The sequence below is a fragment of the Jaculus jaculus genome, chromosome 9, assembly GCF_020740685.1.
Source record: "Jaculus jaculus isolate mJacJac1 chromosome 9, mJacJac1.mat.Y.cur, whole genome shotgun sequence".
Lineage (NCBI taxonomy): Eukaryota > Metazoa > Chordata > Mammalia > Rodentia > Dipodidae > Jaculus > Jaculus jaculus.
The window spans coordinates 138,282,693-138,524,611 of NC_059110.1; the positions used below are offsets into that span (position 1 = coordinate 138,282,693).

A 241,919-nucleotide genomic window follows, 5' to 3' on the forward strand; every position below is an offset into this window, starting at 1 on the left:
CCGCTCCCAGCCACTCACCCACACTGGGGCCACAGACACTGGAGTAATCATTATTTGTTCTAGGGGTCAAAGTATCAATGTAGCTAGGATGGCCTTAGGTTCAGGAATGGTCAGTCAGAAAGACTTTTCGTTGTTTAAGAATTCTTTTTAATTTTTTTTTAACATGTGTGTGCGGGTGCATGTATGTAAGCATGTTTGTATGCATGTGGGAATACATGTGTGCACATGTATGGAAACCAGAGGTTGGTGTTGGGATCTTCAATTGCTTTCCACCTTATTTTTTAAAATAATACCTTTTTGTTTTTATTTTTTGAGAGAGAGATAGATAAAGAGGGAGTGAGAGAGAATGGGCCTGCCAGGACCTTCAACCACTCAAGACGCATCCTCCACCTTGTGGCACTTGTGCAACATTGTGCACTTGCATCACTGTGTATCTGGCTATGTGGGACCTGGAGATTTGATCATGAGTTCTTAGACTTCATATGTAAATCCCTTAACCACTAAGCCACCTCTCCAGCCCCGCCTTATTTATTTATTTATTTGGGGAGGTTCAAGGTAGGGTCTCACTCTAGTCCAGGCTGACATGGAATTTACTATGTAGTCTCAGGATAGCCTCGAACTCATGGCGATCCTCCTACCTCTGCCTCCCAAGTGCTGGGATCTAAAGTGTGTACCATGACACCCTGCTCCACCTTATTGTTTTTAGAATTTTTTTTATTTATTCTTTGTTTTCATTTATTTGTGAGAAAGAGAGAGTGAATACAGACATACCAGGACCTCTTGCAGCTGTAAACTCCAAACATATGTGCCACTTTGTGTGACTGGCTCTACATGGGTGCTGAGGAATTGAACTCAGGCTGGCAAGCTTTGTAAGCAAGTGCCTTTAACAGTTGAGCCATCTTCCCAGCCCTCCATTTTATTTATTTATGTATTTATTTTGAGGTATGGTCTCACTCTTGCCCAGACTGACCTAGAATCCACTCTACAGTCTCAGGCTGGCTTTGATCACAGAGATCCTCCTACCTCAGCCCCCCAAGTGCTGAGATTGAGTGTTCCACCACACTCAGCTCCATGGAACCTACAGCCACCAATTGTGCTCCACTAGCTGGCCAGCAGGGTGCCAACCTCAACATGAACTCCTTGAACACAAAAAGCAGCTTTTATAAGTTCTAAGCACAACCCTTCCCCCTTTTCCCTATTGGCCAGGAATTCAGGGAGATACAATCCTCCCAGTTTTCTGGTGCAAATCCCTCCATTCTAAGAACATGAGGTCTTCTCCCTATCTCCTGGCTTACTAACCACAGACCTTCATATGCTGGGTCAGGTGTGGCTGTTAGCGAGTTTTCAGTTCTGGGGCCAAAGGAATTTGGATGGAAGGGGATTTAATGTTTCCTGATTATTTGTACCCTTGCAGTGCGTAAACTCAAGTCTTATTTAACACATTTTTATTTTATTGAAAATGGACTAGTATATCTGCCATACAGGTGAGTTGAGTCCAATTACTTACTTTGGAGCAATAGGCAGCAGAGCCTACCTGACAAAACTCTGGGTGCAGGTGGTAGTCCAAACAAGGCTACTTAGCCAGGTATAGTGGCACACACCTTTAATCCCAGCACTCGGGATGCAGAGGTAGGAAGATCACTGTGAGTTTGAGGCCAGCCTGAAACTACATAGTGAATTCCAGGTCAGCCTGAGCTAGAGTGAGACCCTACCTCAGGAAAAAATAAATAAATAAAAATAAAAAGCTAGGGCTGGAGAGATGGCTTAGTGATAAAGCGCTTGCCTGTGAAGCCTAAGGACCCCGGTTCAAGGCTCGATTCCCCAGGACCCACGTTAGCCAGATGCACAAGGGGGCTCACACATCTGGAGTTCATTTGTAGTGGCTGAAGGCCCTGGTGCATTCATTCTCTCTCTCTATCTGCCTCTTTCTCTCTCTGTCTGTCGCTTACAAATAAATAGATAAAAATGAACAAAAAATTTTTTTTAAAAGCTATTTTTTTATTTAGTTAAGAATTTAAGGGAATTACCATGGGACTTTTTTTATAATCATGGAAAATGTTAATAAAAATTTAAAAATTAAAAAAAAAAAAGAATTTAGTTAGACAGGGTCTCATTATATAGTCCAGGCTGGCCTTGAACTCATGATCCTCCTGCCTAAGCCTCTCAAGTCCTGGTTTATAGCATTACACCAGCTACCATGTCTGGCTTTGTAGTGTATTTATTACGGAAAAGTTCATGCATCAACATAGATGGGAAAAACAGAACAATTAAACTGGATTCACCCATTGCCCATTTTTAAGGATTATCAACTGGAAACTTTTTCCATTTCCTCCCTTTCTCCCTCATGCTTCATCTTGGGCTTAATCAGCAGTGTCTGTCTAATGGCCTCTTCCGTCCTGTGCTCCTGGCCATGATCTGTTTCCTGACACGTGGGAAGCACATGCTCACTTCCTTGATTGCTGTGCACCCTTTTTTTAGGAGCCTACCCTAATCACAAAGCTCTTCCTGCTAGGCGGCTCTCTGCACTGTTCTCACGCCCTCTTACAGGGAAGTGTTCATGCGTTAATTCTGCACATGACCGAGAGGGGAGTGCTGAGATGAGCTGCGCTCAGAACTGAGGGCGCTGTCCTTTCAGCCCAGATGGCCAAAGAGGCAGACATCTGGAGCCAGGCTCTCCTGGAGCAGCCCACAGCTGTACCAAGGATGCATGTGAGTGGTGGAAGGGGACCTGCTGTGAGCTTCAGGACCCCATGGACACCTCCCCACATTACTTGGTGTCATTAAGTGGCTTGGCAATTATGAGTGGATGCTTTTAGTAGTGCCAGAATGACTCTGGAGTCAACTATTTTTTTTTTTTGTTGTTGTTTTTCAAGGTAGGGTCTCACTCTGGTCCAGGCTGACCTGGAATTAACTCTGTAGTCTTAGGGTGGCCTCGAACTCATGGCGATCCTCCTACCTCTGCCTCCCGAGTGCTGGGATTAAAGGCGTGCGCCACCACGCCCGGCTGGAGTCAACTATTTAAGTAAGACACAAGCATGGTGTCTGTGTGCTTGGGATGCCCACAGCATTGTCTGGGTCCCCAGCGTCTCTTGATATCCCCATCCACAGCAGAGGATCCCACATTGCACGCATGGTCCAGCAGTGCTTGGATGAATGTGAAATAAACATACAACCTGCAAAAAATGACTTAAAGGAGGTTCAGGGGGCTCCCTGGAGAGAGAACGCCATGCTGACTGTACTCGCAGCTTTTATTTAACATTAATCAACAGAGGACTAGAGAGATGGATTAGTGGTTAAGGTGCTTGCCTGCAAAGGCGCCTGAGGACTCACTTTGACTCTCCAGGTCCCACCTAAGCCAAACGTAGTGATGCAAGCACACAAGGTCATACATGCACACCAGGTAGCACATGCACCTGGAATTCGATTGCAGTGGCTGGAGGCCCTGGCACACCAATTCTCTCTATCTTTCTGTCTCTCCCTCTATCTCATTAAAAAGAAAAAAGCCAGGCGTGGTGGTACCCACCTTTAATCCCAGCACTTGGGAGGCAGAGGTAGGAAGATCACCATGAGTTCGAGGCCACCCTGAGACTACATAGTGAATTCCTGGACTAGAGTGAAACCCTACCTCAAAAATCAAACAAACAACAAAAACATTACAAACTGGGTGTAGTGGCACACAGCACACAGGAGGCAGAGGTAGAAGGATCACCATGAGTTCAAGGCTACCCTGAGACTACAGTGAGTTCCAGTCAGCCTGAGCTAGAATGAGACTCTACCTCAAAAAAAAAAAAAAAAAAAAAGTTACAGGCTGGAGAGATTGCTTAGTGGTTAAGGCACTTGCCTGAGAAGCCTAAGGACCCAGATTTGGTTCTTCAGGTCCTACATAAGCCAGATGCACATAGTAGCACATGCATCTGGAGTTCCTTTGCAGTGGCTAGAGGTCCTAGCATGTCCATTCTCACTCATTCTCTCTCTCTCTCTCTCTCTCTCTCTCTAATAAATAAATAAATAACAGAAAAAAGTTTAATTGCAAAAAGATTAACCAATAGAAAATTATGGGGAGCTATAGCCAAATTAAATGAATGCTTGTAATTACTGACATATGACAAATCATGTATTGATTGATTCTTGCTTATCAGTTCAGATCACATTCACATGGTATTTGGTTCATGATTATTTCATCAGGAAATATTTGGAGAAGCTGTGAGCTCCTGCCTTAAAGATACTTCACCCAAGGTGCACAGCTTTCCATATCCTCACGCTTAGTTTGTGCAAAGATTACCCTGTTGTAAATTAACTTGAAGTCCATATTTCCCTGGTTTAACTTGATATCCACACCATGTACTATTTTCAGGACCAGCCCAGAGTGGGAACCACTTGACCTGGGGCCCTGGATAGGATAGCTCTGGAAGGAATGAGGCTGCCTTTCGTGGGGGACCACTGCCTGGATGCTGATACAGCACTTTGTGTTTATCCTGGTCCAGTGCTATGGACAGGGTGAGCCAATGCCATTCCCATCCCTAAAGCTGTTTGTTACGGAGGTCAATTCCTCTGGAGAGAGACGTGGGCTCCTTCCAGCAGGCCACCTGCTCCACATCAGGACATTTGTCGGGGGTCATAGCTGCAGACAGTGGACTGCTTTGGGGGAGAATCTCAGCTGTCACCAAGGAGGCAAACCAGGAGCAGATGGGTCAGGTGACAGTCTAGTGATGACACAGTGGTCAGGAACCTTTGTTCTGTTCTGGCTATGAGTGTGGCCCAACTCTACTTCTCTGAGCTGCCCTGCTTGATATATACGCGGGGCCTCTGCACTAGCCTCGTGTGGGCAGATCAAGAAGGAACAAACAGGCTTTGGCTGATTTTTCTGTAGCTCATCCCATCCTAGACTGGAGAAGACACCAGGGCTGTACGTCATACAGGAAGGTTATCACTGTTTTTTTGTTTTTGTTTTTGTTTTCCTGAGGTAGGATTTCACTCAGGCTGACCTGACCTGGAATTCACTATGTAGTCTCAGGGTGGCCTTCTTGAAGTCATGACAATCCTCCTACCTCTGCCTCCTGTGTGCTGAGATTAAAGACGTGTGCCACCACGCCCAGCTTCTTTTTTTAAATTATTTATTTGCATGTGTGTGTGTGTATGTGCCCCAGGGTCTCTTGCCACTGCAAACAAATGTGCATCCTGTTTTTCATGGGTGGTTGGTGAATTGAACCTGGACATGCAAGCTTTGTAAGCAAATTCCTTTAACAGCTGAGCTATCTTCCCAGCTCCTTTAAACTCTCTCTATATATTTAATTTATTTATTTGAGAGAGAAAGGGAAGAGAGAGAGAATGGGCACACCAGGGCCTCTAGCCACCGTAAATGAACTCCAGATGCATGCACCACCTTGTGCATTTGGCTTAAGTGGGTACTGTGCAATTGAACCTGGGTTCTTAGGCTTTATAGGCAAGCACCTTTATCACTAAGCAATCTCTCCAGCCCCTAATTTTTTTTTTTTTTTCTGAGGTAGGGTCTCACTCTAGGCCAGGCTGACCGGGAATTCACTATGTTGTCTCAGGTGGCCTCAAACTCACAGTGGTCCTCCTACCTCTGCCTCCTGAGTGCTGGGATTAAAGGCATGCACTATCATGCCCAGCTTCAGCCCCTAAATGTTTTAAGAAAATATTTATTTATTTATTTATTTATTTATTTATTTATTTATTTGGGGAGGAGGGAGAATGGGCACACCAGGGCCTCCAGCCACTGCAAACGAACTCCAGACACATGTACCACCATGTGCATCTGGCTTACGTGGGTTCTGGGGAATCAAACCTGGGTTCTTTTTTTTTAAGATTTATTTTTATTTATTTATTTATTAGAGGGAGAGAGATACAGTGAGTGAGAATGGGCATGCCAGGGCCTCTGGCCACTGCAAACGAACTCCAGATGCATGCGCTGCCATGTGCATCTGGCTTACATGGGACCTGAAGAATAGAACCTGGGTCCTTAGGCTTCACAGGCATGTGCCTTAACCGCTAAGCCATCTCTCCAGCCCCAAACCTGGGTTCTTAGGCTTTGCAGGTAAGCACTTTAACTGCTAATCCATCTCTCCAATCCTTTTGGGGGTGGCTTTTTTATTATTGTTATTTTTATTTATTTATTTGAGAGTGACAGACAGAGAGAGAAAGAGGCAGAGAGAGAGAGAGAGAGAGAGAATGGGCACACCAGGGCCTCCAGCCACTGCAAATGAACTCCAGACACGTGTGCCCCCTTGTGCATCTGGCTAACATGGGTCCTGGGGAATCAAGCCTCAAACTGTGGTCCTTAAGCTTCACAGGCGAGCACTTAACCACTAAGCCATCTCTCCAGCCCCAGTCTTTTCTTTTTTTAAGCAAAGGACAACTGCTTTATTATTAAAAGTTACCGATTCCATAAAGCACACAAAGCTACCTATATTCAACTAACAAAAGTTTGATACATGTATTTAAAAATATATAACAGCCGGGCGTAGTGGAACATGCCTTTAATCCCAGCACTCGGGAGGCAGAGGTAGGAGGATTGCCGTGAGTTCTAGGCCATCCTGAGACTCCAGACTCCATAGTGAATTCCAGGTCAGCCTGGGTTAGAGTGAGACCCTACCTCGAAAAACAAATACAAAAACAAACAAACAAACAAAAAAAAATATATATATATATATATAACAGATTCATCTGTCTTAACATTTATATTCTATTTTAAAAGTAGTTACTTCACTTATTTTGCCACTTAAATTTATAAAATATATACATCCACCCTATGCAAATCCTCAAGCATGAGCTTCCATATCTACTAATAAAATATACAGTCGACATTTCTGAGTATGGACAGAAAAATTAATAAATTCATGTTGACCTGAAGATATATTTAATTCTTGGCAACTATATAATTACTCATTCAAATAATTATTTAATATTGTGTTTTTTAATCAACTTGCATTTGTCTAAACAATCTGTTAACTAAGAGGAGATTTACATTTTCCTAGTAGCTGATAAAATCTACAATGTTCCTTAATAGTCCTGTTTGGGGCTTTAAAAGGTAGGTAGGATTATAGATCTTTCCACATATCAGACAATTTGGCAAGTTATGTTACATAATGAGTCCAATTAAGACTTAGTTAAAGCCTGGCATGGTGGCGCATGCTTTTAATCTCAGCACTCGGGAGGTAGAGGTAGGAGGATCACTGAGTTCGAGGCCACCCTGAGACTCCATAGTGAATTCCAGGTCAGCCTGAGCTAGAGTGAGACCCTACCTTGAAAAACAAAAACAAAAACAAAAAACAACAACAAAAAGACTTAATTACACTATGCCTTTGAGAAAACAGCTTAAAACTATAAAATCAATCTTTCCTCCAAACCTAGGCATGTGTACATGCCATGGAATAGGACATAACTGAATCTCCCTTTCCAATCACTGGGAGTTAGGGCTAGACTAACTTCTACTTCTACTCAAGCATTCCTTCCATATATCCAGGCTTTAAAGACCATCATAGAACCATTCTTTTTTTTGTTTTGTTTTCTTTTTTTTTTTGAAATTTTTTTTTTAATTTTTATTAACATTTTCCATGATTATAAAATATATCCCATGGTAATTCCCTCCCTCTCCACCCCCTTGTTTTGTTTTCTTAATATGAGAGAGAGAGTGAGATAGCGAGCTAGAGAGAAAGAAAGAATTAGTGCACCAGGGCCTCCAGTCACTACAATTAAACTCCAGATGCATGTGCCACCTTGTGTGCATGTGTGACCTTGCATGTCTGGTTTACATGAGACCTGGAGAGTAGAGCATGGCTCCTTATGCTTTGCAGATAAGCACTTTAACTGCTAAGCCATTTCTCTAGCCCCCCCCCCTTTTCTTTTGTAGTCTCAGGATGGCCTTGAACTCACAGTAATCCTCCTACCTCTGCCTCCCAAGTGCTGGGATTAAAGGCATGCGCCACCACACCCAGTTTGTGTGTGTGTGTGTTTTTTTGTTTTTTTAGGTAGGGTTTTGCTCTAGGTCTAGGCTGACCTAGAATTCGCTATGTAGACTCATGCTGGCCTTGAACTCACAGTGATCCTTCTACCTCAGTCTCCTGAGTGCTGGGACTAAACGAGTGTGGAACCATACCCAGTAATTATTAACTTTTTTTTTTCTTTCTTTTTTTTTTTTTGTTTATTTTCATTTATTTATTTGAGAGTGACAGAAAGAGAAAGAGGGAGAAAGAGAGAGCCGGGCATGGTGGTACACGCCTTTAACCCCAGCACTTGGGAGGCAGAGGTAGGAGGATTGCCGTGAGTTTGAGGCCACCCTGAGACTCCATAATGAATTCCAGGTCAGCTTGGGCTAGAGTGAGACCCTACCTCAGAAAACCAAAAAAAAAAAAAAAAAAAAAAAGAAAGAAAGAAAGAAAGAGAGAGAGAATGGGCACTCCAGGGCCTCCAGCCACTGCAAACGAATTCCAGATGCATGCACTCCCTTGTGCATCTGGCTAACGTGGGTCCTGGGGAATCAAGCCTTGAACCAGGGTCCTTAGGTTTCACAAGCAAGTGCTTAACTGCTAAGCCATCTCTCCAACCCTCTTTTTTTTTTTTCTCTTCTTTTCTTTTTTCTTTTTTTCTTTTTTTGTTCAAGGTAGGATCTCACTCTAGCTCAGGCTGATCTGGAATTCACTATGTAGTCTCAGGATAACCTTGAACTCACAGCAATCTTCCTACCTCTGCCTCCCAAGTGCTGGGATTAAAGGCGTACGTACACCACCACGCCCAGCTTTTTTTTCTTTTTTGGATGCTAGATGCATGTGCCACTTTGTGTATCTGCCTTTACCCAGGTACTGGGCAAGGCAACTTTCTTAACCCCTAAGCCATCTCCTGAGCCTGATTATTAACTTTTTTTTTGGGGGGGGGGCAAGCCCAATATACTGTTTTTTTTTGTTTGTTTGTTTTGTTTTTTTTTAATGTGTGAGAGAGATTGAGAGAGCATTGGTGTGCCAGGGCCTCTAGCCACATTAATCAAACTCCAGACTCATGCATCACCTTGTACACATGTGCAACCTTGCACACTTGCATCACCTTGTGCGTCAGGCTTATGTGGGACCTGGAAATTTGAACATGAGTCCTTGGGTTTCACAGGCAAGCACCTTAACCTCTAAGCCATCTTTCCAGCCCTTAACATTTTTTTTTTTATGTGTGTGAGAGAAAAAGAATTGGTGCACCAGGGCCTCCAGCCATTGCAGTTGAACTCCAGACGTATTTGTCATCTTGTGAGCATGTGCAACCTTGTGCGTCTGCGTGACCTTGTGTGTCTGGCTTGCATGGGATCTGAAGGGTCGAACATGGGTCCTTAGGCTTCACAGGCAAGCACCTTAACTGCTAAATCATCTCTCCAGCCCTGATCATTGACCACTTTTATGTATGTACATAATATATTTTGGTCATAATCCCCTCCTAATTCTTATTTTCCCCTACACTCCTTCCACTGAACTCCCTCTTGTATCCAAATAGCCTTTCTTATATTTTGATGCCTTTTCTCCTCATCCTCTATCATCCATGATGGACTATCAGTGGGCTCAATATTATACAGGTAATGATAGCCACTCCAAGGTCAAGATGATTGGTTTCTGTTTTTCCTAAGAAAGTTTTAAAATTTCTACTTATTTGGTTTGTGTATGTATATAAGATGTGTGTGGGGGGCGGGTGTTCATGTGCCTGGTCCTTTCAACTTGAGGCAGTGTCTACCATTGTTCACTGCCAGCTGTTCACCAGGCTAACTATTCAGTGAGCTTCTAGGAAATTCTCCTATTTCCACCTCTGTTCTCGCCTAGGAACACTGGGATTACAGAAACCCACCACAGCTAGCTTTTGGCTTCTACTCAGACCCTAGGGATCCAAACTCAGGTACTTAGAGTTGCATGGCAAGCACTTTGTCCTCCTAGCTATCTTCCCAGCCTAATGCTTGGTTTCTTGTTGCCATAAGAGTTCAAGTGCATTTTAGAAGCTGTGGAAAACACAGATGAGCAGAAAATGTGAGTATTCTGTCTTACCTCTTCCTAACAAGGACCTTGGTCAACACCTGACCTTTGGTCCGCTCACCCAGGGCTTCTTCCTTTAAATCTGTGATTACTGATCACTTGGGCCCTGAGACGAAGGCACCTGCTCCTCATAGCCTAGGAGGTTGGGCCTGTCAGCAAAGGCACAGGCATGCACACTCATATGTATATACACATATCCACGTATGCTCAACCATGCCTGCTCTCGCTCTCTCTCTCTCTCTCTCTCTCTCTCTCTCACACACACACACACACACACGCTCCCAGCAGCATCCAGGGATGGGGCAGGAGGAACAGAACAGAGGTAAGGGAGGGCGGAGTCATGCTGGAGAGACTCAGCCACCCACCCAAGTCTCTGCCAAGAGACATGTAGGGGAACCCAGCATCACAGGTCCGAACTCAAGACCTCAGAAGCTAGACAAACCACAGCAATCTCATAGGGACTGACCTTTGATTCTCAGTTCTCCTTAGAACCAGGCTAACAGATTCGGAGGTGACAGATATGTCAGCTCCTGCTCAGCCTGAAGTGACCACCAGAGGGTGGCATTGACAAACATTAAGTTTTGTGGAGGCCCAGCCTGGAAATGAATTCAGCCACCTGGCCAAACCTCTAGGCACTGATGAACATCCTAGGACTGGAGGCACCTACCCCTTTGTCATGTGGAGGTGACCAGGTGCACTTGGGAGCCTCCACTTTCCATAATCTTTTGACTCTCAGATCTGTAAACTCAATTCAGTCCTAATTCTGTGGGCCTTGTTTTCTTCAGCTGTGGATCTTTAAACCAATTACTCCAACCCAGCAGGAATGCAAATGAGGGAGTCTCTGGCTATGGCTATCATGCCCATACCTTTCCTAGACACTGGGCTTTGTATCTAAGCCAAGGTGGGCCCATTCCTTGTCTTGCCTGGAGAAGAGGGCAGGTGGACAGGATCCCACCCACCAGAAACTGGGGTCTGACCAGTGAATAAAGAAAGTCTGACAGTAGTTCCCAGAAGCTCCACATGGAATCCCCAAGTGGGGCCCATGAGGACCAAAGACACTGTGGGGCACACCTAAAACTCAGAGCTTTCAGGAGTGTTTTGAGAACCTCCTGGGTGTATTTTGGCCACCATCTGTACAGAACAGAGAGGGACTACAGATAGGTCCCGTGAGGCCCACAGGCCCAGCTCAGTCTTGACAGCTTTGGTTTTACTTCCAGTTCAAAACACACAGATTAAGTAGAAATACTTCAAACTGTTTTAACCAAAATATGTTATTCATTCATTGTGTGCAGGATTGCTTGTCTCGCAAATGATGGACAGTGAAGGCCTCTTCTTGTAAGGGCAAGACACCAATGGCTGAAGTGAGATGATGTGGCACAGCTCTGATTTGCCCAGAATATTTAATTCTTGATTGTTTTTGAGTTTCTTTAATCTTTTTAAGATGATGTCATTTTGTAGGGTGATGGGAGAAACCACAGCCACAGTGTCCAACTCTGTGCTCTTCACTTCTACCAACAGGCCACAACTGCAGAACCTGTGCCTCAGTTTCCCAGGTGGGAACTAGGGGAGGAGACTTCCTCCAGGTCGTTATGGCTTGACCTCGAGTCAGGGAGTCTCCCTAAAATCTACCCTGTATCCGCCACAGCAGCCTGGGTCGGGTGAGGTGACAGCTGCTCTCACAGTCCTGCCCCCTGGCTGTGGGAGGCCAGCGGTGTCCCGTCAAGTCCTCAGCATCACCCTCACCTGCCATTGCAGACTTGTGGGCAGGGGACTTGCAGGAGTCTGGAAGCTACTGCTGACCACCAAGACTGGGATTGCTAACTTCTTTCTGGCTTGTACTCTGCTGTGTGGGAAAGGCAGGGGAGGGAGGGAGGGAAGGAGGGAAGGAGTCTGCAGTGATTGGCTGCTACCCACCAGCAGTTCAGAGGTCAGGAAACTTGGGTGGTAAGCGAATGCTTCAGGACCTCTAATCCCAAAGACTTAGATTTCTATGAGTCTCTGGAAAAAGCCAGCAATGGAGGGGGAGTGGCAGGCCAGCACCCTGAGCAGCCTTCTTTTTAATTAATTAATTAATTTCACACACACACACACACACACACACACACACACACACACACACACAGAGAGAGAGAGAGAAAGAGAGAGAGAGAGAGAATGGGCATGCCAGGGCCTCCTGGCCACTGTAAACAAACTCTAGATGCATGTGCTCCTTTATGCATCTGGCTTACGTGGGTCCTGGGGAATTGAACCTGGGTCCTTTGGCTTGGCAGGCAAATACCTTAACCACTAAGCCATCTCTCCAGCCCATAGCCTTCTTTTTAAACTGGACAGCCCAGTAAGTTGAAAGACCTTAAAAGGCAACATTTCCAAAGTTCAGGGCTCAGGTGGGCCAGCTAACCTCTCTTCCTACAACTCTCCTCCACGATACTCCATCTTGCCCCATGAGGCTGCTCAGAGTCAAGTCAAAAGATCCTTTCTGAGCCGGGCATGGTGGCACACACATTTAATCTCAGCACTCGGGGGCAGAGGTAGGAGGATCACCAAGAGTTCAAGGCCACCCTGAGACTACATAGTTAATTCCAGGTCAGCCTGGACCAGAGTAAGACCCTACCTTGAAAAACCAAAACAAAACACAAAAAAAATCCTTTCTTGCCAAGTGTGGTGGTACACACCTGTAACCCCCAAACTAGGGAGCCTGAGGCAAGAGGACTGTTGGAACTGTGAGGCCAATTTAGACTATAGCATAAGATACTGTCTCAAAAGAAAAACAAAAAAACAACAAGCCAGGCAAGGTCACTCATGCCTTTAATCCCAGCATTTTGGAGGCGGAAGTAGGAGTATCTCTGTGAGTTCAAGGCCAGCCTAAGCCAGAGTGAGATTCTGCCTAAATAAATAAACCTTGCATTGGGGAGATGGCTCTGTGGGTTAAGGTGCTACCTTGCAATGTGTGATGGCCCAGGTTCAATTCCCCAGTACCCACATAAAATCAGATGCACAAAATGGCGCATGTATCTGGAGTTCATTTGCAATGGCTAGAGGCCCTGGTCCATTCTTTCTCTCTCTGTCTCTCTCCCTCTCTATCTATCTGTCAGTGTTTGCAAATAAATAACAAATATTTTAAAGTAAACAAATAAAGCCAGGCCTTTAATCCCAGCACTCAGGAGGCAGAGGTAGGAGTATCACTGTGAGTTCGAGACCACTCTGAGACTACATAGTTAATTTCAGGTCAGCCTGGGCTAGAGTGAGACCTTACCTTGAAAAACCAAATAAATAAATAAGTAAATAAACCTTTCTCAATTGGGGTCTCTGCCAATGTCACAGATTAGCACAGCCCTTGCTGTTACTGAAGAAATAAAGCTACTCCTGCCCGGGTGGTTGGGGTTCGGCTCCTTGGAGTCTTATGAGGCTTCCTTTAGCCTCTTACTGGGTCCTTAGGTGCTTTGAAACCCAGGCTTATGAGGTCTTGAGTGATCTGAAGATGTGTTTGCCAGAATAGCAAGGGTCTATGTGTAGGTCCAGATGCAGTCCTGGCAGCACAATCTCTTTAGTGGAAAGGCGCAGAAGGCCCTTACTGCTCATCCCTTTCCTGCTCAGGGCTGTCATTTGCATAGCCTCTGGGGCTCTAGACTGATAAATGGAGGTAATGCCTCTCACGGAGGTCCCCCAGAGGTCTGGGCACAGAGCTGCTAGATAGATGTCAGCCTCCTGCCCTGCCTGTCTACCTAACCCTTGCCTCCTCCCCCTGAGCCACTCTTCCTACCTGAGTAATAAAGAGGCCACAACTTAAATTTTTTCACTTGTAAAAATTTAGCCATGTGTGGTGGCACACACCTTTAATCCCAGCACTTGGAGGCACAGGTAGGAGGATCGCTGTGAGTTCTAGGCTGCCCTGAGACTATGTAGTGAATTCCAGATCAGCCTGGGCTAGACTGAGTCCCTACCTGGAAAAACCAAAAAATAAAAAGAAAAGAAGATCCATGCTCTCCCAGGAGGTCATGTGACTATGGTTCCTCTCCTCTTATCTGCTGATAGGCTTTCTAAAATTTAACAATGAATATGTGTCACTTGAAATAAGTGAGTGATACTAGAACTTTTTTTTTTTTTGGTTTGGTTTTATGAGGTAGGATCTCACTCTAGCCCAGGCTGACCTGGACTTCATTATGTACTCTCAGAGTGGCCTCAAACTCTCAGTGATCGTCCTACCTCTGCCTCCTGAGTGCTGGGATTAAAGGTATGTGTCACCATGCCCGGCTGGAACTCATTTTTAAAAGGATAGTTTTGCCGGGTGTGGTGTCACATGTCTTTAATCCCAGCATTCGGGAGGCAGAGGTAGGAGGATCACCATTAGTTTAAGGCCACCTTGAGACTACCTAGTAAATTCCAGGTCAGCCTGGGCTAGAGTGAGACCCACCTTGAAAAAACAAAATAAATAAATAAATAATTTTTTTAAAAATGATAGTTTGGGGACTGGATAGATGGCTTAGTGGTTAAGGTGCTTGCCTGTGAAGCCTAAGGACTCAATTTGACTCTCCAGGTCCCACATAACCCAGATGCATAGTGATGCAAGCATGCAATGTCATACCTGTGCACCAGGGGGCACACATGTCTGGCATTTAATTGCAGTGGCTGGAGGCCCTGGCACACCAATTCTCTCTCACATTAAAAAACAAAAAGGCTAGTCTGTTGGGCTTTCCTCAAAAAAAAAAGATAGTTTCAGCTAGGCTTGGTAATGCAGATCTATAAACCCAGCTGCTCTGGAAGCTGAAGCAGGAGGATCAAGAGTTTGAGACCAGCCTAGGCTAAGGAATGAATTCCAGGTCAGCATAGGTAACTTAATAAGATCCTGTCTCAAAATAAAAAGTGGGCATGGGAGATGGCTTAGTGGTTAAAGGTCTTGCTTGCAAAACCTGATGGTCTGGGTTCAATTCTCCAGTACCCATGTAAAGCCAAATGCACAAAGTGGTGCATGCATCTGGAATTCATTTGCAGTGGCAAGAAGTCCTGGCATGCCCATTCTTTCCTCTCTCTCCTTGCAAATACATAAATATAATTTTTAAAAAATATTTTGTATTTTTAAATTATTTTTTTGACAGAGAAAGAGGGAAGGGGGGGGGGAGAATATGGGCATGCCAGGGCCTCCAGCCACTGCAAACAAACTCCAGATGTATGTGCCCCTTGTGTATCTGGCTAACGTGGGTTCTGGGGAATTGAACCTGGGTCCTTTGGCTTTGCAGGCAAACAATTTAACTGCTAAGCTATCCCTCCAGCCTCATAAAAATAAATTTTAAGCAAAAAGAGGACATAAATGTAGCTCAGTGATAGAGTGCTTGTTTACCATACTTGAGGCCCTGGGTTCCATCCCCAATATAGTAAACAATAAACAGACAAATATTTTTGAAGAACATGGTGAAATCAAGCCATGACAACCCAGGGGTTTTGATCACTACATAGTGATGGCGAGCGACCTGGCCAGAGCACAGGGATGTGCCTCCAACCTCTCCCTGGTGTCTGCAATAGTGCAGTGCCCAGCAGGTGCCCAAGAACTGCTTTGTGATACACAGTTGCCAACACTGGCCACTAGCATCTCGGCACATGGGTGTGAAATGCCAACTTTATAATCTACTGACATTCCACACACACTCAGGCCCATGCAAGAGTGTCATGTCACAACACTGACACAAGATGCATGTGTTGGGTTCCAGAATCCATAAATAAAGTCAGGCTTGGCCATTTCTTTTTATTATTTTATTTTTATTTTAAAAATATTTTATTTGTTTATTGAGAGAGAGAAAGAGGGAGGGGGAGAGAAAGAGAGAGGGAGAGAATGGGCACATCAGGGCCTCTAGCTACTGCAAATGAACTCCAGATGCATGTGCCACTTTGTGCATTTGGTTTATGTGGGTACTGGGGAATTGAATCTGGGTCCTTAAGCTTCACAGGCAAGCACCTTAACTGCTAAGCCATCTCTCCAGTCCTATTTATTTTTATTTTTAGAAAAAGTGAGAGAGCGAGCAAGACAGACAGAGATAGAGAGAGAGAGAGAGAGAATTGGCACAACAGGGCCTCAGCCACTGAATCAAACTCCAGACACTTGTGCCACCTAGTGGGCATGTGCAACCTCGTGCTTGCCTCACCTTTGTGCATCTGGTAACGTGGGATCTGGAGAGTAGAACACATGTCCTTAGGTTTCACAGCCAAGCGCCTTAACTGCTAAGCCATCTCTGCAGCCCCATTTCTTTTATTATTATTATTTTTTATTTGGTGCATGTGTATTCGTGTGTGTGAGGCATGCATGCCATAGTGCACATGTGGAGGGCAGAGGATAACTTTAGGGTTGGTCCTTACTTTCCACCTATTGGAGGCAGGGTTTCTCATTGTTTACTGCTCCCTTCAGAGCTTCCAGGAAATTCTCCTGTCTCTGCCTCCTTTATTGCCCACAGGCCCAATGGGATTACAGAAGCCTGCCACAGCTTCCAGGTTTTTAAGCAGGCTCTGGGGATCTGAGCTTGGATATATGCTCAGCAAGTGCTTTATCCACTGAGTCACCTCCCTAGTCCTATGGTCACTCCTTGGTCAACCTGGTGGTGTTGGGCCAGTGAAACTGCTGTTTATTGCCAGAGCTGCTCTGTCCCAGAGGGGAAGGGCACCATGGATATGGCCAGGTCCTCACACTCTAACAGTACTTTACCCACGGAGCCATCTCCTCAGCCCTGTCTGCCCATTTTAAAGTTTTGACCATCTCCTCTTTCTCTCTGAGACAAAGTTTCATGCAGCCCAACCTGGCCTCAAACTCTACATAACTGAGCCTCTGAGGCTGGCCTTGAACTCCTGGGCCTCCTACCTCCATTTTCTTTTGTTTTCTTTTTTGGTTTTTCGAGGTAGGGTCTCACTCTAGCCCAGGCTGACCTGGAATTCACTGTGTAGTCTCACGGTGGCCTTGAACTCACCATGATCCTTCTACCTCTGCCTCCTGAGTGCTGGGATTAAAGGCATGTACCACCACGCCCGGCTCCACCTCCATTTTCTAAGTGCTAGGATTATAGGCATGCGCCATCATGCCTGGTTTATTTGGTACTGGGGATCAAACCTAGGGTCTTCTGCATACTAGGCAAGAGATCTATCACAGAGTTATATCTCTCCCACCCTTGACCTGATCCTTCTCAGTTCATTAATACTTTCCTGTTCACTGATTTTGTTCTTTTTTTTTAAATTCTATTTATTTATTTTTATTTATTTATTTGAGACAGAGAGAAAGAGGCATGGAGAGAGAGAGAGAGAGAGAGAGAGAGAGAGAGAGAGAGAGAATGGGTGTGCCAGGATCTCCTGCCACTGTAAATGAATTCCAGATGCATGAGCCATTTTGTGAATCTGGCTTTACATGGGTACTGGGGAATTGAAAATTGAATCTGGGCTGTCAGGGTTTGCAAACAATTGCCTTTAACCATTGATCCATCTATTCAGTCCTGGTTTTGTTCTTTACTCATCCTGGAACACTTGGATCTTCATTTATAGAATGTCTAAATGCACCCCCACCCACACACACCTCAGCTTATCTTCCCAACCCACAGCCGTGAAATAATTCTGTTTTTCTCTCTTAGAATATTTTGTCTTCTTTTTCTTCAGTTTAATTTTTTTTTTTTTTGAGGTAGGGTTTCACTCTAGCCCAGGCTGACCTAGAATTCCCTATGTAGTCTCAGAGTGACCTCGAACTCGTAGCAATCCTCCTACCTCTGCCTCCTGAGTGCTGGGATTAAAGACATGCACTACCTCTGGCTTCAATTTAATTTTCTTTTTTTTCTTTTTCTTTTTTTTGGTTTTTCGAGGTAGGGTCTCACTCTGGCTCAGGCTGACCTGGAATTCACGATGTAGTCTCAGGGTGGCCTCAAACTCATAGCGATCCTCCTACCTCTGCCTCCCGAGTGCTGGGATTAAAGGTGTGCGCCACCACACCCGGGTTCAATTTAATTTTCTAAACATTCTACCTGAATTTGCTTTCAGGACTGTTACATGGGAAGTTATGTGTCCTTTCAAATCATATTGAAGTGTCCTGTGGCTTTGGGAAAGGAAGATTTTCCTTAAAAACACACTAAAGGGGGGTTGAGGAGATGGCTTGGTGGGTAAAATGCTCACCATGCAAACATGAGGATCTGAGTTCAGATCCCCAGAATCAAATGTGATGCAACACACCTTTAATCCCAGCAATGGGGAAGTCCAGACCCTGCCTCAGAAAAAAAAAAAAAAAAAGCAAACAAACAAACAGTATTTGCAGCAATTAATTGAGCATGGTGGTACATACTAATTATTCTAGCACTTGGGAGGTAGAGGCAGGAGGATCAGAAGTTCAAGATTTTCCTTGGGTACTATTGCAGTCAGGTTACATTGCTGGTAGAAATCACCCAACTAAGAGCAGCTTGTGGAAAAAAGAAGTCTATAATGGCTTACAGGATCGAGGAAAAGCTCCATGATGGCAGGGGAAAACGATGGCATGAGCAGAGGGTGGACATCACCCCCTGGCCAACATAAGTTGGACAATAGGAACAGAAGAGTGTGCCAAACACTGGCATGGGGAAACTGGCTGTAACACCCATAAGCCTGCCCCCAACAATACGCTCCCCCCAGGAGGTATTAATTCCCAAATCTCCATCAGCTAAGAACCTAGCATTCAGAACACTTAAGTTTATGGGGGACACTTGATTCAAACCACCATATTCCACCTGTGGCTCCCATAAACTGATATCCATACATGATATAAAATGTAATGATAGCCGGGCGTGGTGGCGCACGCCTTTAATCCCAGCACTCGGGAGGCAGAGGTAGGAGGATCGCCAAGAGTTTGAGGCCACCCTGAGACTACATAGTGAATTCCAGGTCAGCCTGAGCCAGAGTGAGACCCTACCTCGAAAGACCAAATGAATAAATAAATAAATATAAATAAAATGTAATGCATTCAGTCCAACTTTAAAAGTCCCCATAGTTTTTATCAATTCCAATGATGTTCATACACCTCCATAATCTAAGTCTTTTAACTGAGCCATAATACCAAAAAATAACCTCAAAAAAACCATAGTAGCACAGAATAAACATTTATACTGCAAAAGATGGCTTTGGGCATAGCAAAGACATATTCAAACAATACAAGATTTAAAACAACCAGGGCAAACATCAAACTCTAGAGCTACAAGTCCAACAACTCTAGTCAATGACAAGTCACCAAGTCCAGTAATTCTAACCAGCAATAAGTCTCTGGCATTCCAATTCCGCCCCTCTAGATAGGCTACTCACAGTCCTGGGAAACTTCATCGGGGCTGGCAGCTCTCCTTAGCAGCCATCTCATGGTCCTGGCATCTCTACTGGGTCTCTACTGCAAGCCACGGTTCATCCTCATGGCCCCATGGGGTCTCCATGTAGGCAACCAGCAAACCTGCTTCACACTGCCCATGGCCATTTCCAAAACACAAGACTGTGTCGCAAACTCAATGACCCTCTCTTTCCCGTATTTCTTATATTACACAATACTAGATAGGGTGCAAATTTGTTAATCCAGGGGGGAATAATGCAGACTTTGAAGAACAGGACATATCTTGAGTACTCAGTTCCCTTCAAAAGAGTCTACATTCTTCCTGTTGTCCCAATGCAGGTCAGCTGGCCCAGTCTCAAAGGTTGTAATCTCTCAATTGCAGCTGAACGGGCAGCAGTTCACCCAAAGATTTTTCTTTCTGTGCCATATCCCTCTGCTCACACCAGTTCATTTCTACGCAAAGCAACCCTGCACAACTTCTCAGGACACGGGCATAAGAGCAAGCTTCTCATACACACTGCTAGCCCAGTCCAGACAAAGCTCTTTCTCACCATCATAAGCCAAACCTCACAGTCCATACTTCTTACTGCATTCAGGTCTTACAGCTCTGACCAAAATAGTCAATCAAGCTATACTTACAGTACTGCAAGGCATCTCTTATGCCAAGGTTTCAAATCCTTCCACATTCCTCTTGAAAATCAGCTCCAAAAGGCCAAAGCCACACAGTCAGGTGTCTAGCAGCAATCCCACTCCTCAGTACCACTTTACTGTTGCAGTCAGGTTTGCATTGCTGGTAGAAATCACCCAACCAAGAGCAGCTTGTAGGAAAATGAGGTTTATTTTGGCTTACAGGCTCAAGGAGAAGCTTCATGATGGCAGGGGAAAATGATGGCATGAGCAGAGGGTGGACATCACACCTTGGCCAACATAAATTGGACATTAGCAACAGGAGTGTGTGCCAAACACTGGCAAGGAGAAACTGACTATAACACCCATAAGCTTGCCCCCAACAGTTCACACCCTTCAGGATGTGTTAATTCCTAAATCTCCATCAGCTAGGAACCTAGTATTCAGGACACCTAAGTTTATGGGGGACACCTGAATCAAACCACCACAGGTATATAGCAAGTTCAAGGCCAGCCTGGACCCAATGTCTTCACACACACATAAACACACACGAATAAAGTGTTGAAGGGAAAGATGGATTTCTTAGTTTCATCAATCAAAAACTTATGCACCACAAAAGAAATTCTACACAAAGTAGAAAGAAATAAGGTAAGGTGCCCTATCAGGGTTTGGAGCCACACAAGAGGGGAAGGCACCTCAGTCTCATAAGACACTAGTGAATGAGATGGTCAGTATATAGCCCAGGGCTTGCCAGCAGATAAGGAAACCCACATGTGGCCTCCATGTCCCAGGTCCTGAGGCCTCTGCACATGGTCTGAACATGAGGAGGTGAAGTCTGAAGCTCACTAGGTGTGTGCTGCAGCCTGGACACTGCTCAGGTTCTGCTGGCTGGTTATATATATATACTGGCCGTTATGTGATGGCTGAGCCAGGCCTCAGTGTCCCCAGAGCTCTTAGGTGCTCACAGGGCCTGCACTTGAGACTGTAACCCTGGCCTACCCCCCTTTCCAGGCCACACTGGAATGACCTGTGGTGCCCCAGTGACAGCATCCTAATAGCCTGCATGGAGGTGGCATGGGGCGTAGGTACATCAAGTGGAACTTGAGAGCTGTAGGGGATAACATCTCCATGGTTTGACTTCTTTTCCAAAAATGTCTAAGGTGAGCTGGATGTGAGAGTAGCTACAGCCAGTTCAGTCCATCAAAATGGAAGGAGAAAGAGGCAAACTGACCTGTGAGTCTATGAAGTTCAAACGATTAAGAACAAATCAAACCAAACACAGACTACACTGGCTATGTGCATAAAACATGGAAATGGAAATACTTGATGATTGTGACTTCAGATTCATTAGGATATTAAAAATTCAATGTCCTTAGAAAAGAATGTGTTTCTCATAGAACTTAAAACCTGGCATAGGCGCCCCACTCTGGGGAAGCAGAAACAGTGGCCATATAATTTATTTTACAGTACTTAGGACCCTTTTTCATTTTTATGACTTATTGGAACATTATTAGCACCATCTGGTCAGGGAATTATAGATATGCTTGTCTTCCTGGCCTTTCATTCCTTTTGGAAACATATTTCTAATTTTATGGGACAAGTCAGTAACAAAAAAAGAATCCATCATATGGAAAATCAGTGAATAGGCAAATTTCCAGAACATATCTGTTCTCTAAATCCATAGGTGCATCTCATCTCTTGGCCACAGACACATCCCTTTTCATCATGGAAGCCAGTGTCCTCTTTGGCACCAGTAGGCAGCTTTTCTCTGAGGAGCTGCTGCAATGAACTTAGACAAAAAAAAAAAAAAAAAAAGATATTAAAATGATCATTTCCTTCTTTATTGTGCATGAGGAAGAATGAGAGTGAAAAAGGCAATAAAAAAGCAATTGCATTACTGAAATGCCTCATGCAAATGCTGACACTGGAGTTGAGAGCTGAACTTTGCTATGAATTACAAAAATAATGACACAAATAATCAGTTAGAATAAAAAAATTCACTGTCCTTTCCCTGGTCTTGATTAGTACTACAGTTTTCAAGATTCTGTTTGGTGAGTCACACAATTATCTAAACATACTTTCCTTTTTTATTACAGTTTGTTCCAGCTGGGACACTGCCCACATGGGTCTTGAAGGTTCTAAGGCTTGGACAGGTTTCTGGGCACCAGTGGTCATGCTTTGGTCAGCTTCCCGGATGCTCTGGGAAAGGTACCAGCTAAGGGAGGCTCTGAGCCCTGTCTTGAGGATGCAATGGATCATTAGTTGGGGTGGCCATTACTGGAATACTGATAAATAAATCCAAGAAAGCAGGAGAAGTGCCTCTTTTGGAAGCCACTCCACCTCACAGACATCTCTGGAATTGGGGGTTAGACAAAAGCTGATGCAGCTCCCTCCCTTTCATCTTGGGGTATTGGCCAACATTTGTCTCTTAGCCCTCAGGGTAGCTGTGTCTCTTGAAGGCCAAGACCACTGTTTTGTTTCTCCTTTGGCTTGTCCTATCAATTTTGACTCCCTCTTGTCAGCTTCTCCCCTGTGCCCTTCTCCAGTACAAGACCTCACAGGTCTCAGGCTTCCAGAGTGCAGCTTTGAATGACTGGCAGGTCTGGGAGATGAGTTCTGGGCCCTACAGACTCCAGGGTCATAAACTTGACCTCACTGAAACCATGCTTTGCCCATTGGTAGCCTCTGCAGCTGGAAAAATGCTTGGCCTTCCTCTTAGAAATACAAGGTCTTAGGCTGGGAAGATGATTTAGAGATTAAAGGTACTTGCTCTACATGTCTGCTGACTCAAGGTCCATCCCCAGTACCCATGTAAAACCAGATACTAAAGTGGAACATGTGTCTGTAATCTTAATGTATCTACATCAGTGGGAGGCAGAGCCAGGACAACTCCCCTCCCCACAAATAAAAAAGTGAGAGACCCTGTCTCAGGACTGCAGAGAAGGGTCAGAGGCTATGTGCACTTCCTCTGCAAGGCAAGGATCTGGGGCTGTCTGCGTTCAAATCTCCAGAGCCCACAGAAACAGCTGAGCATGACATAATTGTCTTTTTTTTCTGTTTTGGGGATGAATGTGGGGCTTTGCCAGTAATGATAGGCAAGTGCTCTACCACTGCACTATATCCTCAGCCCTCTTTTTACTTAGAGACACAGTGTCACCAAGTTGTCCAGGCTGGCCTTAAATCTGTGATCCTCCTACTTCAGTATTTTGAGTAGTTGGCATTAAAGGCCATTAGGCTGGGCTTTTTAATTTTTTTCTTTTGTTTTGTTGAGGTAGGGTCTCACTCTAACCCAGGCTAACCTGGAATTCACTATGTATTCTCAGGCTGGCCTTGAACTCACAGCAATTCTCCTACCCCTTTCTCCCAAGTGCTAGGATTAAAGGCATGAGCTATCACACCTGGTAGAGAGAAGAGAGAGAGAGGAAGGGAGGGAGAGGGAGAGAATGGGTGCACCAGGGCCTCTAGCCACTACAAAACAACTCCATATGCATGTGCCATCTTGTGCATATAGCTTTATATGGGCACTGGAGAATTGAACTTGGGTCATTAGGCTTTGCAGGCAAGTACTTTATTCACTGAGCCATCTCTCCAGCTCCTAAAGAAAATTGACAAAAGGTCTTACTATGTATTCTGGGCTGGATTACAATAAGAGATCCTCTCCCTCCTCAACCACCACCACTGTTGCAGTCAGGTTTGCATTGCTGGTAGGAATCACCCGACCAAGAGCAGCTTGCGGGAAAAAAAGAGGTTTATTTTGGTTTACAGGCTCAAGGAGAAGCTCCATGATGGCAGGAAAAATGATGGCATGAGCATAGGGTAGACATCACCCCCTGGATAACATAAGGCAGACCATAGCAACAGGAGGGTGTGCCAAACACTGGCAAGGGGAAACTGGCTATAACACCCATAAGCCTGCCCCCAGCAATACACTCCCTCCAATTGCCCTCAGCTGGGGAACCTAGCATCAAGAACATCTAAGTTGGCGGGGGGAGGGAGGGTATTACCATGGGATACTTTTTATAATCATGGAAAATGTTAATAAAAATTGAGAAAAAAAAGAACATCTAAGTTTATGGGGGACACCTGAATCAAACTACCACATTCTGCCCCTGGCCCCCATAAACTGATAACTATACATGATGTAAAATGCAATTCATTCATCCAACCTTAAAAGTCCCCATAGTTTTTATCAATGCCAATGATGTTCATATATCCCCATAATCCAGTCTTTTAACTGAGTCATAATACCAAAAAAATTTTTTTAATCCCCCAAAACCCCTATAATGGCACAGAATAAACACACTGCAAAAGATGGCGCTGGGTATAGCAAAGAAATATTCAACCAATACAAGATTTAAACAGGGCAATCATCAAACTCTGTAGCTCCAAGTCCAACAACTCTAGTCAGTGACAAATCTCCATGTCTGATAATTCTAACCAGCAAAAAGTCTCTGGAGTTGTAATTCCACCCCTCCAGCTAGGCTACTCACAGTCCCGGAAAACTTCACCCAGGGCCGGCAGCTTTCCTTAGCAACCATCTCATGGTCCCAGCATTTCCACTGGGTCTCCATTGCAAGCCACAGTCCATCTTCTCGGCTCCATTGGGTCTCCATGCAGGCATCCAGCAAACCTGCTTCACACTGCCCATAGCCATTTCCAGAACACAAGACCGCGTTGCAACTCAATGATCCTCTCTTCCCTGCATTTCTTATACTCCATGATACCAGGTAGGGTACCAATTTGTTAATCCAGGGGGGAACAAAGCAGACTTTCAAGAACAGGACACTCCTTGAGCACTCAGGCCCCTTTGAAAGAGTCTACATTCTTCCTGTTGCCCCAGTGCAGCTTAGGTGGTCATCTCAAAGGTTGTGATCTCTCAATTGCAGCTGAATGGGCAGCCGTTCACCCAAATATTTCATTTTTCTGTGCCATATCCCTCTGCTCACACCAGTCCTTTTCTATGCAATTCAATCCTACGCAACTTCTCAGGACCCGGCTATAACAGCAAACCTCTCACACAAAGTGCTTATATGCCAGTCCAGGCAAAGCTCTTTCTCACCCTCATAAGCCAAACCTCACAGTCCATAGTTCTTATTGAATTCAGGTCTTTCAGCTCAGACCAGACTAGTCCATCAAGCTGTAGCTGCAGCGCTGCAAGTCATCTCTTAGGCCAGGGTTTCAAGTCCTTCCACTTTCCTCTTGAAAGTCAGCTCTAAAAAGGCCAAAACCACATAGTCAGGTGTCTAACAACAACACCACTCTTAGTATCAACATTACTGTTGCAGTCAGGTTCGCATTACTGATAGAAATCACTCAACCAAGAGCAGCTTGTGGGGGAAAAAAAAAAAGAGAGATTTATTTTGGCTTACAGTCTCACAGGGAAAACTTCTTGATGGCAGAGGAAAACGATGGCATGAGCAGAGGGTGGACATCACCCCCTGGCCAACGTAAGGTGGACTATAGCAACAGGAGAGTGTGTTGAATACTGGCATGGACAAACTGGCTATAACACCCCTAAGGCCACCCCCAACAGTACACCGCCTCCAGGAGGCTTTAATTTCCAATTAAATGAATTAATTTCCAATTGGGGAACCTAGCATCCAGAACACCTAAGTTTTGGGGGACACCTGAATCAAACCACCACAACCACCCAGTGCTGGGATTATATGCATGCACTGATCACCCTCTGTCATCTTTAACATAGATATTTTTGTTCATTTTTATTTATTTATTTGAGAGTGACAGAGAGAGAGAGAGAGAGAGAGAGAGGGAGAGAGAGAGAGAGAGAGAGAGAGAGAGAGAGAGAGAGAGAGAGAGAGAGAGGATGGGTGTACCAGGGCCTCCAGCCACTGCAAATGAACTCCAGATGCATGTGCTCCCTTGTGCATCTGGCTAACGTGGGTCCTGGGGAATCAAGCCTTGAATTGGGGTCCTTAGGCTTCACAGGGTGTTTTTCTTCCCCTTTCTATTATAGACATCACACTGAATGGGAGGAAGTGATCACTGTTGTTGTCTGAAAGTGATCTGATTTTTCTTAACTGGGGCTGGCCGTTGATGCCTTCAGAGCTTCCTTTTCAGACAATTCCAGTGGAAGGATTAAGGTTTGTATCTTGGCTAGGATGTCCCTACAGTATGTTCTCATGGGAGGCTACTTGTGTGTCAGGGCATGTAGACATTTTTTGTTCGTTTGTGCCTGTGACCTTAACTAACTGCACAAAACATGGGGGCTGTCTTGCTTCTAATTCCACCAAGCAGCTTCTTCAGAGAAAGCTTGAACCTGTGGCTGCTCCACAAAGTCTCTGCAATAGACCCACAGGCTACTTTGCTCTGGAGTCCCAGCGGCAGCTCAATGTTTCTGTGTGCCATCAGGAGTGAGAACCCTCACCTTTTTCTCTCATTGTGGCCGCAAAGCTCTCCAGCACCTGTATTACCTGACCACAAACAGAGGAAGCCACTTCCCCCATGGGCAGAAGCTGAAGGATCGGAGATGTTCTCATTGGCTGTGTCTCTGCTCTGCCTGGCCTTACAGGCCCCTCCATGGCTCTTCTTGCCCTTCCCTGGCCTGCCTACAGCACACAGCAAGGTGCACTCTCCACTGATCTGTGTTACTATTTGAGACCACCAGGCTTCTGCTCATTGCATTCTCTTATTCCAGGTAAAAACTAGAGTTTTAGGGCTAGCCTGGTGAACCTGACTGCTGGTTGCTCCTTGTATGAAAGCCTGGCCTTTGTCCCTTGACATCCTTTGGTAAGGCAATTAACTCAAGTTCTCAAACCTTCCATTTCTTTAGCTATCACAGGTGGGCAGCATTGCCTGGCCCCATCTCATCCCATGAACTACAGAAGGATTCTATAAATGTGAGTGACCCTCACCCATGCCTGGCCAGATCCAGAAGCCAGACACAGACAGCATGGAGGGAGGAGCAAGAGCAGTGGCATTGTGGAAAAGGGCTCTAGTAGACCAGAATCCTTCTAGCAGCACATCTAAATGGGCACTTGGGGACCCTGGTATGCTGGCAGGCACTCAGAAAGGGCCCACAGAAGTGTTCCTGCCTCTTGGAAGCATAGATTTGATGCTAAGGGCATATCCCTTGTCTCTGACTTTGCCTTCAGACCAGTCTGCAGCATCAGAGGATATGGGACCTGCAGGCACATGGCTCTGAGAACCCTGTGGCTGTAGCATAGAGGGTGAAGTGGATCAAAGGCAGACAGCAGAAAGTTAGAGCCACCAAACAAGTCTCAGAGCCCAGTCACAGCCGACATTGTCCCTCCCTCCCTTCAGTTTCTCCCACCCACCAGGAGGTTCCCTTGTCCTTTACCCAACAAGGTGTAGCATGGCTCAGGTCTCACATGCTGCCACCAGGGATTCTGCTGGGCCCCATTCCCAGATGGCAAAATGCTTATCCTAATGCTATAGGACTCAGGGCCATGGCTCCCACTGCCTATCAACTGAAACACAACCAGGTCTCAGAGGTTACCTTGGTCCTTACTACAGGCTCTCAACACCACCTCACAGACTTGCTGTGCCTTGGAGGCCAGCAGTGGGGAGAAAGAGGAAGTCAACTTGGAGTGTGTGTATGTGTGTGTGTGTGTGTGTGTGTGTGCATAAGATATTTCTATGCATAAAAATATATATTTAGCCAGGCATGTAATCCCAGCACTTGGGAGACTAAGGAACAAGGACTGCTGTGAGCTGGAGGCCAGTCTGGGATACATCGTGAAATCCTGTCTTAAAAAATAGCCAACCAGGCTGGAGATACAGCTTAGCAGTTAAGGTGTTTGCTTGCAAAGCCAAAGGATCCCTGTTTGATTCTCCAGAACCCACATAAGCCAGATGCACAAGGGGCGCATGCATCTGGAGTTTGTTTGCAGTGGCTGGAGGCCCTGGCATGCCCATTCTCTCTCTTTCTCTCTGCCTCTTTCTGTCTCTCAAATAAATAAATAAATAAATAAATAAATAAATAAATAAATAAATAAATAAATTTTTAAACCAGCTAACCTTACAAATACAAAATAATGTAGTGCACAATAAGTAACACAATGTCCTTATCATATATGTAATGATGTATGTGTCTATAAATTAAATAAAAGGATGACACCCATCACATTAGCCACTTCCTCAGTGTCTACCCTAAATCAGAGAGGCTGGGCCTCACTGAGGTCACATTTGGTTGTATGTACCACATGCTGGCATATTGGCATTGGGACTCCAACACTCCCAAGAAAATGTTAAGATGCAGCAGAAATCCAGGAGCCACTGATCTGAGGACTTTGTTCTCATTGAATTCTTCTCTTAAAACTTTTAAAATATTTTATTTATTTATTTATTTGAGAGGGGAAGAGGGAGAGAGAAAGAGAAAGAGAGAGAGAGAGAGAAAGGCAAAGAGAGAGAGAATGGGTATGCAAGAACCTCTAGCCCTGCAAACAAACTCCAAATGCATGGGCCACCACGTGCATCCAGCTTATATGGGTACTGGGGAATCTAACCTGAGTCTTTAGGCTTCACAGGCAAGTGTCTTAACTGCTAATCCATCTCTCCAGCCCCTATTTTCTTAAAACTTTTATTGATGCCAAATGTGGTGGTGCACACCTTTAATTCCAGCACTCCAGAGGCAGAGTTAGGAGGATTATTGTGAGTTCAAGGCCAGCCTGAGACTACATAGCACCTGGGCTACAGAAGACCCTACCTCAAAAAAAACAAAAAACAAAACAAAACAAAAATCCCTTTATGTTTACAACCTTCATGTATATACACAATGTACCCTGATTATAATTCCTTCCCACCAACCTTCTTTCTCCCCTCTTGTATCCCTCCCCCACCCCACTATCAAGCCTCTTCTTTGCAAGTAGTCCTTCCTCTAGATTGATGTCTTTCTTTTTTTCCTTTGTTTTTTCCAGGTAGGGTCTGGCGTTAGCCCAGGCTAACCTGGAATTCACTATTTAGTCTCAGGGTGGCCTTGAACTCATGGAAGTCCTCCTACATCTGCCTCCCAAGTGCTGGGATTAAAAATGTGCCACACCACACCTGGCCCTTTATTTATTTATTTATTTATTTATTTATTTATTTATTTATTTTTGGCTCTTATATTTGCAAGTCCACAAGCTCCAATAGCAGGAAAGGGACCCAGCAACAATATGGGTAGCATAGAGATGGGCTCACTATGAAATTGTTCAACTAGTAGGGCTGGAGAGATGGCTTAGTGGTTAAGGCAGTTGCCTGAAAAGCCAAAGGACCCAGGTTCAATTCCCCAGGAGCCATGTAAATCAGCTGCATAAGGTGGTGCATACGTCTGGAGTTTGTTTGCAGTGGCTAGGAGCTCTGGTGTACCCATTCTCTCTCTCTCTCTCTCTCTTTCTGTCAAATAAATAATTTATTAAGTTTATTTATTTATTTATTTGAGAGAGTCAGAGAGAGAGAAAGAGAATGCGCACACCAGGGCCGCCAGCCGCTGCACATGCACTCCAGACACATGTGCCACCTTGTGCAGTTGGCTTACGTGGATCCTGGGGAATCGAACCTAGGTCTTTTGGCTTTGCAGGCAAATGCCTTAACCACTAAGCCATCCCTCCAGCCCAAATAAATAATTTTTTGAAAAAGACATAAGGCTGATGCATCTGGAATTCGTTTGCAGTGGCTAGAGGCCTGGCGTCTCTCTCTCTCTCTCTCTCTCTCTCTCTCTCTCTCTTTCTTTTTCTCTCTCAAATAAAAACTAAAATTAAAAAAAAAAAAAAAAAGGATTCCTGGGCTGAAGGGATGGCTTAGTGGTTAAAGTGCTTGCTTGTGAAGAGTAAGGTCTAAGGACCCAGGTTTGATTCCCCAGTAGCCAGGTAAGCCAGATGCACAAGGTAACGCATGCATCTGGAGTTTGTTTGCAGTGGCTAGAAGCTCTGGTACACCTCCTGCCCCCAGCCCTTTTAACTCTTTCTCTCTCGAATAAATAAAGCTGGGCATGATGGCCAACACTTTTAATTCTTCTTGGGAGGTAGAGGCAGAAGGATCTCTGTGAGTTTGAAGCCACCCTGAGACAACATAGTGATTTTTTCCTTTAGAACTCAAAATCCCATGTCTCCTTTATTAGCTATGTTTCAAAACATGTTTTTCCCTTTCTTGTTTTGTTTTGTTTTTCAAGGTAAGGTTTCACCCTAGCCCAGGGTGATCTGGAATTCACTGTATAGTCAGTTGGCCTCGAACTCATAGCAATACAGTGATCCTCCTACCTCTGCCTCCCAAGTGCTGGGATACTGGCCCTTCTTTCTTTTTACTTCTTTTTAAGATTTTTATTTACTTGATGCAGAAAGAAAGGCATTCAGGAAGAGTGTGGGTACACCAGGGTCTCTCCTGCCACTGCAAACTTCAAACGGTTGCAAATAAATAAATATTTTTTAAAGCTGCCAAAGACCACTACTTGAAGATCTGCTAACTATGATTTATCTCAAGGAAGAAGAAAAGGACCTCAGCCAGGTAATTGGTAAAAGTACTTCCATGTTTAAAAGACCAAAAGGAACTTCTCCCACCACCACCCCCCCACAGAAATTAGAACTTTAGGGCTGGAGAGATGGCTTAGTGGTTAAGGTGTTTGCTTGCAAAGCCAAAGGACCCTGATTGGATTCCCCAGGACCCACGTTAGCCAGATGCACAAAAGGGCACACACACCTGGAGTTCGTTTGCAATGGCTGGAGGCCCTGGAACACCCATACTCTCTCTCTCTCTGCCTCTTTCTTTCTCTTAAACAAATTTTAAAAAAAATTAGAACTTTATTATAAACATTCCCAGATTAGAAACTGATTTTGTGTAAAGACTCTGAAACTTTTGGAATTGTAAGATAAGCTTATTATAATGTATTTCACTCTCTAATGCTACAAGTTAGATCTAACAAAGGAAGTCTAAAGTGCTTCATAGAAAACCAGTGAGCATAAAAGTATCTGGGGGTTGGAGAGATGGTTTAGCGGTTAAGCACTTGCCTGTGAAGCCTAAGTACCCCGGTTTGAGGCTCAATTCCCCTGGGACCATGTTGGCCAGATGCACAAGGGGTGCACGCGTCTGGAGTTCATTTTCAGTGGCTGGAGGCCCTGGTGCACCCATTCTCTCTCTATCTTCCTCCTTCTTTCTCTGTCTGTCGCTCTCAAATAAATAAATAAAATAAACAAAAATTTTTTAAAAATCTGACACAAAACTAAAACAAACCCAGCCAAAACATACACTCTGCAAAGAGTTAATCCTTTAATTTAAAATAAATGGTCTCCCAAGGGAAAATAATTCCATCACAGCAATTTGACAAAAAGCAGAGCCACTCTCATAAAGGAAAATTATATGTAAGAAAGATGCAATGATGCTTTTAGAAAATGTAATTTTCATATTGGAAAATAAGCATACTAGATACTTTGTGCTCACTGTCAGAAATTAAAGTACCTCTTGACCTCTTGACATAGGATAAGTGGCATGAGAACCATGAAACCGAGCTCCTCAAGTAGTTTTCAGTTTAATCCCAGGAGACCCAATTAAAGAGTTTCAAAATCCAAGGATAGACTGATCCCAAAGCATTTCTTCCTCTGTCCTTGCTTTGCCCTGTTCCTTCTCTTTCCTGCGCTCGCGGCCCTTTCTCTTAGAGGTTTCATCTTGGCTTGTTTTCTCTTTTTGGTTCTCAAGCTTTTCTGTTCGGGCTGGTTCAGGTTCTGTTTCTCCCTTCTGTTTCTTTCTTTGCATGCTCTTTGTTTGTTTAGATCCACTTCCTCAGAACTTCTTTTTCTCTCATGCTTGACTGCCCCCCCCCCCCCAGTTCTTTCTCTGCCTTCTTCTAGTACCTTTTCCCTTTCTGAGGAATATGCTTATGAATAGCTTGAGAGTCGCTGGCGCTGAGACCTGAACAGAGGTGTTTGTGAACTCCAAACTCAATGCTGTATGAGCCACAATAGTATTGTTGCTGACTAAAGTTCAGGGGCACTGGTTTTCTGAGAAACAGTCCCTGGTAAAGGGACAGTAGCCCAGGGAGTCTAGTGTCAGCTTGCTGTCCTGAGCTGGGAACCCATTCTCTACTGTTTGTGAAATACTGCCTGACCTTGGATAGGTCTGGATGGATCCAGATGGAAATCTTTGGTCAAACATTCTATACCTGGGTCTGGAATCAGCCTCTTCTCTGTACCCACCATTTCTTAAATAATAGTGCACTCTCATTCTGAAAGAGTCTCTGGCTTTAGGCCTCTGATTTTCTGTACTTTAATGTAATATTCGAGTTCATGTGTGTGTGTATATGTGTGTGTGTGTGTGTGTGTGTGTGTGTGTGTGTGTGTGTGTATTTATATATATGATTTTTCTCTAAAAACAAAAACCAAGCATGATGGCTCATCTTTTTTTTTTTTTTTTTTTTTTTTTTTTTTTTTGGTTTTTTGAGGTATGGTCTCACTCTGGTCCAGGCTGACATGGAATTAACTCTGTAGTCTCAGGGTGGCCTTGAACTCACGACGATCCTCCTACCTCTGCCTCCCGAGTGCTGGGATTAAAGACGTGCGCCACCATGCCTGGTGGCTCATGTCTTTAATACCAGCACTCCAGTAACTGATGATGGAGAACTGCCCTGAATTTGGGGTAACCTTGGCTATAGAATGAGTTCATATTTACTGTATCATTATATCCTCCCCCACACCTGCCACAAATAAAACCTGATAGAACAGTGCCCTTAAATGGGGAGTTGGAAAGATTGCTCAGCAGTTAAAGGTGCTAGCTTGCAATGTCTGACAATCGAAGTTCAGTTCTCTAGTACCTCTATAAAGAAAATTCAGTAAGGGATGCATGTGCCTGGAGTTCCTTTGCACTGGCAGAAAGCCCTGGCAGGCCCATACTTATACTCTCTCACTCTCAAATAAACAATAAATAACATATTTTTTCAAATATTTTATTTAAAAAATATTTTATTTATTTGGGAGATATGGAGGGGAGAGAGGGAGAGAAGAGGCAGATAGAGAGATAATGTGCTCACCAGGGCCTCCAGCCACTGCAAAGGAATTCCAGATGCGTGCACCAACTAATGCATCTGGCTTAGATGAGTCCTGGGGAATTGAATCTGAGTCCTTAGGCTTCACAGGCAAGTGCCTTAGCTGCTAAGCCATCTCTCCAGCCCCCTAAATAAAATGTTTATAAAAGGCCTCAGGTTTTTGGAGTCTTGTCTTCATCTAAGGAACGTGCCCACCTTTAACCTGCCAGGAGCTGCTGAGGTGGTTTGTATGTTCCCCATTGACTCAGGTGTTAGTATTAACTTGTAACTTGATCTCCAGCCGCCTAGCTGGAAGAGGGATCACTGCGGGTGGATCCTGGAGCACAGCACTAAGTTTTCACTGGGGGGAATCTGAATTCCAGCCCAAAGGTTTTCCGAGGTTTGGGCTCTGGGAGTCCTGCTTGCTGCTTTCTTGGTGTTGCTGACTCGTGGTCGTTTCTCTCTCTGCTTAGATTTATGAATGGGAACCAGCTTCTTTGGCCAGCTATGGAACTTCCCTTGGATTTTATAAACTTTAAATAAATCCCTTCCTCCCAGAAACTGATTTAGGTTGGATGTTCATCCCAGCAACATGGAGTGACTGAGAAAGGAAGGGAGGGGGTACTTAATAGGATGGTATTGCATATATTGTATATTATAGAAGAATAGACTAATGGGGGTGAAAAGGCCCAAAGCGAGGTCAGGGGAAGAAACTGAGTAAAGGAAAAGTAGAGGGAGGTCTAATCAAAATCTGTGAGGATATAAATAAATCATATGGAAACCTACTTTTTTGGACAACGGAACACTCAGAAGCTGTAGATTATTGCTAGAAAATTTTCAGTGCCAGGGATGGGATTCCTTCCAGTGAACTGTTGGACAGGGTGGTCCCTGATGCCCCCAAAACACTATAGGCCATTGCTGAGGCCCCTTGGTTTCCCACCAGGAATAGACAGTAAGACCCTACTGCTGAAGACTCCACATTCTTAGGCTGCAAGGCCACTGAAAAGTCCTGCTGGAACAGAGCTGATAAACTCCTCCATGTAGACCAGCTGACAGAAAGCAGGAAGAAGCCATTCTGCATGCAGTTCAATGGGAGAAAGAGAAATCACCAGTGAAGATACTCAAAAGTGGACACTGCAAGCCTGATATTTGGCCATCCAGGCCAAATGAGCCAACGGGTGCATAAGTGGCACGTCTGTCATGGTAGAAACCAACTGCCCTCTAATTGGACTGGAGGCCCACTCCATGGGAGGGAATACATCCCTGATACTGAAAACTTAAAACAGGGGTAGTCATGAGCCCTAAGGCTATAACGTGTGCTGCTGTCTGGGTAAATGTATATACAATGATTATCAAACTGTCCAGTAAGCACTTCTCTTAATGCTCATACCTTCACATTAATGCTACTCTCACTTTTGGTAGAGAATCTTCTCTTCAGATGGCAGTGACCTTGGAATGACTCAGAAGGCATCATGGTGCTGGAAAGAAGTGACAGGAGTGCTCAGTACTACAATATCTCTATCACACCGTCCAAGGCTCAGGGTCTATTGAGGAAGATGTGGCAGAAAGAATGTAAGAGCCAATGGAAGTGTAGGACTCCATACAACATGAACCCTCCAGACATAACATGCACTGGATATCCATGACCTCAGTGCCTGCTACTACTTAAAAAAGACCAGCATAATAGGAGGAAAAGATCATAACATCAAAATAAAAGAGAGACTGATTGAGAGGGGGAGGAAATAGGATAGAGAATGGAGTTCCAAAAGGGAGAGTTGGGGGAGGAATTACTATGGGATATTTTTTTTTTAATTTTTTATTTATTTATTTGAGAGCGACAGACACAGAGAGAAAGACAGATAGAGGGAGAGAGAGAGAATGGGCGCGCCAGGGCTTCCAGCCTCTGCAAACGAACTCCAGACGCGTGCGCCCCCTTGTGCATCTGGCTAACGTGGGACCTGGGGAAGCGAGCCTTGAACCTGGATTCTTAGGCTTCACAGGCAAGCGCTTAACCGCTACGCCATCTCTCCAGCCCACCATGGGATATTTTTTAGTCATGGAAGTTGTTAATAAAAAAATTTTTAAGTGAAAAATGAAAAAATAAAATTTAAAAAACCACACATGCACACACATACACACACACTAGAAAATGTTTGGGAGAGAGGGAGAAAAAATGAATATGTGTGTTCCAAGGTTTCCTACCACTGCAAAGAACTTTGTGCATCTGGCTTTACGTGAGTGCTTGGGGAATCAAATGCAGTCTAGAGTGTTTTTTTGTTTTTGTTGTTGTTGTTTTAAGATAGGGTCTCACACTAGCCCAGGATGACCTGGAATTCACTCTGTATTCTCAGGGTCCACTCAAACTCACAGAGATCCTCCTACTTCTGCCTCCCTAGTTCAGGGACTAAAGGTGTGTGCCACCACGTCTGGTCAGGCTGTAGTTTTTGCAAGCAAGCTTCTTAATCTACTGAGCCATCTCACCAGCCTCCCCCAAAAACTTCTATTGTGGATACCCATGGGAGACAGTGGACATAGAGCCTCCACACAGACATTGGTTTGCCCCAACCCCTGCATCCTTCCCTTTGTGCAGAGAATGGGACCAACTCGAGTACCTCTGTCTCAGGGTTTGGCTCACATGTTGGAACTTCTAGAGCAAATGCTCATGTTATTCAATCTGATTACACACTACTGACCAACGCTGGACTAGTCCTTATTTTAAGGCCCTGTACACCTATGAGTTATGGAGAATATGACTGAAAAACACATGAGAAACAAACCGCCCATATGATGCAGAAAGAGGCCAGAACATCGTTTTCAGCTCTATGGCACTTCAAGCCCATATGATGGACACTTAGATGAGACAGACAAACACAGGGACAATCTATAAGGATACTGAGGAAGAGTCTGAACAGCAATGAATTCAAATGCTAAAAATTTTATTAAATCAGAAGCAACATACACACGGGTGGAAATGGAACAAACAACAAAAATGGTCATTTCTTAAACGAAACCTGAGGTAGAGGCTCATAGCACCTTAAAACCTAAATGCAAAACACTGTAAGTGAAATCTCCATGTGCCTAGGTGGGTGTCACATAGCCAACATCCCCGCACAGGGGAGAGTTGGTGCAGTCTATGAGCTGGCCCCCACAACAAGAACTGCACCACCCCACACCACGTCTAGCTCAGGTTCACCTTCCAACCCTCTATTAGTCATCCCAAGATGACTAAAGCCTCAGATCATGCTGATGAAACTATCTGTACCAGGCTTCCCTTTGAGCTCCCTTAGCCTGCCCTTACAATACTCCACACCCTCCTGGGACAGTCTCCATCTAGGGCCAATTGTTCCCCTCTGGTGAAAACAGGCAGCCACGGTCTCTTCTCAATCCTTGAGGTCCTGGGGCAGCAAGGACAACGGTGGCCACTTGGGTCCCAATTCCTCAGTTGTAGAGATTGAAGAACTGTTCTTGATGGCATATTATCTCCAAAACATGTCGTCTCTCTCCCGGGCCCCTGGGCCCACTGCTCCAGACTTCAGGGGTCCCACTGCGCCAGGGTGAGTAAGAGTGCACAGCGAAGCCTCCTTTCTGCAGGGCATTGTCTATAGTCACCAGCTCCACCCCCAGCTCTGTGATGTCTTGGACACTCAGCCTCCAGCGGTGTAGATCCTGCTGCTCAAGTGGGTCTTGGAGCCTTGCCAGTATCACCTCGCCAATCACTGGTCTGAGCAGCATCTCCCATCTCTGCAGTGGGGTCCTCACCACCCATGATGTGCACAAGGGAGTGATGTAGCTCAAGTCTCCTAAGTGGTCCAGCACACAGACAAACTTCAAGTCCATCAGCCAGATGTCAACTTCCGCAATATCCACTGGCAAGGTAGGGCTCAGCGCCAACAAACAATATGGGCAGAGAGGCAGGTGGGCTCGCCTTGAAATTGGCCAACCAATAAAGACAGGGAACCTCCCAGTGAGGGCAAGAAGAAAGCCTGTCCAGTTTCCAGGGCAAGGTCTGCTTAGGGTCAGCATCCTTGGGGCCCAGGTCCAGGGACACAGCATTTTTAGGTCCCAGCTCAGTGGGCACAGGCTGAATGCTCAGTGTCGAGCCATCTGTCTGCCCAGTGGCTACTGGTGGAGACTCAGAGCCTGTCCTGAGTCTGATTGCTCTGAGTGCCCATGCTCCTGCCACCAGCTAGGGCTCAAAATTGACCACCTCTCAGGTCCTTCCTCAGGGAGCTCCATGGACTCGGGTTCCCACTCTTCCTCTTGCCAGTCTTCCAGTCCCATCGTTTCTTTACTGACTAGGTAGGCCGCCTTGAAACAAGAAAAGCATAACCTCATCTGGTCTCCATAGAGAAGCTGGTACAGCCAACTTCATAGAGATAGGACACGCCCTCCTTCCTATAATGCACACTGACTGGAGGATACATGGCCTGCCTCCTGTGAAAAGGAGAGCCAGGTTAGACCTGTGGGTCTCAGGAGGTCTAGTCTACTGGGTCTTGGGACAGTGAGATGGCGGAGGGGGGGGACGACGACGGTGCAACAGGGAGGAAGTTAGAGAACAAGGAAAAAGTAACATGAGGGGATAGAAAGATGGTTCAGTAGCCAAGGAGCTTGCCTACAAACCTAAGCAGTGTGGTACGATTCTTCAGCATGCACGTAGAGCCATATTCACAAAGTGGTGCATGCATGTGGAGTTTTTTGCAGTGACTAGAAGTCCTGGCTGGGCCAATTCTTTCTTTTCCTATCTCTGATTGCAAACAAATAAATAAAATATAAAAATAACTAAGAAACAAGAATAACATGAGGAAAATGGGAAGAAATGGAGGGGGCTGGGCAACGGGGAGGAGGCTAGAGGACAAGGAGAGACAGTAACAGGAGGAAAATGGAAAGAGAAAGGTGTTTGTTGTTCTGCGGTATGGGATGCAGTGAGAGAATCGGGTTTCAATTCAACTAGACCATGCTAAAGTTGGGAGGCTTGAGCTTCTAGAAACTTCACCTATGCACTCACTAGCTGCAACGTCTGGGGACCTGGAAAGTCAATGGAAGTAAGGGGGGAGGCCCTGCTGGGCACTGTACTGGTGCCAGTGGGATAGACTAATGGCTTCAGTACTCAGGATGAAGGGGTTCGGAACTCAGGCCCCTTGGGGCTGACTCTGCTCATCGTGAACTGCACAAGACCTAAGGCTGTTTATTTAATTTTGACGTAGGGTCTTATTTTAGCCAGGCTGAGGTGGAATTCATTATGTAGTCTTGGGGTGGCCCCTTGAACTCATGGCTCTTGGTGATCCTTCTACCTCGGCCCCCGCAGTACTGGGATTAAAGGCGTGCACCACCACCTTTAATCAGCTCACCTCAAGCCTGAACACAAGGTCAGGCCGGTCTACAAACTAAAGGAGACAGGCAAGGTAAGCCAAGACCTCGTCCAACCACCTGGGGCTCACGTAGCCGCCAGAGTACACATTCCAGGGCAGCACCACCAGCCCACGGAGCCCACCTTACCTCTCTACCCCGCCTTAGCTCGCAAGAAGCCCGTGGAAAGGAAAATTTCACCCCATCCAGGGTTTATAGGGCCACTGCCCAATGGGCTGGCAGCTCATCTGCATATCTCCCGTGAGCCCCAGCCACAGGAAGTGACAGCTCAGTCACACTGGCGCAGGAGCGCACGCGTGAGGCTAGGTCTCTGGCGCACGCATGCGCGTTCTCTCCTTGCGTTCCAAACTTTGTCTCTGGGCTAGATGGAGCAGGACCCTGCCTCCGGTGGAAAAAAAAAGAGGATTTCTTGTCTCCTATCTCTTTTTGAACATAACACACCCATGCCTCCTTTATTCGCTATGTTTCAACATACGTTTTTCCTTTAAAGTTCTTTTTCTTCCTGTTGCTGCTGCTGTTGTTTTTCGAGGTAGGGTCTCACTGCAGCCCCAGCCGACCTGGAATTCACAACATAGTCTCAGGGTGGCCTGAGCTCATGGCGAGCCTCGTACCTCTGCCTCCCCAGTGCTGGGATTAAAGGCGTGTGCCACCACGCCAGGCCTCCCTTAATGTGGTTTGTTGTATTAATAGTGTTTCTTACTTGAGATAGAAAGGCAGGGAGACAGTGCACCAGAGTCTTTCTACCACTGCAAACTTAAGTCGCATGCATACAGCAAATATAAGATGGTACAAGGCTTCCGGGTTTCTTTCCCACACGAACCCAGCCAGAGTGGTTCGTTAATCCATGACCCGCACTGATGGTGTCCCTACCAATCCCATGAGTTTAAACACATGCACAGTGTTGTGACCAGATCCCACAGTGTCATGCAGGTTCGTTTGACTCCCAATAATGACCCTGGGCTCACTTAAGCCATCTGCCGTGCCCAGCAATCACCAACCTTCCGACATAGGTAGCAGTTTAACTTTTCCAGAGTGTTTTTCATTTGCACCAGTGTTACTGGGTTTAGAGCAACTGATAGGAATTAAGAGTAGGATAGCTCCATTTTGTAGGCAGCTGGTCAAGGTTGCACACTTCCAAAGAACAAATAGACATCTGTAAGGCCTGATAGAGCCACCAAGCATAGAGAATATTTTTTTTTAAGGATACCAAATTTTAATTCTGAAATTATAGTGATTTTTTTAATATTTTATTTATTTATTTTTTATTTACAGCTTCCATGATTATAAAAAACACTCCATGATAATACTCTCCCTTCCCAATTTTCCCCTTTGAAATTCCATTCTTCATCATACCCCTTCCCCATCTCAGTCTCTCTTTTACTCTTGATGTCATGATCTTGTCCTCCTCTATGATGGTCTTCTGCAGGTAGTGTCAGGCACTGTGAGGCCATGGATATCCAGGCCATTTTGTGTCTGGAGGGAGCAGCATAGAGAACTTTTAAGTACAGAAAGCAGAGTCTGGGAACTAAAAAAGGCCTTGACTCAGGCTGACTTCCCTGATGTTGACTGGCCTATGCAAAGTAACCAATCCTCTGTTAGGAGGCCCTCAGAGTAACCAATCCCATCCACCTCGTTTTGATACTTCATTTACATTCCCAAGGATATAAAAGCCCTTACCATGTCACTGCTTTGCAGTGATGCAGAAGGGAGCTGTTGTGGTTCTACTTTACTTTCAACTTCTGTTTTGCCAATAAAGCCTCATGTAGCTTACTCTTCTGCTGAGTAATTCTTCACAGGTCACAAGAGCCAGTGACTTGGCGAGTTTTAGTGACTGTTAACTCTATGGCACTCTGAACCAAGAGAGGCGGTTGCTCTCAAAACTGGTAACACACCTCCAGACACAAAATGGCCTGGATATCCATGGCCTCACAGTGCCTGACACTACCTGCACACGACCATCATAGAGGAGGACAGATCATGACATCAAAAGGAAGAGAGACTGATTGAGATGGGGAGGGGGTATGATGGAGAATGGAATGTCAAAGGGGAAAGTGGGGGAGGGAAGGTATTACCATGGGGTGTTTTTTTATAATCATGGAAGATGTTAATAAAAATTGAGAAAAAAATTAAATTAAAAAAATTAAAAAAAAACCTGGTAACACAATGGAGCCTTGCAGAGCATGCAAATAAAACCTGATTCAATTGTGCCCTTAAATGGGGAGATGGAAAGATTGCTTAGCAGTTAAAGGTGCTAGCTTGCAAAGTCTGATAAGCCAGGTTCAGTTCTCTAGTACCTCTGTAAAGACAAATGCAGTAAGTGATGCATGTGCCTCGAGTTCCTTTGCAGTGGCAGAAAGCCCTGGCAGGCCCATACTTATACTCTCTCACTCTCAAATAAACAATAAATAACATATTTTTCAAATATTTTACTTAAAAATATGTTATTTATTTTGGAGATATGGAAGGAGAGAGAGAAGAGGCAGATAGAGAGATAATGTGCACGCCAGGGCCTCCAGCCACTGCAAAGGAACTCCAGATGCATGCACCAACTTATGCATCTGACTTACATGGGTCCTGGGGAATCGAATCTGGGTCCTTAGGCTTCACAAGCAAGTGCCTCAACTGCTAAGCCATCTATCCAGCCCCCTAAATAAAATTTTTTTTTAAAGCCCCAGGTTTTGGAGTCTTGTCTTCAACTAAGGAACATGCCCACCTTTAACCTGCCAGGAGCTGCTGAGGTGGTTTGTATGGCCCCCATTGACTCAGGTGTTAGTATTAACTTGTAACTTGATCTCCAGCCGCCTAGCTGGAAGAGGAATCACTGGGGGTGTATCCTGGAGCACAGCACTAAGTTTTTACTGGGGGGAATCTGAATTCCAGCCCAAAGGTTTTCTGAGGTTTGGGCTCCGGGAGTCCTGCTTGCTGCTGGTTTGTGCTTGCTGCTTTCTTGGTGTTGCTAACATTTCTCACTGTGTTTGGATTTATGAATGGGAGCTAGCTTCTTTGGCTAGCTATGAAACTTCTGGATTTTATAAGCTTTAAATATATCCCTTTCTCCCAGAAACTGATTTTGGTTGGATGCTCTTCTCAGCAACATGGAGCTGACAACAACAGATGCCAACAAGAGGCATTTAGGACAGAACTGTAGAAATTTTAAACACACACACACATTAAGAAAAAAAGTTTGAGAGAGAGACAGAATAAGAAGCAGACAGAGAGAGGAAGAAAGAGAGAATGCATATGGGTGTTCGAAGGTCTCCTGCTACTGCAAAGAACTTTGTGTATCTTGCTTTACATGCTGGAGAATTACACCCAGGCCATAGTTTTTGCAAGAAAGCGTCTTTTCTGTCTTCACCCTCATTGCAACAACTTCTAATGGGGATACTATAGGATGGAGACAGTGGCCAGAGAGCCTCCACACAGACACTGCTTTAGCCCAACTCCTGCATCCTGCCGTGAGCAGAGAATGTGAGTACTCAGACATAAACCTTGCTAACCAACTGTAGCAACTCTGACTCAGGGTTTGGCCTTGTGGTGGTTTGCTTCAGGTGTCCCCCATAAACCTAGGTGCTCTGAATGTAGGTTTCCCAGCTGATGGCAATTGGGAATTAAAGACTCCTGGAGGCAGTGCATTGTTGGGGGCAGGCTTATGGGTGTTATAGCCAGTTTCCCCTTGTCAGCGTTTGGCATACTCTACTGTTGGTACTGTCTACATTATGTAGGTCAAGGGATGATGTCCACCCTCTGCTCATGCCATCATTTTCCCCTGCTGTTATGGAGCTTCCCCTCAAGCCTGTATGCCAAAATAAATCTCTTTTCCCAACAAGCTGCTCTTAGTTGGGTGATTTCTACCAGCAATGACAACTGGACTGCAACAGTAAAGTGGTACCAAGGAGTGGGATTGCTGTTAGACATCCGTGTGGCTTTGGCCTTTTGGAGCTGATTTTCAAGAGGAATGTGGAAGGATTTAAAACCTTGGCCTAAGAGACGCCTTGTAGTTTGTTAAGTACAGCTTGATGGACTATTCTTGTCAGAGTTGAAAGACCTGAATGCAGTAAGAAGTATGGACTGTGAGGTTTGGCTTATGAGGGTGAGAAAGAGCATTGCTTGGACTGGGCTAGCAGTTTGTCTGAGAAGCTTGCTTTATGGCCATGTCCTGAGAAGTTGTGCAGGGTTGCTTAGCATAGAAATGGACTGGTGTGAGCCGAGGGATATGATACAGAAAGAAAAATCTTTGGGTAAACTGTTGCTCATTCACCTGCAATTGAGAGATTACAACCTTTGAGACAGGGCTAGCTGACCTGCACTGAGACAACAGGAAGAATGTAGACTCTTTCGAAGGGGCCCGAGTGCTCAAGGAGTGTCCTGTTCTGATGAAAATTGGAAATGTGTATTGTTGGGGTTGGGCTTGTGGGTGTTACAGCCAGTTTCCCCTTGCCAGTGTTTGGCACACTCTCCTGTTGCTATTGTCCACCTTATGTGGGCCAGGGGGTGGTGTTCACTCTCTGCTCATGCCATCATTTTTCCCTGCCATCGTGGAGCTTCCCCTCGAGCCTGTAAGCCAAAATAAATCTCTTTTTTCCAGAAGCTGCTCTTGGTTGGGTGATTTCTACCAGCAATGCGAACCGGACTGCAACAGGCCTACAGATTTGGGACTTTAGGGCACATGTTCATTTTAGTCAGTCTGATTACATACTACTGTCCACCAGTGGGATAGTCCTTATTTTAAGGCCTTATGCACCCATGGCTTATGCAGAATATGACTGAAAAACACGTAAGAAACAAACTCCCAATATGATGCAGAAACAGGCCAGATCAATGTGTCCCCTGTTTCAGCTCTATGGGATTTCAAGACCATAAGCTGGTTACTTAGATGAGACACACACATGGGGACATGAGGAAGAATCTGCACAGCAATGAATTCAAATGCTAAAAACTTTATTAAATCAGAAGCAACATACACAGGGATGGAAAATGAAAAAACACGAAAAATGATCAACATCTTAAACCAAACTTGAGGCAGTCTCCTATCACCTTAAAACCTAAATGCAAAACACTGTAAGAGAAATCCCATGTGCCTAGGTGTGTGTCATAGCCAACATCCCCACACAGGGGAGAGTTGGTGCAAGTCTATGAGCTGCTCCCCACATCAAGAACTGCATCCCCCACCACGTCTAGCTCAGGTTCACCTTCCAACCCTCTTACCAATCATCCCAAGATGACTAAAAACTCAGATCCTCCTAATGAAACTCTATGTTCCAGGCTTCCCTTTGAGCTCCCTTTGTCAGCCCTTACAGTGCCCCACACCCTCCTGGGACAGCCTCCATATAGGGCCATCTGTTTCCCTGTGATGAAAACAGGCAGCCACTGTCCCTTCTCAATACTTGGGGACCTGGGGCAGTAAGCACAGTGGTGGGTGCTTGGGCAGTTCCTTAGTTGTGGGGACTGATGGACTGCTCTGGAAAGGGTATGAGGTCCAAAACATGTCGTCTCTCTCCCGGGCCCCTGGGCCCACTGCTCCAGACTTCAGGGGTCCCACTGCGCCAGGGTGAGTAAGAGTGCACAGCGAAGCCTCCTTTCTGCAGGGCATTGTCTATAGTCACCAGCTCCACCCCCAGCTCTGTGATGTCCAGGACACTCAGCCTCCAGCGATGTAGATCCTGCTGCTCAAGTGGGTCTTGGAGCCTTGCCAGTATCACCTCGCCAGAAATCGGCCTGATCAGCATCTCCCATCTCTGCAGTGGGGTCCTCACCACCCATGATGTACACAAGGGAGTGATGTAGCACAAGTCTCCCAACTGGTCCAGCACACAGACGAACTTCAAGTCCATCAGCCAGGTGTCAGCCTCCACAATATCCACAGGCAAGGTAGGGCTCAGTGCCAACAATATGGGCAGAGATGCAGGTGGGCTCGCCTTGAAATTGTCCAACCAGTAGAGACCAGGAACATCCCAGTGAGGGCAAGAAGAAAGCCCATCCCGTTTCCAGGGTAAGGTCTGCTTAGGGTCAGCATCTTCGGGGCCCAGGTCCAGGGGCACAGCATCATGAGGCCCTAGCTCAGTGGGCACAGGCTGAATGCTCACTGCCAAGCCATCTGACTGCGCAGAGGCTAGTGCTATAGGCTCAGGGCCTGTATTTTCTAAGCCCGACTGCTCTGGGTGCCCAAGGTCCTGCCACCAGCTAGGGCTCAGAACTGGCCACTCTGCCCCCTGAGGTCCTTCCTCAGGGAGCTCCATGGACTCGGGTTCCCACTCTTCCTCTTGCCAGTCTTCCAGTCCCATTGTTTCTTTACTGACTAGGTAGGCCGCCTTGAAACAAGAAAAGCATAACCTCATCTGGTCTCCATAGAGAAGCTGGTACAGCCAGGACTCATAGAGGTAGGACACGCCATCCTTCCCATAGCGCACACTGACTGGAGGACACATGACCTGTCTCCTGTGGAAAAGGAGAGCCAGGTTAGACCTGTGGGTCTCAGGAGTTCTAGTCCACTTGATCTTGGAACAGTGAGATGGAGGGGGCAGGGCAATGGGGAAGAGGTTAGGAACAAGGATAAAGTTACATGAGGAGATGGAGAAGATGGTTCAGTAGTTAAGGTGCTTGCCCACAAAGCCTAAGCACTGTGGTTTGATTCCCAGCACCCATGTAGAACCAGATGCACAAAGTGGTGCTTGTATGTAGACTTTGATTGCAATGACTAGAGGTACTGAAGAAGTAATTCTTTTTTTCCTCTCTCTGCTTGCAAATTAATAAAATATAAAAATATTTTTAAAACCATGGTAACATGAGGAAAATGGGAAGAGTTGGAGAGGGCTGGGGCAACAAGGAGGAGGCTAGAGGGCTAGGTGACACAGTAACAGGAGGAAAATGGAAGGAGACAGGTGTTTGTTGTCTGAGGTATGGGGTGCCTCAGAGAATCGGGTTGCATTTCAACTGCACCATGCTGAAGTTGGGAGGCTGGAGCTTCTAGAAACTTCAACTGTGTACTGGCTGCAATATCTGGGGACCTGGAAAAACAATGGAACTATGGGGGCGCCCCCTGCTGGGCACTGTACTGATGCCAGTAGGACAGACTAATGGCGTCAGTACACAGGGTGAAGGGGTTGGGGACTCAGGCCCCTTCGGGCTGGCTCAGCTCATCATGAACTGCAGGAGACCTAAGGCTCTTTAATCAGCCCACCTCAAGCCCTAAATGCAAGGTCAGGCCGGTCTACAAACTAAAGGAGACAGGCAAGGTAAGCCAAGACCTCGTCCAACCACCTGGGGCTCACGTAGCCGCCAGAGTACACATTCCAGGGCAGCACCACCAGCCCACGGAGCCCACCTTACCTCTCCACCCCGCCTTAGCTCGCAACAAGTCCGTGGAGAGGAAAATTTCATCCCAACCTGGGTTTATATAGGGCCACTGCCCAATGGGCTGGCATCTCATCTGCATATCTCCCGTGAGCCCCAGCCACAGGAAGTGAAACAGCTGAGTCACACTGGCACAGGAGCGCATGACAGTGAGGCTAGGTCGCTGGCGCACGCATGCGCTGATCCCTCCTTGAGTCCCAAACTCTGCCTTTGGGCTAGAGTGTTGTTTTTAGAGGTAGGGTCTTGCTCTAGCCCCAGATGACCTAGCATCCACTATGTAGTCTCAGGATGCCCTTGAACTCATGGTAATCCTCCTACCTCTGAGTGCTGGAATTAAAGGTGTGTGCCAACATGACTGGCCTCCCTTAATTTTATATATGTATTTTTTTTATTTACTTGAGACAGAAAAGCAGACAGATAGTACACCAGAGCCTCTTGCCCCTGCAAACAAACTTAAGACCCATGCACCACTTAGTACAGTTGGCTTTACTGGTACTGGGGAATCAAACCCAGGTCATCAGGTATTATGAGAAAATGCGTTTAACTGCAAAGCCATCTCTCCAGCCCTTTTGTTTTGTTTTTAAACAAAAGGTCTTTTAAGAGAATACTTCCAATGCCCATGGTGGTGCAAGCCATTAATCCCAGCACTAGGGAGGCAGAGGTGGGAGGATCACCGTGAGTTCCAGGGGCCACCCTGAGACTACAGAGTAAATTCCAGGTCAGCTAGATGGCTAACCAAATAAAATAAAATTAAATGTTTCATACATACAGCAGATATGAGATGATACAAGGTTTCCGGGTTTCTTCCCCACACGAACCCAGCCAGAGTGGTTCGTTACAATCAATGATCTGCACTGATGGTGTCCCTACCACGTCAAAGCTTCCCTCTGCTCTGGGCATCCCAGATTTTAAACATGTGTACAGTGATCTGATCCCTTAGCGCCATGCAGGTTAGTTTGACTCACAACTGTTAGGTCAGGACAAAATGGAATCACAACAGGATTGTGACAGGGCATAAGGAAGTGGGTCATCCACATTCCTCAAGGAACCACCCAGCCATTATCCCTTCCTTGCCTAACAATGCCCCAGGTCTAGGTTTCCTGCCCCCTTATCTCTCGGGTCACCTGGTCACTGTTCTGGTCTCACACCCTAGCTATATCTCTTCCTCACCTTCCCCCAACTGAAGAATTCTACACAGCCCACTATCTGTAATCTCAAAATTGGCTATGCTCTACTCTTGAGAGTCAGTCTTGGCAGCTCATGTTTTTCCAGAATAAAAGCTTCCATCTTTGCCTCAGAGTGGTCTCAGTGTTCTTGGTCACTCCTGAACCTTACACCAACAATGACCCTGGGCTAACTTAAGCCATCTGCCCTGCCCAGCTCCCTGGCAATCACCAATCTTCTGACAAATGTAGCAGTTTTACTTTCTTCAGAATGTCTCTCATTTGCACCAGTGTCAGTGGGTTTAGGGCAATTGGTAGGAATTAGGAGTAGAGTAGCTCTATTTTTGGAGGCAGCTGGTCAGGGTTACAGGTCCCCAAAGAATAAACAGGCATCTGTATGGCCTGATAGAGCCACCAAGCACAGAGAATTTATAAGTACAGAAAGCAGTCTGGGAACTAAAAAAGCCCTTGACTCATGCTGACTTCCCTGATGTTGGCTGGCCTATGCAAAGTAACCAATCCTCTGTTAGGAGGCCCTCACATACACTCAAAGTAACCAATCCTCTGTTAGGAGGCCCTCAAATACACTCAAAGTAACCAATCCAATCCACCGCAATGTGATACTTCATTTACATTCCCAGACTATAAAAGCCCTTTCCAAATCACTCTTTTGCAGTGATGCAGAAGGGAGTTGTTGTGCTTCTGCTTTACTTTCAACTTCTGTTTTGCCAATAAAACCTCATGTAGCTTACTCTTCTGCTGAGTGTGCATCCGTCATTCTTCACAGGTCACAAGAGCCAGTGGCTTGGCGAGTTTTAGTGACTGTTGACTGTGTTGCACTCTGAACCAAGAAAGGCAGTTGCTCTCAAAACTGGTAACACAATGGAGCCTTGCAGAGCATGCAAGTCCTCAGCCCCTCAAACAAAATGACAACAAAAAAACTATAATGGGCCGGGCATGGTGGCGCACGCCTTTAATCCCAGCACTGGGAGGCAGAGGTAGGAGGATTGCCATGAGTTTGAGGCCACTCTGAGACGCCATAGTGAATTCCAGGTCAGCCTGGGCTAGAAAAACCAAAAACAAAACAACAAAAAAAAAACTATAATAGTGCTGAGGCCCTTGGTTTTCCACCTGGAATATTTGGTAAGACTCCACATACTTGGGCTACAAGGTCACTAGAAATCCTGCTGGAGCTGAGCTGAAAACCTCCTACATGTAGGCCAGGTTACAGAAAGCTGGAAAAAGCCATGCTGCATGCACTTCATGGGAGAGAGAGAAATCACCAGTGAAGATACTCAAAAGTGGACACTGCAAGCCTTATATGTGGCCAGCTAGGCCAAAGGAGCCAATGGGTGCAATAGTGGCGCATCTGTTATGGGGGAAATCAACCACCCTTTAATTTGAGCGGAGGCCCACTCCATAGGAGGGAATACATCCCTGATACTGAAAACCTACAACAGGGGTAGTCATGAGCCCTAGGGGTGTAACGTCTCTTGCTGTCTGGCTAAATGTATATACTGTGCTCACCAAACTGTCCAGTAAGTACTCCCCTTAATGTTCACACCCATATATTAATGCTATACTTACTTTTGGTTAGAGAAACTTCTCTTTTCAGATGGCAGTGACCTTGGGATGACTCAGAAGGCACCATGATGCTGAGAAGAAGTGACAGAGGAGTGCTCAGCACTGAAATATCTCTATCACCCCTTCCAAGGCTCAGGGTCCATTGCAGAAGAGATGGTGGAAAAAAATGTAAGAGCCGAAGGAAGGGTAGGACTCCTTACAATGTGCTCCTCCAGATATAAAATGGCCTGGATATCCATGACTTCACAATGCCTGACACTACCTACACAAGACCATCATAATAGGAGGAAAAAATGTTGACATCAAAATAAAAGAGAGGCTGATTGAGAAGGGGAGGGGATATGAGGGAGAGTGGAGTTTCAAAGGGGAAAGTAAAGGGAGGGAGGGAGGGGATTACCATGGGATATTGTTTACAATTATGGAAGTTGTCAATAAAACAAACAACAAAAAAAAACTATAGTGGCACTAATCCCTTGTATCAGGGCACAGCCCTCCTGACCTAACTACCTCTCCAAGGCTCTGCCTCCTAATAGCTTTAGTTTAGGATTAGGATTTCAACATGATTGTGCAGAGGGTAGGGAATAAGCCTTCAGACTGAAAAAAGTTCTCATCTTTCCATATGTGTAATTTCTCATATGTTTGTTTACATCTGTGTCTCTACTTTGGTTAAGACTCTACTCAGGTCTTTCCAGCATTATTTATTATTTTGTTTTATTATTTTACAGACAGAGAGAGAGAAGATTGTCCTTACTGGGCCTCAGCCACTGCAATCTAACTCGAACTGTTGCACCACATAGTAGGCATGTGTGACTTTGCACTTGCCTCACCTTTATGCATCTGGCTAACATGGGATCTGGAGAGTCTAATATGAGTCCCAAGGCTTCATAAGCAAGTGCCTTCACCGCTAAGCCATCTCTCCAGCCACCTTTCCTGCATTTTTAAGTAGGATTGTTTGTTTTCTTCTCTTGAGGTTTGTTTGGGGCTGGGTTTTGGAGATAGGGTGTCTCTGAGACAGATAAGGGGAGCCACCTCCCCCTGGGGCATTGGGAAAGGTGTTAAGCACTGTGCAAACCTGCTGATACCACTGTTACTGGTGACATAAATCCTCAGTTCCTGTGGTCAGCTCTGCCTCTCATGCTCATTTTTCTTCAAAGGCATTAAGGGATGGGACAATTTGCCTCCCTTGCTGCCTTGAACAAAAGGACTGTCAGTCAAATAGCCAGCCAGACCACCCTTATGCCAGCAGTAGCCCTTTTGAATATTCCACAGAGGCCCTGAGAAAATTATATAATCATGGCTCATTGTCTCAGATCCTGAAGGTGCAGCCTCAACCAGGGTTGTTCCAATTTCTAGCAGACTTTTTGTTGTCAGAAGCCTTAGATAACTCTGCACCTGATGTGACCTTTCAATCATTTGTATCTTGTCCAGCAGAGAAACTTGATTTGTGTAGAAGAGACCTGTGATTAACCCTTAGCCTTCTGGAAAACTCTGTTATGTTTTCCCTCCTGGTATTACAATACTAGACCCAACCAAAGGCTTCTTTGCAGTGGCTTTTCTTGACTAGACTCAGCTCAGCTGGCAAGGGGAACCATAGATGGCTGTAAAGAACTACTGAAGAATAACCTTGTGTCTTAATTGCTGGAAGAGGTCCAGAGTGCTATCAAACCTTTAAGGCAAGTGTCTCAGATACTAGAAGCCCAAGACAGCACTGGCTACTGTCAAATGCTAAAGAATTTTGATGCCTAGACCTTCCTAGTAGCTGAGTGTTAGCTGCTGCCAGAAACTAAGAAAGCTTGATTTCCCAGGCCTACACAAAACCTGTAACACTTGGAAAACTACTGTTTCAAACCTGTAAGCGGTGCACACTGCCTGACATACAGGCAACATAACAGGAATTGAATCTTAAACTATGCATTATTCAGAGAGATAGCAATCTGAGAAGACATTAACACCCCAAATATCTGTACTGCCTTAGCAGTTTACAAGGAACTGCTGATAAATTGATTAAAAGATTGGAAAGTTAGCCAGGTGTGGTGGCACATGCCTTTAATTCCAGCACTTGGGAGGTACAAGTAGGAGGATCACTGTGAGTTCGAGGCCACCCTGAAACTACATAGTTTATTCCAGGTTAGCCTGTACCAGAGGGAGACCCTACCTCAAAAAAAAAAAAAAAAAAAAAAAAAAAAAAGATTGGAAAGTTAAGTGTACATTTTCAAGTTACAAACCTGACTGATCCTGTTTATGCTTTTCTTCCCCACTGAAGACTGTGATCTTAGAACAATAAGAAGGCTCTAGCTTGGCTGGAGGGATGGCTTAGCGGTTAAGGCCTTTGCCTCAAAGCCAAAGGATCCAGGTTAGAGTCCCCAGGACCCACGTTAGCCAGATGCACAAGGGGGGCTCACACATCTGGAGTTCGTTTGCAGTGGCTGGAGGCCCTCATGTGCCCATTCTCTCTCTTTCTCTGTCAAATAGATAAATTAAATATTTTCTTTTTAAAAAAAGAAGAAAGCTTCTTTCACCTGCTCCTTCCTGTTCCCCAGCTGCTGTGACCAGCCTCCAGAGTGAAGAAAGTGCTAGCAGAAGGAAACATATCCTGACTTGTATCAGTCTGCTATTATGTCAATCCATACAAGAGACAACCAACTTTGGGGCTTCCTTCCAGTGCAATTGTGCATAGTTAGTATGTTATTGAAGGTCATACAACCCTCTGCCCACTTTACAATCTTATTGCCATGTGTTCCATGCATGTCCTAAGGCACATAGTTCTGTAAAACGGACTATAAAGGAGGAGTGGCCCAAACTTAGGGCCATATTTTTAAAGCACAAGCTTCTCTCCATCCTGCCAGTGTAATAATAAATTCTTAAGTTCTCCAATCCTCTGTGAATGGCACTTGACTTTCTTCCTGAAATTTCTGTAACAGAACCAGAACAAAATCAATACAGCCAAAATTAGTCTAACCTTTGAAGACAGTTTCTTTGTTTCAGGGCCTTACCTCTCTCTGTAGCAGGGGAGAATTGTGCCCCTCACTATCTCTATGTGTAATAGGGGAGAGTACAAATCCAAGGCCATTGAATTCTTTCTCCCTGAGTCTTCTTGACATCAAAACTAAAGATAGCCAGGCATGGTGGTGCACACCTTTAATCCCAGCACTCAGGAGGCAGAGGTAGGAGGATCACCGTGAGTTCAAGACCACCCTAAGTCTACATAGTGAATTCCAGGTCAGCCTGGGGTTAGAACGAGACCTTATCTTGAAAAACAACCAAACAAAAAAACCCTAAAACTGGGCTGGAGAGATGGCTCAGCGGTTAAGCGCTTTCCTGTAAAGCCTAAGGACCCCAGTTCAAGGCTCAATTCTCCAGGACCCATGTTAGCCAGATGCACAAGGGGGCACACACATCTGGAGTTTGTTTGCAGTGGCTGGAGGCCCTGGCGTGCCCATTTCTTTCTCTATCTGCCTCTTTCTTTCTCTCTCTGTCTGTCTCAAATAAAAAATGATTTAAAAAAAATTAAAAAAGAAAACCCTAAAACTAAAGATAGACCAGGCATGATGGCACATGCCTTTAATCCCAGAACTCAGGAGGCACAGGTAGGAGGATCGCTGTGAGTATGAGGCCAGCCTAAAACTACATAATGAATTCCAGGCCAGCTTGAGCTAGAGTGAGACCCTACCTCAAAAATACAGGAAAAAAAAAAGAAAAACTAAAGATAAAACAAGCAAACCATTAGCAATGTATACATGCTGAGCTGTTTCCAAGTTATACATGCAGATTTTTTACTACAAATGGAGTAATAATTTGATTTTATATTATAGAATATAAAGTGCCCCTAACATTGTGTCTCATCAAAACCTAAATTCTGTTGGGCATGGTGGTGTATGGCTAATCCCAGCACTTGGGAGGCAGTGGTAGGAGGATTACTGTAAATTCAAAGCCACCCTGAGACTACATAGTGAATTCCAGGTCAGCCTGGGCCAGAGTGCAACTCTACTTTGAAAAACCAAAACCAAAACAAAACAAAAAGACCAAATTGTACATAAAAGCTAACACATGACAGGACCCCCTTTGTCGCGTCCGCCTCAACCAGCAAGGAAGACACAACCACCAGTTCTCCTTACAGCAGTTTATTCAGGCAACTTCAAGCTTCATCTCCCCCGAACCTCGGGCGGGGATTCCTTATAAGCGCACTCACTCCGCCCAATCACTCCAGGCCACGCAACCCCTCCAGACGAGCATCAGAAACCAATGAGCGGCAGAGATGGCAAACTCCTCTAAATATGAACTTGTTTGTCCCAAGCACTGAACTTCCGTCAGGCGCCATCTTTAGGGCTTGGCCAGGGGTACTCTCCCCATAGGCCTTGGCCATGTGGGCCGAGGGGCTCCCCACAGCTCCCCCTTATTTATTATTTTAAGATGTGCCGCTGATACACAACGGGTAAAGGTAGAGGTCTGATCCCTGGTGTGCAAGTACCCTTTTCCCAGGGGAAGGAATATGAGTACAACCTTCATGCAATCAAACATGCCTCCCAGAGAGTCGCCCAACTGCTCGTAGGCAACCCCCTGTGCAGTGCTTTGCCTTGCACCCCGAGTGTGATGAATACTTAGGAAGCCACTATTTAAGGGCAGCAAGCCAAATCTGGGGAGACTGTCCTTCTTCTATCGCAGCAAAGGCCTGAGCTATTATGGTAGAGGTGCGGGCCTGTGCCCTTTTGAGGCAACAAATACACCACATGCACACCACGCAAACTAATATCAGCATTCCCCCCAGGTCTCCTATGCCCGCCCACTCTTTTAGATGATTCACTGCAGCGGAGATCCATGTCGTCAGCCCAGTTGCCAGAGAAAGATCCACTCGAGTAGAATTCACCGTCACTATTTCAAGCCGTAGATCCCACAACAACTGTTAAAAACCTTGAGACCAGCTTCCCTGCAACTGGGAGGATAAGAGCCTGGACAGATTAGCTGATGTGTAACATCCATCTGCTATAATTGTAATGGAAGTAACCCTCTGGGATTAATACCAAATGAGGGGAGATTTTAATAAACTATAATTGTAACACTCGATAGGCTGGGTTTTTGTCACTTTATAGAACACAACCGGATGCAATTTAAAAAAGGTCATAAGAGGATGTTTAGGATAATGATTATCTATTTTTCCATCAAAGCAACAACTTAAAATGGCCCAAGCATCTATAGTTGCAGTTAAGACTCTGAGTTGATAACTGTCATAAGGCACAATAAGAGTCTGTGGCATGAACCCAAAATGTTGTAGACACTAGCGGAGTCCTTCAATAGCAAGAACAGCCACAGCCGTGGGGATATGCTCCACTGTTTTTCCAGGAGAGCTTTTAAGATGTATCCACAACAGAGGACCTTGCTGCCATAATACACCTGTGGGCTGTTCTACTGTTTGCAAGATGCAAAGATCTACAGGTGTTCCTTCTATTACTCTACGTAATTGGGCAGTAGCATTAACAACATTAATAGCTTTTTGGGCATCTTCTGTCAGGATTCTAGGTGAATTTAAAGATGTATCTCCCTCTAATATTTTGAATAGTGGCTTTAAGACATAATTAGGGATTTTTAAATATGGACGAATCCAATTTATAAATGTTCCATGTTCTCTAGCAAAATCTAAATCTCTTCCTAGTTTTTCCCAACTGGTCACTGTCAAGTTTCAAACCAGGGGGCTGCTGTATCGTTTCCCGACACGGCAAACCAGGGGGCTGCTGTATCACATTCCTTATCACATTACTCAATTCCAACCCTAAATAACCTCTAATTTTCCTGAGGACCTTCCCCAAACCCTGGGGTTGTTTCTAGCGCCTGCTTCCTGGCGTCCTAAATAGCCTCTAATTTTCCTGAGGACCTTCCCCAAACCCTGAGGTTGTTTCTAGCGCCTGCTTCCTGGCGTCCTAAATAGCCTCTAATTTTCCTGAGGACCTTCCCCAAACCCTGGGGTTGTAAGCCCAACTTACCGGGGACTTACCCTGTGTGCACCCCTGACTATTGTAAGTTCTGAACTCTTCGGTGGGGGAGTCGGGTTCCCCGTACGGGCCACCACTTGTCGCATCCGCTTCGACCAGCAAGGAAGACACAACCACCAGTTCTCCTTACAGCAGTTTATTCAGGCAGCTTCAAGCTTCATCTCCCCCGAGCCTCAGGCAGGAATTCCTTATAAGCGCACTCACTCCGCCCAATCACCCCAGGCCACGCAACCCCTCCAGACGAGCATCAGAAACCAATGAGCGGCAGAGATGGCAAACTCCTCCAAATATGGACTTGTTTGTCCCAAGCACTGAACTTCCGTCAGGCACCATCTTTAGGGCTTGGCCAGGGGTACTCTCCCCATAGGCCTTGGCCATGCAGGCCGAGGGGCTCCCCACACCCCTTCACCTCTTGCTGCTCATGAAGCAGTTAGGAAAAGGAAGAATTGCAGGAATTCAACATACTACTGATGGATATCTAGAAGTTTGTCTGGAGACTGCCCCTGCTATCTAGATTTCCCCAGTGGAGCTGGGTACCTGACTGGAGTTCAAAGTTCACTTCCTTCACACTTGCTAATCCTTTTCCTTCCCCCTCCCTGCTAACAAGACTCCAACCTTCTAATATATATATATTTTTTTTTAATTAATTATTTATTTATTTGAGAGCGACAGACACAGAGAGAAAGACAAGAGAGAGGGAATGGGCGTGCCAGGGCTTCCAGCCTCTGCAAACGAACTCCAGATGCGTGCGCCCCCTTGTGCATCTGGCTAACGTGGGACCTGGGGAACCGAGCCTCAAACTGGGGTCCTTAGGCTTCACAGGCAAGCGCTTAACCGCTAAGCCATCTCTCCAGCCCCAACCTTCTAATATAAACCACCTTGCCAAATGCTACACTGGCACCTCCAGTGTCCAGAATCTCCACTGCTGAGATGTGGTGTCCTAATATGACTTGCCTCCAATAAAATTTAATTCTCTTGCCTCTAACTTTTCTAAGAGCTCCTGCTTCACACGGATGGGTATAAAAGTTGCCGAAGACCCACTTAAACACCTGCTGATCTTTATCAGCCTGATTTCTCTCCAGGTAGGAGAGAATATCCCTAGCCAGTGGATTGGTAAAGTTGCAGACTTTCATACTGTCTAAGACCAAGGTTTGATTCTCCAGGTCCCATGTAAGCCAGATGCGCATGGTGGCACATGCATCTGGAATTCTTTTACAGTGGCTAGAGACCCTGGCATGCCTATTCTCTTTCTCCCTCTCTCTGTCTCTAATAAATAAATAAATAAAATCTTTTTTAAAAAAAACCTTCCCAGCATGGTGGTGCATGCCTTTAATCTATTTCTCATGGGAAACTAGCAGCCTTGGCAATAGTCTGTAATGTTTTGGGGGCATCAGGGACCTCCCTGGTCAGCAACTCACTGCAAGTTATCCCATTCCTGGCATTGAAGTTGTTCTAGTAACAATTAATGGCTTCTGTGTGCACCATTATTCAAAAAAGTAGGTTTCCAGCTGGGTGTGGTGGTGCACGCCTTTGATCCCAGCACTTGGGAGGCAGAGGTAGGAGGATTGGCATGAGTTCAAGGTCACCCTGAGACGACATAGTGAATTCCAAGTCAGTCTGGTTTAGAGCAAGACTCTACCTTGAAAAGCAAAAAAGAAGGTTTCCAAATAGCTTATTCATAATATCTTACGTTTTCATTTTCATTAACCCTCCTCCCACCCTTCCTTTACTCAATTTCTTCCTCTGGCTTCATTTAGGCCATTTCATCCCCAGTTAACTGTTCATCTTCTTACATATATACAGTACCATCTCCTGAAGACCTCACCTCTCCTCTCTCCCTTATAGCCTCTTTCTAGCTTATTGGCTTCTGCTACCGATTTTACTCCAGTGCACAAAGAAGTCCTAACATTTGTAGCTAGGATCCACATATGAGAGAGAACATGCAGTGTTTGCGTTTCTGGGCCTGGGTTACCTATACTAGGTTATCTAGTATATACCTTTCCAGATCCATCCATTTCCCTGCAAATTTCTTTTCTTTTCTTTTTTTCTTTTTTTTTTTACTACTGAATAGAACTTCATTGTATAAATGTATCACATCTTCATTATCCATTCATCAGTTGAGGGCATCTAGGCTGTCTCCATTTCCTAACTATTGTGAATAAAACTGCAATAAATATGGATGTGCAAGTATCTCTAAGGTAGTGAGAAGAGTCGTTAGGATATATGTCTAGATGTGATATAGCTGGGTCCTATGGTAAATCTATTTTTAGCTGTCTCAGGAACCTCCACACTGATTTCCACAATGGCTGTAGCAGTTTACATTCCCACCAACAGTGTAGAAGGGTTCCTCTTTCCACATCCTTGCCAGCATTTATTGTCATTTGTTTTCTTGATGACAGCCATTCTGACAGGAGTGAGAAGGAATCTCAAAGTACTTTTAATTTGCATTTCTCTGATAGCTAAGGATGTAGAACATTTTTTAGATGTTTATATGCTATCTGTATTTCTTCTTTTTAGAACTGTCTATTTAGTTTCACAGCCCATTTTTAATTGGGTTGTTTGATTTCTTATTAGTTTTTTGACTTCTTTGTATATCCTGATTATTAATCCTCTATCAGATGTACAGCTGACAAAGACTTGCTCCTATTTTGTAGGTTGCCCCTTTGCTCTATGCACGGTGTCCTTTGCTATACAAAAGCTTTCTAGGGCTAGAGATATGGCTTAGCAGTTAAGGCCTGTAAAGACTAAGGACGCACGTTCAATCTCTCTCCAGATCTTGTGTAAGCCAGATGCACAAAGGTGATGCAAGCACAAAGTTGTACATATACACTAGGTGGCGGAAGGGTCTGAAGTTCAATTTCAGTGGCCTAGGCCTTGGCACACCAATTTTCTCTCTCTCTTGTAAAAAAATGGAAAGAAAAGCTTTCTGATTTTATGAAGTCCCAGTGGTTTGTTAGTGGTTTTATTCATTGAGCAACTGGGGTTATATACAGAAAGTTGTTGCTTATGCCAATATGTAGAAAGATTTTCTCCACTTTTTCCTTTAGCAGTTTCAGGTCTGATATTAAGGTCTTTGATCCATTTTGACTTGCTTCTTGTGCATGGAGAGAGATGAGTCTATTTCCATCCTTCTACATATAGATGATATCCAGTCTTCCCAGCACCATTTGTTAAAGAGGCTGTTTGTCCAAAAAATGACTATTTTGGGCATTTTTGTCAAATCAGATGGCTGTAGCTGCCTGGATTTACATCTGTGCCTGTATTCTATTCTATTGATATAGGTGTCTCTTTTGTGCCAATACTGTGCTGTTTCTGTTACTATGGCTCTGTAGACAGCTTAAAATCAGGTATGGTGATGCTGCCAGCCTTATTTTTGTTACTCAAAATTATTTTGGTTATTCAAGTTTTCTTTGAGTTTCCAAATGAATATTAGGATCATTTTTTTTCTTTTTCGTGAAAAATACCATCAGAATATTTTTATTTTATTTTATTTTTTGAGGTAAGCCCAACAGACTGGCCTTTAAAAATATTTATTTATTTATTTGACAGAGAAAGAGGGAGGGAGGGGGGAGAGAGAGAGGGAGAGAGAGGGAATGGGTTTTCAGCCACTGCAAACAAACTCCTGATGCATGCGCCCTCTTTGGCTTTGCAGGCAAATGCCTTAACTACTAAGCCATCCCTCCAGCCCTGGACTTTTTTTTATGCAAGAGGGAGAAAGAGAGAAAGAATTGGGGTGCCATGGCCTCTAGCCATAATAATAGAACTCTAGATGCAAGTGACACCTAGTGTGCATGCCTGACCTTGTGCACTTGGGTCACCCTGTGCATCTGGCTTACATAGGACTTGGAGAGTTGAAAATGGGTCCTTAAGCTTCACAGGCAAGTGCCTTATCTGCTAAGGCATCTCTCCAACCCCCATTGGAATATTTTAAATACTTTATTTATTCATTTATTTCAGAAAGAAAGATGCACAGATAAAGAGACTGAATGCTCCAGTCACTGCAAACGAACTCCAGATACTTACATCACACTGTGCATCTGGCTTACATGGGTTCTTGGGAATTGAACCTGGGTCCTAGGCCTCAACCACTAAGCCATCTGTCCAGCCCTGCCATTGGGATTACTGGGGATTACATTAAATGTGTAGATTACTTTTGGTAAGATTGACATTTTCACAATATTAATTCTTCCAATCCAAGAACATGGATGTCTTTCCATTTCCTAGTGTCTTCAATTTCTGTCTTGAGTGTTTTAGAGTTTTCATTGTAGAGATCCTTCACTTCCTTGGTTAGGTTTATTCCAAGGTACTTTATTTTTTTTTTATTTATGATACAGAGAGGTGGGGGAGAGAGAATGGGTGCACCACAGCCTCTAGCATCTGCAAATGTATTCCAGACAGATATGCCACCTAGTGTGTCTGGCTTTTATGTGGGTACTGGGGAATTGAACCTGGATCCTTAGGTTTTACTGGTTAGTGCCTTAACTGATAAGCCGTCTCTCCAACACTACTTTTTTTTGAGGCAATAGTGAATGGGAGTTTGTTTGTAAACAAAAATAGTGAATGGAATTCAATCCCCAGCATGTTTGTTGTTAGTATATAGGAAGTCTACTGATTTCTGTGTGTGTATTTTTTATCTTGCTACATTGCTAAACGTTTTTATCAGCTCTAACAGTTTGCTGATAGACTCTTTAGGGTACTTTATGTAAAGAATCCTATCTACAAATAATGGTATTTTAGCCAGGCATGGTGGTGCACGCCTTTAATTCCAGCACTCAGGAGGCAGAGGTAGGAGGATCGCAGTGAGTTTGAGGCCACCTTAGGACTACATAGTGAATTCCAGGTCAGCCTGAGCTAGAGTGAGACCCTACCCCTCCCCCCAAAAAAGCAAAACACCTCTTCCTTTCCAGTTTGTCCCTTTTATGTGTGTCTCTTTATCTTGTTGCAATAGCTTAGACTTCTAGGACTATATTAAATAAGACAGTGAACACCCTTGTCTTATTCCTGATTTTGGTGGAAATTTTTCAAGTTTTTCCTCATTTAGTAATATATTGGCTGTAGGTTGCATACCACTCAAGGTGGCAAAATAGCAAAGGGACTTTTTAAAGTGAATGTTGTGAACACAGCCTTAGGGGTTCATTTCTCTACTAATGGGCATCAGGACAGGGTGTGATTTGAGAACCAGACACTCGCTCATGAAAAATACATGAAAGAGGGCCCTCAAAGTTAGGAAAAAGAAAATGCTTGAGCCAGGTACAGTGTCACACACCTACAGTTACAGTACTCAGAGGCTGAGACAAAAGATCCACGGGTTTGAGGCCACATGGAAATACATAGCAAGATTTTTTCAGGCTGGAGAGAGGGCTAGTGGTTAAGGTGCTAGGCTGTAAAACCTAAGGACCCAGGTTTGATTCCCCAATTGTGCCAGCCTGTGGCACAAGAGTCAAAATGGACCTGGAAGGAGGGAGTAGGAATGAACCTGAGACAAGAACACAAGGAATGGAGCCAAGACAAGTTCTGATCAAGGCTCGAGTTTATTCAGGCAGACACAAGCTTATACACAGAAAATGAAACTTTCTCAAAACAATGCCTTCATGTCTGAAGTCTGCTCCACCAAGGCCGTTAATCCTCTGTGTCTGAAGTCTGCTTTACCAAGGCCATACGATAAGGCCTCTGTGCCTGGAGATCCAAGACCAGCTGCAGTTCCCATGGTCAAAGAGCAGCTACAGCTCCCAACATCTCCCCCTTCTTTATTTATTAAAAGAAGTGACTTTGCCTGTCTTAGGTTGTCAGAGGCAGAAGAACATCCTTTCCCATCACTAGACAAACGTATTCCTTCAATACGTGCCCTGTCTTAGGTTGGATGCCTCCTCCCCCGATCTTACCCGTCTCTGGCTACCAGCCGGATAAATTTCAGGGAGAATTAGGATAAAGCCTGAGGGAGCCAAGAACATGATCTATAGTGTATAGCTCAGACCTCTGCGAGAACATTCACAATAGACTTCATTAAACACTTGAATAAAATAGGCAATAGGCATAAGAGAAGCAGAAGGCAAACTCCCACAGCTGAAAAGCTGCCTATCTAGGAACTTAGAGAGTTCTAACCAGGCAACACAGACTTAATTGCAGTAAGTAAATCATTAGCAGCCTTAGTGGCATCAAAATCAAGATGACTGTTTTGTCTAGCTAGAATTTCTGAATGTAAACTAACCAAATCTAACAAAATGTTATTATGGTGCCAAATTCAATTCAAGTGCATTTTGACCTTTACCCAATTTTCATAAGTAGCATTGTAAGTTTTAGAGGTGATGCAGATCCATTGGTAATCTGCATGGCATTCCAATCAAGCTCTGTAACTGTATTTGAGGAACTTTAAACAAACGTATTTTAAGCAAACTTTATGACCACAGGAACATATGGTGTAGACAGTCTATTTCCCCTTTATTTCTCTCTCTCATGAGAAGACACTCTAACAGCTTTAGGGGACTGGGTCGAAGACATCAGATCATTTACTATTTTCTGCTGAATGGGAAATGAAGTGTGGACTTGTTGCAGTTAGAGTCTCTCCCAGAGAGAGGAACTATTTTAATGGACCCCAGAGTGTAGGAAGATAGTCTTGAAAGAAAACATTGGGGAGAAACAATGAAAGTAAGGAGTTAATGAGAAGTGAGCACACAGCAAACTGGTCTTTTTGGAGGTCAAGGGAATCCAGGTAGACAGGCTTGGATCATCTCAGGACCATCTGAGGAAGAGCTGGTTGAGATTTTCTTTCAGAACTGTTCATTAAATGGCACAGTAGTATTCAACATGTCTTGTAAAACAGATTAGATGTTAGCAGAGTTATCAGAAACATATACACAACATTTAATCTTGATAATAAAGAGCTATTGGGTGCCACTAAAGGCTATACAAATATAGTTTTTGGTCTCAGAACTTATTTATATATTTTAGATTTGAAAATAACCCTTTGAACATCTATAGCTGTTTTTCTTTATTATAGAATTAGAACTATGGGGAAAAGATGTCTTAATGTTTATTTGTTTCCCCTCTTGAAAAGCTCTTGTGTTACTTAATAGGCCATTTATATATTTAAGGTATTTTTTTTATCTTTGGTTATACATTTCTCTCTGAGTGTTTAAGACCATGCAGATAGCCAAAAGTTAACTAAAGATTAATTTTGGAGGTCATTAATGGCTCTCCAAAGAGACTTTAGGGACACAGGAGTAGCCCCATAGCTTACTGGTGTCTTTTGTCTGTTAGGATGAGTCAGGGCCATGCTGGCCAAGTAGTTTTCCTTTCTTTGGGAAGTCAGGAGGACTGATTGCTCCTCAATTGTGACTCTCCTGTTTCAGACTGTACACCAATTTTGTTTGGGTCTCCATATCCTCCCTGCTCAGGAAGACAGGTGACTTACCAGGGGGCCAGTGTAGAAGTGTCCCATCATCTCCAGTGGCCTCATGACATGGGAGCACAGGCCAAAGTACTGACACTTTTTACTCTGATGATTCCAATTGGCTTTGGCTTCTACATAGGTGATTAACACACTTAGAAATGAAGTTACACCAGGCTGGATGTATCTGGATGTAATATAGAGCACATTTAATTACTGAAATAGACTTAGTTAAAGAATGGCACAAGGGCTTTTAAAATTATTTTGTCCTATCTTTAAAACTTTTGTTGTACTGTGGCAGTATAAGCCGTATATCTGAGGTATAGAAAGTAGGCACATCTCACATTTTAAATATCTAACATTTATAAATATAGGCAGAACCTGCTACCAGTCTTGAAAACAGTACCAGTTGATTTACAAACTTAACTCATTTAATGTAGAAATTGTCAGAAAAGGACAAGTAAGACAGTATAAGGTCTTAGCACCTGTGTGAAAATATCTTTGATTAGTTCAGATACCTGTGTGGGTACAAATTACCCAGAGAACGTTGGAAATAGAACCATGGAGCTTGAATGTTTTTTTTTTTTTTTTTTTTCCCTCAGATGAGGACCATTGTTTGAGCATGAGGCTATACCCTAAAGTAGGGAATATATCTTAAGAGTTAATTTTGTTATAAGCACTAGACTTAAGATGCCAAAATTGAGACAGTTACTTTACATATAATAGAGTAGAATCTGGTCTTTTCTGACCCAAAACAGCTAGCTAAATATTAATATAACCCTTCATAAATCTTTTTGAAAGAAAAAAACATTATTTGACAACCAATGATTTTGGTCTCGGCCCCTACCACGGCCACACCCACGACATCGACCCCAGAGACCGCTGCCGAAACCTCCACGGAAGTCGCCGCGGCCTCCCAGGCCTGGGCCCCCGGGTCCTCTGGGCCCTCCCGCTGCACCGGTGTCATCCACTATTTGGTGTTTTCCCAAGGAAGAATGTACACAGAAATTTTTATTAACATAAAACAATTTTACGTTTTGCCGATGACTTAAATTTGATAAAGCTTAAGCAAGCTGCCCCAACATATTTTAGCCTGAAAATTAGGTTTTCTTAAAGAGTTTGTAAACAGTTTAAAAACCTCTAACTTTAGACATGGTGTTTAGGTTTAGCCTGAAAAAACATTTTTTTACATCCACACACCTTTATTTACATTCTTTAACATTCTGATCTAAGTACCACTCAAAAGTCATTTTTAACAAGCACTCTATGTCCCAACATTGAAAAATTCCTTCAGTCAATTCATCTTACCCCATCATTAACCATCTTTCTTATAAGGCTATTAAAAAATTACACCAAATTGATTAATCCTATTACTAAAAAGAAAGTAGTCTTAATACAATTTTATGTCAATAATACCAATAACACACTTGGAAATGATTTTATTAGGAGTAACTAAGGCAAATTGTATTGTCATCTTGAGGCAGGCTGGATTAGAAGTCAGGTTAGTTGCCTCCTCCTTTTAAGTAACAGGACATTACAATCTTTTTTTTTTTTTTTTTTTTTTTTTTTTGGTTTTTCGAGGTAGGGTCTCACTCTAGCCCAGGCTGACCTGGAATTCACTATGGAGTCTCAGGGTGGCCTCGAACTCATAGCAATCCTCCTACCTCTGCCTCCCGAGTGCTGGGATTAAAGGCGTGCGCCACCACGCCCGGCTATCTTTTTTTTTTTAATATCTGACAAATTATAAGTTACCTCTTCAGAGGGAGTTCTGTTGTTTTTAATAATCCTCTATGTAAGGTGAAGTTGACTTAGAACAAATATCTGGCGACTTTACTCCTGCAAAAGACATTTAACTTTACCTTTTTAATTTCTATGCTCAGGTCTTTGATTTCCTTGAAATGGTTCTCTAGAAGAGAAAGGGGTTTTACCTGCGTCTGTCTCATCTCTTTAGTTACAAACAGTCATAAACATGACATAACTAGCAAGCACAATGAACACACACACACACAAACAAAAATAACAAATCCTCCTGATAAACAAGCTTTGCCTAGAGATTTCCAATCATCTGCTATTAGAATTTTCCCCACCCTGCTCTATAAACCAAGGGCTCATTTTATTAACAAAATCAAAAAATTTGCTTAAAGAACTTGAAGCAATCCCAATTCCTTGTGCTTTTAAAATATCTTTTACTACAGCAATTAGCTCCTTTTTACTCTTTGCTTGTCTCATAATTGCGCCAACTTACCTTATTCCAGAAGACTAGGCAGGCAACTACAGTCCTCTTTTTTTCTTCACTTTCTTCTGTGGATCCTGGGTTGATGTTGGCGTTCCTCACTGAAGCCCCTTGTATTCAGATCCCTGTTTGGGTGCCATACTGTGCCAGCCTGTGGCACAAGAGTTGAAATGGACCCCGAAGGAGTGAGTGGGAATGAACCTGAGACAAGAACACAAGGAATGAAGCCAAGACAAGTTCTGATCAAGGCTCGAGTTTATTCAGGAAGACACAAGCTTATATACAGAAAATGAAACTTTCTCAAAACAATGCCTTCATGTCTGAAGTCTGCTCCACCAAGGCTGTTAATCCTCTGTGTCTGAAGTCTGCTTTACCAAGGCCATACGATAAGGCCTCTGTGCCTGGAGATCCAAGACCAGCCTGCAGTTCCCACAGTCAAAGAGCAGCTGCAGCTCCCGACGCCCAGTACCTACATAAACCAGATAAGCAAGGTGGTGTGTGCATCTGGAGTTTGATTGTAGTGGGGAGAGGCCCTGGCATGACCATTCTCTCTCTCATTCTCTGCCTCTTTCTTCTTCTATTAAATAAATAAAATATTTTAGACGGGCATGGTGGTGCCTGCCTTTAATCTCAGCACTCTGGAGGCAGAGGTAGGAGGATCACTGTGCATTTGAGGCCAACCTGATGCTACACATGAATTCCAGGTCAGTATGAGCTAGAGAGAGATTGTCTCAGTACATACACACACACACACATACAAACACACATATACATACATATTTTATTTTATTTTTCTTTCTTTATTTATTTATTTTGGTTCTTTGAGGTACAGTCTCACTGTGGTCCAGACTGACCTGGAACTCAGTAAGTAGACTCAGGGTGGCCTCAAACTCACAGTGATCCTCCTACCCCTGCCTCCTGAGTGCTGGGATTTACTACCACCACGCCCAGCTGTATGTATATTCTTAAAAATATTTTTCTCTAAAAACAAAAACCAAGCATGCTGACTCATGTCTTTAATACCAACACTCCAGTAACCGATGATGGAGAACTGCCATGAATTTGGGGTAATCTTGGCTACAGAATGAGTTCCATATAGCCTGTATCATTATAGCCACCCCCACACCTGCCACAAATAAAACCTGATAGAACAGTGCCCTTAAATGGGGAGTTGGAAAGATTGCTCAGCAGTTAAAGGTGCTAGCTTGCAATGTCTGACAATCGAAGTTCAGTTCTCTAGTACCTCTATAAAGAAAATTCAGTAAGGGATGCATGTGCCTGGAGTTCCTTTGCACTGGCAGAAAGCCCTGGCAGGCCCATACTTATACTCTCTCACTCTCAAATAAACAATAAATAACATATTTTTTCAAATATTTTATTTAAAAAATATTTTATTTATTTGGGAGATATGGAGGGGAGAGAGGGAGAGAAGAGGCAGATAGATAATGTGCACGCCAGGGCCTCCAGCCACTGCACAGGAACTCCAGATGCGTGCACCAACTAATGCATCTGGCTTAGATGAGTCCTGGGGAATTGAATCTGAGTCCTTAGGCTTCACAGGCAAGTGCCTTAGCTTCTAAGCCATATCTCCAGCCCCCTAAATAAAATGTTTATAAAAGGCCTCAGGTTTTTGGAGTCTTGTCTTCATCTAAGGAACGTGCCCACCTTTAACCTGCCAGGAGCTGCTGAGGTGGTTTGTATGTTCCCCATTGACTCAGGTGTTAGTATTAACTTGTAACTTGATCTCCAGCCGCCTAGCTGGAAGAGGGATCACTGGGGGTGGATCCTGGAGCACAGCACTAAGTTTTCACTGGGGGGAATCTGAATTCCAGCCCAAAGGTTTTCCGAGGTTTGGGCTCTGGGAGTCCTGCTTGCTGCTTTCTTGGTGTTGCTGACTGGTGGTCGTTTCTCTCTCTGCTTGGATTTATGAATGGGAACCAGCTTCTTTGGCCAGCTATGGAACTTTCCTTGGATTTTATAAACTTTAAATAAATCCCTTCCTCCCAGAAACTGATTTAGGTTGGATGTTCATCCCAGCAACATGGAGTGACTGAGAAAGGAAGGGAGGGGATACTTAATAGGATGGTATTGCATATATTGTATATTATAGAAGAATAGACTAATGGGGGTGAAAAGGCCCAAAGCGAGGTCAGGGGAAGAAACTGAGTAAAGGAAAAGTAGAGGGAGGTCTAATCAAAATCTGTGAGGATATAAATAAATCATATGGAAACCTACTTTTTTGGACAACGGAACACTCAGAAGCTGTAGATTATTGCTAGAAAATTTTCAGTGCCAGGGATGGGATTCCTTCCAGTGAACTGTTGGACAGGGTGGTCCCTGATGCCCCCAAAACACTATAGGCCATTGCTGAGGCCCCTTGGTTTCCCACCAGGAATAGACAGTAAGACCCTACTGCTGAAGACTCCACATTCTTAGGCTGCAAGGCCACTGAAAAGTCCTGCTGGAACAGAGCTGATAAACTCCTCCATGTAGACCAGCTGACAGAAAGCAGGAAGAAGCCATTCTGCATGCAGTTCAATGGGAGAAAGAGAAATCACCAGTGAAGATACTCAAAAGTGGACACTGCAAGCCTGATATTTGGCCATCCAGGCCAAATGAGCCAACGGGTGCATAAGTGGCACGTCTGTCATGGTAGAAACCAACTGCCCTCTAATTGGACTGGAGGCCCACTCCATGGGAGGGAATACATCCCTGATACTGAAAACTTAAAACAGGGGTAGTCATGAGCCCTAAGGCTATAACGTGTGCTGCTGTCTGGGTAAATGTATATACAATGATTATCAAACTGTCCAGTAAGCACTTCTCTTAATGCTCATACCTTCACATTAATGCTACTCTCACTTTTGGTAGAGAATCTTCTCTTCAGATGGCAGTGACCTTGGAATGACTCAGAAGGCATCATGGTGCTGGAAAGAAGTGACAGGAGTGCTCAGTACTACAATATCTCTATCACACCGTCCAAGGCTCAGGGTCTATTGAGGAAGATGTGGCAGAAAGAATGTAAGAGCCAATGGAAGTGTAGGACTCCATACAACATGAACCCTCCAGACATAACATGCACTGGATATCCATGACCTCAGTGCCTGCTACTACTTAAAAAAGACCAGCATAATAGGAGGAAAAGATCATAACATCAAAATAAAAGAGAGACTGATTGAGAGGGGGAGGAAATAGGATAGAGAATGGAGTTCCAAAAGGGAGAGTTGGGGGAGGAATTACTATGGGATATTTTTTTTTAAATTTTCTATTTATTTATTTGAGAGCGACAGACACAGAGAGAAAGACAGATAGAGGGAGAGAGAGAGAATGGGCGCGCCAGGGCTTTCAGCCTCTGCAAACGAACTCCAGACGCGTGCGCCCCCTTGTGCATCTGGCTAACGTGGGACCTGGGGAAGCGAGCCTTGAACCTGGATTCTTAGGCTTCACAGGCAAGCGCTTAACCGCTACGCCATCTCTCCAGCCCACCATGGGATATTTTTTAGTCATGGAAGTTGTTAATAAAAAAATTTTTAAGTGAAAAATGAAAAAATAAAATTTAAAAAACCACACATGCACACACATACACACACACTAGAAAATGTTTGGGAGAGAGGGAGAAAAAATGAATATGTGTGTTCCAAGGTTTCCTACCACTGCAAAGAACTTTGTGCATCTGGCTTTACGTGAGTGCTTGGGGAATCAAATGCAGTCTAGAGTGTTTTTTTGTTTTTGTTGTTGTTGTTTTAAGATAGGGTCTCACACTAGCCCAGGATGACCTGGAATTCACTCTGTATTCTCAGGGTCCACTCAAACTCACAGAGATCCTCCTACTTCTGCCTCCCTAGTTCAGGGACTAAAGGTGTGTGCCACCACGTCTGGTCAGGCTATAGTTTTTGCAAGCAAGCTTCTTAATCTACTGAGCCATCTCACCAGCCTCCCCCAAAAACTTCTATTGTGGATACCCATGGGAGACAGTGGACATAGAGCCTCCACACAGACATTGGTTTGCCCCAACCCCTGCATCCTTCCCTTTGTGCAGAGAATGGGACCAACTCGAGTACCTCTGTCTCAGGGTTTGGCTCACATGTTGGAACTTCTAGAGCAAATGCTCATGTTATTCAATCTGATTACACACTACTGACCAACGCTGGACTAGTCCTTATTTTAAGGCCCTGTACACCTATGAGTTATGGAGAATATGACTGAAAAACACATGAGAAACAAACCGCCCATATGATGCAGAAAGAGGCCAGAACATCGTTTTCAGCTCTATGGCACTTCAAGCCCATATGATGGACACTTAGATGAGACAGACAAACACAGGGACAATCTATAAGGATACTGAGGAAGAGTCTGAACAGCAATGAATTCAAATGCTAAAAATTTTATTAAATCAGAAGCAACATACACACGGGTGGAAATGGAACAAACAACAAAAATGGTCATTTCTTAAACGAAACCTGAGGTAGAGGCTCATAGCACCTTAAAACCTAAATGCAAAACACTGTAAGTGAAATCTCCATGTGCCTAGGTGGGTGTCACATAGCCAACATCCCCGCACAGGGGAGAGTTGGTGCAGTCTATGAGCTGGCCCCCACAACAAGAACTGCACCACCCCACACCACGTCTAGCTCAGGTTCACCTTCCAACCCTCTATTAGTCATCCCAAGATGACTAAAGCCTCAGATCATGCTGATGAAACTATCTGTACCAGGCTTCCCTTTGAGCTCCCTTAGCCTGCCCTTACAATACTCCACACCCTCCTGGGACAGTCTCCATCTAGGGCCAATTGTTCCCCTCTGGTGAAAACAGGCAGCCACGGTCTCTTCTCAATCCTTGAGGTCCTGGGGCAGCAAGGACAACGGTGGCCACTTGGGTCCCAATTCCTCAGTTGTAGAGATTGAAGAACTGTTCTTGATGGCATATTATCTCCAAAACATGTCGTCTCTCTCCCGGGCCCCTGGGCCCACTGCTCCAGACTTCAGGGGTCCCACTGCGCCAGGGTGAGTAAGAGTGCACAGCGAAGCCTCCTTTCTGCAGGGCATTGTCTATAGTCACCAGCTCCACCCCCAGCTCTGTGATGTCTAGGACACTCAGCCTCCAGCGGTGTAGATCCTGCTGCTCAAGTGGGTCTTGGAGCCTTGCCAGTATCACCTCGCCAATCACTGGTCTGAGCAGCATCTCCCATCTCTGCAGTGGGGTCCTCACCACCCATGATGTGCACAAGGGAGTGATGTAGCTCAAGTCTCCTAAGTGGTCCAGCACACAGACAAACTTCAAGTCCATCAGCCAGATGTCAACTTCCGCAATATCCACTGGCAAGGTAGGGCTCAGCGCCAACAAACAATATGGGCAGAGAGGCAGGTGGGCTCGCCTTGAAATTGGCCAACCAATAAAGACAGGGAACCTCCCAGTGAGGGCAAGAAGAAAGCCTGTCCAGTTTCCAGGGCAAGGTCTGCTTAGGGTCAGCATCCTTGGGGCCCAGGTCCAGGGACACAGCATTTTTAGGTCCCAGCTCAGTGGGCACAGGCTGAATGCTCAGTGTTGAGCCATCTGTCTGCCCAGTGGCTACTGGTGGAGACTCAGAGCCTGTCCTGAGTCTGATTGCTCTGAGTGCCCATGCTCCTGCCACCAGCTAGGGCTCAAAATTGACCACCTCTCAGGTCCTTCCTCAGGGAGCTCCATGGACTCGGGTTCCCACTCTTCCTCTTGCCAGTCTTCCAGTCCCATCGTTTCTTTACTGACTAGGTAGGCCGCCTTGAAACAAGAAAAGCATAACCTCATCTGGTCTCCATAGAGAAGCTGGTACAGCCAACTTCATAGAGATAGGACACGCCCTCCTTCCTATAATGCACACTGACTGGAGGATACATGGCCTGCCTCCTGTGAAAAGGAGAGCCAGGTTAGACCTGTGGGTCTCAGGAGGTCTAGTCTACTGGGTCTTGGGACAGTGAGATGGCGGAGGGGGGGGACGACGACGGTGCAACAGGGAGGAAGTTAGAGAACAAGGAAAAAGTAACATGAGGGGATAGAAAGATGGTTCAGTAGTCAAGGAGCTTGCCTACAAACCTAAGCAGTGTGGTACGATTCTTCAGCATGCACGTAGAGCCATATTCACAAAGTGGTGCATGCATGTGGAGTTTTTTGCAGTGACTAGAAGTCCTGGCTGGGCCAATTCTTTCTTTTCCTATCTCTGATTGCAAACAAATAAATAAAATATAAAAATAACTAAGAAACAAGAATAACATGAGGAAAATGGGAAGAAATGGAGGGGGCTGGGCAACGGGGAGGAGGCTAGAGGACAAGGAGAGACAGTAACAGGAGGAAAATGGAAAGAGAAAGGTGTTTGTTGTTCTGCGGTATGGGATGCAGTGAGAGAATCGGGTTTCAATTCAACTAGACCATGCTAAAGTTGGGAGGCTTGAGCTTCTAGAAACTTCACCTATGCACTCACTAGCTGCAACGTCTGGGGACCTGGAAAGTCAATGGAAGTAAGGGGGGAGGCCCTGCTGGGCACTGTACTGGTGCCAGTGGGATAGACTAATGGCTTCAGTACTCAGGATGAAGGGGTTCGGAACTCAGGCCCCTTGGGGCTGACTCTGCTCATCGTGAACTGCACAAGACCTAAGGCTGTTTATTTAATTTTGACGTAGGGTCTTATTTTAGCCAGGCTGAGGTGGAATTCATTATGTAGTCTTGGGGTGGCCCCTTGAACTCATGGCTCTTGGTGATCCTTCTACCTCGGCCCCCGCAGTACTGGGATTAAAGGCGTGCACCACCACCTTTAATCAGCTCACCTCAAGCCTGAACACAAGGTCAGGCCGGTCTACAAACTAAAGGAGACAGGCAAGGTAAGCCAAGACCTCGTCCAACCACCTGGGGCTCACGTAGCCGCCAGAGTACACATTCCAGGGCAGCACCACCAGCCCACGGAGCCCACCTTACCTCTCTACCCCGCCTTAGCTCGCAAGAAGCCCGTGGAAAGGAAAATTTCACCCCATCCAGGGTTTATAGGGCCACTGCCCAATGGGCTGGCAGCTCATCTGCATATCTCCCGTGAGCCCCAGCCACAGGAAGTGACAGCTCAGTCACACTGGCGCAGGAGCGCACGCGTGAGGCTAGGTCTCTGGCGCACGCATGCGCGTTCTCTCCTTGCGTTCCAAACTTTGTCTCTGGGCTAGATGGAGCAGGACCCTGCCTCCGGTGGAAAAAAAAAGAGGATTTCTTGTCTCCTATCTCTTTTTGAACATAACACACCCATGCCTCCTTTATTCGCTATGTTTCAACATACGTTTTTCCTTTAAAGTTCTTTTTCTTCCTGTTGCTGCTGCTGTTGTTTTTCGAGGTAGGGTCTCACTGCAGCCCCAGCCGACCTGGAATTCACAACATAGTCTCAGGGTGGCCTGAGCTCATGGCGAGCCTCGTACCTCTGCCTCCCCAGTGCTGGGATTAAAGGCGTGTGCCACCACGCCAGGCCTCCCTTAATGTGGTTTGTTGTATTAATAGTGTTTCTTACTTGAGATAGAAAGGCAGGGAGACAGTGCACCAGAGTCTTTCTACCACTGCAAACTTAAGTCGCATGCATACAGCAAATATAAGATGGTACAAGGCTTCCGGGTTTCTTTCCCACACGAACCCAGCCAGAGTGGTTCGTTAATCCATGACCCGCACTGATGGTGTCCCTACCAATCCCATGAGTTTAAACACATGCACAGTGTTGTGACCAGATCCCACAGTGTCATGCAGGTTCGTTTGACTCCCAATAATGACCCTGGGCTCACTTAAGCCATCTGCCGTGCCCAGCAATCACCAACCTTCCGACATAGGTAGCAGTTTAACTTTTTCCAGAGTGTTTTTCATTTGCACCAGTGTTACTGGGTTTAGAGCAACTGATAGGAATTAAGAGTAGGATAGCTCCATTTTGTAGGCAGCTGGTCAAGGTTGCACACTTCCAAAGAACAAATAGACATCTGTAAGGCCTGATAGAGCCACCAAGCATAGAGAATATTTTTTTTTTAAGGATACCAAATTTTAATTCGAAATTATAGTGATTTTTTAATATTTTATTTATTTATTTTTTATTTACAGCTTCCATGATTATAAAAAACACTCCATGATAATACTCTCCCTTCCCAATTTTCCCCTTTGAAATTCCATTCTTCATCATACCCCTTCCCCATCTCAGTCTCTCTTTTACTCTTGATGTCATGATCTTGTCCTCCTCTATGATGGTCTTCTGCAGGTAGTGTCAGGCACTGTGAGGCCATGGATATCCAGGCCATTTTGTGTCTGGAGGGAGCAGCATAGAGAACTTTTAAGTACAGAAAGCAGAGTCTGGGAACTAAAAAAGGCCTTGACTCAGGCTGACTTCCCTGATGTTGACTGGCCTATGCAAAGTAACCAATCCTCTGTTAGGAGGCCCTCAGAGTAACCAATCCCATCCACCTCGTTTTGATACTTCATTTACATTCCCAAGGATATAAAAGCCCTTACCATGTCACTGCTTTGCAGTGATGCAGAAGGGAGCTGTTGTGGTTCTACTTTACTTTCAACTTCTGTTTTGCCAATAAAGCCTCATGTAGCTTACTCTTCTGCTGAGTAATTCTTCACAGGTCACAAGAGCCAGTGACTTGGTGAGTTTTAGTGACTGTTAACTCTATGGCACTCTGAACCAAGAGAGGCGGTTGCTCTCAAAACTGGTAACACACCTCCAGACACAAAATGGCCTGGATATCCATGGCCTCACAGTGCCTGACACTACCTGCACACGACCATCATAGAGGAGGACAGATCATGACATCAAAAGGAAGAGAGACTGATTGAGATGGGGAGGGGGTATGATGGAGAATGGAATGTCAAAGGGGAAAGTGGGGGAGGGAAGGTATTACCATGGGGTGTTTTTTTATAATCATGGAAGATGTTAATAAAAATTGAGAAAAAAATTGAATTAAAAAAATTTAAAAAAAAAAGCCTGGTAATACAATGGAGCCTTGCAGAGCATGCAAGTCCCCAGACCGTCAAACAAAATGACAACAAAATAACTATAGTGTCACTATACAAAGGACCCAGGTTGAATTCCCCCAGGACCCACATTAACCAGATGCACAAGGGGGCGCACACATCTGGAGTTCCTTTGCAATGGCTGGAGGCTCTGGCACGCCCATTCTCTGTCTCTCCCTCTTTCTCCATCAAATAAATAAATATAAATAAAATATTTTTTTAATTGGCTCTAATCTGTAGCTCACAGTACCAGAAATAGGTGCTAACCACATTGAGCTACTAATTGGAGAGATCTCCAAGGTCCCAAAATAAGACAGGCTTTTGTCAAAGCACTTGATGACCTGCCTGAGGTAAAAGGTACGACCCTATTGCTGAAGACACCACATGCTGCTGACACAGAGCACAGAGAGACCAGGCTGGAATCTGGAAAAGAGTCAGACCCTAGACAGCCCATCTATTGCTGGAAAGTGCTACATGAGCTACTGGGGAAAAGTGACCAGCAACAGTGTGAGCAAACATTGTTTCTTGATCTAAGCTTTTTTGCTATCCTATGCTTTATAGTTTGGGTTAACTTCTCACTTAAATTACATGTATGATCTTTCTCTGATCTCCAAATCTACCACATGGGTGCTCTAGACTTGCTATCTGTATACTTACTATAAACTCAAGGTAGCCATGAGTGTAACCCACTTCATCACTCATTTCTCCTCTGAATCTCTTAATCTTTTCTTTGATATTTGCCCTCTAAAATCCTCAGTTTTGAGTTGGGCATGGTGGCACACACCTTTAATCCCAGCACTCAGGAGGCAGAGATTGGAGGATCACTGTGAATTCCCAAAGCCACGTTCACATGCTTACAGCTTTACCCTAATTTCTCTCTCTAAAAGCCTCAGTTTCTTTCAAGTTCAAACACCTGCAGCTCTATTCCAGTTTTTCCCCAAAGACCCTCAATTTCTCCCCTGCACTGATATTTTCCCTGTTCAGGAAAGCACATGGCAGGTGCCATGTGTGTGCCTTCTGAGTCTCTACATATATGTCTATGTGCTTCTTTCCATGGGCTTACATTCCAGTCCTTAGCTAAAGACCTCAGTTTCTCTTAAATAAACCTTATATATTGTTTCCACATGGCAGCATGTTTCCTAAACCCCACAATTTGTGATTTCCCCCTAAATAAACTTAATAATTCATAAGTTATCATTCTCATGTCTGTCTTTATTAAAAGTAGTACAGAACCCAAAACTTTGGATTCATAACTGCTGGAGGAATCCCTCCTGAACCCCAAAATCCTACATCATCAGGATGTCCTGAATAAAGTCTGTTGAGTTAGACCTTCCCTCTCATTTCTTTCCCTGCTTTTTCTAACAGAAACTTTTTCAGTTTATTTCCTTATTCCCTTCAGTTTATTTACTTATTCTCTGCCTTCTGCACAATCATGTTGAAATCCTAGCCCTAAACTGAGGCTGTTAGAAGACAGAACCTTACAGATGTAGTTAGGCCAGGAGGGCTATGCCCTCATACATGGGATTAATGTCATTGTAGGGTATTTTTGTTTGTATGTTTCGAGGTAGGGTCTGACTCTAGCCCAGGCTAGCCAGTCCTCCTACCTCTGCCTGTTAATTACTGGGATTAAAGATGTGCACCAGCAAGCCTGGCCATTATACTTTGTTGTTGTTTTGTTGGAGGGGCTAGGAACTTAGCATGCTAGGCAAGAACTCTACCCCTCAGTCACACCCCAACCCAGGTGCTTTTTCAAAATTGACCCATCAGGAATCTCTCCCTTTCAGCTACAGCAGGTAACTGTAATAGAACAGATGACCACAATGCAATCTTACCAGTTTCTGCCCCATCCCAATCCTAGACTCTCTAGCCTCCAAAAAGAAAAGATAAGAGTTTCTCGTGTTCATAGCCATCTAGTTCATGCTGTTTTTGTCATAGCTGTCATTTGCAAGGCATTACAAGTTAAATCAGCATTGAGATAGTGCCAAACCTCCATCATTAGGGTCAAAATTCAGACTGTGAAAACAAAGATGCAGGTCAGGTCTCTAGGTAGCACTTGAAATTCTCACTCAGTGCTGGTGATGATCGGAAAAGCTCTGGTTCTGTAAGAAGACAGCCTGGTCGTTTTCTACAAAACCATACACCTTCAGGGAATAGAGAGATGGCTCAATAGTTATAGGCATTTTATGGTTTTTTTGTTTTGTTTTGTTTTGTTTTCAAGGTAAGGTCTTACTCTAGACCAGGCTGACCTGGAATTCACTATTGTTGCAGCCAGGTTCGCATTGCTGGCAGAAAATACCCAACTAAGAGCAGTTTGTGGGTAAAAAAAAAAAAAAAAAAAAAAAAAAAAGTTTATTTTGGCCTACAGACTCAAAGGGAAGTTCCATAACGGCAGGGGAAAATGATGGCATGAGCAGAAGGTGGATCACCTCTTGGACAACATCAGATAGACAACTACAACAGGAGAGTGTACCAAACACTAGCAACACAAAGCTGGCTATAACTCCCATAAGTCCACCCTCAACAATACACTGCCTCCTGAAGGCTTTAATTCCCAAATTGCCATCAGCTATGGATCTAGTGTTAAGAACATCTAAGTTTATGGGGAACACCTGAATCAAACTACCTCATCCCGCCCCTGGCCCCCATGCACTGATAACCATACATGATGTAAAATGTAATGCAGTCATCCAACTTTAAAAGTCCCAATAGTTTTTATCAATCCTAATGATATTCAAACATTCCCATAGTCCAAGATCTTTTGTTTGTTTGTTTATTTTGGCTTGGTTTGGGGGAGGGTTGGTTTTTTTCAGGTAGGGTCTCACTCTGGTCCAGGCTGAACTGGAATTAACTCTGTCATCTCAGGGTGGCCTTGAACTCATGGCAATCCTCCTACCTCTGCCTCCCGAGTGCTGGGATTAAAGGCGTGTGCCACCATGCCCGGCTTTGATTTTGTTTTTTATCAAGGCAGGATCTCAATCTAGCTCAGGCTGACCAGGAATTAATTTTTTAGTTTCAGGCTGGCCTTGAACTCATGGCAATCCCCCTACCTCTGCCTCCCAAGTGAATTAAAGGCATGCACCACCACACCCAGCTCCAAGATCTTTTTTTAATATATATATTTTTTTATTTTTTAATTTTTACTAACATTTTCCATGATTATAAAATATATCCCATGGTAATTTCCTCCCTCCCCACCCTCACACTTTCCCATTTGAAATTCCATTCTCCATCATATTACCTCCCCATTACAATCATTGTACTTACATATATACAATATCAACCTATTAAGTATCCTCCTCCCTTCCTTTCTCTTCCCTTTATGTCTCCTTTTTAACTTACTGGCCTCTGCTACTAAGTATTTTCATTCTCACACAGAAGCCCAATCATCTGTAGCTAGGATCCACATATGAGAGAGAACATGTGGCGCTTGGCTTTCTGGGCCTGGGTTACCACACTTAGTATAATCCTTTCCAGGTCAATCCATTTTTCTGCAAATTTCATAACTTCATTTTTCTTTACCGCTGAGTAGAACCCCATTGTATAAATGTGCCACATCTTCATTATCCACTCATCAGTTGAGGAACATCTAGGCTGGTTCCATTTCCCAGCTATTATAAATTGAGCAGCAATAAACATGGTTGAGCACGTACTTCTAAGGAAATGAGATGAGTCCTTTGGATATATGCCTAGGAGTGCTATAGCTGGGTCATATGGTAGATCAATCTTTAGCTGTATTAGGAACCTCCACACTGATTTCCACAATGGCTGGACCAGATTGCATTCCCACCAGCAGTGTAGAAGGGTTCCTTTTTTTCCACATCCCCACCAACATTTATGATCATTTGTTTTCATGATGGTGGCCAATCTGACAGGAGTGAGATGGAATCTCAATGTAGTTTTAATCTGCATTTCCCTGGTGATTAGTGAGGTAGAACATTTTTTTAGATGCTTATATGCCATTCGTATTTCTTCCTTTGAGAATGCTCTATTTAGCTCCATAGCCCATTTTTTTTTAAATTTTTATTAACATTTTCCATGATTATAAAATATATCCCATGGTAATTCCCTCCCTCCCCACCCCCACACTTTCCCATTTGAAATTCCATTCTCCATCATATTACCTCCCCATTACAATCATTGTAATTACATATATACAATATCAACCTATTAAGTATCCTCCTCCCTTCCTTTCTCCACCCTTTATGTCTCCTTTTCAACTTACTGGCCTCTGATACTAAGTATTTTCATTCTCACACAGAAGCCCAGTCATCTGTAGCTAGGATCCACATATGAGAGAGAACATGTGGCGCTTGGCTTTCTGGGCCTGGGTTACCTGACTTAGTATAATACTTTCCAGGTCCATCCATTTTTCTGCAAATTTCATAACTTCATTTTTCCTTACCGCTGAGTAGAACTCCATTGTATAAATGTACCACATCTTCATTATCCACTCATCTGTTGAGGGACATCTAGGCTGGTTCCATTTCCCAGCTATTATAAATTGAGCAGCAATAAACATGGTTGAGCATGTACTTCTAAGGAAATGAGATGAGTCCTTTGGATATATGTCTAGGAGTGCTATAGCTGGGTCATATGGTAGATCAATCTCTAGCTGTTTTAGGAACCTCCACACTGTTTTCCACAATGGCTGGACCAGATTGCATTCCCACCAGCAGTGCAGAAGGGTTCCTTTTTTTCCACATCCCCGCCAACATTTATGATCATTTGTTTTCATGATGGTGGCCAATCTGACAGGAGTGAGATGGAATCTCAATGTAGTTTTAATCTGCATTTCCCTGATGAGTAGTGACGTAGAACATTTTTTTAGATGCTTATATGCCATTCGTATTTCTTGCTTTGAGAACTCTCTATTTAGCTCCATAGCCCAATTTTTGAATGGCTTGTTTGATTCCTTATTATTTAACTTTTTGAGTTCTTTGTATATCCTAGATATTAATCCTCAATCAGATATATAGCTGGCAAAGATATTTTCCCATTCTGTAGGTTGCCTCTTTGCTTTTTTCACTGTGTCCTTTGCAGTGCAAAATCTTTGCAATTTCATGAGGTCCCAGTTATTAATCTGTGGTTTTATTGCCTGAGCAATTGGGGTTGTATTCAGAAAGTCTTTGCCAAGACCAATACGTTGAAGGGTTTCCCCTACTTTTTCCTCTAGCAGTTTCAGAGTTTCAGGTCTGATGTTAAGGTCTTTAATCCATTTGGACTTAATTCTTGTGCATGGCAAGAGAGGAGAATCTATTTTCATCCTTCTGCAGATATATATCCAGTTTTCAAAACACCATTTGCTGAAGAGGCTGTCTCTTCTCCAATGAGTATTTTTGGCATTTTTATCGAATATCAGGTGGCTATAGCTACTTGGGCTTACATCTGGGTCCTCTATTCTGTTCCACTGATCTACATGTCTGTTTTTGTGCCAGTACCATGCTGTTTTTGTTATTATGGCTCTGTAGTATAGGTTAAAATCAGGTATGGTGATACCACCAGCCTCATTTTTGTTGCTCAGTATTATTTAAGATATTCAAGGTTTTTTGTGATTCCAAATGAATTTTTGGATTGTTTTTTCTATTTCCATGAAGAAAGCCTTTGGAATTTTATAGGGATTGCATTAAATGTGCAGATTGCTTTAGGTAAGAATGCCATTTTCACAATATTGATTCTTCGTATCCAGGAACAAAGGATGTTTCTCCACTTTCTAGTGTCTTCTGCAATTTCTCGCATGAGTGTTTTAAAGTTCTCATTGTAGAGATTCTTTACTTCCTTGGTTAGGTTTATTCCAAGGTACTTTATTTTTTTTTTTTTGATGCAATTGTGATTGGGAGTGATTCTCTGATTTCATCCTCTGTGTGTCTGTTGTTAGCATTTATGAAGGCTACTGATTTCTGTGTATTTATTTTGTATCCTGCGGCATGGCTGTAGGTTTTGATCAGCTCTAACAGTTTGCTAGTAGAGTCTTTAGGATCCTTTATGTATAGAATCATGTCATCTGCAAATAATGATAACTTGATCTCTTCCTTTATAATTTGTATCCCTTTTATGTGTGTCTCTTGCCTTATTGCTATGGCTAAGACTTCCAAAACTATATTAAATAAAAGTGAGGACAGTGGACACCCTTGTCTTGTTCCTGATTTTAGTGGAAAAGCTTCCAGTTTTTCCCCATTTAGTAATATGTTGGCTGTAGGCTTGTCATAAATAGCCTTTATTATATTGAGATATGTTCCTTCTATTCCCAGTCTCTATAGGACTTTTATCATGAAGGGATGTTGGATTTTGTCAAATGCTTTCTCTGTGTCTAATGAGATGATCATGTGATTTTTGTCCTTCAACCCGTTTATGTAATGTATTACATTTATAGATTTGCGTATGTTGAACCATCCCTGCATCTCTGGGATAAAGCCTACTTGGTCAGGGTGAATGATCTTTTTGATATATTCTTGTATTCTGTTTGCCAATTTTTTGTTGAGAATTTTTGCATCTATGTTCATGAGGGAGATTGGTCTGTAATTTTCTTTTTTTGTTCTATCTTTGCCTGGTTTTGGTATCAGGGTGATGCTGGCCTCATAGAAGGAGTTTGGTAGAATTCCTTCTTTTTCTATTTCCTGGAAAAGCTTAAGAAGCAATGGTGTTAGCTCTTCCTAAAAAGTCTGGTAAAATTCAGCAGTGAATCCATCTGGGCCTGGGCTTTTTTTAGTTGGGAGATTTTTGATAACTGTTCGGATCTCCATGTTTGTTATAGGTCTATTTAAGTGATTAATCTCATTTTTATTTAATTTAGGTAGGTCATATAAATCAAAGAAATCATCCATTTCTTTCAGATTTTCATACTTTGTGGAGTATATGCTTTTATAGTATGTCCCTATGATTTTTTGAATTTCTCTGGAATCTGTTGTGATGTTACCTTGTTCATCTCTGATTTTATTAATTGTGTCTCTTCTCTCTTTCTTTTGGTCAGATTTGCTAAGGGTTTATCAATCTTGTTTATCCTTTCAAAGAACCAACTCTTTGTTTCATTAATTCTTTGGATTGTTCTTTTTGTTTCTATTTCATTAATTTCTGCCCTAATCTTTATTATTTCTTCCCATCTACTGCTTTTTGGTTTGCCTTGTTCTTCTTTTTCTAAGGCTTTAAGGCGAAGCATTAGGTCGTTTACTTGCGACCTTTCTAATTTCTTAATATAGGCACTCAAGGCTATAAATTTACCTCTTAGAACTGCCTTCATTGTGTCCCAGAGATTTTGGTATGTTGTGTTCTCATTATCATTTGACTTTATAAATTTTTTGATTTCCTTCTTGATTTCTTCATTGACCCATTCATCATTTAGTAGTGTATTGTTTAGTTTCCATGATTTTGTGTATGCTCTATAGCCTTTCTTGCTACTGATTTGTAGTTTAATTCCATTGTGGTCAGATAGAATGCAAGGAATTATTTCATTTTCCTGAATTTGTTAAGATTTGCTTTGTGTCCTAATATATGGTCTATTTTAGAGAATGTTCCATGTGCTGCTGAAAAGAATGTATATTCTGCAGCCTTTGGATGAAATGTCCTGTATATATCTGTTAAGTCTATTCCTTCTATGACCTCATTTAGTACAGTTGCCTCTCTGTTTATTTTTTCCCGGGACGACCTGTCAATTGATGAGAGTGGGGTGTTAAAGTCACCCACCACCACTGTGTTTGGTGTTATCTGTGACCTTAGTTCTAATAGTGTTTGTTTGACGAATTTGGGAGCCCCCATGTTAGGTGCATATATGTTTAGGATTGTAATGTCCTCCTGTTGGAGTGTGCCCTTAATCAATATAAAGTGACCTTCCTTATCTTTCTTGACTAACGTTGGACTAAAGTCTACCTTGTCTGATATTAGGATAACAACCCCTGCTTGTTTTCTAGGCCCATTTGCTTGAAATACCGTCTTCCAACCTTTCACCCTAAGATAATGTCTATCCTTTGTAGAAAGGTGAGTTTCTTGGAGACAAAAAATTGTAGGATCCTGCTTTTTAACCCAGTCTGCAAACCTATGTCTTTTCGTTGGGGCATTGAGGCCGTTGATATTAAGAGATATTATTGAAAGGTGTGTATTTATGTTTGCCATTTTTTTTTTTTTTTTGGTTCCGGTTCTACCTGTGCTCTCTTCTGTTAACTAGTATTTGAGTATTGCTTGTTTTTTTCTGGGTTACTTATATGTGTGCTTTATCTTGTCTTCAGCATGGAGGATTTTATCAAGTATTTTCTGTAGAGCTGGTTTTGTCTTCAAATACTCCTTTAACCTGCTTTTGTCATGGAATGTCCTTATTTCTCCATCTATTTGAATGGATAACTTTGCAGAATAAAGTAACCTTGGTTGACAGATGTTGTCTTTCAGAACTTGGAATATATCACTCCAAGCCCTTCTGGCTTTAAAAGTTTGTGTTGAATAATCTGCTGTAATCCTGATGGGCTTGCTTTTGTAGGTAACTTGATTTTGCTCTCTAACTGCTTTCAATATTTTTTCTTTGGTATGTGTGTTTGGAAGTTTGATTATAATATGGCAAGGAGAGGTTCTTTCTGGGTTTTGTCTGGCTGGGGTTCTAAAGGCTTCCTGTATCTGCATTGGCACCTCTTTCCCAATTTGGGGGAAGTTTTCTTCTATGATTTTGTTGAAGACGCCTACTATGCCTTTGGAGTGGAATTCTCCTCCTTCTACTATGTCCTGAATTCTTATATTGGATCTTTTCATAGTGTCCCGACTATCTTGAAATTCCCACTCATACTTTTCTATAAGTTTGTCTTTCTCTTTGTTGGACTGTATTAGATCTGCCACCTGGTCTTCTAGCTTAGATATTCTGTCCTCTCCTTCATCCATCCTACTGGTGAGATTTTCTACAGAGTTTTTTATTTCATTAACTGTGTTCTTCATTGCTGGTAATTCTGACTAGTTTTTCTTTATTATTTCTATTTCCTTATTTATGTCTTGTATTGCCTTCTTTATTTCATTAAATTGGTGTCCTGTATCTTTTTTGATTCCTTTGATTTCCTCTTTGATTTCCTCTTTGATTCTTTTGATTTGTTCTTTGACCTCTTTGAACATATTTATAATCATTCTTTTGAACTCTTTCTCAGGCATTTCCTCTAACTCGTTCTCACTGGAGGACATTTCTGATGCATTATTACTTTTAGGTGGATTTATATCATCTTGCTTTTTAGTGTTTCTTGTGTTATAATGTATATATTTTTGCATCTTGGATTAAGTTAATGCTTGGATTTTCTAGCTAGCTGGGTATTCTTAGCTGTATCAATTGATTTGATGTAATATCTTTTCAGAGTAGGAGCTTAAGGTGTTAGGTGTGGCTCTTAAAACTCTCAGAGTATCTACAAAGATGTTCTTAGGGGTGAGTTTCCCTGCTATAGGAGTATTCAAGCAGGCTGAGTGGAATAAAATACAGGTAGATTCTAAAATTTAACTAAACACTGTACACATTCAATCAAAAACAGCCCCGAGTATGTATGCAAGAGTAGTTATTATAACGACCAGATCCTCTATCAACAAAGAGGTTAAGATTTCTGGTCTGTTGAGGGATCCAAGTCAGCTTGCGACCAAGTGAGACCCTTCCCTGGTGCAATCCCGGAAACCTTGCATGATTTTGGTCTCAGTCAAGTTGCTGCCTGGGTCGTCGGGCTGCTGTTCTGATTTCTGGAGCTGGGCACCGGCTTTTCCTGTGGGGCAAACTGAGCCTGCCAAGTGTGGGCCTGAAGATCAGCACCCCTGCTGCTGGAACTGCTGCTGCTCAAGCTGCCGCTGCTGGGTCTGTAGCCACTGCTCCTGAAGCTGCTGCTACTGGGCCCACCGCTGCTGCTGCCTCTGCTGCTGCTGTAGCTGCCACTGCTAGAGCCACCACTGCTGCTGAAGCTGCTGCTGCTGTGTCGACTGCCGCTGCTCCCGGGAAGCTGCTGCTGCTGGGTCTGCCGCTGCTGCTGCGACTGGAGCTGTTAATGCTGGGGCCGCTGTTACCCGTGCCGGAGCCACTGATGTTGTTGCCGAACTCTGCTCCTGCTTGGGTCCCGCTGTCAGCTCAAGTTGCCGTGGCCAGGTCTTGGGACCGCTGCTCTGTTCGCCGGAGCTGGGCTCAGGCAGTGGGGGAGGGGAGGGAGCCACAGCTGCTCTGGATCTCTCACTGTTTCACGTGTTCTTCTACCTCACGGTCTGCTCCTCCGTTGCTCACTGCCGCTCTCCCTTCACAGTTCCTGAGTTGCAGAGAGCGCGGGTGTGAGTGGAAGCTCCTGCACCTGGCTTTTCCTGTGGCTGAAGCCGAGCCTGGTGGCTTTCTGGTGCGCCACCGCCAGAGCGGTTGGCCGAGCTGCCAGAGCTGCTTTTGCCGGCCTGTGAGGGCTCTGGATGCTCTGGATGTCTTCTACTTCTCCGCTGCCACTTCAATTTCCTATACACCTCACTTTTTAGTAAAAGTTTGTATTTTGCTGAGTTTTTTTGGTCTTTTTCCCCCCTAGGCTGCTTTGGCATGGTACCTACGCTGCCATCTTAACCAGAAGTCTCCAAGATCTTTTAACTGAACCATACTATCAAAAGAAAAAAACTATAATGGCACAGAACAAACACTCAGTCTGTAAAAGATGGCATTGGGCATAGCAAATAAATATTCAACCAATATAAGATTTTAACAGGGTAAACATCAAACTCTGTAACTCCAAGTCTAACAACTCTAGTCAGTGACACATCTCCAATTCCAATAATTCTAACCAGCAACAATCTCTGGAGTTCCAATATCACCCCTCAAGCTAGGCTACTCACAGTCCTGGAAAACTTCATCTGGTGCCAGCAGCTCTTCTTGGCAGCCATCCCATAGTCCTGGCATCTCCATTGGGTCTATACTACAACCCACTGTTCATTCACATGGTTGCATTGGGTCTCCACTGCAACCAATGAGTCATCCTCATGGCTCCGTGCAAGTAATCCAACAAGCCAGCTTTGAAAAGCCCATGGCCATTTCCAAAATATAAGACCATGTTGCAAACTCAATGACCCTCTCTCTCCAGCATTTCTTATATTCCATACCAGGTGAGCTGCTAATTTGTTAATCCAGGGGGGAATAAAGCTAACTTTGAAGAACAGGACACTCCTTCAGCGTTCAGGCCCCTTCAGAAAACTTTGCATTCTTTCTGTTATCCCAATGCATGTTAGTGCAATCTCAATAGTTGTAATCTCTCAAACAGTTGCAGCTGAATGTACAGGTTTGGCCCAAAGATTTCTTTCTGTGTCATATCCCTTTGCTTACAGTAGTACATTTCTATGCAATGCAACCCTGCACAAATTCTCAGGACATGAACATAATAGCAAGCCTCTCACATCAACTGCTTCTAGCCCAGTCCTGGCAACGCTCATTCTCGCCCCTTATAAACCAAACCTCATGGTTCTTACTGCATTCAGGTCTTTCAGCTCTGACAAGAATAGTTCATCAAGCTGTACTTACCGTACTGCAAGGCATCTCTTAGGCCAAAATTTCAAATTTTCCCACATTCTTCCATCATCCCACATAGGTTTCAAGCAGCAATGACCCCGCTCTTGATACCAACTTTACTGTTGCAGTCAGGTTTGCTTTGCTGGCAGAAAACACCCAACCAAGAGCAGCCTGTAAGAAAAAAGGTTTATTTTGGCTTACAGACTCAAGGGAAAGCTCCATGATGGCAGGGGAAAATGATGGCATGAGCAGAGGGACAACATTAGATGGATAACAGCAACAGGAGAGTGTACCAAACACTGGCGAGAAAAAGCTAGCTATAACATCCACAAGTCCACCCCCAACAAAGCACTGCTTCATGGAAGCTTTAATTCCCACATTTCCATTAGCTGTGGATCCAGTGTTCAGAACATCTAAGTTTATGGGGGCACCTGAATCAAACCACCAAAACTATGTAGTGTCAGGGTGGCCTTGAACTCACAGTAATCTTTCTACCTCTGCCTGTCAAGTGTTGGGATTAAAGGTGTGTACCATCATACCTGGAAGAGGCACTTTTTTTGAAAACATGACCCAAGTCTGATTCCCCAGTAGCCATGTAAAGCCAGATGCACAAAGTGGACCATGAAACTGGAGTTTGTAGCAGCAAGAGGCTCTTTTCTGTTTCCCTTTCTCCTTGTAGATAAATAAAATTTTTTAAATATTTTTGTTTATTTTTATTATTTATTTATTTGAGAGTGACAGACAGAGAGAGAGAGTGAGAGAGGCAGATAGATAGAAAAAGGAGGGTACACCAAGGCCTCCAGCCACTGTAAACAAACTCCAGACACATGGGTCCTTAGGCTTCATAGGCAAGCGCTTAACCTCTAAGCCATCTCTTCAGCCCCAAAAATACTTTTTTTTTTTTTTTTTTTGAGGTAGGGTCTCACTCTGGTCCAGACTGAGCTGGAATTAACTCTGTAGTCTCAGGGTGGCCTTGAACTCATGGCGATCCTCCTACCTCTGCCTCCCAAGTGCTGGGATTAAAGGCGTGCGCCACCACGCCCGGCTCCCAAAAATACTTTTTAAAAAACTACACTTCTGGGATGGAGAGATTGTTTAGTGGTTAAGGCATTTGCCTGTGAAGCCTAAGGACCCAGGTTCAATTCTCCAGGATCCATGTAAGCCAGATGCACAAAGGGGCACATGCATCCAGAGTTTGTCTGCAGTGGCTGGAGGCCCTGGTGTTGTACCCATTCTCTCTCTCTCTCTCTCTCTCTCTCTCTCTCTGTCTTTCTTTTTCTCACTTTCTACCTCTTTCTCTCTCAAATAAATAAATATAAAAAATAAAACTACACATCTGCCTGATGTGGTGGCAAATGCCTTTAATCCTAATACTCAGAGGTCAGATGTAGGAGGATCACCATGAGTTTGAAGCCATCCTGAGACTACATAGTAAATTCCAGGTCAGCCTGGGCTAGATCAAGACCTTACCTCAAAAAAAAAAAAAAAAAAAAACTACAATTTCCTTTAAGTTCTGGCATCTGTGTTCCTCCATGTTTACTCAGGTGAGATGTACTCTTTTTCCCACAAAAAGCTGTACACTGGTGTGTATTTGGAATTACCTAAGCCCGGAAGCAATAAGATGCTCCCCAGGCAGAAAAGGATAGTTTAGTCCATCCAGTCAGTCAACTCTCTGATCCCCAGGCTCTTTGGGAACTGAACCTTTAATGAAAAGGGAAAGACCACCAGTCTCAAGAGTGTGAGTGGTCCACTTGAGTGAAGCTGAGAGGTTAATCGGTTTATGGGGCATTCAGTATTGTGCAGGTCTCAGGAAGCTTATCAGACCCGCCTTCCTGCAGGCCAGGAAAAAGGAGAAGCAATCACCTCCTTTTACCAACTTGTATTACCAAGGGCTCTTTTCCTAATCTACCTAAGCAAGAAAGCTATCTCCTGCAGTGCGGGAAAATTTACCAACCCAAAAGTTTGTAGTGATAACAAAATAGGATCAATTATACCCTCAGAAAAACTAAACATAGAACTGTCATCTCACCTATCAACTCCATTTTCTGGTATAAACCCCAAGAAATTAAACACATGGGGCTGAAGAAATGACTCACTGGTAAAGGCACTTGCTAGGAAGGCCTAGAGGCCTAGGTTCAATTCCCCAGTAACCACATAAAGCCATGCACCTAGAGTTCGTTTATAGTGGGAGGAGGCTCTGGTGACCCATTTATTTTCTCTCATTTTCACTCTCTATCTGCCAATAAATTAATAAATAATTTTTAAAAAAAGTTTTAGGATTGGGCGTGAAGGCACATGCCTTTAATCCCAGCACTCAGGAGGCAGAGGTGGGAGGATTGCTGTGAGTTCAAGGCCACCCTAAGACTACATAGTGAATTCCAGGTCAGCCTGGGCTAGAGTGAGACCCTGTCTCGAAAAAAAAAAAAAAAAATGGGGGGGTGAGGGCTGGAGAGATGGCTTAACGGTTAAGACATTTGCCTGTGAAGCTAAAGGACCCAGGTTCGATTCCCCAGGACCCACATAAACCAGATTCACAAGGTGGTTCATGTGTCTGGAGTTCAGTTGCAGTGGGCTGAAGGCCCTGGAGCACCAATTCTCTCTATCTATGTGCTTCTGTCTTTCTCTCTCTCTCAAATAAAATAAAACTAAAAGAAATTAGAAAGCAAGAGAGAAAGAGGCAGATAGAGAGAATTAGCATGCTAAGGCCTCTAGCCACTGCAAATGAACTCGAGATGCATGTGCCACCTTGTGCATCTGGCTTACATGGGTACTGAAGAATTGAACCTGAGCCTTAGGCTTCACAGGCAAATACCTTAACTGTTAAGCCATATGTCCAGGCCCCATCCCCACTCCCCCACCCCCACCCCCACCCCCACCCCCACCAATTTTTCTTTTTCTTTTTTTTTTTAATTTTTTTTAAAATTTATTTATTTGAGAATGACAGACACAGAGAGAAAGACAGATAGAGGGAGAGAGAGAGAATGGGCGCGCCAGGGCTTCCAGCCTCTGCAAACGAACTCCAGACGCATGCGCCCCCTTGTGCATCTGGCTAACGTGGGACCTGGGGAACCGAGCCTCGAACCGGGGTCCTTAGGCTTCACAGGCAAGCACTTAACCGCTAAGCCATCTCTCCAGCCCCAATTTTTCTTTTTCAAGGTAGGATCTCACTGTAGCCTAGGCTGACCTGGAATTCACTCTTCTCAGGGTGGTCTCAAGCTCACAGCAATCCTCCTACCTTAGCCTTTCAAGTGCTGGGATTAAAGACGTGTGCCACCATGTCCAGCTTGCCACTGACTTTTTCTTTTCTTTTTTAAATTTTTTTTTTATTTATTTGAGAGCGACAGACACAGAGAGAAAGACAGATAGAGGGAGAGAGAGAGAGAATGGGCGCGCCAGGGCTTCCAGCCACTGCAAACGAACTCCAGACACATACGCCCCCTTGTGCATCTGGCTAACGTGGGACCTGGGGAACCAAGCCTTGAACCGGGGTCCTTAGGCTTCACAGGCAAGTGCTTAACCGCTACGCCATCTCTCCAGCCCGCCACTGACTTTTTCAAGCCAAATAATTATGTCACATAAACTTCACCCAAACCTAACCAAATGCAATAGTTCTTTGGCCTTGGCCCAGAGTGATGATTACCACCCAGAGCACCAGTGCCAAAATCCCAGTAGAGGGCTGGAGGGATGGCCTAGCGGTTAAGGCATTTGCCTGCAAAGCCAAAGGACCCAGGTTCGATTTCCTAGAACCCACGTTAACCAGCTGCACAAGAGGTGCATCTGTCTGGAGTTCATTTGCAGTGGCTGGAGGCCCTGTTGCACCCATTCTTTCTTTCTCTCCCCCTCTTTCTCTGTCAAATGAATAAGTAAATTAAATATTTGTTTTAAAAAATCCCAGTAGGATAGACTTTAAAACAGTTGTAGCCAGGCCACTGGTGAAGATACTGACCTTCAAGTTTCCACAGTACTGTGACTCTCCTGCATCCAAAGCTGCACCAACAACAATTATGCTCATTTGAATGCTTAGCCTTCCGGGTTCCTGAGGATGCCCCAAACAGCATTAAAAATTGCTCTTTTCAGTTGGGCATGGTGGTGCACACCTTTAATCCCAGCACTCGGGAGGCAGAGGTAGGAGGATCATGGTGAGTTCAAGGCCACCCTGAGACTACATAGTGAATTCCAGGTCAGCCTGGGCTAGAATGAAACCCTACCTTGAAAAACACAACAAAACAAAAAAAATGTTCTTTTCAGAAATTCAAATTTAACTAAAAGTCTTAGATTTTTCTCAGGCATATATCTGTAACGGATCATACCTCTAAAGCTGGACAGAGTGAAGAAAGGGCAAGATATGTGAACAGACATGGAGGCCCCAAGACACACATGTCCAACCTTCAGTGGTAGGTACCATTCCAGAAATATGTATTGATAGCCTGTCATGTGCTAGCATTGCTCCTAGCCCCAGAAAGAGGACAGAGGCAGGCCCTCCCATCAGTCCCTGCAATGCTCGTCTGTTGGGTGCTTTGTCGTAAGAGCCTCCAGATTCACCGATCCCAGTGATCCAATCAGACAGGAGGTCACTAGTCCTATTAGGACAGGCACTCATGTTGCTGATCACAACCCAGTCTGGCACCTCCTGAACCTGCTGCCTTCAGAGCCTAGGTCTCATGCCCTGGGCCAGAGGGGCCACCAGCCAGAGTCCCCCCCCCCTTTTTTTTTTTCTGAGTCAGTACAGCTCAAATGTATTTTAGTCAAGACAAGACTTGCTTTACATCAGCCAGTTTAAGCTAAAGCTAAGCCTGGCAGCAGCCCGTGCTGTGGAGGGTGCGGGTTCCTGTGGGCGGTGCTCGCTGTTCACCGCGGGCTCAGGTATGGAAGAGCTTACTGAAGGCAGCGCCCACCTCAGTGATCATGTCGCTGGTGGTGGTGGAGCGGCCGTGCTTCTGGAAGGCTTGCTGGTTGCACTCTCTGGTAAGCGTGCAAGCGCCCCAGGCAGCTACCAGGAGTGGGCTGATGCTGAGGAGGCCAGACAATGGTGAGGTGACGGTGCCAGGCTGCATGCCCTGGTCTCACCCCATTGCACTGTAAGGACCAGGCCCTCAAGAATGGGCACGGGATGGATACTGAAAACATTCTGAGGGTGGCGCTCAATGGCAAGAGGGTGAGACACACGGGTCCATGCCCAAAAGCAGCCCCCTTGCCAAATTTGTGGGTCAGATCCAAGTACACAGAGAGCAGCCTTCCTCCAGGTTGGGCCAGTGGGGCATGTGCTGCAGCGCTAATGTTAACTGTGCCCATGGGTTTTCTAGGATGCAGAGAAACGTCTGCCGCCCCATGTGCAACCGGCCCTGGGCCAGCACAAGAGCTCCGCACCTCTGCCCCGTGGAGCTGAGCAGAGCCTAGACCACGTGGCTCCCTGCTCGCAGCAGTGACTGCCTCAGCAGCAGAGTACTGGGTGGCAGGGGACGCCTCCAGAAGCTGCTGTCCCACTAGCACACGTGTGGCCTCGACAACACACACCAGGTTCCCACTGTGAGAACAGCCTGGGAGCTTAGCATTCTGCCACCTCTTAGAGAAAAACATGCCTGTGGGGACAGTTTCCAGCCTCCCCTCTAGCCTGCATGCAGCCTGCCTTCACACTGTCCTACAAAGGAGGACCCTGCTGAGTGCTGGGACAGTGACCTCAGCTATGGTGGCTCAGCACATTGGCTGAGACTCTGAAGCCCACTGGGGCCAGGCCCCGCCCACAAGCGATGGGCTTGAGTCCACAGTTATGAGGAACTTCTGTGGACAGCATGCCTCTGGCATGGTGTCCCCCAAGTAACAGATTCCACATCAAGGGATTCAATTCATGAGGGTTATTAACTGAAGAGACACTGTACCTGTCTGTTCTCTCAGGTCCAGCAAGGAGCGCCCAGTGTGCCATGACACCAAGGGAGCCTGACAAGAGGTCTCCTTGCCCACCGCACCTGCGGCTACTGCCTTTCTGGTTGCACACGAGAACTGCAGAGAAGATGTAAGTGTGGGTGCCAGCACCTCACTCCTCCATGAGCCTCCCTCACGGAGACGCCTTTTACATTGCCCCCTTGCTTTGGTAGGGTCCACCCCTCACAGAATGTGGAGGACAAGCTCTCTGCTGACGCCTTGCAGCCCAAGCCCAGCTCAATGTGCACCACCAGAGATCACAGCACTCTGCGGCATGGCTCACGGACTCCCCCATGAACCATTAGGACTCGGGCTGTCAGAATTTGCCTCGCTGGAAAGTTGTGGGAACTCAATGTCATAGTCTGTGTGTGGCAGGATCAGAAGATCTTGTGTAAGACCCTCAGCGGTCTGGGTGTCCTTGGAGAATACCCTCTGCACTTCCTGTGCAAGGCTATGTGGGATGTGTGCATGTGCACACACATGCCTGCTGTCCCTCAGCATGCTGAGGACTGTCACTTCATGTCCATCTACGCCAAACCATCCTGAGGGCACCCAATCTCAACCTCACTTCAGGTTTCTGGTCAGCAACTGCACACCTCACTAACAGTGACATGGCGGTGTGCTGGGAATGAGGAGGAGGCAGCTGTACTCTGAGAGCGAGGACTGGCCCACCCACTGGTCTCTGCCCACACTGCGCTTGCTGGGCAGCCCTCGGGCCTGGGGAAGAGATCAACATTTGTAACTAGAGTCAGCTCTCAGGTGTCCTTCAGAGCCACACTCACGCAGCAGGGGCTTGAAGGACTTCAAGGTAAAGGCACGTGGTCATGCGTTACCAAACTGGATACCCCAGTGCCCACAGGGGCATGGTCTTCCTGAGTGTCCTGCACAGGGAGGCCCCAATCACCCTGCTGGCCGTCAGACATCAGGTCCTGCTCTCCTTTCCGGACCACGGTCACATTCCCCAGGGCCTGGCTGAGTCTCAGTACACATCCGCTGTCATCTTTGGTGTCCATAGGATCCCTGATCACAGCTTCCCAGAGCCTGCTGACCTCAATGTGGTTGGAGAAGAGAACAGCCTTCTGGTACCCTTGGATGAGGGTTGGCTGCTGAGCCACCAGCCACAGGCCGTCCGCGTCAATGACGACAGGGAGACCCCTGGCCTTGGACACTTCCAGAATACCCCCGACACTGTTGAGAAGGAGGTCGTCTCTACCTAGGCCGGGTCCCACGACAAGGGAGTGCAGTCTAGGGAGCCACTTCTCCACCTCCTGAGCAGCATCACGGCTGTCAAGGATCGGGTGGACGATCAGCTCCGGACTGTAGGACTTGATCACAGGAGTGGCCTCCCTGGCACAGAACACGTGGACCAAATCTGCACCCGCTTTGAGAGCCGAGATGGCTGCAAAGTATGGGGCTCCCGTGTACTCTTGACAGCCCCCGACGACGCCTATTCTCCCATCTTGTCCTTTGTGCTTCTTTGCAGAAGGAGCAGGTACAATATTTCCTCACCAGATTAACGTAATGCTCCATGTCCTTTAGAGAATGCGTTTTATGTAGAGAAAATGTCCTTTGTAGAACTTCTGGCAGAGGCGAGCCAGAGAACGCGATAGCGACGGCGAGCAGCGCCACCGCGCCTGCGCCCACCACCTCGGCCCCGCGGGCGCGGGTGGCCAGGGAGCTTACCTCGCCCGCGGGCAGCCAGCGTGACGCCGCCCTCACCCATACCCAGCACGCCCCAGAGCCCCTCTTTAAGGTATGGGGATATATGTGTTGGATGAGACCCCAATTCTGGTACTCTGACACACAAACCCTAGACATTTGGTGGGAACACAGATTCCAGGTCCTGACCCCTCAAAATGAAGTGATCTCAAGGAAAGGGTTGGAGGTCTGCACTCAACCATCCCCCGAGGGGTATGATCCTAGCTGGACTGAGAAGCAGAAAGGGATTTATAAGCTGAGACCAGACCAGGACCTTTGCCAGCCTCAGGCTAAGGAGTGGTCTATGAGAGCCAGGAACCTCATGTACATGTCCTGTGGGCTCTACTCATTGGGGCCTGAGATGGGAAGCAGTTCCCTGAGAGGGGGAGGGGGTCCTACTAATGGAGCAGAGCAGCTGCCGCAGACCATGGAGTGTGGTGGGCAGAAGGGCTATGAGGTGACAGATAATGACAATGAAGAGTCCCCAAGAGCAACCCTAGAAGAGCAAAGGTCACACCTCGTAAATTTTGGCCATCACAGAAGTCTCTCCTTTGGCTTCAGGATCAGGGTACCCCAATACTGTTAGACTGCTTATCTGACCTGTTTATCTCCCCAGAAGCGGGAAGGAGAGGCCTACCAGGCTGAGGGAAGAGAAGTTTCTGCATGCTGTTACATGCTTAGGGTTTGACTTCAGGGCATGATGAGAATGTGATGTACTGTCTGTGTGCAGGGGAACTGGGCTTCTGGCCTCATTCCAGCTCCCATTTCCACCTTTGTAATCCCGAAAAGGGCTCTCCAACACTCTGCATGCAGCCTTTTCATTCAGGACATGAGGTTTTGTGGAGCCTGAACTTGGACCTTTTTCCCAAGATCACCCACCTCTGAGTGGCCTCATGGGACTAGGGAGGATGCAGTGTTAGGGTTTCCCTGAAGTTGATTCTATAGGAAAATTGAGCACTAGATATCTCCCTCTTCCCATGTTTCAGTTTTCCAGAGCTTGAGCATTTTTAGCCAGGGATATCCCTTGTATTCTATCTATTCTGCCAGCCTGGGAACTTCCAGCCCTTGGAATTGCTCAGGTGTCCAAGGATGTCCACTAATGAATTGCCCCTCTCCCCAGCTGAAGACCAATGCAAGTCTTAATTGGTTTCATTGATGTCATCATCTCTCCAGCTGTGTCTCAGATTGGGGACACTGAAATCAACTGGGAAAACTATAGTATTAGAAACTAGAAGGATATGAAGGGAAGAGAAAGGAAGGGAGGAGGGTACTTAATAAGTTGGTATTGTATATATGTAAGTACAGTGATTGAGATGGTGAGGTAATATGATGAAGAATGGAATTTCAAAGGGGAAAGTGAGGTGGGAGAGGTATTACCATGGGATATTTTTTATAATTATGGAAAATGTTAATAAAAATTGTGAAAATAAAAAATAAATAAATAAAATTTTTAAAATTACAAAAAATAAAACAATAAACTGGAAGGAAGAGAAATATCTGCAGGAGTATACTAGTGGGGGGTCTCCTGGAACAATACAGTGACTGCCAGCTACAGGGTGCTCTAGCAGGTGTGGGTGCAGAAGGAGACCCAGCTGTGGGCAGTATGGTGTGTTCTCATCCCTCTGAGTAAGGTTTCAGCAACTGAAACACATGGAGTATGAGGGTCCAGCCATCTTTGCGCCACATAACCTTTGGCCCCCTCAGGGGCTGCCTAGACTGGTCGGTGGGCATCTTTAGCCTGCGCTACCGCACCCTCAGTGCTCCTCTCTTCTCTTACTTTTCCTAACGTTTTTCATAACACATGGCACTCTTTTGGGGCTGGGGAGGTGTCTCAGTGGTTAAAGGCATTTGTTTGCAAAGGCTGCTGGGTTCAATTCCCCAGTACCCATGTAAAGTGACAATGGAGTTCATTTGCAGTGGCAAGAAGTCCTGGTATGTCCCCCCTACACACACACACACACACACACACACACACACATAAATGTTTTGATAAAACTGCTGCTCTCTGTGGACCAGCACTTGGAGGGGGCGACCCTGGTCTCTGGGCAGTTGACAAGGTAGGTCCTGAACAAAGCACCCTCTCTGACAAGCTTTAGGAGCACCCACATGTGAAAAGAGAATCCCAGAGCCAGCTCTGCCTTTGGAGCCTCATGTTCTACAGTGTGGTAATGCAATTGGAAATGAGTTCTTTGAGAAAAATTATCATTCCCAAACACAATGAACCCACTATGTACAGAACAAAGCTTTAAAAGTTACATTTGGGAAAAATGGGGCTGTATGATTATGATTTATGACTTAATGGTCCATGAAGTGACTCATAGGCAGATGGGGGTGCTTTGCAAAGAACACAATAGATTTAGGGGTGCTATGGGCAGCAGTTTCCTTTGGGTACTCTAATTCTAAGCATTGGGCCCCTTTCTGTGAATGCTCAGATCCTTCCCTACCCCCTGCCACCATGCCCAGGCTAAGGTTACCTGTGCAGTGGCAGAAGGTTCCTGGTTCCCAGGTGTACTCCCCACCTTTGGCCGTGTATCCTCTCCCTTTTATTTTCCTGGTTTTTCGAGGTAGGGTCTCACTCTCTAGCCCAGGCTGACCTGGAATTCTCTATGTAGTCTCAAGGTGGCCTTGCATTCATGGCAATCTATCTACTTCTGACTCTGAGTGCTGGGATTAAAGGCGTATGCCACCATGCCTGACTTTTTAATTTATTGTTTGTTTTCTCTCTTCCTTCTTGTCTCCCCTCTTATCCCTCTACCCCGGCTGCCAATCCTCTGCTACTGCTAGCCCTACACCTCAGATAGGTGCTGCTACAGTTAGCTTCATGTTGATGAACAAACACCAGGCCAGAAACACCTTACAGAAAGAGAGGGTTTATTTCAGGCCTAGAAATTCCAGGGGAACACCATCAATGGCAGAAGAAACTGTCTCCCTTCCATAGATCCAAGCAGAGAAACACCACCAACAGCCAGCACCACAAAACTGCCAGAGCTCAAATTGCTGTCTACACACCTCAGGGTGGGACTCAAGATCTGTCCCCAAACATTGCCCCAGTGATGCCTCCTCCAGCTGGGCTGCTAGAGTGTCATTATTCACTTAATCAAAAATATCGAGGGGAACCAAAAAAATAAAATAAAATAGCCAGCGTGGTGGCGCACGCCTTTAATCCCAGCACTTGGGAGGCAGAGGTAGGAGGATCACCATGAGTTCAAGGCCACCCTGAGACTCCATAGGGAAGTCCAGGTCAGCCTGAGCCAGAGTGAGACCCTACCTCGAAAAACCAAAAAATAAAATTAAATTTAAAAAAATAGCGAGGGGGCAGATAGAGAAATGGTTTAGCAGTTGAGGCACTTGCCTGAAATGCCTAAGGACATAGGTTTGATTCACCAGTAACTACATAAGCCAGTTGCACAAGGTGGCACATGCATCTGGAGTTCATTTGTAGTGGCCAGAGGCCCTGGCATGCCCATTCTCATTCTCTCTCTCTCTGTTAAATAAATAATATAAAAAATATATCAGCAGCCAGACATAGTGGCGTATATCTTTAATCCCAGCACTGGGGAGGCAGAGGTATGGGATCACTGTGAGTTCAAGGCCACCCTGAGACTGCATGGTGAATTCCAAGTCAGCCTGGACTAGAGGGTGACCCTCCCTCAAAAAAATAAAACAAAACTTCCTTAGGAAGGAATGGAGGGGCCAGAGTCACTGGGCAAGGGACACAGTCCCCAGATTTAAAAAGGGATGCAGAAATCAGACTGCTCTGTGTAGGGTTGGCACAGTTAAGGCACGTGAGGCAAGCAGAGCCCATCCCTGCCATAGGCTAAGCTGAGAACAGATACTTGGGCCCAGGGATTCTAAGCAGAAGGGATGAGGCTATGGTCCTCCCTAAGGCCACTCAAACCCTATACCAAAGATCTGTTGAGCCCCTTGACACATACTTAAGCCCTACAGTACAATTCAGAGAGGTATAGAGGCTGGGCCCTCATACTAATCCCCAGCAGCCCCTCCAAAGGCAGCACAGCGACAACTGCTAAGGAGAACCCAGAGCTGGTTTTTCACTCATTCTTCCCTGAACTGACTATGGTCTAGAACTGAAATCAACGCTTCGGGGGAGTGGTCTCTGAGCAGGACCAGATGTTGAGCTTTGAACCCTCTGTTCTACCACAAAAGAGGGATGAACACATAACACAGGGAAAGGCAGAATGAAGCTCCAGAGCTCTGCTCACAGCCAGCCATAGTGTCCCTGACAGAGCACCTGAAAGAACAGCAGTCCTCCAAGGGACAGAAAAAGTACTCAAGACAGAACAGCAGCAATCTCTCTATAGCCAAATGGTGGGGGTGGGGTGGGTGGGGCCATGCCCATCACAGATTTGCTTTCCACAATCTGTCAGCTGCATCCTGTGAGCAGAAGGAATGGCTGCAAAAATACTTTCTTGCATTCTGCAATGCTCCCCTTATGACAAGCATCAGGCTGTGCCTTGAAAGTCCTTCTTTAGGCACTTTAAAGATGTCATGCTTTGCCAGGCACGGTGGCACACACTTTAAATTCCAACACTTGGGAGTCAGAGGTAGGAGAATCGCCATGAGTTCAAGGCCACCCTGAGACTACATGGTGAGTTCCAGGTCAACCTGAGCTAGAGTGAGACCCTACCTCAAAAAAAAAGTCATTCTTTTTTTTTTTCTGATTTTCATAATCTCTATAGACAATGTATGCATCTTATTCTCTGACTGTATGGCTAACAACAAAAATCTCAATGGTTTTACAATTTTCTCCTATCTTTTTGTCTGGTTTTTTTTTTTTTTTTTTTTTTTTTTTCGAGGTAGGGCCTCATTCTCTAGCTCAGGCTGACCTGGAATTCACTGTGTAGTCTCAGGATGGCCTTGAACTCTCAGCAATTCTCCTACCTCTACCTCCCAAGTGCTGGGATTAAAGGCGTGTGTCACCACGTCTGACCATAATTTTCTCCTATCTTTGGTTTCAGAAGTTTTTATTATGATATGCATGAACGTGCCTTTCTTTTCTTCTGCTTGTGATTTGTTAGGCTTCTCAGCCTGTGCGTTGACATTATTCAGATTTAGAAAAACTGCTGCTCAGCCTGTTTCTCCCTTTGAGCCACTCAGCCAGGCTCAGAGTGGGCAGCAGGGCTCTGTGTGTGTGTGTGTGTGTGTGTGTGTGTGTGTGTGTGTGTGTGTGTGTAGAGTGGGTGCCAGAGGTGTCCAGCCTCCATCACCTGGAGGCCTTGCTGCCTCCCAGCATCATCTCCATGGGCTTGGTCCTAGTGTGGAAAATCTCAGTTCCCAAAACCCTGCCTGGGACCTACACGAACAGATGGGGACTAGGGCAGTTCAAAGGCTGCCACAGCACCAAGGAGAAGCCCAGACCCACAAACCCAGCTCCTTGAGGTTGATGGAACTTGTGTGCCCTACTAGTTTCCCCAATCCTACCCACCTGCCGATGGGGGTGGCTCTCCACGCCTCTGCCCAGACCTGCCTCCTTCAGAACCGGATCTCTTTTATTGGGGAGCCCTCCCTATTACTGCGCCTCCCCTCACTCCTTCTCCCCTCCCTCCTCCCGCCTCCAACTCTTTCGCGTGCAGGCAGTCCCAGGGCTTGATTGATTGACAGCGCAGAATCCCGGCCACAGCACCAGGCTGGGCGCTAAGGCGGGAAGCGGAGAAGCACTGGTCTACTCGAGTCCGGGACAGGCCGGTCGGGACGAGGTGAACGCGGGGCCTGCCCTCCCGGCGCTGCCCGCTGCCTGCGCGGGGCCCGCGCGGCTCTGGTTATTAATAAACAGCGCGCAGGGGCGCGGGCGGCGCATTCCCAGCTGGCGGCCGGGCAGGTGGCGGCGGCCCTTGGGAGGCTCGGCGGCCAGCATCTCGCCCGTGCGCCCCGGAGCGGAGCCGCGCCGAGCCGGCCCGAAGGAAGAGCGCTCCGGGGGTGTCGACAGCCTCGCGCGACCCCAGGGCTAAGTGACGGAGGTGAGCGCAACCCGGCCGGGGCGACGCGGCGCAGTGCTCCAAGACGGGGAGGGCGCGGGGCCCCTGGGCCGGGAAGACCGACGCCGCCCGTGGTGGCAGCGCCTCCCACCTGAAACTTTCGCCCACTGTGAGCTGATCATTCAGGAAGAGGTGCCTTTGGACCCTCGCCTTCTCAGCTTGAGAGGTGGGGCACCAACTGTGGTAGGGGCCTCCCCACCGAGCTGGCCAACCTTGTGGGGATCTGGGACCTGGGGGGACGATGTCTAAGCACCCCTGGACCTACCAGTTCTATCCACATCAAATGCCAGTAATCACTTGCATCCATCAGCGTTGGCTGTGCAGAAAGAGACCGTCTAGAGCAATTTCCGTGTCTGGGTGTTGGGGAGACACAGGGATCCCCAGGACTTCTCTACTCCCTTTCAGAATGTCCACCCTGTAGGCTCTTATTTTTCTTATAAGGATAACCTAATGTCAACAGGGATCTTAGGTGTGTAAAGTTGAGAGTTTTTACATGTATATAAATGTGACATCTGCCCAGGGCAAGACATACGCATCCTCCGCCCTGAGGGTTGTCCAGGACCTTGCAGTGTGTGGACACAGACATCCACACTGACATCTCTATAATAGATGACTTTGCCAGTTAACAGACTCACTGTAGAGGGAGATCTAGTTGAACTGCCCGATAATTTCCAAGTGTGAGTTTCTCAGGAGCTGATGACTACACTAATGCTTCCTTCATTGTTGAAGGAAATGTGGAGGGTCTCATTCTAGCCCAGACTGACTTCAAACTCAGAGTGATCCTCCTACCTCAGCCTCCCCAATACTGGGAATTAAAGACCACACTTAGCTTGCTATGGGGCATTTAAAAAAATTGTAATATAATTTTACTAATTTATTTGAGAGAGAAAGAAAAGAAGATATATATATATATACATATATATCTATATCTATATATACGTATCTTCTTTCATATATATATATATATATACATACATACATACATACATACATACATACATACATACATACACTGGGGAATTGAAACTGGGTCTGCAGCCTTCGCAGGCAAGTGCCTTGACAGCTAAGCCATCTTTCCAGCCCTATTCTCTCTCTGTCTCTCTCTTTCTCTCTTTAATGTTGAACTTACAAAAAAAAAAACCTTCTATGGCGTATTTTTAATGGAGATGTCACCCTTTGTTTATCCATGCCACTAGATATGGACATTTGGCTTACTTCAAGATCCTTATTTATCAAGTTGCCATTAATCTCACCCTCGTAGGTTTGTGCACAAGTGCGTGCACTTGTCTCACTGGTGTGCACACCAAGAGTGGAATTGCTGGTGAGATAGTACACACCTGTGACACTTATCATCCAAAGAAGCTGTACCATTTAAACTTCCAGCTGCAGTGACTGAGAGTTCCAGATCCTCCCAACACTCAGAAACAGGGGCATAGGAGGGAATGATCATAGTTTATTGTCTATACTTAATGGAAGTTGTCAGTAAAAGAGGGAGGCTGGAGAGATGACTTAGCAGTTAAAGCTCTTGCCTGTGAAGCTTAAGAACTCAGGTTCAGTTCCCCAGATCCCACGTAAGCCAGATGCACATGGTAGCACATGCATCTGGAGTTCATTTGCAGTGGCTAGAGTCTCTAGTGTGCCCATTCTCTCCCTCCCTCTCTCTCTCTTTCTCTCTCTCTCTCTGTATCTAATAATTTTTTTTTCCAAGGTAGGGTCTCACTCTAGCTCAGGCTGACCTTGAATTCACTCTGTAATCTCAGGGTGACCTTGAACTCATGGCAATCCTCCTACCTCTGCCTCCCAAGTGCTGAGATTAAAGGCGTGAGCCACCACGCCTGGCTAATACATAATTTTTTAAAGTAAAAAAGAAAAAAAAAAACAAGGCATGGATCTTTCTAGTTGTAGCTATAAGGTGAGGGGGTGGAGTTGAGTCTCCTTGTGGTTTTGATTTGTATTTCTCTGGTGTCAAGCCATACTAAGCATCTTTCCGAGTTTGTGGCCTTTGGGCATTTTCTTCCAGAAGTTCCTACTCAGGTTTTGTTTGCCTTTTTTTCCTTAAAAAGTTTATTAGTTCTTATTAATTTAGAGTTCTTGCATGTATTCTGTTTACTACTTCTTTGATAGACGTTTTCTGATAATCTCTCAACCTGTTTTTACTTTCTTTGTAAAGTTCTTAATTTTTTTTTAATTTTTTGAATTAATTTATTTATTTAATTGAGAGCAACAGAGAAAGAGGGCCGGGGGGGGGGGGGGACGGGAATGGGCATGCCCAGGCCTCCAGCCACTGCAAATGAACTCCAGACGCCGTGCGCCCCCTTGTGCATCTGATAACATAGGTCCTGGGGAATCGAGCCTTGAACCAGGGTCCTTAGGCTTCACAGGCAAGCGCTTAACTGCTAAGCCATCTCTCCAGCCCAAAGTTCTTAATTTTTGTTGTTGTTGTTGTTTTTGTTTTTTGAGGTAGGGTCTCACTCTAGCCCAGGCTGACCTGAAATTCACTATGGAGTCTCAGGGTGGCTTTGAACTCATGGTGATCCTCCTACCTCTGCCTCTCAAGTGCTGGGATTAAAGGCGTGCGCCACCACACCCAGCTAAATTCTTAATTTTTAAATACATTTTTAAAACCTTTTAAAACACACACTCCATGTATTTATTTGTGTATGTGTATGTGTAGACAGGTCTGGAGGTCAGAGGGCAATTTTGAGGGGCCCATGCTACTCCTTCTTTGAGATAGGGTCTCTTGAAGCTGCAAACAAATTGCCAGTCTGCAAGTATCAGACTATCTTTGCTCACAGGCTTCCCCGATTATCCTGGCTCCACCTCCCTTTGTCATGGGCACATTAGGACTATAGATGTATATGCCACTTTACACCCAACTTTACATGGGTGCTGGGAAATTGAAATTAGTGTGACAGACTTTGCAGTCATGTGCCTTTTTAGTCACTGACCCATCTCCACAGCCCCAATTTTAAAAACATTTTATCGGGGCTGGAGAAATGGCTCAGCAATTAAGGCACTTGCTAGCAAAGCCTGCTGGCCCAGGTTCAGTTTCCTAGTACCCACATAAGGCCAGATGCACAAAGTAGTGCATGTGTCTGGAGTTTATTTAGAGTGGCAAGAGGCCCTGGTGCACCCATTCTCATTCACTCACTCTCAAATAAATAAAATATAAATATTTACAAAAAAAGTTAAACTAATTTTTAAATTTATTATTTGAGAGAGAAAAAGGAGAGAGAGTGGGCTGGAGAGATGGCTTAGCGGTTAAGCGCTTGCCTGTGAAGCTTAAGGACCCCAGTTCGAGGCTCGGTTCCCCAGGACCCACGTTAGCCAGATACACAAGGGGGTGCACGCGTCTGGAGTTCTTTTGCAGTGGCTGGAGGCCCTGGAGCGCCCATTCTCTCTATATGTATATCTGCCTCTTTCTCTCTCTGTCTGTCACTCTCAAATAAATAAGTAAAAAATAAACAAAAAAAAATTTAAAAAATAAAAGGAGAGAGAGAAAGAGTATGGGTGGGCCAGGGCCTTCAGCCATTGCAAACAAACTCCAGATGCATGTGCCACCTTGTACATCTGGCTTACGTGGGTCCTGGGGAATCAAACCTGGGTCCTTTGGCTTTGCAAGCAAGTGGATTAATCACTAAACCATCCCTCTGACCCTTCTAAAATTTTATTTATTTATTTTTATTTGAAAGAGGTCAAAAGAGACAGAGAGAATAGGCCAAAAAAAGCTTTATTGACAATTTTTATACATGTACATAGTCATAATCCCCCATTATTTTCAACCCTGGCCCCATCCTCTTCTATTTTGTGTCTGGTTTATTGTTGTTGTTGTTTTGTTTGTTTGTTTGTTTTTGTTATTTGGGCCCTCTTCCATCATCCGTGTCAACATGTTGATGAGCCCAGTATTGTGCAGGTTTGTGCAGGTAACAACAGCTAAGGTCACATAAGTGGCCACTTCATGTCTGGAAGACAGTGTTCTAAAGCACTCCTCCCCATCCTTTAGACATTCTTTTTTTTTTAATTTTTAATTTTTATTTATTTATTTGAGAGAGGGAAAGAAAGAGAGAGAGGGGAGGAGAGGGAGAGAATGGGCATGACAGGGCTTCCGGCCACTGCAAACGAACTCCAGATGCATGCCCCACGTTGTGCATCTGCCTTACATGGGTACTGGGGAACTGAACCAAGGTCCTCTGGCTTTGCAGGCAAGCACCTTAACCGCTAAGCCATCTCTCCAGCCCATGAACATTCTTAATTTTTGTGAAATTTGCTTTTAAGAAATATTTTCCTGGGCTGGAGAGATGGCTTAGCGGTTAAGCGCTTGCCTGTGAAGTCTAAGGACCCCTGTTCAAGGCTTGATTCTCTAGGACCCACATTAGCCAGATGCACAAGGGGGCACATGTGTCTGGAGTTCGTTTGCAGTGGCTGGAGGCACTGGCACGCCCATTCTCTCTCTGCCTCTTTCTCTCTCTGTCTGTCGCTCTCAAATAAATAAATAAATAAGAAAAATAAATATTTTCCTGACAAAGGCCATGGTGTTTTCTTCTAGAGGCTTTTTTTTTTTTTTTCTTTTTTTTGCGAGGGTAGTCTCAAACTCATCGTGATCCTCCTACCTCTGCCTGGGATTAAAGGCATGCACCACCATGCCTGGCCTCTCGAGGCTTTAAAGAAATATTCTTTTAAAAAAAAAATTATTTATTTACTTGAGAGAGAGAATGGGTGCACCAGGGCCTCCAGCCACTGCAAACAAACTCCAGAAGTATGCACCACCTTGTGCATCTGGCTTTATGTGAGTATTGGGGAATCAAACCTGGGTACTTAGGCTTTGCAGGCAAGTGCCTTAACTGCTAAGCCATCTCTCCAGCCTCTCTAGAGGCTTTTTGATTGATCTGTTTAATCTGTATGCAGGTCTGCCCTCTGTCATGTGTGTGGTATGAGGCAGGGATCCAGGCTTGTTTCCCTTGTATGACAAATGAAGATCACAAAGGTCTTTACCTCACTTACTTTTCTGTTGGGACTTTTAAGTTCAGCAGCTGTTACTTTGACAATAGGAAGATAGCATTTTTTGTTTGTTTTTTGAGGTAGGGTCTCACTCTAGCCCAGGCTGACCTGGAATTCACTGTGTATTCTCAGGGTGGCCTTGAATTCACAGAGATACTACTACCTCTGCCTCCTCAGTGCTGGGATTAAAGGTGCGTGCCACCATGCCTGGCAGAAGACAGCATGTTTTGTTTTGTTTTGTTTTGATTTTGATTTTCTAAGGTAGGGTCTCACTCTAGCTCAGGCTGACCTGGAATTCCCTATGTATTCTCAGGGTGGCCTCGAACTCTCAGCGATCCTCCTACCTCTGCCTCCCGAGTGCTGGGATTAAAGGCATGTGCCACCATGCCCGGTTTAGACAGCATTTTTTAAAAAACGTAGGTGAAATAAAATGAGAGAAGACTCTGGGATTGCAGAGCTGGAGCTCAGGACTCCCGGTTCCACCCACTACTGACCTCTGCTCCTAGAGGGGCTGAACCATTTAACCTCCATGTCAGTCAGCCCCTAGCCTTACATTTGTATTTAGGCTGGCACTGGGGCTCCTACTAGAGAGTTCCCTGAGGGGCAGTGGGTCCAGATGGCCCTAGGATTCTGCTGGAAAGGTGACAGACATAATGAAAGGGTCTCAGGGGTTCCAAGGGAAAACAGGAATTGAGGAGCTCCTGTCCCTCTGTAGGGGGGCACTGACCCCATGATAGCTGTCCATCACAGAAGCCTCAAGAGCATGGAAGGGGCACCTGTGATGCACCTTTGATGAGTGTCTTCTCCCACAGGACAAGCACGTTTCCACCAGGCCTTCCTTCTCACGGAGCAGTATACCCACTGTAAGCCCAGCGTAGGGCCGAGATGGCTCTGACCTCAGCTTCTACAACCAGGTTCTCCATACTTGCTGTGACAGGAAGCACCATGCTTGAGTTGCCTGGACCCAACACGTCTCTCAATAGTTCCTGGACTGGCCCAACAGAGCCCAGCACCCTGCAGGACCTGATAGCCACAGGTGCCATAGGGGCAGTACTCTCAGCCATGGGCTTGGTGGGTGTGGTGGGCAATATATACACTCTGGTGATCATGTGCCGCTTCCTGCGTGCCTCGGCTTCCATGTACGTGTATGTGGTCAACCTGGCGTTAGCTGACCTCCTATACCTGCTCAGCATCCCCTTTATTGTGGCCACCTACATCACCAAGGACTGGCACTTTGGAGACATGGGTTGCCGTGTACTCTTCAGTCTGGACTTCCTGACCATGCATGCCAGCATCTTTACCCTGACAGTCATGAGCAGTGAACGCTACATGGCTGTGCTTAGGCCTTTGGACACGGTGCAGCGCTCCAAGGGTTACCGCAAGCTGCTGGCGCTTGGCACCTGGCTGCTGGCGCTGCTGCTGACCCTGCCCATGATGCTTGCCATCCGGCTAGTCCGCAGGGGCTCCAAGAGCCTTTGTCTGCCAGCCTGGGGTCCTTACACCCACCGTGCCTACCTGACACTGCTCTTTGGGACCAGCATTGTGGGGCCTGGCCTGGTCATTGGGCTGCTGTATGTCCGCCTAGCCCGGGCCTACTGGCTGTCACAGCAGGCCTCTTTCAAGCAGACACGGCGGCTGCCCAACCCCAGGGTGCTCTACCTCATCCTGGGAATTGTCCTTCTCTTCTGGGCCTGCTTCCTGCCTTTCTGGCTGTGGCAGCTGCTGGCCCAGTACTATGAGGCTATGCCCCTGGCACCCCAGACCACACGCATCATCAACTACCTGACCACCTGCCTGACCTATGGAAACAGTTGTGTCAACCCCTTCCTTTACACACTGCTCACCAAGAACTTCCGCGAGTACCTACGTGGCCGCCAGCGTTCACTGAGTAGCAGTGGCCATGGGCCCAGGGGTGCTGGCAGCTTCCTGCCCAGCCGAGTTCACTTACATGACTCTGGCCGCTGTCTGTCCTCTAGCAGCCAGCAGGCCACGGAGACTCTCATGATGTCCCCAGTGGTCTCTGGTGGGGCCTTTGTCTGAGAGAACCCTGCATAAGCCACACCACTCCAGAGCCTCTTCCCAGAATCCCCAACTCCCACTGGACCAGTCTGTCTGTCTTCCTGAGTTGTCTAGAATTGCTTCCTTGTTGCCCACTTCAGTTCCATTAGCACTTTCCTGGAGTGCTGAGGTTTTCTCACACCCATGTTTACACACCCACCTCTGAGGGTCTTTGCAGGCTTCAGCCAAGATTGTCATCAGAAGACCTTGGTGAAGGAAAAGTCTTGAGACTTAACCCAGAGCAGAAGGAGCCAGTGCCTAGCTGTGAACCTGACTTGTATCAGTTTTCTCCTGCTGACCAGGTATCTCCTTTTGCTGGCTAGTGACCTGCAGGTACTTGCACTTCTTCTTCCCTGCTCTACCCCATCCCCCAGCTTCTGTGGCTCCTGAACTTGGAAAATAAACCCTGAGTTCTGTATCCATCCTGCCCCAGTGCTGGGAATAGACATCAGGTCTTGGAAGAGGGTCCTGGGCCCAGCATACCTCCTAGCATGAAGATCCTGAGAGGTTGAGCAGTGTGTCTACCTTCCAGACCTTTGCCTGAGCTGTATGGGGTGGGGAAGGAGGGCAAGCATGGTGGGTGGTACATACCTTTAATCCCAACACTAGGGAAGCAGAGATAGGAGGATCACCCTGAGACTACATAGTGAATTCCAGGTCAGCCTGAGCTAGACTGAGACCCTACCTCAAAAAACAAAGCAAAACGAAACATACAGGGAAGAGAGAGAGAGGAACAGGAAGGGGGAAGGACAGGAAGGAGGAACTGGTCTGTGCTCCCAGGCACAGTACTTGTTGCTGCTGAGCTGATGGGATCTTCATTTGGACCTGGCCATGGCCTTCTGGGCAGTTGTGGCTGATGGAGGTGCTGTCACCCTGTGTGATGAATGAGCAGACAGAGGCCGAGGAGCACAGGATGATGGACAAGGTTCCCCAGCTTTTAAATGTCATCCACCCAACACTCAGGCTCAGGCAAAGAAAAAACACACTGAAATGTCTGCATGTAGTGCCACCCAGCTCAGGGGCATAATTGTTCTCATGCCAGCCGTCATTAAGGAAGGGTGGAATTGGCCCCTGACCACTGTTCCAGGCTCCCATACTCCCATGCTGTCCCTGGAGTGTGTGTTGGCTACCTGGGACCTTGGGATTCCAGTTGTATCATCTGTCAGGTCTGGAGTGACAGGTATTGGACAGTCATGTCTGGCCTGGTAGCTGAAACCACTCAACAGGACTATGGCTCAGCTGACACCATAGAATTAGGGAAGAAAGTAGCAAGTATCTTGCCACAGTCTAGGCACAGTGTTGACGATGGCCAAGAAACCTCCAAGACCTTGGTGCCACCTTCCTAAACTGAAACATCCTGCCACCACAACCTCCCATTAGAGAGTCCTGGTTCAGAAACAAAACTGATGAGAGCCAGGCTTATCCCAGATGGACGGGCTACAAAACCCATTTATAACTATTTGTATCTCAGTTATTTAGACATAAATGTGAGATATAAAAGCATGAAAGGCTGGGCATAGTGGTGCATGCCTTTAATTCCAACACTTGGGAGACAGAAGTAGAAGGATTACCATGAGTTGGAAGCCAGCATGGGTAGATAGTGAGACCCTACCTTGAAAAAAAAGTAAAAGAATAAAGAAGAAATACAAGTAACTATTTCTATAATAAGGAGCAGAATGGTCTGACCCAGAACTCAGAGCCCTCCAGGAAGAGTGAGAAGCCATTTAAAAGTTTATGCAAAAAAAAAAAAAAAAAAAAAGACTACAGAGATGGCTCAGCAGTTAAGGCACTTGCCTGCAAATCCTAATGACCGGAGTTCACTTCTCCAGTACTCACATAAAGCAAGATGCACAAAGTGGCACATGCATCAGGAGTTCATTTACATAGCTGAGAGGCCCTGGGGCACCCATTCTCTGTCTCTTTCCTTCTCTCTCTGCTTACAAATAAGTAAATAAAAATTTTAAAAAGTACTGTAACTCAGCTGTTTACATGGATTCTGGACATTCAAACTCTGTGGTCTCAGGCCCTTATACTTATACAGAAAGCACACTTAACTGTTGGACCATTTTGCCAACTTCCCCCAAGCTTTTTTTTTAAAATATTTTTTATTTTATTTTATTTATTTGAGAGTGACAGAGAGAGAGAAAGAGGCAGATAAAGAGAGAGAGAGAGAATGGGCACGCCAGGGCCTCCAGCCACTGCAAACAAACCCCAGACGCGTGGGCCCCCTTGTGCATCTGGCTAACATGGGTCCTGGGGAATTGAGCCTTGAATCGGGGTCTTTAGGCTTCACAGGCAAGTGCTTAACCGCTAAGCCATCTCTCCAGCCCCCCTCCCCAAGCTTTATTTGAAACAAAAATGTGTGTGTGGGTGTATATGAGAGTCTGGGGTTTGTGGACATGTGTGTGCGTGTGTGTATACATATGCCTATGTGTGAGATTGTATGCACACATATGCCCCCCCCTCAAAAAAAAAAAACTTGGCAGAGATGCTTTAAAATGTCAGCAATGTTAGCTTGTGGTGGGACATTTTTTAGGTAATTTCTTTTTACTTTATATTTTGAGACTTTTCCAAATTTCTCCTAGAAGATACACAGAGCTTTAAAATAAAAAATGTTGCCAGGCATGGTGGCACAGGCCTTTAATTCCAGCACTCAGGAGGCAGAGAGAAGTGGGAGAATCATGGTGAGTTCGAGGTCAGCCTGGACTAGAGTAAGACTCTACCTTGAAAAAACTAAAAACCAAAACAAAACAAAAATGTTATCTAAGGCCTTCACTATTACCCCAAACAGCTAGGCCAAAGGATAAATATTGAGAGTTTACAAAATAGCAAGGACCCTGTACCTCTCAGGGTTCCCCAGATCTTCATACCTATGAATGTTCCACCATCCTCAGCTGCCTTAGGAAGTGAGGTAAATGCAAGAGGCTGTGCTGGTAAGTTCAGCATTGAGGTCTAGGCCCATGTTACCTGGCCATGGGGTGCCTCCTGCCTTTGAAGGTCCCGAACCCTGTCTATCCCCCTTTCTGATCTGGACAAGGCCTTCACCTATGCCTGGGCATGGAGTCCTCTTCTGCTTTGTTACTCTCTGGCTGCTGGTCTCTGTGTGGTGTGCTTCTCACCTAGGAACAAACATCTGGTGGATGATGGGTTTACCAGGCACACTCCTATCCCAGCCAACAGGCTGGTCTGCCTCCAGCCCTGACTTGGCTTGACTTTGGCTTCAGATAATCTCTGCCTTAGCTTGGGGGTAGATGCCACGTCTCCCAGGCTGACTATGGTTCCAAATAGGAGAAGGTGGGAAGTGCCCAGCGTGCTATGTGGGGTGCACTAATGCAGGGACACATGATCTCATAGCTTGAACGTACTCACCCAGGGCTCCTAAACCCATACAATTCATTCATCAACAGAGAGAGCCACATACCCCAAAGTACCCTGCACTCCTGATCTTTCCAGAAATAAAGTCTTTTGGAAAGTATCACCTATGAGCAGGAACCACTGTTTACCTATCCAAAGAGCTCTGTTATGAACATCAAAGGAGAATCACAGGGACACACCTGGATTGTGGGGATGATAGTGTGTCTGTGGCATGAGGTGGCCCTAGCCAAGAAGGACAGTAGGAGTGGGTTCACAAAGACCTGCATTTTCCCCATCCAAAACCTGCATCCAGCATTAAGAGATCAATCACAGAAGGGTTCCTGGGCTCCCACACACCCTGGAAGGTTCCTGTATGCAGTCCTAGGTAGTCCAGGCACTTCCCCTCACCACATGCAGGTTTTTCCATTTGAATTCCAGACATCTGAGGGGTGAATGGGTATTCAGGAAGCCAGGCTGCTAGTACCCAATGGCAGACAGCTCTAAACTCAGTCCTTTCCAGACCAGTGAGAACTCCACTTCGTGAGGTGTTGGGAAGGCTGGTTCCCTCAAGACTGACCAGGCTCCACAGATAGGTGCACAGGCTACATAGTGGTGTCTTACTGCTTTGTCTCTCTGAAGCCATGGACATAGAGGCTGTGTTGAGACCAGGAGGTGAAGAAGAGCAATCAGTGGCCTGAGGACTCTGTCCAGTGCTCTGAGCCCTCTTCCTCCCTATCCTGCCAGTACAGCCTGGGATGCTTCCATTATCTCCAGTTAGCCCAGAGGTTGCCTCCTGGGGAGGCTCCTCTTTCCCCTACATTGCTTTTTGAGATGCAGTGCCTTCAGGCCTTATAGACTCACTGGCTATCTGCCTCTTTCAGGGTCTTCAGTAACCTCAAATGACCCTGATACTAGGTCATCTTTTCTATTAAGCCTTCTTAGCTGAGGGACTGAGGGCCCACGGGGCAGCGTTGGCCATATCAGGCCCTGTGAGAGTCTTGAGAGTGAATATAGCCAGGAAGGTTCCAGGTTCTAATAGGTTTTTGCAAGGTGTTGGCAAGGACACTGTCCAGATGCTGCAATGGCTGGGATAACATCTGTCCAGGTGGCCATGATCCAGGAATGCATCCATTCTGACTGGCCAGTGGGGATGCTCCCCTTTCCTTTGCAGCTTCTGGTACCCCACAGCATGATTGAAAGTCCAGACAGATCCCATGTCTCAACCTAAAACTATGTGACAGTGTGAAATTCAGAGACACCATGGCTGTCCAGGGTGGTGGCCCTGTACACTGGCAGTCAGTGCTGGCAAGATTCCTCTGAGGCAGGGCCTGGGGGCTAATGGAGAAAGCAACATGCACACAGCCTGAAGTAGAGATGCAGGTCAAGACCTTCTGTGCTGAGAGCTTCTGTGAGGAACCCAGTAGTGTGGAGGAAGTCCACTGGGGATAGCCTCAATCCAGTGTAGCAGCAGTTCTATGAGACCCCCCACCACCACCACCACCAACTCTCTCCAGAGTGAGGAGACAGCCCTGAACACCTCTGCTCTGATTGTCCAGGCCTCAAAAGGGGTTGAAAGTAGAAAGGCAGGGCTGAGTCATGGCAGGTGCCCTCTATGGGGGTTGGCCACAGACTGCAGACCCTCCCTTGCATGCATGAGGTACTGTATGCTAATGGTTGTGTGCACCCCAAGAGTAAGCAGGGTACAGAGCAACAGCTGGGAGCCCAGGGCCACAGAGGGAGCAGCTGGTGTCCCTTCTCATATGGCTATAACTGGAAAGAGACATAAAAGATGCCCAGAGCCAGGCATGGTGGCACATGCCTTTAATCCCAGCCCTTGGGAGGCAGAGGTGGATGGCCACTAGTTTAAGGACACTCTGAGACTACATAGTGAATGATGGGTCAGCCTGGGCTGGAGTGAGACCCTACCTCAAAAAAACAAAAAAAAAAAAAAAATCAAAAAAAAAAAGCCCAGATCCAAACCCACTGGAACAGCTGGGGAAGTAGGGTGGCTTGGCATGGTGGAGACCCACAGAGATTAAAAACAGATGCCTCCAGGGACTCCTTCCTGGGAAAGAAAGTGGTGCCAAATGTAGCAGGTTCTTCATAGAAAATAAAGAATTAAGAAATGGAAGAGGCCTGATATTATTGTAAGCATCTGGTTTCTCGAGATGCTGTGGAGATGGGGCTGGACTCTGCTTCAGAGGCAGGAGGATCTAAAAATTGAGGATGTCACATGAAGTCTTCATGGAGGTTCATGGAGGCTGTATGGAGGCTAGTTGACACCTGGATAGATGCTGTGTGGAAGCTATGAGGGCTGGGTAAAGCTACTCGGACTTCCTGAGTTCCACAGTGAGGACTGGATGTGGAAGACCATGGATAGAACTCAGAGATCTAGGATGAGGGTCTTCCTGAGTACCCTGGCCATACCTGGGCTTGAGGGGTAGCCCTTAAAACATGGGATGGCCTGGCCACCGACTTGGCTACTTTCCAGCAGCCCAGTGCTGTCCTTAGAGATCTGCAGGGTGCCTAAGTGAGGGGAACCCACATGCTGATGTCTTAGGTCCTTGGTCTCCATTTTAGGGACAAGCAAAAGTATCCCCAACTCTCTATATGAACCAGCCCCTCCAAGACAGGCAGCAGGTAGTGTCCTATGACGATGAAAACAACCTTGTCTGAGGCCCATAGTGCTATGGAAAGTGTCATGCAGGGTGGATAACCCATGCTACATCCATGGGTCACTCATCTTCTGCTCATTGGCTCCATCCATGTGTGACACTGGATGAAGATGCCAACTCAGAAGCAGTGCTGCAGCGCTGATTCTTCCCAAGCTCTGCTATCTGGTTTCCATGTATATGCCCAGTGCAAACTTTCAGTAACTTCAGAATATAAAGGACTTGGGTACTCTCAGTGTTGCTGAGAAGTGGCTCACATCAGCTTGGCTATAAAGACTGAGGGAGGAAGTATCAGTGGGTTTACACCTGTCCTGAGAGAACCCAGAGGGTAGTACAACAGATGTGACAACGATGTCTTAAGTGTCACCTCATGGTGGCTGTATAGGTGACACTTGCTCAAAGGCACAGCCACTCTCCTCAAATGCCCACCCTTTAACCTTCAGGACACCTACAGGGTCACACTTTCTCAACCTCAGTCCCCTGCCTGTTGTTGTCTGACCCCAAACTTTGGTTCTAGCTGAGGAAGCAGAAACTCAGTGACGCTTCCAGAAACCTCCAAGGCTTCAGCCAACTCCTGGCCTGTCCCCACCCAAATGCTGCTTTCTCCTCAGTACCAGGACAGCTGTAGCTATTACTAAGCAGACAGTGGCTCTGTGGGCTTACAGAGGCCAGCCTTGCTTTAACTGTGGAAGAGATGCCAGAAACACTTGCCATGTGGCCCACAGCAGGAACCTGGCATGGTTATCCTAACCACAAGTGGAAAGTCAAGGGGCAGAGCCACAGTATGACAAATGCAGGAAGCTTGGAACTGTTGCACTGACCAGACAGGCTAACGAAGCAGCAGCCCTGAAGGGTCAGCCTCTTCCCTCAGCCAGAACTTGGTCACATCCTCCCCAGACCCACAGCAACCTCCTATGAAAACATAGCTTTCCCCATGATCTGCTCAAGAAGAGGCAGCAAGCACCCCAGAATTCCTGCCCACAACATATTGTCCACCATGGAACCTGCTAGAAAACAGAGGTGAGGCACCCTTCCCTGAGATAGATACCAGTGTAAGAGGGACAAACTGAGGTGCAGAATCAGGGTCCTCCATTTGTAGATCTCCTCACACCTCATTTGGCCACATGTCCACTCATTCTCCCCCTTGCCTCATAAAACAAATTAGCTTCATTACCACAGAGTACCCATGTTCTAGAGACTTGGTTCTGGAGATCAAGAGTAGCTGCCTCTTCCAGCATCAAGGGCACCTGCCTCAGCTATATGTCCATGTACTGTGCTGCCTAGGCAGAGGAGGTTAGCTCTGGCCACTCTTAACCATGAAGCTTGGGTCAGAATGGACAGGACAGTGTCGTTCCCAAGACATTCCTGAGGCTATGATTGTATGGGTATGGTGGGGGAAGTCAGTCTTCTCCTGGAAGCGTGGCCTTAAGGGACAACTGTTTGCCTACAGCTGACCTGGTGGAGTCTGGGCTAAAAGATGTGCCCCTAGAGTCCAGGCCCAAAGTATCAGCTCCTCTTCTCTTACTATTGCTCTAATATGAAAGGAAGGGGTGATGCCAGGATTAGAAGGGGATAAGCATACCTGCTAGGGCCATGGGAGCTGGGGACAATGTTAAGACCTTCCTTGGTAGAGAAATACTTGAACTTATTGGGGACACTTCTGGTGATAGGCAGGGCCTAGCACAAGACTGAGGTACACAGACTGGTTCTCATAGGATGTGCCATTACCACCCACCTCAAAGGCACACATTGTGCTCCTTCCTGAAAGAAGCCATTATACCTTCCATAACTGCTGCCTGCTAAAGCCTCCAAAGTATTGCCATTTCCAATCCTGTGTCCACACACTTTTTTGTGATCCCTACCCAGTCTGCTGGCTGGTGAGCCATGTGGTTTCAAAATGGGGCCCAAACTAGGCACAACCTTTAATCCCAGCACTCTGGAGACAGAGGTAAGAGAATTTCTGTGAGTTTGAGACCAGCCTGAGACTACATAGTGAGTTCCAGGTCAGCCCAGTCTAGAGTGAGACCCTACCTCAAGAACAAAAACAAAAAAATGTGGTCAAGCCAGGCCAAATGTGCCAACAGGTACAATGGTGGCATGTCTGTTATGGAGGAAACTGCTCTCTGATTGGACTAGAGGCCCAAATGGTTGTGCCGGGCTTCTAGCTACTGCTAATGAATTCTGGATGCATATGCCTCCTTATGTATCAGGCTTACATAAGTCATGGGGAATCAAACCTGGGTCCTTTGGCTTTGCCGGCAAGCTGCCTTAACTGCCAAGCCATCTCTCCACCCCTTGTTTTATTATTTTTATTTATTTTATTTTTTTGAGGTAGGGTCTCACTCTAGCCTAGGCTGATCTGGAATTCACTATGGAGTCTCAGGGTGGCCTTGAACTCACAGCAATCCTCCTACCTCTGCTTCCCAAGTGCTGGGATTAAAGTCGTGCACCACTACACCCACCTTTATTATATTTTTATTAAAGATATTTTATTTATTTATTTGCAAGGAAAGAGAGAGAATGAGAATGGACACACCAGGGGCTCCTGCCACTGCAAACAAACTCCAGATGCATGCACAACTTTGTGCATCTGGCTTTATGTGGGTACTGGGGAGTTGAACTTGTGTTGTTAGGCTTTTCAAGCAAGCACCTTAACCACTGAGCCTTATCTCCAGTCCCCCCCCCCACCCGCCCCACCACCAGCCAACTTTTTTGAGGTGGGATCTCACTATAGCCCAGGCTGACTTGGAACTCACTATGATAGTCCCAGGCTGACCTCAAACTCACATCAATCCTCCTACCTCTGCCTCCCAAGTGCTGGGATTAAAGGCCTACCATACCATGGCCAGCTTTTCTCACTTTTTGGTTAGAGAAGCTTCTCTTTTCAGATGGCAGTGACCACTGGAGTGACTCAAAACTCAACATAATGCTGGGAAGAAATAGTAGAACATTCAGCACTAAATGAGATGTCTCTATCCCACTTTCCCAGGCTCAGGGACCATTACAGAAGAGGTGGCAGAAAGAATGCAAGAGCCAAAGGAAGGGGAGGACTGGTAACAATACTGTTTTCCAGACACAAAATGGCCTTGATATTCATGACATCACAGAGCCTCACACTATCTACACAAGACTTGCACAAAAGGAGGAAAAAAAATGATGACATCAAAATAGAAGAGAGATTAATTAGAAAGATGAAGGGTTTTAATGAAGGGCGGTTTGGGGGGGAATTGGGGTGGTTGGAGGGATTATCATAGATTATTGTCTATACTTATTAAAATTGTCAATAAAAAGTTAAGAAAAATTTAAATTTTAAAAAATGTGGTCAGGGTGAGGTGATGGACTCTGCTGACAGTGAGTTTTTCTCACTGATGTGGCGGTCCCTCCAGAAGGAGGTCTGCAGCCACCATGAGCACCACCCAGAGCATTGTATGGAGCTCTGAGGAAAGAGCTCTTTCCTTAATTTACTCACGGATGAAAAGATTAAAACATTAGCAAATCAAGTCAGGGTAATTCATAAGGCACTCTGTGCAGTGGCAATGGGCTGAAATGGAAGGGACAGGCACACATTCAACATGGCCCAGTAGCACCACCTTCAACAGGGCTGCATCCTACATGAGGATACCATGAACTGGTCTCCAGATGGTCCTCAGGGCCTGGTCCAGCCAGCTATGTGAGCACTGGGTCCTCAATGCCATGGTCAGGGTTGCAGGTGAAAGCGATGGTGATGGCATAGCGGGTACCCCAGAGTACCTTCTCTACCCGATGCAGGTTCTCAGACCCTGAGGTGAAGAAGGAGACCCGACCTGGAGAGAGGGAAAAGAGAGTTGATGTACACAGCACACACATAGCTGGTGGGGGTGGGGCTTCAGGGAACACAGCAATCAATAAAACAGCACTGGATGAGCTGGGGAATGCTCCTGACCCCACAAGTGTTGCCACAAAAACCAGAGGAACAGAAGAACCAAGCCAGCAGTGCTCAGGTCCCCCCACAGAAGCATGAGTACCCCTAGGCCTCCCAGCTACTAGAGGCTCTTTGTAATGGGGAGGGCAGAGGAAGGAGCTGCAAATATGGACCTGAGGCTCCCTGGCAGTCTACCAGATATGACAGAAAATAAAAGCTGATCGTGGGCTGGAAAGATGGCTTAACGGTTAAGGCACTTGCCTGCAAAGCTCAGTTCCCATGTAAAGCCAGATGCACTAGCACATGCATCTGGAGTTTGTCTGCAGTGGTTGGAGGTCCTGGTGTGCCATTCTCTCCCCCTCCCCTGCCTCTCTTTCTTCACACTCTCTCTCTGCTTGCAAATAAATATTTAGGGGAAAAAAAGTCACGAAGGCTGGAGAGACAGCTCAGCGGTAAAGGCACTTGCCTGCAAAGCACAATGATCCAGGTTTGATTCCCCAGTACCCACATAAAGCCAGATGCACAAAGTGGTACATGTATCTGGAGTACCTTTGCAGTGGCTAGAGGCCCTGGTGTGCCCATTCTCTCTCTCTCTCCGTTTCTCTCTCCTTGCAAATAAAATATTTTATTTTCATTTCTTTATTTGAGAGAACAAAAGAAAGAGGCAGAGAGAGAGACAGAGAGGGAGACAGAGAGAGAGAATGGGTGAATAAGTACCACCAGCCACTGCAAATGAACTCTAGACACATGCACCACCTTGTGCATCTGGCTTACACGCATCTTGGGGAATCAACTCTGGATCCTTTGGCTTTACAGGCAAGTGCCATAACTGCTAAGCCATCTCTTCAGTCTTATAAATAATTTTTTCCAGGTCAGCCTGGACTACCTCAAAAAATATTTTAAAGTATATTTTTCAAAAACAATCATGGAGAGCCAGGCGTGATGGCACACACCTTTCATTGCAGCACCCGGAAGGCAGAGGCAGGAGAATCGACAAGAGTTAGAGGCCACCCTGAGACTACCTAGTGAATTCCAGGTCAGCCTGAGCTAGAGTGAAACCCTACCTCAAAAAAACAAAAAAAAAAAAAAAAAAAAAAAAAAAAAGAAGAAGAAAAAAAAAAGAATCATGGAGGGTGAAGAGGGCATGCTGACAACTCAGAGAGGCATGTCAAGACGGGGACCTGTGAAGCAAAAGCTGCCCCACCCACGCAGAAATCTAACCCTCCCACTCAGCAACTCTTCCCAAGGCAGCTTTGGGTGAGATGCCCTGGGCTCCAGAGCCCTTCCAGATCCCTGTTCCATGAGAATTCTCTGCTTATTTGCCTGGACATCTAGCTGGGCATGCATACACTTGAACAGTATTTGCTGCTAATTATTTGCACTCAACCTTGTGAAGTCATGAGGAGGGCACCATACCCGCCACACAGCCTGGCTCCCAGTGTCCCATGAAGGTCCCATGTCCCTTCAGGCTAGCTGTGAAACTTCTTTCCTTTCTATTTGGAACTAGAAAGGGAATAAAGACCATCCATGTGCACTGGACCCTACTGGGAGAGCCATATGAAGCCTGGAGCAGAGAAACCAAGTATGCAATGGTAAGAGTTATAGCCAAGGACTCTTGGAGCTGGTGAAGTGGCCCTTCCTTCCTCCTGCACCAGTCATGCATCTGGGTATGAAGGGTCAGGCTTTCTGAGGTGAGTGAAGTCACTACATTTGCTGGGCTCATGTTTTTAAAGGACATTTTGTCCTTGCTTACTTCCTGTTGTAATCAAACCCAAGATATTGGAACAAGCAGCCTGGGCCCAGTGCAGTGGAACCCAATGGCTGAGGCACCTGAGACCCTCAGCCCACCCCACACTGTCCACCCTCACTGCTCTCTTAAGGTGACAGATATTTCTCACTGCGTGCCACCATTCAGTCCCTATGCGTCCCATGTTTCTACACATCTTACATGCAGACATGCACAGCAAAGATCTTGGGGCCTCCTGGGCTTAGGAAATCATCTGCTGTGTGACAAAAGTCAGGTGCAGCCATGTGATACCCTCTCTACCATGACAAGATGCAGTACCTTATTAGGCACTTACGAGCTACTTTTACTAAAGAGCAGTGGCTTCTCTTGGGCCCACAGGTAAGAGAGGAGGATGAATCCTGTCCTCTCTGTCTTCATTTTACCTGTCTCCTTTACCTTGGGGACTCCTGCTTGACTCTGCAGTTATGTAATCACTAATGAGTGTCTGTCTATCTAACCTGGCTCATCCCCTTTCAAGGCTAAAGGACAGAGAAAAGTTGCTAACCTAATCTTGCAGTCACCTTGGATTCCAGAAACATCAGAGCCTTGTAGACAGACCACAACCCAGATGAAGGCAATCACCCATGAGTACAAGGTTGTATTCAAAGAGAATGTGGACATCTCCTAACATCCAGAATGTCTAAAGTGATAACAATTTAAGACTACTTTGCAGAACCACAACTGAAACAAGAACCACCCAGACTACACCTGACTAGGACTGCTTCATTATACACTCCTCTTATCTCTTACCCCAATTCTTCTTTTTTATTTATTTGAAAGAGAGAGAGAGGGAAAGAGACAGAGAGAATGGGCACACCAGGGTCTCGAGCCGCTGCAAATGAACTCCAGATGCATGTGCCACCTTGTGCATCTGGCTTACAAGGGTCCTGGGAATTGAACCTTGTTCCTTTGGCTTTGGAGGCAAGTGCCTTAACCACTAAGCCATCTCTCCAGCCCAATTCTTATTTTCAAAAATATTTTTATTTACTTATTAGAGAAAGAGATAATGTGGGTATGCCAGGACTGCTGTAAACAAACACCAGATACTTGCACTACTTTTAAATTTTTTTGTTTATTTTTATTTATTTGAGAGCCTCAGACAGAGAAAGAAAGAGGCAGTTAGAGAAAGGAAGAGAGAGAATGGGCATGCCAGGGCCTCCAGCCACTGCAAACGAACTCCAGATGCATGTCCCTCCTTGTGCATCTGGCTTACGTGGCTCCTGGGGAATCAAGCCTTGAATCAGGGTCCTTAGGCTTCACAGGCAAGTGCTTAGCTACTAAGCCATCTCTCCAGCCCACTTGCACTACTTTTTGAGGACAACTTATATGGGTGGCTAGTGAATTGAGCCCAGGTTGACAGGTTTTACAAACAAGTGCTTTTAAATGCTAAGCCATCTTCTCATTCCCCTCAATACAGAACTTAATATCCAGTTTAAAAAAAAAAATCTTTAAAAAAGACTATGAAGGCTGAGGACATGGCTCAGTGGTTAAAGGTGTTTGTTTGCAAAGCCTACTGACCCTGGTTCAATTCCCCAGTACTCACACAAAACCAGACACATGAAGTGGCACTCTGGAGTTCATTTGCAGCAGTAAGATGCCTTGGTGTACCCATAATCAATCAATCAATCTCTCTCTCCCCCTCTCTCTGTCTCTCTCAAATAAGTAAATATTTTTTGAGGCAAGCCCAATGGACTGGGCTTTTTATGAAAGAAAGCAAGAGAGAGAGAGGGAGAGGAGAGAAAACATTGACATGCCAGGGCCTCCATCCACTGTAATCAAACTCCAGATGCTTGCTGTAACAAGAGGTCCTAGTGCACCACACACACACATACACATGTGCAAATAAATAAAACTAAAAACAAAAACAAAAATGGGGCTAAAGAGATGGGTTAATGATTAAAGACATTTGCTTGCAAAGCCTGATGGCCTGTGTTTGATTGCCCAGTACCCACATAAAACCAGATGCACAATGTGGTACACGTATCTGGAGTTTGCAGTGGCAAAATGCCCTGCTGCACCCATTCTCTCTCCCTCTCATTCTTTGTCTCTACTTGCAAATAAATTGAAAAAAATATTAAAAAAAAACCAGCAACAGGGTTGGAGAGATGGCTTAGTAGTTAAGGTGCCTGCCTGCAAAGCCTAAGGACCCCAGGTTCAATTCCTCAGGACCCATGTAAACCAGATGCACAAGGTAGTGCATGCATCTGGAGTTCATTTGCAGTTGCTTGAGGCCCTGGCACGCCCATTCTCATTCATATTCTGTGTGTGTGTGTGTGTATAGGTATATATCTTTTTCTTCTGTCTCATTCTGTGTGTCTCTCTTCTCTCTATGCCTCTCTTCTTGCAAATAACTAACTAAATATATTTTTATTATTTTATTGTTATTATTTGAGAGAGAGAGATACAGAAATAGGCAGGTAGAGAAACTGGAGAATGGGTGTGCCAGGGCCTCCAGCTACTGCAATGAATTCCAGATGCATGTATCTGGAGGAAGAGGGCTGGAGACATGGTTCAGCAGTTAAAGCGCTTGGCTACAAAGCCTGATGACCTGGGTTCAATTCCCCAGTACCCATACAAAGCCATATGCACAGTGACTAGAGGCCCTGGTGTGCCCATTCTTTCTATCTCTCTCTCTGCTTATAGATAAACAAATAAGAATATTTTTTATTTATTTAAAAAAATTTTTTATTTATTTGACAGAGAAAGAGGGTCAGAGAATGGGCATGCCAGGGCCTCTAGCCACTGCTAACAAACTCCAGATGTGTGTGCCCCTTGTGCATCTGGCTAACATGGGTCCTGGGGAATCAAACCTGGATCCTTTGTCTTTGCAGGCAAATGCCTTAACTGCTAAGCCATCCCTCCAGCCCTAAAAAATATGTTTAAAAAGAAAGAGAGAGAGCCGGGCATGGTAGTACATGCCTTTAATCCCAGCACTTGAGAGGCAGAAGTAGGATGATCACTGTGAGTTCTGGCTTATGTGGATCCTGGGGAGTCAAACCTGGGTCCTTTTGGCTTTGAACACAAGTGCCTTAGCTGCTAAGCCATATCTCCAGCCCAATAAATATATATTTAATATAATAAGCCAAGCGTGGTGGCACACACCTTTAATCACAGCACTCAGGAGGCAGAAGTAGGAGGATCACTGAGAATTCGAGGCCATCCGGAGACTACATAGTGAATTCCAGGTCAGCCTGAGCTAGAGGAAGACCCTATCTCAGAAAAAAAAAAAAAAAAAAAAAAAGAGGAGCTCTAGGTATAGTGGTATACAGCTGTGAACCTAGCACTAGAGGGACTTATGCTGAAGGACTAGGAGTTCTAAGCCAACCTGGGTTACATAGTGAGTCCCTGTCTCAAAACCAAAGACAACAAACTCGATAGTAGCGTTATGATTTGATGCATGAGCTCCTGAGTCCATCTGCAGTACCACAAGTAAAAAAGAAAGCAAAATAAGAACATGTTCAGGGCTGGAGAGATGGCTTAGTGGTTAAGCGCTTGCCTGTGAAGCCTAAGGACCCTGGCTCGAGGCTCGATTCCCCAGACCCACGTTAGCCAGATACACAAGTGGGCACATGTGTCTGGAGTTCGTTAGCAGTGGCTGGAAGCCCTGGCATGCCCATTCTCTCTTTCTCTCTCTTTCTGTGTATGTCTCTCTCTCTCTCTCTGTCACACTCAAATGAATAAATAAAAATGAACAAAAAAATTTTAAAAAAATAAGAACATGTTCAGAAACATAGCTATACCATGTTTTGGTGGAGTAAGGCCAGAGCCTTCCCAAACATATAGCAAACTGGTGATGAGGAGACCATGGAGTCAGAGATGGTGAATTCACTATAGCATTTTCCTCCAATTGTATCTAAATATCAAACAAAACAACTCTCCAGCTATTCATCTATTAAATCTAACCTGACTGGCAGGAGCTCAACTCAACAGGGCACAGGGCTATAGCACTGCCCCATGTGTGAGGTACTAGCTTCCCCATGCCACTTGTGCAGGACAGGAACGTTTTGCTGTGACCAGAGCTGCAGCCTCTCCTGTGACAGGTGCCTGGGAGATGGCCAGTTGACTGGGGGCTCAGCTTGTAGTATCCAGTCGTGCCCAGGAGACAGACACATCTCTTAGGTCTCTGGAGCTACAATGTATCTCACCATGTGATAAGGGAAACAGTCAATGTCCTGACTAACTCTAGCATACCAAAAGACAGTGCTAATTCACAGATAACTCAGGATAGAACAGACTGTTTACTTGTAATGAACTCTAATTTACTCTGACAGATCAAAAGTCCAAATTGGACTGGGCATGGTAGGGCACACCTTTAATCCCAGCACTCAGGAGGCAAAGGTAGGAGGAGCACTGTGAGTTCAAGGCCAGCCTGAGACTACAGAGTGAATTCCAGGTCAGCCTGGGCTAGAATGAGACATTACCTCAAAAAACAAACAAAAAAAAAAAAAAGTTCAAGTCATTAAGATGACAGATATGCCGGGAGAGTCTGTGGCGTCACAAAATGGCAGGACCCTTGATACCAGAACTATAAAGTCAGCCCCAGAGCAGAGACAAAGATAGGCTGAGAAGGATCTGATGTCCAGGAGCGCTTCTGCCCCTTGTTCTGTGAGCCAGAGCTGCCCCAGTTCTCAGAGATGGATGTGTGACATCCACTTTTGCTAGTGAACCTTGTCAAGGTCACTCCTTTCTTTAAAGCAGGACTGAGTTCAGCAAGTGACACCTCACAAAACGACTCTGATTTCTGTATTCCTGCATGTCACCACCCCATGCAATTAAAGTCTCTGAGTGACAGGTGACACAAAGGCCTCACTGGAATCCAGAAGAGCTGACTTTAAAGATGTTCTGAGGCCACAGCATGTTGATGGGGCAGGAAAGGGTTAACTGACCATACCCTTGTTCATTCCAAAGAAAAGCCTGGCCCTCTGCCCTCCTGGGAGGTGACCTCTGAGCCAGGAGCATCCTGTCTGACAGCAGTCTTTGCTGACCTAGGCTGTGGGCCCCGCCATGTAGTCTAGCCAACAGTGTGATTTATGGCTGGGCCCAGGGCCACGTGGAATGAGCCCAGTCTCAAAGGGCTGGAGACTGAGGTCAGCCACACAGAGACCAGCCATGCCTACCTGACCATCCTCCAATAAAAACCCTGGACACCAAGGTTCATTGAGCACCCTAGTCAGCAGCACCCCATGTGTGTGTCTCATGTGTTGCCAGGATTGGGATTCGTGGAGAAGGAAGGGAAGGAAACTGCCCACGGCTTCTTCCCTTGATGGGTTGAAATTCCTAATGAACTTTACAATGAATTTTAGGTGTAAACAGCTCTGCTGATTATGAATTCTGAGTTCTTATAGGGAGTCACTGAACATAAGGGTAGGCCTGTGGATGCCCAAACACAAGACCCTGTCCCTTTCTCTATAAAGTTTCTTTGCCAAAAAACCTGGCCCTTGCCATTCACAATAAAGACTGCCAATTGCTAATCGGTGTGGTCCTACTTGTCTTGTAAAGTGAAATCAGGGCTGGAGAAATGGCTTAGTGGTTAAGATGCTTGCCTGCAAAGCCAAAGAACCCAGGTTCAATTCAATGCACAAAGTGGCGCTTGTGTCTGGAGCTCGTTTGCAATGGCTGGATGACCTGGCACACCCATTCTCTCTCCCTCCCTCCCTCTGTCTCTTTCTCTCTCTCAAATAAATAGATAAAATAAAACATAAAAAAGTAGTTGGAAATAAGTCAATGTTTAAAATTATATAAATAAAAAAGAAAGTAAAATCACATGATCCTTAACTGAACACACCAGATTTGAGTCTGATATGTGAAACACGCAAAATTATAACTAAACTGAGACACACATTACCCCATAGGTATGCATACATGAGACATGGAATTTTAGTTACCTGAAGGATCATGATACAAAATGTCTACCAAGACATTTATTATGATGAAAATGTTCAAAAGCAAATAATTAAAAGTTTAAAAGTGGGGCTGGAGAGATGGATCAGCAATTAAGGTGCTTACCTGCAAAACCTTATGACTCAAGTTTGATTCCCCAGCGCCCATGTAAAGCCAGATATACAAAGTGGCACATGCATCTGGAGTTGGCTTGCAACAGCTAGAGGCCCTGTTCCACCCATTCTCTCTTTCTGTCTGTCTCCCTGTCTCTTTCTCTCTGCTTGCAATTAAATAAAAACATTTTTTAAAGTTACAAACAACAACAACAAAAATAAGCCTTTAGAGACATAAAGGGAAGAGAAAGGATGGGAGGAGGGTACTTAATAGGTTGATATTGTATATATGTAAGTACAATGATTGTGATGGGGAGGTAATATGATGGAGAATGGAATTTCAAAGGGGAAAGTGTGAGGGGGAGGGAGGGAATTACCATGGGATTTTTTTTTATAATCATGGAAAATGCTAATAAAAATTAAAAAAAAAAAAGAAATGCAGGAAGGAGAGGGTCACTGAGTTTGCAACACAGTCTTGGGTTTTGGAAATGGCCATGGGCAGTGTAAAGCAGGTTTGCTGGATACCTGCATGGAGACCCCATGGGGCCATGAGGATGGACCATGGGTTGCAGTGGAGATCTTGTGGAGATGCTGGGACGATGAGATGGCTGCTAAGGAGAACTGCCAGCCCCAATGAAGTTTTCCAGGACTGTGAGTAGCCTAGCTGGAGGGATAGAATGGGAACTTCACAGACTTGTTGCTGGTTAGGATTATCAAATTTGGAGACTTGGTACTAGTAGAGTTGTTGGACTTGAAGCTACAGAGCTTGATGTTTGCCCTGGTTGTTTTAAATCTTGCATTGGCTGAACATTTCTTTGCTATGCGCAATGCCATCTTTTCAGTGTGTTTATTCTGTGCCATTATGGTTTTTTGGGGGGAGATTTTTTTTTTCTTATGGCTTAGTTAAAAGATCTTGGACTAGGGAGGTGTATGAACATCATTGTAATTGATAAAAACTATGGGGAATTTTAAAGTTGAAAAAAAAAAAAAGCCTTTAATCTCAGTACTTGGGAGGCAAAGGTAGGAGGATCACTATGAGTTTGAGGCTAGCCTGAGGCTACACAGTGAATTCCAAGTCAGTCTGGGCTACAGCAAGACCCTACCTCAAGAAACCATTAAATAAATAAGGTAAAGCTGGGTGTAGTGGTACACGCCTTTAATCCCACTCGGGAGGCAGAGGTAGGAGGATTGCTGTGAGTTTGAGGCCATTCTGAGACTACATAGTAAATTCCAGGTCATCCTGAGCTAGAGTGAGATCTTACCTCAAAAAAAAAAAAAAAAATGTTAAAAAGCTGCATGTTCAAAGTCCTCTGGACTCTTCAGCAGCCAGGTCTCCTCAGGGAACATTTGTGCTGTGACCTGTGAATTTTCCCACACAAGTACTGGGTCTGGACTTCTGGGGTAAGCAGATACAGGACTGGCCCCAGTGGTAACTATAAGGCCAGAACAGAATTGTATTGAGCTCCATACCTTGGAATTGGGTTCAGGCTCCACCTCTCCACCAGGACCTAGATCAGTCTTCCCACCCAGAGCTGAGCTCAGACTACCCCCAAGTGTAGCAAAAGGGAATAGTCTGGCTCAGCAAATACTTTCTGGAGACCACTACACAGCATGATGCTGGAATGCTAGGGCTCCAGGCCACCCTGTCCAGGCAGATGAGCTCCTAGTCTGGTCCCACAGAACCATGGTACAATGTGACACACTATCTCCAACATTATATTGGAAGTATCATTTAATCTTTTTTTATTCTCATTGTCTTTGTTTCGTGAAACTGGGATGGAACACTATGCAGAGCCTCACACATACAAGGCAAATGCCTTCCACTGAGCTTCACCCCAGCCAGCATCAACTAACCTTAAGTTACCAAGACCCTTCAAGAGGGCACTGAGCAGGAACAAGAGCAGAGGCACAGGGGAACCACACACACCAAGATGATGCCACTAGGAACCTGGTACTACTACTAGCTTGCAGTGATCTTGGGAAGGTGAGCTATTAAATGCTAGTCTCTGGTGCCATGGCCAGCAGGTGGCCTGGAAAAAACTCAGCACCAAGCCCAACAAAGAGTGAACGTTCCACAAACACAGCATTGCCTAGAGTAAAACCTATCCACCCATTGCTCAGATGGGTGTGTATCTATGTATACTCACACACATGCATGAATGTCAGTTAGATAGGCTAGGGGTCTGTGTCCCACCCACCAACCTGCATGTCCTACCAGCTCTGGGTTCCACTGTCTTGTTGAGCCCTTCCTCCATGAACACAAAGCGACCTCCACCGAAGTCTTCCAGGTAATCTGAGAGGTAGAGCAGTGAGGTGTAATCAAAGGAGCCGTAGGTCACCTGCAGGATGAAGCCAGGAAGGAGGGGGTCAGCTTCCTCCATATTCCTGAGGAAGGAGGCTCTTGACTCAAGCAACTCAAAGCATCCATCCAAGGAACCAAGTAGTGTTCCAATGGAGGTGGGGACACAGCCAAGAAGCACACTGGTTCCTAGGCTAAGGCGTCACAGTGCAAACCAGAGCAGTGTGTCTGCAGAGAAAAGTGCTGTCACTTGTCAGCTGCACAAGGAGACACACACATCTGGAGTTCACTTGTAGTGCCTAGAGGTCCTGGCCCACAAATTCTAGTTCTATCTTCCCCCTCAAATAAATGAATAAAATATCTTTTAAAAAAGGAAGAGGGGACTGGAGAAATGGGTTAGCGGTTAAGTGCTTGCCTGTGAAGCCTAAGGAAGGCTCGATTCCCCAGGACCCACATTAGCTAGATGCACAAGGGGGCGCACACATCTGGAGTTTGAGTGCAGGGGCTGGAGGCCCTGGCATGCCCATTCTCTCTATCTGTCTCTTTCTCTCTCTGTGTCTGTCACTTTCAAATAAATAAATAAAAATAAACAAAAAATATATATATATATAGCCTTAAGGCATTCATACGAGTTGTGGTGAACACTTTCACCAAGAGAATGTGCTTGTATCTTTAAAAATGATTTTCCAATTCAGCTTTCAGATGCTGGAGAACTGAAATGCCTACAGATATGCTTCAAACCAATGTTTATGAGTAAAGCAAAGTCAGTAGCCTAGACAGTGAGGAGGCAGCCATGTCTTTCAGGCTCATTTGGGGGACTGCATTAGAGCTGGTTTCAGATGACCACAGTGAAAAGTGTCCCAATGATGGTCACTCTTCTCTTCTAAGGTACACAAGGAACCTGCAAGGCGAGAAGAGCTTTATTCCCAGGGAAAAAAGCCACAGTAATGATGAATGGTGTTATTGATTTAGGGCTACATGTATGGATAGAGAGGTGATTTACTGGCCACATCAAAGATCAAATAAAACAAAGAGGGGAAAATGTAAAACTCCTTGGAAATATTTATACAAACAGATGTGATAAATAAAAAGACATGAGATTTAAAAAAAAAATACACACACACACACACACACACATATACATATAAAGAAAAATTTCTTAAAAAAAAAAAAAAAAAGGAAGAGGGCTAGAGACATGGCTCAGCAGTTAAAGTGCTTGGCTACAAAGCCTGATGACCTGGGTTCAATTCCCCAGTACCCATACAAAGCCATATGCACAGTGACTGGAGGCCCTGGTGTGCCCATTCTTTCTATCTCTCTCTCTGCTTATAGATAAACAAGTAAAAATATTTTTTTTATTTTTTAAATTTTTTTTTATTTATTTGACAGAGAAAGAGGGTCAGAGAATGGGCATGCCAGGGCCCCTAGCCACTGCTAACAAACTCCAGATGTGTGTGCCCCTTGTGCATCTGGCTAACATGGGTCCTGAGGAATCAAACCTGGATCCTTTTGTCTTTGCAGGCAAATGCCTTAACTGCTAAGCCATCCCTCCAGCCCTAAAAAATATTTTTAAAAGGAGAGAGAGCCGGGCATGGTAGTACATGACTTTAATCCCAGCACTTGAGAGGCAGAAGTAGGATGATCACTGTGAGTTCAAGGCCAGCCTGAGACTACAGAGTGAGTTCCAGGTCAGCCTGGGTTAGAGTGAGATAAAAATGAAAAGAAAAACTAAAATAAAAAATAAAGATCTGGGGCTGGAGAGATGGCTTAGCGGTTAAGCGCTTGCCTGTGAAGCCTAAGGACCCCGGTTCAAGGCTTGGTTCCCCAGGTCCCACGTTAGCCAGATGCACAAGGGGGCGCATGCGTCTGGAGTTCGTTTGCAGAGGCTGGAAGCCCTGGCACGCCCATTCTCTCTCTCTCCCTCTATCTGTCTTTCTCTGTGTGTCTGTCGCTCTCAAATAAATAAAGAAATAATTTTAAAAATAAAAAATAAATAAATAAAGATCTGGTCATGGTGGCACACACCTTTAATCCAAGCACTTAGGAGGCAGAGGTAGGAGGATCGCCATGAGTTCAAGGATAGCCTGAGACTACATAGTGAATTCCAGGTCAACCTGGGCTAGAGTGAGACCCTACCTCAAAAAATAAGAGAGAGAAAGAAATACGAGCCAGAGTTGGGAATATGGCTTAGTAGTTAAGACGACTCACCACACAGGTATGAGGTGACCTGAGTTCAATTCCCAGTATCCAAATTTAAAAAAAAAAGTTGAGTGTTGCCATGCAACTTGTAGCCCCAGTCCTAAAGGATAGAGACAGAGAATCACCAGGGCTTATTGGTCAGCCAGTCAGACAGAAAAATGGTGAGCTTCAGGTTCAATGAGGGACTCTCTCAGGGGGAAAAAAGCAGAGGATTGATTGAAAAAGATTCCTGACAGTCTCCACCGGCCTTCACATGAGTGTGCACTGGGCACGCACACCTGTAAACACATGTGCACACACTATATTCACACCACATATACATGTACATACACACCAAGAAGAGAGAGAGAGAGAATATAAGGGCCAAAAGCATTCCAAATTTTGGAAAGAGCAGGTTTTATAGATGTAAAACAAATAGGGTTTTTTGCTTGTTTCTGGTGCTGCAGCAAAGTTCCGGGGAAGTCAAACCCAACAACTATTTCTGAACAGCTCAAAATGGACTTCAGATAGTGATGCCAAAAGGAGTTTTCAGTGTTGCATGCTAGGTGAAAAGGAGGAATGAAGTGACACACACACACAGCTGTTTCCAACCAAGGGATGCCACATAAGCCACTCACAAAAGGGGGGCACTCACAAATAAAAGTCTAGTTAATAAAAGAAACTGGTGGGCTGGAGAGATGGCTTAGCAGTTAAGGCACTTGCCTGTGAAGCCTAAGAACTCAGGTTCAATTCCTCAAAACCCACTTAAGCTAGATGCACATGGTAGCACATGTGTTTGGAGTGTTTGTTTGCAGTGGCTAGAGGCCCTGGCATGCCCAATCTCAATATCTCTCTCTCTCTCTCTCTCTCTCTCTCTCTCTCTCTCTCTCTCTCTCTCTCACACACACACACACACACACACACATAAATAATTAAGAAATTGGTGAGATATGCCACAGAGATGGTGGTGTGCAGTACACACACAGTTTCAGCCACATTAAACATTTTCCAATCTAATGAATCATTCCATTAGCAAATCTGAGATAAGAGACTAAAATAAAGGAGTCCAAAGACCAGCTGCAGGTGTTAAACTACCCCCAGCCTTCCATGCCATCCCTAACTGCCTGAGCCTGTCCTCCTGGACTGAAGGACAGGCTCAAGTGATTGATCAGCCCTGTAGGCTCCATGGAAACAGTAGGCAGGAGTCCAAGGCCAATATCTGCTTCCCTCTGCTGCGACTGTGCCTCCACCTGTCACCAGGACTTTTTTTGGCAGGGGAGAGGGATAGTCTTTTAACAGGGTTGGAGTGACCAGAAGAGGGCAGCAGACTCTCAAAGGCAACAAGGCCAATGAGGTATTCAAGAGCCTTCCTGTAACAGGAAGAAATAGGATGGCCGTTTGTGGGTGCTGAGCTCTGCATGTGAGTGCAGCCTGAGTCCACAGCCTGAGGACTCTCCATCCAATAGCATTCCCCTACACCAATACCAAAGTAGCATAAACCCTGCAAGCCACAGGCCACTGACTATCCAGTAGCTTCTACAGTAAAACTCAGGACCAAAAAGAACAAAGATGAGCCATGTCCAACATTAGAAGATCCAAGTGGAGCAGCAGAAGGGAACTCAGCATCCCAATCCAATCCTGACCTCTGATAATCCTCACGCAATCCCACATATGGCAAAGGACTCCCCCTGTCCCTACACAACCTCCAGTTAGCTACCCCAGAAGGAAGAGCTAGAAGCAGGTTATAGTATGGAAAGGAATGACACCCCTTCTCCTCATAGCACCCTGCCCAGCTGGCAACCTGATGCCATGTTGGGAGCACTGGGTGCTGGGCAGTAGAACCATCTGCTTCTTGCAGAGAAAGTCGAGAACACTGACTAGCTGCAGGGCCTGAGAACTCTCAGCAAGGCTGAACTGAATGAGGCAGGATAACTGGTTAGAAAACAGGAGACATGAGAAGGGAAAAGGTCCCTCATTCTCTGGGGGCTAATTTTTGTCTCTCACAGGCTAACACTCCAGGAATTTCATTATACTAACCAGCCTCTGCTCTCCCACCCCGACTTTTTTTTTTCAAGGTAGGGTCTCACTTTTAGTTCAGGCTGACCTGGAATTCACTATGTAGTCTCTCAGGGTAGCCTCGAACTCATGGCGATCCTCCTACCTCTGCCTCCGAAATGCTGGGATTAAAGGTGTGCACTACCACACCTGGCTCTGTGCTTCCCTTTCTGAGAAACATCACAAGAAAGGTTGTTAAATAGCCCATGAACCATCCTCTAAGTCTGGTCTCTATGTGACCTATGCATATATAAGGACCCCCTAAGTCTGGCTTCCATGTGCATATATAAGGACCCCCTAAATCCAGCCTCCATGTAACCTATGCATATATAAGAACCCCTTTTGTGAATGTTGCATCTCTACCAGCAGCACATCCTTCTCCAGCTGCAAGCCAGTCCAGTGTACATGAAATAATCTCCTCTTCAAGGACAGAACTCTGTATAAGAACAGGGAGTCTAGATAGCCTGGCATGGTGGTGCACACCTTTAATCCCAGCACTTCGGAGGCAGAGGTAGGAGGATCGCCATGAGTTTGAGGCCAGCCTGAGACTACAGTGAATTCCAGGTCAGCCTGGACTATAGTGAGCCCCTACCTTGAAAAAAAACAAAGAAAAAGAGAAAGAAAGAAACAAGAAAGGAAGGAAGGGAAAAAAGGAAGTCTACCAGCACACACTTTCCCTAATATCTAACCCTAATTACAGATGAACCAACTTCACAGCACCAATCACAAATGCTGTGAGTGCTGAGGTACTTTGGTATGGTCTTTGTCTAATGCCCACATCTGACTCTCCTCTGCTATGTCTTGTCTTTCAGCTTCATCAATAAACTTTTCTTCCCTCTGCCTTGTCCTGAACTCTGTCTGAGTGGTGGAGGTCAGGGATGTAGCTAACCCTTGGTGCAGCCCCAGTGGACTGGTACTTCAGGCTCTGCTAGGCTGCATTTCCTGTTGCCAGTGTCAGGGAACTGAGCAGGAAGCAAAGAAAAATGAAGGGAGGAAAGTGAGGTGGAGAGGGGATCTCCTGTTGAGAGACCATGGAAATAAAAAAATGTATTCCTTCAGGGAAGTTGTACATGAATTTGGAACAAATACACAATGAAAATAGCCACATGGCCTGTGCCACAACATTACACTGCATGTTCTGATGGCCATCATATAAGAAAGAAAATCTTATTTCCTCACCTGTATCAACTAAGTTAGAATGCACCCTAGAACCACAGGAAGAAATATCTAAAATATAACACAGGAAAGCTGGAGGGCAAATGCCTAAAGACTCACCACACAGAGCTCAGTGCCCTACCATGGATGGATAATGAACCTGCCTTCCCTGGCACAGACACTAAGCAGCCCAGTGCACAGAGTTGCACACTCACCTTGTCCACGTGTGCATGCCAATATTCGTCATGAGCTGTTTGGGCTTCTGTGCTGTTTATGCGGGAGAAGAATGTAGGCTTCGTCAGAAAGAGAGAGGAGGCACTGATGCCGAAAGCATCAGCAATGGTGAGCTGGACCTTCTGCCGCACATCCCTGTGAAGGACACAATGCATCATTCTGGGGTGGCTTGGCTGTAAGAAAGATGAGGGAATGTTCTGTGGGTCCCCAAGGACCACACATCCCAGAGGAGAGCAATGAGGTAAGCATCAAGCACATGTATCCAAGAACATGTGACCACTTCCTTGTGGGAGACTCAGCACCCAGGCTGGTCCATTCAGAGCACTACAAGAGACTTGGAGGAGGCTACCCTATGCCTGACTAGGGAAGAACCAGGAACCTGACAAGCACCAAGGAGGTCAGGCCTCTGGCAGGAGGGGCAGCCGTTCCCCTGCAGAGGAGGCCTGAGCTCCAGGTCCTGTGCATGCAGCTGTGTGTCTGGGAGCAGCTGGGCAGGACAGCACCTACAGTGGCACAAGCTCTTCCCCAGATGCTAATGCCATAAGTAATGCAGCAGAGCCAGGTTCCATGAAGCACAGAGGAACCAATTCTGAAGGAGAGAACACAAAGCAGTGAAGCTGGACAGGTTGACCCATGTCTCTTGTGTTCACACACACCTACCAATGTATCTAACCCTGCACATATTGGGCAAACATACATCTACATATTTATGCACACCTTAGGGCAAATGTATTTGTCTATACATACTAAATATACCACACAGACAGACCTATGCACATATGTGGGCAAACATACATCTACATATTTATGCACACCTTAGTGCAAATGTATTTGTCTATACATACTAAATATACCACACAGACAGACCTATATATATACCACACATGTGTACATACATATATATGTACTAAACCCTGTGCACAGGCATATATGCAAAAGCATAAGAAACTGATCTGAAACCATGTGTCACATGAGCTTGTGTGAATATAACTACCCAGAACCGATTCACCACCTGCTCCTCTGTCATGGACAACAGGAGATAGTGTGCACATGGGAATGGGGCTTCTCAGTGGGACATCATTGAACCCTCCCAGTGTCTTTCTTTCAGCCCTTCTCAGTAAGCTAAACACTTATCTCAGCATAGACACTGCCAAAATGGAGCTTCTGCTGACCAACAGCCACATTCAGAATGTTCCCACCCTTTATGGGGTAGCACATGCATGTATAGTCAATGTTTCTATTATCAACCTCACAGAAATGCTATGCACTCAGTTGGCTTAATTTTTATGGGATTTCTTCACCTTCAAATCCCAATGCTACAAATAGTATTTAACCAACTTTCAGAGTTCAACAAGCTGAAAGAATTTTAAAATCCAGGATAGAAGACCCACTTCTATCTTCTAATTTTTTTTTTTTTTTTGAGGCAAGCCCAACAGACTTTTTTTTTTTTTATGAGAAAGAACTGGCATGCCAAAACCTCCAGCCACTGCAATCAAACTCCAGACGTGTGCACCCCCTTGTGTGCATGTGCAACATTGTGCACTTGCATCACTGTACATCTGGCTTACGTGGGACCTGACCTGAACAGTCAAACATGAGTCCTTAGGCTTCACAGGCAAGCACCTTAACCACTAAGCCATCCCTCCAGCCCTCACCTAAAAAAACAAACAAACATATTTATTTGAGAGAGAGAGAGAAAGAGGCAGAGAAAGGGAGGGAAAGAATGGGTGCACCAGGGCCTCCAGCCACTGCAAATGAACTCCAGAAGCATGTGCCACCTTGTGCACCTAGCTTACAAGGGTCCTGAAGAATCAAACCAGTATCCTTTGACTTTGCAGGCAAATGCCTGAACTGCTAAGCCATCTCTCCAGCCCTCACTTTTGTCCTCAAATGCTTTTGCACACATGTGTTGGTCTGACAGTTTTCTCTACAACTGTCACTTCATCTTGTTCCATTTCCATTTCTATGATAGGTTCCTGCTTTTTCCCATTGTTTCCTTCCTTTGGCTTCTACAAGTACAAACTGTTCCAGTAACTTGTCACATTCATACTAGCTTTACTAGCTTTTTTCTCTTTCTCTTTCTCTCTCTCTCTCTCTCTTAAATATTTTAAAAAGGGTTCGAGAGGGGACTGGAAAGATGGCTTAGCAGTTAAGGTGTTTGCCTGCAAAGCCAAAGGACCTTGGTTTGAGTCCCCAGGACCCATGTAAGCCAGATGCACAAGGGGCACATGCATGTGGAGTTTGTTTGCAGTGCCTGGAGGCCCTGGCGTGCCCATTCTCTCCCTCTTTCTCTCTCTAATAAATAAATAAAAATACAGTTTAAAAAAAAGGGTTCAAGAAATGGCTCAGTAGTTAAGGCACTTGCCTGCAGAGCTGAAGGACCCAGGTTCAATTCCCCAGTAGCGACATAAAGCCAGATGCACTAAGTGAAATATGCATCTGGAGTTCATTTGCAGTGGCTAGAGAGGCCCTAGCATGCCATCTGCCTCTCCCTCTGCCTCTTTTTCTCTAATGAATAAATAAATAAAATACCAGCTTTAGTCCACTCTTCTGGGACCCCTGTCCCTTAGTGTCCATTATGATGTCTTACAGATTTGTTGTCCTTGAGGCCTGGGCTCTGGGCTGTCCAATGAGGACAGTCTTCTGTAGTCACACCTTTGCTTCTGTCAAGTGGCACCACTGAAATTACTGAGTTAAACTCATACTTTCTTCTGCACTGTCAGAAAAAGCTGGTTATGTGATTTACAGTGGGGTTGGGCCAATAGAAATGCAGGAATTCTGTTCCCAGCATTGCATCACAATGACCAAGGAGGTCCTCAGTAACCAGTTCACACTGAAACACTGTTTGTGAACACAGACCACAAAGCATAAAGTCTGATTTGGTTCCTTCCTGCTCTGTGAGATGAACAAAGACACCAACTTTGCATCCTGCGTAAATTAATAAAATTTGTAAATATATTTCATTTATCTATTTGACTTGGAGAATGAAAGAGAAAAAATGAGTATGGCTACACCAGGGCCTCCTGTCACTGCAAATGAACTCCAGGAATATGTGCTACTTTGTATGTCTGGATTTACATAGGTACTGGGGAATCAATCTTCCATTGTTAAGCTCTGTAGGCAAGCACCTTAACCATTGAGCCCCACTTTCTTGCTTCAGTAAACATGTTTTGTACCTATAATGACCAGAAGTGAGACTATCTGAGACTCCATTATCATATTTTCAGGTTTAAAGATGCTCAATTAAAGCTGACAAAAAGCTGGAAAAAGCATGCTGCATGCATCCCTATGGGAGAGAGAAGTCATCAGCATTGATAAACAGTGGACACTGCAAGCCTTAAGTTTGGCCAGCTAGGCCAAATGAGTCAACAGGTGCAATAGTGGCACATCGGTTATGGGGAGGAGCCAAACACTCTCTAATTGAACTGGAGGCTCACTCCATTGGACAGAATATATACATGCCTGGTACTGAAAACCTAGTCAAAAGCCTATGGCAGGGGATGTCATGAGCCCTAGAAGTGTAACACCTGGCTAAATGCATATATTATGCTCACCAAACTGTCCTGTAAGTACTTTTCTTAATGTTCATACACATATATTAATGCTACTCTCACTTTTGGTTACAGAAGCTTCTCTTTTCAGATGGCAGGCACCACTGGGATGACTCAAAAGGCACCATGGTGCTGAGAAGTGACAGAGGAGTGCTCAGCACTGAAATATCCCTATCTCACTTTTCAAGGCTCAGGGTCCATTGCAGAGAAGGTGGCAGAAAGAATGTAAGAACCAAAGGATGAGTAGGGCTACTTATAATGCACTCTTCCAGATACAAAATGGCTTGGATATCCATGACCTGATGTTGCCTGGTACTACCTACACAAGACCCTCATAACAGGAGAAAAACATGATGACATCAAAATAAAAGAGTATAATTGAGAGGGGGAGGAGATATGATGGAGAATGGATTTGTGAAGAAAATGGGGAGGGGAGGGAATTATCATGGTTTATTTATAAAATTATGGAAGTTGCCAATTAAAAAATGATGCTCATCAGTTACAGTGGCAAGACTCAGCCTAAGGCTGTGCAAACTTGTAAGGGAAGCATAATGAGTAGTGAACAGTAGAGGTGGGATCTAAAGGGCTTACTCTGGGTGAGCCAATCATTGACTTAACACGAGTACTGTAGAAATGAAGTACCATACTGTGAGGGACTGCAGTCAGTGAAGGCTAGGGAGGTTGTATTGGAATTGAAGAACTCAGACTTGTTTTCTTTTATATTAAAGCATTGTTCTCTCATACAAATAAATGCAGAGCAAAGACTTGAACTACATTCTTTATAAGCTTGAGGATTTTTAGTTCTTAATGCTCTTTTTGCTTAATGTCAGCTTGCCAAAATGGCTCACAAATTGGATGGGGTGGTGACTCCATATATTTCCTATTTTAAAGTTTCACTAATATGGTTACACAGGATTTTACTTGCTCTCTTGAGTTACATGACAATAGATTTGATAAAATCTGTTAATGTTTTCTTTTTTTGAGTAATTGGAATAAACTAAAAATTGGAATAAACAAAAAAATGATGTTCAATTAATCTTTTTTTTTTCCTGCATTGGAGAAGGAACCCAGGGCCTGTACATGCTAGGCAAACATTCTACCACTGAACTGTACATCCCTAACCCTAATTATTTTTAAAATAGTGTTAAAAAACTGACAGAAGCCAAGCATGGTGGCACATGCCTTTAATTCAAGAACTCAGGAGACAGAGGTAGGAGGATCACTATGAGTTCAGGTCCAACCCAGGACTAAGAGTAAGTTCCAGGTCAGCCTGGGCAAGAATGAGACCCTATCTCGAAAAATGCAAAACAAAACAAAACAAAAAAAAGGATGGAACTCTGTTTGTTTTCATTTGTCTTACATACATTCTGGTATTTTTGGAAGTTTAATTATTTCAAATATTTTATTGTGTGAAATTGGTTGGAATCATCTTCCTATTCTGCTTTCTTGATAATTACAAATCTCCATTTGAATCTTAAAATTAACATGTAGTGGATATTCTGACAGAATCAGTGTTTTGTGCTTTCCACCACTGATTCTGTTTTATATACCATCTGAGGGCAACAATGTCTTCATGGAGCAACATCTGCAGGGAATGTTTGCATGATTGGCAAGTCTTATGCTTGCTATTGCAACTATCACCTTGCCATCAGAAACACAAGCTTTTTGGTTCCTGGGCCACAGTCATCTACATTTTTCATGTGGTTGGAAGACAATGGTGCAAACTACAACAGTTACAGACAGCATTCCCTCTGGTCTCTAGATCCAGGAGGTTCATCCATGAGACTCAAAAAGGACATTAAGCTTAGCGTTGTTTTCACTTTCTGGGTCTTTGCTTTTTGTCTTATGAATTGTAGAACTTGCATACCAGGTGTAGTGGTCCATGCCTTTAATCCCAGCAGTTGGAAGCCAGAGGTTTGAGGCTACCTTGAGTCTACATAGTGAACTCCAGGTCAGCCTGGATTAGAGTGACACCCTGCCTTGAAAAACCAAAATAAATAAATACTTTGGAGCTGGAGAGATTGCTTAGAGGTTAAGGCAAAGCCTAAGAACCAGGTTCGATTCCCCAGTACCCACATAAGCCAGATGCACAAGGGGGTGCATGCATTTGGAGTTCGTTTGCAGTGGCTAGAGGTGTAGGCACACCCATTCTCTATCTGCCTCTCTTTTTCTCCCTCTCCCTCTCAAATAAAAATGTTTCTTTAAAAAAACTACGTACTTTAAAAAAAAAAAATCACACAATACCTTCTACTTAAGCTGGTGTGTGCAAACTAGCAACAAACACCAAGAACAAAATAAACTAGTGGCAGCCACGTGTGGTGGCTTTAATCTCAGCACTCTGTAGGCAGAGGCAGAGAATGATCGCCATGAGATGGAGGCCATCCTGAGACTACAGTGAATTCCATGTCAGCCTGGGCTAGAATGAGACCCTACCTCAAAAATTCAAAATTAAAGCTGGGCATGGTGGTGCATGCCTTTAATCCCAGCACTCAGGAGGCAGAGGTAGGAGGATCGCCGTGAGTTCGAGGCCAACCTGAGACTACATAGTGAATTCCAGGTCAGCCTGCGCCAGAGTGAGACCCTACCTCAGAAAACCAAAATTAAATAAATAAATAATTAGTGGGGGCCAGGAGCAGCTGGGGTCAGATGTGGGCTGGGCTCTAAGTTTCAATTCCAAGCTTCACAGGATGGAGCTATGTGCAAAGTGAGACCCTTAGGAGGAGCTGCAGTCCCTGCTGGCTTCATGCCACCTGTAATGGGGGATTAAAAGATGCATGTGTGGTCAGGCATGGTGGTATACACCTTTAATCCCAGCACTGGGGAGACAGAGGTAGGAAAATCGCTGTGAGTTCAAGGCTACCCTAAGACTACATAGTGAATTCCAGATCAGCCTGAGCTACAGTGAGCTAGAGTGAGACCCTACCTCGAAAAACCAAAAAAAAAAAAAAAAAAAAAAGAATGCATCTGGTGTGAAGTGATAACATACTACTGCTGCTGCCACTGGGGCAGTCTCCCAAACCCTTTACCTGCTCTCTGGCACAGGAGTACAGCTTTCATTAGCAGCTATTTCCCTGGAACTGTAATGACATGTCCACTGCTATGTGGTTGATGGTGCAATGATGCCTGGTTGTTGAGAATAGGTAGAGCTAGACCCATTAAGGTAACAGGAGGTTACTAATGGCATACTCAGTGCTTGGATAATTCAACACAACCTACTACTGGTAAGACCTCATGGGTATATACATATTCACACATTGATGCAGAATAAGCAAGACACTCTGAACAAGATCAGAAAGGCTGTACCAGAGTCTGCTCTGGGGAATGATACCTAACTCCAGTTCTGCAGCATGTTACTGGCAGGGCTGACTGGATGGATGGTGTGTAGAACCTCCCTAGACAACTTCCTATGTTATGATACAAGTCTTGGTAATCTCCAAATAAAAAATTTTAATTTTGCCAGGCACGCCTTTAATTCTAGCACTCAAGAGGCTGGTATAGGAGAATCACTGTTAGTTCAAGGCCAACCTGAGACTACACAGTGAATTCCAGGTCAGCCTAGGCTAAAGCGAGACCCTACCTCAAAAAAAAAAAAAAAAAAAAAAAAAAGCCAGGCGTGGTGGTACATACCTTTAATCCTAGTACTCAAGAGGCAGAGGTAGAAAGATCACTATGAGTTTGAGGCCACCCTAAGACTACATAGTAAATTCCAGATCAGCCTGGGCTAGAGCAAGGCCCTACCTTGAAAAAAATTAATTTAAAAAATTCCCTAGGCTGGGCTCAAGTAATGGCTCAGTGGTTAAAGGTGTTTACTTGCAAAGCCTGCTGGCCCAGGTTTGATTCTCCAGTACCCATGTAAAGCCAAATGAACAAAATGATGCATGCATCTGGAATTTCTCTTCAGTGGCAAGAGGCCCTGGCATATCCATTCTCTTTCTCTCAAATTATATATACTGCATCTCCTTCTTTCCCCTTCTATCAATTAAATAAAAATATTTCTTAAAAATACATATTTGCCAGGCATGGTGGTGCATGTCTTTAATTCCATCACTGGAGAGGCAGAGGTAGGTGGATCACCATGAGTTTGAGGCCACCCTGAGACTACATAATGAATTCCAGGTCAGCCTGAGATAGAGTGAGATCCTACCTTGAAAAAGCAAAAAAACAAAAGAAAAAAATACTTTTTTTTGTTTATTTTTATTTATTTGAAAGCAACAGAGAGAGAGAGAGAGAGAGAGAGAGAGAGAGAGAGAGAGAATGGGCGCACCAGGGCCTCCAGCCACTGTAAACGAACTCCAGACGTGTGCGTCCCCTTGTGCATCTGGCTGACGTGGGTCCTGGGGAATCAAGCCTCAAACCAGGGTCCTTAGGCTTCACAGGCAAGCACTTAACCACTAAGCCATCTCTCCAGTCCCCAGAAAAACATACTTTAGGGAAGCAGAGGTAGGAGGATTGCCAGCTTAGTGCTGAGACCATCTTACTGCATGGACATGCCTGAGACTCCATAGTGAATTCCAGGTCAGACTACTAGAGTGAAACCCTACCTTGAAATGCCAAAAATAATAATAATAATAATAATAATAATAATAATAATAATAATAATAATAATTTTTTTAAAAATCACACAATATCTTCTACTTAAGCTAGTATGTGAAAACTAGCATATACATACATATACATATACATATACATATACATATATATGTATGTATGTGTGTATATATATATATATATATATATATATATATATATATATATATATATATTTCCCCCCACAAGTTGCCTCTGGGTAAGGAATGTAGTGGACACACAGGGACCTCTTATAAGACAGGTGCTAAACTCATCCAGTATGCTGTGATCCATCATGGGGTGTACCCCCTGCAGGGCTAGGATCAAGACCACTGAGCCAGGCTGGCTTCTTTACCCACCTGCAGGTCCCAATCCCCATGAAAGCCACTACCCTGGCCTAGTGTCATATGATAGCACAAAGAACTGACCTCAGCTGGTCCCTTCCATCCCCTCTTACTTCTTATCTTCCTTACCGGTATAACTGGAAGTCTTCTTCAGAGAAAATATTTTGTATTTTGTCCCCAAAATATCTGTGAAAAACGAAAATTATTAGCAAATGCAACATTTTATAAATCTTTTCCGTTTTCCATTGGGGGGTAGCATTGAGACAAGGTCTTACTCTATAGCCCAGGCTTGAACTAAGGGTAATCCTCCTGCCTTAGCCTCCTGAGTGCTAGACATGAGCCCACTAGGTCCAGCATCTGTGCTTCTTTTAAGCAGTCTTTGTTTAAGATAGCCAGTAAGTACCAAAAGTGAAGTTGTCCTTATCTACTTAGAGCCACTCCATTTCTAGAATAGTAACTATGCTAAAGAAAATCAAGCAGGGCTGGAGAGATGGTATAGCAGTTAAGGAACTTGCCTTCAAAGCCTAAGGACCCATGTTCAACTCTCCAGAACCCACATAAGCCAGATGCACATGAAAAGATATTAAAAAAAAAAAAAAGGTCAAGGAGAGCCAGGCGTGGCGGCTCAGGCCTATAATTCTAACACTTGAAAAAGAGGGAAGAGGGTTAGGAGTTTGTTATCCTTGGCTACATAGAGAGTTCCAGGCCAGCTTGGGCTATAAGAACCCCCCATCTCAACATTCCCACCCTCAGTTTAAAAAAAAAAAAAAAGTAGAAAAGGAAGAAGCCGGATGTGGTGGCGCATGCCTTTAATCCCAGCACTTGGGAGGCAGAGGTAGGAGGATTGCTGTGGGATCGAGGCTGCCCTGAGACTACATAGAGAATTAATTCTAGGTCAGCATTGGCTAGAGCAAGACCCTAGTTTGAAACTCCCCCCACCACCCTCCCCAAAAAAAGGAAAGAGAGAGATGAGAATCAGTAGCTGATGAGAATAGATGACAGCAACTGAGGCTGGGGACTCTTGGGTCATTAGGCCTTGGGGGAATAAGAGTTCCCTTAGGCCAGTGCAGCTGCCAACTGTTGCCTGAATCCCACCTCTCCCACTTCTTCCCTCTAGCCCTAACCCTTGGCCTCTGCAGAGCATAATGTCAGTCTCCTTTCTAAAGCTCTATGAACAAGGAAACAGAACCTGATAGAAGTTCACCACCCTGGCTTCTGCCTGACAAGAAGCCCAGGTCAGCGGCTCAATACCACCTTATAGCTCTGAGTACCACATGGCCTTCTAGCGTGTTCTGACCACTTCCTTCAGTCTTTGCACTCCCTCCTTCCCACCTCTTACCTATATAGGTTCACAAAGTGCTTCCCAACAGACAGGGCCCCTGAGTGCAAGTCCAGAATAGATGCCTGTGGGTAAAACAGGTGAAATTTACTTTAAAACCTGCCACAGTTGCAGATGTGTCAATATTCTGGGTCCAATTTTTTAGTTGTTGTTGTTTTGGCCTTTCAAGTTAGGGTCTTGCTCTCTAGCCCAGGCTGACCTGGAATTCACTATGTAGTCTCAGGGTGACCTCAACACGGCAATCCTCCTACCTCTGCCTCCCAAGTGCTGGGATTACAGGTGTGAGCCACCACGCCCAGCTGTTTCTTTTGTTGTTGTTGTTGTTTGTTATTCTTTTTGAGATAGGGTTTCACTCTAGTCCAAACTGTCCTGGAATTCACTAAGAAGTCTCAGGCTGGCTTCAAACTCAGGGCAATTCTCCTACCTCTGCCTCCTGAGTGCTGAGACTAAAGGCGTGTGCCACCACGTCCTGCCTGGCCGGGTTGAAGGATCAGAAGCAAGACCCTGTGGTTTGTGTCTTTCCTTGGCATAACTTGTAATGTTCTCCTGTCACCTCTTGGTCCCAGCTTAGTGTGGAGGCCATCTCACTGCATGGACATGCCATGATCTTCTAGCTCACCTCCTATTAATGGCCATGAGTGATTTCTGTGCATTCAAGCTTAGGTACATGTGGGCATGTTTTCAGGGCTTTTGTATGAACACCTCATGAAAAAGAGCCATAACTTTTTGTTTTGGTTTGTGTTGTGTGTATGAGTGCATGTGGGTGTGTATATGACACACTGCACATGTGGAGGTCAGAAGATAACTTTGAGGTGTTAATCTTTGCCTTTTACCACTTTTAAAGAAGGGTCTTACATTGTTTGTTGCTGCTTTTGCCAGACTAGCTGGACCCCCAAGCTTCCAGCAAATTCTATATACCACCTTAAGCATGGCTGGGATTACAAATGCCTGTCAGAGAATTTGATTTTTTACATGGGTGCTGGGGCTCCAAACTCAGGTATTCAGGCTTTTGTGGCCAGTGCTTTATTCACTGAGACATTTCTCCAGTTCATCAGGGTCATAACTTTAAAAGATACAACCAAAATTTATCTGTTTAGGACCATCCACAACTGAGTCCTTCCCCTGATCCTGGGAGGAAAACAGCCCCAGCATGGACAATTTTGCTCTGCCCATAGCCAGTAGCAATAGATATGGGCTGCTTTCCTCATTCCCATAGAGACCTAGCCTGAAGTTAGACACAACCTAGGCTTAGTCAATGCTGACTGAGCTTAAAGGCATTAAGCATGATGCGTGGCCACTGAGACCTTGAGGAAAGGATGAAGAAGGAGTAAGAGACAAGCCACTCACTGATGGGCTTTTAAACATCCCCTGAACTAACCTGAAACGAAACAGAGTAAGCTTTATTTTCAAAACTCCAGAGGTGTACTGACACAAAAACAGAAATGTAGATCAGTGGAACAGAATAGAGGACCCAGATATGAACCCAGGTAGCTATAGCCACCTGATATTCAATAAAAATGCCAAAAATACTCATTGGAGAAAAGACAGCCTCTTCAGCAAATGCTGTTGGGAAAACTGGATATATATCTGCAGAAGGATGAAAATAGATTCTTCTCTCTTGCCATGCACAAGAATTAAGTCCAAACAGATTAAAGACCCTAACATCAGACCTGAAACTCTGAAACTGCTAGAGGAAAAAGTAGGGGAAACCCTTCAACATATTGGTCTTGGCAAAGACTTTCTGAATACAACCCCATTTGCTCAGGCAATAAAACCACATAAAATCACTGGGACCTCATGAAATGACAAAGATTTTGCACTGCAAAGGACACAGTGAAAAAAGCAAAGAGGCAACCTACAGAATGGGAAAAAATCTTTGCCAGCTATATATCTGATTGAGGATTAATATCTAGGATATACAAAGAACTCAAAAAGTTAAATAATAAGGAATCAAACAAGCCAATCAAAAAATGGGCTATGCAGGGCCTCCTGACACCACAAACCAACTTTATATGCATGTGCCACTTTGTGCACCTGGCTTTACGTGGGCACTGGGAAAATCAAACCTGGGTAGTTAGGCTTTGCAAGAAAATGCCTTAACTGCTGAGCCATCTCTCTGTCAAATGTCACTTACTCTCTCTCTCTCTTTCTCTTTTTCTTTCTTTAGAGAGAGACAGAGAATCGGTGCACCAAGGCCTCACACACTGCAATCGAACTCCAGACACTTGCACCACCTAGTGGGCATGTGCAACCTTATGCTTGCCTCGTGTGTCTGGTTCACGTGGGATCTGGAGAGTCAAACATGGGTCCTTAGGCTTCGCAGGCAAGTGCCTTAATTGCTAAGTCATCTCTCCAGTCCTCAAATGCCACTTTCTAAGAAGTCTTCCCTAAAAAAAAAAAAAAAAAAGGGCTATGGAGCTAAATAGAGCATTCTCAAAAGAAGAAATACGAATGGCATATAAGCATCTAAAAAAATGTTCTACATCACTAGTCATCAGGGAAATGCAGATTAAAACTACATTGAAATTCCATCTCACTCCTGTCAGATTAGCCACCATCATGAAAACAAATGATCATAAATGTTGGCGGGGATGTGGAAAAAGAGGAACCCTTCTACACTTCTGGTGGGAATGCAATCTGGTCCAGCCATTGTGGAAATCAGTGTGGAGGTTCCTAAAACAGCTAAAGATTGATCTACCATATGACCCAGCTATAGCACTCCTAGACATATATCCTAAGGACTCATCTCATTTCCTTAGAAGTACGTGCTCAACCATGTTTATTGCTGCTCAATTTATAATAGCTGGGAAATGGAACCAGCCTAGATGTCCCTCAACTGATGAGTGGATAATGAAGATGTATCACATTTATACAATGGAGTTCTACTCAGCGGTAAAGAAAAATGAAGTTATGAAATTTGCAGAAAAATGGATGGACCTGGAAAGGATTATACTAAGTGAGGTAACCCAGGCACAGAAAGCCAAGCGCCACATGTTCTCTCTCATATGTGGATCCTAGCTACAGATGATTGGGCTTCTGTGTGAGAATGAAAATACTTAGTAGCAGAGGCCAGTAAGTTAAAAAGGAGACATAAAGGGAAGAGAAAGGAAGGGAGGAGAATACTTAATAGGTTGATATTGTATATATGTAAGTACAGTGATTGAGATGGGGAGGTAATAAGATGGAGAATGGAATTTCAAAGGGGAAAATGTGGGGGAGGTAGGGAGGGAATTACCATGGGATATTTTTTTATAATCATGGAAAATGCTAATAAAAATTTAAAAATTAAAAAAAAAAACTCTAGAGGAAAGAGTTGGTGGATAAAGTTGCACAATCACAGAAAAACTGTGAAATTCTAGTACAGTCTGAAAGTCAACCTCTGAGAGCTCTACAGACTGAGACATGCCTATGAGGGGACTACAGTGCAAAGCAATCACCAAAATGCACACAGAGAGGGACTCATCCCCAAACATAGAAGAAACTCAAGAAAACCAAGTGAGAATACACACCAGCACCATGTCCATCTGCCCATCACAGCTCATAGCTGTGGCAACATAGACTGGGAGCCTAGAGAAGCAGTTTATCCTCCCATCTCTGGAGGCCAGAAGTCTGAAATCAAGGTATTACAGCTGTGTTCCGCCCTGAAGGTCTACAGCAGGGTTCTTCCTTGTCCTCCAGCTTCTGGGGCCCTCAGGCTTATGGCTGTATCACCCTACTTTCTGCCTCCATTCACACATGGGCATTCTCCTCCTTCCAACTTTCCCTCTGCCTTTCTTACAATTTGGGGCCCCTAAAAATTCCTTATCTCCACCTATTCCTGCAAAGACCTCATTTCCAAATCACAACACAGGTTTCAGGTAGTTATACCAGTTGATGCCCTACACCATCCACCCTTGTGTAGCAATAGGTCCTACAGAAGGCTGGGAAGAACCATTGGCTTGAGATGTCAGGATCCATCCAAGCATCTTTCAGCTGGGGTGGGGGCTTTGCCTTTCCCCACTGCTCCACTGTCTACCAGGCTCCTGACTCCATCATCAGCTCCCTGCCTTCCACTTCCTCTTCCCTCCCCCATCCCATCCTACCCACAGTGGCTAAAGTGTCTATGTGACCTGAAGCCAGGCAAGTTGTGATATAGCTGAAGAGAAGGCCATGCTCAATATTCAATCTTCCCAAGAGGAGCACACCTTGTGCCTATGTGGTCCCCACAGGTGCAGTGGCCAACATCAGGCCAAGTAACACTTTGCCCTGTGATGTGATCAGCTTATGCCTTCAGGGGTATCAAGGGAGCCCTGTACTTCTAGTGACTTCTCTTTCCCTTACAAAAGAGAGCAAACTTAAAATGTATAGAGAAAACTGAAGCTGAAATCACATTCAACTCACCCCTCCGTCGGATCCACCCAGGGAGAGCCCCTTCTCTGCTATACTGTGGAGAAAATCAGATTTTAGTTAACAGCATTATCTATAGGGATATCTAGACCAAATTTCAATCATAAAAAAAGGAAAAAATGTCAATCAGTAGAACAGTGTCATGTTAATAGATTTAACACTTATGCTATAGAGCAAAAAATGAAACTTTAAAAGCTCAAGACACATCAGTATTATCTTGATGGTTCCCTGGCTTAGGGAACTGCTTAATTCCTAACTTAACACATAGTAGAGAAGCCTCCTAGAGTTTGTGGCCTGACACGACTGCTCCCAGATGTATAGGAAGTTTGGTGATCATAGCTCGGGAGGAAAAATGCTAGACCAGACCACAGAGCAAGCAGCTTTTACCAAAGATTCAAGGCCATCCAAGGATACTCATCCCTCAGTACTGCATTGTCAATCCTCAGTATAGCAGAATAATGGAGGTGGGAGGGCACAATATAAAGAGATCAGGCTGCTAGGCATGGCGGTGCACACCTTTAATTCCAGCACTCGGGAGGCAGAGGTAGGCGGATCACCATGAGTTCAAGACCACCCTGAGACTACCGAGTGAATTCCAGGTCAGCCTGAACTAGAATGAGACCCTACCTCAAAAAACAAACAAACAGCCAGGTGTGGTGGCACATGCCTTTAATCCCAGCACTCGGGAGGCAGAGGTAGGAGGATTGCCATGAGTTCAAGGCCACCCTGAGATGACAGAGTTAATTTCAGGTCAGCCTGGACCAGAGTGAGACTCTACCTCGAAAAAAGAAAAACAAACAAACAAACAAACATAAAGAGGTCAGGCTCCCTGTTGGACATCATAGCAAGACAAGGAATTTGGACAAAACAATATGCTTTAAGTCTGACCAGCTGGTCAGAAAATTAAAGCTTTCTTTATAGATCATGTTTTTAAATTCTTCATAAGAAAAATTCCAGCACCAGCTATGTCTAAATCTGCGCTGGTAAGCCACAGTGAAGTGAAATATCTAGAGACCATGCAGGGCTAGAGAACCCAAGTCTTCATAGCAGGCCTGCATTAGGGGCTCCCTCAGTGGCTATGAGAAAGAACAAAGGGAAAATAAGCTGAGTCTCTGGGATGTTCTATAAACAGCCACATTGCTGAGCCACAGCCTTTTCTCTTAGGAAGCGGGAAACCTGTCCCCTGCACCATGAGGATGGTCTCTGGAACCAGGAGTTCTCTCAGTCTACTCCCACACCCCCTCCACCACTTTTTAATCATTGGCTTATCTTGATGTCCTCAGCCACATGCAGACATGCATGAGTACCTTCGAATCTGCTCCGCCTCCTCCCTGGTGATGACCATGTCAGTGACACCTCTGCCACACTTCCTGGGCGTGCAGCCTGGAGGGTAACAAACAGGTAGAATGCTGACTCCCAAAGCCACTGTCCCAGGACCACCACTTAGTGGAAGGAAGCTAGCAAGACATCCACAACTGTGGCACCAGTTTAGCTAATACACTTGGTTAAGTGTGAACTTTAGATAAGTAACAGTAACTTTTCAAGAGGGATTGAGCCCTGTGCATAATCGCAGAGCTCATATCCCTTTGGATGCCCTGGGTTTCTAGCAGCTCCACATTGGATAGGCTGTTCCTGATACTTCTCTCTGTTCCCAACTCATGGAAAACTAAACAAAATATCAACATTTTCTTTGCTTTCTTTTGTCTTGTTTGTTTGAGACATGATCTCGCTCTGTAGCTCAGGTTGCCTTGGATTTGAGATCTTCCTGCTTCAGTCTCCTGACTGCTGGCACTACCACACCAGCCTGGCAATATACTTGAATGAGTAATGACTATGGATCTGAACAAAATATCCACTGGAAAGTCCTCCTGGCATAGCCTAAATGGAGCTTGTCATTCTAGTCACCATCCCTCCCTACAGCCGCAACATTTGTCCACCACACAGCCCTCTGCCTCTCGCTGCATCTTGGTATCCTGCAGATGCTACAGAAAGTAGGTTAGAATAGCTTAGATGAGGAAGGGGCAAAGGTCAGTCAAGTTTGTGGGAGAGGGCTGGATGGAGGAGAACATTAGAAGTAAACCCAAAAAGCAACAGTCCTTATGTTCTGGCAGCAAAGGGCAGGCTGGTTCCCTTGTGCTCAAAAAGCGTATAACACTTGTGCCTGGTGAGATAGGTGTCTCTGAACTTTAGTGACTGTCCTGCAGAACACACTAGCTGGTGAATTGTAACATGCTTCTAATCCCTCTTTACTTACTTCTTGAAAAGTGAACCCAGGCCGGGCTTGGTGAGGCATATCTTTAATCCCAGCACTTGGGATCCCTATCAGTTTGAGGCCAGCCTGGGACTACAGAGTGAGTTCTAGGTCAGCCTGGACTAGAGTAAGACCTTACCAACAAAAAAAATAAAAAGAGTAAACTCAGAGCCTGAAAGAGGAGCCACCACTTTAGGACCCTGTGAACAAAAGCCACATGTACTGCTTGGGTTGCAGGTCACTGAGAAATCATGCTGGAAGCCTCCACCCTATTAACTAGATGTCAGGATGCTAAAAAGAGCTATACAGTATGCAGCCTTTGGGAGGAGAAAAGTCATCAATGGTCTTAACCAGCAGTGGACCCTGCAAGCTTTACGTCTGCTCAGCCAGAAACACATGTACCAAGTAGCGCAATGGTAACGTGTGTTTTGGGGGAAACCAATTGCTGTCTGATTGGATTTGAGGCCTGCCTTATGGAAGGGAACTCATGCCTGGTATTGAAAACCTAGCCAAAAGCCTATAAGGGGGCACCTGCCTACAAAGCCAAAGGACCCAGGTTTGATACCCCAGTACTCATGTAAAGCCAGATGCACAAGGGTGCACCTATGCCTGGAGTTCCTTTGCAGTGGCTAGAGGCCCTGGCAAGCCCCCCTCTTCTCTCTCTCTCTCTCTCTCTCTCTCTCCCCTGCCCTCTCTCTCAAATAAATAAATTTTAAAAATTAAACAATAGAAGCCAAGCGTGGTGGCACACACCTTTAATCCCAGCCCTCAGGAGGCAGAGGTAGGAGGATCGCCATGAGTTCGAGGCCACCGTGAGACTCCATAGTGAATTCCAGGTCAGCCTGGGCTAGGGTGAGACCCTACCTCGAAAAACCAAAAAAATAAAAAATAAAAAATAAATTGTCCTGAAAAACTGTCCATAAGGAGGTCATAAGCACTGGGAAGCAGGAGGGGAATTACTACTGTTGTCTAGCTAAATGCATGTATTATGCCCACCAAACTACTCTCTAAGCCCGTTTATGTCCACATATTATTGGTACTCTCACTTTTGGTTAGAAAAACTTCTCTTTTCAGATGATAGTGACCGCTGGGGTAAGTCAAAATGGCCAAAGTGCTCAGAAGTGACAGTGGAGTGTTTAAGCAGTAAGTAAAGCATTTCTTTCACCCTCTAAGCCTCAGAGACCATTGCAGAAGGGGTGGTGGAAAGAATGTAAGAACCAAAGGAAGAGCAGTAAAGGAGGATAGGAGAAAGCTAGCTCCTTGTAGGCAGTTTCAGTTAGAGATTGAGGCCCAGAAAGAATCAGGAGATGCCACCACACATGACACCTCCCCCTGACACAAGACCAAACTCTTAGTGCAAATGGAACTCATTAACGGATCAAGACTGACATACAGCGCCCCCTGCTGTCCACAGTCTACAATGCTACCTAGATAGATGGCCCAAATGAGCTGGCTCTGGGGTCCATCTACAAACCAATTGCTTCTTCCTCTTGCCTAAGGCTGCTATCTTCTTCCTGTTGCTAGTTCTACCCTGCTCCACTCTACGGATTTTCTGACATAAGTCTAGCAGAGAATTTGTTTCTTGGTCTGAGGGAACTCTTCTGCTTGCCTCTGCTTCTGCTTTACAGTTTGGGGTAATGCTTCACTTTGATTAGATGCATGATTTTCCTCTGGTTACCTAATCTACCATGTGCATATTTCCCTTACACCACGGATCTAACATGTGGTGCTTTCACCAACTCCAGATATGCTACATATGTAATTTATTTCTTTTTAAAAAATATTTTATTTTGGGCTGGAGGGATGGCTTAGCAGTTAAGCGCTTGCCTGTGAAGCCTAAGGACCTCGGTTGGAGGCTCGATTGCCCAGGACCCACGTAAGCCAGATGCACAAGGTGGCACACGCATCTGGAGTTTGTCTGCAGTGGCTGGAGGCCTTGGTGTGCTCATTCTCTATCTCTCTCTCTGACTGTTTCTCTCTGTCACTCTCAAATAAATAAGTAAAAATAAAAAATGTTTTAAAATATATATACTTTTTTATTTATTTGAGAGAGAGAATATGAGTATGCCATGGCCTCCAATCACTGCAGACAAATTCCAGATGTATGTGCCACCTTGTGCATTTTGCTTACATGGGTACTGGGGAATCAAACCTAGGTCCTTAGGCTTCACGGGCAAACACCTTAACTGCTAAGCCATCCCTCCAGCCCCTCAGTCTTTTTTTGAAAGCCTTGGTTTAATTCCCCTCCACGTGCTTGTGGCTCTACTCCAGTTTTTTCCCCAAAGCCTCAATTTTCTTAAATGAACTTTATGCAATGTGCTCACATGAGAGTGTTTCCTACTTCCCACATGTTTCTGACTCTGTTTTCCTTCCTAGATCCCAATCTCCCTTAAATAATCCCAGTACTAGGGAGGCAGAGGTAGGATGATTGCTGTGAGTTCCAGGCCAGCCTAGACTACAGAGTGAGTTCCAGGACAGCCTGGGTTAGAATGAGACAAAAGAGAGAGAGAAGGAAGGAAGGAAGGAAGGAAGGAAGGAAGGAAGGAAGGAAGGAAAGAAGGAAGGAAGGAAGGAAGGAAGGAAGGAAGGAAGAATCAGGTGTGGTGGCACATGCCTTTAATCCCAGCACTGGGAGGTAGAGATAGGAGGATCGCCATGAGTTCAAGGCCACCCTGAGACTACATAGTGAATTCCAGGTCAGCCTGAGCTACAGTAAGACCCTACCTTGAAAACTTGAAGAAAAAAAAAAAAAAAAAAAAAGGAAGGGCTCTCTGCCTACCTCCATCCTAGGTACTTAGGTGTAGGTGATTTTCACAACAAGCCACATGCCCACACCAGAAGCCTGTTAAACAGGATAACAACAGATACAACCCAACCTCACGTCTCCCATCTGAGCAGACCAGAGACAAAGCAGAAAGTTCAGGGGCTTTAAATGTCTTCCAATGTTTTTATTATTTTGTTTTGTTTTCTTGAGATAGTCTCTAGTCTAGGATGACCTGAAATTCACTATACAGTCTCAGGGTGACCTTGAACTCTGCCTTCTGAGTGAAAGGCGTTCCCCTACCATGCTCAGCCCAGCCATTTTTCAATGGTGGCATTAAGTACATGTACATTAACATACAGCTTTTACCATTATCAGAACACTTCCATCTTCCCAAGAGAAATACTACCTCCACTGAACCCTTATGTCCCACTCCTGCTTTCCTCTTTCCAAACATGTTTTTGTTCCTTTTTTTTTTAAGTGACACACACAGAGAGAGAGAATTAGCACACCAGGGCCCCAGCCACTGCAATTGAACTCCAGATGCTTGTGCCACCCAGTTGGCATGTGCGACCTTGCACTTGCCTCAGCTTTGTGTGTCTGGGACCTGGAGAGTCGAACATAGGTCCTTAGGCTTTGCAGACAAGTGCCTTAACTGCTAAACCATCTCTCTAGCCGTTTTTTAAAAAAAAACAAAAAACAAAAATGAAGTGCAGGGTGCTTGCTCTATACAAAATTACAAGGTTAAGAGCATTTAATCAATTTATTGATCTGACTGTTTCACCAACCCACTGCATTCCATCCCCTATATGTTCTATACTAAGGTATGTAGCTAAAAAGTTTGTTATATTGGGGATTGGAGAGATGGCTTAGTGGTTAAGGTGTTTGCCTGAAAATCCAAAGGACCCAGATTCGATTCCCCAGGACCCATGTAATCCAGATGCACAAGGTAGTGAATGAATATAAAGTTTGTTTGCAGTGGCTGGAGGCTCTGGTGGACCTATTCTCTCTATCTGCCTCTTTCTCTCTCAAATAATTAAAAAAAAAAAAAGAATTTGTTATATTGAGCTGGAGAAATGGTTTAAGGTACTTAAGGTACTTGCCTGCAAAGCTAAAAGACACAGGTTCAATTCCCCAGTACCCACATAAAACCAGAAGCACAAAGTGACACATGCATCTGGAGTTCATTTGTAGCAGCTAGAGGCCCTGACACACCCATTCTCTGTATCTGCCATTCTCTCTCACACAAATAAAAAATCCAGTATTTTAAAAAAAAATTTTTTTTTAAGTTTAGAGAGAAGAGAGAACTGGGCCTCCAGCCATGGCAATTGAACTCCAGATGCATGTGCCACTTTGGGTGCATGTGCAATCTTGTGCATCTGGTTTATGTGGGATCTGGGGAGACAAACATGGGTTCTTAGGCTTTGCAGGCAAGTGCCTTAACCACTAAGATATCTGTCCAGTTCATAAAGTTTTGTTTCCAGTTTTTCAGTGTAGGGTTTTGCTCTAGCCCAGGCTGGTCTGGAATTCACTATGTAGAGTCTGGGTGGCCTCAAATTCACAGTAATCCTCTCTCTGCCTCCCAACTGCTGGGTTTAAAGGTGTGTATCATACACCTGGCTCAAGTATTGTTTCAAAAATGTTTTGTGCCGGGCATAGTGGCGCATGCCTTTAATCCCAGCACTCAGGAGGCAGAGGTAGGAGGATTACCATGAGTTCAAGGCCACCCGGAGACTACATAGTGAATTCCAGGTCAGCCTGAGCTAGAGTGAGACCCTACCTCAAGAAACAAACAAAAAAAAGTTTTGTGTTGGGAGGATGATGATAGCTTCACCCAAGGAGCTTGAAGGCTAGCCTGAGCAACATAGTGAAGCTCCCATCTTATATTTGTATGTGTAAACTAGAATTTTGGAGGGGAAAAGTCTTAAGATATCCACATAACAGAAACATGCTTATTTTACTGACTGCTGAGGGAGAAGATGGTGTACGGTCATTCTATACCACTCTTCTAAAAAATATTCTCCTGTTACCAGAGTGCATGACTGAGAGCAGTTAAGGGGCTTCATAGCAACGCCCCCTTGTGGAAGAACTCCACAACCTTTTCTTGGTTCAAGTCCAAAGCAATGCTTTAAATAAAAACAGAACAGGGTGGGAGAGATGGCTTAGTGGTTAAGGTGGTTGCCTACAAAGCCAAAGGACCCAAGTTCCACAACCCAGTACCCACATAAGCCAGATGCACAAGGGGGTGCTTGTGTCTGATGTTTGTTTACAGTGGCTAGAGGCCCTGACACACCCATTCTCTCTCTCTCAAATAAATAAAATATAAACATATATTTGTTTTGTTTTTTTCAAGGAAGGGTATGGCTGTATCCCAGACTGACCTGGAAGTCACTACGTAGTCTCAAGGTGGCCTCAAACTCACAGCAATCCTCCTAACTTTGCCTCCCAAGTGCTGGGATTAAAGGTGTGCGCCATCACACCAGGCTAAAATTTTTTTTTTCAAAAGGGAGAAGTAACAACTTTAAAAATATTATTTTAAGTGAGCTTTACTTTTTCAATTTTTTTTTTTTTTTTTTTTTGGTTTTTCGAGGTAGGGTCTCACTCTGGCTCAGGCTGACCTGGAATTCACTATGTAGTCTCAGGGTGGCCTCGAACTCACAGCAATCCTCCTACCTCTGCCTCCCGAGTGCTGGGATTAAAGGCGTGAGCCACCACGCCCGGCTTCAATATTTTATTATTTGAGAGAGAAAAGGGCATGTATGTATATATATGTGTGTATATATATATATGGAGATAGAGAGATAGAGGGAGGGAGGGAGGGAGAATGGGCACACCAAGGCCTCTAGTCACTGTAAACGAACTCCAGACTCATGCTTCACCTTGTGCATCTGGCTTATGTGGATACAGGATAATTGAATCTGGGTCCTTAAGCTTGAAGCTTAACTGCTAAGCCATCTCTCCAGCTCTAAATTTTTTTGTTGTTATTGTTGTTGATTTTTGTTTTTGGAGGTAGGATTTACTTCACTGCAGTTCAGGCTGACCTGAAATTCACTATGTAGTCTTAGAGTAGCCTCAAACTCTCAGTGATCCTCCTACTTCTGCATCCAGGGTGCTGGAATTAAAGGCAGGTGCCACCATGCCCGGCTAAAATAATCATTTTTAAAAGGGGAGAGCAAAGCTGGATATGTCAGTGAATGTCTTTAATCCTAACACTTGGGAGGCAGAGGTAGGAGGATGGCTGTGAGTTTGAGGCCAGCCTGAGACCACATAGTAATTTCCATGTCAGCCTGGACTATAGCAAGACCCTACCTCTAAAAACCAGAAAGAAAGAAAGAAAAAAAAAAAAAAAACAGGAGAAATGTTTTGTTTTGTCTCTACCTGTCGCTCTTTCTTGATTTGCTGAGTAGGTCTTAGTACCATACCTTCAAACCTTCGGTGACCATTATAGTCCTCAGAGCAGGGTACTTCAATGAACCTGCCTGCCAGGACCTCACCACGGCGGGCCAGGACTTCAGCAACACCATCATCATCTCCCAGTCTGCTCCAGATCAGGAGTGTTACCAAAGCAAGCCCCGCCCCGAGGCCCACAGTCCTCAACCATGTCCTCTGTGCTTCTCGAGGCAGCCGATCCTTCTTGGTGCTAAAAACAGAAAATACAATCACAGTTACAGGGCACAGCTACTCACACTGAGAATGCAGACCAAAACCAGAAATGACAGACTGGCTACCACCACCTTTGGGCTGTATCTATGCTTATCCCTGGCCCTTGAAGGCACACCCAGGTGAAGGTGGATTCCTCCTCTGAGCCCAGGCCAATTGGCCAGTATACCTGGCACAGGTGCCAATTACTACCAGAGTGCAAACTCCTATTTGAGCTCATGAAGAAGCTGTTTCTTTCGATTCTCTTTTTTCTGGTCCTTAAGCTGGACTTTTTTGTTTGTTTGTTTGTTTGGTTTTTTTTTTTTTTTTTTTTTTTTTGAGATAGGGTCTCACTCTAGCTCAGGCTGACCTGGAATTCACTATGTAGTCTCAGGGTGGTCTTGAACTCACAGCAATCCTCCCACCTCTGCCTCCTCAGTGCTGGGATTAAAGGTGTGCACCACCATGCCTGGCTCTCTGTTTTTACTTTTTAATCTTTTTGGAAGCACACATCATTTCCCCTTCTCACAATTTTTTTTTGGCATCCAGGATCCATAATCTTAACACATGAACTCCCACACCACGTGGTATATTTTCCCTGGTCTCCCCCAGTTACTTCCCTTCCTCCTCAACCTTCATCCCCAGGAACTAGGCAGTTACTCAGAAGACCCTGACCATGATTATGAGGTTTTCTACCAGTTTACTAAACAGGATAACCTGGGTTGGAAAGATATTATGTTAATAATAAATCAAACCCTAACTTCTATTGAAAGACAAAGGGTACTGTGGTGGTTTGATTCAGTGTCCCCCATAAATTTAGTTGTCCTGGATGCTAGGTTCCCCAGCTGATGGAAATTGGAAATTAACACTTTCTGGAGGCAGTGCATTGTTGGGGGCGGGCTTACGGGTGTTATAGCCAGTTTCCCCATGCCAGTGTTTGGCACTCTCCTGTTGCTATGGTCCACCTTATGTGGGCCAGGGGGTGATGTCCACCCTCTGCTCATGCCACCATTTTCCCCTGCCATCATGGAGCTTCTCCTTGAGCCTGTAAGCCAAAAATAAACCTCTTCTTCCCACAAGCTTCTCTTGGTTGGGTGATTTCTACCAGCAATGCGATCATGACTGCAATAGTAAGTGGTACTTATGCCTCTGGCCCCTATAAACTATTAACCATCCATGATGTAAAATGCAATGCATTTTGTTCAACTTTCAAAGTCCCCATAGTTTTTATCAATTCCAGTGATGTTCATATATCCCCATAGTTCAAAGTCTTTTAACTGAGCCATAATACCAAAAAAATAAATAAATCCCCCCAAAACCCATAATGGCAAAGAATAAACATTCACACTGTAAAAGATGGCATTGGACATAGCAAAGAAATACTCAAGCAATACATGATTTAAACATGGCAAATACCAAACTCTGTAGCTCTAAGTCCAACAACTCTAGTTAGTGACAAATCTCCAAGTCCGATAATTCTAAAGAGCAAAAAGTCTCTGGCATTCCAATTCTACCCCTCCAGCTAGGCTACTCACAGTCCTGGAAAACTTCATCGGGGCCATCAGCTTTCCTTAGCAGCCATCTCCACTGTCCATGCAGGCCTCGAGCAAACCTGCTTCACACTGCCCATGGCCATTTCCAAAACCAAGATCATATTGCAAACTCAATGACCCTCTCTTTCCTGCATTTCTTATACTCCACAATACCAGGTAGGGTGCCAACTTGTTAATCCAAGGGGAATAAAGCAGACTTTGAATAACAGGACACTTCTTGAACACTCAGGCCCCTCCAAAAGAGTCTACATTCTTCATGTTGCCCCAGTGCAGGTCAGCTAGCCCAGTCTCAAAGGTTGTAATCTCTCAATTGCAGCTGAATGAGCAATATTACATCCAAAGATTTTTCTTTCTGTGCCATATCCCTCTGCTCACTCTAGTTCATTTCTATGCAAAGCAACCCTGCACAACCTCTCAGGACATGGGCATAAGAGCAACCTTCTCACACAAACTGCTAGCCCAGTCCAAGCAAAACTCTTTCTCACCCTCATAAGCCAAACCTCACAGTCCATAGTTCTTACTGCATTCAGGTCTTACAGTTCTGACCAAAATAGTCAATCAAGCTGTACTTACAGCACTGCAAGGCACCTCTTAGGCCAAGGTTTCAAATCCTTCCACATTCCTCTTGAAAATCAGCTCCAAAAGGCCAAAGCCACAGTCAGGTGTCTAGCAGCAATCCCACTCCTCGGTACCACTTTACTGTTGCAGTCAGGTTCGCATTGCTGGTAGAAATCACCCAACCAAGAGCAGCTTGTGGGAAAAAGGTTTATTTTGGCTTCCAGGCTCAAAAGGAAGATCCATGATGGCAGGGGAAAATAATGGCATGAACAGGTGGACATCACCCTCTGGCCCACATATGGTAGACTATAGCAACAGGAGAGTATGCCAAACACTGGCATGGGGAAACTGGCTGTAACACCCATAAGCCCGCCCCCAACAATACACCACCTACAGAAAGTATTAATTTCCAATTGCCATCAGCTGGAGAACCTAGTGTCCAAGACAACTAAGTTTATGGGCGACACCTTAATCAAACCACCACAGGTACAAACCCAGACTCCAGACAGTAGGAGTGGGGAATGAGTACTATATAGCTCATGCTGGAGTTCCTGACTTTGATGTTCCCACAGGGGAAGAGGCGGTACCCATACATAATCCCAACTGGAGTTAGGGTAGTCCATAGGGGACATGAACTGAAAACACTGTATATACTATATATTAGAGGGAATTTGTACAGCTAAAGTAAAGCCTTTAAACTATAACCTACTATCCACTATAATACAGGAAGATCAGGAGCTGCCCATTGTCTTTCTCCAGAGACTGAGACAATTAGAAAACATACTAATATTACTCCAGAGACTATAGAGGAGGAAATTCTTCTTAAAGACAAGTTTTTAACCGAATATTTGTAGAAAGTTACAAGAAGTGGTAGCCAAGCCAAATAAAAACAACATTTGCTCCAGACTGAAACTTCTGCCTGTTATAACTGAGATCTACAAAGGGAGAGGATGGACAAGTGACATGAGGAAGTTCTGGTGCTATCTGGACAACTCCTCAAAGAACTGGTCCTGTCTTGGGGGCCTGTTTCCTCTGTGGACGAGAAGGCCATTATAAACAGAGTGTCTCCATCTTAGTCTTCACACTGTTAGGATTCTCTCTCTCCCACCTGGGAAGGGACTTTTTTTATCACTGTTTTTACTTTTTAATCCTTTTGGAAGCATACACTTATTTTGAAAAACTCCTTTCAATTTTTTATTTGATTTATTTGAGAAAAAGAGAGAGAGAAAGAGACTGGGAGAGAAAAAGAGAGAGAATACCAGGGCCTTCAGCTGCTACAAACTCCAGACACATGTACCACCTTGTGTGTTTGGCTTATGTGGGTTCTGGGGAATCTCATCTGGGCCCTTGGGCTTCACAGGCAAACGCCTTAGCCACTAAGGATCCAAGGTCATAACACATAGACTCCTGGAGTATTTTCTCTGATCTCCCTATTCATTTCCCTTTCCCCTTGGTCTTCCTCCTCAGCCTTTGAACCCTTCCCTTTTTCTCTCCTTTGCATATGTGTAACTAAAATGTGGTGGTTGGGGGTAAGGGATAGCCCTGAATAGGGCCTGTGGCAGTGTGCAGGGCTAGGCTGCAGTGGCTGCGGTACTGATTACAAACTAGTAAAGTTCCTGTGGAATCCAAATGGAATTTCATAAGAGCATAATGGATGGAGAGAAGAAAACCTACGGTGGCTGTGAAGGCCCTGATGTCAAATTAATATCTTCTGATGGCCACAGATTTATTGTAAAAAGAGAACATGTACTAACATTGGGAAAAATGAAAGCCACATTGAGTGGGCCAGGTCAGTTTGCTGAGAATGAAACCAATGAGGTCCATTTTAGAGAGATCCCAGATCCCTTCTCATGTTCTATCAAAAGTATCCATGTATTTTACCTACAAGTTCGCTACACTAACAGCTCCACTGGCATTCCCAAATTCCCAATTGTACCTGACAGTGCACTGGAACTTCTGATGGCTGCCAACATCTTAGATTGTTAAATAAAATAAATTATAATTAAAAATGTGGTCTAAAAATCATTCTTAGTCAGGTGTGGTGGCCCATGCCTTTAGTCCCAGCACTTGGGAGGCAGAGATGGGAGGATCACTGTGAGTTCAAGATCACCCTGAGATGGCACAGTGAATTCCAGGCCAGCCTGGGTTAGAGCGAGAACCCCACCTCAAAAAACAAACAAACAAATCATCCTCAGGCTGGAGAGACGGCTTAGCCGTTAAGGCACTTGCCTGAAAAGGCTAGGGACACAAGTTTGATTCCCCAGTACCCAAGTAAAGCCAGATGCACATGTGGTGCATGCATCTGGAGTTCACTTGCAGTGGCTGGAGACTCTGACATGCCCATTCTCTCTCCCTCTGTGCATGTAATAAATAAATAAAAATAAAACAAAGTATTTTTAAAAGTCATTCTCAGGGCTAGAGAGATGGCTTAGAGGTTAAGGCACTTGCCTGCAAAGCCTAAGGCCTCAAGTTCAGTTTCCCAGGTCCCACGTAAAGCCATATGCACAATGTGGCCCATGCATCTGGAGTTTGCAGTGGCTGGAGGCCCTGGCATACCCAATCTCTCCCTAACTTTCTCTTTCTCACTCTCAGTCTCACAAAAAATAGCTAAAATAACCTAAAATAAAATCATTCTGTCTGAGTTGCCCCACTCTCTTCTCTCTCTTCCTGCCTATCATGTGAGTCTTTGCAAGATAGCAGAGTGATATGGACAAATTTGGGGTCTATGGTGCTTTCTGGAGCCCAAGTCCCAAGGAGATAAACCACCCCTCCCATTTCAGCCAACGCCTAGGTGAAACCACAGAGGACTTGGTGAAATGAACAAGAGGGCTGCTTCCATGGTAAGCCTGACAATCTGCTCCAGGGAGATGGAGACAGATACTGAAGATACTCAACACAATCCAAAGCAGAAATCCAGAAGCTCCTGAGAGCTTAATACTGAAGTAGATTTAAAACACACCCACCACAGCTCAGGGAATTTTGTGGAAGAGGGGTGTGGTGGTTTGATTCAGGTGTCCCCCATAAACATAGGTGTTCTGAATGCTAGGTTCCCAGCTGATGGAGATTTGGGAATTAACGCTTCCTGGTGGCAGTGTGTTGTTGGGGGCAAGCTTATGGGTATTATAGTCTGCTCTCCCTTGTCACTCTCCTGTTGCTATTGCCTACCCAATGTTGGCGAGGAGGTATGTCCACCCTCTGCTCATGCCATTGTTTTCCCCTGCCTTCATGGAGTTTCCTCTCGAGCCTGTAAGCCAAAATAAACCCTTTTCCCCACAAGCTGCTCTTGGTTGGGTGATTTCTGCCAGCAATGTGAAACTGATTGCAACAGTAAAGTTGGTACCAGAGAAGTGGGACTGCTGCAAGACACCTAACTGTGTGCCTTCGGCCTTTTGGAGCCTATTTTCAAGAGGAATGTGGAAGGATTTGAAACCTTGGCCTAAGAGATGCTTTGCAGTGCTATAAGTACAGCCTGATAGAGTATTCTGGTCAGAGTTTAAAGACCTAAATGCAGTAAGAACTATGGACTGTGAGGTTTGGCTTACAATGGTGAGAAAGTTCTTTGCCTGCACTGAGCTAGTAGTTTGTGTGAGAGGCTTGCTGTTATGCCCATGTCATGAGAACTTGTGCAGGGTTGTATTATGTAGAAATGGACCAGTGTGCACAGAGGGATATGGCGCGCGCGCGCACACACACACACAAAGAAAGAAATATTTGGGCTGAAACTTCTGCCCAGTCAGCTGCAATTTTTTGAGAGATTACAACCATTGAGATTACGCAAACTGAAGGAATATCCTGTTCTTCAAAGTCTGATTTATTTCCCCCTGGATTAACAAACTGACACCCCACCTTGTATTATAGATTATAAGAAATGCAGGAAAGAGAGGGTCAGTAAATTTGCAACATGGTCTTGTGTTTTGGAAATGGTCATGGATAGTGTAAAGCAGTGTTTCTGGATGACTGCATGGAGCCATGAGGATGGACAGTAGGTTGCAGTAGAGACCCACTGGAGATGCTGAGACCATGAGACAGATGCCCAAGGAGAGCTGCTGGCCCTGGATGAAGTTTTCCAGGATTGTGAATAGCCTAGCTGGAGGGGCGGAATTGGAACTTCAGAGACCTATTGCTGGTTAGAATTATCAAACTTGGAGATGTGTCATTGACTAGAGTTATTGGACTTGGAGCTACAGAGTTTGATGTCTGCCCTGTTTAAATCTTGTATTGGTTGAGTATTTCTTTGCTATGCCCAATGCCATCTTTTGCAGTGTGAATGTGTATTGTGTGCCATTATGGGTTTGTTATTTTTTGGGGGTTTGGTATTTTTTGGTATTTTGGCTCAGTTAAAAGATCTTATACTATGAGGATGTATTATGGCTCAGTTAAAAGATCTTGGACTGTGCTAGAAAGATGGCTTAGCAGTTAAGTGCTTGCCTATGAAGCCTAAGGACCCTGGTTTGAGGCTCAATTCCCCAGGTCCCATGTAAGCCAGATGCACAAGGGGACACATGCATCTGGAGTTCATTTGCAGTGGCTGGAGGCCCTGGTGTGCCCATTCTCTATCTATTTGCCTCCTTCTCTCCCTGTCACTCTCAAATAAACTTAAAAAAAAAAAAGATCTTAGACTATGAGGATGTTTGAACATCACTGGAATTGATAAAAAACTATGGGGTCTTTTAAAGTTGGACTGAATGCACTATATTTTACATCATGGATGGTTATCAGTTTATGGGTGACAGGGGCTGAATGTGGTGGTTTGATTCAGCTGTCCCTCATAAACTTAGGTGTTCTGAATGCTAGGTTTCCAGCCAATGGAGATTTGGAAAGTAACACCCCCTGGAGACAGTGTACTGTTGGGGGTGAGATTATGGGTATTTATGGGTATTATAGCCAGCTCCCTCTTGCCAGTGTTTGGCACACTCTTCTGTTCCTGTTGTCTACCTGATGTTGGCCAGGAGGTGATGTCCACCCTCTGCTCATGCCATCGTTTTCCTCTGCCATCATGGAGCTTCCCCTCAAGTCTGTAAGTCAAAATAAACCTTTTTTTTCTCACAAGCTGCTCTTGGTCAGGTGATTTCTGCCAGCAATGCAAACCTGACTGCAACAAGGGGACAAAAAGATTGTAAGAGCCACAGATCAGGAGGGCATACCAGAGGCATACCCACCCCCCTCCCATGACTGACTTCTGCTCTCAGAACACATAACTCATAACACCATGGGGAACACCAGCAACATTGCTGAGATGGGCCCTCAGCAGATTAGGGGCAGGAATGAAGGAAATTATGGTACCAACACATGATGTGCCCATATAAAGCATATTATTAATTAAAAAAACATAATTGGGCTGGAGGGATAGCTTAGTAGTTAAGGTACTTACCTGCCTGCAAAACCAAAAGACCCAGGTTCAATTCCCCAGGACCCATGTAGGCCAGATGCACAAGTTTGGCGCATCTGTAGTGGCTGAAAGCCCTGGCACACCCATTCTCTCTCTCAAATAAATAAAATAAATAAATAAAACACAATTATTAAGGGTAGGGAGATGGCTCTATGTTGGGCCTTGAGAGGCCTGGGCGTGAGGCCTAGTGGAACTTCCTGAGCCTAGCTAAAGTTTGGTGATCTGCCTCTGGCCAGTTAGGACTCAGCAAGACGCCTAATGGCTTCTTGCCTACTACTTCCGCAGGAGTTGGAATTATCATTTCAATAGTCACAGTTTACTATTGACCCTTACCTCTCCCCGCATCCTAGAATCCTCACTTTCGTTCCCAACATTATATAGGCAACCACCTGTAACAATAACGCGAGTTCCTGCTTCGACAAGACTCCCGACTCAGTGTGGTTTTTCTCCGCTGACTAGGAGAGGTTCTGAGTTGTCCGACGTTCATCTCTTCTTCCTCAACCCCTGGTCTCTCCTTAGCACTACAGCTACCTGCTGGGGAGGAGCCCGGAAGCTCTGTAGTTAAAGACCCTTATTTGCAAAGCCTGCCGGCCTGGGTTCCATTACCCAGACCCACATAAAGTCTTTGGTGTTCATTTGCAGCAGCAGGAGATCCTATATGTATGTATACATGTATACACATACACACACACACACAAACACACACAATCTTTTTTTAAAAGATTTATTTTTATTTATTTACTTATTTATTAGAGACAGAGAGGGAGGAGGAGAGAGAAAGAATGGGCACACCAGGGCCTCTAGCCGCTGCAAACAACTCCAGATGCATGTGCCACCAACTGCATCTGGCTTATGTGGGATCTGGAGAATCAAACCCAGGTCCTTAGGCTTTGCAGGCACGTACCTTAAACACTAAGTCGCCTCTCCAGCCCACAAGTATCTTATTTATTATTTATTTGAGAGAGGGGAAGAGGCAGAGTGAGAGAGAAAGAGAGAGAATAGGCACGCCAGGGCTTTCAACCACTGCAAACTCCAGATGTATGTGCCATGTTGTGCATCTGACTTAAGTGGGTACTGGGGTTTGAACCCAGGTCCTTTGGCTTTGCAGGCAAGCACCTTAACCGCTAAGCCATCTCTCCAGGCCCCACAAGTATCTTTTTATTTTATTTTTTAAATATACTTATTTATTTTTTATTTATTTGAGAGAAAGAAAGAATGGGCACACCAGGGCCTTCAACCACTGCAAACAAACTCCAGATGCATGCGCCCCCTTGGGCAACTGGTTTACATGGGTCCTGGAGAATCTAACTGGGATCCTTTGGCTTTGCAGGCAAACATCTTAACCACCAACCTACCTCTCCAGCCCACAAGTATCTTTTTAAAAATGTTTTATTATATAAATTTTTTGTTTATTTATTTATTTGAGAGCGACAGAGAGAGAGAGAGAGAATGGGCGCACCAGGGCTTCCAGCCACTGCAAATGAACTCCAGATGTGTGCAGCTCCTTGTGCATCTGGCTAACGTGGGTCCTGGGGAATAGAGCCTCAAACTGGGGTCCTTAGGCTTCACAGGCAAGCACTTAACTGCTAAGCCATCTCTCCAGCCCCCACAAGTATCCTTTTTAAAAACACATATTTTGCTGGGCGTGGTGGCACACACCTTTAATCCCAGCACTCAGGAGGCAGAGGTGGGAAGAGTGCCATGAGTTCGATGCCACCCTGAGACTACATAGTGAATTCCAGGTCAGCAAGACACTATTTCAAAAAGCCAAAAAAAAAATTTTTTAATTTATTACCTTGAAGGAAGGAGAGAATGGACATGTCAGGGCCTCTGTACACAAACTCCAGACACATGTGCCACTTTGTGCATCTGGCTTTATGTGGGTACTGGGGAACTAAACCTGGGCCAACAGACTTTGCAAACAAAAGCCTTTAACAGCTGAGCCATTTCCCTAGCTCAATAATGTCTTTATATTCCCACATGGGCTAGTCCTCTAGCCCCTCCTACCCTTCACATGACAGGAGCTCTCTGCACTTGCTTCTCTTTCCTTCTCTTAATATAATAAAATCTCTCTAAACCTTAAAAAAATTACAAATAAGCTATCAAAGTATGAGTTAAAAAAAATCTAAAACCAACCATCCTTCTATTTCCTTCCACAGCTCTAGAATTCCACAGGGGGAAAAAAAATGAGCTTTGTGCTTTGAAAGTGAAGGTGAAAGCCAGGTGATATGGATCACCCCTGTAATGTCAGCACTCAGAAAGCTGGGGGAGAATGGCCACAAATATCAGCCAGCCCCCTAAGAGCAAGGAAGGCTGTGAGAGCTCATTGGCCTAATTTCAAGTGAAAACTGAGAAAATAAGCCTGAAACAGAAGTGGCAAGGGGAAGCAGTTCTGAGGTTGGAGGATTTACGAACCACTGACCTTAGTGGAACAATTCTTTTGGACCATAAAATTGACAAGCTCAAAGATTGCAAGATTTGACCTCAGGAACTCTCAGGCCATCTGGGGAACAGCTCTAATCCCCTCTCAGCAGGCGATTAGTAAGCAAAAGTAAAGGCCTGATCTTACCATCAGTCGCCCCAAGGAAAAGTAAACAACAGACAAACAACCAAAAGTTTGTTCAACTCTACCCTGACCTCGGTGTGCTCTGGAGCTTCGCTCTTTAAAATCTCCAATCCCTGACTCAAGGGTGGCTGCCATTCTCATACTCTGCGGGAGAACGGCCCCTCGGCCTTTCTCTCTCTCTCTCTTGTATTTCTCACGTTGCTCTAATCAATCCCCTATTCCAACAGAGGTGACTTTGAGGAAACACTCTGGGCTTTGTCCTTGTCCCTAAGCGCTCCATCTCTGAGTTATGGCTCCAGATGCAGGTTTGCCAGGAGGCCCACAAGGCCAATCTTGGAAAGGGGAGGTGTGAAAAGCTGGGGTCATCCAGCACAACGTGGGGTGGTCTGGCCTGCAGGGACAGGAGCGGGGGGTCAAAAGGACTCAAATGTGGAAAGCAACAGCTCACCGACCCACCCGTGAGCTCCCTGTGGGCAGGGTTCTGGCTCAGGGCCCAGGGCTGGACAGACAGCCACATGGAAAGACCCCCCAACCACAGAACCCCATCCACGCTAAGGGGCCACCCCGTTCCAGGCCCCATCCACAGGCCGCGGCCCTGCGTTGCTGGGTCAAAAACCTCCATCAGACCGTCGCAGCATGGCCACGCCCCGTTCTCGTCAAAGCCCGCCCTCAGCCTGGCCACGCCCCGCCTCCGCACCAGCCCCACCGGCCGCCGCACAAGGCCTCCGAAGCCTAGCTACCTGCCCTGGCGCCTGCGCTCCGCTGCGCCGTTGCCCGGGGCCGTCCTGGGTGGTCCCCTCCGCTGTGGTGCCATCGAGCCAGGTTGCCGCGGAGCCGAGCGGGACGCGGAAGCTGCCGAGCCCCGGGCTACAGCCGAAACGGGGAACGCGCGGCGCGGGGACGCGGGAGCGACGCACTCGGCCGTCAGCCAGGCTGCGGCCAGGCGCAAGTAATCGGTGGCCGAGCGGGGTGGGGGCGGGGCTTGCTGCTCCCTGGGCGCCCGCACCTGGGCGCACCTGGTGCTGCTTTGGCGTGGGCCTACCAATCCTGCGGGCGGGGTGAGGCAAACCACTCTTTCGGAACCACAGACTGGCCCCGTGGCCAATGTTCCATAGCCCACAGGTCGAAGGGTCCCTGAGGCCAAGGCTTTGAGTCCCTACGAAGGACGAGCAGGTGGAACCAACGAGCTGAATGCACGACTGATAGTTTCTCTACTTTCCCAACTAATCCTGTGTACTCTTACAACAGGTAGGAAAAATGAGCTTTGCTGATTTCTTCGATGCTTCATTGTCATTCAGACACCAATTTTATTATAAACTACAGCCAGTCCTCTGATAGATGATCATAACCTTTTTAAACTATTGCTTTCGTTTGTATATTATTATTATTGCTGCAGTGTTGGGGCTGGATCAGGGCTTCTGCCATATTGAGCAACTATTGTTATCACTAAGCTATACCCCCAGGCTCCAAAATTAGCATTGTCTTAATTTTAGTTTTTTGCACTTTTAGTGTTTTAGGGATTGAACCGAGGGCCTGTGCGTGCTGTAGTAATGAGCTATATCTCCAGCCATTTTTTGGAGGCACAGTCCAACTGTAGCTACCTGGAACCCATCTATATCCCAGGCTGGCCTTGAACTCACAGCAACTCTAACCCGACCTCAGCCTCTTTATTGCTGGGACTAAAGGTATGCACCACCACAACTGGCTCCAGCCCTTTTGTTAACTTTTTGATTTTTCAAGGTAGGGTCTTACTATAACCCAAGCTGACCAAGAATTCACTATGTAGTCCCAAGGCGGCCTTGGAACTGCCAATGATCCTCCTACCTTAGTCTCCTGAGTTCTAGAATTGAAGTGTGCGACCATGCCCGGCTTCTTTTGTTAGCTTTTTGTTTGATGACAGGAGCTCACCAAATTACTCCAGCTGGCTTTGAACTTGTGATCCTTCTGCCTTAGACTCCTGAGTACAGGGATTATAGGTGTGTACCAGCATGCCCAGCTTGCAGGGATTTTTGTTGCTAAATCATTGGATAAGGAAGTCAACTTTCTTCTACTGTATTGGCAAATCACAAAAAAGCAAAATTTTGATATTTTGAATGTGAAGATAAACTTCTCAGTTCATTTTCATGCTAGTAAAATGAATTCCCTCTGATTTAATATAGAAAAAAAGAAAGAAAGAAAGGGAGGGCTGTGGGTGAAGCTTTTGCAGATTTTTGTAACTCATGTTCTCTCCAGCAGGAAATCCCAGACAGATCCTGTTCCAGGTCATAAAAAATACAGACATGTCAGGTTCTGCGCCATTTAAGATGAGATTAGTTCATTTGGACCTTAAAGGAGCTCCACCAAAGGTCTCATACCTCTCAGAGGTAAGGACCCCCCTCACCTCTAGAGAATCATTTTTGGCCTGGGGTTTGATCCTTAACATTCCATTTTTGTGAAAATGAGGCTTGACAAACAACCTTGACAAACCTTGGCCCTAGGTGGGGCCAAGAGAGTAGTGATAGCAGTTCAGGTTTTTCATTCTTTCACTTCCCTTCAAAACCTGACAAATAGCCAGGATGGTATAAAAGAACAAAAGATATCACAGCCTCTTTGTTGTGGTTGGATTATATATCCACAAAAAAGACAAATTCAAGTCTTAACCCTTGGTCCCTGTGATTGTAACCTTTCCTGAAAATAGGGTCTTTGGAGAGATTCAGTAAGATGAGGTCATACTGAATTACAGTGATCCTGAATAAGAAGCGGGGAGCTGGAGAGATGGTTTACCAGTTAAAGCCTGGGAAACATAAGGGCCCAGGTTCAATTCCCCAGTACCCACATAAGCCAGATGCACAAGATAGCGCATGTGTCTGGAGTTTATATCCAGTGACTGGAGGCCCTGGTGCACTTTTCTCTCTTTTTTTCTACCTGTCTCTCTCAAATAAATAAATTTTTTAAAATGCCAGGCATGGTGACGCATGTCTATAATTCCAGCACTTGGAAGGCAAAGGTAGGAGGGTCACCATGAGTTCAAGGCCACCCTGAGACTACATAGGGAATTCCAGGTCGGCCTGGGCTGGGGTGAGACCCTACCTCAAAAAAGCAAAAAAGAGGAGCCGGGTGTGGTGGCGCACACCTTTAATTCCAGCACTCAGGAGGCAGAGGTAGGAGGATCACTGTGAGTTCGAGGCCACCCTGCAAATGCAGAGTGAATTCCAGGTCAGCCTGAGCTAGAGTGAGACCTTACCTTGAAGAAAAAAAAAAAAAAAAAGCAAAAAAGGGCTGGAGAAATGGCTTCTGCAAAACCTAAGGACTCCGGTTTGATTCTCTAGGTCCCACATTAGCCAGTTGCATAAGGGGGATGCATGTATCTGGAGTTCGTTTGCAGTAGCTAGTGGCCCTGGCATGCCCATTCTCTCCCTCTCTCTCTCTCTCTCTCTGTCCCTCCTTCTCTGTCTGTAATAAATAAATAAATAAAAATAAAATCTTTTAAAAAATCTGGGCGTGGTGGCACATGCCTTTAATCCTAGCATTTGGGAGGCAGAGGTAAGAGGTTCACCATGAATTCAAGGCCACCCTGAGACCGCATAGTGAATTCCAGGTCAGCCTGAGCTAGATTGAGACCCTACCTCAAGAAAAAGCAATAATAATAATAATAATAAGACAGGGTGGGCATGAGGATTGTTGTGAGTTCGAGGCCACACTGAGATTACATAGTGACTTCCAGGTCAGGCTGAGCTAGACCAGGATCCTACCTTGAAAAAAAAAAAAAAGAAGAATAGGGGATTATGGCAGTTTGAATTTGAACAGCAGTTTATTATAGGTTGTAACTTCGATTTTCAGCTGACTGGCTAAAAGGGGAGTCACTAGGGGCTCATCTGAATTTTATCCTAAGATATGCAGAGTGAGCTGTGCCTGAATTCCTACTGTTTGGCTGCCAGATTTTTTGTTTTGTTTTGTTTTTAATATTTATTCCATTGCATGCAGAGAAAGAGAATATGGGTGTATCAGGGCCACTAGCCTCTGCAAATGAACTTCACATGTACCACTTAGTGCATCTGGGTTTTACATGAGTACTAAGGAATCGAACCCAGGTCATTAGGCTTTGCAGGAAAGTGCCTTAACCATTGAACCATCTCCTTAGCTCATTTTTGCCAGTTTTTGGGGCTCTTGCTTTCTTTTATTCTTTATTTATTTGAGAGAGAGAGAGAGAGGGAGGGGTGGGTGTGCCAAGGCCTTCTGCCACTGCAAATGAACTCCAAATGCATGCAAAACCATGCACTAAGTACGGAGGAATCAAACCTGGGTCCTTGGGCTTTGCAGGCAGGTGCCTTAACCACTAAACCATCTTTCCAGCCCCTGCCTCTTGCTTTTTTTTGCCCCAGGGTGGGGAGAGGAGTTTCAAGGTAGGATTTCACTCTAGCCCAGACTAACCCAGAATTCGCTATGTAGTCTCAGGGTGGCCTCAAACTTGCTGGCTAGGCAGTCCTCCTATCTCTGCCTCCCAAGTACTAGGAGTACAGGTATGCGCCACCATGCCTGGCATTTTTTTGGGGGGGGGAAGGACAGTGGTTCTTGCTTTTGGTAGTGGTGGTGGCGGCCTTTTCTCTCTGCTTGGACCTGTGAAAGGAGGCCAACTTCTTCCATCCTTAGTAGAACTTCCCCTGGATCTGGAAGCTTCAAATAAATCCCTTCCTCCCGTAAACTGTGTCTGGTGTGGAGGTTTATTCCAGCAGTGTGGAGCTGACTAAAACAGGGACTTTAGACAAACTTGTGCCCCGAGGGAAGACTAAGAGAATGAAGATGATACACAAGGAGGATATTGTGTAACAATAGAGACTGGAGCAATATAGCCAGAAAGCAAGGAACATGGAAGCAGCTGTAACTACCAGAAGCTGGGAAATTGGCATGAAGCCTTCAGAGAAAACATACCCTGTCAGTTGCTAGATTTGTTACTCCTGATCTCCAGAGCCATGAGAGAAATTTCCTATTATTTTAAGATATCCTACTTAAGGTCATTTCATACAGCACTCCTAGAAAACCAGTACACTCTTCAACAAAACTAGGTGTTGGGCTGGTCATGGTGGCATACAGCTGTACTCCCAGTATAGAGATAGTGAAAGCAGTACTTGGCTGCAAAGTCTAAGGACCCAGGTTCAATTCCCCAGCACCCACATAAACCAGATGCACAAGGTAGCACATGCGTCTGGAGTTTGTTTGCAGTGACTAGTGGTTCTGGTGTGCCCATTTTCTCTCTCTTTCTCTCTCTCTCCCTCTCAAATATAAATAAATCAATATAAACATTTAAAAAAACACAAACTACTGCATCAACAACAACAAAAACCACCATAGGTGTTGGGTGTCCTGGTGGATTCCAAAATTGGAATGGGTGAGGCCTTACTGATACTCTGTAAAACCTACGTGGATGAGCAGCTATAGCTGTTACCATCTCATTGCTGGGACAAAACACCCAACCCAAAGCAGCTTATGGAAGGAAAGGGTTTATTTTGACTAACAGTTTCGAGAGGAAATTTCATCACGGTGGGAAAGCACGACAAGACAGATAGCTTGGTGTCACAACAGCTAAAAAGGAAGTTGAGGACAGGCGTGGCACACACTTGGGAGGCAGAGGTAGGAGGATCTCCATTTTCATGGCCAACCTGAGACTACATAGTGAATTCCAGGTCAGCCTGACCTAGAGTGAGACCCTACTTTGAAAAAAACAAAAAAAAAGTTGTTTCAGTAAACTTACCATCAATACCCAGTAGGGCTGGGCTGATAGATATTAAGGAGCATGCCCACTGACACACCTCCTCCAGCAAGGCTTTACCACCCAAAGGCTCTGCCAGCTGAGGACTAAGTAGGAGACTTAATCACAAACACTTGAGGCTGTTGGAGACATTGTATACTCAGACCACCACAGCAATCTTAGAAACTGGTAGAGCAGAGAGAAGGATTCTTAAAAAATAAATGCTATCACCAAAGGACCCAGAAACTAGCCCCCAGAAGATATCTTCCATAGCAAGAAGAAGCTGGGAGATGTTACTGACTTGAGTTTACAAAAAGACTCAAGAGTGTGCTCTAGCAGACCACAAGGCTTGCATAAATATGTAAAGTACTTCTGGAAGGACAGAGCTCCATCCTAAGGACAAAATGTTAGGGAAAGTGTCCAAATTGAATTGTATATAAATACTAAGGTTGAAGAAAAGACAATGTTCAGATACTAGGGGAAAGGAGGCAATGACCAACAAGGGCCTAAGTGACCCACAACAAAGCTTGGAGTTTCTAATGCCCATGGTAACAGTAAAAGAGCAGTCTTGGCAAGGACTCATTTCCATCCCAAACACAAAATGTCCTTAAAAATGAGCAATAGGAAATGTGAAAGATGAAGCTTACTATGAGAGCACCTACCTAACATATATGAGGCCCTGGGTTCCTCCCCAGCACTTCAAAAAATAACCAGAAGGGGGTCATGGTTAAATACCATACAAACATACAAAGATAATGGTCATAATAGCATAATATTGCAGTCAGGTTTGCATTGCTGGTAGAAATCATCCAAGAGCAGCTTGTGGGAAAAAGGTTTATTTTGGCTTTCAGGCTCAAGGGGAAACTCCACAATGGCAGGGGAAAACGATGGCATGAGCAGAGGGTGAACAACAGGAACAGGAGAGTGTACCAACTACTGGCAAGGGGAAACTGGCTGTAACACCCATAAGCCCACCTCCAACAGTACACTGCCTCCAGAAGGCATTAATTCCCAAATCTCCATCAGCTGGGAACCTAGCAGTCAGAACACATAAGTATATGGGGGACACCTGAATCAAACCACCACACATAACAATGAGGTATATCAAAGTACCAATGAGCTGGGGTAGTTCAGTGGGCAGCAGGTAAAATGCTTGCCTCTCAAGCATGAATACCTGAGTCTAATACCTTCGTAAAAATGCTTGGTGTATTAGTGTGCATCCATAATCCCAGCACAGAGGCAGAGACGGGAGAATTCCTGGAGCTTGCTGGCTAGCCAGTCTAATCTTATTGGTAGTCTCCAGCTAGTGAAAGACCTTGTCTCAAAAGGAGGAGTATGGTGTAGCTGAAAATAACACCCAGAAGGCTGGGTAGAGGGCTCAGCGATTAAAAAACACTTGCTGGGGGCTGGAGGGATAGCTTAGCGGTTAAGGCGTTTGCCTGCAAAGCCAAAGGACCCAGGTCCAATTCCCCAGGACCCACGTTAGCCAGCTGCATGATGGGGCGCACGCATCTGGAGTTCATTTACAGTGGCTGGAGACCCTGGCACGCCTATTCTCTCTTTCTCCCTCTTTCTCTGTCAAAAAATAAATAAAAATAAAGTATTTTTTTTTAAGTTGCTGGGAGCTGGAGAGACAGCTTAGCAGTTAAGGCACTTGCTTGAAAAACCAAAGGACCTAAGTTCGATTTCCCAGGACCCACATAAGCCAGATGCACAAGATGGCACATGTGTCTGGGAGTTCATTTGCAGTGGCTGGAGGCTAGAGGGTGTGCTCATTCTCAGTCTCTGTCTGTCTCTGTCTCTCTGTCTGTCTGCTGCTACTGTCTTTCTCTCTCTCTCAAATAAATAAATAAAAATATTTAAAAAAAAAAAACACTTGCTGGCAATGCCTGCCAGCCCAGTTTCAATTCCCTAGCCAACCCCTGTTAAGCCAGATGGACATTTGTTTGCTGTGACAAGAGACATTAGTGCACCCATCTGCAAATAAATATTTAAAAATTATATTTGCGCTGGAGAGATGGTTTAGTGGTTAAGGCACTTGCCTATGAAACCTAAGGACCCAGATTTGATTTCCCAGAACCCACATAAGCCATATGCACATGGTGGCACATGCATTTTGAATTCATTTGCAGTGGCTAGAGGCCCTAGCGTACTCATTCATTCTCACAAATAAAAAAATAAAAAGAAATAAATTTAAAAAATAAATTTTAAATAAATTTTAAAATGTGTCTGCATGTGTTTGCCAAAAGTTATATAAAAAAAAATTCTTTGCTGGTCATGGTGGTGCACACCTTTAATACCAGCACTTGGGAGGCTGAGGTAGAGGATCACCAAGAGTTAGAGGGCACCCTGAGACTGCATAGTGAATTCCAGGTCAGCCTAGGCCAGAATGAGACCCTACCTTGAACAACAAACAAAAAAAAATTCTTGCAATCAGGTTTGGGGGGGGGGTATGGAGTTTATCGGGGCTAGGGCAGAATGTGGTGGTTTGATTCAGGTGTTCCCCATAAACTTAGGTGTTCCGAATGCTAGGTTTCCACCTTGTAGTAATTTGGGAATTGGATCCACCTGGAGGCAGTGTATTGTTGGGGGTGGGCTTATGGGTGTTATAGCCATCTTCCCCTTGCCAGTGTTTGACACAGTCTTCTGTTCATGCCACCATTTTCCTCTGCCATCATGGAACTTCCTCTTGAGTCTGTAAGTCAAAATAAACTCTTTCCTCCCACAAGCTGCTCTTGTTTAGGTGTTTTCTCCTAGCAATGCAAAGCTAACTGCAAAACCCAGTACACCCTGTCTTCAGCATTGTTTCTGCTTCTACTGGCCAGAGTCTTCTCTCCCCATCTAAATCACTTGTCCCTTTGATGGCAACAACCTAATGGCACAAAACCCTCCTATGATAAATAGGCATGTACTAAATCAGAGTTTGATTTGACAAAACAAAGTGTCCACTCCAGATTTAAAGTTTTGAAAGGAAATAGGAATGTTACCTACCATCACTCTCCAGAGTGATGAAAGCAAAATGTCTGCATGTTGCATAATAAGTTTCTTTGTTCAAATGGCCACCTATAACACCTTCCATCTTCCTCCAGGTTTTTCCCCTGTTCCATGCACTTGGTGCAAATGGCCTCCTCATTGAGTATGAAGATATGTTTCCATATGAGGGTCGTCTGAGGCTGTTGAGGGCCAAGCATGCATACAGGTATTGTAGTTGGCAAGGGGCCCCCTAGAGTTAGGGCCCCTAGGTAGGACAATCCATGTAAAGATGTGAGCCCTGCACTTGGGAGGTTGAGGCAGGATAATCAGTTCAAGTCAGCCGGGGCTGTATAGTGAGAGCTGTTTCAAAGAGCAAATAAGCCAAGTGTGATGGCACATGCCTTTAATCCCAACACTCTGGAGGCAGGATAGAAGGATTGCTGTGAGTTTGAGGGCAACATGAAACTACATAGTGAACTCCAGGCCAGCCTGGGCTAAAGTGAGACCCTACCTCAAAAATATATATATATATGGGGGAGGGGGGCTGGAAAGATTGCTCAATAGTTAAGGTGCTTGCCTGCAACGCCTAACAACCCAAATTAGATTCCCCTGTACCCACATAAAGCCAGATGCACAAAGTGGTACATGCATCTGGAATTCTTTTGCAGTGGCTAGAGGCCCTGGTGTACCCATTCTCTCTCTGTCCTTGAAAATAAGTAAATAAAATATTTAAATACATATACATATATTTATATAGCAGGAGAGATGGCTCAGTGGTAGAGGCACTTGCCTACAGAGCCTGGTAACCTGGGTTCAGTTCCCTAGTACCCACATAAAGTCTGATGCATGTAGTGATACATGCATGTGGAATACGTTTGCAGTGGCTAGAGGCCCTGGCACACCCATGCTTTCTCTCTATCTGCCTCTTTCTCAAATAAGTATTAAAAAAAAAAAAAAGAACAAAAAAGCAAATAAAAGGACTGGATAGATGGCTTAGTGGTTAAGGCACTTACCTGCAAAGCCAAAGGACCCATAAAGCCAGATGCACAAGGTGTCACATGTGTCTAGAGTTCATTTACAGCAGCTAGAGGCCCTGTTTTGCCCAATTCTCTATCTGCCTCTTTCTCTCTTTCAAATAAATAAAATAAATTGAGTGTTTGTTTTAAAAGAGCAAATAAGGGTTGTAGGGATGGCTTAGCGGTTAAGACATTTGCCTGCAAAGCCAAAGGACCCATGTTCAATTCCCCAGGACCCATGTTACCCAGATGCACAAGGGGATGAGAGCATCTGGAGTTTGTTTGCAGTGGCTGGTAGCCCTGGCGCGCCCATTCATTCTCTCTCTCTCTCTCCCTCTTTCTCTGTCAAATAAATAAATAAATAAATAAATTTTTTTAGAAAGCAAATAAAAAACACATGAAAATAGGGTATTAATTGAAGAGAATTGGTAAATATTTAAAAGAGAAAATAAGCATCCACTATGACCCTACAGGGGAAGAGCAAGAGGACACCTAATTGCTGGGGCTAATCTGCTTTTAAGGCCACAGTTGGATTTTAAGCTAGGAATGTATCAGCAGTTGGGAAAATGTTAAGCACCTTACAGAAATCAAAGAAATTAAAATAATTATGCAGAAGCTGGGGAGATAGACCACTCAGTACAGTGCTTGTTGTGCAAGCATGAGGACCTGAGTTGGATCTCCAAAATCCATGTAACAAAGCCAGACATTGGTGGCATGTGGTAATACACGCCTATGATCCCAGCACTTGGGGGGCAGAGGTAGGAGGATCTCTATGAGTTTGAGGCCACCCTGAGACGACAGAGTGAATTTCATGTCAACCTGGGGTAGAGTGAGACCCTACCTCAAAAAGCTAAAAAAAAAAAAAAAAGAAAAAAAAAAAACACCAAAAAATAGACATTGTGATATGTTTGTAATCCCAGTTCTGGGGAGGCAAGACCAGAGAATTCCTGTTTTAGTATATGTGCTGCCAAAGTGAGCACAAGACCAGAGAATCCGTGAGGGTTGCTGTCCAGCCAGTCTAGCTTACTTGGTGAGCTCCAGGTCACCGAGAGACCCTGTTTGTTCTCAGGTTTTTGTTTGTTTGTTTTTTTATTGTTGTTGTTTGTGGTTATTCAAGGTAGGGTCTCGCTCTAGCCAGACTTGTATGGAATTCACCATGTAGTCTTAGGGTGGCCTCAAACTCAGGGTGATCCTCCAACCTCTCCCTCCAGAGTGCTGAAATTAAAGGGGTGCATCACCAAGCCCAGCTGACTCTGTTTCTTAAAAAAATAAAAATAACAAAAGGAGGCTGGAGAAATGGCTTAATGGTTAAGGCACTAGCCTGCAAAGCCTAAAAATGCATGTTTGTTTTGACGTAGGGTCTCACTGTGGTCCAGGCTGACCTAGAATTCACTCTGTAGTACCAGACTGACCTCCACTTAAAGTGATCCTCTTACCTCTGCCTCCCAAGTGCTGGGATTAAAGGTGTGCGTCACCACATCTGGTTTAAAAAAGTTATTTTTCTGAGATAAATTCATACAGGCTAAGTACAAAGGAACCAGTGAAAGTGAGGAAGTTGGCACTGGGCAGTGGACCCTTTGTGATTGGCTGGTGGCCTAAAGGGACCCTGCTTAAGTCAAGGGCTGTGTAAAAGCAGCTGAGTTGCCAAGAAATCATGAGCACCTGGTTTTCCCTGAGTTTGATTCCCCATGTTTGGTTCCTCATCACCCACATAAACAGCTGGGCATGACAGTGCACACACATAAACAGCTGGGCATGACAGTGCGCACCTGTCACTCCAGTCCTGTAAGGAGCAGACACCTGAGAGTTATTGGGGCCCATTAGTTAACCAGTCTGACCAAAAATAGCAGCATCAGGTTCAGTAAGAGGCTGTCTCAGGAAAACACACCAGTGAGTGACCTGATGATCTGATTTCTGTTAAGTGCACACACAGCTGTGCACATCTGCACACATGCATACACCATACCACATACTACACACATGCGCACACCCAAGGCAGTTGAAGGGTGAATTTGCCCTCAGGGCAGTCTACTGCCTCCGCCCCCCCCTTCACCCCACCCCCAGCTCTGCGTGATGATTCTGGCTGGTCCACATATGAATACAGATGACCTCATCCTCCTGTGGAACTCAGCATAAGCAGTTGGGGCAAGCAGACTGACCTGATGACATCAGGGTTCCCCTGATTTCTGCATCCTGGAATCCTTGGAACATTCAGAGTTAGTAGCTCATGTTGTTGCCCTGGGGTTGGCAGGTAAAGACTGGGTAGGGTAATAGTGCTGTGCTGACTGGGCTGGCACAAGCCTCTGTGTTCTTTGTCTCTCTAGCCCCTCTGAAGTCACTGAGATTCTGCATCTGGCCAGACTGAGCAAGTTGGAGGTCATTCCCCTGGTGCAGACATTTGGGCATATGGAGGTGAGTGAAAGGGATGGAAGTTACCTGTCACTGAGTATGGGGTCCAGGGAGGGATTGGGCTTTGTGCCCAGATATGGAGGCAATAGATCTAGGCAGGGCACAGGAAGTGGCAGCTCAATACTGCTTTGAGAGACCACTGACTTCAGATGCACTGGTTCTGTGAGTGACCAACAAGCATACAACTCCAGTTCAGGGCAGCTCTACCAGGAAGGAAAGAATCTTGCTATTTTTTTGCCTGTGTCCTTTGCTAGTTGTTTCTCAGGTTTAAATCAGGCAGATGGGAAGTAAACATGGCATTGATTTAATGGCTTGTAGGCTGCATTTGCTCCTCTCACAGGCGTTCCTTAGACTTTTCAGCAGTCCCACCCTTCCCATTTTGATGGTATAGCAGTTACCTTTTAATGGCTGGGACAAAGCACCCTACCAGAGCAGCTTATGGAAGAAAAGGGTTTATTTCAGCTTACAGTTTCAAGGGAAGTTTCATCATGCTGGGGAAGGCATGGTAGAGCAGACAACTTCATATCACATCTTGCCACATCAGCAGGGAGGAAACAGTAAGAATGAACTAGGTTCTCTCTTTTTTTTTTTTTTAAGGAAAAATTAGTTTAGGCTGGGCATGGTGGTGCATGCCTTTAATTGCAGCACTCAGGAGGCAGAAGTAGGAGGATCGCCATGAGTTCAAGGTCACCTGAGATTACATAGTGAATTCTAGATCAGCCTGGGTTAGAGCAAGACCTTACCTTGAAAAATCAAAAACAAAACAAAAAATAAAAAGAAGGAGAAGAAGAAAGGAAAAGAAAAGAGGAAAAGAAAGGACAGGAAAGGAAAGAGGAAAGGAAAGGAAAGGAAAGGAAAAAGGAAAAAGGAAAAGTCTGGACTTGGTGGTGCACGCCCTTAATCTGAGCAGTTGGGAGGCAGATATAGGAAGATCACCATGTGTTCAAAGCCACCCTGACACTACATAGTAAATTCCAGATCAGCCTGGGCTAGAGTGAGACCCTACTTTGACAAAAAAGAAATAAAAAATAAAAGAAGGAAAGGAAGAAAAAAAAATTGTTTTATTTTTTAAATATTTATTTGACTTTTTTTTTTCAAGGTAGGGTCCCACTGTAGCCCAGGCTGACCTGGAATTCACTATGTTGTCTCAGGGTGGCCTCAAATTCATGGTGATCCTCCTACCTTTGCCTCCCGAGTGAGTGCTGGGATTAAAGGCATGTGCCACCACACCTGGATTTTTTTTTTTTTTTTTTTTTGAGGTAGGGTCTCACTTTAGCCCAGGAATTCACTGACCTGGAATCCACTGTGTACTGTCAGGGTACTTTGAACTCACGGTGATCCTCATACCTCTACCTCCCAAGTGCTGGGATTAAAGGTATGTGTCACCATGCCTGGCCAATATTTATTTATTTGAGAGAGAGAGAGATTGGGTGCACCAGGGCCTCTAGCCACTACAGATGAACTCTAGACACATGTGCCACCATCTTATATAGGTACTACGGAATTGAACCTGAGTCCTTAGGCTTCGCAGGCAAAAGCCTTAATCATTAAGCCATTTCTCCAGTCCTAGAAATAATTTTTAAATTTTTAGATTTTATTTTGTTTATTTGAGAGAGAAAAAGAGGGAGGTAGAGAGAGGATGGGAATGTCAGAACCTCTAGCCATCACAAATGGACTACCCTTCAACTCACAGTGGTATCCTCCTACTTCTGCCTCCTGAGTGCTGGGATTAAAGGCATAGTTCTGAACACCCAGAAGGCTGCACTAAGAAATCCAAAGGTCCGCTGAGTGACATGCTTCATCCAGCAAGGCTCCGCCTCCCAAAGGCTTTACCAGCTGGGGTGCAAGTATGAGGCTTAATCATGAATACTTGGGGCTATGGAGTGTGCTTTACATTCAAACCACCACAGTTGGACACATGCAGAGCTGTCATGCCTGCCCTCTGGGGTCTGCAGCATGCCTTCCAGAATTCAGCTTTTCAATATAGTGGCCTTTAACCACTGAGCCATCTTTCCAGCCCCTTTTCTACTTTTCTAGTATGTTCTCTCTGCCATACTATCCTGGATTCTGAGTTTGACACGTTCTCTTTATTCCACCATGGGTATCCTCCATGTCACCAAGTTGTGATTCTCTTTCGTCTCTCATATGACATCCCATAGCTTTTGACATCTCAACAAGGCCCTCTCTTGAAGCTCTCTCCTTCCTGCTTTCCTGGTTTCCCTGCTTATTCCAGGTACCCATCAAACTTACCTTCTCTAGTTGGCATTGAGTGGTGCAGTGGTAGCTCCCAGTCAAGCCAGCTTCTCAGTAGTAAGATTGCTTATTTTCACAGCTTTGTTGCCCTGAGGGGGAGGGCAGGAAGCAGGCTCAGCAAGAATGGTGTCTGGCTATTTGCATGTGAGCACTTACTGGTTTCTAGTTTACCTTTGGCATTCAAAGCCCTGTTCACTTTTGTATTTTGGATAGAGGATTTGCTAGCTTCTGCACACTGACGTTGCCATATGTATACTCTGTTAGTATTTCTAAAAATAGATGGAAACTGTCACTTCAGTTCTGTCACCTAACCCTGTTGAAACTGTTAAGTTAAAGAATGGTTGCAAGTCAGGCCTGGTGGTATGGATCTATAATCCCAGCTACTGGAACAAAAGGATCAAAATATTTAAAAAGATGAAAAGGTTTAAGACGGGCTGGAGAGATGGCATAGTGGTTAAGGTGCTTGCCTGCGAAGCCTAAGGATCCAGGTTCAGTTTCCGAGTACCAACATAAGGCGGCACCTGCATTACCCAGGGATGCCCATTCTCTCCCTCTCTGTCCTCTCTCTCCCTCAAATAAATAAATGAAATTTTTAAAGTTAAAAGACAATTAAAAAAAAAGCTCAAGGCCAACTGGACAACTTAGACCCTATCTCAAATAAAAAGAAAGGGCTAGAAGTCGGGTATTGTGGCACATGACTTTAATCCCAGTACATAGGAGGCAGAGGTAGGAGGATGGTTGTGAGTTCAAGGCTAGCCTGGAACTACAGTTCCAGATCAGCATGGGCTAGAATGAGACCCTACCTTAAAAAAAAAACAAAAACCAGGGCCTGGAGAGATGGCTTTGCAGTTAAGGCATTTGCCTGCAAAGCGAAAGGATCCTGGTTTGACTCTCCAGGACACACATAAGCCAGGGGGCACATGTGTCTGGAGTTCATTTGCAGTGGCTGGAGGCCCTGGCACGCCCTTTCTTTCTCTCTCAAATAAATAAATAAAACAAAATAAACAAAGACACAGGCTGGAGAGATGACTCAGCAACTAAAGGCACTTGCCTACAAAGCCTAACAACCCAGGTTTTAGTCTCCAGTACCCACATAAAGCCAAATGTACAAAGTGGTGCATGCATCTTGTGTTCATTTGCAGTGGCAGGAGACCCTGGTATGCCCATTCTCTCTACTCCTTTCTCTGTATATTTCAAATAAATAAAATATATTTTAAAAAGTTTTTAAAGCCAGGTGTGGTGGCACACACCTTTAATTCCAGCACTTGGAAGACAGAGGTAGGTGGATTACCATGAGTTTGAGGCTACCCTGAGACTACATAGTGAATTCCAGGTCAGCCTGAGCATTTTTAAGCCAGGCATGGTGGTACCTGCCTTTAATCACAGCACTCAGAAGGCAGAGACCTCCAGCCATTGCAAATGAACTAAAGAAGCATGTGCCACTTTGTGCTCTGGTTTACGTGGGTCCTGTGGAATTGAACCTGGGTCCTTTGGCTTTGCAGGCAAGCACCTTAACCACTGAGCCATCTTTCCAGCCCTTTTTTTAAAAATAAATTTTAGGGCTGGAGAGATAGCTTAGTGGTTAAGGTACTTGCCTGCAAAGCCAAAGGAACCAGGTTCTGTTCCCCAGAGCCCACATAAAGCGAGATGCACAAGGTGGCACATGCTTCTGGCAGTCATTTGCAGTGGTTGGAGGCCTTGGTGCACCCATTCTTTCTTTCTATCTGTTTCTTTCTCTCTCTCCCAAGTAAATAAATAAAAAACAAAAAGAGGCAGGAGAGATGGATCAATGGTTAAGGCACTTGCCTACAAAGCCTACCTACCTGGATTTGATCCCCCAGTACCTTTATAAAGCCAGATGCATAAGGTGGTGCATGTATCTGGAAGTTGTTTGCAGTGGCTAGAGGGCTGTGGCATGCCCATTCTCTCTCTCTCTCTCTCTCTTTCTTCCCCTCTTTCTAAATAAATAAATAGAAATTTTTTTCTTTCTTTTTTTTTAAATATTTCTTTTTTTTATATTTTATTTATTTATTTATTTGAGAGTGACAGACACAGAGAGAAAGACAGATAGAGGGAGAGAGAATGGGCGCGCCAGGGCTTCCAGCCTCTGCAAACGAACTCCAGACGCATGCGCCCCCTTGTGCATCTGGCTAACGTGGGACCTGGGGAACCGAGCCTCGAACCGGGGTCCTTAGGCTTCACAGGCAAGCGCTTAACCGCTAAGCCATCTCTCCAGCCCAATAGAAATATTTTTTAAAAAGCAAAAAGAGGACTAGAGATGTAGCTCGGTGATAGATCACCTGCTTACCATGCACAACTCTCTAGTCTCAATCTGCAGCACCACCAAAAAAAAAAAAGAAGGAAGGAGGGAGAGATTGCAAGGTGGGCCTGGAGCCCAGGTAGGATCAGGATCAGGTTTGGAAGTGCCTGCCCTGTAGGCCTGAGAGTTCTGCTTCACAGTGGATAGCAGGAGGTGGAGCCCTTGCCAAGGACATGCAGCAGACAGTTCAGGCACAAGCTTCCTTCCTCCTGTCTTACCACAGTTTGTGCTAAAGCATGCAGCATTTGCCCATCTCCGAGAAGTGGCTTTCTTCCCTAACACTCTGAACCCTCATGAAGCTGAGTCTCTGGCGCTGGTGGGAGCCATGATTGACCAAGTTCTGGAGCTGCACAGGGGTGCCCGGTGGCTTCACATAGGGTGTGACGAGGTAAGTGCCTTTGATTCCAATGTCAGCAATAGCTTCACATCAGTCACCTCCCATGCTATGGCTTCTTTTCCTTTGGCTTTTTGGGTTTTGATTTTTTTTATTTGAGGTAGGGTCTTGCTGTACCCCAGGCTGACCTGGAATTCACTGTGTAGTCTCAGGCTGTCCTTGAACTCACAGCGATTCTCCTACCTCTGCCTCCTGAGTGCTGGGGTTATATATGGAAATCTGTAATATATGTGTGTGAAGGCCCTGTATCTAAAAACAAAGGGGGGAAAAGAAAATCTGTGTGGGTGTTGTGTTTTAGCAGTTTTCAGTTCATCTTTCAGTACATTCATAATGTTGTACAGTCATCACTACCAAGGGATGCCAGTCTCCAACTTGCTTTCTGTCTCTCTAGATTGCCTTGTCTGGGCATTCTATATACACAGAATTCATACCACATGTGTCCTTCTGTGTCTGGCTTCCACTCCCATCATGTGTCCAGGTCAGAACCCATCAGCACTGTCACATGTGTCCATGCTGTCATTGCTGAGTGGGGTATATTGTTTTCGTCCACTCCTCAGTGGATGGAAGAGTTGTCCTGCCTCTTAGTGACTTGAGCATAGTTGCCCTGAGTGAATCTCAGGTCTTTGAGGAAGACAAGGTCATCCTATGGAGACCAGGGAAGCCACTTTCCTAGCCGTCTCTGCACAAACAGCTACTCCAAGACTTGGGACAGGCAGGAACCCATGGATATGAGGGACATACCAGATGTGAACCCATCCATTTCTCCCTCCAGGTCTACTACCTGGGAGAAGGGGAGGCCTCAAGGCAGTGGCTACAGCAGGGACAGAACAACCAAGCAAAGCTGTGTCTGTCCCACATGAGGGCAGTAGCCAGCCACGTGCTGGCCCGACACTCCAGCACAACACCCCTGGTGTGGGACGACATGCTACGGGACATCCCCCAGGACCAGCTCAAAGGTTGGCCATGCAGTGCCCGGGTTGGTGGTTGCTTGTTTATGGCTGCCTATGACAACTTCAGAGACTTTGGAAGTAAACTTCCCACTAAGGTGGGCACAGTGGTACATGGCTTTAATTCTAGCACTCTGGAGGCAGAGGTAGGAGGATCACTGTGAGATTGAAGCCAACCTGAGACTACATAATGAATTCTAGGTCAGCCTGGGCTACAGCGAGACCCTACCTCAGAAAACAAAACAATACAAAAACTTCCCACTAAAATAATTTTCTATGTATACTCTAATGAAAATATCCCTCCCCTCAAGTCCCTGTAGAGTTTTGCAGGGTTATAGACCAGAGAACAGGTGCCATGGGAGTGTCCAGTGCTTCCTGCAGCTTCGGCTCCTTATACCCTTGCAGGTGCTTGGGTCTTAAGTTCACATTTGCTTACCCTGCCCAAAACTTGGAGATAAATGTAGGAGAGACTGTCTCCAGCATAGGAAATAACATTTAAACACATTGCTTGTTTGCACTCAGATCCCTAAGGTGCAGTGAGTCCTGTGACTGAGCAGGGCCAGGGCTAGTTGCTTCCCATGCTTCTGTGGTACTCCTGGTTCCTGGGCCTGCACTATCATTGTTACCACTGTGTATCTTATATTAATGAATTATAACCAACTCTGATTAGAGGTGCTCCAGTTCCCTGTGGCTACAGAGGCAGCAGCTCTAAGAGGATGTCCAAGATCTCCTTCCCACAAAAGTGGGCAGCTTTGAAAAGCATCATGTATATCTGTGGTGTTTATGACCAAAAGCCTAGCATAAACTGGCTGTGGTGTTGCATTCCTTTAATCCCAGCACTTGGGGAGGCAGAGGTAGGATTGGAATGAGTTTGAGGCCACCCTGAGACTACATAGTGAATTCTAGGTCAGCCTGGGCTAGAGTGAGAGCCTACCTCAAAACAATAACAAAAAAGCCTAGCATACAACCCACAGGACCCAAGAAGATGGTTTTACATTCCCATTTTAATGCTAAAAGAATTAGAATTAGGCTTGGTGGCCCATAACTATAAATCCAGCACTTGGAAAGGTAAGGAAGGAGGATCAGAGTTCAAAGCCAATCAGGGCAGCACACAGGCAAACAAATGTCTCTGGAGGGGTGGGGATGGAATCCTCATAGTCCTGGCTACACTCGGCCTTGCTTTGTCCCCAGAATCTGAGGTGCCTCAGCTGGTGGAGCCTGTGCTCTGGGACTACGGGGCTGACCTAGATGTCCACAGCAAGGGTCAGTATATTTTGCCCAGGATACACCCCTCATGGCCCACATGCCTGTAATGGCTGTTCCCTTGAACTCCATGACTCTGTGATCTGGACCATCTGTTCTGGAAGTGCAAGTGCCTCAACTCCTACTAAGCCAAGACTGTCCCTAGTCCTTTCTGAGGCATTTTCCTAATGAATAGTAACCACAGGCCATGTGGGAATGGTGGGAGTCTCCCCTCTGCTAGGATCAGCGGAGTCAGGGGATGGGTTATGGGCTCCTCCCATTGAATTCTGTAACCTGGGCTGAGTGTCTGGGACCTGTCTCCATGGGAGCCATTCACCCCCTTGCTTCTTTCTTTCCCAGTCCTCCTTATGGAAAAGTACCGGCAGTGTGGCTTCCCAAGACTGTGGGCTGCTAGTGCCTTCAAGGGAGCCACAGGGGCTAGCCAGACCCTGCCCCCTGTTGAGCACCACCTCAGGAACCATGTGCAATGGCTGCAGGTAGCAGGCAGCGGGCCGGTGGACACACTGCAGGGCATCATCCTGACTGGCTGGCAGAGGTGAGCTCTTGGAGGTGAGGAAGTAGCAGCCTCCATCATCCAACATGGTAACTTATCTAGCATTAAGCCTTGCACCTTCCCAAGTCACCCTATGGCTGCCTTCCCTACTACTGAAGGAAGAGTTTGGGGTTCTCAGGACCATAAGCATGTAGCCCTCTGGCCCCCCATGGACTGTGTGTTCATATCTTGTGTGGCAGATCATAAGGTTATATCCTGGCTCCTTCAGGATTTTACACACATTAGACAGTAGTAGAATGAATCCTGGTCCCCTTGATCAAGTCCTGGCCTCACATCCCCACATTTGATTTGGAAGAGCCAAAATCAGTAACCCTGCCAAGTAGAGCAACTGGAGGTAGGACCCTAGGGGAGGTGCCCTTTGGGGTCATCAAGGATTCTAAAATGTGACCACTGGGCAGGGCCCTCGACCCAGTGAGGCTGGACAGCCTGGTATAAGGATTATACCTGTGGCTCCAGTACATTGCCAGACATCGGTTCTACAAAAGCTTCTAGATGGCTACTAAGCAAATTCCTCAAGCATCTGCCATGCAGGCACAGGATGTCAGAGTCAGGATAAGCCAGGACTGCCCATGTAGAGGAATGCTGTTTCCTTGTACTGACTGGTGACTTTAAGGTGAAGACTGGTAAGGATGATGGCATCATTGGCTCCATGTCCTCCCTCTACCTGCCACAGTTATGAGGCAAACCTCTTTAACAACTTACAGCTAGGAAAGCAGGCCGAGCCAGATGGAAGCACCCTGTCCAGCAGTGGGGAGTTACCATCCTCGCTCCTGGGGCCTTAGGGAAAATCATGAAGTAGACAGACAGGATGTAGGCCATAGCAAAAGCCCAAGAGAATGGGGGCCAGGGCACAGTCTCTGGGAGGTGGGCCAGTACTGGAATAGAGATGGTAGCTCTACCAAGATTCCATATTGAGTGCACAGGGTAGGGCTGGACACAGCTGCCCAAGGCCCCTGCTCCCTTCCGTGCTTCTCAGAGGCATTACAACAAATCCTGATGCAAAGCCCCACCATACAGAACCCACTTTGGAAACCCTGGACCAGGTGATGGAAGGTGCCAGGCTGTCCCCAGGGGTCCTCAACCAAAAACTGCCAAAACCAGAGCAAGAACATCCCAAATCAGGATATCCTAATCAGGCCCAGGCTGGCTGAGGACTGCAAAGCTGAGCACCCCTCTCCTGAACATAGGTACGACCATTTCTCTGTGCTGTGTGAGCTGCTCCCTGTTGGAATCCCATCCCTGGCCACCTGTTTGCAGACCCTCATACATGGTATGTCCCTGGCAGTAGCCCAAGCCTTGCTACCTACCCCCTGTTGGCCAGACAGGAGATCAAGTCCATGTTTCCTAACCACTAACCAGCTTGGGCTGTACTGTGGTCCTTCACAAGGGGATACTCCTTGCCACAGCCCAGTCACTTGCTGGCCTGCCATTGGCCCAGGTCTGCCTATACCCAGATCCTCAAGCCTAAGTATGTGGCAGGTTGGGAAGATAAGAGGGTTATGAGCCACAGATCGGTGAAACTGCAGACAAAATTCATGCCTTAGATGCAGATGCAAAAGGTTCTGCCTTTCCTAAGTGTCCTGGGAGCTGGGACGCAGGTTCTGCGAAATTGGGTGCCCTCATCCTTGCAGGGGTTCCTTAACACAGCACTCTATGCCCAGATCATCTGAGGAAGTAGCAGACAAAACCATGACAGACAGGCATGGGGGCTACACAGAGCAAGTATGGCTAGTGAGGTCTTGGTGAGATAAACCATCCACATGCAAACCACAGTAAAACATTGTTGCAAGATGTTCAGATACATGGAGGAACATAGGCCTACAAACACATTCCGCAAGGGAGGATGTGGTTTATTTTAAACTGTTTAGAGTGTACAGAAGGGTGTGGAAACAAGCATGAACAGCTCTTACCCACACTGGAAAGACACTGCTGTTAACAGTGTTTGCTTCACCTTTTCCTCTTTTTGGTTTTTCAAGGTAGGGTCTCATGGTAGCCCAGGCTAACCTGGAATTCATATGTAGTCTTAGGCTGACCTCGTACTCATGGGATCCTCCTACGTCTGCCTCCTGACTGCTAGGATTAAAGGCTGTACCACCATGCCTGGCCTGTATTTTTTTTGTGGGGGTGGGGGGAAGGTGTAGAGTTTCACTCTAGTGCAGGCTGACCTGCCTCAGGGTAGCCTCAGACTTGGAGTGCTCCTACTAGCCCTCTGTCTCCTGAGAGCTGGGATTAAATAAAGTGTGTGCCACCATGCCCAGCCAATTTTTCATTTTTGAGGAATAACCATACTAGGACCCAGGACCCCCCATTGCAGAACTAGGTATCCCCTGTCCTTGCCTTCCTGTAACAGCATGTTGTGCTGAATTAGGAAGTGTGTGTGCCCTGGTCCCATGGTCCTGCTGGCTTGTTTCAAGTGCCCTAGAATACCTCACTCTTGGGTGAACATGGACAGCTGCAGATGAGCTGTGCAGGGAGGCCAAGGGCTTATCCAGGTGGTAGTCCTGTTAGCAACTCCATTCTCATTGCTACTTGCTGCTCCTTAACACGCATCATTCACATGCTAGATGAGAAACAGCAGGCTGGGACTCCCCATGATGCTGTGGCTGCTGCCCATAGCACCGGAGGGTCTGAAGGCTCCAACAACAGGGCTAACAGGAGGTGAGGCCTCTTTTTGCCTCTCAGGAGGCCCCTCCGACCGCTTCTGCCTATGGATGGTTTCAGGAGGCTTTACTGAGGATGCTAAGCTGAGAGTGGAGAGCTTTCTTGGGGTCTCAAGCCTGGAAATAACAGATGCTGTGAGGTAATCCCACATACACTTGCCCTGGCCCACCCCTTCCTCCTATAGGAACCACTGTTCTTAGTATGACTCTCTGGCAGTGAAGGGGCTGGCTCCTTCCCTGGCAGTGACATCTACACCCTCGTCATGCAAGTCAGCCTCTACCTGCACAATTCTGTGGACACACTTCTGGAAAGGAATAGGTAAGTGGCCTCCACACCTCTGATGGTATCCTTCACAGAGGCTTCCTAGAAGGAAGAACTTGTTTTTAAAGATGTCTGCCAGATTCCGAAGTTTTCCCAGGGGTGCTATAACGCCTTCATAGTTGCCTACTGACCCAGTGATATGCTGTCTGGATTTGCTCCAGGTACATCACTGGCTGGTTCAGCCCCTACCACCGTAGGCGGAAACTCATCCACCCAATCATGATCCAGCACATAAAGCCGGAGGCTCTCAGGTAACCAACCACCCTCTTTTGCCTTACTAGGGTTCAGCTGCTGGGGCAGTTTGTCACATACCATACCTATAGTCATCACAACTTCCCAGAAATTGCAGCTGTGGATCTAGGATGAATATCCCACTGCTCTGTAACACTGCCCCCAATGTTAGCAAGTAAGATGGTCCCTAGCCTGATAAGGAGGTCATCCATACCCTCAAGAAGGCCCAGGGTTTATCTTTAGTATCTAGCTATCTGGGGTCCATCCTGTAGTGCCTTGGTTGAGCTGCTGTGACTGGAGCCCTCTCCTTATTTAGAGTTGTGAGCTAACAGACGATCCCCCAGAGTGCCAGGTGCTGCCAACAGCATGATTGGGTCATGTTGCATGAGAAAAACTGCCACCAGTGAATTCAGCTGTTAAAACATAGACATTTGTCCCAGTGGGTAATCCAAGACATAGAGCAGTGCTGGCCCAACTGTATGTAGACTGGAGCCTTTGCAGGAGCTCTTATCAGTCAAGCTCACAGCTGCTGTTGTGCTCAGCCTCCTGAGCAGGTGGAGTACTCTTGTGCAGCAGCTGGAGGCAGCCTTGCAGTTGGCCTTCTACCCAGATGCCATCGAGGAGTGGCTGGAGGAGAACGTACATCCAAGTATGCAGCGGCTGCAGGGTCTGCTGCAGGACTTGGGTGAAGCTGCTGCCCACCAGGCCCCTCCTGCCAACCCTGGCTTGGACAAAGGCCGGGATCCCTGAGGGGCAGGGATCCTGTATGGGCAGTACTGGGCTGAAGTCACCTCCCTGCCCAGCCACATCAGCCTGTACTTTTCCTGCTGAACCATGAGTAGCTGTGCAGCCAGACATCCAACTATGCACACAATAACTTTGGGGAAAGCAGAAAACAAAAGAAAAATGGTACATGGGTACTCATTTGCATTCTGCCTGTAGATCTTTATTCTGAAATAAAAAGACTAACAGAAGCAGCAGTCCCACTAACAGAAACTTGAATACGCATTACCACAACCTTGACTTATAGCAAGGAGTCCTGGTCCTGGATAGTGTAGGACGACAGCACCAGGGGAAAGGTTCTTTCCTTCGCCACAAGCACCTTAAGAGCCTACAGGCAACCAGCCAGAAACCAATGGCTCTACTTACTTTCCATTTAGGAAAGGAAAATATCTCAGATTTGACCATTTAAAGAAAAAAATTAAGGAACCATATCTCCCAACTCAAGACTGGCATCAGACACTGCTGACAGATCAGTCCAAGATGCTGCCATGGCCTCAAGTCTGCCTTGAACTCATCTAGACACTGATTCACAGAACTGAGTGGATACCAGAGGTGTATAGCTCTTGGGCCTACAGGTCAAGCTAAGCACTCAGTGCATACTTGGAGAGACTTGGATCTACTCAGGAAACCAGGCAGTGGTCGTTAGTGGTTGGCACCAATTTCTGTTCTGGTCTTGCTATGTGGCCCAGGCAAGTATTGAACTCTATTGAAGTATTGAACTTTTTGTTTGTTTTTTTGAGGTAGGGTTTCACTCTAGTCCAGGCTGACCTGGAATTCACTAGGGAGTATCAGGGTGGCCTCAAACTCATGGCAATCCTCCTACCTCTGCCTCCTGAGTGCTGGGGTTAAAGGCATATGCCACCACACCCAGCATGAACTCTATTTTTGAGGGAATGGGTACATCAGGAGCCTCTTGCCACTGCAAATGGACTCCAGATGTATGCAACACTTCGTACATCTGGCTTTACACAGATTGAGGAAATGAACCCAGGCCATCAGGTTTTGCAAGCAAACACCTTTAACTGCTAAGCCATCTCCCCAGCCCTAGTATTGAACTCTTAATCCTCCTGCCTCAGCCTCCTCAGGACTAGAATTACAAAAGTTGTCCATCTTCTAAAGTTCTTCAGGGCTCAAGAGGCTGGAGCTTAGTTTCTACAAAGGAGCTCCTGGGCTTCAGAGGCCACAGGATGCTATGGCTTCTACCCAGGTTGAGCCTGAGGATTCTTCCCATTCAAAACAGCTCTTCTGCAATTCTTCTGACACTCAGACAAGCTATCTGGGAAGGGCAATCAGTATGCTGAATTCCATGCAGCCAATGCTGTCACCCTCCAGGACAGGAAGCTTCTGAAAGTGCTGCAGCCCAAATAACCAGGCTCACTTGTATGTTCTGCCCTTGCCCCAGCAGCCTGTGCTGCCCTCAGGGAAGCCTCTGACTACTGAAGATTCCCAATCTAGGGAAGCAATAGGAAGAGGAAACATCAGGATTTCTGGTGCTTGTTGGCACCCATATCCACAGATGGGCCAGGCCCTCCTAACATGTATGGGTGTCATGCCCTGGCTCCATACTGAAGAAAGACCAACATCATTCAGATGTGTAGGGTGAGTGTCTCCTGACCTGGTCATGCTGCCCAAGCCAGGGCTATAGTTCAATTCTGGGAAAGGCACTAATTTCTAAGCCCCTGCAATCCATGGTATAGTCCCTGCCTCCTGCAACCTCGCAGATGCAGCCTTCTTAGGTCATGGAGGAGGGTCCAGCCCAGGGGTCTGCAGAGTAGAAGTGTAAACAGGCAAAAGGAAATAGTACAACCTAGGACTGCCCGGAGAGCCACAGGCAGATGCCCAAGATCTGCTTGGATCCTTGTGACTGGCCAATCATCAGGAGACACATCAGAAGCAGATGGTCACCAGTGGCCATTCCAGGCCATCAGCTCTGACTTCCAGGGCCATCAGCCTCGCTGTCACTGCTCTGAGACTTCTCAGAGGGGCTCTCCAGGTGGTGCAGGTCCAGGAAGCTAGTGATAAGCCTGGCAATGGCTTCCACATCACTGAAAGTACAAGATAGAAGGTCACCTCAACAAAAGGCAAAATCCCACAAAAGCTACAAAGGTCTCACACTATCTCATCCTCAACCATCTACCTACAGGAGCCCCAAGGTCCCAAATGGACCCACTTATTTCTAGCCCTGGCCTCAGGACTAGAAAAATCAGATGGATCTCAGACCCATCTGATTTTTTCCTTATGGGTGGCCGTAGCCAAGCTGCCCATAGCCAGCCTGCCCCTAAGCATGCATATCCTTCCCACAGCCCCATATCATGTCTATAAACACCTGACTTCCTCTGCTGCTCTAAGACACTGAGTCAGCCCCGTCATTCTGTGAGTGGGACCCCACCACTCTTACCTGCGGTGGCCCATGACTGCACTCTGGGTGAGTGGGTGGGAGAAGCCTGTTGCAAACCGGAGCACTACCATGTAGCCCTTCCCAAAGTACCGGACTTTCTCCTCCTCCACGTTCACATCTTGGATGTCATTCAACAGGACCACCACTAGAGGGGTGTGCAGGTCAGCAGCCACTCCCCTCCCCATGTCCCATCTCCCCTGTGCAGCAGGGCAGGTTACTTGAGGGCCACTAGCTCTGCTTGGAGTCACAGTGGTATTGGTGGCAAAAGCATTCACTATTACATATCCTGGACCCCACAGCACCTTCAGGATAAGTAAGACATGCTCAGGGGACTCCTGTCACATCTGCAGGTCTGGGACAGAAGCTGGCTGTCCTGAGCAGTCCCACAGCAGGGATCTATCCACTAGGCCTTAGCTGCCATCTTCATGCTGTGCTTTTTTGCTCATTTTTACCTAAAAGCTAGACCTGCCACTTCTCCCTCGGCTGCTCAGGGAACCCACCTCTGGTGCTGGACAGCAAGTCCTACCTCTCTAAGAGCCACCAGAAGCTTAAACACATCCCTGCCCCACTGAGCCTTCCACTTCTCCCCACTGCTACACATGGTACTGTCCTTGTGGCTGGGCATCTGTGGTACTGGTTCTCAGCAAACAGCCAATGGAGAAGCTCGGCCAGTGTAGTACTAACACCCAAACTTTTAAGCAAACCTGGTTTTCAATCTGTGTCACCTTTAGGACTGTGCAGTGCTATGGTGTCACATGGTTAAGAACTGCAGCCTCTGGGCCTAATACCCCATGTTAAAAAACCTACCAAGGGGCTTCTGCATGTATATAAGGTTGCTTGCACATTTGTAGTGGACAATGGCTGGGCTAGATGCACAGGGCGGAGCATCAGTGAGAACCTTCTGCTAACCACAGCCAAACCAACTCCCAGGCTCACAAATTCAAGGGGGTACAGGAGGCAGGCTGCTTTCACCCATTCAGCTTCTCAATCACCTAACAGGAATCAGGTGTATAACCTGGGCTTGGGACAAGTCAGGTGGTTCCTGGAAACCAAGATGGCTCCCTAAAGAGCTAAGCATGCTGACGCTGGAATCAGCTCCCACCACCTCCACCCCACCAGAGTGGAGCTAAGGAGTTCCCATCTTCTCTGACAGGCTACCACCTCCACCCCACCAGAGTGGAGCTAAGAAGTTCCCATCTTCTCTGACAGGCTATGTCCTAATGAACAAAGGAGACCCTGGACCTCACCTTGCAGGTCAGGACATGCCTGTGGGACCTCTACTTCCTAAACAGGTGGACTTGGGCCCAAACCATCCAGGCTTTTGAGTACTGTGTCTTACCCTGACTCCCACACCTCACCTTGGTCATGGCCTGCTCTGAGAAGAGTCAGCAGCTTCCTGTAGAGGCTGAATGTCTTCAAAACGACTTTACCGGTACTCTTGTTGAAGATGGCTTCCTGTAAACCGATTTGCACTGACCACACAATAGACCTCGAGGGAGAGGGTCAGGTGCACTGTGGCATCATTTCTACCCATGCACGAGAGGTCACTCAGAACTTCTCAATGGTAACCCAAACCTCCAGGGCTGTTCTCCAGAGCCCAGCTTCTGTGTCTGACCCACTGGACTCCTGCTGGGTGTGGAGCCAGTGCAATCTCTTCTTTGTATCAGAACAGAAAGACAGGTCTGGGGATGAAGCTTAATGGTAGAGTATCTGCCTAACATGCAAGAGGTCCTAGGTTCAAGAGACAGTACTAGGAAAATAAATAAACTAGTACAGGGTTGCAATGAGGCAGTCAGGCAAAAAGCTGAGATCACAAGTCAGAGCAGGTAGCTGCAAGCACTAGGGGCAGGGGAAGGAGTTTGCCCAGGGAGACAGTTGGACTTGTTCCCTGAGCTGCAGCAACCCCAGCAATAAAGAATTTTGGTGAGCTGGTTGTAGTGGCTTATGCTTGCAATCACAGCAATGGGAAGGCTGAGGTAAGACGTCATCGAATTTGAGGTCAACCTAGGCTACGTAGTTCCAGACTTGCATGCCAAAAAAAGTTATGAGGAGCTCTTAGTTTAGGGATGTTTAAAGCAAAGACGAGGTTCTGAACCCAGCTAAACAGAAGCCTCCGTACTGGAATAAATGCTTAAAATCACCTTACCTCCCAGTCCTCCAAGTTCTGCACAGCCACAAATAGACAGCCTGTGACATAGAAGAGCTTCCAGCCCAGACTATCTGCAAGCAGACAGATCACCAGTACATAAGTGACAAAGTCCATGGTAACATGCCAATAGGAGGTCTCACCCAGACAAGTCTCCCCAGGCTCAGGTCAGAGGACAGGAATGGCATTTAGGGGCCAAGATGACTGGCCACACAGGCTCTGAGTCCACATGGGAGGCAGGAAGATCTCAAGCTTGTCACAGAGAAAGGGCAGAAAGCATGAAGCAGAAGAACCTCCTTCCAAGATTACTTCATGAGATGATTTTAAATGGAAGATGTGGGCCAGTGTCACCTCCCACACTAGGCACAGAGACAGAGGCCTCCCCAAAAGCTACACACTGACTCTCACAGTAAGGTTTTCCTTTCTAAATACCTGAAGAAGTTAAGGGGGGCCATGTACTTTACCTCCACTATAGTAGGCAGCAGCCAGGCCAGTGGACAAGATTCCTGTGGGGAGAGAAGGAGTGCTTTGCTATCAAGCCAGTGGGAATCCCATCTCCGCCCAAGGGCTACAGCCTCCAGCCAGCTGGCCTGCCCAAAGGCACGATGGCAGAGCTCTGGGGCACAGGGGGTAGAAACACTGTGTGTAGTGTGGGAGACACCAAAGAAGTTTTATCAAAAAATGTGCATGGCAGCCGGGCGTGGTAGCGCACTCCTTTAATCCCAGCACTCAGGAGGCAGAGGTAGTAGGATCGCTGTGGGTTCAAGGCTACCCTGAGACTCCACAGTGAGTTCCAGGGCAGCCTGGGCTAGTGTGAATCCCTACCTCGAAAAACCAAAAAAAAAAAAAAAAAAGTGCATTGCTGGGTGTGGTGGCACACACCTTTAATCCCAACACCTGGGAGGCAGAAGTAGAAGGATCATCATGAGTTCGAGACCACCCTGAGGCTACATAGTTAATTCCAGGTCAGCCTGGACCAGAGTGAACCCTACCTTGTAAAACCAAAAAAAAAAAAAAAAAGTGGTTTGGAGCCCAGCTTGGTGGCACACACCTTTAAACCCAGCTCAGGAGACAGAGGTAGAAGGATCTTAGTGAGTTTAAGACCACCCTGAGACTACATAGTGAAATCCAGGTCAGTCTGGGCTACAGCGAGACCCTACTTCAAAAATCCCACCCCCCCCCCAAAAAAAAAAGAAAATAAAATTTTATAAAAGTGGTTTGGGGCTTCAGAAAAGGCTTAATGGTTAAGGTGCTTACCGGCAAAGCCAAAAGTCTCAGGTTTGATTCCCCATGAAGCCAAATGCACAAGGTGGCCCATAAGTCTGGAGTTTGTTTACAGTGCCTGGAGGCCCTGGCATGTCCATTCTGTATCTGCCTCTCTCAAATGAATGTGGTTTGGCCTAGCATGATGATACACACCTTTAATCTCAGCTGAGGTAGAACTGCCATCAGTTAGAGGCTACCCTGAGACTACATAGTGAACTCCAGGTAAGCCTGGGCTAGGGGGAGAACCTACCTTGAAAAACCAAAAACAAAGTGGTTAGTCAGAGCTGGGGAGATGGCTCAGTAGTTAAAGGTTCAATTCCCCTGTACCCACATAAAACCAGATGGCTGGGCGTGGTGGTGCATGCCTTTAATTCCAGCACTTGGGAGGCAGAGGTAGGAGGATCATCATGAGTTCGAGGCCATCTAGAGACCTGGACCAGAGTGGGACCCTACCTCGGGGATTATGGGGTGGGGCGGGGGGGGGCTAGGATGCACTGGTAAGAGGCCCTGGTGTGTCACTGACACTTTCTCTACTAGAAAATAAATTTTTAAAAATTTAAGGGGCTGGAGAGATGGCTTAGTTCTCTCTCAAAAATAAATAATTTAGCTGGGCATGATGATGCACACCTTTAATCCCAGCACTTGGGAGGCCAAGGTAGAAGGATCACTGTGAGTTTGAGGCTACCCTGAAACTTCATAGTGAATTCCAGGTCAGCCTAGGCTAGAGTGAGACCCTACCTCGAGAAACAAAACAAAAAAAAATTTTTTTAATTTTTTAAAATGGGGTTTGTCTTTTAATGATATTCACCAGACACTACTGGAGTGGACTGAGAAATGCACACAAAGAACCCTGATGTGGATAGTACCAAGACAGCATGTGATGAGCCATGAAAACAACACTCTATGCACAGAATTACAACACAACACAAAGCATAACACACAAGGCCATGTGCATGTATGTCAGAAAGGTGGGCCAGAGACATAGCTGCTAAAGTCACAGCCAGCGCCTCACATCAGATTGTGTCCTATCCCAACACAAGTGCAGCTGTCCTGAAGATTCAGGACCCTTTTGATGGACAGTAACAGAGGTCAGGAGGCTAAGTGGACTTATGAAGGGAATTGTGACAGGGAAGAGGAAAAATAAGAACCTATAATCACCCATCACAAAGGAAACTACAGTGGCCTCAGAAAAGAAAAAAGAAAAAAAGGTACATCTATCTCAGTGTTACCTTGCCCTGTGCTTCATGAGGAAAAGGAACACTGACGGTTAATGAAACGCATGCCTTAATCTAAGGTCTTGCACTGCAAGAAACATTTGACAGGAAATAAAACAGTTGCCTCGTTTCCTGTGAGGAAAAAAAAAGTTTCTTTTGTTTTCATCCTTTTTTAGATATCGTTTTGGGGAAATGTGGAAACCCTTACCCACAAGCAGGGACCAGGAGCGGATGCCCGGAGCCCTCTTCAGATGTAGGCAGGAGCTGGTGCGTGCCTCTACCTGCATGTACATCCCTGGACCACGGGCGTCACTGCACAGCAGAGGAGACTGCGGACGACAAAGATGAAACAGGAGGTCCCTCGCCAGACCAGACAGGAAGCCAGGCACAAAGAACCAGAGCCCCCATTTCTCTTGCACTCACACCTGAGCCTAGGCATTGGGGCCCCACAGCTCAGCGCGAGCACTGTTGTTGGCGTGTCTCTGACCTGCGACCCTCGTCTTGATAGGTATCTTTAGTATTGAAGTGGTTCATTATGGCCCAGCAGCCCTCAAGCTGCGGCACCCGACCAGACTTTCAGAACCTCCTCTTTCCACCAAGAAAGGGAACTAATAACTCCCTCGTTACTGAGTCTCCACCGCGACCAATGGTCAACTCTGCTCCTTGCCAGTTGCTGACACCAAGACCCCGCCAGCAGGGCCCCAAAACATCGGAGTGAATGGACCACCAGAAGGTCCGGCACACTGAAACCACAAGCCCTAGTTTTGGGTGGCACCTCCGATACCCGGTGCAGTCAAGCTTCAGACACTAAATCTACATTAGCACACGGTTCGCCACCCACCCGCCTCCAAGACCAACAAGTTCCACAAACGCCCCGCCCTCGTGCGTACACGCACCCGGTGTGGACACGCACGTGCACACGAAACACCGCCTGGTTTGCTCGGCTCCGCTCTCAATGGGACGCGCGTCCAAGGCCAAACGAGGCCGGATAAGGAGGGTCCCTTCCCGGGCAACAACCAGCTCCCAGAAGGACCTGGCTGAGGCTGCACACCTGCTCAGACCCCCGAGAGACTAGAAACGCAGTGCGCTTGCGCACGCGAGCGGGGAGGAGCCAGTTAGAGCCCGGAAGACCGCCCGGGCGCGCACCTGCGCGAACCCATGGGTCTCGGCCGTTAGGGCTTCCGGGAGTGGAGGCGGGGCCTGGCGGACATCCGGGAGGCCGCGGTCGGGCGCAAACTTCCTGGGTGAGAAGGTTGATGCAGTGGTTACGTACTTGGCGGGTGTGGCGACCCTACTGTTTCCACGTTCGCGGGGCAGACGAGGATTCATCCTTTCTATTTATACATTGGCGGGTTTGAGGGCTCGCTGACTAGCCCGGTGTATGTGGCTTCCGCTGATATCCCCATTGGCGGGGTACAGCCTGGAAGGTGGGAACAGTGGGTCTGGCACTTGAACTTAACTTCTAGGAGGTAGAGGGATGCATTCCTCTCTGGTGTGCTGCTGGTGCAGCGTGTGGACGCGGCTATAGCCGCCCTCTGCCGGGTGGATCCCAGACTCAGCATGTAGATATTAATCAGACAAGCAGCCTCCAAGGATAAGGGAAACGAGAATGACTGAAATCCAACAAAACACAAACCGAACCGGGTGTGGTGGCGCATGCCTTTAATGCCAGCACTCCGGGAGGCAGGGGGAGGAGGATAGCCGGGAGTTCGAGGCCACCCTGAGACTACATAGTGAGTTCCAGGTCAGCCTGGGCTAGAATGAGACCCTACCTTGAATAACCAAAAGAACAAAACTAACTAACGGAGTATGGTGGCATGTGGCTTTAGTCCAGCACTGGGGAGATAGGAGGATTGCCGTAAGTTCGAGGCCAGCTTAAGGCTACAGAGTGAATTCCAAGTCAGCCTGGGTCTCACTGTAACTCAGGCTGACCTGGAACTCAACTCTATATATAGTTCCAACGTGGGCTCGAATTCACAGAGATCCTCCTACTTCAGCCTTCAGAGTGCTGGAAATATGCCTTAAGGGTTAAGGCGCTTGCCTGCAAAGCCAAAGGACCCAGGTTTGATTCCCCAGTACCCACGTAAAAGAGATGCACAAGGGGGTGCATGCGCCTGGACTTCATTTGCAGTGGTTAGAGGCCCTGGTGTGCCCATTTTGTCTGTCTCTCTCTCTCTCTCTGCTTGCAAATAAATTAATTAAATTTAAAAAAAAATGGCTGGAGAGATAGCTTAGGGTTTAAGGTGCTTGCCTGCAAACCCTAATGACCTTGGTTCAATTCCTCAGTAGCCACATAAAGCCAAATGTAGTGGTGCATGCATCTGGAGTTTGCAGCAGCTGGAGGATCAGGCGAACCCATTTTCCCCCTTTCCCTCTCTCTCTCTCCTCTTTTCTCTCTGCTTGCAAATAAATAAAAATAAATATTTAAAAAGAACAAGGGGCTTACAAAGCCAAAGGACCCAGGTTCAATTCCCTGATACCCACATAAAGCCAGATGCATAAGGTGGTTCATTTGCAGTGGCCAGAGGCCTTGGCATGCCCATTCTCTCTGCCTCTCTAATAAATACATATTTAAAAAAAAAAATTAGGGCCAAGTGTGGTGGTGCACACCTTTAAGCCCAGCACTAAAGAGGCAGAGGTAAGAGGATCACAGTTAAATTCGAGTCCACCCTGAGACTACATAGAGAATTCCAGATCAGCTTGGGCTAGAGCTAGATAGACCTTTTGTTTTAGGGCTGGAGAAATGGCTTAGCAGTTAAGATCCTTACATGTGAAGCCTAAGGACCTAGGTTCGATTCCCCAGTATCCACGTAAACCAGATACACAAGGTAGCGCACCTATCTGGAGTTCTTTTGCAGTGGCCGGAAGCCCTACTGTGCCCTTCTCTCATATCTAGCTGCTCCCCCCCACCAAAAAAAAAAAAAAAAGCCGGCATGGTGGCGCGCACATTTAATCCCAGCACTTGGGAGGCAGAGGTAGGAGGATTGCCATTAGTTCGAGGCCATCCTGAGACTACATAGTGAATTCCAGGTCAGCCTAAGAGTGAGGCCCTACCTCGAAAAACTAAAAAATAATATAATATAAATAAATGGGATTAAAGACGTCCATCACCACACCGGCTGTTTCTTAGCTTTGGAAAGCAAGTTTGGAAATCTATCCCCTTGAAGCAGTCACCTCCAGCCTTCCCCTCAAGCACAGGGCAGCCGGACAACGCGGCGCGTGCGCACTTCTGCTCATCCGGCCTACGTGACAGACTTCTGCGTGGTCATGGCGGAGACAGGGCGGCGCTAATGGCTCCTTCAAAAAGTCGCAGGGGAGGCGAGCGTTCCATGCCGACCTGACCGAGTGGGCTGTCAGAGCTGGGAGCCCTGGAAGTGCCACAGTTCGGTCTCCTCCGCGAGGTCTGCGCCCTTGTAAGCCCAGCAAGCCCGCGGCAAGCCAACGGGAAAGCCAGGCCCGAGAAGTAGAGGCTCCGAACTGGGGAGAAGCCATACCCCCACTCTCTGATTGGCTCCAGGACTGGGCCCGCCCCTTTCAGTCGGAAGATCGCAAAGCTCTTACTGGTCCTGGGGTGTGTGCGCATTCTCACTGGTTGTCCTCAGGCGTTGGGTGGGGCCACGCCCGAACGAAGACAACAAAGGCCGGCGGGCGGCAGTCTGTCAGCGGTGCTCGCGTCTGCGGACTCTGCCGATCCCAGGTGCCCGGTTCTCGCTCCAGACGCGCTCCAGATGAAGTGTGAGCACTGTACGCGGAAGGTCGGTTGTGGCCGGCGGGAGCGAGTTGGGCTGGGGCCCTGTCGGCCGGGTGCGGATCCTGGGCTGTTGGACCTGTGTCTGCCTCTGGCAGTCTTCTGCCAGCAGAGGACCCGTGGCCAACAGGCTGTTGGGCGCTGCGGACGAGCGCACAGCGAGACTCACGGCGGAAGCCGATCACCTGGGGCCACTGCTTGGGCTTGCTCCCGGCACCTGTGCTGGCCTCTGCTAGAGATTGATGGGATGATGCATTGGGCACAGAGTTCTTACTCGTTTCATAAAGTCGCATGCTTTACAGATACAGTGAAAACAAGAGGTCAGGGAAGCCAGGGTAGGCTCTGCTGTCCACCTTGGTGAGCGCTGTAATTGTAGCCGGCTACACTTCCTTCCACATTGTGGCAGTGCGTGTGTAGAGATGTGTTAGATTGCTTTTGTTTGTTTTGTTTTGTTTTGTTGAGGTAGGATCTCGCTCTATCCCAGGCTGACCTGGAATTCACTATGTAGTCTCAGGGTGGCCTCGAACTCACAGCGATCCTCCTACTTCTGCCTCCCGAATGCTGGGATTAAAGGCATGCACTGGGCTCCAGATGTGATCTTTGATCATTCTCTTTCATAGCTGCCTTTATGCCCGTATCTGGGTAAATTATATTCATTAGGGCCACATTGCTTTCTGGTTTTAATTCCTGTGTGTGTGGTGTGTAACTTTAAGTATGGGTTTTTATTTTTTTTAGAAAAGATTTCTAGAAGTAAGGTTAGTATAATTTTTGTAACAGAGAATAATACATGTTCCTGGCTAGATGTGGTGGAACATACCTCTCAACACTTGGCAAGACTGAGGTAAGAGGGTCATGAATTCAGGAACATATTGCAGCTTGCTAAGACTCTGTCTCAAAACAAAAATGCCTGGCACAATGGTGGTGTATGTCTTTAATCCTAGCACTCTTGAGGCTGAGGCAGGAAGATTGCTTTGAGTTTGAGGCCAGTCAGGGGCTATGGAGTTGAGTTCCAGGTCAGCCTAGAGTGATAGAGTGAGACCCTACGTCGGAAAAAAAAAATTCCCCCCTAACAATGCTGCTTCTCCGTCTTTTCTTTCCTTCCTTCTTTCTTTCTTTCTTTCTTTCTTTCTTTTTTTAGGAATGTAGTAAAAAAACAAAAACTGATGACCAAGAGAATGTGTCAGTTGATGTGCCAAGCCCCATCCAGAAGAATGGAGAGGCAAGTAGACTTTTTCATTTCTGTGACAGCCAAAATGAGTTGAATGGCAACTGCTGTTTTTTTCCATCCAGTTCATTGTTCAAAGAAATGATGTGAAGCAAAGGGTTAAGGTCTGTGTACAGGACAGTCCACCAGTCTTCCCAAACACATCAGGTGAAACACTGAATTAGGAATAGCTAGATAATGAAATCACCATTCTGTAGCATGTGGCAATAGCTATTGGTAAGATAACTCAAATTGCATGATTCTTTAAAGTTTGCTGTGTAAATGGCTGTTGCTCCGATTCAGTACTTGTTTTAGCTAGGGTTATGGTTTGTGTTTGTTACATACTCTGAGCTAGGCTTTATACTTGCTGTTTCAATTCATGTTCTGAATAGGCTTTTCAAAAAGGTTGTATCCCAGATTCAGAGGATGTAAGGGAGGAGGTTAAGGTCACTCTTCCCTTACATAATGCTGAAACCAGAGCTGGCGAGATGGCTCAGCATTTAAGTATGCTTCCTGCACAGTCGAGGGGGCCTGAGACCACCCAAGTTTGACCACTCCCTCCACCCAAGTTAACAGTTAAATGTGGCCATGCATGTCTGTAACCCCAGTCCAATGGGAGCAGAGAATGGAGAATCACTGGGCTCCAGACAAATTGGAGGTTGAAGGGTCATTGAGAGACTCCTTCTCAAGGAAAAACAGGTGGGTTGTTAATGGTAGGGGACAACTGACATTCTCCTCTGGACTCCCGTGGTGTGTACAGAAGGCACCACATCTGCACACACATGTGCATATACCACACATACTACAGGCAAATACAAGCACAAAAAAAAAGAAAATGCTAAAACTGGACATGGCTGTAATCCCAACAAAGATGGTTTAGCAGTTAAAGTGCTTGTCTGCAAAGCCTAAGGTCCCAGGTTCAAATCACCAGTACCCATGTAAGCCAGATGCACAAGGTGGCACATGCATCTGGAGTTCGTTTGCAGTGGCTAGAGGCCCTGGCATGCCCATTCTCATTCTTTCTCTCAAATTACCAAAAGGGGGGCTGGAAAAATGGCTTAGCAGTTAAGACGCCTGCCTGCGAAGCCTAAGAGCCTCGCTTCAATTTTCCAGGTAGATGCACATAGTGGTGCATGCGTCTGGAGTTTGTTTGCAGTGGCTAGAGGCCCTGGCACACCCATTCTCACTATCTCCTCCCTCCTGTCTCTAATGAATAAAGAAAGAAAGAAAGAAAAATAAATCTTAAAAAAAAATAAAACAGAGCCAGTTGTGGTGGCTCACACCTTTAATCCCAGCACTCAGGAGGCAGAGGGAGGAGGATTGCCATGAGTCCTAGGCTACCCTGAGACTACATAGTGTATTCCAGGTCAGCCTGGGCTAGAGTGAGACCTACCTCAAGAAAACAATGACAGTGGGCTGGAGAGATGGTTTAGTGGTTAAGTGCTTGCCTGTGAAGCCTAAGAACCCCTGTTCGAGACTCGGTTTCCCAGGACCCACGTTAGCCAGATGCACAAGGGGGCACAGCGTTTGGAGTTCGTTTGCAGTGGCTGGAAGCCCTGGCGCATCCATATCTCTCTCTGCTGTTCTCAAGTAAATAAATAAATAACAACAACAACAAAACAGTTAAGGGCAGAGCATGTAGGTCACTGATAGAATGTGTACCCAAAATTCTGTGCTTAGTCACTAGCAGCACATACGCATGTGCGCAACTGATTTTTGTAAGTGGAGAATTACTGGTGGGGGAGTAGCAGGTGACAGGTTTTTCTCTTTGGTTTAATAGTTCTCATGTGTTGTTTCACCTGATGGGCACTATTGTGGTTCCGCTGTGTGCCAGTGCTATGCTTTGGAGACTAAATCTTGATGAGTAGCAGGGCATGAGACCAGTGCTTGTACTTGGGCCACCAGGCAGAGAGACAGCAGCACCTGGAACCGTGGGACAGTTGGGGCCAGTGCCTGCCCTATGTAGCTTGGACAGAAGCCTAGCCCCAGCTTGGGAAATAGATGGTCAATAACTTGAGGACTGTCTGGGCTACTTAAGAGAAACACAGTCTCCAAAAAAACAAAAACACAACCATTTTTAGGCCTTGTTCCTTATCAGTGGTGTTGGGTAACTGCCTTCTGGGGATCTGGTGAGTGTGAGATAAGCTTATCACAACTTAAGCAGGCATTCTGACAGCAGAGCAATGGACATTCTTTTAGGCTGATGCCTGGGAGATCTTGGTGAACTAGCTTCTGATAGTAAGGATTCAAGGTGGGACATTGGGATGGTGCTGACACACACAAGGCTTGTGAGCATATGAACAGTGACTAAGAAGGGGCAGTGCAGTCTCCTAGGGCAATGGGAAAACCTCCAGTGTGTGTTTAATGTAGGTTACAAAGCAAAGCTGGAAAAGAATCGATGGAAGCCACTTAGGAGGCAGCTTCTGTAGGGTCTGACTAGCCAGTCAAACTAGTAGAGAAGATGCAGGGAAAGCTTGGGTATCAGGTGGTATCTGCAGTTGGAAGTGACAGGTCTTGGAGACTTCTCTGGGAATGTTGAGGCTGATGTGCTAGATAAAAGGCAGAGGGTTTCTACAGAGTCTGTGGCAAGTAGGAGTCAGGAAAAAGCAGGGAAGGTGAGGGGTGGGAAGGAAAACGGCCTGGACCCTGAAACCTGCAGGAAGATTGTTGTTACCAGGGCAGTTATGGGCACCTGATGGGTTTGTCTGCAGGAGTGATACAGGTAGAATTTTCAGTTGAACTCCACAGGATCTCATAGGACTGAGTCAGATCCAAGTGAACAGACTGCACAGAGGCTATAGCCTAAGCCGCTCTTGTTAAGAGTGTGCCATGGAAGGAAGGACACAGAGCTATCTCCTGTTAAGCCATTTTTTAAAATATTTGTTTACAATCAGAGAAGACAGAATGAGAAAGAGCAGGGCCTCTTGCCACTGCAAATAAACCAATACTTCACCATTTTGTGCAGCTAGCTTGACGTGGGTAACGGGGAATTGAAACTGAGCCATCTGGCTTTGCAAGCAAACCCCTTTAACCACTGATCCATCTCTCCAGCCCCAAGCCCTGTTCTTATTTGTGCTTTGACAGTGCTAGGGGTTGAAGCCAGGACCTTGCACATGTCACGCAAGTATTCTACCACTGAGTTACATCTCATGAACCTCTTTTTTTTTTTTTTTTTTTTGGTTTTTCGAGGTAGGGTTTCACTCTAGCCCAGCTACACAAACCATATTTTACCTTTTTTGTTTGATTTTTTGAGGTAGGTCTCACTCTAGCTCAGGCTGACCTGGAATTCACTATGTAGTCTCAGGGTGGCCTCAGACTCACAGTGATCCTCCTACCTCTGCCTCCCAAGTGCTGGGATCAAAGGTGTGTGTCACCACACCCAGCGCCCCCTTTTTTAAATTACAGTAAATTTATTAAAAATATGGAATATGGGGCTGGAGAGATGACTTAGCAGCTAAGGCATTTGCCTACAAAACCAAAGGACTTTGGTTCAATTCCCCAATACCCACATAAGCTAGATGCACAAGGTGGTGCATGCATCTGGAGTTTGTTGGCAATGGCTAGAAGCCCTGGCACACCCATTTTCTCTTCTCTCTCTGTCTCTCTCTCTCTTTCTCTCTCTGCCTCTTTCCCTCTCTCAAATAAATAAATAAAAATTTAAAAAATATGGAACGCTTCATGAATTTGTATGTCATCCTTGTGCAGGGGCCATGCTAATCTTCTCTGTATCATTGCAATTTTAGTATATGTGCTGCTAAAGCGAGCACTGTTTTATTTATTTTTTTTGAGATAGGGTCTTACTCTAGGCCAGGCTGACCTGGAACTTGCTCTGTAGTCCCAGGCTAGCCTCAAACTCACAGCAGTCCTAATTTTCCCTCCTTAGTGCTGGGATTAAAGGTACACGCCACTACACCTGACTTATTATTTTCTAAAAAAAAGATCTTTATTTGTGTGCATGCATGCATGCGTGTTTTAGAGAGAGGGTGCTCCAGGGCCTCCTGCCACTGCAACCAAACTCTAGATGCATGCACCACCATTCTACACCTGGCTTTATGTGAGGAATCAAATTCAGGCCACTGGAAGCAAACACCCTCAACCACTGAACCATATCCTCAGCCCTACCATGTTTTCAAGAAAATACTAAGGTGGATATGCTGATGCATACCTATAATCCCAGCACTCAGAAGGCTTAGGGAGAAGGATTGCTGTGAATTCAAGGCCATCTTGGGCTACATAGCAAGACCTTGTCACAAAACAACTATACTACCAGAACATAGAAGGTTGTAGCAAGAGGATCACAAGTTAGAAACTACAGCAACAAAATAGGATAAACTGCACCAACTTATCCAAAGCCTCTGTAATTGGCTGAAATGATTCTGGCTGGCTTCACTGTTTTCATTTTTCCCTGCTGCATAATTACTGAGCATCTTTTTTATTTTTATTTTTATTTATTTATTTGAGAGCGACAGACACAGAGGGAAAGACAGATAGAGGGAGAGAGAGAGAATGGGCGCGCCAGGGCTTCCAGCCACTGCAAACGAACTCCAGACGCGTGCGCCCCCTTGTGCATCTGGCTAACATGGGACCTGGGGAACCGAGCCTCGAACCGGGGTCCTTAGGCTTCACAGGCAAGCGCTTAACCGCTAAGCCATCTCTCCAGCCCCTGAGCATCTTTTTTTCTTTATTTTATTATTTTTTTATTTTCGAGGTAAGAGTCTCACTCTAACCCAAGCTGACCTGGAATTCCCTACATAGTCTCAGGGTGGCCTTGAACTCACAGTAATCCTACCTCTGCCTCCCTAGTGCTGGGATTAAAGGCATGGGCCACCACACCCACTTAACATCTTTCTTTTGCCATTAGGGATTGAACCTAGGGTCTGGTGCTTGCTACTCAAGCTCTACTACTCAGCTACATCCCTAACCCAGCGCATCTTTTGGTGCTCTTAGAGGTTCTGGGGAGCAGAAGAGACATAAAAAACTGTCCTTTCAGCTCACTGAAGAGGGATGCTGCAGTCAGGTTCTCATTGCTAGTAGAAATCACCCAACCAATAGCAGCTTGTGGGAAAAATAGGTTTATCTTGGCTTACAGGCTTGAGGGGGAAGCTCCATGATAGCAGGGAAAATGACATGAGCAGAGGGTGGACATCACTCCTTAGCCAGCATCAAGTGGACAACAGCAATAGGAGAGTGTGCCAGACACTGGCAAGGGGAAACTGGCTATAACACCCATAAGCCCACCTACAACAATACACTCCTTCCAGGAGGCATTAATTCCCATACCTCCATCAGCTGGGAACCTAACATTCAGAGCATCTAAGTTTATGGGGGACACCTGACTCAAACCACCACAAAGGGTGAGCACATTGACAGTAGGTGGTAGAGGACACTGAGAACAGGTATCAGGATGTCCTATCTGTGGGAATACTGCCTGCTGAGGGGTTTGTTTGTTTGCTTGCTTTGTTTTTTCGAGGCAGGATTCCACTCTAGCCCAACCTGAATTCATGTAGTCTTAGGATGGCCTCGAACTCACAGTGATCCTCCTATCTCTGCCTTCTGGGAGCTAGGATTAAAGGCATGTGCCACCACGCCCAGCCATTTTTATGTCAATTAATCTATACTTTTTTACTCTTTTGAGGTTGGGACTCACTCTAGCCTGAGCTAACCCGGATTCAGTATGTAGACTCAGGGTGGCCTTGAACTTACAACAGTCCTCCTACCTCTGCAGTACCTCTTTATTGACATGGGGGTGTGGCAGGTATGAGCATCTGTAACTCAGACCTGGTGGGTTGAGGTCCCTCCTGCACTAACAGGTAGAAACTTAACTTGCAAAGCCTGCTGAACCATGTTCAATTCCCCAGCCTCTCATGTAAGGCCAGATGGACATTCATTTGCTATAGGAAGAACCTCGGGCATGCACACACACACATGCAAAGAATTTTTCTTTTTTTTTCTTTCATTTTTTTTTTTTGTTGTTGTTGTTTTTTTACTTAAAGCAACATTAACACAATTTTCGTTCATAGAAGGAAGAATTCTATAAGTTGGCAGATGCGAAGATATTTCTGAGTGACTGCCTGGCATGTGAGAGCTGTGTAACTATGGAGGAAGGGGTCCAGCTTTCCCAGCAGAGTGCCAAGGATTTCGTTCGTGTCCTGAATCTTAATAAGGTATGGTGTCAGCTGGAACTGATGACATAAGCCTCTAATCCCAGCTACTTGGGAAGCTGGGGCAAAAGGGTTGCAAGTTCAAAGCTAGCTTGGACAAGTTAACAAGGCCTTATCTATTAATGAAATGAATGAATGAATGGGTGGATGGATAGAGAGATGAATAACGAGCTTGAACAACTTAAGGTCCTGTCTATGAATGAATTAGTGAATGATGGCTACTATTAGGTTCAATGTTAGGTAGTGTTAGAGCACTTGCCCACATTGAATAAAGTACTAGATTTAATCCTCAGTATACAAAATGAATGATAAATTAGGAAATCCAGGGCATTTGCCCATCATATGCCTAGGGATCTGGCCTGAGGGTGGCAGATGATGATTGGTTGAATCCTGTTCTCAAAAAGTAGAAGCCTCGGGCTGGAGAGATGGCTTAGTGGTTAAGTGCTTGCCTGTGAAGCCTAAGGACCCCGGTTAGAGGCTTGATTCCTCAGGACCCATGTTAGCCAGATGCACAAGGTGGCTCACGCGTCTGGAGTTCGTTTGCAGTGGCTGGAGACCCTGGCACACCCATTCTCTCTCTGTCACTCTCAAATAAATAAACAAAATTAAAAAAAAAAAAGTAGAAGCCTTGCTGAGAGTCATAGTGCATGCCTTCAATCCCAACACTTGGGAGGCAGAGGTAGGAGGATCACCATGATGAGTTCAAAGGCACCGTGAGACTACATAGTGAATTCCAGGTCAGCCTGGGCACGAGTGAGACTGTACCTCAAAAAAAAAAAAGGGGGGGTGGGCATGGTGACTAATGCAGTCAGGTTTACATTGCTGGCAGCTTCTGGGGGGAAAAGGGTTTAGTTTAGCTTACAGACTCGAGGGGATGCTCCATGATGGCAGGGAAGATGATGGCATTAACAGAGGTGGACATCACCCCTGGCCAGCATACGATGGACAACAGAAGAGTGTGCCAAACACTGGCAAGGGGAAACTGGCTATATATTCATAAGCCCATGCCCAACAACACATAACCAAGAGGTGTCAATTTCCAAATCTTCATCAGCTGGGAGCCTAGCATTCAGAACACCTAAGTTTATGGGGGACACCTGAGTCAAACCACCACAGTGGTACACGCCTTTAATCCCAGCACTCAGGAGGCAGAGGTAGGAGGATCACCATGAGTTCGAGATCACCCTGAGACTACATAGTGAATTCCAGGTCAGCCTGGGCAAGAGCTAGACCCTGCCTTGGAAAATTGAAAAAAAAAAAAAAAAAAAAAAAAAAAGCTGGAGAGACTGTTTAGTGGTTAAGGTGCTTGCCTGCAAAGCCAAAGGACCCAGGTTTGATTCCCCAAGATCCGTGTAAGCCAAATGCACAAGGTAGCACATGCATCTGCAGTTCATTTGTAGAGGTTGGAGGCTCTAATGAGCCTATTCTTATTCTCTCCCTCTTTCTCTCTCTCTTTCTCTCAAAAAAAAAAAAAAAAAAAAAAGGCCAGACTTGGTGGCACATGTCTTTAACCCCAGCATTCAAGAAGAAAAAGAGGTAAGTGGGTCACTGAGTTCGAGGCCACCCTGAAATTACATTCCAGGTCAGCATGGGCTAGAGACCCTGCCTCAAAACAAACAACAACAGCAAAAATCTAGCCTGTTGTGGTGGTGCACGCCTTTGATCCCAGAACATGGGAGGCAGAGGTAAGAGGATTGCTGTGAGTTTGAGACCAGCCTGGGGAGTTCCAGAGAGAGTTCCAGGATAGCCTGGGCTAGAGTGAGACACTACCTCAAAAAAAAAAAAAAAATTCTATCATGAGATTATGTCTCAAAAAAACAATCAAACCCCAAAACATTGTAGGCCATTGCTGAGGCTCTTGGTTTCCCACCAGAAATGGATGGTAAGACCCTTTTGCTGAAGACTCCATATACTTGGACTGCAAGGCCACTGAGAACTCCTGCTGGAGCTGACCTGAAAACCACCTCCATGTAGACCGGCTGAAAGAAAACTAGAAAAAAGCTATGCTGCATGCAGTTCAATGGGAGAGAAAGGAATCACCAGTGGAGATACTCAACAGTGGACACTGCAAGCCTTAAATTTGATCAGCCAGGCCAAATGAGCCAACGGGTACAATAGTGGCATGTCTGTTATGGGGGAACCAACCACTCTAATTGGACTGGAAGTCCACTCCATGGGAGGGAATACATCCCTGATACTGAAAACCTACAAAAAGGATTGTCATGAGCCCAGGGATATAAAGTCTGCTGGTATCTGGCTAAATGTATATACTATGCTGACCAAACTGCCCAGTAAGCACTTCTGTTAATGTTCATATACATATATTAATGCTACTCTCACTTTTGATTAGAGAAGCTTCTCTTTTCAGATGGCAGTGGCCTTGGGGTGACTCAGAAGGGACCATGGTGCTGAGAATAAGTGACAGAGGAGGGCTGGAGAGATGGCTTAGTGGTTAAGGTGATTTCTTACAAAGCCAAAGGATCCTGGTTCGACTCTCCAGGACCCACATAAGGGCCACATGCATCTGGAGTTAGTTTGCAGTGGTTGGAGGCCCTGACGCACCTATTCACTCTCTTTGTCTGTCTCTCCCTATTTTTCTCTGTCAAATAAATAAATATTTTTTTAAAAAGTGACAGAGGAGTGCTCAGCACTGAAATATCTCAATCACACCTTCCAAGGCTCAGGGTACATTGCAGAAGAGGTGGCAGAAAGAATGTCAGAACCAAAGGAAGTGTAGGACTCCTTACAATGTGCTTCTCCAGACACAAAATGGCCTGGATATCTATGACATCATAGTGTCTGACACTACTTACACAAGACCATCATAGTAGGAGGAAAAGATCATGACATCAAAATAAAAGAGAGACTGATTGAGAGAGGGAGGTGATATGATGGAGAGTGGAGTTGTGAAGGGTAATGTGGGAGGAGAGGGAATTACCATGGTTTATTGTGTATAATTATGGAAGTTGTCAATAAAAGTAAATTTAAAATATATATATATATTTTAAAAAAAGTCAAGCCAGGTGTGGTGGCACACACACCTAGCACTCAGGAGGCAGAGGTAGGAGGATTGCCAAGAGTTTAAGACAACCCTGAGACTACATAGTAAATTCCAGACCAGCCTGGGCTAGAGCAAGACCCTACCTGGTAAAACTTAAAAAAAAAAAAAAAAGATAGTCTCTTAAATCTAGTTAGTTATGCCTCTTTTACTTATTTTATTTTTATCTTTTTTTTTTTTTTTTTTGAGACAGTGTCTCATGTATCTCAGTCTGGCCTCAAACCCTATGTAATATAACCAGTGATGAAAGGACAACAACTCCTAATCCTCCTCCTGTGCCCAGCTCATAAGTGCTGGAATTATAGATGAGCATCTCCAAACCCAGCTCCTCTTAGTGTTTTTGTTTGCTTGTTTTTTAGTTTGCTTGTTTTTTTTTTTTGGTTTTTCGAGGTAGGGTCTCACTCTGGTCCAGGCTGACCTGGAAGTAACTCTGTAGTCTCAGGGTGGCCTTGAACTCACGGTGATCCTCCTACCTCTGCCTCCCGAGTGCTGGGATTAAAGGCGTGCGCCACCACGCCCGGCTTGTTTTTTTTTTTTTTAAGATGTAGGGCCTTTCTGTAGCCCAGGCTGACCTGGAATTCACTATGTAGTCTCAGAGTAACCTCTAAGTCATGGCAATCCTCCTACCTCTAACTCCCAAGTGCTGGGATTAAGAGTGTGTGCCATCACACCTGGCTAGTATTTTTTTTTTAATATATGTTTTATTTATTAGAGAGAGAATGGGTGTGCCAGGGCCTCTAGCCACTACAAACAAACTCAACACATGTGCCACCTTGTACATCTGGCTTATGTGGGTACTGGAGAATCAAACCTGGGTCCTTAGGCTTCCTAGGCAAGTGTCTTAACCACTAAACCATCTCTCCAGCCCTCCTTTCAGGTTCCCCCCACCCAAAGTAGGGTTTCAATCTACCTCAGGCTGACCTGGCATTCACTATGTAGTCTCACGGTGGCCTCTAACTCTCCTCTGCCTCCCAACTGTTGGGATTAAAGGCATGCACCACCATGCCCAGCTTCCTCTTAGTTTTTAATCCTGATGTGTTCTTTTCTCTTCATTAGGTTTGTCAGTATTTGTCTTTTTTTCTTCAGTTTTTCTAGGTAGGATCTTGCTCTAGCCCAGGCTGAACCTCAAACTCATAGTGTTCCTCCTAAATCAGCCTCCCAAGTGCTGGGATTAAAGGCATGTGCTACCTTGCCCAGCTGTGTTTGCCTATTTTATTTGCCTCTGCATAGAACACCGTTATAGTCAATAAATTCTGGATTTTTCATTCAGATGTCTTACTTTACCCTTCTGTAATTAGGACATACATCATCATTCTGTTTCTCTTCCTAGGAATGTGATGCCTCAAAGCATAGAGTGCTGGTTGTATCTGTGTGTCCTCAGTCTCTGCCTTATTTTGCTGCTAAATTCAACCTCAGTGTCACTGATGCATCCAGAAGGCTCTGTGGCTTCCTTAAAAGTCTAGGTGAGTCACCTTTTGATAATAATGTGGATTTATATCTTAAGTCCCTAAAGGGCATTTTTTTAAAAATATTTTTTTTAATTATCTTATTTGAGCTGAAGAGATGGCTTAGCAGTTAAGGTTCTTGCCTAGGAAGCCTAAGAACCCAGATTCAATTCTCCAGAACCCACATAGTGAGATGCAGTTGGTGGCTATTGCAGTCAGGTTCACATCGCTGGTACAAACACCCAACCACGAGCAGCTTGTGGGAGAAAAGGGTTTATTTTGGCTTATAGAGTCAAAAGGAAGCTTCATGATGGCAGAGGAAAATGATGGCATGAGTAGAGGGATGACATCACCTCCTAGCCAACATTAGATGGACAATAGCAACAGGAGAGTGTGCCAAGCACCAGCAAGGGAAAGCTGGCTATAACATCTATAAGCCTTCCCCCAACAATACACTGCCTCCAGGAGGCTTCAATTGTCAAATTGCCACCAGCTGGGAACCTAAGCATTCAAAAATGCATAAGTTTATGGGAGACATCTGAATCAAACCACCATATTTCACCCCTGGCCCCCATAAACTGATAACCATACATGATGGAAAATGCAATGCATTCAGTCCAACTTTAAAAATCTCCATAGTTTTTATCAGTCCCAATGATGTTCAAATGTCCCTATAGTCTTAAGGTTTGTTTTTTTTTTTTTTTTTTTTTTTTTTGGTTTTTCAAGGTAGGGTCTCACTCTCACCCAGGCTGACCTGAAATTCACTATGTAGTCTCAGGGTGGCCTTGAATTCATGGTGATCCTCCTACCTCTGCCTCCCAAATGCTGGGATTAAAGGCGTGTGCCACCACACCAGGCTTCTTTTTTTTTTAATGTCACAAAAATTTATCTTTTTTTTTTTTTTTTGGTTTTTCGAGGTAAGGTCTCACTCTGGTCCAGGCTGACCTGGAATTAACTCTGTAGTCTCAGGGTGGCCTTGAACTCACAGCAATCCTCCTACCTCTGCCTCCCGAGTGCTGGGATTAAAGGCGTGCGCCACCACGCCCGGCTTATTTTTATTTTTATCATATAGCAGAGTAAAGAAACAGATTACATCAGATTCTATTCATTTTAAGCCAAATATAAATGGCCTTTGTGCTCTTACCAAAATATAAGCCTCTGTTATCTAATAAGAATAAAACTATTATGATTAAACTTTTATAATTCTTTTTTGTTAAAATCATACTAACTCTTTTGCTTTCTTTAGTGATTTTTAAAACTTTTTTTTTTTTTTGGGGGGGGGGTTTCAAGGTAGGGTCTCATTCTAGCCCAGGCTGATCTGGAATTAGCTATGTAGTCTAAGGTTGGCCTCAAACTCATGGCAATCCATCTACCTCTGCCTCCTGAGTGCTGGGATTAAAGGCGTGTGCCACCACACCTGGATTTAAAACTTTTTCTTTTTTAATGAAAGAGAGAGAGAGAGAAATGCAGAATAGGTGCATTAGGGCCTCTAGCCACTGTAATAACACTCCAGATGCATGCACCATCTTGTGCACATGTACAACCTTGCGCTTGCCTCACCTTTGTGTGTATGGCTTACGTGGGATCGGGAGAGTTGAACATGAGTCCTTAGGCTTCACAGGTAAGTGCCTTAGCTGCTAAGCCATCTCTCCAGCCTTCCTTTTGCTTTCTTTCATATATACATATTTATTGACAACTTCTCTACTTACAGACAACAAACCATGGTATTTCCCGCCCCTCCCCCACTTTCCCCTAGTCTAAGGTCTTTTAAAACTGAGCCATAATACCAAAATTAAAAAAAAAAAAAAATACTGGGCTGGAGATATGGCTTAGCAGTTAAGACGCTTGCCTGTGAAGCCTAAGGACCAAGGTTCAATTCCCCAGTACTCACATAAGCCAGATGCACAAGGTGGCACATGCATTTGGAGTTCATTTGCAGCGGCTGGAGGCCCTGGTGTGCCTATTCTCTCCCTCCCCCCGCTCTCTCTCTGCCTCTTTCTCTCTGTCAGTCTGTTGCTCTCAAATAAATAAAAATAAACCCAAAAAATTCATAATGGCACAGAATAAACATTCACACTGCGAAGATGGCATTGGGTTTAGGAAAGAAATATTCAACCAACACAAGATTTAAATAGGCAAATATCAACCTCTGTAGTTCCAAGTCCAATAACTCTATAACCAGTGATGAGTCTCCAAGTCAATTCTAACAAGTGACCAATCTCTGGAGTTCCAATTCCACCCCTCCAGCTAGGCTGCTCACAGTCCCAGAAAACTTTATCTGGTGCCAGCAGCTCTCCTTTGCAAACATTCCATAGTCCTGGCATCTCCACTGGGTCTGTACTGCAACCCATGGTTCATCCTAATGGCTCCATAGGGTCTCCAAACAAGTAATCTGACCCAGCTTGCTTCAAATGGCCCATAGCCATTTCCAAATTATTAAATCATCTTGAAATCCAATGGCCCTGTCCTTCCTGCATGTGTTATACTCTGTAATACCAGGTGGGCTACCAATTTCTTTATCTAGGTGCAATAAAGCCGACTTTGAAAAACAAGACACTCCTTCAGCATTTAGACCCCTTCAAAAGACTCTTTTTCAAGGTAGGATCTCCCTCTAATCCAAGCTGACCAGGAATTTATTATGTAATCATGGGCTGGCCTCAAACGCACAACAATCCTTCCTGAAATTAAAGGTGTGTGCCATTATGACCAGAACTCACAGCAATCCTTTTTTTTTTTTTTTTTTTTTTTATGTATTTGAGAAACAGAGAAAAAGGCAGATATAGAGAGACTGGGCATGCCAGGGCCTTCAGCCACTGCAAACAAAATCCAGATGTATGCCATCTCTCCAACCTTCTTTTTGTTTGTTTGTTTTGTTTTTCAAGATAGGTCCAGGCTGACCTAGAATTCATTCTGTATTCTCAGGATGGCCTAGAACTGGCAGTGATCCTACTACCTCCCAAGTACTGGAATTAAATGTGTGCACCACCATGCCTGGCTTTTTTTTTTTTTTTAATTTATTTATTTGAGAGTGACAGACACAGAGAGAAAGACAGATAGAGGGGGAGAGAGAGAATGGGCGCACCAGGGCTTCCAGCCTCTGCAAACGAACTCCAGACACATGTGCCCCCTTGTGCATCTGGCTAACGTGGGACCTGGGGAACCGAGCCTCAAACCGGGGTCCTTAGGCTTCACAGGCAAGCGCTTAACCGCTAAGCCATCTCTCCAGCCCCTTTTTTTTTTTTTTTTTTTTTGAGACAGGGTCCTATATAGGCCTGCTGGCCTGATCCTTCCAAGTGGCCTGGTCTGAACCTCCAGAAACCCTTTTACATCAGACTCCCAAGTGCTGAGATTATAACCATTCACTACTGTGCCTGGCCTTTAAAGATGTCAATATCTTGGTCTGGAGAGATGGCTCAGCAGTTAAGGTACTTGCCTAAGAAGCTGAAGGACCCAGGTTCGATTCCCTAGTACCCACATAAGCCAGATGCACCAAGTGGTACATGCGTCTGGAGTTCATTTGCAGTGGCTCTTCCATTCTCTCTCTCTCAAATAAATAAAACGTTAAAGATGTCGATATTTTGGAACGTGGTGATAAAATAACCCTTGGGCTGGGCATTGTCAGGACAGGCTTATATTTAAGTCTGTTAAGCAGCCTGAGGCCTGGTTGCTCCTGGATGCTTTGGTTAACTGGGCTTGTCAGGGCTGGTAATTCAGGGCACCATGTGCTACACAGGTGAACTTGTTAGATTTTTGTTTTGTTTTGTTTTTTGAGGTAGGATCTCACCCATGCTGACCTGGAATTCATTATGTAGTCTTAGGGTGGCCTTGAACTCAAGGTAGTCCTACCTCTGCCTCCCAAGTACTGGGATTAAAGGCATGTGCCACCACACCTGATGCTTTTTTGGTTTTTTTTTTTTTGAGAGCAACAGACAAAGAAAGAAGCAAAAAGAGAGAGAGAATGGGTGCAACTGGGCTCCAGCCACCGCAAACGAACTCCAGACTCATGCACCCCCTTGTGCGAAGAAAGAAAGAAAAACGGTTTTTATATACATACGTGTGTCTGTATACATATACATATACATATACATATACATATACATATACATATACATATACATATATATATAATGTGTGTGTAGTATGCACCACTGTATGCATCTGGCTTTACGTATGTGCTGGGGAATTAAATCCAAGGAAAGCAAGTGCCTTTGACCACTAAGCCATCTCTCCAGCCCCAATCTTTTCTGAAATTTTTTTTTTGGCCAGGCGTGGTAGCATATGCCTTTAATCCCAGCACTCAGGGGGGAGTCAGAGGTAGGAGGATCACTGTGAGTTCGAGGCCACCCTGAGAATACATAGTGAATTCCAGATCAGCCTGGGCTAGAGTGAGAGACCCTACCTCAAAAAACAAAAGAAAAAAAAATTTTTTTTTTCTTTCAAGGTAATGTCTTGCTCTAACCCAGGTTGATCTTGAATTCATTGTGTAGTCTCAAGCTGGCCTAGAAGTCATAGCAATCCTCCTGCCTCTGCCTCCCAAGTGCTGGTATTAAAAGTGTGTGCCACTATGCCTGACAGAGAGAATGGATGCACCAATGCCTCTAGCCACTCTGCAGATGCATGTGCAACTTTGTGTATCTGGCTTTGCATGGGTACTGACTGAGCTTTAAGGGCAAGAACTTGACTGCTGAGCCATCTATCCAGCCCTGCTTTTTTTCCCCTTATATTATTTATTTGAGAGAGAGAATAGACATGCCAGAGTCTCTAACCAGTGCAAATGAACTCCAGACATATGGGCTTCCTTGTGCATCTGGTTTTTTCATGAGCAGTGGGGAATCGAACCTGGGTCCTTTGGCTTTGCCTGCAAGCACCTTAACCACTGAGTCATCCCTCCAGCCCTAAATAACTTCCACATTAGCTTGTGGACCTTTTTTTTTTTTTTTGGTCCCTCTTATGTGGACGCATTTAACCACTCCTGAATTACTTGTTAGATCTTTTATGTTTTTGATCTTTGGATGCCTAACGTCAGCCATGTGTGGTGGCTCACACTTGTAATCCCAGTATTTGGGCTGGAGAGATGGCTTAGCGGTTAAGCGCTTGCCTGTGAAGCCTAAGGACCCCGGTTCGAGGCTCGGTTCCCCAGGTCCCACGTTAGCCAGATGCACAAGGGGTCGCACGCGTCTGGAGTTCGTTTGCAGTGGCTGGAAGCCCTGGCGCGCCCATTCTCTCTCTCTTCCTCTATCTGTCTTTCTCTCTGTGTCTGTCGCTCTCAAATAAATAAATAAAAAATTAAAAATAAAAAAGAAAGAATCCCAGTATTTGAGAGACTGATGTAAGAGGATTGCCATAAGATCAAGGTTAGCCTGGACTACATAGACAGTCAATCTTAAAAAAAAAAAAAAAAAAAAAAAAAGACATAATTGGGGGGGTGCACTCCTTCAATGCCAGCACTCTGGAGGTAGAGGTGGGGTGATCACCATGAGTTTGAGGCCACCCTAACACTACATAGTGAATTCTAGGTCAGCCTGGGCTAGAGTGAAATCCTACCTCGGGGAAAAAAAATGGCTGGAGAGATGGCTTAGTGGTTAAGGCATTTGCTTGTGTGAAGCCTAAGGACACAGGTTTGATTCCCCATTGCCCACGTAAGCCAGATGTACAAGGTGGTACATGCTTCTGGAGTTCATTTGCAGTGGCTGGAGGCTTTGCCACCCAATTTCTCTCTCTGTCTCTGTCTTTCTTTCTCAAATAAATAAATAAAAATATTTAGCTGGGCATGGTGACAAATGCCTTTAATCCTAGCACTTGGGAGGCAGAGGTAGGAGGATTGCTGAGAGTTCGAGGCCATCCTGTGACTACATAGTGAATTCCAGGTCAGCCTTGGCTAGAGTGACACCATACCTCGAAAAAAAAAAAAAAAGCACTAAGGGTGGAATCAATACATGATGTCCTACTTGATGGTGAGAAACCACATGCCTTTCCTTCCTACAGGGGTACACTATGTGTTTGACACAACAATAGCTGCTGACTTCAGCATTCTGGAGAGTCAGAAGGAGTTTGTGCGTCGATATCATCAGCACAGTGAGGAGCAGCACACACTCCCTATGCTGACCTCTGCGTGTCCTGGTGAGCCCAGACCCTCTGGGTTTATGCTGGCCTGTGCGAGAACTATTTCACCAGAACTGTGTATGGGTGGGTGGGTGGTCATCATCATCGTTTCTGGCTGAAGCTGGAGGTAGGTAGGCCCATCCCACTCAGCCTCATAGACCAGACCAGATTATGAATGGGTACAATGTGCTATGAGCTCCTTACAAGGCCTGAAGAAGAGGTATTCTGGCAAACAATGGGGTGATAAGCTTAGGAACTCAGATATTTTCCAGTTCCAGAAGGCAGGAAGAGGCAATGAGAGCTGATCTTGTGGACTCTTTTTCTTCAGGCTGGGTTCGATATGCTGAGCGAGTGCTGGGCCACCCTGTCACCACACACTTATGTACTACCAAGTCCCCCCAGCAAGTCATGGGCTCCTTGGTGAAGGATTACTTTGCCAGACAGCAGGTAAGCCTCCAGAGAGCAGCAGGTAGGTCAGGAGCTGGCACACATATCCAGGGTGAGCTACAGGTGGCCATGGTCAGAGTAGAAACACTATGCACTCTACGGAGAGGGGATCCCTGCCACCTGCTTCCAGGCACCTTCCCCAGTGCAAGCACAGCATGACACGTATCTAGATGCTAAGGGCTGCTATCACTCAGGGAGCCAAACCTCACCTATGTCTGGCCTTTGCCTCAGTCCACAGTGCCACATGGCTACTTAGCTGCTTCTTAGAACCTGCCATGGTCTTAACTGTGTTCTACATGATAGACAAGTCCCAGCTTAAGGTTCCTATATGCCCCTTCCTCAGTACCCTCTCTGGTTCCAAGACTTTCAGCAGCCTAACATAGCTCCCAGCCTGAGGTTTCTCCTTCCTGGAAACAACTGTGTCTAGGCACCATGGTAACTAGAGAAGATTGCACTAGTAAAAATCTTCAAACATTAAAACCAGCCTTTAAAAGGTCACACCCATCTGGCAGTCTTATTATTTTAGCCATAGGAATGATTTCTTTCCTGTCCTTTTTTTTAGTTTTCTGAGGTAGGTTCTCACTCTAGCCCAGGCTAACCTGGAATTCACTATGTAGTCTCAGGGTGGCCTTGAACTCATCCTGTGCACCACCACGCACAGCCCAAAGCCACATTTTTGTCCCTCCCAACTCAATACACACCTTGACATCACACTGATAATTTTAATCCCTGCACTCTGGAGGCAGAGGTAGGAGGATTACCTAGTGTTTGAGGCCACCCTGAGACTTCATAGTGAATTCCAGGTCAGCCTGGGCTAGAGTGAGACCCTACCTCTAAAAAACAAACAAAAACAGCAACAACAAAAAAAGTGGCTTTGGGGGAGGTCTACCTTCCACTTGCCCACTTATACCTACTGCAGTTCAGGTGTTTCTTGGTCTTCATTTTTTCGTTTGTTTGTTTGTTTTGTTTTGTTTTGTTTTTTCCAAGATAGAGTCTCCTAGCCCAGGCTGACCTGGAATTCACTGTGTAGTCTCAGTCTGAACTTGAACACATAGCGATCCTCCTACCACTGCCTCCTGAGTGCTGGGATTAAGTGTGCGCCACTATGCCAGGCCCATTTTGTCTTTTTTTTTTTTTTTTTTTTTTTTTTTTTGGTTTTTCGAGGTAGGGTCTCACTCTGGTCCAGGCTGACCTGGAATTAACTCTGTAGTCTCAGGGTGGCCTCGAACTCTCGGCGACCCTCCTACCTCTGCCTCCCGAGTGCTGGGATTAAAGGCATGTGCCACCACGCCCGGCTCTTGTCTTTCTTTTTTTGTTTTGTTTTTACAGGTAGGATCTTGCTTTAGCCCAGGCTGACCTGGAATTCGTTATATTATCTCAGTCTGGCCTGGAACTCATATTGATCCTCCTACCTCTGCCTCCTGAGTGCTGGAATTAAAGGTGTGAGCCACCACACCCAACTGGTCTTCTCAGGGCTGCCCTGCCTTCCCTGGCTAGAGAGCCCAAAGCTCCAGGTTGATCCTCTTCCAGCTGCTGAGGACAGCTGAGCTGGGAGATTGGCCTTAGCCACTACTTATCTTAATCTATAGGGCTGACATCAGGGCATGTTTCCTGCCCTGAGTGGGCCTTCCCACATAGGCCTCAGTGCAAGGATCACTGGGTAACTGCTGGTTCAGAAAGGTGTGCAAGTAAAGCAGGTGGACAACACTCCTGCTCTCACCTGCTTGATTTTACTGTAGTGGCTCAGCTGGCAAGGACTCCCAAGACAGTGCCACAAAAGGGGCAAGATAGGGACAGAAGTTGGTACTCTGCTGGCCCTAGGCCCTTGTGCCCTTGATGCCAACTGTCTATCATTGCCTCCCTGAAGCCTTAAGCTTAGTGCTTTCCTTCACAGAACCTGCCACCAGAGAAGGTTTTCCATGTCATTGTGGCTCCTTGCTATGACAAGAAGCTGGAGGCTCTTCGAGAAGGATTCTGTACTGCCATGAATGGTGCCAGGGGCACTGACTGTGTGCTAACATCAGGTAAGAGATGGACAGGGATGCACCTAGACTCTGCGGTTCACTGTCTCTGACTGGCTAAAAGTGTGTGGCCAAGCCACTTGAAGGTACTGACAAATGGGGGTCCTTGGGCTCAGTGGCCAGAAGGGAAGAGAAGAATCCTCAGCACCTTTCTTCTGATAAATCAGGTCTCTAAGAGGACAATGGGTGCAGCATGGACAATGATCGTAAGTCAATGCTCATTAGCCTCCCTTTAAAAAATATTTTTATTTATTTATTTATTTATTTAATTGGGATAAAGAAGGAGAGAGAAAGAGAGAATGGGTGCACCAGGCCTCCAGCTGCTACAAACAAACTCCAGATACATGTGCTACCTTGTGCACCTGGCTTACATGGGTTCTGAGGAATCGAGCCTGGTTCCTTTGGCTTTGCAGGGAAGCATCTTAACCACTAAGCCATTTCTCCAGCCCCTTGCCTCCCTTTTCACGTGTGAGAAGACTAAATCTCTCCTAGGACAGAAGTGATTTTTTTTTTCCAAGGTAGGGTCTCACCTTAGTCCAGACTGACCTGGAATTCACATTGCAGTCTCAGGGTACCCTTGAATTCATGGTGATCTTCCTACCTTTGCCTCCCAAATGCTGAGATTAAAGGCGTGCATCACCACACCCAGCAGAAGTGATATTTTTATACTAAGTGAAGTGGAAGATACAAATCTGCTCCAGGAGCGTTGCAGACATTCACCCTATTGGTGGCATTTTTTTTTAATTGTATTTATTTGTCAGAAAGAGAGGGAGAGTGGGTATGCCAGGGCATCCAACCCTGCAGATGAACTCCAGATGCATATGCTACCATGTACATCTGGCTTACATGGGTATTGGGAAATCAAACCTGGGTCCTTAGGCTTCTCAGGCAAGTCCCTTAACTGCTAAACCATCTCTCCAGCCCCAGCATTCTTTATTTTATTTTATTATTATTATTAATTATTATTATTTTATTTATTTATTTTGTTTTTTTGAGGTATGGTCTCACTCTAGCCCAGGCTGACCTGTAATCTCAGGTTGGCTTCGAACTCACAGGGGTCTTCCTATATAAGCCACCCGAGTGCTGGGATTAAAGGCATGTGCCACCATGCCTGGCTGGTATCATTATTATTTATTTTGTTATATTATTTTATATTTAGTTTTATTTTTTTGAGGCAGGGTCTCACTCTGGTCCAGGCTGACCTGGAATTAATTAACTATATAGTCTCAGGGTGGCCTTGAACTCATGGCGATTCTCCTACCTCTGCCTTCCGAGTGCTGGGATTAAAGGTGTGTGCCACCATGCCCAGCTCTTTGGTATCATCTTTTTAATGCTTTTAAGATCCTGTGGTTGCAGGCATGGTGGCACACACCTTTAATCCCAGCAGTTGGCTTAGGTATGAAGGTCCCTGTGAGTTCAAGGCCACCCTGAAACTACATAGAGAATTCCAGGTCAGTCTGGGCTAAAATGAGTCTCTACCTCAAAAAATAAAAAATAGAAAAGATCACCAACATATTACTAAATGGGGAAAAACTGGAAGCTTTTCAACTAAAGTCAGGAACAAGACAAGGGTGTCCACTGCCCCACTTTTACTTAATATAGTTCTGGAAGTCTTAGCCATAGCAATAAGGCAAGAGACACACATAAAGGGGATACACATTAGAAAAGAAGAGATCAAGTTATCATTATTTGCAGATGACATGATTCTACATATAAAGGACCCTAAAGACTCTACTAGCAAACTGTTAGAGCTGATAAAAACCTACAGCCATGTAGCAAGAAACAAAATAAATACACAAAAATCAGTAGCCTTCCTATATGCTAACAACAAATACACAGAGGATGAATGAGAGAATCACTCCCATTCACAATTACATCAAAAAAATAAAAATAAAAATAAAGTACCTTGGAATAAACCTAACCAAGGAAGTAAAGAATCTCTACAACGAGAACTTTAAAACACTCAAGCGAGAAATTGCAGAAGACACTAGGAAGTGCAAAAACATCCCTTGTTCCTGGATTGGAAGAATCAATATTGTGAAAATGCTTTGGTAAGATTGCCAATCTACACATTTAATGCAATCCCCATCAAAATTCCAAAGGCATTCTTCATGGAAATAGAAAAAACAATCCAAAAATTGATTTGGAATCAAATATCTAAAATAACACTATAAAATATAAAATAACCTGGGATTCATTCTACTGAACTTTAACCCTAGAAAGGTATCATCCTTGTACGTGAAACAATGTTGTAGAAGAGATATGTTCTTCAGTGGCACTGTCTTGAGCAGGGGCCACTGCTGGTTGTCTGCTTATGTTGGAGAAATAAAAACCTGTATGGGGAGCTGGAGAGATGGCCTAGTCATTAAGGAACTTGTCTGTAAAGCCTAAGGATCCCCCAGGACCCATATGAGCCAGATGCATAGGATAGCACATGTTTCTGTAGTTCATTTGCAGTAGCTGGAGGCCCTGGCATGCCCATTCTCTCTCTATCTGCATCTTCATTTCTCTCTCAAATAAAATAAAATATTTTTTTAAAAAAACCTGTATGGGGACCATCTTATACATCTAGAACCTTCCTGACCTATGCTGTGTGTTTGTGAATGTTCATATCCATCTCATGGCACCTGGGGCCTTGCTGCTGTCTAGGGGACTTTTTCTACCTCAGGTTTTTTTTAGAAAGCCTCATCTAGGAAATATAGAAGTACTCTCTGATGATAAGCACAGTAACTGCCTGTCACATAAATGCAGCAGTATGGTTTGAATCTTACACAAGTGTTGTTTTGTTTTTCAAGGTAGGGTCTTGCCCAGGCTGACTTGGAATTAGTTTCAGGCTGGCCTCGAATTCACAGCCTCATAGCAGTCCTCCTACTTTGGCATCCTGAGTGCTGGGATTAAAGGCCCTGCTTACACTGGTTTTTCACTTGGGAGATAACATGGAGTGATAGAAATCCCTCAGTTCAGGGGCCAAAAGAGGAATTTATATTTTTGCATTTTGTGGGCTTTTCATTTCATAGATATGATTTGTTCTGGAGATGAGCCCCTGGAGGGAAGGGGTCCCAGGCAGAATTTTTGTGTGGGAAGCAAAGCCTGACATTTTATTCTGGGAACCTGGGCCATTTGTCTTTTTCAGTGTCTCACATCTCTTGTTTATCTCTAGGAGAAATTGCTCAGATAATGGAGCAGAGTGACCTCTCAATAAAAGACACTGCTGTGGACACTTTGTAAGTGGCATCTGTTTAAGAGGTATTGGGCCTCTGCTGGCTTTGTCAGTCCCAAGGTTGCTCTGATCAGACTGTGAGCAATGAAACATAGTTCCTTTGGCCCACCCAACTTCAGCAAGCCTTCAGACCTTTGAATTGGATTCAGGCAAGAACATATCACTATTGCTAGGGGCTTGGTGGGCTTCATCCAGCTGATGGCCACCTTGTATCCTTTAGAAAGGAGGCAAGTACAGAAACTGTGGTGTAGGATGATACATAGACATTCAGCATTATGTCTTCCTGGGATCCCATTATACCAAGAGTATAGCTAATGGGTCTGTATTCGTCATGGTGCCTGTGACACCCAAGCAGGACTTCAGCTCCTGCTACATCCAGGCACCATGTTGAATGCCATTTATCTAGCCTCTATTCTGGGAGCTTGTTTTTTATTTCTTTTATGGGAAGTGAGACTAAAGTTCATAGTATTTCAGAAGCTCACGTGCCTGCTGCTGGAGCCTATCTGGAGGCTTACAGATACAGGCAGGTGCATGATGGAGTTGCCCTCATGCTTAGTCCTGCCTCCTCCTCCCAAGTGCACATACAGCCACACAGAGGGAAGCAAGTGAATGAACCAACAGTGGCAGCTCCTCTGCAGTCTTTGAGTAGATGCAAAATGAATTTTTTCCCCCAAGGTAAGGTCTCACTCTAGCCCAGGCTGACCTGGAACTCACAGTAGTCCTCTTACCTCTGCCTCCCAAGTGCTCGGATTAAAGGCATGTGCCACCACATCCAGCTCATAATTAAGTTTAAAAAAAATACATACATATATGTATGTATGTGTGTGTGTGTTTTTATATATATATATAAAATTTGAGGAAAGGACAAACATAGAAAGAAAGTGAGTATGGGTGCACCAAGGCCACCTACCACTACAAACGAACTTCAGACACATGTGCCACTTTGTGCATCTGGCTTTACATGGGTAGTAGGGAATTAAGCCTGGGCCTTCAGGCTTTGCAAGCAAGCACTTCAACCACTAGGCCATCTTTCCAGCCTATAAAGTGAAATTTTATATTGTTCATTAGAACTCAATTAAGAGCCAGGTGTGGTAGTACATATCTTTAATCCCAGCATTTGGGAGGCTGACATGGGTGGATTGCTGGATTGCTGTGAGTTCGAGGTCAGCTTGAACTAGGCCTGCCTCAAAACAACAAAAAACAAAACAAAAAAAAAAAAAACTGGGATTAAGCAATGACTTAGCCGTTAAGGCACTTGTCTGCAAAGCTTAAAGACCCACGTTTGATTCTCCAATACCCATGTAAGCTGGATACACAAGGTGACACATGCATCTAGAGTTTGTCCTGGTATGCCCATTCTCTCTATCTGCTTCTTTCTCTCACTCTCTCAAATAAATAATAAATAAGCAAATAAAATATTTAGCTGAGCATGATGATTCATGTCTAATCCCAGCACTCAGGAGGCAGAGGTAGGAGGATCAGTGTGAGGTTGAGGCCAGTTTGAGACTACACAGTCTCTAGGTCAGCTGAGTTTAGTCCTACCTTGAAAAACAAAGAAGAAGAAGGGGAAGGGGAAGGAGAAGAAGAATAATGAACTTTTCCCCAGAGTTAAATAAATGTAAAGATTTATCTTGAATGGTTTCCTTGGGTCCTGGCCCCTGAAGCCTGGGTTAGCACTCACTATCTGTTCACTAGCATTAATGGATTTCTCCTCTTTGCCTTGTGAGGTTTGGTGATCTGAAGGAGACAGCAATACAGCGCCATGATGGACTGAGCTCAGATGGGCACCTTGCCCACGTCTTTAGACATGCAGCGAAGGAACTGTTTGGCGAGCATGTGGAAGAGATCACCTACCGTGCATTGAGGTTTGGGCCAGTGTATCTATAGCCAGTGCAACTGCTGGCAGCACTGCCAAGTTGGCCAGAGCCAGAGTGTGATATGTGTGGCATGGTGTGGTTTGCCTCTGGTGTGTGGTACACATGGCCACTCTTTGGGAGAGCCTACACTGGTCACAGTGGAAGGGCTTATGTGTCTCCACTGACAATATTATCTTGCTGACATTTCAAAACTTAGTTGCAAGTGGTAGGGTATTATGGTACAGGTACTGTACCACGTGGTACTGTAAGCATAACTCTTGGGAGGCTGAGGCAAGATCTTGAGTTCAAGGTCAACCTGGACGACATAGACCATATCTCAAAAAAAACAGTGATCTTCAGGTCACTGACTATCAACATCCATGTTACCCTCTGTAGAAACAAAGACTTCCATGAAGTCACCCTTGAGAAGAATGGGAAGGTCTTACTGCACTTTGCTGCTGCATATGGCTTCCGGAACATCCAGAACATGATCTTGAAGCTCAAGAAGGGCAAGTTCCCATATCACTTTGTGGAGGTCCTCGCATGTCCCAGAGGTAAGGGGAGCAGTGAGCCTGACCCAGCAGGCCCACCCATAGCCTGTCCAAAACCAGTCTTGCAGGATAGGTCAATACTGATATGCCATTCTCAGCCACAAAAGCTCTCCTCTTTCCTCACCATGTAGAATGAAAAGTGGACAGTTAGAAACAACCTCAAACATTCCTTTGAGGTTGCCACATGCAATCCCTGAATGGTACAAGGTTAATGCTAGCCAGTTACTAAGGCCACTTGTGTGGAGTTGGTACACAGGGACTACTGTGAGCTGAGGCTGAGCTGTTGCAAATTGGCAGCAGGAAGGTGTAGTTCTCACTTGTGCTCTAACTTTCCCCTTCTGCAGGGGAAGTTGTGAGGATCCAGGCAGGTGAGGAAAATCCCAGCTGGGATGAGGGACCAGTGAGATCAGACCAGAGCCCAGATGGAATAGGGTCACTAGAAACCCTTGCAGATAGAGTAGGTTTAAGTGTCTGGGATATAGAGGAACCCCTGATCTGGAATGGTCCATCTATACCCTTAGATATGGTGAAGCTGACTCCAGAACTAGGGCATGTTGGGGACATCCTGAGTTTGGTATGATGTAAGGTACTCAAGTGGGAACACAAAAGAAGTTCTCAGGCCCAGGGTGGGCAGATGACCTAGACAGTGTACTGTCAGATGAAGAGCACTTTGGAGAGTGCACTGTAGACAGAAGAGAGGCCTGTAGTCCTAGTTCCATGACCTGAGGGATCTTCTTTTTTTTTTTCCTGTTTTTCGAGGTAGGGTTTCACTCTAGCTCAGGCTGACCTGGAACTCGCTATATAGTCTCAGGGTGGCCTCGAATTTGCAACAATCCTCCTATCTCTGCCTCCCAAGTGCTGGGATTAAAGGTGTGTGCCACCACACCCGGCTTCTGTGTTTTTTTTATTTTTTTTTTTTATTTTTTTTATTTCCAGTTAGGGTCATGCTCTAGCCCAGGCTGACCTGGACTTCACTATATAGTCTCAGGGTGCCCTTGAACTCACAGCAATACTCCTATCTCTGCCTCCCGAGTGCTGGGATTAAAGGTGTGTGCCACCATGCCTGGCTACTGAAGGATCTTCTTGAAGAAGTGGGACCAGGAGGAGAGAAGCACTAGGGGTTAATATTGTGGTGAGGGCAAAAGACAAGCAAGCCAGAAGCTCAGGAAAGGAGGTTCCTTGGTGGAGCATTTGCTGTAGCTGAATGGAAAGAAGGTGGCTGGTGGGTAAGGCTTCTAGGGAGGTCTGTGTGTAGGGTTAGGATCTGAAGACAGTAAGTGGGAGCAAACTTTAGGAAAACGGAGATCAGAAGTCCAACTGCCAGGTCACCTGGGTCACATCAGAATTGCTCCTGGGTCCTATCTCCTCCAGTGCTAGAGATTGCACTCAGGACCTCACACATTCTACGAAAGCCCTTTACCACAGAGCTGTATTCTCAGTGCATCTGTGCTTCATGTAAGTGAAAATCTTGGTGCTAGGGAATGGAACCCAGGGCCCTGAGTATGCTAGACATGTCCTGTACCACAAAGCTGCACTCTAGCTTCTTAAGTAAATTTTGACACACTATGGCATCATTCACAATTTGAGTAACTCTGACAACACATGTATATGCAGACCACATTGGTGGGGTGTGTGGGCTCATGGATGGCTCATAACTTGCTCAGTTTCAGTGCAGCTCAGTTGGGCTTGCACATTAATGCATAGCTTGTCAGTGATCCATGCTCTCCAGGTTGAGGTAAATTTCAAGAGAGGCTAGGAGGGCCGGGCGTGGTGGCGCACACCTTTAATCCCAGCACTTGGGAGGCAGAGGTAGGAGCATCGCCGTGAGTTCAAGGCCACCCTGAGACTACAGAGTTAATTCCAGGTCAGCCTGGACCAGAGTGAGACCCTACCTCGAAAAAAAAAAAAAAAAAGAGGCTAGGAATCTAGATTTGCAGACAAAACTGTGCAGTTTTAAAGAGTTGAGGTCTTAATTAATTTTTAGGTAAAACCAGTTTATGGGTAATGTATATGGTAAGGATAAGGGGTACCTGGGGCTCTCAGCCTGGTGGGCTCCATGAAACAGAGAAGACATGTTATACCCAGCTCAGGCCACATGGTGTTGTCCATTCTTTCATTCTTTTTTTAAAAAAACAAGACATTATTTATTTATTTAGTTATTTGAGAGAGAAAGGGGCAGATAGAGAGAGAGAGAGAATGGGCATGTTAGGGCCTCCCGCCACTGCAAACGAACTCCAGATGCATGTGTCCCCTTGTGCATCTGGCTTACATGAGTCCTGGAGAATCGAACATGGGTTCTTTGGCTTTTCAGGCAAATGCCTCAAAAGCTAAGCCATCTCTCCAGCCCATTCTTTCATTCTTTACCTGTCCTCAAATTCTCCTTCTGAGGCAAAGAGTCCTTGAAATTGGTATCCCATAACAAAGAAGATACCTACCTGTATTTTTCTTTCAGGATGCTTAAATGGCAGAGGCCAAGCACAGACAGAAGATGGCCACACAGACCGGGTGCTGCTACAGCAAATGGAAGGCATCTATTCTGAGATCCCTGTGCGGCCCCCAGAGAGCAGTGCACATTTGCAGGAGTTGTACCAGGAGTGGCTGGAAGGTACCGAATCCTCCAAAGTCCAGGATGTGCTGCACACCACATACCAGAGCCCAGAGCCCAGCAAAGACAACCTGGACATCAAGTGGTGACAAAGCCAGGACAGGAGTGGGGAGCACTCCTGAGGGCAGTGTATTGGGCACTTCAAGAAACAGTGGGGTCATTCTGCTTTTGAGAGTTCTCTGCTGACACACAGTTGCATGTGGTGCTATCTTTGTAGTGTGTTCAGGAGTGGAATGTTTTCACATAGGAGAAGCACTTCTCCAGCCAGAGTATCCTTTCATCCCAAGATTGTGAGAAAAATCCCAAAGAGCAAGAATGGAGATAGACTACTGTCTTTAGATTAAAAAAAAAAAAAAAATCCAAATGAGTCTTGGAAGAGCTAAGATCCCTGAATTGTAATTCACATGCCACACATCATTGCTGCAGAAATGGAGGCAGGGCCAGGCTGCTGTGCTGTGGACACCTGCTAGCCAATACATAGGCCCGGCTTCCCTCCCATTTGTCTTATTTTTATTCATATACAATCTTGAAAATAATAAATTTTGATAGTCTGTGTTACAATTAACAAAGGATAGCAGCCATTCCACTTGGCCCACTGGGGCAACGTGGACATTGGTAAGTGACTAACCTCCATTGCCCTGTGCATTCAGCCTTTGAGATGGACATGAGTCATGACAAGGGAAAAATCTTATCAGGGTGGCAGACATCAAAGTGAAGCATTTGTCTAGCCCTGGGTTCAATCCCAAAATCATTACATATTTTATTTATTTGCAAGGAGAGAGAGAGAGAGAGAGAGAGAGAGAGAGAGAGAGAGAGAGAGAGAGAGAGAAAGAAAGAAAGAAAGAAAGAAAGAAAGAAAGAAAGAAAGAAAGAAAGAAAGAAAGAAAGAAAGAACATGAACATGAACATGTCAGGACCTCTAGGCACTGCAAATGAACTCCATATCCATGTGCCACTTTGTTCATCTGTCTTTATGTGGGTACTGGGGAATTGAGCCTGGATCATTAGGCTTTGCAGGCAAGTACCAAACTGCTGAGCAATCTCACCAGCCCCCAAGAACATTGAAAAACAAGCAAAGTGGAGAATTATTAAGAGCACTGTCCACTCAGGGTGTGGTATTGTAAGAGGGCTTATAGACTCTGAAGGGGAAGGTAGCTTGCTCACATCCAGCCTCCCCTAAATTCCCTAGTGGCCCTCACCTCAGACAAGATGGTCTTCTTACATAAGTGAGGCTTATCTCTTCAGCTTCATAGCCCTTTGTGTTTTGTGGCAGTTTCCTTTGTACCTTCACAAGATGATGTGAGCATGCCTTAAAAAGAAAGGGGGAGATACTGGGTATGGTGGCCCACGCCTTTAATCCCAGCACCCAGGAAGCAGAGGTAGGAGGATCGCCATGAGTTTGAGGCCACCCTGAGACTACATAGTGAGTTCCAGGTCAGTCTGAGTTAGAGTGAGACCCTACCTCAAAAAAAAAAAAAAAAAAAAAAAAAAAACGGGGCTGGAGAGATGGCTTAACAGTTAGGTGCTTGCCTGTGAAGCCTGAGGACCCTGGTTCGAGGCTCCATTCCCCAGGACCCACATTAGCCAGATGCACAAGGAGGCACATGCATCTGGAGTTTGTTTGCAGTGGCTGGAGGCCCTGGCGTGCCCATTCTTTCTATCTGTCTCTTTCTCTCTGTCTATTGCTGTCAAATAAATAAATAAAAATCAACAAAAATTAAAAAAAAAAATGAAGAAAAAGATAATCCCTGGTCAGGGAAGCACAGCAATTGCAGTGCAGTCGAGGTGACAGTGTCTACTGGTGAATGTCTTTGGTCCCAACATAAGAGGATAAGACATGCCTGCTGAGTAACTATAGTCGTACCGAGCAGTCTGAGTTCTAGTGCTGCTGAGCACTTCTACTAGGCACAAGCAATTTTCTCAGTTCAGCCATGACCTTTTTTTTTTTTTTTCTCTTGAGGTAGGGGTCACTCTAGCCCAGACTGACCTAGAAATCACTCTGTAGTCCCTGGAACTCAGTGATCCTCCCGCCTCTGCCTCCTGAGTACTAGGATTAAAGGTTACACCACCACCCCTGTTTTTTTTTTTAAATATATTTTTAAAAAATTTTTATTGATTTATTTCAGATTTATTTATTGATTTATTTCAGATTTATTTGTATACATGGGTTCTGGGGAGTTGAACATAGGTCTTCCAGCTTGGCAGGCAAGCACCTTTATTTATTTGAGAGGGAAAGAGGCAAAGTGAGAGAGAAAGAATGGGAGTGCTAGAGCCTCCTGCCACTGCAAACAAACTCCAGACACATGCACCCCCTTGGGCATCTGGTTTATGTGTGTCCTGGGTAATCAAACCCGGGTCCTTTGTCTTTTCAGGCAAATGCCTTAACCACTAAGCCATCCCTCCAGCCCCTATTTATTTATATATATAAAGTATTAGGATCTGGAACATGGCATGGCGTTGCATGCCTATGATCCCAGGGCTCAGGCTGAGCAAGAAGGTCAAGGCCAACTTGGGCTACATAGTAAGACTGTCTCAAGAAAAAAAAAATCCAGAAAAATCTGAGTTCCTGTCCTTTTTCTAAAAACAGGTAGTCAGAGAACATAATCTGCATACCCTAAAGTGGTCCTTGGACAGTGGGAAACCTATTTTGTCATATGAAAATGACTCATAGCCCAGTTTTTTTTGCCCATGCAAGGCAAGTACTCTTCCACTGAGCAACACAGTGCAAGCTAATTCTGCATCTTTTTTTAAAAAAATATTTATTTATTTATTTATTTGAGAGGAAGAAAGAAGGAAAGAGAGAGAATAGGCATGCCAGGGCCTCCAGTCACTGTAAATGAACTCCAGAGGCATGTGCCCCCTTATGCATCTGGTTTGTGTGGGTCCTGGAGAGTAGAACCAGGATCCTTTGGCTTTGCAGGCAAATGCCTTAACCACCAAGCCATCTCTCCAGCCCTGCATCTTTAAAAAAAAAAAAATATATATATATATATATATATATATACACACACACACACACACACACACACATATATAAAACATATATATATATGTACGTGTGTGTGTGTGTGTGTGTGTGTATAACTTACTAGAGAGAGAGGGAAAGAGAGATACCAGGACCTCTAGCCACTGCAAACAAACTCCAGATGCATGTGCCAGCATGTGCACCTGGTGCTTACATGGGATCTGGTGAATTGAACCTGGGTCTTTAGGCATTGCTGGCAAGTGTCTTAACCACTGAGCCAGCTCTCCAGCTCTAATTCTTCATCTTTTAAAATATTTAATTGGGGCTTTATTCTCTATAGTCTTCCACATGACAGGAACTCTTTTCCTTCTCCTCTTAACCTAACAAAGTCTCTCTAAACCTTAAATCTTTTTCTTTTCTTTCTTTGATTTTTTTTTTTTTTTTTTTTTGACTCTAGCTCAGGCTGACCTGGAATTCACTATGGAGTCTGAGGGTGGCCTTGAATTCATGGCAGTTGTCCTACCTTTGCTTCCTGAGTGCTAGAATGAAAAGATGTGTGCCACCATACTGGGCTAAATTTTTATTTACTTATTTACTTGAGAGAGAAAGAGGCAGATAGATGGAGAGAACAGGCAAGCCAGGGCCTCTAGCCACTTGCAAATAAACTCCATACACATGTGCCACCTTGTCCATCTGACTTATATGGGTACTGGAGAATTGAACCTGGGTCCTTAGGCTTTGCAGGCAAGAGCCTTAACTGCTAAACCATCTCTCCAACCTGTATACCTTTAATCCCAGCACTCAGGCAGAAGTAAGAGGAGTGCTGTGAGTTTGAGATCATCCTGGGCTAAAAGATCCTATCTCAAAAAAACAAAAGGTCAGTTAGTGAGGAATGCTCCAGCAGGCTACAGTGTTGCATCTCTGATCCCAGCCCTTGAGAGGTGGAGGGAGGAGGATCAGGAGTCCAAGTTTATCCTTGGCTAAATAGGAATTTGAGATTACCCTGGATTACTAAATGTCTTGATTTGGAAAATAAAAGGCTGAGGAGATGGCTCAATGAGTAGAGTGCTTGCTATACAAACATGAGGACCCAAATTTAGATCCTCAGTAGTCACATAAATGCCAAGCATGGTGTTGTAAGCCTGTAATACTAGGGCTGAGGAGGCAGAGATGGGATTCCCAGGAGCTTTATATTTTTTTTCCAGGTAGGGTCTCAGTCTAGTTTAGGCTAACCTGGAACTCGCTCTGTGTCCCAGGTTGTTCTTGAACTCACAGAGATTCTCCTCCGAAGTCGTGGGATTGGAGGCGTGGGCCACCATGGCTGAATGAATGATGTATGTATGTATGTGTGTATGTATGTGTGTGTGTATGTATGTGTGTATGTATGGTATGTATGTATGTATATATATATATATATATACATATATATATATATATATATATATATATAACATGTATGTAATACATATATAATTGTGTGTGTGTGTCCAAGTAGCTTGTATAGCTGAATCTTTGAGCTCTGGATTCAGCAAGACTGCCTCAACAATAAGGTGGAGAGTGATTGGGGGAAACTTCTGATGTCAATTTTTGCCTGCATGCATATGAACATGCACACCATACACACACCAAAAAGAAGCCCCCCGGGCTGGAGAGATGGCTTAGCGGTTAAGCGCTTGCCTGTGAAGCCTAAGGACTCCAGTTGGAGGCTCAATTCCCCAGGACCCACGTTAGCCAGATGCACAAGGGGGCGCACTCATCTGGAGTTCCTTTGCAGTGGCTGGAGGCCCTGGCACGCCCATTCTCTCTCTATCTGCCTCTTTCTCTGTCACTTTGAAATAAATAAATAAAATAATTTTTAAAAAAAGAAGCCCCCCCCCCAAAAAAAAAGAACCAGGTATTTAGTGCACACCTTTAATCACAGTACTCAAGAGACAGAAGTAGTATCATTGTGAGTTCGAGACCAGCCTGAGACTGGGCTACAGTGCGACCCTATCTTGAAAAAAAACAACAAAGACGTCAATGGGACTTGCAATTGCAAACAGTGCATCAATTTTTTTGAGCCACTAGATACATCGAGGGGGAAAATGCTTCAAAATAGTCATTATGAGGATGCCAGCTAGTTTAATAAATTTTTAATTTTTGTTCTTAATCATTTTTCTTGCAGTAATGGGGATGTTTCATACTTAGTGCCCCAGGCATGCTAAGTATGTTTCTATACTGAGCAGCATCCCTTAGCTCTTAGTGAACTATTATGGGCAGGGTGACCACTCCCCTCCTCCCCAAGCACCACAGCAGGGAAGCTGGAATCTGAGTTCCAGTGGGTGGAATGAGCTGCCAAAGCAGAAACTAGCTGTGGTTGCCCTTGTGAGAGAGGGCTGAGAAATACCTATCTCAGCCTTCCATTTTGTGTAGCCCTAGCTCTCCTGTCCTTTCTCCGATAAGAGAGAAGCAGAGTGGATCTGAGGGGCACTAGATGTCCTCAAACGCTACAGATGTGTGAGTACTGGGTGAGAAGGGGGCAAAGCCCGCAGATTGGGACACGCCAGCCTGAGCCTTGAGGTGGAAAGGGGGGCCGAGGGGCTCTTGTCTGAGTCTTCCTAAATCCAGGCATACAGGCAGTCAGAGGAGGAGCCGGTGCGGCTCTCACACCACATGACTGGCAGGGTGAGGGGGAGCTCCGTGAATGGCCTGTGATAGGCACAGGATTTGAGATGTCCCCTCTAGGGCAAAGCCTTTGAGTGGACGAGGTCGTCCAGACTCCGGTCACAGAGCAGGGACCCTGAGGCTAAGGGGCAGGGTGCTCAACACTGCTCTGCTCCTCGCCCAGCCGGCCACGCGGCTCCGCTTCCGGGAACGCCCCTAGCCGGCCCTGCCTCCGAAATCGGCTTCATCGTCCAAGCCCCGAAGGACGGACGAGGGCCCGAATAGCTCTTGATGAGAACGTTGCGTCGTGTTTCCGGCGGTGAGATAGATCCTCCTCACAAGCGGAAACTCCCCCAAGGCCGGGTAAACTCCAGCACTTCGAGGGTCACACGCTCACACGCTGTGGCCCCGCTGCGCGGCATGCTTGCGCCTGCGCCCTGGACTGCCGATGCCCAGGAACCGGGGCCAAGCCTTTCAGCTAGTTCTGGGCCCCATTCCTGCCGCCGGGAATGCCCTCCAGGGGACAATGCGGAAAGGCCGCGATGGAATGAAGACTGAAGGAAGTGCGGACCCTGTGTGATGATGAAACGGGCATTGTTTTCTGAAATATTTATTCATTTATTGAAAAAGAGAAGAGAGAGAGACAAAAAGGGGCGTGCCAGAGCCTCCAGCCACAGAAAAAAATGCCAGACACGTGCACCACCTTGTGCATCTGGTTTACGTGGGTACTTGGGTTTCGCAGGCAAGCACCTTAACCAGTAAGCCATCGCTCCTGTCCTAAACAGTAATTTTGGGACTCATTACCAATACGCCAAAGCACCAATAAATTTAGGGTACCCCGGATTATTGTTTTGTGAATTTGTTTTTCTTATTTATTTGAGAGAGAATGGGCATGACAGGGCCTACAGCCACTGCAAATGAACTCCAGACACATGTGCTACCTTATGTACCTAGGTACTGGAGAATTGAACCTGGGTTCTTAGGTCTCAGGCAAGCGCCTTAACTGCTAGTCCATCTCTCCAGCCCTGCAACGTAATGTTCTTAAGGTGCACGTAGGATTTATGTATTTGTTATGGGTGTCCATAATGTTTTCATACCTTTTTGTTTTGTTTTGTTTTTTTGAGGTAGGGTCTCACTCTGAATTCTCAGGGTGGCCCTGAACTCAAAGCAATCCTACCTCTGCCTTCTGAGTGCTGGGATTAAAGGTGTGAGCCACCACATCCAGCTCTTTTTTTTTTTTTTTTTTTTTTTAAGGCAGGGTCTCACTCTAGCCCAGGCTGACCTGGAATTCATTATGTAGTCTCAGGGTGGCCTCAACTCATGGCAGACCTACCACTGTCTCCCAAGTGCTGGAATTAAAGGCATGTGCCACCACACCCAGCTTTCATGTTTATTTTTGTATGTTGTCTTGTAAGACCAAAACAATGTAAAATTCAAAATATATAAACTTTGTGGCCACTTCAATATTTTGTTGTTGTTTTTGTTTTTTGAGGTAGGGTCTCACTCTAGCCCAGGCTGACCTAGAATTCACTGTGTAGTCTCAGGGTGGCCTCAAACTCACAGCAATCTCCTATCTCTGCCTCCCGAGTGCTGGGATTAAAGGCATGTGCCACCATGCCTGGCTTTCAATTTTTTATTCTTAATTTTGCTTTTAAAATATTTTTGGTATACCAACTTAAAGCATCAATATATGTGAATGTTTTGGTGATATATTGAAAGGCCTTAGGATCCTGGTTTTATTTCTCAGTACCAATGAAAAGCCAGATGCACAAGGTGGCACATGCATCTGGAGTTAGTTTGCAGGTGTTGTCCATTCTCTAGGTCTGTGTCTCTCTCCCTCTTAAAAAAAAAAAAAAAAAAAACTGCCGGGCATGGTGGCGCACCCCTTTAATCCTAGCACTCGGGAGGCAGAGGTAGGAGGATCACCATGAGTTCAAGGCCACCCTGAGACTACAGAGCTAATTCCAGGTCAGCCTGGACCAGAGTGAAACCCTACCTCAAAAAACCAAAAAAAAAAATCTATTAGCAACAAATAAATAAATAATAAAGCCAGGTGTTGCAGTCAGGTTCACATTGCTGGCAGAAAACACTTGATCAAGAGAAGCTTGGGGGGGGGGGAAGGGTTTATTTTGGCTTACAGACTTGAGGGGAAGCTCCATGATGACAGGGGGAAATGATGGCATAAGAGAGAGGGTGGACATCACTTTCTGGCCAACATTAGATGGATAACAACACAGCAGAAGAGTGTGCCAAACACTGCCAAGAGGAAGCTGACTATAACACCCAGAAGCCTGCCCTCAACAACATACTGCCTCCGGGGGGCTTTAATTCCCAAATTGCCATCAGCTCAGGACCTAGCAATCAGAACACCTAAATTTATGGGGGAAACCTGAATCAAACCTTCACACCAGGCATAGTAGTCCACACCTTTAATCCCAGCAGTTGAGAGGCTGAGATAGGAGGATCACTATGAGTTCAAGGTCAGCCTGGGGTAGAGCAAGACCCTACCTCAAAACACCAACAATAAGAACCAATTTACTTTATATTACTGACAATTTAGAAATTATTCTACCAGGGCTGGGGACATAGCTCAGTAGTATTGCATGTGACTAACATGTTTGAGCTTTGGGTTCAATCTACAGTACTGAAAGAGAAAGAAAAAAATATTCTGTCAGCATTCTTTTTTTGTTTTCTGATCTTTCCTGAGATGTAGGCCATGGACCAGCTGTGTGCACCTCACATTTGATGGCCCTCATCATATAAAGTAAAATTCACCCCTCTCATTTAAAAAAAAAAAAAAGACATTTCAATGTGCATATGTCAATTTAAATATTCAACTGACCACTACTGATGTAAAATCATGCGTAGATTTGTTTTTTCTTCCTTTCCTTTTATTTTGGAGGGGGTGTTGAGGTAGGGTTTTACTATAGCCCAGGCTGACCTGGACTTCACTATGTAGTCTCAGGGTGGCCTAGAACTCACAGCAATCCTCCTACCTCTGCCTCTCAAGTGCTGGGATTAAAGGTGTGGACCACCATGCAAGGTTCTTTTTTGTTGTTGTTTTAAGAGAAAGAATTGGTGTGCCAGGGCCTTCAGCCACTGCAATTGAATTCCAGATGCATGCACCACCTTGTGTGCATGTGCAACCTCATGTGAATGCATGACCTTGCATCACCTTGTGCATCTGGCTTATGTGGGAACTGGGGAGCAGAACAAGGGCCCTTAGGTTTTGCAGGCAAGCACCTTAACCACTAAGACATCTCTCTAACCTCTTTTTTTTTTTTTAATTACTTATTTGAGAGAGAGAGAATTGGGGCACCAGGGCCTCTAGTCATTGCAAATGGACTCCACATGCATGCACCACCTTGTGCATCTGACTTTATATAGGCACTGGGGAATTGAACCTGGGTCCTTTGGTTTTGCCAGCAAGCACCTCAAACGCTAAGCCATCTATCCACCACTTCTTATTTATTTACACAGAAAGAGGCAAATAGAAAGTGAGAGAGAGAATGGGCATATCAGGGCCTCCAGCCACTGCAAAGGAACTTCAGACTTACATGGGTACTGGGGAATCAAACCTGAGTCCTTAGGCTTTGCAGCCAAGCTCCTTAACTGCTATGCTATCTCTCCAGTCCTCTTTAAAAAAAAAAAAATTATTTGCAAAGGACAGAAGAGGCACACCAAGGCCTCTTGCCCACTGTGAACAAACTCCACTTGCATGTGCCACATCATGCATCTGGCTTTACTTGGGCACTGGGGACTCGAAGAGGAGGGCAACCTTTGGTAGCAAGTGCCTTTAACCATTCAGTGATGTCTCCAGGCCTCTTTCCTTTTTTCCTACAATTCATGCAACAGAAACCAGGGCTTTACGCATGATATGTAAGTGTTCTACACTGAGCCCTGGTTTAAAAAATATATATTTGTTTGTGAGAAAGTGAGAGAAAAAGGCAAATGGTGAGAGAGAGAATGGGCACCCCAAGGTCTCTAGCCACTGCAAACAAACTCCATACGTGCCACCTAGTGCATCTGGCTTTATGTGGGTACTAAGGAGTTAATCTGGGTCCTTTGGCTTTACCTGCAAGCGCTTTAATTGCTAAGCCATCTCTCCAGCCCAGCTCCACTTTTTTGTTTTTATTTATCTGTGTAGTTGGGGAGGGGAGAGAGTATGTGTGTGATCTATGTGTGTGAGGGCTTCTTGTGCTGTGAACAAATATCTCTCCAGCTTTATGTGGGTTACTGGGGAATCAAACTTGAGGCAATCCAGGCTGGTAGGTTTACTTTTAGCCACTAAGCTATTTTCCCAACACTTTTTTTTTTTTTTTCTTTTCCAGGTAGAGTCTCACTCTAGGCCAGGTTAACCTGGAATTCACTATGTAGTTTCAGGGTGGCTTGAACTCACAGTGATCCTCCTACCTCTGCCACCCGAGTGCTGGTATTAAAAGGTTTATTTTTTTTTTCCTAAACAGTGATTATAAATAACTTACTTTTAAATTTTTTTTTCTTTTTGGTTGCAGGAAGATTTTATTTTTATAATCAATTTTTATTAACATTTTCCATGATTATAAAAAATAAACCATGTTAATACCCTCCCTCCCCCCACTTTCCCCTTTAAAATTCCATTCTTATTCATACCCCCTCCCCATCTCAATCAGTCTCTCTTTTATTTTGATGTCATGATCTTTTCCTCCTCTTATGATGGTCTTGTGCAGGTAGTGTCAGGCACTGTGCGGTCATAGATATCGAGGCCATTTTATGTCTGGAGGGAGCACGTTGTAAGGAGTCCTACCCTTCCTTTGGCTCTTACATTCTTTCTGCCACCTCTTCTGCATTAGACCCTGAGCCTTGGAAGATGTGATCGAGATGTTACTCAGTACTCCAGTCACTTCTTTCCAGCACTATGATACCACCTGAGTCGTCCCAAGGTCACCGCCATCTGAAAAGAGCAGATTCTCTACCCAATATGAGAGTAGCACTAATATAAGGGTATGACTAGCCGGGCGTGGTGGCGCACGCCTTTAATCCCAGCACTCGGGAGGCAGAGGTAGGGGGATTGCCATGAGTTCAAGGCCACCCTGAGATGACAGAGTTAATTCCAGGTCAGCCTGGACCAGAGTGAGACCCTACCTCAAAAAACCAATAAATAAATAAATAAATAAAGTAAATAAATAAATAAGGGTATGACTATTAAGAGAAGTGCTTACTGGACAGTTTGATAAGCATAGTATACACATTTATCCAGACATCAGCAGATGTCACACTCCTAAGGCTCATGGCTACCCCTGTTTTAAGTTTTCTGTATCAGGGATGTATTCCCTCCCATGGAGCAGGCCTCCAGTCCAATTGGAGGGCAGTTGGTTTCCACCATGACAGACATGCCACTATTGCAACCATTGGCTAATTTGATCTGGGTGGCCAATTTCAAGGCTTTCAGTGTCCACTGTTGAGAATCTTCACTGGTGGTTTCCCTTTCTCCCACTGAACTGCATGTAGAATGGCTTCTTCCAGCTTTCTGTCAGCTGGTCTACATGGAGAAGGTTATCAGCTCAATTCCAGCAGGATTTCTCAGTGGCCTTGCAGCCCAAGTATGTGGAGTCTTCAGCAATAGGGTCTTACCATTGATTCCTGGTGGGAAACCAAAGGCCTTGGCAATGGCCTATAATGTTTTGGGGGCATCAGGAATGTCCCTGGCCAACAACTCACTGGAAGGTATCCCATCACTGGCAGTGAAAATAATCTAGCAACAATCTATGGCTCCTGAATGTTCCATTGTCCAAAAAAGTAGGTTTCCATATGATTTATTTATACCCTCTTAGATTTTGATTAGTCTTCCCTCCACCTTTCCTTTACTCAATCTCTTCCCCTGACCTCACTTTGAGACGTTTTTGTTTTGTTTTGTTTTTCAAGGTAGGGTCTCACTCTAGCCCAGGCTGACCTGGAATTCACTATGTAATCTCAGGCTGGCCTTAAACTCATGGTGAGAGAGAGAGAGAGAGAGAGAGAGGGAGGAAGAAAGGGACAGAGAGAGAATGGGTGCATCAGGGCCTCCAGCCACTGAAAACGAACTTCAGACGCATACACTACCTTGTGGATCTGCCTTACGTGGGTACTGGGGAATAGCGCCTTGAACTGTGGTCCTTAGACTTCACAGGCAAGCACTTTTACATCACTCCAGCCCTAATTTACTTTTTTTGTTGTTGTTGTTTTTTGTTTTGTTTTTCAAGGTAGGGTCTCTGGTTCAGGCTGACCTGGAATTAACTATGTAGTCTCAGGATGGCCTCAAACTCTTGGTGATCCTCCTACCTCTGCCTCCTGAGTGTTGGCATTAAAGGCACCAGGCACCATGCCTGGAACAATTTACTTTTTTAAAAGACTTTTTTAATGTTTTATTTTTATTTATTTATTTATTTTAAAGAGAAAGAGGGAGAGAGAGATTGAGAATGGGCACTCCAGGGCCTCCAGCTACTGCAAACGAATTCCAGATGTGTGTGCCCCCTTGTGTATCTGGCTAACATGAGTCCTGGGGAATCGAACCTGGGTCCTTTGGCCTTGCAGGAAAATGCCTTAACCGCTAAGACATTCCTCCAGACTACAACTTACTTTTTTTTTTCAAGGTAGGGTCTCTCTGTAGCCCAGGCTGACCTGGACTTCACTATGGAGTCTCAGGGTGGCCTCGAACTCACAGCAATCCTCCTACCTCTGCCTCCCGAGTGCTGGGATTAAAGGCGTGCGCCACCACGCCCGGCAATTCACTTTTTTAAAAAAATTATTTTTGTTTATTTTGATTTTTTTATTTGAGAGCAACAGAGAAAGAGGCAGAAACAGAGAGAGAGAGAGAATGGGCGCGCCAGGGCTTCCAGCCACTGCAAATGAACTGCAGATGTGTGCACCCCCTTGTGCATCTGGCTAACGTGGGTCCTGGGAGTCGAGCCTTGAACTGGAGTCCTAAGGTTTCACAGGCAAGTGCTTAACCGCTAATCCATCTCTCCAGCCTACAATTTACTTTTTTGATGCAGGGTCTCCCCCTAGCAGTGGCTGACCTGGAATTCACTATGTAGTCTCAAGCTTGCCTTTGAAATCATGGATCTTCCTACCTCTGAAGTACTGAGATTAAAGGCACGCATCACCACTCAGAGCTGGAGTTATCTTGTCAAAAGACATGCACCCTGTTAAAAATTATCTATGGGCTGGAGAGATGGCTTAGTGGTTAAGTGCTTGCCTGTGAAGCCTTAGGACCCCGGTTTGAGGCTCCATTTCCCAGAACCTACGTAAATAGATGCTGAAAATGAACTTCAGACACATGCATACGTCTCGTTGGCAGTGGCTAGAAGCACTAGCATGCCCATTCTCTCTTTCTCTCTCTCTCTCTCTCTCTCTCTCTCTCAAATAAATAAATAAAATGAATATTTTTTTAAAAAAGATGGGATTGTTACAGTATAAATTTCTTTAAATAATTACCTATTTAGACTTCTGGTTAAGATGGCGGCATAGGGCATAGGAATCATGCCAAACAACCTAGGGTAGAAAAAGCTCCCCCCAAAAAACATCAAAATACACTCTTCTACTAAAAAATGAGCTGTATAATAAATTACCAACTGCAGCAGAGACATAGAAGAGATCCATAGCATCTACAGCCCCCATAGGCAGGCAGAAGAGGCTCCAGCTCCAGAGGCACCAGGTCCGCATGGTTGGCCTGAGCTACAGGATAAGCCAGGTGAGGAGACTCTCCCATTCACACTAGAGCTCCTCGCACACTCAAGAAATATGAAGGGAGGACGGTAGGGAAGAATGGAGGAGCAGCTCGTGAGGAAGACGATTGCAAGGACCACTAGGAAAACATCAGCCACCATCCACAGCATCCCCTCCCCCACCACCAGCATAAGTGACAGCAAGCACCAGAGACCTGGGAAAGGGAGCTCACTTACACAGCACCTGGAAGGTGATCAGAGCAGTGATCCAGCGACCCAGCCAGCCTACCTGAAGCCACAGCACAACAAAGAGGGACCCAAGCAGGAGTGCAGCATAATTGAGACCAAAATCATCCCAAAAGGTAACTGGGATTACACCAGGGAAGGGTCTCACATGGTCACTAGCTGACTTGGAACCCTCAACAGACCAGACATCAGCCTCCTAGTTGACAGGATTTAGGGTGTGGGGCAACACACATCCTAAGGGACTATGACTTCGTTTCAGGATCTTATAGTTACATCTACTTTTGCATAAATACTTTGTGCTGTTTTTCATTGAATGTGTACGTTGTTTAGTTAAATTTTAGAATCAGTATTTTGTTCCACTCAGACTTCTTGAATACTTTCATAGCAGGCACACCCAACATCTAAGGTCACTTTTGTAGTTACTCTGAGGGTCTTAAGAGCCATTCCTAGCACCTTAAGCTCCTACCCTGACTATATATAACATCAGATTGATTGATACATCCAATAATACTGCAGCTAATTAGAAAATTCAAGCATTAAATTAATCCAAAATGCAAAAATATGTACATTATCACACAAGAAACACAAAAAATTAAGATAATATAAATCCATCAAAAAGTATTAATGCATCAGAAATGACCTCCAATGAGATTGATTTAGAGGAAATGCCTGAGAAAGAATTCAAAAAAATGATTATAAATATTTTCAAGAAAATCAAAGGAATGAAATAGGAAATCAAAGGAATCAAAGAAGACACAGGAAACAAATTTAATGAAATGAGAAGGTCAATACAAGACCTATAAGTAGCCAGGCGTGGTGGCACATGCCTTTACTCCCAGCACTCGGGTGGCAGAGGTAGGAGGATTGCCATGAGTTTGAGGCCACCCTGAGACTCCATAGTGAATTCCAGGTCAGCCTGGGCTGAAGTGAGACCCTACCTCAAAAAACAAAAAAAACCTATAGGTAAGGAAATGAAAATAATAAAGAAAAACCATTCAGAATTACTAGCAATGAAGAACATAGCCAATGAACTAAAAAACTCTGTACAAAATCTCACCAGTAGAATGGATAAAAGAGAGGACAGAATATTGAAACTAGAAGACCAGGAGGTAGATCTAATATGGTCCAAAAAAGAGAAAGACAAACTACTAGGAAAGTATGAATGGGAAATTCAAGATATTCAAGACACTATGAAAAGATCAAACACAAAAATTCAGCGTATAGTAGAAGGAGAAGAATTTCACTCCAAAGAAATAGTAGGTGTTTTCAACAAAATCATAGAAGAAAATTCCCCCAAATTTGGGAAGAGATGCCAATGCAGATACAGGAAGCCTTTAGAACACCAAAAAGACAAAACCTGGAAAGAATCTCTCCTCGCCATATTATAATTAAACTACCAAACATACAAACAAAAGAAAATATATTGAAGGCAGTTGGACAGAAAAATCAA

General features: G+C 45.5%; 7 protein-coding genes, 1 non-coding gene and 4 pseudogenes across 21 annotated transcripts; 4 read left to right on the forward strand and 8 right to left on the reverse strand.

Moving 5' to 3' along the window:
* Window positions 1-31,452: 31,452 nt before the first annotated feature.
* Window positions 31,453-32,171, reverse strand: LOC101607640 (annotated as a pseudogene).
* A 4,178-nt stretch (window positions 32,172-36,349) lies between these two features.
* On the reverse strand, window positions 36,350-37,335 carry LOC123463561 (annotated as a pseudogene).
* A 6,375-nt stretch (window positions 37,336-43,710) lies between these two features.
* LOC101607339 (testis-expressed protein 19.2) lies at window positions 43,711-44,703 on the reverse strand. The gene has a single exon (XM_004655628.1). The coding sequence runs from the start codon at window positions 44,701-44,703 to the stop codon at window positions 43,711-43,713; it is 993 nt and encodes a 330-aa protein (XP_004655685.1).
* A 24,163-nt stretch (window positions 44,704-68,866) lies between these two features.
* Window positions 68,867-69,852, reverse strand: LOC123463562 (annotated as a pseudogene).
* A 19,312-nt stretch (window positions 69,853-89,164) lies between these two features.
* Window positions 89,165-97,932, reverse strand: LOC101607049 (ATP-dependent (S)-NAD(P)H-hydrate dehydratase-like). Its single transcript, XM_045159578.1, is given in 5 exon segments — window positions 89,165-89,450; window positions 90,317-90,437; window positions 91,264-91,861; window positions 91,863-92,073; window positions 97,745-97,932. Coding segments are annotated over 5 exon segments (1,269 nt in total). The 3' UTR covers window positions 89,165-89,299.
* Window positions 97,933-97,945: 13 nt separating this feature from the next.
* Uts2r (urotensin 2 receptor) lies at window positions 97,946-105,777 on the forward strand. The gene is made up of 2 exons (XM_004655038.2): window positions 97,946-98,035; window positions 103,864-105,777. The coding sequence occupies exon 2, from the start codon at window positions 103,937-103,939 to the stop codon at window positions 105,089-105,091; it is 1,155 nt and encodes a 384-aa protein (XP_004655095.1). The 5' UTR covers window positions 97,946-98,035; window positions 103,864-103,936; the 3' UTR covers window positions 105,092-105,777.
* An 8,537-nt stretch (window positions 105,778-114,314) lies between these two features.
* Ogfod3 (2-oxoglutarate and iron dependent oxygenase domain containing 3) lies at window positions 114,315-164,537 on the reverse strand. Its single transcript, XM_012948142.2, has 9 exons — window positions 164,380-164,537; window positions 153,357-153,574; window positions 146,230-146,305; window positions 144,917-144,959; window positions 140,537-140,601; window positions 139,327-139,383; window positions 130,718-130,871; window positions 125,031-125,154; window positions 114,315-114,938 (listed from the first exon to the last, which is right to left on the reverse strand). The coding sequence occupies exons 1-9, from the start codon at window positions 164,451-164,453 to the stop codon at window positions 114,802-114,804; spliced, it is 948 nt and encodes a 315-aa protein (XP_012803596.2). The 5' UTR covers window positions 164,454-164,537; the 3' UTR covers window positions 114,315-114,801.
* Window positions 157,335-157,670, forward strand: LOC101598270 (annotated as a pseudogene).
* On the forward strand, window positions 164,388-187,679 carry Hexd (hexosaminidase D). Of its 9 annotated transcripts, none has more exons than XM_045158176.1 (14): window positions 164,388-164,588; window positions 164,755-164,887; window positions 165,872-166,002; window positions 172,454-172,563; window positions 175,678-175,765; window positions 180,559-180,723; window positions 181,502-181,685; window positions 182,868-182,939; window positions 183,279-183,474; window positions 184,680-184,762; window positions 186,175-186,292; window positions 186,370-186,471; window positions 186,636-186,725; window positions 187,248-187,679. In XM_045158176.1, the coding sequence occupies exons 3-14, from the start codon at window positions 165,919-165,921 to the stop codon at window positions 187,453-187,455; spliced, it is 1,500 nt and encodes a 499-aa protein (XP_045014111.1). In that variant the 5' UTR covers window positions 164,388-164,588; window positions 164,755-164,887; window positions 165,872-165,918; the 3' UTR covers window positions 187,456-187,679. The 9 variants fall into 9 exon arrangements, with proteins under 9 accessions (XP_045014111.1, XP_045014115.1, XP_045014112.1 ...); XM_045158180.1 differs by having other exon boundaries at window positions 164,397-164,588; window positions 165,875-166,002; XM_045158174.1 differs by lacking the exon at window positions 164,388-164,588 and adding an exon at window positions 165,149-165,324 and having other exon boundaries at window positions 164,609-164,887.
* A 771-nt stretch (window positions 187,680-188,450) lies between these two features.
* LOC101597484 (cytochrome b-245 chaperone 1) lies at window positions 188,451-198,008 on the reverse strand. Of its 5 annotated transcripts, none has more exons than XM_045158183.1 (7): window positions 197,687-197,997; window positions 194,721-194,841; window positions 192,497-192,538; window positions 192,033-192,106; window positions 191,245-191,341; window positions 189,887-190,031; window positions 188,451-189,533 (listed from the first exon to the last, which is right to left on the reverse strand). In XM_045158183.1, the coding sequence occupies exons 1-7, from the start codon at window positions 197,747-197,749 to the stop codon at window positions 189,413-189,415; spliced, it is 663 nt and encodes a 220-aa protein (XP_045014118.1). In that variant the 5' UTR covers window positions 197,750-197,997; the 3' UTR covers window positions 188,451-189,412. The 5 variants fall into 5 exon arrangements, with proteins under 5 accessions (XP_045014118.1, XP_045014121.1, XP_045014120.1 ...); XM_045158186.1 differs by having other exon boundaries at window positions 197,740-197,795; XM_045158185.1 differs by lacking the exon at window positions 197,687-197,997 and adding an exon at window positions 195,426-195,679.
* Narf (nuclear prelamin A recognition factor) lies at window positions 197,772-227,491 on the forward strand. 2 transcript variants are annotated; one of them, XM_004655033.2, is made up of 11 exons: window positions 197,772-198,267; window positions 199,399-199,479; window positions 205,485-205,628; window positions 210,014-210,146; window positions 216,114-216,248; window positions 216,559-216,677; window positions 218,572-218,701; window positions 221,859-221,922; window positions 223,646-223,783; window positions 224,171-224,328; window positions 226,778-227,491. In XM_004655033.2, exons 1-11 carry the CDS (start codon window positions 198,241-198,243, stop codon window positions 227,017-227,019), a joined length of 1,371 nt encoding a protein of 456 aa, XP_004655090.2. In that variant the 5' UTR covers window positions 197,772-198,240; the 3' UTR covers window positions 227,020-227,491. The 2 variants fall into 2 exon arrangements, with proteins under 2 accessions (XP_004655090.2, XP_045014117.1); XM_045158182.1 differs by having other exon boundaries at window positions 197,773-198,247.
* On the reverse strand, window positions 203,125-203,231 carry LOC123463697. Its single transcript, XR_006639087.1, has one exon. It is a non-coding gene; the product is annotated as a U6 spliceosomal RNA (small nuclear RNA).
* Window positions 227,492-241,919: the final 14,428 nt, after the last annotated feature.

Coding starts and splice junctions, on each gene's coding strand:
- LOC101607339 (XM_004655628.1), bottom strand. CDS start 44,703: ATGTGTCCTCCAGTCAGTGTGCGCTATGGGAAGGATGGCGTGTCCTAC.
- Uts2r (XM_004655038.2), top strand. CDS start 103,937: ATGGCTCTGACCTCAGCTTCTACAACCAGGTTCTCCATACTTGCTGTG.
- Ogfod3 (XM_012948142.2), bottom strand. CDS start 164,453: ATGGCACCACAGCGGAGGGGACCACCCAGGACGGCCCCGGGCAACGGC. Junction 146,306..153,356: donor TGGTCACCGAAGGTTTGAAG/GTATGGTACTAA, acceptor GTTACCCTCCAG/GCTGCACGCCCAGGAAGTGT. Junction 139,384..140,536: donor CACTTTGTGAACCTATATAG/GTAAGAGGTGGG, acceptor CGTTTTTCACAG/ATATTTTGGGGACAAAATAC.
- Hexd (XM_045158176.1), top strand. CDS start 165,919: ATGTCAGGTTCTGCGCCATTTAAGATGAGATTAGTTCATTTGGACCTT. Junction 172,564..175,677: donor AGGGCCAAGCATGCATACAG/GTATTGTAGTTG, acceptor TTGTCTCTCTAG/CCCCTCTGAAGTCACTGAGA. Junction 181,686..182,867: donor CCCCCAGGACCAGCTCAAAG/GTTGGCCATGCA, acceptor CTTTGTCCCCAG/AATCTGAGGTGCCTCAGCTG.
- LOC101597484 (XM_045158184.1), bottom strand. CDS start 198,004: ATGGCTTCTCCCCAGTTCGGAGCCTCTACTTCTCGGGCCTGGCTTTCC. Junction 194,842..197,686: donor GCTTGAGGGGAAGGCTGGAG/GTGACTGCTTCA, acceptor TGTCGTCCGCAG/TCTCCTCTGCTGTGCAGTGA. Junction 192,539..194,720: donor CTCCTGGTCCCTGCTTGTGG/GTAAGGGTTTCC, acceptor CTCTCCCCACAG/GAATCTTGTCCACTGGCCTG.
- Narf (XM_004655033.2), top strand. CDS start 198,241: ATGAAGTGTGAGCACTGTACGCGGAAG. Junction 216,249..216,558: donor GCTGACCTCTGCGTGTCCTG/GTGAGCCCAGAC, acceptor CTTTTTCTTCAG/GCTGGGTTCGATATGCTGAG. Junction 218,702..221,858: donor TGACTGTGTGCTAACATCAG/GTAAGAGATGGA, acceptor GTTTATCTCTAG/GAGAAATTGCTCAGATAATG.